The following is a 288,358-nucleotide window of genomic DNA, read 5'->3' as shown; positions in this document are numbered from 1 at the left end:
AGCCATTCAGCAGCATCACCATCAACATACACACTCTTTTGATTGACAGCTCATCCTACCCTGGCCTCTGAGCGGCCCGCTTGGAGGCAGGCTGTGCAGCATGGCCTTTCCCAGTTTGAAGAGGCACTTGGCCAACAGACTGAGGCAAAGAGGCAAAGAAGGAAGGCCCATAGCCAGGGAGACAGACCAGGGACAGACTGCACTTGCTCCCAGTGTGGAAGGGACTGTCACTCCCGAATTGGCCTTTTCAGCCACACTAGACGCTGTTCCAGAACCACCATTCAGAGCGCGATACCATAGTCTTTCAAGACTGAAGGTTGCCAACATGACTACCCTTAAGATAGGATGAATTTCCATGTATGCTGTGCACTATGTGAATTTCCATGTATACTGTTGCTATCATAGTCCTGCTGGCACCGTCAATGGCCCACCAATGGATGCGCCACAGATACTAGCAACACAGGAAAAACCAGCCCACCCACCCCACCCTGTAATTTGAGTACTGCTTCTGGGATGTAGTCACTTTCCTCAGGCCCTCCAGCTGCAAAAGGACCTTAGCCAGCATTGCCTCTGATGTGAAGAAAGGAAGCAAGGCTGAGCATCCAAAGTGTTTCCTCTGAGCCCAGTCCTCCTGCTCTTGTTCAGACAGTGCACTATAATGAAACTGCGGCCAGATTACTGTAGAATCTATTTCCACGACAGTTGACAGGTCCCCCATGGCACAAAGCTGTGCTCCTCTTTATGGAAAAGGAAAGTGCCCATAAAAGCCATTGCTAATGAGAAAAAAGGCCGACTGGCTAGGGAGCTTATGGCTCCAGTCCAGCTACAAATATTTGCAAACCCTACAAAAGGACTACTGTTTCTTCAGGAGCACAGCTCTGGCAATCAGTGTCTTTTGCAAGAGTCAAGAGTGAACCTAGAAACCTAGAAATCCAAGGTCACAGAAAAGTGATGAGTTTATTTGCCAAGCGCAGACAAATGCAGATAAAATTTGAATTTGCAATTGTCGATCACTCAATTTTATGGGATCAGGGTCTGTAAAAAATAGTTGGTGACTGCAGAATCCACATTTCAGCACCTAATTCAAATATTGCCATTCTGCTTCAGTTCCCATTGGGAAATTCAAATGTCGCCAGTCAAAAAGAGAATTTCAGAGTAAGGACAACCAGTGGCATCACTAGGGTTTGCATCACCTGGTATGGGAGGCTGGCGTGTCACCCCCACGATGGACCTATTCCCATGCAGTGAGTGAGGCACTACCCCAGGCAGTGGGCATGGTGAGGCATCATTGCCCTGCCCCCACTGGTTTTTTGGCTATAACTTTTGGTATAATATAGATATTTCAATGTGGTTCGTTTCATTGAATTCTGCATGGAATTACGCATGGAATGATATATAACATGATTCACAAATAACAAGATTTTAAAAAATGTTGTCCAGTAGCAGTGTCACCCCCCTGTGCGCAGTATGACCCACACACACCACTAGCGATGCCAAGCAAATTCTTAAAAAGAAAAGAAAATGTGGTATTTTGAATGAGTGTGATTTGTAATTCGTACAGTACAAAAGCCAGTATTCACATACACAGTAGCAAAAATGGTCTTCTTTATGCTGACTTACAGTGCAAGGAGGCTTCTTTTTCCATCAGAAAGCCATGTGCTCTTCCTTCTTTCCAGACTTACATCCCACCCTTTTGTGAGCTCCCTCATTGAGACGAAGGGGTCTGCTTTCCCAAGCCTGATATGAAGTGATTCAGCATCTCATTGGCAAAGGATTTTTTAGCAGCAGGAATTCCAACATTGGTCCTGTAAATGCTCCAGAAATATTAATTCTACAAAGCAAAGATAACTTAAATGTATTAACTACTTGGGCTATTTGCATACATATATGCATACATGTATGCATGTATGTGTATATGAGAGGGAAATGCAAAGTATTCGTAGCAGCAAAAGGGAGGATTGGAAAGAATCAGTTTTGAAGAACGCAGTATGAAGGCCTCATTTGCACCTAGCTTCCACAACCAGAAGAATGGCACGTGCAAAAAGGAATGTGGGCCAGAGAGCTGAGGTGAGAGTGAAGCACTCTTTCTGCCCCAGCACAATAGTACTGCCTGGTCACATTCTTCCAGGAATTCCATGAAATATTTAAGTCCAAAATCCTTTCCACAGACAACTGCCACAAGTTGTCCAAATCCAAGTTGTCCAAATCCATAAGTCCAAAATCCTTTCCACAGACAACTGCCACACTTGCTCTCATCACCCTTCCAAAGATCGTTCCTGAAGATGTGGAGAAGAATGATTTCAAAAATCAAGCTTGCAGATGACCAACTGTCGAAGGGAAATATGTTCACAGCACTTCAAGGGGCTAGCTAACCCTGAGTCAGAGCTCTGCCCTGAGCCAAATTATTCTCATCGTCCTTTTCTTTGTGTGTGTACACAACCCAGTGTTGGGTGACCCAGAATGCCAAGTCCGAATGTACAGGGTAAGTGGGTTCAGACACTGTGGCTGAACCTTTTGAACCTAAAAAGCGATAACCCTGAACCTTGATGTATGACGCTTGTTAGGACAATGCTGAAACTGGAATAAGAAAACCTTGCGCTTGGACCTGGGACCATTCTCTTTTAAGCATGTGTAAGAAAGCGGAGGCTCTCTCTCTCTCTCTCTCTCTTTCTCTCTCTCTCACACACACACACACACACAAATTCACTCTAACATCTTATCTCTAGTCTCTCATCCTCCCTGCCCTTGACATTCTCTTATCACTCAAAGTATTCTGCTGGGTATTTTTAAAATCAACTTTTGTTGCTGGAGAGTAGAATACCGCATGTTTATTTGTGGAAGCTTGTGGGGTGCTTGTTAGGGTTTGGTGTTGCCTTCTGCCTCCCTGCCCTCATAACCACACAGCCCTGGCACCCTCTCCCAATTCATCACCTCCTGACCATCTTGAAATATGACACTCAAGCTTCTAAGAATATTATCTGGCCAGATAAGATTCCCAGCTGCCAACATCATGCAGGGCAGGATGTTATCTTCAGCTTTGCCTCTCAAACCTTCACATTCTGTGCAGTTCAGACCCTGTTTATCTTCTCTTTGGATCCAGTTTGAGCAGGTACATCTTAAGCAACATGAGCAACTCCCAGGAGTTGAGTCTCCATTCAAGCACTGACCCAACCTGACCTTGCTCCGTGTACAAGATCACACCCCATAGCCGCATGGCTGCAGGCCAGTAGGAAAACAGATGGCAGCCACAGGCCCGACTCATTGATATTATGATTCCCATTTATTATTTATCCAATACTTGCTCCAGGTCAAGTGATGTTATGTTACCTTGAACTCTTCAGCCAAGCAGGGTTTTATTTTTTATATAACAAAGGCTGCTCTTAGGATAACTGAACAGAAAACTGAAAAGCGAGTCTGGCAAAGAAGAGAGCTTGTTCTCAAATGTTGGGCTTGGAGCTTAGTGTGCTGTAATAAACAGCAGCAAGCATTTTCCAGTAGATTTTCAATAGACTGGTGATAAGAACTTAAAAGGAGCAAAGGCATATTAATGTGGTCCTCTGAGGGAGGCAAAATCATACCTAGAATTGCCTGTTCCCATGATGGAACAGAAGACAGGCAGGACTGGCCTTAGGACAGTTTGACCAATTTGATCAACCCATACCTGGAGAAGCCCCACTCTGGGGTGGTGAGCAGAGTGCCCACAGCACCTCACTCCATTGCTGACACTCTGGAATAGAATCTTCCATGCTTAGGTGTCACGAGGAGAGCACAGCAAGCAGACATTGCCGCTGAACAGCCCTCCCTCCCATTCAGTTAGGCACACCCTGGGTCCAATTGCCTTGAAATTACCCCCGTGAAGCAGTTGGTGGTGATGCCACTGCCAGGTGCCTCAGCACTACCGATGATCATGGTGAGTAGGGTCCCCACCCTGGAAGTGGAACTGCAAAAACATTTTGCATTGGGCACCACACCTCCTAAGGGCACTGTTTCTAGTCATGTTTTAAAAATGCAAATTCTGAGTGTGGCTTCTTATTTTTTATGAGCTATCACATGACATGAAAATGCTGGCTCATCTTTCTTTTCCCTGGTGGCTGGAAGACACAATTGTCAGGGACTACATCCTGAAGATGAAGCAGCACACAGAAGGCGAAGAGTCCAAAGATTCATTGCTCATGTGGCATCAGCAAAGAAATGTTTCATGTTCATTAGCTATGGTTTAGTACCCAGTCCATTCATCCAAATTATATGTGCATAAAAAATGCAAATTAAGCAGGGCCCCCAGCTCATTGTACATTTTCAGAATGGCCCCATAGTACTGAAGAAGCTGCTCACCTGTGGTAGAAAAATGCAGGACTTGGAAAAGCAACAGCCCAATTAAGCAACTAAAAGACATTTGGTGGGCCACTGTGAGATACAGGAAGCTGGACGAGATGGGCCTATGGCCTGATCCAGCGGGGCTGTTCTTATGATCTATGACAGTAAGAATTTACATGAAGAAGAGAGTTACTTCCTGAATGCTGTGATGCTAGTCTGATGACTCCAGACAGAGAATCATGTGAGACACCTCAATGATTCAAGTGGAGTTATTTATCCTTCTGATTCTGTGGGCTTAATAGAATTCAAACTATCTTTGAGGATGTGAATCTTCTTGCTTACAGGGACAAGATTTGCCTTTGCAACCTCACAACTATGTTCCCAAATGGCATGCCTTCTTTTTGACATATGAATGAATGGCAGCTATATGCTTAAGTGGGAGAAAATAAAAGGATGCTACTTGGGAACTCTGATGGGTTTAGGGCGAAATGTGTCTCCAGTCCCTGGTGATCTCAGTTTAACAAATTAAACATTGTATCAGTGTCTCTGTTGTAACTACATGGAAACAGACAGCCATGTGTTTTTCACATGCGGTAGTATACATGGCCGTGTATATTTCTCCATGCTCAAAGGTTCTCTTACCATAGAAACAAACTCATCCGTCTCTCAAACCAGTCTCCCAATCTGCTGCGGAAAGATCTCTAACAGCAGCACAACTGTCACACTGCCACCACGTGCACTGGAGCTGTTGGTAGAAACAGCCGGAGGCTCCATGTGCCCTCCACACATGGACCCAGATGCATCAGTGCAGATCATGTACCTGAGGGGTGGGTTGTGGGTAGGTTTGGGGCAGGGAGTGCAGGGTGTAGTTCATGGGCTGGAGAAGCTGGATCTCACCAGCAGCAGCATGCCCTTCTTGTTTTTTTCCAGCCCAACACATCCCCTTGGACCCTCCATGGACTTACATCAGCAAAATGACTGGCATAGGTCTGAGGAGACACATTGATGGCCAGGTGGCCTATGGAGAGGTAAGAAAAATTATTTACCTGTTGCAAACCATCTGGTCACTGCCCCCCACTTTTGCATGCAGTGTGCCCTCCATCAGCATGGGTGCAAGGCAGAAGATGGTGTGGAATAGGATTGGACTCTAAGGGCCCAATTCATAAGGCACACCTACAACACCGCCAGGCCAGCACCAACTCATTGCAATTCTGCGCTGAGCCAGCGCTAGGCAGAAGCTGGTCAAGCGCCACCCAGAGTTCCAGACAAGCACTGGGCAGCAGAATGGTAAGACGGGGTGTGGGAAGGCATTCCAGGGCAGGGAAGGGCGAGGGGAGGGAGTGGGAGCAGGATGGAGGGCAGAGAAGGTGGCAGGCTCTGCTACCGTATCCTGACCCCCCTCCCAACCTGACATTGGTCTCCTTGATTCTACACTGGCTCAATAGTAGGTGTAGACCTGAGGAGACCTAATGGGGCTGCCTAGGTCTTACAGGGGAGCATTAGCCCCTTTACCCCGAGGAAACCTGGTGCTATTTCCTAGCCCTGCTGGATGTAGCAGTCGCCATTTTGGTGCCATGGCAGCCCTGGACACTGGGAAGCATTGGATCGGGCTGTAAGTGACCTTAGTTTGTAGGAACAGGTTGAAAGCATAGGTGCATGGATATTTTATGTTTAGTCTTTCACTTTGAGAGGAGGAAGTGAACTGGTGTTAAATGAAGAATTTGCTGTAATGAGCTTGGCACACGGGCGGCTGATTGAACTTAAGGATGCTGAACTGCCATATGTAAGCTCCCCAGCAGAAAATGCAAATATATCATTGGAAGCAAACTTCAGTAGTTGCCCTAGACTAGAGTCCTTCATGTTCATGCAAATGAACCATCTATAGCAGCACTTAGCAGTATAAATGATACTTTAACGTGATCTATGCAAGGATACCTTTAATACATTAATAACCAGGCTGTGCAACAGGTTTGTAGGCCAATAGTCTGTGCCAGGAATGTCATCAACTAACAAACTGCCAGCAATTAAGCTTTTAGAAATATCTGCCCTTAGGTGAGCTGGAAAGAAATACAGTTCGGATGGAGATAATAGAGGTCTGTGGCCCACCGATAGCATCGACACTTTGCTAGTAGGAACTGCTTCCTCCATGAAGTCAATGTCAAGTGAACTGTACCTTGCAAGTTTCCCCCCTAGTGGTGTGTTCTCTCTCAGGCTTTTTCTTAATTAGATTCCATATGTTATTACTATTATACCATTGCACTCGTTGACAAATGTTAGGTCTGCTCATTGATCTTCTTTTCTGTTCACAAATCAGACTCGACTCTTGGTAATGTTATATTAAAATGAGATCAGGAGCAAAAAGAATGGGAAGAAAAATCACTGCAGATGGGAATGAACTACTTGCCTCTTTCCATGAGCACCAAGAGTCACAAGAGCCAACACTGCAATGAGTTTCAGTGTCCCTGCAGACCAATTTTACCTGGAAACATGGGCCTGTTCCAACTGAAGAGACATGGGGCTTGTCCTAAGAAAGTTAGTTGTGTCTAAGCACTGTTGAAATTGAATGAGGCAAGTTACTTGTGACTCATGTCGGTCCATTCATTTCAATGGGTCTTAGTTGTAACTAACTTCCCAATCCTCTCCTCCAGCATTACTGACAGGGATGGAACACACACCGCATCCAGTGGTGCACCACCACAACATCTGCTAGCTTTCTTGTAAGATGCTTGGACTGAACCATTGGCTCATTATGCCATTAAAGGTTGTTGAGTTGAACCATTGGCTCTTGAATGGTCTAATTATTTCATGGTTGGCTCTGGTCTGATTGGGTTTGGATTTTTGCCATATGTGCATTGTCCATGCAATTCGAGAGTCCATGCATGAGCTAAGCATCAAAATTAATGCCCTTTGTCTTACATCAGACTGGAAAGGAGAAATAGATAAACCCTTTGAAAGAGACAAGAAAGTTTGGTACTAGTTTTGTAAGGGACTCATTAGTGCTTGCAAGCACTTATTATTATATTTAGCATTATTAATAATACATTCATATCCAGTATTTTTACATCACGTATACAAGGTGGCTCACATGTCATCGCATAACGCACACAAAATAAAAACACAACTTAAAAAACAGGAACAAAATGACTCACCTAAATAAAATAGTCTTCACCACCCACCTAAAAGCAGGTTGAAATTTGACACCCAGATGCCAAAGTAGGGGGATTTCCACTATCCCCATTACAGATTTGCCAGTTGACTAGTTGCAATTTTAATTAAAAAAATGAGAACCAGCCAGGGGGCAAGACAAACAAAACAGGTGAGAAACATCTACAATTAGCCCACTTGTAACAAGGAAGAATAGTATTCTACAGAGTAGAGCTCCAACCACCAAGGGAGTTGCTATGGTGTAATTATCTGAAATTTCCTGAGGTGAAAATTGTGCCCAGTTTATCGTTCACATAAGACCTCTGGAAAATACCTCACAGTTCAGAGCATGGGGTTTGGGGTTGTGCCCAAACTTCCAGCTCTGATAGGGAATTTCATCCTCCAGTAATGTCTGGTACTGTCTCTACCAAGATGGTTATAGCCACCCAGGGTTACAGAAAGATGCTGGCACTTCTGTGCAAGGCTGGGAGTTGACACAGAGCTGCTGTGATTTGCAAAATGGCATCAGCTAAAAATAAAGGCTGCCCTATTAACACAAATAGCAGTGGCAATACACCCCCTCCAACCAAGCTGCTGGTTCCACAACTAGTTTCTCTGCACAACCCCAGCAGGGTTCTGAGGCCCACACACTCCTAATGGCTGTTACAAGAAGCCAGTGTCTGTATCAGTCAGCCCCTGGAAAGCTGACACCTTAAGACAGCCATTTTCAACCATGGCCGTGGCACACTAGTGTGTCGCGAGTGGTCCACAAGTGTGCCACAGGAATTTGGGGGAAGGTCATTTATTAGTAGGGCCAATGTGAGATGTGAGCCTCTCCCCCTCCCCGCTGGCAGCATGGTGTGCCTTGTCAATTGTCAAAAACCTGGTGGTGTGCCTTGACCATTTTAGTGCCTTGTCATTGTGTCCTGAGATGGAAAAGGTTAAAAATCACTGCCTTGAGCTTGAAGGAATTATAAATATTGACTGGTTTCAGCACTATGAAAGGAGAAGGATATATAGAATAGATTGCATCGTCATCCTAGTCAGGGGATTGCCAATGCATGTGATCCTGGGGACACCACACTGCTCTCTCAACAGTAGTCCAAAAGCCAGAAGTGGTCACCATAATAGAATTGGGATTGGCTAGCAGTACAGTACTCTCTCTCTCTCACACACACACACACACACACACACACACACCAAGAACAACAGAATTGGTCGCCTCAGGCAGTGATTTGACAGGAACATTCCACCTCCACAACTTCTCCCCTCCCACCTCCTGGATCCAAAAAGGAAGAGGGGAATGAAGACGATGTGTGGTTTGTTCAAGCCAACCAACATGAACTCTGGTTACAGAAGCCAGGTTGTGAACAAACCATAGTAAAAACTAGCCATTGTTCACCAAGCTGGGATGACATATGGTGCTATTGATAATTTAAAATTGAAAACAGATGCTTTCAATCCTCAGCTTTAGCACACGGAAGAGAAGGGGGAAGCCTGCAGCTTTCCAGAGTTCATTCACTTAGTGGGAAACCGTGAGTTCTCATTACGACTTAACTGAGCTAAGAAATCAAGAAGGGTGGGAGTTTTGCAGCAGCAGGCCTGAAGGAAGCCGGCTTGGCTGAACTCTTTTCCTTTGACTGAGAGACTCAGGAGGTTTGTGTCAAACCACAGGAAGAGAGCTAGGCTTTGACTGCCATCCTTGAGCTCTGATAGCGAATTACCTTGGGCTGATTTTTTTTCCCCCAATTGCTTTGATTTGCTTTCATGCCAGAAAGATATATTAAAAATAATTCACAACCAGATTAATGAGGGGTGGGAGAGTCATTAGAAATCAAAAAAATGAGATAATTCTGCTGTAGACATGACTGATGGCAGTACATAAATCATATTTGGCTGACGTGACTTAATTAGTTGGAAATATAGTGCTTTTTTAAAGTTGCTTAGGTTAAGCTTTTAAGCTTTTGACACATAAATTCTGAGCTAAGTATCTCAGATGTCAAAGCAGGCAGCTATAGCTCTTCACTCACGTCATTTTTAAAAAACACATGTAATTCTGAAATTTGATTTAATCTTTTAGAGAAGGCTGTGTGCTTGCCATATTTTTAAGGGTTATTTTCACAGTGCACCACAACTCAGATGTCCTTAGGATAAGGCCTTCATACCAAAAAAAGAAACAACCCTGTTTATCTGTGTGTGTGTGTTTCAGAGAGAGAGAGAGAGAGAGAGAGAGAGAGAGAGAGAGAGAGAGAGAGAGAGAGAGATTCCAGGCTAATTGGATGCAACAGGACAGGAGTGGTAAACAGTGGCTCACGTGCCACATGTTGCTCTTTGACATATGATGTGTGGTTTGCGAAAATATGGTGACCACAGTGCTCAGAATTGCCCTCATGCTATTTTCTATCCACATGAAACCGTTGGGAGGACTAACCCAGGGATTTGGAGTGGGGTGCCATCAATATGCTGATGACACTCATCTCTATATCTCCTTTCCCACTAGATACCAGGGTGGCTGTCAAAGTCCTGGCACACTGTCCCGAGGCAGCTGGAATCTGGATGAGGCCAATAAACTGAAATTAAATCTGGACAAGACAGAATTCCTCATCTTTCAGAAATCCATGATGCAGGTAATAGATTACTACCCTTCTTTGAATGGGGTTGTACTCCCTCTGAAAGAGCAAGTTCACAACCTGGAGGTTCTCCTGGATTCACAGCTACTCCTGGATTCAGGTGTTGGCTATGGCCAGGGGTGCCTTTTCTCAGCTTTGGTAGGTATGCCAGCTGTGGCTGTACCAGTACCAGCTGGATCTGGCCATGGTGGTGACAGCAAAATTAGACTATTGTAATGTGCTGTACATGGGGCTGCCCTTGAAGACAGTTCAGAACTTGCAAGTAGTGCTGATTGCAGCAGCTTGTGTGGTTGCTGGAGGACGGAGGTTGGCAGTTTGATTCTATAAGATCACTACTTCAGTGGCTGCACTGACTGCTGTTTCAGTTCCAAGCCCAATTCAATGTGCTATCTTAAACTTTAAAGCCCTTTATGGCTTGGGACTGGTGTATTTGGTGTACTGTCTTCTTTCATATAATCTGGCCTGTCCTTTTTGTTCAACTGAGAGGGCCCTTCTGGGTGTGCTGCTAGTGAGAGAGGTTGAGGGATGGTGGCTAGAAACAGTGTTCTTGGTAGTGACATCTTTCTTACAGAATTCCCTTTGGGTTAAGACTTCTGGCAAAACCTAAAGACTTCCTTCTTGCAAAAAGCCTTCTGAACTCAGCAGGGTATTTTTAGGGGTACGTGTTTTTATTTTATTAATTATTGACTGATGTTTTTATCATTGCTTTTTCGCTATTGGTTGGTTTTAATACCGTATTATGTATACATGTAGTATGCATGTATGTGTTTAAATACTTTTGTAAGCTGGCTTGGGTGTCCTTTGAGGAGAAAGGCGAGATATAAATCAAATTTGTTAAATGCATTTCCATTTTCTAAGGTTTTAATTGATTGATTGATTGATTGATTGATTGATTGATTGATTGATTGATTGATTGATTGATTGATTGATTGATTGATTGATTGATTGATTGATGGTCCTGATCATGGGGGAGCCATGACCTCGATTTCCTTGAAACAAAAGTCTAGTCCATTTGCATTAATGATGTGCTTAATGTAACATCTAGTTTGGTTTCAAGACTGACCCCATGGGAATGCAAGATATCTGCACATAGAGCACAAAAGGCCATTTTGTACCTCCCAGACATGACCCCAGCAATGAATGGGTCCCATTACTCCACACACCATGATGATGGGTATTTGCCTGGTTGTGTCCGACATTCCTACTTGGTTGGAGCATATTTGTACTCAAACCAATGATTTAGAAGGACTTTCAGAATCATAAAGTGATTGATGGGCACCTTGGTGCTAAATTCCCATCCTATCTGAGAAGGGTTTTCACTAGATTGTTGAGCATGCAGTGACTGCTGGGAAAAGTATTTGAAAATCAAATGCATGCTGGTTTCTAGTCTGCAGTGAATCTGGTGTATGGTATGTGCCCGGCACCACTACATGCACGATTCACTTCTAGCTTGCAGCACATGTTGCCAAAAGTCGGACAGATGGCTTTTTCTGTGGTTACCAGATGATTGTGTGAACAGCCCCTTAATACCCTTGTGATGCAATAAAATATTACTCTTGCAAAGCATCCACCCCTTAATCTGATGGTCTTATTTGTTAGTGAAGCTATTTTTTTGAACAAGAAATTAGTCAACAACAGCACAATACTATGCATGGCTGCTCAGAAGTAAGCCCCTTTAAGTTTAATAGAACTTACTCCCAGTTACTTGTGTATAGAACTGCAACCTTAAATAGTATGCACTGAACACAAACTCACTGTTATTTGTTTTTTTAATGTTATATTGATATATAGCATTTTAATATTATTTAAATTATTGTTCTTGTATGCTTCAGGGGTTAACTGGGAAGCCATTTGGAAAGGTGAGAAATACATTCAGTACTTTATTAACATACATGTCAGTCATCTGTATTGGAGTCTAGGAAGACCTGGCGAGGAGGTAGATGTGGTGTCAGCAGTGGCCCCTTTAAGGGTAAGGTCTGGGCATCCAGCAGAGTGTGCTGCACAACTGCAGCCACTTGAAGGCAATAGGGCCCTCAGGGATATAAGGATCACCTGAGGCAGGAAGGATGGGTGGGTTGTAGGAGGAGTACAGGTTGGAGAGGAGACTGACTGGGCTTATTGAATTTGGAATCTGACTGTGGACTGTGACTTGGCTTAATGTCTTTGGACTGACTTGGATACTCTGACTGATTTGACTACCTGGAATCTGACCTTGGACTGTAACTCAGCTTATTGGCTCTGGACTCTGATTTGGCAACTCTCATTGATTGGACTGGTTTACTTGGAATCTGTGGACTGGAACTGGACTCTGACTTTTGCTTGCTGCACTGGTGAGTTTCACAAGGGAAACTAATCAGCCTTAAGTGGGCAGCAGGCCCAGTGGGGAGGAGCTGTGGCAAGACATCATATCAGGTGCAGAGTTATGGAGGATATTAGTTTCTTTCAATGATATAACACAATTATGCAGGGGATGGACAGAGTGGATAGAGAGATGCTCTTTACACTCTCACATTACACCAGAACCAGGGGACATCCATTAAAATTGAATGTTGGGAGAGTTAGAACAGACAAAAGAAAATATTTCTTTATTCAGCATGCGGTTGGTCTGTGGAACTCTTTGCCACAGGATGTGGTGATGGCATCTGACCTGGATGCCTTTAAAAGGGGATTGGACAAGTTTCTGGAGGAAAAATCTACTGCGGGTTACAAGCCATGATGTGTATGTACAACCTCCTGATTTTAGAAATGGGCTATGTCAGAATGCCAGATGCAAGGGAGGGCACCAGGATGAGGTCTCTTGTTATCTGGTGTGCTCCCTGGGGCATTTGGTGGGCCGCTGTGAGATACAGGAAGCTGGACTAGATGGGCCTATGGCCTGATCCAGTGGGGATGTTCTTATGTACACTGCAAAGGGATTGGAGGAACTATTTGAGGTCTCAAGATTTTGTAAACAAATGTATGGTTTCTTGTCCTAACATTGTAATCGCAAAAAATAATTGTTTCCAATATCTGCAAGTCGAACGTATTACAGAACATATATTACAGAAATTAAAAATATCAGTTCTAAGGTAGCTGAGTTTCTGGGAGCCTCTTTTGATGGCAGAGGGAACATGAACATTCCCAACTCTACTAGCTTTTTATATCTTCACAGGAAGACAGAAAACTTACAGCCCAGTCCTCTTTGGTTGCTGTGCCAATGCCGCACAGATGCCTAAACCCACCCAGGCAATGCCACACCAGTGCAGCCCTTCCCAGCAATGCTGACAGCATCCATGGACACTCCAACATAGCACATCACCCATGAAGCATCATCCTGACATTGGTATGTCATCGGCATGACATCAGCATAACATCAGTGTGATGTCCATGTGTCGCTCTTTGTTCCTTGCTGTTGCAAAAGGAAGAGATGGTTTGGCAACACAGGGCACAATCCTAACCTGCACTGGTACAACCAGGTCATAGTGGTCTGCACTACATCCAGCGCAGGTTGGAGTCTGTTGGAGGTCACCTCAGGTTAAGGGGATATTTTTCCCCTTAATCCGAGTCAAGCCCCAGCCTGCCTAATGGGGCTATTTGGATCTGTGCCAGCTATTTAGTTGGTGGAAATTCAAGCAGCCCATGTAAGGCTGCTTAGGCCAGGAATGGGGGTTAGGATACAGTAGTTTAGGTCTCCACCAATCCCCATCCTCCTCTCACACTCACCCCTCTTCTCCCCTCCCCCTTCCAAAAATGCCCCCTCCCCATCCCTGAAATGCCCTCCTACCACCCTCACTCACCCCTTGCACCTCCTAGCACAAACTTACCTTCTCTGGCTGGTGCAGGGTCTGGATCTGGCCCAGGCAAGCTAGCATGGACCTCTGCACTGGCCCTAGCCACTTCCCACATTGGCGCAAACATGCCTTACAGCATGCTTGCAACACTCAGGACCCAGCACGGGGGCCCTGCACCTGAGCTCGATCAGGCTGGACAATTTACAACTGAGATAATCCTGAAAGATCAGAAAGGCAGGGGATAGAGACATGAGACAGAGTTGCAGCATCATGTGTTGTGGCATGGAATTCCCTAGTGCGTAGGTTGTAAACAACCTGGAGTAGAGGAGCAAGCTTTAGGCATACATTTGCTCCCCACAAAATACTGAATCTTTAACCCATTTTGGCTTGGCCTACAGGTGTACGCATTTGGTCCCTGTTGTGTATATACAACAATAGACAGAAATTTAACATTGAATGCATACTCTCTGCTCATGCAATTCGTCTTTCCCTTTTTTCCTCAGAGGAGGGTTCTTGTATTTACACATGGAGGCACTGGTTTGTGCACTCAGAAGGATAGGCTGCATTGATCTGAGGCTCTCTCTTGTAAGTACAGCCTACATGCTAGAGATGTGTTTGAAGTGGCACTAAATGAAGCCCAGTGAGTCTTCTTAGATCAGGGGAAATCACCTTACATCTTCCCAGGTGTAAGGAATCAAAGCAAAATGCTGAAGGGGCTGAGTTTGAAGATGTGCCAGCACAAGTCACTATCCAATCAGGGGGAAAAATGGAATACTTCTCAACTTTAAACACACACACACACACATCCAAGATAAGATTACCAATTGTGTATATTAACTCTAAGATATGCAAGCTATCAATCCTCCCCCCCCCCTTATTTCAGATCTCTGTGTACAATGGAAAGACAAACCTTCCACTTAACCCACATTTATATAAATGGACACCCAAGAAACCACACACTTGCAACCAGAAAAAGACTGTAGGCATTTATCCATAGAATTCTTTAAAGCAAATCGGTTGTACATTCTAACTTAAAAGCAAATTGTAAACAAATACCTTTAGGGAGGAAAACAGACTATTAACCTTCTGATGACTTCTTGTATTTATTTGCAATTTGCAACACGGTTATTCTTACTTTCAAACAATCTGCATGAACTGTAATAGACTTTCATGCAGCCTTACCAAAGTACAATACCTTGGACAGCTACTGCAGATAATTTTGGGTTTGGTTGGGGTGTGAATTTTGTTCCCTTTGTAGATTGGCAGAAGCTACTTCCCAGTGCATCTGCTTTTCCTGCCATGAAAACAGACATGTAGAATCCCTATTTGACATTTATCTGAATTCTCACCTTTGAACAAAACTGCTTTTTTCCCAAGGAACTAGTAGTTCTTGTTTTTAAAAAAAATACACACACATGAACAAAGAAATCTAACTTGTATCCAAAGAACACAACCTTAATAATAATGATTAGCCAACACCAACTGAAGTTCTATCAATTTCAATGGATCACGACTAGCTTTCTTTGGTTACAACTTCCTGGCACCTTAATAGGCACCTTAAATCCAACATTGTTGGATTTTCGCCAAACAAAATCATTGTCCAATTGCAACAGAAAACAGAGTTCAGGAAAAAAAAATATGACAAGCATGAAAAATAGATTTTATCAGTTATTGGAGTGATATGACCCCAAAACAACTGACCTCCATTCAGAAACAGAGCTGCAACATGTGTGCACAAATTGCATGCAGGGGGACCATTTAGGGCAGGCAAAGGACATCTACCCTACCCATGTTTCAAACTACAGGGGATTATTCCCTAGGAATACCTACACCACTGGTTTGTGGTGCATCACAAGCTATTTTTTCTCTCAGCTAACCGCTTTGTGCAGTTTAACCTTGCATCGTACAGGCTTCAGAATATGTTTGCAAATCACTCACACTGAGAATATGCCAATACTGCAAATATAATATACAGTATGACATCTGTCAAAGTATGCCTATTCAGAACTGTGGCAACTTGGGATCGTTGCTTAATAGATCCGCTTAAATAAATGCAAACCTCTGAATCCAGTGAATGTCATGGATGTATTTTGAACTTTTGACACACAATATACAGGTGGGACCTCCATATCCACAGATTTCGCATTTGCAGATCTGGCTCTACGTGAATCCTCTGGACCCGCATGAAGCCAGACTTGGCCCCACCTGAGCCCTCCAGAGGCAACTTAAGCTGTGCTCCGGTTGCCTCCAGAGGGCTTTCTGAAGCCCACACAGGCAGCCTCCAGTAGCTTCCCAGGGCCTTAGAATGCCTTATATGGCATAAAAACCAGAAGTAGCTTTTCTTTCAGCTGAAAAGGCCATTCTGAAACCCGCAGAGTTAATGGGCAGATGTGCGCTGCTTTTGAGGGCTTCTGAAAGTCCTCCAGTGGGGACCAGAGTATAGCTTCAGTCCCCTTCTGAGGGCTTTAAAGGGCCAATGGCGAATTTCATTAAACATGAAATGTGGCATCCATGGGGGTTCGAGAACGGATCCCCAATGGATACTGAGGCCCCACCTGTAGAATTCAAAGGATGGCTAGAACTTTAAAATCTCACATTTCAAAGCATGGAATGCATTTTCTTCCAGTTTTGCTAAAATGTTTCACAAGGCACAATTAATCTCCCTCCCATTTCTTTTCAGCATTCATTTCCATTTCAAAAGAGACTTGGGGAAGTTCCTGCTGGCAGGTATACACAACCAAAGCCCTAAGCCAAAAGGAACCTAGTGGAACAGAAACCAGATAGTGGGAGTGGATGAACGTGAACTTCCAGCTTAGGGGCTAGGGAGAGCTGCAGTGCCTTATCAGTAGAGATGTGATTTATTGGTGATAACAAAATAAAAACACATAACACTGCAATTCTGCACTTCTTATTTTTGTTTTAAAAAACCTGAAATCTGAAAAAATAAAACCATTTTCTAATTGTAATGAATGTGGCTTCTTCCGCTGACACTAAACCACCTATATCACCTACCTAGTTTATACAGTCAGTTCTCTTTTATGCGAATTTGCTATCTGTAAATTCACTCATAGAGGAGGGGCAGAATTGCCACCTACCTCTTGTTATCTATGACTCTGTTGTCTTTATCTGCTAACACTGTGCTGGTGCAACATCAAAAGGGCATCAGTATTGACCTGAGGAGAGTTGTCAGACACTTTTGTGTCCACTTCCAGACTTACCCCACCATCTTGGGCACCATCTCAGCATTCATTTCCAGCACTCTGGCTAAAACTTCACAGCCCTGGCAATGATAAGAGGTTGATGATGAGAGATCTCTAGAAGGCTACCTGAGGGCTCCTCTGAGGCTGGAGCAAGCCAAGGGAAGGGGCCAAGAGACAGGTGAAGGAAAAGGACAGTTGAAGCAATACCCTCTCCACCACTGAACTCTGAGGCCTAGTTCTTGGACCAGCAATCTTCAACAAGTCGAGGGATAGCCAGCACAGAGAAATTGCCATCACCATTGCCAAACCTTTCATACATCAAGGGATATCCAGTGCAGAGAAGGAAGCATCAGATGTGACTGAGTCCTTTCTATCACCTAGCCTCATATACTTCAAGTTAAGATTCAGGTTCATAAGATTCAGGTTGATAGAATGTATGGTCAAAAGAGTCCCCTGGAACCTAACTCTATTTTCCCCATAGGTTCAATGATTCAGTATACACTAATTCAGCATCCACTAGATTTTCCTGGAACCTAACCCTAGCGGATAACGAGAACGGACTGTAATTTATAAAAATGTGCCCATGGACTAAAACCATGTAACACCACTTTCTACACTTTTTTCTTGGGGAAAAAAATGAAATCTGTGAAAAAATAAAACCATTTTCACCCACCTCTAATTATCAGGGATTCCATGGATCTTATCAATACTAGAGCTTTCATGCTAGCCCAGTTCAGCAGCCACCAACAGGTTCAAACAGTGGAACTTCTACATATCAGGCAAGGATTTCTGATCAAGGGACGAAGGTGGATGAAGCAACACACAAAAGTTGTCTTCCTGTCACAGAGCTACTTGAAGACCCCAAAACCTTATTCAGGTAAAAGTTTGAGAACTTTGAATACTTCTCAATATTATCTACTCAACTGCTGTGTTTAGACCAAAAAGGAAGGATGACTAAAAGCACAATCCTATGCATGTCTGGTTGGCAACCTTCAGTCTAGAAAGACTATGGTATAAGCCTACAGCACCCAGTATTCCCAGGCGGTCTCCCATCCAAGTACTAACCAGGCCTGACGTTGCTTAGGTTCCAAGAGATCAGACGAGATCAGGCATGTGCAGGGTAACAGTTGCTTTCCCCTGGGGGCTGGGGGATAAGAATAGGCCCTCAGTTTGGCTGTACTTGTCGTAAGAGGCGACTAAACAGCCACCGGGTAGATGGGACTCGTCAGCCTGGGAAGGCAGCTCATCTGAGAGAAGGAAAACTCTGATCCCAAACCTCCACTGCCTTGTGGCTACATCCAGTTATGGAAAAGGCTTCAGGAGTCAACCTCGAGGCAAAATCCGGAGCCAGAGTACCTGATGCAGCTCATGGCTGAACACAGTCACGTTCTGGCAACTCCTGCGACGCTGCTGGAACCAACCGTATTGGCCTCTGCCTTTCCATTGGACCATTTCAGCGACGTGGAGAGGGGGGATTTGCTGCATGAGTAACAGCCTATCCTCCATACCTACTTTACCCAGGCTTCGCGCACTGGAGAGGACACTGTTCGAGAACCACCATTCAGAGCGTGACACCATAGTCTTCCGAGACTGAAGGATGCCAACTTGTGATGCATGTCTACTAAGAAGACCCATTGTGTTCAATAGAACTTACTCCCAGGTAATTGTGTTTAGGGTTGCAGTCTATATATATGACTGTGACATCATCACAAGCTACGATCAGCAGCCACCTGTGCTCTGTAGGCAACTTGGCAAAGGAAACGATTGTTGAAGGATGTCCTTGTTTAACATCTTTCTTTTCTCTCCATTTCAAAATCTTTTGACCTATAAAAACAGTGACTGAAGTTTTTATAGGCTTTGGCTAGGCTTCAACGGGGCTCCCCAGAGTGTTCAGTGCACAAGATGAGCATTCAGCTCCTTTTAATAGGTAAAAAAGAAGCCACTCCCAAGAGTTGGGGAAATTTTTGGAACAGCCCCCAGTGCCCTCAGGGAACTGAGGGACCGGATGGGGGAAGAAAATGCAATGAGAAAAACTGGTGAAAACCTTATGAGCTCAAGAAGCTCACAAGTTCTTTGTTGCTACAGATGTGCAAGTGAAGGTGTAACTTGTTGTCCTGCATATAAAAAGACTAGACTGTACATATGTCTAAAGCATATTTCAGGTTAGCCAGTGGCTTATAGTAACCTAGTGATGGAGCAAGCCCAGTGGAGGGGAGTGGGCCACCTCCATGGTGTTCCACAGACTTGCCATGCTGTCCATGGGGTGTGTGCACTGCATTTGCCTCTCAAGCGCTCAGAATGGCAAGCTGAATGAAGTTTGGTCCTCCTGCCAACCCATTTGCCAGGGCCTCTGAGAGGAATTTTATCAGAGGGTACAAAGTTTCTTTTTGGCCCCTTCCCAAAGGTGGGGAGGGCAAAAGAGGGGGGAGGGTGGCAACAGCTGGAATAATCTTTGGAGTTCAGGTCTACTGGACTTCCTGATGCAAAGCCCAGGACTATCTGCCCATATGGCATCAGCAACTTGATACAGTAATATGGAAAACAGAACACGTTCCTAAGTGTCTCTAAAATCTTTTAAATATATAAAATCTTTGCCAAAAAAAATTGTATTTAGGCTCACGCTAGAATGGAAAGTGTCCTGTGAACCAAAACTTGCTTCAGCAGCAGTTGTAGCCCCGCAGCTGTGTCCCTGACCTCCTATACACGCCTTCATGTTAAGCAGATCCACAAGCCAAGGAGTTATTGTCGAAGGCCAGTTTCCTCCCAGATTTGACACTGTGTTAAGGAATGTCATGTATGCATTCCTTGGCCCAGCATATATGGCTTGCCAACAGCTGCAGTAGCTGCAGCCACACTCTGGTGGTAGTATCCCCAGCATCCTATGTGGGCAACAAGTCTGAGTAGATAGGAAAATGTAAGATCCCAGGAACTTTCTGAGCCCCTCCTTTGGCTCCTGGGCCCCCTTTCTGACCCTGGGCCCGGGTACAAATGACCCCTTTAGCCCCCTCTCCTAGGCCCTGCTGTTTGCAGTTGGCTCCAAATCAAAGCCATTCCGGATGCGGGCATGATATCCTAACACAGGAGAATGATGCAGCAGTGTCCAGAGTCATCATGCCATCCTCTCCCTAGCAGCACTGCTATAGCAACCTGAGCTGGATGACCATGTTTTGGATCTGGCCAGATACTGTATAATGTGTCTTGAATCAACCCCCCCCCCACACACACACACACACACACACCCTGTAGAATGCTGACATGGCTTCACTGACTGTAGGAGAAAATAAATACAATGGAGTCAGTAGGCATATGTAACAGAAGCTGGATTCACCCTTACCATCCCAGCATCAGGACAAGAGAGGAAAACCTATGGCCAGCCCGGAGGGGGGGGGGAGTGTAACCTTCCGGGAAGCAGGATAGAAGGCAAGGTCTGCCACAGTGAGTGCCTTGTTCTAGAGCAGGGGTGTCCAAACATTTGGGCAGGAGGGCCACATCATCTCTCCGACACTGTCAGGGGCCATGAAATAAAATTAATTTACATCTAAAATTTGAATAAATTTACATAAATGAATATATTGGAGATTGAACTTATATGAATGAATGAAGGTCTTGCAGTAGCTCAAGGCCTCTAAAGGGCCTTGCACAAAGCAAGGCTGGTCTTTCCTTGGCTGCCACTGCTGCATCAGACATGAAACAGCAAGTAGTGGAGGGAGCCCTCGTCCCACAGCTCACGTGAGAGGTCGAACAGTCACCCTCAAGCTGAGATCGGTTGCATCCGGCCAGCGCAGGTTCCAGAAAGTCTCCAGAGGGCCAGAGGCTCATTGGAGATTGGGGGCTCCCTGAGGGCCACAAGTGGCTCCCGGGCAAGGTTTGGGCACCCCTGTTCTAGAGGAAGGAAAATTGTGGGTGCTTCTTGATGAATGGGATCTTAAAAGGGAGCCCAGCTGAAACCGGGAAGGGAGAAAGAAATGGGAAAAGGAGAAGAACAGCCAGAAAATGGGGGGAAGGGTGTTAGTCAAATGAACTAAGATCCTTCAGCCTTGGAAACTGGAGGCCAGCCAGGAAGACTTTGGGCAGAAGGATAGCCTCTGGGAAGCCAACTAGACTGCTCTTGGAAGTAGGGCAAAAGATCTCTGCCATAAAATGAGCTCTTTTCAGACCAGCCCTACACACATTCACTGAATCCATGAAGAGAAGCAAAACTGCACCACACCAGCTGGCAGCACCTGTCTACCACGGCCATTCATTCAGCTGAACACAGCAGAAGTGCCTGTAATGTGAAATCCACAATGCCCGGATGGTGTGACTGGAATTCCTAAGTATGTGTACAGGAGTTAGTCCCTTTTCACACATTCAGCTGCATGTGTGGATGCAGGCAGTGGGTACAGCAACCACCATTGCAGACCTCCTCTCCCCTTGCTTTATGGAACATGGAGAGGCTTTCCTGAAAAGGTCTGGAGCACTGGAATGGTTCATCTCTTCCACTGGATGAGTCTTGTAAGTGACCAAGATAGTATGATGTTTGCTTCAGGAGCAGAAACTCCTTCAGGTACACAGCCTGACCTGTGGGGCTTTAATCTATATCCTACCTCTTAGAAAGAAAAGCAAGCATTCCAGCCATTCTACTACAGTTTTCATTTTAATTTAGTCCAGAAAACAAGTTGAGTCCAGAATGTTTGTAGTGACTCCCTTGTCTTCTAGAAGTTGAGGCACAATTTTAAAAAAGATGAGAAGAGAGGACTATCGCAAAAGATTTGTTTCGTCAGGAAGAAACTCACTGGCCCAGTTTTTGCAGAAGACTTTCAGAATCATGTGGGGAGTGCTTTGCCAGTTTATCCTTCCTGCCCCACCAGGTATAGTAGATCATCATCATGAATGCATGTTTATGTACCACTTTTCATCAAAGAGGTTCAGAAAGTGCTTTACTGAGAAAATCAAAGAACTAAATGGCTCCATGTTCCAAAAGGGCTTACAACATTAAAAAACACATAAAAGCCCCAACAATATCTACTAGAAAATACTGTGCTGTGGTGAAGAGGGACAGTTACTCTCCCCTTGCTAAATATAAGAGAAGCACTACTTGAAAAAGTTACCCAGTTAACAGGGTTTGCAATTTTACCAGGAGAAGTACTGCAGCATTGCCAGATTCTCTCAGCAATACCTGGAAGATTTCTATGGGCCTAACGACACCTTTTCCATAGCATCTCAAGTTGGAAGGTTTCCAAAACAGGTCCTAGGCAAGGCACATCCATTTACCCCCGAAAGGAAAGTGAGATGGTCTCCATGATTTGGTAAAATATATTTTATTTCTTCATACAAAGAAATAGTATGAATTATCAGAATTCCATTTTCCTAGAAACCTCTGTGTAAAATTAATTTGTGTTGTACATACCACAAAATACTCAATTTACAGTTTTTGCTTGCCATTGTTTTCCTTTACAAGTATACTATTCTAAAATGTACCATGTTACAGCAAACACACAAAAAATATTGCTAATATCTGGACATACTGCACTGCTGAATGGAACTCAGCCATAAATTAATGTTACAATGTGAAAAAAGTCTAACCACACCTCTGAATTTGATTGTGTACTCCCTGTGAGCAAAAAAAGAATGACAGTGTCAGCAACTGAAATGCCATATGGTATGATGTCCAGCATGTCTACAATAATGTTTTCATTTTAGGTAAGGCCTTTTAAATTAATTGGTTTCAAAAGATTTCCATTGTGTGGGCTGCTCAGCCAGGATTAGCAGTTTCCTTAAGTATTTAACAGGGAATTAAATGGCATATTTTTCACTCTTCTTATCTCATACAGCCATTCAGGACAGGGATCTGTTGATGCAGTATCTACCTTGCAAATGTGATTTGCACATTGAAGAAGGCATCAGCATATAAACAGTTTTAGAGAAGAAATGCACAAATTCAAACACTCAGTTCTGTGGTCTAGTAAGCAAAAAAGAGGAAAAAGGTTTTTAAAATTGAAAAAAAAAAACCCACAGGACAGCGGCAGGAAGAGAATTCTTGACCAAGGAAGATCACAGAGCTCAATAAACTTAGGAAGCTTCCTTATACCAAATCAGACCTTTGGCCTATCTGACTCAGTACTGCCAATGCTGGTAGGCAGCGACTCCGCAAGGTTTCAGACAGGAATCTGAATCACTGTCTTACCTGGAAGTACCAGGGATTGATCCTGGGACTGCCAGCATACAAAGCAGGTGCTCAACAACCACTGAGTGATAGGCCTTCCCTAATACCAGAAGACATGGTCATGTTATAAGCAAGTCAGAGACAAATTTTGTTTGGACTGAGTGACCATGAAAAAAAAAAAAGGCTGAATTCCACATACTGCATCTCAATCCCATGGAAGATTAAAGGTTATTTCAACCTAAGAGTGATATTTTACTAGCAGGTTGTGTGACAAGTGCAAGGGTGACTAAAGCAGAGGCTGTTGATAGGCAAGTCTGCATCCTTGAGTTAAAGAATGTATGTGTGCACCCATGTACAAGAACATATGCATACTTGTGTTTTGTATACTGCCCTCTCAAGGAATCCTGCATTTGAATTAGTCACTGAAATACATTTACTGTTCAGAATAAGTAATGCCCAATACATTCCATTTCATGTAACACACACCCCACAATTCACCCCACAGCTTTCATTGGAAGTTGGACACTTTTCAGCTCAGAACTGATGGTCAATCACTGCACTGTGCCTTGGGGTCATGTTCAAAAGTACTTGAAGCCACAGCCTGCACAAGTTGCACATGGAGATAAGTTGAAAGCATCATCACAGGATTGCCAGTTATGGTGCACCGTCATCCTTTATAGCCAAGAAGCTTATCACATGCAAGTTCAGATTGTATGGTCCTTCCTCCATGAAACCAAAAACCAAGTTTAAAAAAAACACATACAAAAAGGCATGTGAATTGCCTCAAGTTAAGCATTTCACACTTTCTGATGCAACAAGTTAAAGCTGGACAAATATGCATAGTTCTCAGCCCATGAAACCTATTTAAGGGAAAGGACAATTTGTTACATGGAGCAAGGTGGGAGTAAAAAAAGTGTTCAGGCAATAACTCTCACCTCGTGACAAAGCCTCCAAAAGGCAAAACTTATCTGGGAGACAGATAGCAGCTATATGGCTGGAGAGTGTAGCCTTCGGCACATGTGTGCCACACCCACCGGTAAAGGCAGCTGCTTGACTAGGCCTTACCCTTGAGTTCCACAATATCATTTGCAAAGCCAAATGCTATTTTGTAGTCATACACACCATTGCAAGTGGATTGGCCTAGGAAGAGGGAAGACAGGAAATGTTACCTGAAGGGGCCTTGCACAAAAAAAAAAAAGTGTTCCAAAATGCCTAGATACCCGTATTGGAAAAAAAAATTGTGCTTTTTTCATTCTCCCTTACTCACCTGCCTTTTAAATATTAAATGTCTCCTAGGAAAGTACCTGGAAGCACTTTCTGTTACAAACTGAGCCAGGCAATGAAAGCAAGAGCATAATAAGATTTAACACTGTGGAATGTTAAATACAGCTATGGGCTACAGTGTGGTTAGGCAGCTTAGTGAATTAATTGCTTAGGAATTAAAAATAAATTATTATAAAATAGATTTCTGTACATTTTACATATAGACCTATCTACATATATAGGGAGAAGCAAGCTGAGCAACAGGATTAACTCTGGGGAACGATTCTGTATTCATCAATCCCAGCCAAAGTCTTGTCCAGTCATCTGGTAGAACTTCATGTTGAAAGGCCTATAGAACTCCCGCAGCCTCTGCACCACCTTCTGGTCTATGTTGGGGTGGGTCCGCCCTTTCGTCTTGCCCAAGCAGTGGGGTTTGCTGCTCCCCTCGGCCTTCTTCAGGCACGGAAAACCCTTGGTTTTGTTGAAGTAGAAGTGTTTGTCTGTGATGATCCTCTTGAGGCCCAGAAAGTCCTGGACTCGGCCTAGCTCGCCTGCAGGGTCACTGATGAGCCTCTCCCCACTGACAAAGAGGATCTGCCCAATGGGGAAATACAGGAGCCAGTTCTCCAGGTGCTTGGCGTAAATGCCAATCTGGATGGCACTCCAGGAAGTATCGATAAGGCCTGTAGTCCTGTTTTTGAAGGTCAGGCTCTCAAAGGTGGGGATGTCTGGTTTCTTGGACAGAGTTTGTGTGTAGTCAGAAATGGCTCTGGTCACTGGGTCTCTCACCACCACAATGAGCTTGGTGTCCTTCGACATGGCAGAGATACGAGCTGGAGCTTCCTTGGTGACAAAGTAGCTGGGTGTTTTCTCCATGGTGATCTGGCCATCAAGTGTTCTTGGCATCAGCTCTCTGCCAGAGAGAGAAAAGGTGGACAAACTGGTTAGGAACACACTGGCGGGGCAGGGGAGCATTCAATACAACGATCTTTTACATAACTGCTACTAATCACGTTTACTAGCTCAGAATTTCAGACCAAGTTCAGCATGTGCTAACAAAGACAAAATGTACTTAAGCATGCATTTTAGAAATTGTATTTACTGAGTTTGCTAGAGCAGACTTTTAGTAGGTAAACTAAATGTATGCCAGGAGTCATAAGCATATACAAATACAGAGCCTAGTCAAGCAAGACTCAAGCAAATGAATGTTGTCATGGACCCTGGTTTCAAGGGTGATGAGTTATAGTACTAACAGGATATTACAGGTAGTGCCTGGTATTCACTAATTCAGCCTCCACCCTTTTGCTTCACCATTGATACTGGGGTTCATCTTTAAATGTCTTGTAACAAGGGGGGAAGCGTCAAAATCCCATTGTTAAATAGCACCAGTTGCAAGCTCCGTGGCGTTAAAGATAGCTTTAAAAACCCACTTCCGGGTTTTTTGCTCCTCAATTGTTATCCTGAAATGCACTGGTATAGATATACAGAATTCAGGAACTAGACCCCGTTATTCACCCCATCTAGTGGCTGAATACAGTACAGCATCTATAACTTGAAACAAGGTATTTAAAGGTAGATCCCGGCATCCACCGATTTTGGTATCCACTGAGGGTTCCAAAACAGTCCCAGTGGATACTGAGGTTCCACCTGTACATCTCATAGGGCAAATATAATACAGGCTATGATATAAATTACCTGTGGTACTATTTAGGGATTGTAGAGGTTTGTCCCTCCCCCTCCCGCTCCCCCTCATTTCAGATCACACTGAATATTCTTCAAGGGCACCAGTTCATGCCTCAGAGGACCATTTAGCTATTAGGACTTATTGGATGAGTTTATCCTTTTTTCCTACCTACCTATGTTCCTATTTTTAAAAAGGTGCTGTTTTGTTTTATCACCCAAGGCTGTTTTCCTTGTATCCTTTTGGTCATCAAAGCCTTTGACAAAACTTCAGGTAAAAAAATTTATTCTTGTTACCCTAACCTTGGTTTCTGTGTTGATACCTAGTAGCCAGTCATTCTCTACCTTCTTTCATGAAGGTTCCCTCTGCAAGGTGCCAGGCGTAGGCGAGGCAATACACTTAGCCTGCAGATGGAACGACCTGCTTTGCCCATTAACTGGCACTAATGTAAAAACATCTTCTTACTTAAATAGCCCTAATCCAACAAGTACTTTATTGCTGCCCAAACCCTTAAAAAGGCAGGAAGCCAAAATAGTAGTTTAGCGACACATGTTCCTCAGGAGAGAACACCTCAGCCTTCTAATGTGAAAAACAGCCTGGAGACAGTTATGCTTACACAGCCAGTTGACAGGTGGCCACGTGGTAATCCAATCGGTGGAACCTAATGCTTTTCGGGGGCAGCTTTTTGTCTGCACAGAGGGATTCTCCACTAATCTGTTGACACTTTCCAATAAAGAAAATTGAGAGAGGCAACCCTGTCCAGGGTGGGTGGGAGAGAGAAATATGTTGACTAGACTAGAAACATGTTGCGTTTGACTTACAACAAGCTGGCAGGTACAACAACCTATTCTTGAGCTTCTCCAGAAGTGTAAAAGCTCCTGCAACAGAAGTGTCCTGTCAGCGCAGTCAAGATGTTCCATGATAGGTCCCCATTTTACAATAGATGCAAGACAGTAGCAATGCATCAAAGGAGTGACGAAAGAAAAACAGAATCTGATCGAGTGTATTTGCCAAACCTCACAAGCAAAAAGTTCACAGGATTAGGCCACTCACCTGTCAAAGAATGTAACAGGCATCCTCCACCTAGGACCTAAGAGAGCTTCTCTGAGCACCTTTAAGAAGTCTCAGTTTTTCTCATGCCCACCAGACGAGTTGTTTTGTTGTGAGCTACCATGCATTCAAATAACTGTCTGCCTCCCTGGTTTTTAAGCAAAGATCGTAAGAAATCCACAGCCAAAAGCTGGTGCAAGCTTGGGATCAACTAAAATATTTGTGCTTCGGGACTCATAGCTGAGATGCTTGACGCACTCTTTCCCAATACTGGCTCCCAGCAACTCTGCTTTCCTGTGCATTTGTTTAGGTGCAGGATATATAATCTGACAACATGAACAAGACAAAATATTCTAGCCTTTCCCAGAAGAGCCAAGGGGAATATCAATAGTTAAAAAGCAAATTATCACTATATTCATATGTTCCTAATTAAAAACTTGAGAACTAAGCAAGAGTCCAGGAAAACACAATGAAGGCTGCAATCCTATACATACTGACCTGGAACTAAGTCCCATTAAACTCAGTTGGGTTTATTTCTGATTAGATGAGAGGACTGTGCTGGAAGTGTTTTAATTTTCTCTCTGACACCATAAGGATAGTGAACATGCTGGCTATGATGAAACTGCACAATGAAAGATTGTATAGAATTCCATCAGAAACTTGTTTAGGCATTCGAAACAGTGGGCAATATAGGCATTCTTTTCATGATCTGCTCTCATGCACCCTGTTTCCAAATTCAGGTTTTTGGATGAGGTGTTCACAGGTTCTTCAATACCCAAGCTAATATGTTTAAAATCCTGAAGAAATTTGCTGGATGGGACAGGCCACCAAGGACACTTTACTTGTAGAATAAGGATCATTATAGCACAGTGCAAGACCTGGGTTTCAGAGAGAAGAGGCAGCTACTTTCAAGAGTCAAGTAGAAGGAAGATTGGTGGGAGTTCTGTAGGGAAGGGCGTGGCAGCATGATCAGGTTTTTGGGGCAGGAAGGTTGTAACAGAAGTTATTGCAAGTCATTGTCAAAATATAAATGGCCATACATGAAATTGCTTTCCCTTCTGCCACCATGCTAAGTGTTTAGAAAATTATTACCAAGTTCTTATATCTGCTCTATTCCATCTGATATTTAAAGCATCTTTTCTGTTGCTTGATAAAAGCAATCAAAATCCTATAAACCTGAGAATGGTACTATTCAGCTGAAGTAAAAATGCCAGCCAGCTCAAGAACTGTTCCTGTTTGCTCAAGAACTGTTAGTGGTGTCATCACCAATACTGGGGTCAACTAAAGTCTTTGAGATATAGCAAACAGAACCTTCTGAAGTTTCTAGCTTTGAAAACATATCTGCACATGTTGAGTCTGACTTGGGAGAGAAGTGGCCTTCATCTTAACATGAAGAATCCCATCAGTACAGCAGTACTGTACTGCTTTCCCTGTACTTTTACTGCACTTTCCCATCAGGAAAGCAGTACATAAAATTTGTAATGACAAGACAAATTCAAGCCTTTCAGATGCTTCTCTCACCACTATCACAGACTAGAAGCTCCACAGGTATGCAGTAGGAACCCAGTGTTTGGAGAAGACCAGATGGTTTCAGGATGGAGATACTCAAGTAAGAACCTGAGATCCATGACTAACAATAGTTGTTTTTTTAAATAGCTGCACTGGCACATTTTAAAGACCAGGTCACTTATGCAAAATACTTTGATCTTATAATGAACTATGCACAAAAGTGGTAGAGTGGAGTGACTCCAAATCTACACAGATGCCAATTTGTTACCAAGGAGTATGAGTGAAAGCAATAAGGAACTAGTCCAACGGCACCCAGTAGAACAGTATCCTTAGTAGAATCTAGCTGTATGAAGATATAGAAATTTCAAACCTATATTATATCAACAGCAAGGGTCGGCAACCTACACCCCAGCAGGATCCAGCCTACTACCCAAAGTAATCTGGCCCATGCAGAACTTAGCTTGGGAGGCCGCCCAGCCAGTTCACCGCATCCCAGGTGGGGAATGACAGTGCCTGGGCAACCAGCTCCGCCATTCCCTATTCAGCATGAGGCAAACTGGGTGGGAGGCTTCTGCCAAGCTTCACCCTAGCCAACACCTGCGCAGCCGCTTCTGAGAGCTTGGCAACTCAGAAGTTTGGCAGTGATGCAATGACATCATTGCTGAAATGTCTGCTCCCCCCCCCCCCCATTTAATGAAACGGTTGCTGACTGCTGCTGTACAGTATAGGACCTGATCACTCTCTTTGAAAGAGAAAAGGGCTCAGAATGACACCAGTGATATTTAGCTGGCGAGTATCAGGAATGTTGATCCCAATCCTCCGGATACTTGGGAACTTCCATACCATTTCTGCCAGCCTACATAGTGAACAAGGTCTTTGTCACAGCCTTGCTTCTTTTTCTCTCTACATGGAAAGAACCACTCAAGACATGCGCCATACTAGTTCAGCCCAGACCAAAATACAAGAGGTTAGTATTCTTTGTACTGAGCTGGCAATTCTCCCCAGCCCTGCAACGGTCAAAGATTTCTCAAGCAATTTTACTGAAATCAATCGATTACTCTGGGTTTATGCCTTGAGGCCACGTGGCCCTAGCAATTCAAGCCTTTTGGGCAGGTATTTCAGGCACCTTCAGAGATAAGCATCATTTAACTTTGGTTTAAAAGCCAGATCAAGGTGGACAAATTTCTTTTACTTTGGGATACATCTGTACACAATCAAAGACTCATGGCAAGTTTTAACTGCCTCCCAGCAAGGCTTTGAAAGAACACCCACCCAGAACGGCCAGAAGCTGGCACCAGAAAACTACTGAGGTACAATGGGGAGGAGGCATGACTGGTGGATTCAGAGGCCACCATTACTTCAGCAAATAGCAGCTATGTGCAGGTCTGTCAGTTCTTTCCTGGGGAGACACTCTAAGTGCGGCCGTGAGCATGACCTCATCACTCCCTTAAAGGCCGAGGTGGATTTTAAGTTTAAGGACTACGTAGGAAAGCGGGTGATGGCACTGCAAAAGCCCTATAACCATTATCTTGGAGAATAATGTGTGCATCTTTGTGGACCAACCAAGGGTAGAAGCTCCTTGAATGGGAAGGCGCACACTCCAATGAGTTGCTGCCAGCTGCAAAAAGGGGAGGAGCTCCGTTTTTCTCCACTATCCCTCCCATAAGTGAAGGAACCCTCCTGACTGAAGGGGCACAATTAGGAGACAGGAAAGTGTCAGAGGGAGGTGAGAGAAGACCTCTTGTCCAAAGATCCAGAGAGATGACAATTTCTCAGTTGCAGTGCTGCAGAAGCTATACCCCCCCACCCACTCATGCAAAACCTGCACCCAGAAAGCACACAATTCCCCTTCCTGTCTCTCTATCCATATTCATGATGTAGCAGAAGGTTTCGTGGGAAGTTGCAACTCCAGGTGTTGCTCCTACTGGAACTTCCCAACAGAATTCTGGTAATATAATTTCCCATTCCTGCCACCAGAAGACCCAGCACAAATCCAGCTCACAATTGTACAGTAGTTGCTTCTTTACTTCAGTGTAAAAGAAACTGGACCCTGTTTCCGCACAGACAGCTTTCAGTAGTCAGTCAGTGGCTGAAGCTTCTTCCTAGAATCACCATTATAAGAATGCTCCAAAATTCCTACAGGCCTTGTACAGTCCATTTTAATGCTGCTGTCAAGGTGAAAATGCCTCAGTGATCCACTCACAGACATGCACAGTGCTCCAATGCTTTTCCATATTGCCATTTACCTATTGCATTCCCTTTTTAGGAAAGTCACTTGTGGAACCCATGTGTTCATCCACCACTAGGTCATGGAGAAGCTTTCTCAGAAGAAAGGGTCATCCTTCTGGTACTTTCCATCTTTGGGTGGTGGCAGCAAAATACTATTTTTCCCCAGTCCATTCTCAATTTACTCTGTCAAGGAGTAAAGCACAGAGTTCGGTGACATCACTAACCACTAGGCACTGTGCCCTCCCCCTCCTCAGTCTCTGTTTACAACTACACCGAAAGAAATCTCCACAGGCTCACCACTTGTTATCAGCATGTAATCATGCCAGATAGTGTGAACAGGGGGGCAGAGTATTATCCCTACATAGCCTTCCCTTTAAGGATTTGCACTGATAGAGAGAGGCCTCAGAATGGAAAAATAAGCAGCAATTACTGGGTAGTGCTTAGATTAAGAGCTTGCTTGCTGTTTATGGAGCAGTTCTTTAGACACTCTCTCATCATTATCAGGGATTCATTTCACATGACTTGGCCAGAGGGCTAGTCAAGTAATCTGTAGCCATTTCCTGCATGGAACTTTTTTCCCCCTTCAGTAATGTTAAGCAATACGTTTCCCAGAAATAAGAGGACTCAAAAGCAGATGGAGCCTACAGGGGTAAAGAAAATCTACGCAGCCAAATACATTCCATAAAGGCCTTTCTTTTAAGAACAAAATAATAAGGTGCTATTTTTCCTAATCTTTAGTACCTTTCTTCATTCTTTGAACATTGTTGGAAGGTCTTGGGAGATCATGTACCATCAGGATGATAAACAAAACTGTACCCACATCCTAGGATGGGCGTACAAGTGTCTTACTGACTTGTTCAGATGCAGTGAATCTGAACCCCGTATTCCCTTCATTTTATTCCATTGCACTACTAGTATGTGGAGCAAGAATTCTACGAAGATTACAACTGTTTGACTGGCCTCTAATGTTTTCATTTGGCAAAGGCACAAGACAGGATTCTGGCTCCATCGGACCAAATTGGTTGTGTGTTCATTAATCCCCTTGCTTCCTGAAGTTGCATTATTCATAAGGCTCTCTTCTCTCCGTTTAAGAGCTAAAAAACAGACATCAGCAACTTTTACACTTTGTGTACAGTCTGAGGCAATTCACAAGCCATTTAAATGAGTAATCCAAATAAAGGCAAGACTGTACTCATTTAGGTTGCCATCTCCTAGTGCATTTCACATTTTGGTTTGAAGCATTCAAGGGTTCTATTTTTGCATTTTATAGGAGGTTTTTTGTTGCATTGCAAAATCCACCTACGTGAGCTTGCCCACTTGTGGTTGTTGCCTATCTATGCACAGCAGCAATGTATCTTCTCTGCTGCGATTAAACAGGATGGGGGGGAGGAAACAAAAGAAGCCGTAATACCCCCCTCCCCACGGACTGCCAGCACAGACAAGACCTTTTTCCGCACTAATCATGGGTGAGTGAATACATTTAAGTTCAATAAGAGCAGCTTCAAAGAAATTAAGAGGAACACAGAAGCTTTTCAAGTGGTAAGGAGGAATGCAGAGTTAGAAGCCGTTAGAACAAGCAGGAGAAGTTTGGACATCATGATTAATTAGACCTTGTTTACATGTAGCCAAGTTAGTTTAAATTACTCCCATTATATAGGGGCTATCTATTTAACACAAAGATTGCTTCTGGGTTGTGGGGAAAGATATTTTCAAAAGCAGTCAGGGCATATATGCTGATTTTGTGGGTGCAATTCATTCCACTTCCTACCATTATAAAATACCTTTATCATTAAATACAAGGGCATTTCCTAGGAATTGCACTCCGATGAAGGGAGCTGAGACAGCCATCTTCTCAATCGCCTCAGAAATAATTCCCGTGATTCTTTGGGAGAAGCCATGCCAAGTTAATACTTCTCCAAACTTACAGTTATGTAATCATCTCCACTGTAGGAAAGAAGTCAGTAGAACATCCCACCATTTGCATTTCACATTTGTTAGTCTAGCATCCCACATCCTCTAGCAATCTTAGACAAGAAGAAGTCCGGATATACGCCTCAATAAGCCGGGGGGGGGGGTTCCTAGTGTCCCAGCCTGCAACTAGAACTGGCAAAAACTTAAGTTTAATACTATCACTACTCTGTAGCACTCCCTGTAAAACCTTCCTCCCATTTGGAAACCCAATGAAGTTTTTCGTGTCCAACAGCGGAAACTTGCTCACAAGTCTACTTCAGGAATTTTGATGAATTGCCCCCAGGTTGCCAAGACAATTACTAAATAATTTCAGTGAGTGCATGCACATGGCAAGACCGCATCAGTAGGAAGCCCAACATCGTGCACTTGTCAGCATGCTTGTCATGATTTCACAATAAGCAGGTTAAGGGAAGATTGCTCTACCCACCATTATGTGATCAGCAGCTGCTCATTCTCTGAGTCACGAAATTAGGAAAAAAATTACTCCAGGATTAGGGAAACTATAGTACTATACTTCCAAGTTGCCATATTTTAATTTGCAAGGGGGAAGTCACAAGAGGTTGTACTTGACTGAACAACTAGTTGTGACAAGCAACCCTATTTCCCCTTTATCCTCTTAGGAGGCTCTTGTGATGCATCTGTAACCCAAAGAGATGACTGAGTCATCCAGATGCAGTGGCCATGGTTACTCTGTGGATGACTTACCCTTATTTATTGTTGGTCAGTTTGGGGTCAGCATTACTGTCGTTAAACAAATTCATTGGGTTGTGAAAATCCTCAAATTCCTAAAGAGGTCTTTTACTTTACTTCTTTTGTTTTTGTGTTCTATAGCAATTTCATTTTAAAAAAATTACTACCATTTTCACTCACACACAAGCGTGTGCATGCAGCCTGCTGTTTGATTCGGTTTTTCCATCCTGCCTCAAACACGGCAATCCTGGCTGGAAGACAAGGGCCAACTCAAAAAGCCTAACAGCTGCAGTGGGGTGTAAACATCTGTATACATTAATAGGATGTATAAACTTGCAAAGGTAGTCATGAAGCCCCCTGGGGGCTGGGGGATAAGAATAGGCCCACAGTTTGGCTGTACTTGTCGTAAGAGGCAACAGCCACCAGGTAGATGGGACTTGTTAGCCTGGGAAACAGCTCATCTGAGAGAAGGAAAACTCTGATCCCAAACCTCCACTGCCTTGTGGCTACATCCAGTTATGAAAGAGGCTTCAGGAGTCAACCTCGAGGCAAAATCCAGAGCTGGAGTCCCTGAGGCAGTTCATGGCTGAACACAGTCACGTTCTGGCAACTCCTGCGATGCCGCTGGAACCAACCATATTGGCCTCTGCCTTTCTATTGGACCATTTCAGAGATGCGGAGGGGGGGATTTGCTGCATGGGAAACAGTCTATCCTCCATATCTACTTTACCCAGGCTTCGTGCACTGGAGAGGACACTCTGTTCCAGAACCACCATTCAGAGTGCGATACCATAGTCTTCCGAGACTGAAGGATGCCAACAACAGTCATGAAGGTAAGGTTTAAGCTGTTTCTGCCCAACGTTGCATATACACAACAGAGACCAAATGTGTACACCTGTGGGCTGGGCAAAAATGGGTTAAACTCCAGAGAATATTTAAAGTGCACTGAATGTTGAGCAACTTTTCACATAGGTGTATCCAAGAGAATAGGTGGAGCCTGGCTTCCTCAAGGACACTGCAGGCTTGCCCATCTTCCAACAGTAGCCAAGCCACAAAGAAAACAGTACAGCACTGTGCTTGGGAACACTTGCAAGCCACAATGACACATGACCCAACAACCTTTGTTATTAACAGCTACTGACACTTCTGCCTTCCCCAGCAGAGAACTCAGAGGCAGCCATTGGTCATAAGTATATGCATCACTTTCTCCAAATACCCCATACACAGACAGATTCAAATGTTTAGTCTCTCAAGCCACAGAAGTCAGATTTGGTTCAGGAACTCCCTTTATTCCACTACCACCACATGGTTCCATAGGGGCAGCAACCACCCTGTAGACAAGGAATATGCAGGAAACCCAAATGAATAGTCTGAAACAGTGTTTGACCCCAGCACTCTTGATGAGAAGAGATGCTTTTACTTCCAGCTTCTGCAGGAGAGGACTCCCTCCTTCCCCACCCCCACCCCCACAAGACCATATTGTTTCAACTCCTGTGGGCTGAATTCAGGAACATGCCTGCTGGCCTCTGTAGTCAAGCCACCCACTACCTTCTCAGCCCGAGCATGAAAAGCTACCTCCCCCTTTCAATGGCAAGAGAAGCCCAATGGGCTGCAGAGAGGCCAATTACCACTTTGTAGGAAATCAAAAGCCCAACATGGGATTGGCTGCACAACAGCAGTCAGGTGACTGGCCTGCTACCAACTACTGTATATCAAGTCTGCATGGGAGGCACGAACACTGTTCAGGGGACAAATCACACAAAAGAAAAGCAGGCCTGCCATATGCAAGATGCAGTTCTATTTATCTGACAGTGCTTTGGTCCAGTGAACCAAGCACTCACAGGGCAGCAGTTTGAAAGCCTTTCACTGACTTCTCCCCATGGAGAGAGGCTTCCCACACTGGGAAAATAGAGAGGTCAAATGGGAGAAGTTAATGAAAGAGGGGGCTTCTTAGCAAGGAAAACTACTTTTTTTTAAATCAGGCACAGCCTTTCTTGAAGGCTACACTCAGATCACCAGATGTGGAACCAAGATGCTTTTGCCCCAGAAGAGCAAGAACTCCGCTTACTGAATGCCCTTAAGCAGTCAGGGAGCACTTGCCTCCCACCCTTTGCAGCACTTGGTTCCAGGCAAGTGCACAACGCAGGCATCAATTATGCTGCATTAGGACTCTCTCCTTAGTTGGACAGTGCCTAATAGCTGAACTCTGAACTGCAGCAACAAGAAATTATTCTAGACTGGCCTGCCTGAGTAAATTGTCAAGCTAAAATGTTCAGCTAATTCTGCAACAGCCTTTTTGAAATTCTGGTCCGACTACTTTGCCCTGCAGAACACCTCTTGCCCCACTGTGTACACAAGACTGTTCTCCCTCCACCTACCATGCACACAGAAGTGTCTGAAAGCAGGCTTTCTAGGCATCTGCAGTGCACCACAGAGAGCAGCCCTGCTCTCACACTGCAAATTAGACAAGGAGAACATCCTGGCCCAGCTTAGACACTGAATACCAAAATGTCATGGGAGGCATTTGCAGAGGGCGGCAGAGGAGGTCGTCCTGGCATTGTGCATTAAGTGCCTCAGGCAAAAGAAGAACTACAGTCCTTTGGCTCACATCCTTACAGTTGTTTTCAGACAGAACCTGCCCTCAACCAAGTTGGCTACCGATTCCTAATCAGCTGGTGCTAAAGGCTACAACTATGGCAGTATGTAAGTTTCTACTGAAATGTGCAGGATGAGGTATCCAGCAGATACGGATGAAGTGCCACTGACCTGCTGGGGAGTGCTGCAAAGATAATCACAAAAAGTGTTCCCACAATGTCAGAGAAGTGAACTGTGCAGGGGGCCCAACAGGTTCTCAAGAGGCAACTTCAAGATGAGGGCAGAACAAGGGCTGCCATCGTTGGTCTGCTTGATGGATTTCTCTTCTGTGCCCCCTTTTGAGTTTACAAAACATTTTGGACAAAAATGAAAGCTTTGCACCTTGTACGTGCCTACGTTTACATCTTTGATGTCACCACTTCCATCCCCATGTCACCGCTTCCATCTTGCCTTTTAAATAACAACTTCTTCCAATCTTTAATATACCGCAGACACCCGCCTATAAGTCAATCCCACAGATAAGCCAGGGGCAGGTTTTGAGCCCCCAAATCACGGAATTTTCTATGACCCTCGGATAAGTCGGGGGTTAAACTTAGGGGGGTGTCTGACTATAGTTTTGTCTGATTTTACCCAAGGCCAGATCCTGAAAAATAACCTACCAGTAATTGTTACCTAAGAATTGTAGTCTAATTTATTAAAAACATAGTAAAAGATCATAAGATACATTTTTATTCTTTTTAAATTCTGGTCTCCACTTTTACCTTTTCATAAGCACTATCAAAGTGCACTGTAAACTACATACCAGTAAAACAGTGGTTCCCAGCCTGGGATTCATGTACTCCCAGGGGCACTCAACAGGACCTTTAGGGGTACTTGAAAAAGAATGGCATAATGCTGGTCATGCTCCAGAATGGCTTGCAGGGCCTGCAAGGCAGGAAGGAAGGTAGCTAGTTGGCTGTGAAAGCCCCACCAATCGCTAGTTTTTGGTCATCAATTCATGTATGCACCAGTGATTGATCACTTTCCATATTATGTTTCCGTTTTTTTACTGTGCTGGTTTTCAATCAGCCAGAGTTTCTCAGCACACTTCTGGTGCAAAACAGTGCAAAGGCAGAGTCTTCTGTTCTTCAAACAGATAAAAAGAGAAAACACTGTGATGAATACATGAAGTCTGGGCTTTCATATGGAGGAGATGAGGGCTTGTATTATTAATTGCAACATTTTGCTAATAGGAAGGGTACAATTTATGGAAATGGGCTGCCAAGAGATATGCCAGTGAAAAAGGTTGGGAACCACTGCAGGAGATCCATGACTCAAATCCACCTTTAAGGTGTCTGGTGTGTTAAGCCAAAGCTCTACATATAACATACAACTTACAACACATTGCTGTAAACTGAATTGCATACTCTCAGCTGAGAGATGAGCTGCATATACGTAGTTGCAACCCTTTTTACTCAGAAGTAGACCCACTGCTTTCCATGGGTGTTATTCTTAAGTAATGGTGCACTGAATTGTAGCCTGGGACTTTGCTCCAAATGAAAAGGAGGATCCCATCCTGGTGATTCAAAAAACAGATCTCTGCTAATTGCAAAACAGAACCAGGCTGCAACAGCATTTGCAAAATGGAAGCAGGTTGCAGGACAATAAAAGGTTAATTTTGGTTGGAATTTCCCAGGACAGTTACTCTAGAAACTAATGATCTCTGTATTGCTTCTGATGGGCAAGAGGTGTCTGCCTGAGCTGAGAAATGAAATTTTTCAGAGTTGAAAAGCTCTGCCCTCTGATTTACCCGGAGGTAAGGCAAAGTGAGAACTGGAGCTTGATTACTTGGCAAAAATTTTACTTACTATAGGCAAGTATCTACAGTACTCAAAATGCCTGTGCAAGTAAGAGCAAAACCTGTGGAAAGTAGGACATTAGTAGTGCACTGGTTATTGTAAGTATTCGTAGTTGTTTCAGGTTATCCCAAACTTCCAGAAGTCTTTAACTATTCCCCAATTTTGAAAGGTCACAGTACGGACAAGATCTGACATCTCCCTTAGGAAGGATATAGACTTACAACTACATGCTCCGATTCAGGTACCACATACAAGAATGTCAACAGTCGAAAAGGTCACTCCTTAAAACTGCTTCAAAGCCAGAAGGTGACCTAGACAATGTGTGCTATATTTGCCTCCTGCTGGAATAAGAGGGCTAGCAAATTAATACACTGTTGATCCTCTCTACTCACTGAGCCTTAAATGCATTTTAATACAAATGGGATTGCCTTGTCCAATCTCCCATTATTGGATTGGTGATTAGTCATAGAGATAGACATTGCATCTGAAATTAAATTAGTCTGGTCATGAACAGAGAATATCAGCTCCAAAGCATGCTTGGCATGGGAACCCTAATGCGATGAAAAGCTTGCAGACACAACCTGTACTCCCAAGAACAGGGGCTTCTATCTGTTTGAGGGCTAACAATCCCTAATGGGATCAAGAGTTTCAACTTGCCTCTCCACCCTGGATGAGCAAGCATATGGAAAGGTCCCAGCAGTATTCAATCCGGAGGGGAGCACAATAGAGAGAGACAGTGACCTCTGAATGACTCAAGATCAAGGTGGGAGGGAGAGAGAAGATACTGAAACTCCTCCGTGTAGTCAGGAGCTTCTGGGGACAACCACCATGGCTTAACAGGCCTTGCTTTGTTGTGCAAACAAGCCTGTAGTCATCTGGTTGCTTCTCATAAAGAGGGATCTTGTATCTGGAAACAATCAAGACGTGCATCTGTACTAGAACAGCTGTCCAGAAGGGATAAATACACTTCGTGCATTGGGGAAGAAAGTCAGAAACCTGAAAGTTGAGGAGTGCAACTAGACACTCTGTGGAGTGCAACCTTTCTCTGTGGCGAGACAGAAAGTGTCCAATATCTAGAGAAGTAAGTCTCTAAGAGGACTACCGAGTTAAGCAGGCAGATAGCATCAAGGTGTCTTTTAAAGAGAACGATCGAGGCATGAAGGTGCTCTCTGCTGTAGGTATATATAATTTCTAATTACATAGATAAGTTTTAATGAAAGACTCTGCATTTCCAGCTCAGTAATTTGACAGGGACAGAGCAAGGTTGTAATTAAGGCTCCCTCTCCCCTCTTTCTCCACGCCATTATAAAGAAACTGGCTCTTGATCAGGATACGTTCACTGCTTCCTCTTGACTTACTGAAATCTGCCAGTTACAGGGTACCAATTGCCCTCAGGAGTTCTAGGAAGAGAGTGGCAGACAAAACAAGCCTGTGATCAAGTCTGCCAGGTACTTCCTGTGTGAAAGCCTGCTACTCAAAGCAGTCACATGGAGTCGGTGCTCTTCATTTAGAGGTTATAACCCCAGGTTCATCAAACATTACACTTCACATCCAGTTTAAGCAGAGCTAGAAGTCTGAAAGTGGCAAACATTTGTCTAAGGTGGTAGTTCCCACGGGTGGTCTGCAAGACCCTGAGAAGTGGTCCACAAGGTCTCAGGGGAAAAAAAAGATGATCGCCTTTGATCACTCCCCGTATGTTACTGAGCAAGCATTCCCCATGGACCACCACAGAGAACAGACTGACTGCAGTCAGTACTTCCAGCTTCTCGCTGAATACCCCCTCATGGGTTATCAAGCTTAAGTGTATTTTGCGTGCAGGGAGGTAAGGAAGTTTTCATGTGGTCTATGACAATTCCAATTTTGTCTCAGTGGTCTGCAGACTCCTAGAAGGTTGGGAAGCACTGGTCTAAGATCATACAACACCTAGCAGCCTTCATTTCAAGGGCAGAAAAACCAAGTAGATACAAACATCTGTGCACCATCTTCCTCAGAGTGTTCAGATTACCCAACACACAATATCCACAAACATCTCAATGCTAATTGCACAGGATGTAGTTCCCACATGATGAACTAGGCTGCCTATAGCTGACACTGGAAAGTTTGACCAGCCACCACTACCACCTCTCCCTCAAAGGCATCCACAGTTGCTGCTCCAAGAACAGGAAGTCAACCTCCCAACAACACCATCATAATGAGAACTAACTCCATTTGCTGAAGTTCTTTGAACTAACTGAAGTTCTTTGCCTGACCTACTCTTTCCTTTTAATAACTTCCACATAACTGTTGCTGGTCTAAGCTGATAGACAACTACAAAAGAGCTATCAACAGAGCATTGATCAAATCATCTCATTTTCACTGAAACTAGCAAGTTCAGGTACAGTTTAAATGTAACTGTGTTAACACCAGATGTCTGATAGCAGAGCCACAGCTTCCTAGAAAAGGCAATACTTGAGGGATAGGAGGCCACAGTGGAGAGAAGCAAACAGTGGAGAATACACCTCCAAACCTCACTTCCCCAAAACAAACAAGACAGTGGTACTACATAGGTTTTCCTCCAAGAGGACTGTCTTACAATTGTTCTGCATTACAAAAATCCTTGACACCTGTGGATAAATGGAAATGCCCTAGTTTTAGTGCTGACTTGGCTTATCAGGGATAGCATGGACCTCATCAATACTCCAGAAAGGCACTTCCATGCCAGCCCAGTCCAGCAGCCACCAACAGGTTCAAACAATGAATTACCCTTAATGCCTTGGGAAGTCGCTTGGCACACCATGCATCCAATAGTTAAGAACTTTAAACAAATTTGCGCACTCCTGCTTGAAGAAAAGGGGACAGAAAAACTCACAAGTCAGATACATCACTGGAGAGGGGTCCCAAGAGAGTGGTGAGAAGGGGGAAACTAATTCAGTAAGGAAGAAACAGCGCTAACAGTTGGGAGAATAAAATTGCATCAGATGAAATAAAGCTCAAGGCATGTTAATATAAATGACTGGGCATGTTCGTTTTCACATCTTTTGGAAGCAGCATTGACATTTGGAACATAGCCAGTGGCTACGACTTAATGTCACTTGCAAGGACAGGCTGGGCAAGCGTTTGTGAAGGAGGCTCCCTCTCCACCAGTCCCGAAAGCCCAGAGTACAAGGGATACTGCCCTGAGCACCTTACAGGATGAAGTGTGTGTATCAAGGCATAGACTGAATCACTGATCTGCTATCTCACTCTAGTCCAATCTCCCTTCCCGCTAGTCCACGCCATCCCCCACAGCCAAGAGATCAGTCAGATGAAGGTTAAGCTTATTAAGCAACAGAACAGCTATAAAGAGAAAGATCAGAATTGTCTAAAACAGGTTTATGTCAAAAAATATAACATGCTAGTTTCAGGGCAGTGAACAGGCTACCTGTTCCTCTCCCCATTCACCCTTCTGAGATTCCCCCCTTTCAGCTCACAGATGCCCAAAGCTCTTGTTCCTCCTTCCTGAAGAAATGCTTTACACAATCAGAAGTATCCGTTGATGGCCAAAGTTCTCTCTTTTCCCAATGTGAACTAGACCTGGCTTCCATGCAAAATGCAAATCGCAAACCAGATGCTGCCATTGGCCATAGCCTATGTCAATAACAAACAGATTCCACCCCCAACAGGGCAGGAAATTACCACCTTTCCCCCACCAATGTGCAGTACCACTGCAAAGAGGGTACAACTGTTCCTTCTTCCCCAGACCAGTAGACACCCTGTTGTAATCTATTGCTCCCAGGTAATCGCTGGGAGGGGAATGGAATGGGAGCAACTGACATGGACCTTGCATGGCTGGAGTTGCATTAACATTAGGATATTACTGCAACAGTATTTGAGAAGAGGAGAAAGGGTGGCCTTGAAACCAGTATTTATTCTCAGGGTCTTTAAAATCCTGGTGGCTCCAAGATTTGTGTTCTGGTCTAGCACACCAGACCCTGCCAAGTAATCCCAAAGTGTTAGGGTCCAACACAGTCATGAAACTATTTACCGAGATCAGAGACTTATAGAGGCAAGGGTCAAAGGATAAAAGCCATGACTCTGGAACTTGAACCCATATGCACACATTCACATTGCAATGAATGACAGCTGTGGGAGCTACTTTCCTTGCTCATCTATTTCTTCTTCCTCTGCCAATTATCCAACCAAAAACATAAAAATTACCCCCTTCTCTCACAGCAGAGTTTGAGACACAGTACTGGACTAAACAGGCCAGAAGACTAACATTCCAGCAGAAAATGCTCAAGAGCCTGAGAACCGTGGCCTGGGGCAGAAACATTTGGATGCCAACTCCCATGGCGGTAATAAAATAATTGCCAGTTTGCTGCCCTTTTAATGGTATGCCAAAATCTGCTGCCTCGGGAAGGCGGCCTCACCCTACCTACTGGTAAGGCTAGCCCTGCATTCAGGCTAGACAGGCACACGCCTTCCTCCACAGGTATTTGCTGGCTTTGTCATGTGGATTTACACAGCAAACCAGGTGAGGAATTCTGTTGGCACAGCAAGTCTTCGGATCTTTTCCACCAGTAATGCACTGGGGACCCAGATATTTGAGACAGCAACGCAGCATTACTCCAAGTATGCCAGCCAAGCACTGACTAGCTGGAGAGAATTCACAGAAGATGTATATCCTGTAGCAGCCACACAGATTTGAAGATTTGCAGCCTTAAGCACACACTGCCAGTGTGCCCTCCTGGTGGATGTTCGCCTAGACTCCCAGAAGGAAATAGAGTTATGCCATCCCAACTGTTCACTCCCTTCATCGGTATTTCCACCCGACCCTCCTCCCACCCCCTTTTCACCTCCATATAAATACCAAGAAAAAGAGCAAGCATTTGAAGAAAGGAGTAGAAGGGAAGGGGAAGTTCTGGGGCTGCATGTGGAAAAGTTGTTTTTTAGAACATGAGAGTACACCAAGAACATCAACATCTTCAATTCCATAGGCAACAAGACATTGAAAACCAATAGTCTGAAGTCACGATTCAGCAACTTAACGGGTCAGGTCCTAAAATCCAAGTCTATACGTATACATCATTTATTTTCTTTCCCCATTTTCTAAAGTTGTCTTTTGGAGACCTTTTGCTCACAAGCAATTGCTGCTTGCAGAATGGCTCCAAAAGGTTGTTTTGGGTGGCCATTTACAACACAGCCATCCCTTGTAGTCATATTGCATAGCAGGACATGGAACATTTGGTAAGCCCAGCATCTGTAGCCTCATGGCTGGTTGCAAGACCATTTTTAACCACATCAGTTGCAAACATCTGGTTAGAAAGTAGTCTTCTAGCCCATCAGCCCATAATGGCTACCATTCACAGGCATGCATGCAACATGGTTCAGAACACAGGAATAACCCCCAAAAGTGCAGATGGGGCGTAGGGGGAAGAAGTCAACCAAGGAGTCATACCCCTAGGTGCTTCACAAATTTCAGCTGACCCCAGAGCAGCAACTCCATGAGGATCAATATCTAAGAAAAAATTGGCAATACTGGGTTAATCCATACACCAGGAAGAAGGGACTAAAGAGGACACAAAAGGGTGACAGATTCATTTCCTATCTGGGTAAAAAGGATAGTTCCAGTGGGGCAGGGGAAAAGACTTGAAGCTATATGCATTCCCCACAAGGGTTCTAAGATTTGGATCATTTTAATACCTTGCTTCAGAACATAAGCAATATGTAATCTTTATCTTTATCATCTGCCTTTTAAAAAGTAGTCAAATTTAATTTTGCCAACAATTGATAGTCAATGCTAATTTGTATTAACTGTTGTTGAGAACAGCTGCTCTTTTGTCCTCAAGCAAACTGGTGTTTCCAGAATAGGCTTTAGTCATACACACTGATCTAACACAAAAATAACCTTTTAGAAAGCAGTTTTCACAGGTGTGCCTGGTGGATACCAATGACTAATTATTCTGCCAATACAAAGGAATACTGGTCTATCAAATCATGATGGTCAGCTGGTCAGTTTTCAACTCAGGCTCTCTGGAGTTTTATTCAAAAGTCTCATGAGAAAGAGAGAGGGATCCCAACACACCAGTCTAACTCTTGTGCACACAGGAATACATCTCTGTCAGCAGCTGTGGATGATGAACATGCAACAACTTTAACAAGTGTGTAAGTCAATGAGCTCACAAGTTTTAGGACTTCTAAGGTAACACACAATTAACCTCTAGAAATTAAGTTCAACATTAATTGTTCTGAATAACTGGGGGCAAAAATGCAACATACTGATGAACCCTCATCACTTAATCACTTCTGACACCATGCAGAGACAACAGTGGCCAATAGCTTTGGCTGCTTCTCAGCCCTGTAATTAGGCTACGGGAATCAATGGACCTGATATTTGTTGTGTTTTAAGGCCATATGGTTAACTATCCAGCAGAGCTCTGGTCTGCTTATTATCCCCTGTACCTCTGATCACCATTCCTCTTGACAAAGGGTGTTGATCGTCTTTGACAAAAGGGCATGACTCTTTGACAAAAGAGCAGGTTGTCATCTTTCAGTATTAACCAGTGGAACCTTCAGAGCAAGAGTTTTAAGTTCCAAGTCATAAGTAAAGAATCAATTTTTCATTATTTTTTCCAACCAAATGGCTGCTTTACCATTTTATGCTATTACAGGGATATGTTGTATACTTTTGTGGACGCAGCCAGAACTGGTTAGATTCCAATGAATGAATGCAGCCATTTGGCAATGTGATCCTTTCAAGCAAGAGGTCTTTGAAGGAATGGATTTTGCCAGATCATCTGTCCTGGATCACTTCATGTGAAGTGACTTCTAGAACCCCTTGAAGAACTGCACACATTTCCACAGATCAATTTTGATGGCTTGTTAAGCTGTAGGACATTTTCAGGACTGCTGTACAATTTGAATGGATAGGCGTAAGTTATAGCAACCTAGAACAAGAAACATAGCATATACTCAGATGTATGTTTGAGCATACACAGTTATGCAACTAAACTTGATCCGTCCAACCACTGAGAAGGCCCTGAGAAAGCACATTACTTTGTTTTGTCAAACAAGGGTAATCATTCATATTTAAGAAATGGGCTATAAAGCTGCAAAGAGGAGAAACTCCATTTCAGCATTGCACAATAGAGTCAAATAGCTATCTCTCCCCCCACCAAGTGATACACGCAAGAAGTTTTCATACGCTACCCAAAAACATTTCTACTGACTACCACAAAATCCTAACCGCTACTCAGAACCACTGGGCGGATTCACCAGCTAAATATGTCCGCTCCAGTGCATGCTCAACTTCAGAAAGCGGAAAAAAAAATCAACAGGTGAGGCTATGAAACCTGATCAGGGAAGACAAAACAGTTCCCGTCACTGCCGTGCTGGGAAGAACGCATCATTTGCGCTGTATCAGGAGACAAGCTTGAAACAGTAGTGCACTGAAATCTCAGCAACACAAATAATCTTTGCCATCTGTTTGAACAACTCAACGCCCTTGCAATTTGAAGGAACGCTCCCACAGAAACACAAGGGCCTTGCTGATGGATCACAAGAGCCCAACCCTCCTTTGGGGGCCATTTTCTTCATAACTTCACGCTACGACTAACACACTGCGATTTGGGGCCTGCTGAAATCAGACTGGAAAGCATTACATGCCTTGCAGAGCCAAAGAAAAAAGGAAAAGGGAGACCCCTGTCCTGAATTGTGTTGGGCTCTTGTCTCCAAAGAGTTTCATTCATTCAAGAGGCTGTAAGTACTTTCTGAAGTAGCAGTGAAGAGCCCCTGAAGCTTGACGTAGCATGAAATTCAAGACAAAACTTGGCTCTGTGGCTTGTTTGGGGCAACACAGCTGGACAAAGTTTGGAGTGTGAATGCATGGTTAGTTATTTTATGATATCGTTTTTAAAGGCAGAATCAAGTGTTTTAACAAAGAGTCTCCTCACACACATACCCCAAACTGTATGGAAACATTTTCCATACCTTGTTCTAGATCCCTTAAAACAGGGGTCTCCAAATGTCTCAGTACAAGGGCCACATCATATATTTTATACATTTTGGGGGGCTGAAAACAGTCTTATAAATGAATGAAAGTTAAATGAATAAATGCATTTTACTTGGATTTTTTGGTCACCAACATGATATGATTCAGAACAAAAGAGAAATGTGACAATTGCAAAGAAACAGTGCCGTGCTAAAAAACCGAGACATGATAAATAATGAGTAAAAATGTCAAATGTTCGCAAAAAAAATTAGCAATAAAGAAATATTTTAAGTTGTTGCAAACCAGATAATATATTGTGGGAGGCCAGATGTAGCCCCCAGTTCATAATTTGGAGTCCCCTGCCTTAAGAGGTTGTATTTCCTCCATGTAAAATTCAAGGGTTTGTCAAATCTGTATACTGGCTGTCATTGCTTCTCGTTCCAATGGCATCCAAGCATCTATCACAAAGTAGGCCCAGGAGTTTTCCTAAGGGGGCCATCTGTCATTTGCCACATCAACATCTTTGCAGCTCCATTTCCTATTAAACCAAGAATAGTGCCTACACAAAGGGTCCTTCGGCCATTGGGAGCTCCCTCCTTTAACAGAAGTGTTCTGCTCTCAGAGGGAGCTCTTGGTGGAGAAAGAACCCCTTGTGGAATAGAACACTCCTACCATTCAGAGAGACAGTAGAAGCAGGATACTACCCCAATGCAGTGCAAAGCAGGAATTCCTAGATCTCTCCAAATCAAGGAGCTGACAATTTCACACTGAATGTGCCAATTAGACCAAGGTTTGGAAGACTGAAAAATAAGGAAAGGTTTTAGAATGGAAAGGAATAATGTCCACCAAAAGTCAACAACAGGGAAGCACTTTTATGTGTGTGGGCAGTAAGAAGGAGAAATGAAGACTAGGCTTTTATCAGGTCTACTTGCCCAAGAAGCACAAACCACCCAGGTTTAAGGGCAGGGCAAGATTGTTCTCCCCGTCCCAAAAGAATGCTTCCCTCCTACTCAAGAATCTTGGTATTAGAGGGAGACACTAAATTTAGTCCACTTGGGAGTTTTATAAATCAAAGGTCACAACTTCAGCAAACCATGTGAAAAAATGGTTTCCATCCTTGCGCCCTCTTTCCATCCTCACGCACATTTGTTGATAGACATGGAAGCCATATGGACAATCTTAAGAACTGTGATAAGGTAGTGACCATGAAGCAATATTGATGTTGTTGATTAGTTAGACCACCTTTCTAGTCTTTTTTAGACATCAGTTCCTGAGAATAGTCATTGTTAAGAAGTTTCAGGCCTGCCGCTCTGGACAACTTGGTAAAGTTGGCCCAAGTTGGTACCAAGGCCCAAGTCCTGGAAGCCATGCAATAAGTGACACAACACTTTGTTTCAGGGACCAGAACAATTTTAACACCATCACCCCCAACATGGCAGTATAGTGTAAACATTTTTCATAAGTATCAATAGTATATAGATGAATGTTGCTTAGAGACATTCTGATCAGTCACAGACCACATATGCGACAGTCTGTCGCTGATCTCTGTTTCCCACCCTCTGCACCAGAACCTCCAGAGGCAAAGGGAGCAAGCTCCCAATCTGCCCGCAGTCTCTGCAGATCTCAGAATGACTGAAAAGGCCAAAAAAAAATGGCTACTTCTGGTTTCTTCCAGGGGCTTCCGCAGGCTTCAGAATGCCTTATGAGGAAAAATATCACTTCTGGTTTCCCTCAGCACCAGTGATTTTGTACAGGTGACATTATTTAACGATGGCATCACTTGACATGGAAGCAACACACACCTGTATAAAAGCCACGGGGGTTGCATATTAACCCATTTTCAACTGCAAAACCAACAGCAAGTTTGATAGTATGTGCATATGCATGTCTTTAAGTCAACTGCCACACATTTTAATTTCCCAGTCAAAATGCTGCGCCAAGATTACAAAAAAAATCAGTGTGTAAGAAGTCAGGTTGAATTGTTGTGACATACCAGGAAAGCTTTCTAAAAATGCTAAAATAAATTAGATTGCAATAATTTATTGCAATTTATCTCCCCCCCCAAAACAGCCCTTTATTGTAGTCTAGTTTAAACGATATAATAGCTTTATGCACACAGCAATTCTGGAGGAGATAAAAAAATACTAAACTCCTAGACTTGAAGCTGGAAGTAGTTTTCCTTCCGGGAGAAGCATTTTTGTTTGAAGCCACAGAATGGAAGTAGTATATAGGCTTCCTTCCTTTTCTTATCAAGGACTGTCACTTCATTTTTGAGTTAGGCAATTGAAGCCAATAGATTTGCAAGAAAATCTGCATTGATTTCATGCTTGCAAACTGCCATAATTTTAAGAAACCCTTTGCATTGCCACACACACACACACACACACACACACACACACACACACACACACACACACACACACAGAGTTAAGTTTCTCACTTGCACTTCAATAGAGAAAAACGTCAGACACCCTCCAACCACCATACACAAAACTCTCAACACATTTTGCCCTTCTGCTCACTAGTAAAATTAAAGTCAAGAGCATTAACAAATGTTCAATTGTTCAACAATATTCAACTGAGTAACTTGCTAAGACTTTCATCTGGAAATTTTTTTATATCACATTATAAATGTGCCCTAGCTAATTACACATTTGCCATTTTATTATATTTCATAAATGCATCTCCCCCTAATTAGTCTGTTTTGAGCCAACTCAAGCAAGCAGATTTTTCAGGCACCCAAAGTTGATCATGTACAGAAATCTTGCTTCATCACAGTTACTGAACATGCCTTCCATCATGGATGCAAGCAGACATGGGCATGGCATTGTTTGTAGCCTTGATACACATATGGACTTTGGCTGCCGAAGAGCCAGAATGCCTTTTGATGTCAAATACTCAATACAATGGCAAATCACAAAACAAATTTAGAACCTACATATGGAATCCCTTTGGCTTCAACGGGCTCCACTTAAAGTATTTTAACTCAACTGGCTGTTTGGGTGTGCCAAGTTGTTAGAATTCTACTGCAAATATTCTTCAGAAGCTCCTCTATGCTACTCGCAGTTCCGAAACTGAAACAAAGATATCCTACAGTGGTAGTACTAATCATGAAGAAAGACTGACCATAACGTACAAGATTTTCATGTTTTGTTTGAAGGCCCAAAATCTGCAGTTTTACGATTTATACATTTCTCGTTTTATAGAAGAAATTTGCTGAATTGGACTTAGACTAATAGAGACTAATTAGGCAGAATCATTTTATTCTAGTGAATCATCATTTCAGAATAGTAAGTGTGGTTTAGTTAGTGAAGGCAATTCCATCCCTAAAGCAAAATGCTCTCTTCAGTATCAACTTATTCCCAATTACTGGATCTGGGAATCCCATTTGCAATTAGTCCTTTCCCATCCTTTGTATGTAAAGGATTAATCAGTCATTTTACAGTCTAATTTAGGCAGCTAATTTAATACAGAACTCATGATGCTTTAACATGATTTCACTAATAAAACCATGACAGCTCTTTAGCACAGAACATACAGGCTTCCCTTTTCAAAATCCTATTTTGCAACTGATTAAACAAACTTTTCACTAAACTGCCTGAAGGCAAGACGCAGTTGACCTCCTCCCTTTCTTTCAGTTTCTGAACACATATCCTTCTAGGATGCTTGTTTTCAACAGGAAGCAGAAATAATGCCGACTTTGAACAGTCTTTATTCAGGAAGGCTAGGAAAGCAGTAAGATTTTTCACTAGAAAGTTCAGAGGCTGAGAAGCTGTAAGATCCAAAGTGTTTCCCCTTCAATTTTGAACCTGTGCTTACTGTAAGCATGCACTTCTGAATACTGCAAGTTCTGCAGTCAGTATTCATAGAAAATGTTAAGAGACTTTTCCTTACATGTCAGAGATGTTCTGGAGAAGCCCAATAAAGCAAGCTGCTGGTTTGGGATTGCTTGCAAGTTGAACAAACACACAAAACCTACAGCGCTTTTCTGACTTTCACCAGAAGCATGATCTGTCAACATGAGTTTTATTTACAAAAGACTCAGAAGTTGAGCAGGCAAAGACAAATAAAATGAATTACACAGCAATCGTATGCAAGTTTATTCAGAAGCCAGAAAGCCAGGAACTTTCTGAAGTTCATTCAGAAAGCACTATCTTTACTTCCGGAAGAGTACAGTATATACAGTGTAGGACTGAAACCATAAAGTTAAAGCTAATCTGCTAACCTCATGCCAGTACAGATCATTCTCATCAAAATGAGTTGGTTCAAGGCAGTTCTTCAAGAAACAGAATTCTTAAGTCAGTAAAAAGATTAACAATTAGACATCGTAATAAGGCATCTGGCTGGAGGGAAAGAAAAGGAACCCATTCCCCCGCTCTGACCATTGATAAAGTTTTCTAAAACTAGCACCCTAACCCTCAAACTTGTATAGCACGCCCATGATAAATTCTGCTTGGCTATAGCAGCAGCCAGCAGGTGTGTTTTAGGTGTTTAACAGGACCTGAAAAATATATTTGACTCTCTTTCTCCACTTTAAATGGGCAGTGAAACAAAAAATCACAAACACCACAAAAAACCAGACACATGCACCCAAATGCCACTTTTCATTGCTGGGGTTCTCTCCTGAAGATAAGATCAATCAACTGGCTCACAATAGTAAAAGTTGAACTGATACCTCAAAGAAATACAATCCTGTCTCATCAATTCCAATATAAGTTTGGAATAAATTAAGCTATCAAAGCTGGAAGTGAGCTGATGGATTCCTATAGGATAAGTGTTCCAACATTAATCTAATTTTTAAAAACCCACAAAAGGATAGCCATTTAAATAGCTGCAAAACAATTCAACAGTACACTAAATTAGTTAATACTGGTTGCCATTTAGTACCAAGACTGACTTCCTGGCAGATTAGATCAAGCCAGCTCTGAAATCACTTTGGCAGTGAAGCAAAGATGGCAATTAAATCTACATCATAGGCTTGAATGCTAAGATAATAATTTTTTAAAAAATTAAGCTTATTTTGAGCTGCAAGTTTACACTGTGAAGATGAAGGCGGAAATATTCATTTATGAAAGCTTAATTACTGCCACAAGCAATACTACCAACTGTAAACGACCTTTCATGGAGGGCTGGCTGCAGCTAAAATTTACTTAATTCATTGCAAGTGTGAAATTGAAATATTTTAGAAGCCGGAAGCATTAGTCTGCCAGTCAGTGATCCTGTATCAGTTTCAGATCTCGCCAAGTATACTCTCCTCCTATGACTATTTACACATCATGGCTGCCACCTATAAGTCACAGTCCCCAACTGAACTAGTTTAAGACAGTTTAGTCTTATTAAAACAGGACTAACACCCCAATCCAAGAGCTCGTTAAAATGTATGAGAGCTTAAGATGGTTTAGGCTCAATAAATGGCAAAGTACTTAAAGTGGTTTGCTGTGGCTGCATTTTGTCTCAAGTGACACATTTGTAGCGACTTAAATTGTTCCTAACTTCTAACCCATTTCCTATTCAATTTTAACAGGCAATTATAAAAAGAAAAAAAGAAAAAGAAAGCTTTGATAAAGGCAGCTTGCATTGTATGTTGCTACAGCTGAACTCAACTGCCAAGTATGCAAATTTGATTATTAAAGTACAACAGGTATAGTATAACTTTTTACTGTTTGTCCTTTTAGTCTCACTCTAATAGCAGTTTAAAGCTGCAGTCTACAGTCATAATTATTCAGGGGAGGGGGAAAAGAAGAGACATGCATCAACTATTTTTTAAAAAATTTCAATCCGCTTTGACACACCAAGTATGTAATCAAATTAATCTCATCTTCCAGAAAATTTATTCTCCCCTTTTGAACAGCAGCAAATGGATTCCATTGCACAGGTTCGGACAGAAAAAGGGGAGAAGGCTTAGTTTCAAAACCATCTGGAAGTGTACAGATCCTGTCAACAAATCAAAATAGATTCCTCCTGTAACTGCAATTCATTCCACAATCTCCCTTAATTAGGGCAACGTTGTTCCAGTTGCACCAATTCCATTTCTGGATACAAAAGCTTCACTTGGCAAGGGTGGGTGGCAATGACACAATAGTCTCAAAGTTTCGTTCAGGACTGACGGACTACACTCAAATTTTTACTAAACAAAATCAGAGAATAGTCTTTTCTGAATATGTCAAAGTAGACAAGCATGTGCTACATGGTTGGGGGGGGGGGGTGCATGCTCATAATCCCAGTGCAACATTTCAGTTTCACCAGACTGATCTTCTTCCGCAATGAGAAGGCCTTGCTTACATGCCGGGCAATCTAGTTAGTCAAATTTAATGCATGTCCTTGCCTTGCTTCAAGGCCTACAACAAATGAACTCCCAGCAACTCTAGCTGATCTGAGAAGATTGCAGATTAAGGACCTAACAGAGTTTCAGGTTTTTTGGCTTTAAAGTTAACTTGCATGTTAGCCCGACACCAAGAAAGAGTGTCCAAATTGTGCAAAGGTCTGAATTCTAGTTTCATGGAAATACTTTTAAAATGTCGGTTGAAGGCTTGCAAAGAGTAGCAGCATAGACTTGCCTACGAGTCCGATAATGTTAGACTTCAATGGGATTAAATCAATTTGAATTCAGCCAACTGGATTTAGAATTAGGAACCAGAATATGAATGGTGGAATGAGAGCTACATAGTCAGAACTGTCCCTCATCACACTTCAAAAACTCCATAAGCTGAAAGTTTGCTGAAAGTTTAATGCTGAAAGTTTAATCAGACAGAACATCAAAAAATTTACTTTTAAGGATGCTGCTTTTCCAGACATTGTAAGGAGAAAAACTAGAAAAACCCACAGGTCAGGATTTTGCCCTTGCAAACGGACTACTTGGGCAGACATGGAAGTGTTTTAAATATACATCCCGCTGCCATCTCCCAAACTTTCTGCCTTAGTACAGCCTACAGCAACATTTAATGGCTCTCATCATCCTGACAGCTCTGCTCATTAGCTGCAAGCTGTAGTTTGGGGAGGATCCATTTAAAAAAAGGTTGCCCTATTGCACATCCCTTCCCAAGGATGACAGAGACCCTAACTCCTCATATCCTTGGCTAACAAAATTAGCACTCAAAAAAAAAATTTTTTTAATCCTGCACTGGGACTGATAAGAAGTCTGAAGGGGAAAGCTACCAAGTAGTTTCCAAAACATAATGGACCCAATCCTCCTGCCCAGCAATAGGAAGAAGTCCAGCTGCATTATCTTCTATTCCATTACCTGACATTTAATTGGGGGCCCTGAATCACAAAGCTGATGATTTGGCTTTTTATTTTACAATAGTTGGGCTTCACTTTTTAAAGAAAGCTCAGACTGGACAACTTCAGGACAGCCTCACTTCAATGAAGCCAGCCATATGAATTAAAAAAAAAAACTATTGCAATTAGCAACATAAATTTGCAACGCTACAGTGGTTTGTGGCACTATGAACTCCAACACCTTTCCCCGGAAGATGCTTTAATTCAAGAACTTTAAAAAAAAACACATAGAAGGGCTCTTCACTTTAAACAGCTTTTCTGATTTAGCAGTTTTATCTTGATGTTTACATTTCAGGCAATTTCACTCCACAGATTTTCACTGTTCATTTGGGCAGTGTGGGAAGGAGGAAGTGGGAAGCTGCAACAGCCCGCAGGGAAAAGGCAGGAAGAAGTAAGACACATTTATAAAGTTGTACCTCATGTATACCTCACTATCTTCTTACTAAATCCATATAAGGGTCAGCGAACAGAAAGCAAATCACATGCCACAACACCCCATTGCACACATACAGAAAAGTTTGTTTCCAATGCATCTCTTCACAACATGCAGATAATGCCTGGTGTGCCTACCCCAGATACCTTGCCTTGCAAAGCCGCAGCCAGAGTGTGTTCACCTTTGTTGATCCAGTATGAGAAAAAGCTTTCTTGTATCATACCCCCCCCCAAAAAAAAAAAAATCAAATGCAAGGTATGGGCAGAGAGTTCAGTTTAAAATCTGAAAGCAAGAAGTCTTTCCAGTGTTCAACCTCTGCATGTACATCTGATTGAGACTCATATGCCTCTTGGTCTTCATTATAACAGAGTTCATTTTATCTTTAGGACAGTCCCTCTCCTCTAGACAGTGCAGGACCCCCCCCCCCCACACACACACCCATCTCTTTAGAAGTTTAGGAAGACCCAGGCCGTGCAGCTCAATCTTGTGCATGTTTACTTGGAAGTCCCACCAAGGTCAGCAGGAGTTAAGCTGTTCACAGCATCACAGCCCAACACTACAATGCTCAGGGGCAAGCATCATTTAGTGCAGCGGGACTTAACCTCCAAGTAAAGATGTAAAGGAAGCCGATGTTCAACCCCCATACAGCAAGACTCGGATGCTTAGGCTCTTTGTCCTGATTCTGGTTTTGGTCTCTCTTTTTCTGGCATAGTCCATCTACAGAATCTTTAACCAAGAGGAAAAGTTTAGGAGCGGAAACGGAGAGGAAAGGCTACCAATGAAGATGACCATTCAAACTCCCCTCAAGGAGTGGCCAGAATGAAAGACACCTACACTGAGCAATTGAAATTGACAAGGAAATTGATATTGCGGAAATTGTAAGTGGTTGAAATTGACACAGCTGTGCACTCTAGCCTGGACAGAGCCACTAGCAGGCTCATCTTCTGCATCCTGTCTGTCCCCCTCCCGCTGCCTTGGCCCTTCAGGAATCTGGCCTGGCACATTTAAGTTCCAGCAGTATTACTGCCTTAAACCCATTTCTGCCCAGCCCACAATTGTACACATTTGATTTCTATTGCATATATGCAACGTCCACAGTGATGGCTTAAAGCCCCCCTTCTCCAGAGAGTTGATCTCTGAACTCCATGAACGGCCCCTCTCATTGCCAATTTTATTTAAACATTTTGAGTGAGTTTCCGGAATTGGCTTACATCGCACCTCCCTGCTCAATCCCTTTTAAAAGAAGCCTCAATGAGATCAGTCACCGATCCTGGAGATGCAGGCAGGCAGGCAGAGCAGGGGCTGCAGTGGCGCTTTCCACCCACCTGCTCCCTGCACAGGAGGCGCCTCCTGGCGCTCTCTTCAAACAGATTGCACTGCACCAGCAGGCACCACTTGGATCCACTGCTGCGCCTGAACTGAGCTACTCACAGTTGCAGTAGGGTGCTCTTCAGCAAGCTTGGATGTGAGAGCTCCCCACTAATAGCTATGGGTGCAGGGTGTGTGGGGGGGGGGGATAGAAGAACCCTAAGTTTCTACACTGGGACTCCTGGCAGAATCCTGCAATCCTATGCACACTTACCTGGGAGTAAACCTCCTTGATTCTAATTGGGTTTACTTCTGAGTAGACAATCATAGGACTGGGCTGTTTATCCGGATTGCATTTGGGGAAACAATAATGGGAGGGCAGCAGGATAGCTATGTTGTAGGACATGCAAGGAGGCCTTGGAGAGGTGGCAGTGCTTTGAACTCTTATGGGACGATCGGCCTGAGGTGGCCCCCTCTGTAACTTCAATCTGACCTCTTGGGACATTCCCTGCTTGCAGCCAGCCTCATCATCATCGCCCTGGACGTTTTTTTAAAGGCATCCCAAGCGGTGGGGGGAGAACGGAACAGTGGGAGACGATAGATGTCAGAAGGTCTCAAGCTTCGAGGCGAGAGCGTGGGACTGGAGAGAAGCTTCTCTTTGGCCAGGTATCCCGTCGGAAAAGCCTCCTGCCCCTGCAACTTCTCTGCCTCCCTTCTACCGCGAGAATAACGGGGGGGGGGTAGATCTGAGCTTCCCAAGTGCAAGGGCTCCCCGACGGAGCCCTAAGCAGCAGGCTGCTCGATGGAGAGGTCCCCAAGGAGTACAGCAGAGAACACTCCGTAAGGTCTACCCCAGGAGTAGCAGGGAAGCACACGATCACCCAAATACTGGGGGAGGGGGCGCCAAAGGAAAGTGGTGAGCTACGGAATTAAGGGCACAGCCCTATGCATGCCTACTCAGAAGCAAATCACACTGTATTCAATAGGGCTTACTACCAGGAAGGTACGCGGAGCATTGCAGCCAGAGAGCACAAGCCGATGCACGTCTGCTCGGAAGTAAGTCGCACTGTGTTCAATGTGGCTAACTCCCATAGGATCGCAGCCCAGGGCTGCAATCCTAGCCACACTTCCTCAGGAGTAAGCCCCATTGACTATTATGAGACTTACTCTTGAGTAGACGTGCCTAGGAGCGGGCTCCAGGACTGCCCCTTCCCCAGTGGAGCGCCGGCGGCAGGGGCGTACCTGTACCAGGTGAGTCCCCGCTCGTAGTTGCGGTCGAAGAAGTGGGGCTCGGCGCCCACCGCCCGCACGTCTGGATGCACTCGCAGAAACTCGAGCAGCGCCCGGGTGCCGCCCTTCTTCACGCCGATGATCACCGCCTGGGGCAGCCGCTTGGTGCCGGAGCCGTTGAGGAAGCTGGAGATGCCGGGGCCGGGGGAATCCGCGGGGGCCGCCCCGTTGCCGTCGCCGTCCTCGTCGTCCTCGCCGTCGTCGGGCTCCTGCTCGGGGCTCAGCTGGCCCCTGGCGCCGCCGCCGGGCGCCCGCAGCAGGAGCAGCGCCGACGAGAGCGCCGCGCCGTGCGCCCTCCGCGCGGGGGGCGAGGAGCCCCGCAGGAGCAGCCCCGGCGCGGCGGCCGAGGCGCAGGTCCCGGCGGCGCAGGAGTAGACCAGGCAGAGCCACAGGGCGAGCATGGCGAGCAGCAGCAGCAGCAGCACCGGCCTCCTTCGCCCCGGCCGGGGGAGCAGCGGCGGCGGCAGCGGCGCAGGGGCTCCGGGGGCATCGGGGAGGCGGCAGCCGCTCAGGCGCAGCTGGCCCATAGGCGGCGGCCCGCGGGCGGCGTCCCCGGCACCATGGCGAGGCGAGGCGAGCGGCGGCTCAGCAGCGCATCCCTGCGAGCCAGCGCCGTCCCGTCCCCAGCGCAGCAAGCGAGCAAGTGGCGCGCGCCTTCCCCTGCCAGGCTGGAACACGGGGGGGCGGGCAGGCAGCGGTCTGACTGGCACCCCTCCGAGCCTATAAGAGCCGCCCGCCGCATGATAATTAGCCCCCTGCGCGGATCAAAGGCAGCCAATGGGAGCCAGGGGGCGGGGAGCGGCGACGCTGCGGGAGGCGATTAGCCATTCTGATTGGCTAATGAGCCGTTAAAGAGCCCAGAGGCGGCGAAAAGGAGAGGCGGCGACGCCGGGAGGCTTTCGGAGTGCAGGGAAAGTCCCGCCGCGCGCGCTTGGAAAAGGCATCGTCCGACCCCCTCACTGTCTACTTAGAAGTAAGCCCCATTGTAGTCTATGGAGCTTACTAGCAGGAAAGTGTGGATACTTTCCTGGTAAGTCAATCCCACTTTCCTGGGAGTGAACCCCACTGAATTCAGTGAGACTTGCTTCTGAGTAGACAGGCATAGGATTGGACACAAGTCTATCCACACTTACCTGGGAGTAAGCCCCATTGACTTCAATGGGACTTACTTCTGAGTAGACATGCATAGGCTGGGGCTCCAAGCTGGGGATGAGGGCGAGAAAAAGGCCAGGGGGGCTGCAAGGGGCGGGTTGTCCCGGGAGGATCAGCGAAGCCACGTAGAGGAGGAGTGCGATGGCTGATGGCTCGGGGTCTCCGGGAAGGGGGAAAGAGAGAGGTTCGGTGAACGCTCCCTCCGACCTGCCCCTTCCAGGTGGAGGGTCAGAGCCAAGGCTTTGCATGCCTACTCAAAAGTAAGTCCCGTTATAGTCAATGGGGCTTACTCCCAGGAAAGTGTGGATAGGACTGTAGCCACAGCCGGCTCTGCCTCGCCGGCCTTGGGGGTGCCCGAAGGAAGCGCATTTCAGGCAGCCTGCAGCCCAACCCAGCGCAGGCGGGCAGGAAAGCCCATTGAAATTCACGGCACTGCCTTGCCAGCCAGAAGACGGCGGGATCGTCGGGCTGCTGCCGCTGCAAGAGAGAGCTGGAGGGAACTGCACTGTGTGCGCCAGTGAGGGCGCGGTGGAGTCCGGGTTCCACTTGAGTGAAGGAAAGCGGGGTAGTTAATCCGGATTCGTGCACTCGCAGTAAAAAGAGGGTGCGATGGTCTCTTGGGGAGCCACTGGGCGTGTGGCAGAGCAGCAGCCCTGCTCCATCCTCGCCTCCGTTCAGCCCTCTGCGTGGTGCAGAGCTCTGCCCTCCAAGCCCCCCCCCCCGCACCTTTCCCACTCAAGCCCGGTTCTTCCGCCTGGAGCTGCGTCAGCACCCAAGATCCTCCCATCTCCGCCCGTAGCCCAGCCGGAGACCCTTCCCATATCCATCTCAAGTCAACAGGCCCCCGTGCCCCCCCTTCAGATCGCCGTTTCCCCGAGCACCGGTTTCCCAACCAAAGAGACTTGGTCCCCGCAGCTGCTTACAGGAAAGTAAGTCGTGACATTTAGAGCCCAATCCTAGGCCTGTCTACTCAGAAGTAAGTCCCATTAGAGTCAATGGGGCTTACTCCCAGGAAAGTGTGGCTAGGATTGCAGCCTTACAGCCCAATCCTATGGATGCCTACTCAGAAATAAGTCCCATTAGTGTCAATGGGATTTATTCCCAGGAAAGTGTAGATAGGATTGGGCTGTTAATCTGGAATAAAGCCAGTCAAACGCCGTGGTTGTGAAAAGCGCAATCGCCGAATTTCGTTTCCGAGCCAATAGGGTGCGCCTTTGTAAACGGCTTTCGCAAGCAGCGAGTGGCTCTGGGCTGCCCCAAACGGGTTTACCTGGAAGTCTTTCGATTGTCCGCAGTCGGACTTCCTTGCAAGCATAGCTGGGATGGGGAGGCGTCTTCCTAAAAGTCCACCTCCCTCCAGCATCCTCAGTTGCCAGCCCCTCCACTCCCTCTTGCCTCTCCACATAAGGCCCGCTGTCCTTTCTCTTCCCATCCAGATTTAGGCCACAATCCTCTCCACACTTTCCTGGGAGTAAGCCCCATTGACTGTAATGGGAATTACTTCTCAATAGGCACGCATAGGATTGGTCTCTCAGTCCTTTTCCTTCCCGGATGGTTCGGTGGGAAGGGGAAGCGTCGCCTCCTCCTCGGGCAGTGTATGACACTCTCCTCCCCGTCCCTATAGGACCAGTCGGCCTTCCGATCGATCTGCCTCTGAAAAGGAGCCCCCCATCCTCGACACCTGGTCACTCAAGCAAGTAAATGGCCTGGCTGGCAACATGGAGGGCCGGGACAGCATCCTCGACTCCCGTTTTCAGGCCCCCGGCGCTTGCATGGGGGACCTGGGGAAAGTCATTCGTTTCCCTTCCACTGCCTGTCGTCCCTCCCACATCCCACTCCCGATTGGGTCCAATTATAGGGTAGAGCAGATTCCACCGAGACGGTGCGTTCACACGTGCATGGGGGTGGCGGCGGCGGCGGCAGGAGTGGTGTTCCCAGGTGAAAGAGGCTAGTCCAGGGGGAAAGTGGCCAGATTCAAGACTTGCAAGGAATTCAGATTGCACAGCGCCCGCCCTTCCAGTGGACCAGCAAGACACTTGCTAAACTTGTATGACTTCGTTGCAGACCGATTCGCACTTACCCTAGGACGTGTGCACGCTTGATAGTAAGACTGCAACCAAGGAACTGACACGCACATGGGACTGGCGTGTGAGGCCACACAAGGTGCTACCACAGTGTGAATTACTTCGGAATGGCGTAGCACGACCCGTTTCCACACCAAACGCTTTGACACGTGTCTTGTGTTCTTTCTCCCACGTATGAATGCGGCTAAAGCATCAATCGTATCTGCACTTTTAGGCGAGTAGTTTCGAAGGTGAAAGCGTCCTAATAGTAGTGTCTTGCAATTAGTGTACATACTGTGCGTGCCTAATACGTCGTAATAGAATTCTTAATAGTGTTTCTCACATTGTGGGTCGCGAGCCAATTGCAGGTGGGTCCCCATTTATTTCAATATTTTATTTTTAATACCTTAGACTTGTTGCTGCCATGGTACGTGACTGCATTTGGGGAGATCTGTACTTTTAACAGGCTATTATGTATATGTTTCTAACAATGATAGTCAGTGGGGCTTACTCCTGGGTAAGTATGGGTAGGATTGCTGCCTAGGATTGTTAAAACTTTTCCTGCTTGATGATGTCACTTCCAGTCATTATAACTTCCGGTGGGTCCTGGCAGATTCTCATTCTAAAAAGTGAGTCCCAGTGCTAAAAGTTTGAGAACCACTCTCGTTTTAAATACGAGATAATACGGAGAAGCCCCGTTGAACACAGTGAGACTTACTTCAGAGTAAACCTACCCAAGCTCGCACCTTGGTTTGAACATGCTGGGGGCTCAGGCTTTCCATACTTTCCTGGGAGTAAGCCCCGTTGACTATAATGGGGTTTACTTCTGAGTAGACATGCCTAGGCTTGGGCTGCCAGTAACCGTGGTGTCTGCCCGCACAAGTTTGTCCCAAGTTTCACAGCTGTAGGTCCCGATCCACCATCGCTTTTCCGAAAACGCGAATGGATGACCCCAGCCAAAGGGGCAAGGAAGAATCGCCCAGGTCAGGACGAAATGCCACACGACACTGAATTCGAATGGGATTTGCTCTCGTCCAGGTTCACGACTGAGGTCTCAAATCGCCGAGGCGCGGACAGAGTGCAGGTTAACAGCCCAATCCTATTCACACTTTCCTGGGAGTAAGCCCCATTCACTCTAATGGGACTTACATCTGAGTAGACATGCATAGGATTGGGCTGTAAGGCTGCGATCCTAAACACACTTTCCTGGGAGTCAGTCCCATTGGACACAGTGGGGTTTACTTCTGAGTAGGCATGCAGAGGGTTGCACTGTAAGGCTGCAATCCTATCCACATTTAGCTGGGAGAAAGCCCCATTGACTATAATGGAATTTACTTCTGAGTAGACATGCTTAGGATCGGGCTCTAAATCAGCTCTCGATCTTTTTTGACTGTTCATCCTGGAGAAGGGGCAGGGAAGTCATTTCAAATGAATGAGGGGGGGGCAGAACTCTTGATAAACTGGAAGCTCTTCCAAGAAGAAGGAAAGAACAAGCTTGAATGTTGCCCCCATTCACTGGGAAGTCTACATCTTCGGTAGGTCGGAGCCGGACGCTGCAGACGTGGTCGAGGGACTAGGAAGGAAGCGCCGGGAAAGAGAGACTCTTTCTATCCTCCGGTCCCTCTGAATAGTTCGAATTCGGTTTCTAGGCCCTTTCTAGCTCCTGCCCAAAAGATCTCGAATCCGAACCCGCCTGCTTTGTCGTCGGTTGAAAGAAGGCTGCAGCGCTGAGCGCCCTTCAGAACCTGTTCCCACTGGACAGAGTGGGATTTACTCTCGAGTAAGCCAAGGCAGGAGCTTGCCAACGCGCACTTCGGAGGCTGGCCCAGGCGCCTCAGGGCGCGGGCAGCCCGATCCTCACTTTCTTACTCGGGAGTAAGCCCTACTGAGTTCAACACAGGGCTTGGCTTGATCAATGCTGTGCGTTTGCTTGGAGAAAGTTTTAAAGCGAAGATCGGGGGAATTTCCGAGGCAAAGAGGCGCTTCAGGTATCAAGTAGAAGGGGTGTGTGTGTGAAAGAGAGATCCCTTCAGATCTCTTCACTTCAGGACAGACAGACACGCTGCTGCCCAGGGGGATCACCTCCAGCGACCTGGCGCTTTGGACTTTGCGCGGAGCTGAAAGCGAAAAGTGCTTGGACACGTCGAGGTGCGGAGAAAGCGTTTCTGCTCCTCTCCAGGCTTCGTTCGAGGGAGACGGAGAAGCAGGCCTGATGGCACATCCGTCGGGTGGAGCCATCGGGGGGATTTCGTCCTGGAGTGAGCCACGCTGGGGACGGACCTCCAGGAGCCCGGGGAACACCCCTGGCCCAGGGTAGGCGTCTGGCCGCGAGAGAACGGCCCGCGGCCGCTTAGGGGCCCTGCCCTGCCCTGCCCTCGCTCCAAAGAAGCCCAAATCTAACCGGGGTCCACTGTAGACTGACGCCTGTTTCTCGCCCCCAGCCGGAATGTGGAAGTGTCTGGGCTCCGCTTTCCCCTCGATCAATCATGGATGAAATATAGAAGTGGATCCGAAGTGGAACTGAAGTGAATTCGGTTCGCGTTCTGTTCAAACGAAGGCGTATCCTTCCAGAGTCAAGGGGAAGACTGGGAAGGGGGGAAACACAGGCGTGGAGGGGGCGCTGGTGGGGAGGAAAGGGGGCCTAGAAGGAATGGGCGCCCTCTGATTCGAATTGGACGGGGGGGGGGCTCAAAAAAGGTTCCAGAGGGAGACACTGATTTGCTTCTCCAATCCTCGGGGCTTCGTGGGGGGGGGGGAGAGGCTTCAGGGTCACCTAAACTTGGGAGCTAGAAGGAACTTTCCCACTGAACGGGCCAAGCGGGGCAGGTCTACTGGAACGAAACTCCCCGTCGATGTTCCCCGTCCTGCGTTCGAAATGTCTTTCCAATGACCTGATGGTTTTAGATCTTGGAGAGAAGGGAAAACGACGGGCAGAAAAGTGAAGGAAAAGCAGCTCTGTACCCCCTGCTCACCCACTCCATCTCTCGCTCCATCGGACCCCCTCAAGATGCCTCCAAGGTGTGCCTGTGCCTCATTTTCACATTAGTCCGTCACTAAATCCCATTGATCTCCATCGGGATCAGCGCTCTGGATGGCAGCTCAGAGCCCCCCTTCCCCCCCCGCTCCCATTTCTAAAACTCGCCCCCAAATTCCCAAACAGATCCCAACGAGAAGGTGCTTTTGTTCCTTTCCCCGAGTGGGAGAGACTTGTCTTTCATTGCCTAGCCCTCCATTTCTCCAGGATCTTTCTTTCTTCACAAGCCTAACCAGGTCTACTCAGAAGTAAGTCCTATTTTGTTCAATGGGGCTTACTCTCAGGAAAATGAGGTTAGGATTGCAGCCTTACTTACTTAAGGGGTCTGGGTGAGAGACTGGGGGGGGGGGGACACACACGTGAAAGAGACCTATCTAGCCGAAGAACGCGAGGGAATGAGGCGTCCCGGAGGATCTGGATTCACTGAGACCTTTTCAAAGGTTGGAGATCAAGGAGAGCGGAACCGAATCCCTGGGGCGATCCTGAGCATCACCGCTTGACTCCTGCACGACCCCCCCCCCCCACACACACACCTTTTGGGCACGACAAAAAAGATCAAATCTGATTTTGATTGGGGGGGGGGTTTCTTAAACCACTGGAGGACCCCCCCCCTTCCCTCTTGCCCCTACGGTTCTCAAGGCGGAGCCCTGGGCAGCAGAGGCTGCAATCCTATCCACACTTATCTGGGAGTGGCTTACTTCTGATCAGACATGCATAGGATTGGGCTGAGAGTCTTCCGCGGAAAAACTTGGCTGAGTTTTGGGCGTGAGTGGTTGGGCGGAAAAGGCTGGCAGCACCGGGTTCGGCCTTTCTTTGGCCACTGAGTTCGCTGGGCTTCCGCTCTGCCAGCCTCCGCTCCCTCCCGAGCCCAGAGAGTAGAGGGGGCGCAACCACGCGCAGCCTGATCCTACGCCGGTTCACCCCGGCTAAGAGAACGGGGCTTCCTCCCGGGGCAACGTGCAAAGGCTTGAAAGGCTTCGTGAATATGTTCAATCGCCACCTGCTGGTGATTTAGAGCCCAATCCTCTGCATGTCTACTCAGAAGTAAATCCCATTATCTCCATGGGGCTTACTCCCAAGTGAGTGTGGATAGGATTGGGCCCCCAGATTGCAATGGGACTTACTTCTGAGTGGACATGCCGAGGATTGGGCTGCTACTGATTTACTCGAGCCCCTCACCAGGCCTGTTCGTGGCAGCCCAATGGCACGCTTACTTGGGAGTAAGGCCCCTCTCCTGAACTGTGAGACTCGCTTCCAAGGCAATGAGGCGATTCGGGGGTCTTACTCCCGAGTAAGCGAGCATGGGATCGGAGCCCGAACCCAAACCCAGGGGTTCGAATATGGCCCTTGGTTTCGAAGGCTGGTAGCGATGATGGATGGGATGGTGTCCTCTGAACATCCCGATCTTCCAAACACACGCGTGGAATTCTCTTTCCGTTCACATTCAGCCAGACTAGAAGGTCTGCCTCGTAGGCCGGCCCATTAGAAGACGAGTCCCCAACCCCAAGTGGAATCAGGCTTGGATGAAAAGGAGGAAGAGTTCTGGGGGGTTCCGAGGCTCGCTGTGTGGCATCCACGGTGACGCTTTGCTTGGTCCTAACCAGAGCGTTGCCCCGCTTTGGACTCGCACCTGAGGCGGGTAGAGGACGGTGGAGTGAAGTCAGCTTCGCAGTTGTGCGGGTCTGGCTGCTCGTGGGAACGCTCCGGAGCGTGCGCCTGTCTGCATGGCGTGTCCAAGCCTACTACCCTAACCACACTTACCTGGGAGTACGCCCCACTGACTATAATGGGACTTACTTCTGAGTAGGCATGCATAGGCTTGGACACTGAAGCTACAATCCTATCCAACTTACCTGGGAGTAAGCCCCATTGACTATAATGGCTTGACTATAATTGACTACTACTTCTGAGTAGTCGTGTATAGAACTGGGCTCCAAAACACCTGAGAACAGGAACTCGCAAGACCCGCTGGAGGCATTCCAAGTGGTGATGGTGATGGTGATGATGATGATTCCACCTTTTAGGTCACGGAAAGCAACCCAGACCGAGGAGGTTTGAGTCAGAGAATCATAGAAACATAGAGTTGGAAGGGTCCTCAAAGGTCATCTAGTCCAACCCCCGCCTGTAGCAGGAAATGTAGCAGGATTCTCCTGTAGCAGGAGAATCCATAGGAGGCCAGGAAAACCAGTAAGGAGAGGCGCTTTGGAACCCAATACTGTAGGGGTGGGGAGTCCAAAGCCGAGGAGGGGAGAGGGGCATCCTGGGCCAGGCCTCTCCGGGTGGATCCGTTTCAGCCGTCCAGCTGGATTGCTGAACTTTCTTTTCGCGAAAGGAAGCCAAACCCATTTGATCCCTGCCTGGCCTGAGCTTTGTAGCCTGCCCTGGGGACTAGAGCTGAGGGGAAATGGATTCTGAAGCCAGCCTACTGCAGGTGCAGAGCTGGGTTTTCAACAGCACATCCTATTCAAGTTCCCCTGATAGGGCTGTTCCAGCCTGGCCCTTATGCTTATAAATACAAAATGAATAACCCAGGCCAACACATCCTGCTTCCAGATCTTTGAAGAGCAGTTGGCTATATCCACCCTGCACAGGAGAGTATTTCCAAGGTGAGTGGCAGGGCTGGGTCTGGTGGGAAATGGCTTCCTCTCTTTTCTTGCAAGGGCATGACTGAGGGCTAAGAGATCCCTGTTTCCACTGCATGGCAGGACCTCCCTCCCTCTACATACGCTCTCTTTTGAGAGACTTAGAAGCAATCTTGGAGAACTGTCCCAGCCTGTGGCACACACAGGCATCTTTAATGTCCCATGATGAGCCCTACTCCAAGCTCCCTCTTCAGAAATGGATGGCTTTATTCTTTCACCAGCATTCAGGGGTGACTTCCTGGAAAATGCCATTTCTGGGATATGCATGTATAAGTAACAGCCCAATCCTATGCATGTCTACGCAGAAGTAAGTCCCATTTGAGTCAATGGGCTTACTCCCAGGTACGTGTGCATTGGATCGCAGCCTGAGTAAGTAAATAAGTAAAGAGAACACTCAAATATATCACTGCATCTCCATCTGCATGCTGAAGTGATAAAGGCTGCAAACCTATCCTCACTTAACTGGGAGTAAGTCCCATTGACTATAATGGGGCTTACTTCTGAGTAAATATGCATAGAATTGGCTCCAAAGTCCAGGAAAAGCAGTGCCATTTGATTTTGCTGTTTGTTTACACTGTCCCTTAATAAGAAGAGCCAGCACACGCAAGACCGTTGCTCATATAATGAAAAACCAAGCATAGCTTCCCCAAAAGTGTGTACCTATCCAATGACGTGAGCAGCCAGAAATGGTCAAGATTTTTTACATAGTGCCAGCTTTTGCACTAGGTAGCCAGATCTGTCAAGTAAAATCACAGCCTTGATTTTTTCCTTGACCTGCAGTGTGTGGGATGCATAAGATTTAATTGGGGGCTTTTTAAATTTGGGACCATTCAAATCCCAACTTATGCAACAAGAAAAATATGTGGTGAGAAAATTCTCACATTACGGTCAGATTGGATTGCATCTAATCTGTGAATCAAATCCAGGTCCAAGTCTGATGCCAAAAGACTGATGCATGTTAAAGTAATTAAAGGTTGCAATCCTGAACATGTTCACCAGGAGTGTATGAGCCAGAGAATTCAGTGGGATTTACTTCTGAGTAAAGGTTTAAAGCAGCATTTAAAGTAGCAGAGTAGAGGATATAAGAGTGACTGGAGGAAGTATACTATTTAGGTCCCTTTAGGGAGAAGGGCGGGATAGAAATATTATTATTATTATTATTATTATTATTATTATTATTATTATTATTATTATACTACTACTAATAATAATAATATTATGGTGCTTATTATGCTGTTATCATGGTGCTGTTATCATGGTGCTGTTATCATGGTGCTGTTATCATGGTGCTGCCTGCGACACTGACCACTCCCTGGTGTGCAGCAGAGTGAAACTGCAAACAAAGCGACTGTATCACACGAAAAAGGAAGGAAGACCTCGCATTGATACCAGCAAGACCCGGGATCAGAGAAAAGTGGAGGAATTTGCACAAGCGCTTGAGGAATCTCTTCCAGGCCCGGCCGACGCAAACGCATCCAACAGATGGGAACATTTCAAGAATACCGTTTACAACACCGCCTTGTCCATATTCGGCAAGAAGACCAACAAGGCGGCAGACTGGTTTGAAGCCCACTCTGAGGAGTTGACACCAGTCATTGAGGAAAAGAGGAGAGCTCAAGCAGCATACAAGGCCTGTTCCAGTGAGCGCAACCTGCAGGTCCTCCGAACTGCTCGCAGCAAAGTCCAACAGACTGCCAGGAGATGTGCTAACGACTACTGGCTCCAGCTCTGTTCCGAGATACAGATAGCAGCTGACACGGGCAACATCAAGGGGATGTATGATGGTATCAAGCAGGCCCTAGGTCCAACACAGAGGAAAATTGCCCCTCTGAAGTCTGCCACAGGCGAGGTCATCCAGGATCGGGCACAGCAGATGGAACGCTGGGTGCAGCACTACTCTGAGCTATATTCCAGAGAAAATGTAGTCACCAAAGAAGCACTGAACAACATTGAGTGCCTACCTGTGCTGGAAGAGCTTGACAGTGAACCAACCCTAGAAGAATTTCACGTGGCCCTGGACTCCCTTGCCTTTGTCAAGGCACCTGGAAAAGACAGCATCCCTGCTGAAGTCCTAAAATGCTGCAAAGAGATCATCGTCACTGAGCTGCATGAAATCCTCTGTCTCTGCTGGAGAGAAGGTGGAGTACCTCAAGACATGAGGGATGCAAACATCATCACGCTGTACAAGAACAAAGGTGACAGGGGTGACTGCAACAACTACCGCGGCATCTCTCGCCTTAGCGTTGTAGGAAAGCTGTTTGCCCGAGTTGTACTAAAGAGGCTCCAGGTACTTGCAGAGAGCGTCTATCCAGAATCGCAGTGTGGATTCCGAGCCAACAGGTCCACCACTGATATGGTATTCTCCCTTAGACAACTGCAGGAGAAATGCAGGGAACAACGACAGCCACTCTTTATAGCCTTCATAGATCTCACAAAGGCTTTCGACCTGGTCAGCAGAGACGGCCTCTTCAAGATTCTCCCCAAGATTGGATGTCCACCCAGGCTCCTCAGCATCATCAGATCTTTCCACAAGGACATGAAGGGCACTGTTGTCTTCGATGGCTCCACATCAGACCCTTTTGACATCCGAAGCGGAGTGAAGCAGGGCTGTGTTCTTGCACCAACCTTGTTTGGGATTTTCTTCGCTGTCCTGCTGAAGCAGGCCTTTGGAACTGCAACAGAAGGCATCTATCTCCGGACCAGATCAGACGGAAAGCTCTTCAACCTCTCCAGACTGAGAGCAAAATCCAAAGTCCAGCTGAAATGTCTGCGTGACTTCCTCTTTGCCGACGATGCAGCTGTCACTACCCACTCTGCCAAAGATCTCCAGCAGCTCATGGATCGTTTTAGCAAGGCCTGCCAAGATTTTGGACTGACAATCAGCCTAAAGAAAACACAGGTCATGGTTCAGGATGTGGACTCACCTCCCTGCATTACAATCTCTGAGCATGAACTGGAGGTTGTCCATGACTTTGTGTACCTTGGCTCAACGATCTCCGACACTCTTTCTCTCGATACCGAGCTAAACAAGCGCATCGGTAAAGCAGCTACCACGTTTTCCAGACTCACAAAGAGAGTCTGGTCCAACAAGAAGCTGATGGAACATACCAAGATCCAGGTCTACAGAGCTTGCGTCCTGAGTACACTTCTGTACTGCAGCGAGTCATGGACTCTTCGCTCACAACAGGAGAGGAAACTGAGCGCTTTCCACATGCGCTGCCTCTGACGCATCCTTGGCATCACCTGGCAGGACAAAGTTCCAAGCAACACAGTCCTGGAACGTGCTGGAATCCCTAGCATGTATTCACTGCTGAAACAGAGACGCCTGCGTTGGCTTGGTCATGTCGTGAGAATGGATGATGGCCGGATCCCAAAGGATCTCCTCTATGGAGAACTCGTGCAAGGAAAGCGCCCTACAGGTAGACCACAGCTGTGATACAAGGACATCTGCAAGAGGGATCTGAAGGCCTTAGGGATGGACCTCAACAAGTGGGAAACCCTGGCCTCTGAGCGGCCCGCTTGGAGGCAGGCTGTGCAGCATGGCCTTTCCCGGTTTGAAGAGACACTTTGCCAACAGTCTGAGGCTAAGAGGCAAAGAAGGAAGGCCCATAGCCAGGGAGACAGACCAGGGACAGACTGCACTTGCTCCCGGTGTGGAAGGGATTGTCACTCCCGGATTGGCCTTTTCAGCCACACTAGACGCTGTGCCAGAACCACCTTTCAGAGCGCGATACCATAGTCTTTCGAGACTGAAGGTTGCCAATACAATTATTATACTATACTGTCTATACAATGACTTTCTTTACTCTCATTGCTACATTTGTTGTCATTCCTATCTGTTTTGGTGTTGTTTCATTGTAACCTGCTCATTTTTGGGCTTACCTTGTAGCAGAGAACACTATGATGATGATGATGATTATCTCTCGCACGCGCACACACACAGGTTGTGAACATAGTGGAAAATAAACATGGCACTCCCTGGTATCTCTGGAACAGCTAGACAGATGCCTTGTGCAAGGCATTCTGGGGAAACAGCATGTTACCAAAGACATCTAAAAAATTGTTCTGCCACTCCAATTCTAAATGGTTAATAGAAGGTGTAGCCATACCAAAGGGACATGCACTGCATCCTGTGATGGGGAGGCAGTCACAGAGCCTCTTCAAGGTAAAGGTAAAGGTCTGTTCCCTTACCTTGGGACTGCATTGCAGCTGCACTGGTGCTGGAAAGTTGGATAGGATTGGACCCTTAATCTGTCATTTACACCTTATATATTGACTGCAGGAAACACTAGCATACCCACAGAAAACATAACAGGTACTAGAATGTGGAGTGCCCCCTAGCTGAATGTTGTATCTTTGTGGCATTTTTCACTTCATTTTATCTATTTTACCTAGCTGCCTTATGCATTTGCTTTGGCATAGGAAAGGTGGGATATAAATCCTTTAATGAAATCAGTTTTAAATCAGTTTTTATTCACAACTGAATACAGCAGTGGTTCTCAAACTTTTAGTACTGGGAACCACTTTTTAGAATGATAATCTGTCAGGATCCACCACAAGTGATGGAAGTGATATCATCAACAGCAGTGAACCTCCCCAGCCCCTCGCCCAGGGCAAAGGCAACCCCCTGCCACAATGTCACTCCCCCACTATCACCACTCCCCCAGCACAAAAATCTGCTCCCCCCCCCCACACTCACCTGAGGCTCACAGAGCCTCATACGATCCAGGGAACCACTCTGAGGTTCCCCAACACTATAAATTGTGCTTCTGGGAAACCAAAAGCACAGTTTCCACCTCTGTTGGGAGCCTCAGAGAGGCTTCCAGAGGGCCCTAGTGCCTCATGCCTAGGGTTTTTGCCCCATTGGACCTTATGGTAGGTCCGCAACTGATCATCAAGCAGGAAAGTTTTTAGCAATCCCAGGCTGCATTCTAGGAGCAATTCACTTTAGCAATTCCAGGTTGCAGTTCACTTACCTAGGAGTTAGTCCCATTTACTATCATTGTTAAAAGCATATACATAGTAGCTGGTTAAAAGTAAGAGCAGTAACATTTCCCCAGATGAAGTTACATACTATGGCAGCATCAAGTCTAATATATTAAAAATAAATTATTGAAATGAATGGGGACCCACCTGAAACTGGATCATGACCCACCTAGTGGGTCCCAACCCACCGTTTGAGAAACACTCGAATACAGGATTCCAATGTACCTTACTCATTACCTATGAATAAAGGTGTTTGAAAAATGTGGTGTTTTTGTTTTTAAGTGCATTGGAAGTGATGTTCATCAGGCCAGCATGGACTCCCAAGGGCCAGAGGCTCACTGGAGACTGAGGGTTCTCCACAGGCCAAATTGGGAATCCCCAAGGGCTGCAAATAGCCTCCGGGCCAGGGTTTAGGCACCCCTGGGTTAGAGCTTTTTCCTTCTTCCTTCCTTACTACAATGCTGATCCCAGGCTTTAATTATGTGAATGACTCCCAAATGTCATGTCAGCTTTATGTCTAATGTCATTAGTATTTTATCTTCAAGGGTTTCCCTGCTTTCTTACCATGTCATCCAATTCTGAGATGATAACCTTTGGCTGCAGTCCAAAGTGTCCATACTAAGAGGAAATGGATGGGACTTCTGATTCCAAATGCATGGAATCTGAATGCACATACCATATGCTCCAAGGTGAAGCTGAGCAACAAAATAACCAGGAGTTTATGGAAAATATGTCTTCTACAGGGATGTTGAGTTGTTTGCAGGTTTCCTCATCAGTGGTAATAGTTGAGCCCAAACCAGCACTTTGAGATTTCATGGAAGGATCAGGAGTACTGATATTAAGATGAATGTTCTGCCAGATTCCCAGTCCAAGCTCTGTCTGGATAATTATGCCCACTTTAAGCTAATTAGCTCCCCTTCTTCCCTCAAAAATGACCCATGTTCTGCCTTGCAGTTCTGCTGGACCCCACCACCAGGGTAGCTCACCTGTTCCACCTGCAGAGGTCCTCCTTCCTCCCCTGCCAGCAGCTCCTCCCACCACTACAGCAGCACATTGGTCCTCCGCAGGATTTGGGCATGGCAGCCAAAAATCAATCGCAGTGTCTCCAAAGTCCATTCACCCATCAGCATTTCCAGTAGTCCATTAGCTATTAGTTCATCAGTCCAGTCCTTAAGCTTTCCTCCTACTACCCACCCCAAACTCACCCTTCATCAGGTGCTTTAATGCCTGAGGGCCCTATTGCCTTCAAGTGGCTTTAGCTGTGCAGCACACTATCTGCTGAATGCCCAGGCCTTACCCTTAAAGGGGCCACTGCTGACACCACATCCTACCTCCTTGCCAGATCTTCTGCAATTTCAATACAATGAATGTCAACCTGTACTGAGGATTTTAATGATCACAGTTTTATAGGTGCAACAGGAAGGAAGACTCTGAATGTATACCTCTTCAATTATAAGAATTTGATTCTAACAGTAAGAGGTTGTCCGTCTCCAGCAGATTCTCTTGAGACAATAAATTTATTTCAACACATGCCTAGATTGCACTTCCACCAAAAAGACGCCCCAGGCAGTTAACAACAAAAAAATGAAACTGAAACTACCACCTTACTGCACTTATGCAGACCTTGACCACCTCCTTCGTCAGGATTGCCTTAGTAACAGTATGTTGTAGCTGATAAAATGTCACTATCCACTCTGTCATGCGCAGGGGCTCCAAATCAAGACTGCTTTCCTGTTTACACTTTATCAGGAGCAACGGTACCAAATCCAATGGGACTGGATTCTGAGTTAGCAGATATTGGGCTGGGAAGTTCAAGCCATAAGCAGCACAGAAACAACATGAATAGTGCAGTGTCTTACCTCCCTATTCACCTTGGCCCCTGTACTCAGCTCTTGCCTTCTCTGGAGTGGCTTTTCTTAAGTTCTTTGTATCACCATCACCTTGCTAAGAACAAGAGACAAAATGTTTCTGACATCATTTCCTGTCATAGGTTGGGCTAAGCAACTTACTAGGTGCGCCTAGAGGAGCAATTTTCAACCAGTGTGCTGAGGCATATTGGTGCACCGCAAATGGCCCGCCTTTATGCCATGAAAGTTTGGGAGAGGCAGTAATGGACCTGCCCCTCGAGACGCCCCGGGGCAAAGGTCTGTGTGGCCCTCACTGCACCACACTGTGGTGCATACTTACCCAGTGTAATTATACGCCAGTATATGCCCTGCCCCCATACTTGCCCAGTGTAACAGAGCCTCGTGCAGCATTAGGGATGTCTCTGAAAGCCTTCCCATGCGGTCTTAAATAGTACTGCTGCGAAACTGGAGGTACTGTTTAAAGCCATGTCAGCAGCCTCAGAAAGCATCCCTCATGGTCCACAATGCCATGTGGGCACAGCGCTTGGGTCTTTTGCTCCCCTGTCCCCCCTTCAGGCCTGCTACTAGGGGGAGGGTCATTTATTAGCATGGCCATTGGGGGATGTGAGTCCCCACTAGCAGCATTGTTTTGCCTTGTCAATTGTCCAAAAATTGATGGTGTGTCTTGACAATTTTTGCACCTTGTCAGCATGCTGTGAGATGAAAAAGTTTGGAAATTGAAGGATTCTGTGACTTGTGCGGTCTGATGAACAATCCCAGCATGAAACAGAACACAACCTGTTTGAGTGGTGAGTAAATAACACCAGGAGGACATTGCAGTGGTGAAGTTAGATGCAAGGTTCCTGTCTATGTGCTCTTGCACGCCAATGGCAGCCTTTGTTTCCTTATCAGAAGTCCGGCCTTTGTGTTACGTTTATCTTGTTTGTAGCTGTACAGTTGCAGAAGCCACTCCACTTAAAGCAGCCTCTACATGCTGGGTGTAATAAGCAAATCAAGCCTAATCTCATTGTGAAACAGTGGCAGGTTCAGCCAAAGCAAACAATTTTAATGCTGTAACACAACCTTTCCTTTGGGTTTCAAGGGCTGAGTGGGCCTTGGGTGTGTTCTGGCTCACTGTCATAAATACCTTTCATTTCTTTCCCCAAGAAACTGGAAGCCATTGGGACACAACCCCTTGACCTGTCCCTCCAGTTTTAATGCTGCTTTCTGCAAACACCATTCTTTGCTGGGTCAAGGCCACTGGGCCAGAATGGGAAGGAATGCTTTGGAGTGTTCCAAGGAGAGATGAGAAGGAGTGACGTGATAGAGGCAAGCAAAGAGAAAAAAAAGTGGGCTGCATGTCAAAAACATGTTGTTTTCTAGGATGGATGGCGTGCGGATGTGACCCAAGGGAAGAGGGAGAAATCAAATGGCTGGAATATTTAAAAGGCGCTCTTGAGAACAGGGCACAGAACGATTGTAGTCAGTCAAATGAGAAAGACTGACCTCATAGACAGCAAAAAATGTGATCGTCTTCAGTTACCATTGCCCTTTCATGAGCACAGATGCATCATGTCCATTCATTAGAGTTATGGATAAAGAGTAAACAGGAATCCTCTATGTGTAGTTTGTTTAATCCAGGGATGTCAAACTCATTTCATAACAGTGGGCCAAATAGTATTTATGGTGCCTGCTGAGCGCCAGATGTGACATCACGGAGCAGGAAGTGACGTATGTAAACAGATGATGGCCAGAAATAAGCACTTGGTTCTCATGTAGAAATTCATTAGCTGCAAATGACAGAAGAGAAAGCGAGCAAATCTTGTACATAATTACAAGATATGAGAGAGCCCAATTACCATGCACTGCTTTTGCCGCAGTGTCACTTTGCAGCTCAACAGCCAAAAGATGGTCTGCCAAGTGACACCTTGGCAGAAGCGGCACTACTGAAAGTGTCTGCTATGATCATTGGGCTCTCCAGCACCTTGGCAATGTCTCCCTCTCTCACCCCTCTTGGTCTGCCCAAGGCAGTTCCTTGCCTTCTGAGGCATTGTTCTCTCTCACAACCTCAGCAGAAGCAGCATTGCTAAAAGGGGCTGGATAAAGAGCTTCCAGGGGCTGCATCTGCCCAGCAGGACTTATGTCCAACACCCCTGGTTTAATCAAACTGATGATTTTGCCAGTATTCACAAGTCATCTGCTCTGGAGTAGGTATACCAAAATCAAGGGGGTTTCTTCCAAATATGTTCTTTGTGTAAACAACTGATAGTTCCACTAGGTAAGTGTTGGAGCAATTTCATTATTAAGGGAGAAAAACCTGTTGAAAGTGGGTTTTAATTCCAATATGCATAGGATCAAAGTGCAAGGCTGCCATCCCTATGCAATACTGACTTAGGAAGGGCAGCCCAATCCTATCTAAATCCCCACATGGTGATGTAGCTGCACTGGAGTGGCTTCCACTGCAACCTGCAGGGGATTTTTGGCTATTGAAGGTATCCATGGGGTAAGGAGATGCTTATTCCCTTGTCCACAGGGTTAAGTGCCATCAGCCACAATGGGTCAACTCAGACCTGAGCCAGCAATATCACTGGCAAAAGTCCATGTTGATCCATGCAGGCAGATCAGGCCTAGGAAGAAAGTTGGGATTCAGCATGTACTGCCACTGAATCCGTCCCTCTCCAGAGCCCGATCAGCCCGCCCTACCCCACCTTCTTCATGTTCTGCCCACCCCTGCCCTGTTCCGTGCCTTCTCCTGCCCCTATCCACTCCTTGTGCTGGGTCTGCTTCAGTGGGCCTCCTGACAACTGCTGGCTTGCTTAGGAAGGCTCTGACCTTCTTGCCAGTGCACTGACTGCTTATACTGTCACAAAGCGCTTTATGGCACTTTTGCGGCAGCTGGCACCAGCAGAGCATGTGGTCTGCCAATGCTTCCTTTGGTGTGGATTGGGCCATAATTGAATTCTGTGAAGTACGTGTACAGGATAAGATTAATTCAGGCTGATGTTTTTTGTTCTTTCAGATGCCTAAGCTTGTACAATGGCAATCCTAAAAACATAAGAAGAGCCCTGCTGGATCAGGCCACAGGCCCATCTAGTCGAGCTTCTTGAATCCCATAGTGGCACACCAGAGGCACACAAGACAACAAGATACATGCATCTTGTTGCCACTCCCTTGCACCTGGCTTTCTGTGGTAGCCTATTTCTAAAACCAGGAGGTTGCACAAACCCATCATGGCATGTAACCTATGATGGTTACATGCCTTTCTTCTAGAAATCTGTCCAATCCCCTTTTAAAGGCATCTAGGCCAGATGCCACCAGTACATTCTGTGGTAAGAAGTCCCACAAGCTAATTACATGCTGGGTATAGAAATATTTTATTTTGTCTGTTCTAACTCTCCTGTCACTCAGTTTTAGTGGATGTCCCCTGGTTCTGGTGTTGTGTGGGAGGGAGAAGAACACCCTGTCCATGCCATGCATAATTTTGTATGTCTCAATCATGTCCCCTCTCAGGTATCTTTTCTAGATGAAAGAGCCCCAAATGCTATAGCCTTTCCTCATAAGGGAGGTTCCCCTGCCCAGTAATTATGTTGGTGGCTTTCTTGCACACTTCCTATGCACACTTATCTGAAAGTAAACCCCACAGTTTTCACAGGAAATCTAAACAAGTTTTTGCTTGGAGAATGCAAATATTGGTTATAATGTACATTTGATTTAAACATGCTTCTCTGGTTTTTATGCCACTTCAACAGTGATCACACATCACACAAGAAAGAGGTTTGCATAGGTAGTGTTTAGGCATAGGATCTTATGCAAAAGGATTCTAAGAAGAATATGAACTGTCTATTCACTGGGACTGTGGCTGCAAGCCTACTTGCACTCACCTGGGAATCAGGCCCATGGCTTGTGTGGGGTTTACTTCTGAGTAGACATGCATGAACTTGCATCATTAGTCTTGGGTAAGCATGCCCATGATTGTAACCTGAATGTGTTCTATGTAAAAATGCCCTAACAGCATATTATTAAGCACTATTTGATTTCTTATTCCTTAGGCACACAATTTATATTTTGCTTGAACACAACTAGAATGGATTCAGAGGCACAGAACAAACCAAGTTGTTTGCGCTTTGCATAGCAACATGTGCCAGTTTCGCCTGGGTTTGAAGTTTGCCATTGGCAAATGAACGAACACAGCTTCATCCCTTTGGCAGCCCAAAGTTTAAACGCTCTGCAGCCAGCAATCTCCTGCCTCACACATTTCCCAGATAATTACAGATTAGGCCAGGCTAATTTTTATTTTTGCAAAGCTGTCGGAGATCTATGTTTGTTATTATTTTCTCCTAGGTTGCCACTTGCATAAATACATATGTAAAGCCCTTTGATCTGCAGGCATAATGACACAGATTTATCAAATGTTTGCCTTTTTCTGTCTCTTTAAAAAGCTTGATTTATGGAGTGCAATCCCTGTCGCCCTTCCCTCTCTTGAAATATGAAGTGTTCATGAATAGCTAAGGTAATATTTAATATCCTCCCCAAGAAGCCTTTGCACTTCCTAACAAATGAACTACAACCTAACCAAATGGCTCACATCTGTTTAGCCTCCTCTCTTTTTAACTAAACAAATTAGCATTAGAATACCTGGGAGACAACATACAAAGTCCCCTTTCTAGATGACAGAACACAGACAATTATTAGCAAGGGGGAACCCGTCCTGAAAAGCTCCAGCCTGACTTGAGCAGATGTTTCCACATCTCCTGTAGTGTCCCTGAATGAGTCGTACCCTGGCGGACAGACTGCCTGGTCTTTTGAAGTGGGCCAGGCAGTCCATTCGCAGGCCACCTCTGAATGAAACTTGCTTGCTTAAATGTTTCTTTTAAAACCCCTTTCTGGCAAGTGAGTGCTTTCCTGCTAAAGGGCCTAAACACTTGCTCCCCCATCCTCTCCAAGTGTGTATTTGAAACAAAAGTTCCCCCAAGATATAGCTGGGCAGAATGTTTATTATTATTTTTTTTTAGGCACTGCTGTAAGCTTCTGATTTAAAAGCCTATCAACGTCTCGTTTTCCTCGTGGGCCCTATAAAGCCTAGCTGCCAGTTCACAGAGCCACAGAGCGGACTTCATTCAGGCACTTCCTGTAAAAACAAAGAGTCTTCAGAAAAAGAGATGCCACCATGTCTGTGAGTGACTTGTCAGACTCTGCCCCAGATTCTAGAGGGTCTTGGGCAAAACTATGCACCTTATGGTCCATTTCATTCTTCTAATCAAGCATGCACATTTAGCTGCTCTTCTCACAGTCTTTTCAGATAGTTTACCTATATCTGCTCTGCTGAAAGTTAAACTCTTTACTTCTTTTCTTTTCTTATGGTTTGGTTGCTTATGGCAATGAGGCCAACTGAAGTGGCAACAGATAGGTGGGGGATGTCCATCTCTGCCCACCTGCTTGCCTCCGCTGCCCCTCCTCCTTCCACTCCCTGGCTTACAAAAAGAAGAGGAGGATGGATGGAGAGGAAGAGGGAATATGGAGGGGAGTGCCAAACTAGAACATTGGAGAGTGGAAGGAGCAGAGGCTGGCACATCATTGAGTAAGCCAGCGGCAGCATTCAGCATGCTGCCTCCGGAGGTCTTGAGCCTGCCATGGGTTACAACCTAGTGAGGTAGTAAACTTATGTTTCAAGTGCCACTTCTGAACACAGTTAGGGCTTGCATGATGCAATACTCCACCATGGAAAAAAGAGACTTAGGGCGCAATCCTAACCAATTTTCTAGCACTGATATAGCTGTGCCAATGATGTGATATGGAAGCCCCACTCCACCGACATGTGCAGCATTTGTCTACACTGACAAATACTCTCGCCAGGGTGACTTTCTCCCCATGGTCTAAAACAGGTGTGTCAAACATAAGGCCCACAAGCCAAATGCAGCCCCAGGAAGTAATTTATCCGGCCGCCATTATAACTGGACTCTCCCAGCTTGATAATTGGGCTCTCTCATATCTTGAAATTATGCACAAGTTTTGCACATTTTCTTTTCTGTCAGTTGCAGTGAATAGGTTTCTATGCGAGACCGAAGTGCTTATTTCTGGCCATCATCGGCCTAATGATGTCACTTCTGGCCTCAGCAAGCACCATGCATGCTAACTTCAGCCCTCTGTATGAAATGAGTTTGACACCAGTGATCCAGAATGTTGGGTACCCAGCATCCCTAACCACAGTGATGATCCCCTCCCCAGATACAGCATTGATAAAAAATACTGTATGATTGGGGGGGAGGGGGAAAGACTAGGGAGAACCCAACTGGATCTGCTACCTGATGCTGCCCCTGACCTACTACTGTTCATTCCCTCTCCAAGAAGAATGAGTAAAAAAGAAAAATGTAGCCACTTACCTTGCTGCTTCCAATGTGATCCCTTTCAACAAATCAGGAAGTGTGGCTTAAGCTCAGAACTCCCAGGTGTGTGTGCCAGTGGGGCATGTGTTGCATCCTGCAGTTGGAGGGCAGTAACAGAGGCCTCCTCACGGTAAGGAAATGTTTGTTCCCTTACCTTGCACTGCTGTTACCTTGATACTGGGAAGTTGGTTAGGATTGCGCCCATAAACTAGTATGTCAGGGAGAAAGTTATGTTAAAACCCTTCTCTTATATCTAGCTTTTCTAGAATCTTGTTCAGGTATTGGAAATCACGTGACAAGCTTCCAGGGCTTGCTTGCTTGTGTGTGTGTGTGTGTGTGTGTGTGTGTGTGTGTGTGTGTGTCCCCGTCCGTCCGTCCGTCCGTCCCATTGCATAGACCAGGGGTATCAAGTTGTTTCATATAGTGGACTGAATAGCATACATGGCACTAGTGAGGGTCAGAAGTGACATCATTAAGCAGGAAGTGGCATCATTAAGCAGATGATGGCAGAAATAAGTACTTTGTTTTCACATAGAAACTCATTAGCTGCAAATGTCAGAAGAGAGAATGTACCAATTTCATGATACGAGAGAGCCCAATTATCAAGCTGGCAGAACCCAATTATAACGGGGGCTGAATAAATTGTTTCGAGAGGCACATCTGCCTGTGGGCCTTATCAGCCCAATCCTAACCAACTTTCCAGTGCTGATGCAACTGCAGTGCAGGCCTGAAGTAAGGGAACCAACATTCCCTTACCTTGAGGAGGCCTTCGTGATTGCCCCTTCACTGCAGAATTCAGCTCACACCCTGTTTGCACAGCTGCATTTGTAGTAGAAAGTTGGTTAGGATTGGACTTATGTTTGTCACCCCGGACATAGGCTCTTTCCATACTGTGTTAATACCTAAATAGGGCTTAGGTGGAGGGCATTTTTAGTGCGGAGAAGTATTCAACCATGTGAGCTCACTACAGCCTAAAGAGGTACAGTCCAGGATTTACCTCAGTGAGAACTAGTGTCTGGTGAACCATTGTTTTTGTTTTGTTCTTGAGTCATCTTCTAGATAGTGGAGAACTGTTCCCATGTTTCTCCATCCTCCCACCTTTTCTCTAGACAAACCATGAGACATTTCTTTTGTTTCCTTTTTGTGTCATGCATTCCAAAACTTCAGCTCCGTTGTTTCCTCACAATCCTTTTCAGTTTAGTTTAATCCTTCTTAAAAAGTGGTTACCACAACTGGACACAATATTGCACATGAGACCTAAGCAGGGCCAAGGAAAACAGGACTCTGACCCCCTCCTGTCTGGCAGTCAAGGATGCCATTAATGCGACGTCAAATAGTGTCTACTGTACTGAAAGAACATCAAATTGCTGGCTCAGCTTCAGATATTTTCTGTGACTCCTATTTCCTTCTCAGTAATGCTACAGCCCAACCATTTGTCTCCCCAGTTTTATAATTATACATTTGGTACTTCTTTCCAGTGTGTCACACTTAATGTTTTTCTTTGTTGAATTTCATCTTCCTCATTTTTCATCCACTGTAACACATAAAACCCCCATCGCTCCCAAATTAAGTTAAATAAATCCAGATCGTTTTGTTTGATCTCCTCTTTTAGCGGTTCCCCCTACTTTGAATGCAATCTGGTCTCCTGGTTGGAAGGAACAAGGGCTTGCCTTGTTTGCATCTGGATTTCATGTCCTCTTTTGTTCTGCAGAATCACATGCCATTCTTCAAATAAATCAGAACCTCTCAAGTTGGCCCTTAAAGCACTAACAGCTTGGCAGGTAGGTATCCAAAGGACTGCCTTCACCCATATGATCCTGCACCCCAGTGAAGATCTCCTTCAGAGGCTCCCCTGATGTTACCCCTTGACAGAAATGAGGTGGGTAGTTGCTGGAAAGAAGGCCTTTTCAGTGGTGGCACTTACATTATGGCACTTGGTCTGCAGGCATATTCTCCTGGTGCCTTCTTGACTGTCCTTGAGGTATCTGCTAAAATCCACCCTGTTTTCCTGGGCTTTTTGTGATATCTGTTTCCTTTTAATTGTCTGATCCAGTGGTTCTCAGACTTTGAGGTAAGATAAAGTTTACCTCAGTACGTCTTTGTGTGGGAGGGGCTAGGGCAGTGACGCAATCCCCAGGATCGCGCTGCTAAGGGGGGGGCGCTTGTGAGTTACTTTCAGAAGGCAGGGCTGCAGCAGGAAAGTGGGTGCAAAGCACTTCCGTTTTGCAGCAGGCGCTTTGCACCTGCTTTCAGTGAAAGTTCCAAGCCTCCGGGAGCGCTGCGGAGGGCTGCGCAGGGCTCCCCGCACCTCCTGCAGCCTGCTGCAGCCCTGCCTTCTGAAAGTAACTCACAAGCACCCCCCTCACCCCCCCAAATGGACGTGATCCTGGGGATCATTTCCCTGCCTCTCCCCTTCCCCTTCCCCTTAAAGGGACAGGGGAACCTTTACACAAACTGGTGGGTTGCGATCCACCAGTTTGAGAACCACTGGTCTGATCTATATTTTTACTGTTTCTGTTTTTTGTTTAGCTGTAGGTTTATAGTGGCATTTTTCATTCTTCTGTTTTATTCTATCCTTTGTTCAGCACCACCCCCACCAGTATTTTTAATTGCTTTAATGTATGTTGTATTCAGGAGCTTGCAAAACATGAGAAAGACCTCAAATAAATGATTTTTTTCTGTTGTAATGATTGCCCATTGTTTAATTTTACTTAAGGCATCCTTAGGAGACTTGTCAGCTGAAGGGCAGGGTACACAGGCTTTAAATAAATAAATCCTAAGTCATTCCCTCCCTACCCTTCCTAAACACAAACACTAAGTGTTGAGTAGCTTTTGCTAAGTGTTTGTGCCTTGACCTCTTTGAAAAAATCCTTCAGAAACAAAATAGGAAAGAGATACGTCTTAAGCAACAGTTGACATATCCTTCAACTGTTCTTACGGGGCTTAGTTCTTGATAGTTTAATCCAACCAAATTCATAATGTGCACACAATGGGAAATGATGTTCAGGTCACATACGCGTTACATTTTTGGATTCTTTTGCCTTGTACGGCAAGGTTGCAATCCTATGCACACTTTTCTGAGAGTATGTAGACAATGGGACTTACTTCTGAGCAGATAGGCATAGGTTTGTGCTCCAAGATGTACAACCATATCGCACCCATCCCTGCCCTTTTCTCAAGGACGGTCTTAGGTGCTGCAGGGCCAATTAAAAACAATTTTTGCAGGGCCCCAGGGGGCAGGCAGGCCCCTTTGCTGCATGCCCCCCACTTACAAGGACGAGTGGCACGCCTGGGACCAATGCCGCTTGGCACAAAGTACAGAACCCAGAAGTAGCTGGTGGCATCATGACCACTGGCATCGCTAAGGGGGTGTGGGGGGTGCAGGCCGCACCAAGTGATGCGCCGGGGGGGGGTGATGTGCCCTTGGGGGAGGATGCGCTAACATCGTAGGGTTAGGAGCTACTGCATCATGCCATACACTGTTGGTTGTGGAATGGCTGACAGAGTGCAGTGCAAAAAACAGAATGGAAATCACTCCTTTCGTTCAAAGGTTATGGCCAAAAAACTGGAAGGAAAAAATGCATGGAGCCCTATGGAAAGTGAAAGTGAGCTGTATCGCGTGTTTACTCGCGAGTAGGAGTACTTTCCATAGTCTGTCAGAAAGGGCAGGCTGAGAGGAATCCAACGACACCTGAATGGTCCCAATCCAATGAATGCAGCCCTCCAAAAACACCAGAGAAGCTCCCCCCTCCCAGCTGTGAGTCTGAGCCTGAAACGAAGTCACGTGACTGCGTTTACTCGCGAGTAAGCGGACTTGCCTTAGTTAAGGCAGGCTGAGAGGCTCCAAGGGTGTCAGAATGGTCCTCATTTAATGAATGCAGCGCCCAAAAACACAGGAGAAGGAGGTTCCTCCCTCCCAGCTGCCTCCCTCCCAGTCTGTGGAGCCCTATGGAAAGCAAAGTAGCCTCACAGTTGCATTTACTCGCGAGCAGGCAGATGTGCCTTGGCTGGTGGTCAGGCCAGGCAAAGGGGAATGTGAGGACACCAGAAGGGTCCTGATCCGATGGAGCTGGAGTGCAACAAATGCTCCAGAAGGCAACCTCCCCCACCCTAAAAAGAACAAAAAAGAGGCTTGAATGGCAAGGGGAAAGTTCTCTATTTTGCACTTGTGAAGCCAGGTGGGTCTTTATTCTGATGTGCCTGAAATAGAAGAACTTTAAACTGGGCACTGGGAGGGCTGAAGAGCTCACTGATTCTTTTTGGGGGGTTGTTATTGCAGGCAGACTATAGAGTAAGCCCCATTGACCACTATGGGACTTACTTCAGAGTAGACATGCATAGGATTGGGTTCACAGGCTGCAATCCTACCCACACTTTCCTGAGAGTAAGCCCCATTGATCACAATAGAACTTACTTCAGAGTAGATTCACTTGGTGGAACAGGACTGGCTCCCCCTTATTTAATTTAATTATTTATAATTATGTTAATTTGCTTGATAATGTCAGTTCTGGCCATGACATCACTTCCAATGGGTCCTGGACAGATTGTCATTCTAAAAAGTGGGTCCCAGTGCTAAAAGTTTGAGAACTGCTGCAATAAGGTGTTAGTAAGTTGACACGGGGTGTGTGTGTGTGTGAGAGAGAGAGACTCTACAAGTTTTCAAAATCACCAAAATCAGAATTTGGAGGAATAATACCATCATGTTATATATCAATCAATGGGTTAATTCATGCAGAATGCAATGAAACAATGAAATAATCCACATTGAAATATCTGTGTTCTAACAAAAGGTACAGCCAAAAAGCCGGCGGGGGCGGGGCAAAAAGCAGTGGGGGCGGGGGGAACAGTACATCACCACGCCCACCTGGGGCATTGTCCCACCCACTACATGGGCTGACACACAGACCTCCTGCATCGGCTGACGCAAATCCTAGTGACGCCACTGGTCATGACCAACTGCTTTTTGGGGAGACACACACACACACACACACACAATTTTGGACCAATCGGAAATAGGGGAAGGCAGAAATAGGGGAGGTCCTGCAATGGTGAAACTCCACTTGTGACGCCTCAGCATGGAGTATGAGGTGAAGAGCAAGATGCTGGTTGCAGGGCCCAATTGGGCCCAATCAGCCAAATCACCCTACAGCTGGCCCTTATTTAGAATTGTTTTAAAGATGGAAAAGTGGAAGGGCTGGACTTGTTGACTTTCTCATACAGCTAACAGCATTTCAAGTTCAGGCTGCATAGCTGGAGACGCCAAGTGGAGCTTGTGGTCTGGTCTAGAGAGTAGAGCCTCCACTGCCTGAAGATAACATCCACAAGGTTGCCAGTTCGAAGCCACCGGCACCGTGCGACCTTGAAGCAGCTGACAAGCTGAGCTGAGTTATTCCATCTGCTCTGAGCATGGGAGGATGGAGGCCAGAATGTGAAACCAGATCAGAAAGAAACATCTGGACTGCTGTGGTTCTTGAAAGATAGAACCTTCTTTCAATTGTAAAAATCCCTACGGGGATTTAAATAGCCTGCCTATGTAAACCGTCTTGCATAAAGCCCAAGAAAGGCGGTATATAAATACCTGTATTATTATTATTATTATTATTATTATTATTATTATTATTATTATTATTATTGTCTTCTTGTCCAATTACCCTTCTGAATCTTTTAAAGGGCACATTGGAAGATACACGGTTTCCTTTCTCAGACTACTTGAAAGGAAGCACCCCTTTTTCAGGCACCCTTGCTCATCTCAGAACGGTGGGGGATACAGAGAAGGCAAACCGAAGGGGGTGGAACATTCCAGTCCGAAAAAGGAGGTTATCCAGAGGCAGAGGTGTATTAGCTGATATGCTGAATACATTGACCAGAGTAATGGACACTTCCAGTTCCAAGTTTCTCTGTTGGGTAATTTATAGAGAACTTTAGAGCTCAGCCTAGTTTGGATGCTGCTCAGATGGAACCCAAACCTCATTCTCAGTTCTCTCTCAAGCACGCAGCAGGCCCCTGCAAACACAGCAGCAAATCATAAAACTTCAAATCTGATCAAACTACCTGTCTTTTTTTAAATGCAACATTTATTTTGTGGAGAACCTCAAATAAGATACTATATTTACAGCATAGACATGAAAAAAGGTGCTGAAGACAGAAAGCCTAAGATAAATTCATAAGAAAACCTGGTTGCCTATTCTTCAGATCATATTACCCCCCCCCCCCAGTGAGGCCTCTCAAGGCATTTGAGTATCAAAAGCCAATCTCTGGTTATGATATTAATGACCACTGATCTTAAATCTGGGGTGTGGCCAATCAATAAGCTCCAACTTTTTTAATCGTAATGATCAGCATCCTACCATTGTTCCCAAAGGAAAAGAAAACAATAGCCAGTAATACACTGAGTAATGCATTGAGGTCTTTAATTCATAAACATGTATGCAGATTTAAAAGCTGTCCATTGATGGGACATTGACCCAGAGTTAGAAAAAAAGCACAACAATTATCAAGTGGCTGAAAAGCTGACTAGGTGGCCACCTTAAGTGATTTACTAAGCTATGGCTATGAATACAATTGCCTACCATTGCACCTGCTCTTGCCATGATCAGATAAATCACTCTGCATTAAAGAGATTGGGAAAAGTCAGAAACCACCCTTTAAAGCAGTATTTCTCAACTTTGTCCTTTGCCGTACCACTTCACATGGGCCACCTATTTGAAGTGCCACCAGAAGTAATTGGCAATATCATCACCAGTTACTTCTGGGTTGGGAGCCCAGATGCCACGTGACAAACACCAGTAAGAGGCTCAGGGTGGATGGGAGGGCTTTTTCAAGCATGGAAAAGCATGCTTTGGAGCTCTGCCTACCCAGGCAAGCCCCATACCCCAAACTAACATAAAGCCCCAAACTAACATACAACTGTTAGTTGTGCCATGTTCCTGGTCTTGCCGTCAGGGACCAGGGGTTCCACGAGTACCACCAGGCACCACCTCATGTACCACTGGTGGTACCCATACTACTGATTGAGAAACATTGCTTTAAAGGAAGGAAGATACTTTGTAGTTCCAAGGTGATAACATGAGGTTTTGATCTGCAATGGTACTCTCATGCTTCTCCCGACCTTTACCTTATGAGAGTTGAAGAATATAAGACACTCGTAAGTATGAGAAGATAGTAATGTCTTAGCACAGAAAAGCTGTTTTGGAGTCAATGTGTGAGAGCATTAATCTGTTGGGGCACATTAGATTTGGGTCCGATACAGGAAACAAGAATAATCTATACTGGAAAAATGAAACCAAAAGGAAGAAATCAAGAGCTGTATTTGGCAAAGGCCTGTCTCTGTTCACTGCTCTTTATGAATGCGTAACTGCTACGACCAAGGCAGTTTGCTTTGCCTTGCTAGCCTGTCATGACTTCAAACCAACCTGGGGTACATTCAACATGAAACTTCTGTGAAAAGCAAGGGCAGTGTACACATCTTTAGAAATATTGGAGAACTTGATTTGCCCCAAAGTGGCATCAAGAGATTAACCAGGATCAAAGGCCCATATGCATCAAGGTGCCTACCTGGCCAAGGGCAACTTCTGAATGTTCAAGTACCTGGGTAGCATTCAATGGACCATCAGTGGGTAGGTAGGGGAGACCACAAAGTGTCCAGAACAAGACTTTGCCTCAGAGCCCACAACAACTCAACACTGGCACAGTATTTCAGTGGAAGATGGGAAGAACTTTACACACTCTTAAATTTGTCACATGATTTCCAATACCAAGCAAGTCGGATTGTGCATAAATTTCCATTACTCTTTGCTAGCAGAAAGAACTAATAACTGAACAATTTACTGTTGACAGCAAAGACAAAAGACTATTGGCATTACCCTCCTCTCTCACAAAACAATTGGACAATTGGACAATGATAGTAAGGCAGTAATAAAGGGATGAGTGTGCACTGAAACTGAATTTCTCTTTTTCAAAGTACATAAATAGTGATGGAAATGTAGAATCTGATTAGATCAAAGCACCCCCAAGATAATGTACTGTACTGCTTGGATGCAGTTAGCATCTTGAAGCCATAAACAAGGCTGGTGTATAGAATGAGCAAGCTTCTGTTTCTGAGGTCATTCAATCATAGTAGTTGCACCCTGAAGTTATTTCCTGATTTCAGATTGGTTAAGAATGTTTTCTCCACTGCCAAGCTCAGCAGATTCCGTCAGTACTGCATTTCCACTTGAGTCAACGTCTCTGATGATGTGTTTTATGAAAAAAGAAATTGAGACATTATTAGGAAGAGGGAATGCTGAGCATCGGTAGCTTCTTCCGGAAGTTACCCACTAGCGAAATGGCCATCATTGTAATGGAATGGAGCGAGGCTTGCCAACTGGCTGGTTCAGATTGTATGTTTGCTTTTAATTTCAGGCCAGTTGCCCAAAAGCAAGAGAGAGGGTTTCCCTCCATTAACAGCTTCTTTCTTTCTTTCTTTCTTTTTTTAAAGCTATACACTTTAGTCAGTGATTTGCAAACTGTGCACTGCGGTACACTCACAGGGTGCTGCAGGATGTCCTCAGCGACCCCTTCCTCCCAGTTGCCCCAGGCGCCACCATCTTGCCTGGATGGAATAGTATGAGATCTCATGTGATTCTCATGAGATCTTGGGGGGGGGGGGGGTGCTGCCATGACTGGGTACCATGGAAGAAGGGCACTGTAACCAAGGTAAGTTTGGAAACGGCTGCTTTAAGCAAATAGACTGATTTTGCATAGGACTCTGGCTCATAACTCCACCCCCAGACACCCCAGAGTACCCGTATTTAGTATTTTGACCTGCTGCAGTCTCATTTATTCAGGAGTAAGTGCCATGAACTCAATGGGACTTGTTTCTCAGTAAGCATATACAGATCTACGCTGACAGAGTTAACAAACCTATCTTGCGCTGGAACAGGCAGGCTAGGAGGCTTGTGCTGTATCCAGCGCTAGATTGGGGCCAGAAGTGACTCAGCCAGAGGCAAAGGGAAACTCTTCCCCTTAGCCTGGGTAAGCCACCATGGCCCCAGTGGGTTTCCTTGGACTTGTGCCACCTCAGAAGGTGGCATAAATCTGAGAATGGGGCGACTTCAAGCTGCTCTGTACTGCTTGGGAAACGGAGTTGGGATCCAGCATAGCAGCTGGGTCCCAGCCCCTCCTCCACTCCCTGGCTGCCTTCCCCTGGACTGCCCTTCACCCACCCTCCCCCCACCCCAGAACACCTCCCTCCCACTTCCTTCCTGCCCTCCCCAGACCCCTATGTCGGCCGAGCTAAGCCAATGCAGCCCTCCCTCCTCAAGCTGGCGCGCAGGCTGCATGCAGCCTCTGGGGGTCAACGTGCATCCCTGCGCCGGCCCAGCAGCCAACTCCCAGGAGATGCAAATGTGCATTACACACATTTTGGGCCTAAACAAAAGTTAGGATTGGACCCATACAGAAGTAAAGCCCCAGGTGTACAGCGATGGTGGAAGCTACTGATTTCTGTGTAGTATGCCATATGCACAAAGATACAGATGCATGCCTAATGGTCAGCAGAGGCCACCCCCTCCCCCAAGTCTGGGGAACAGATTTAGTCTCTGCCATGGCTTTGTCCATTCACATGTCATTTTTCCCCCCACAGGAGTGAAGATTGCATATGGTACTAAACTGGAAGCAGTCGAGCTCCTGATCATGTGCTGGTATAACACATGAGAGTCAAAAAATGACCCTGCTAGCAATTCAGCCCACCCACCTGAACTGGAATCCTTGGGCTGCCCTTTTGCTCATCATACTGTCACTTGCTTTTGAGATGGTTTAGTCAAACATACGACATGGGCTCGGTATTGGCACCACATTGGTGATGGCAGTGAGGCAAAGGCTTGCACTGGACCCCACATAGAGCCCATTTCCTGATGGTGAAGTGGGCATCACTATTGCATTATTATTATTGTTTCTCACAGCCCACCTGATGGTAGCTAGCCTAGGTAACAGAGTCCAATTTCATGTGGCAAAAATTAACTTTTGCTACAATCCTAACCTACATTTATGCTGTCAGAGTGGCTGGTTTGACAGCATGCACTGTCTCAAACATGCTGTAAAGGGAATTTATGTTGGATTGGAGTGTAAGTCACAGGTACCGAGTTAGAACATTGTGGTGTAAGTGTTCAAAATGAGACCTTCCCTGCTCTAAGAAACCTGACCCATGTCTTCTCTTTCTGCCTTGAGAAGACAGGTCAACAGACTGCTGTTCAACCATGTGTTTGGCTTGGGGGATCCCTGAAGCAAGTTGAATTTATCTGTTGCTGCTAATTTTGACGTTCCAAATAAAAGAAAACCAAAAAATGGCAGCATTGTTGTTGTATTAGGTTGACTATTTTGTTCTGGTTGTCAGCTGCCTTGAGAACCTCCACAAGCTATAGGTGGGGTGTGTTTTCTGTAAAATAAATAAAAATCCAGCTACTCAGCATTTACATTCAGCCAGACGTGATAACGTGTGTCATTACGGCCACTAAGAGCTCTTATGGAAAAAAGCTATAAGAGAAAACAAAGTACCTCTAAATTTATGGAAATGATGCTGCACAGGCAGTAATGTTGGTATACTTTAGAAGTTTTATTGCTAAAAAAAATGAAATAGTACTGTATAAATAGTGAAGCTGCACTCTGGTTTAGATTGGCTTTTCTCACAAGAGACTATCTGAATGCAACCAAGAATAGTACTGGGAGAGATGGCATATCTGATCTCAGTATTATCCCTGTTTAGAATAATGGTTTGAGGGCAGAAGTCCTAAAACCATCAAGGATATTAGAGCACCATATTTTTAAGTAGACAAGGACAGCATCTTAAGCCTTGGAAACATCAATACTCAACTTCCAGTTCATTCATATACTCCATAAGGAAGCACTACTGTCATGTCAAGACAACTGGGGTAATTTCTCTTTAAGAGCCTAGGCTTGAGGAATGAAGGAGTTGTGCAGGAGGCAAGTGATCTTCCCAATGTAAGGATAGTGTGCTTTTCCGAATTACAGTACAGAATCTGCTGGGTAGTGCTATCCGATTACACGTATGTATGGATAAAGGCATCTTGAGACACATGGGGTCTACAGACATCCATTTGGCCATCTATGTTCTAAGGTAGACCTGACTGCCAAAACCTGAGTTAACCAAGCACTGCCCTTTGATCCCACCAATTCCAAAACCAGAAAAATTTTGACCAGTTTGGTCTCCTCCCTCCCTAATTCCAGCAGTAATTCCTTCTGCTTCTGAGAGCCAGGATTTAACGTTTCAAACTATTTTTAAATGCCTAAGAATGAGTTCTAGGAGGGTGGATCACCATTTTCAGAAACACTGTATCATATAAAGAAGGATGTGCTCTTCCTACTCTTACGTTATACTCCAGTTAGGTATATTCTGATACTTTTGCATTCCCTGAAAATTACAGCTATTGGAATACCCAATTATTTCATCCGAGTTGCTGGACACAATGGTCCATTTTCTCTTTCCACTTACACAGAGGCAATTGGAAGTGATTTCAACAAAGTGAGTTACTCTCTAAATGCTTTGCTTTCTTTATCAACAGATACTGATGCACCGAACACCTTGCCAAGAAGGGGTCCTGTTCACAAGTGAAAGGATTAGGACTTTGTCTATAATCAGGAAACAAACACTTGTTTTAAGGTATGGAGTCTTCACCTTGTGCAGTATTACTCAAACTGTGGGTCACGGAATGCTGCTTGAGCCTCGGTTGAGCTTCTGTGTTGCTGAGTGTGTGTGTGTGTGTGTTTTAATGTGAAAGACCTGCCTGAGAAAGGTGCATTTTTGCTAACAAGCGTGTTTTCATCAGTGAGGATAGGACATGATTCGGCCTGGGGAGGGCAGAAAACCACCAGGCAGGGTGCTGAATCGCATTGTGTTATCATTGGTAAAAGGACACGCTGGGGCAGGCTTTTCGCAAAAGTTCAGCAACTCGGAAATTTTGGTGGTGACGTGATTGACATCATCATGTCAGTGCCAAAACATCTGGGTTGCTGAGTTCCGTGTAGTAAGTGGGTCACGGGACTGAAAAGAGTGAGAACCATTGAATTAGTGACTGAGGCACCACAAATGGGGTTCACCTGTGGTGCTTCTACATTTGAAAACATTTTTGTAACAGAGGGGATGTGTGACCAAACCCAATGAAGATTGTTGTGGAGAAAAACGGTTGATTTTACTATTGATACCTGAGGACAGGTTGCTCACTTGTAACTATAGTTCTCTGAATAAGCATTTGTGCAGATACACAAAGTGTTTCTGCAAAGAGTTAATCTCAGAAACTTCCAGGACTTTTCTAAGCATTCTTCCCTTGATCCTGAGCAGGGAATTTCCTTAATAAGGTAAATGATCTCCTTAATAAGGTAAATGGTAATAAGGATATCATATCAGATTAATTAAACCCATAAACCACATGTGTGCCCCAACAGAAACAATTTATTTTGAAAACAATCATACAGAGCGTTCACTGGGCAGAAAAGATTTTCTCTGAACACTTCAACACAAACCTTCCCAGCCTGGCATGATCAGTAAAACATACCCACTGGGTTGGGGATCCCTGAAGCCCTCGTTATCACAGAGGATTATGACTTTTACAACACACGGTTGTGATCTCAGTTCATGGACTCCTTTTCATTGGCCTTTTCATGCAAAGATTTTTTGCATGTTAGCATGAGCAAGAGAAGCAGCGGCAAGTGCCATAGGCTGCAAAAAAACAGCTTACGGGAGCTGCTACGGTCAGCGTCTCTGTAGAAACGAAAGCCAAGGTATGAAATGTACAGGTTGATGGGAAGAGAAATGATGGGGAACGTCCATGTGGTGATGTTAAGGATGGGAGCCATAGATGAAAGTCCAATTAAGGCAACACAGTGACGCAGGGCCACCCGCCGGCACATTGCAGGGTGAGTGACAGACATCATGCAGTAGCCACCACGGGAGTAATCTTCACGGAGGCCCCAGCTCAGTGCATTGAAGTGAGGAAATTGCCAGGAGTAGAGGATCCCCCCCAGCAGCAGTGCTCCTGCAGAAGAAGAGAAATGAAGGCATTAGAAAGCTCACTAGGACCACTAATATGGAAATGCATTTAATTTGGCTGAGGTTTCTGCTGGTTCATTTGGTACACCCAGTAAATCACTTACAGGTGCAGGAGTCTCATTAAAATAATCAGCTTGCCCCAAGGCAGTGGAAGGTATACATGACAGAACTCAGGAGAAACGTTTACTTCACTCTCCACCCCAACTCCAAATACCCGCTTTAGATATGGAAGTTTCCAAATGTCAGATTGTTTATGCTGTGCAGGATGGAATCTAGCAACCTATTACAGAATCTGGCAGCAGGAATGTTTTAATTACAATATTTCTAGCATTCTATTTGGAGGAAAGGAAGTCTGTGGGCAGCATTTGCACAAAGGCTTAGAGCTAAGAAGAGTATGTGAGGCTTCCAGCAATTGTAGGACATTTCTGCACTACTCGTCCAATCCCTTTGCCTCTAGCTCCTTTCTGTCAAGTACTAAACAAGCAATCAATCTCACCTTCCATTTATAATTTTTTCCCCATAATTTCATAATTCTGATGCTGGCTATTACAAATGTGCTTATTGATGCTATTATGCAATTAATCACTCAATCTTGTACATACATTTCAGCATTCAAAAAAAAAAAAAAAAAGACGTATTCCTGGCTCATGAATGCTCAAAACTAAAGCAGAAATCTGATGTTGCGGGTCTTGATTTTCAACAAGTCTCACTTTATAGTATGATAGGTGGTACTTGTGGAGATCTCATGATACTTCTTTCTGGTCTGACACTGCCAGATTTCGCAATGACTGAAGCAGTGCTGAGCTGGCAACAAAGTGTGGATGTGTTGCAGCTTGATCCTTCAAAAGATCTGAGGTTTGGGCAAGGAGGGTGCAGAGAGGAGGAGTGTTCATGAGGCAGTAGCAACTGGAGAAACCTCTCTCTCACTGCAGAAACAACTATGGAAGAAGCCACCTGCTCTGATAGCCATCCGTGGTAGCAACGACACTTGCAAAAGTGCACCTGCAAAGGCAATACTTGGGGGAAAAAATGGCTGAAAAGCCCTGGCACTGGCTGGAAAATGGTTTCAGTTCTTTAACATTCAGGGTCCATTTGTTTCACTGTGAGTTATCTAGCCCCAATGTCTTCCTAAAATGTGATGCAAAAGCAAGAATTCAAGGAAAGAGACACATAATAAGCACCCAGAGATGTAGGAAGTATAATTGCCCAAATAATTATGGAACATTTCCTCTTAATTGTAGTCTACAAGGACCACTTTCAAAGCCTTCTGCTACAAGTTTGGATCCTACTCTACTGAAATTGAGCACAGATAGCAATTAGACTCTTCAGAAAACTATTCTTTTTGTCATTAGGGATTTTCTTTAAGACTACTATAGCCTTAAGACTTTCACAGATCCAGATTCTCAACTGGCTTTATTATACTGGCATTATGGCTTGTTGGTGCTGAAGAATCAAAGGCTATTTGTCCACAAAAGAAAGGAAGGTAAGAGTGCAAGGTATCCTAATGTTTTCTCAGTTTTTTCAAGTATTATATTGGTGGGCCCCTGGTATCTGTGGATTCAGGACCTGCGGATTCCAGTATCCACAGGTCCCTGAACCCATGAATTGGATCCACCCCTCTGTGCTCCCTTCATCTCTGGAGAGTGTTCTGAGGGCTGGGGAGTTTGCACCCAGCCTTCCAAACGTCTTTAAAGGCCTTAAAACATCACTTTTGGTTTTTATAAAAAATTGGAATTCACCTTCTAAGGCCTCCCAGAGACCTTAGAAAGCATTCTGAGGGCCGGGGAGGCCGTGCATGGCCTCCTCAGCCCTCAGAATACTTTCTTGAGGTGAGGGGAGCACAGTTCCCCTTGTCTCCAGGATTACAGGGCTCTGAAACCTGTGGATTTCATTATCTGGGGGGGGGGGAGGGCTGGAATGGAACCCATGTGGATAATGAAAAGCCATTGGATAGTATCTAACTGGCAATTGGTCTAGAAATTGTCATCATTGGATACTAGAAAGGACAGAATACGGCTTTCTAGTGCAAGTAAATTCTGAAAGCCCCCTTTTTCTGTTTTCTGTTGGTGCTCCTTCTCTGAGTCTTTCATCATTCAAATGGTATTCAGGGGATTTTTACAGGTGGAGGCACCTGAAAATCTCAACAAGAGATGCCAAGACAACTTGTAGCCTGCACAAGTGCAATTTGTATTCCTTTTACAGGGCCTTACGAGAGTTTCACGGATATTCAATGGCAAAAGAGTCGAACAACTTGTATCCCACTTTCCATGCTCAAAATGGTGATTTAGCAGCTGTGGCACAAATCTATATTTATTCACCATGGTTGATACACCTAGGAGGAAGCTATTAGGAAGCAGAGTAATGCAAACTTGAGGGAACTGGATATTATGTTTTGGCATACGCACCAAAAGCACAGTGATTTTCCACTCATGACTGCCCTGGGTATGCAAAACATCTTGTAATAGTAGCATGATTTGCTCAACTGTGTTATCATTCACAAACTCAGACAAAGGCCAAAGGCACTTTACGTTATAAACCAGGCACAGAAAGCAGGGCTTAGAGTTGGACCTCCAGAGCAATTTGCTACCTCTCATTGTTTTGGCTTTTGGTTTCACATACGTATGACTGAGAGATGGTCAACCAGGCATATAAAATAAACACAGAATGGTTAAAATCTCAGCTCCAAAACAGATGTTGAAGTCTTATTGCATTTCCTAAAGCCATTGTTTACTGCCTTGGCAACCCCAAGAATGCTGTTTTGCTTAAAGCACAGTTTTGGTAATTCTTCTGCCTTGAATAAAATAAAGGAATTTCAAAATTATTTCCAGATTCTGGTAGCTGACTGACACACTGGAGCAGCCATTTTCAACCTTTTTCAGCTCACGGCACACTGACAAGGCTCTAAAGTTCTCAAGGCACACTACTAGTTTTTAATTACATTATTATGTTACAATTAATTTAATTAATATAACTAAGACCACAAGTTAACCAGGTCTACTAAGAAGTAAGCCCTATATTGTTCAATGGGGCTTACAGGAAAGTGCGGTTAGGATTGCAGCCTAATACACTGAGGGCACAATCCTAACCAGGCCTACTCAGAAGTAAGTGCTATTTTGTTCAATGGGGCTTACTCTCAGGAAAGTGTGGTTAGGATTGCAGCCTTAGATCATTACATGACAATGAAATAAATTCCCAAGAAGCTTGGAGAGGGAGGTGTATGTGGTTTCTGGAAAGGTTTTGAAGCAAGTCTGTTCAAACTGTTATCAACTGATATGCCAGGAGAGGTGCTGGCAAAGAGAGATGAGACTGAGCATACTGGAGAAATGGGGGGGGGGTGAGGAGCAGTGAGGAGATGTGGCTGAAACAAGTGCACTGGGGTGGGGGGAGAGAGAAAGAGAATGGGAGGCAACTGGTTTTGAACTTTGGAAGGTGGGGAAGAGGGAGGGGAAGGTCAGAAAGAGAGGGGTTAACTGCAATTATGATGGGGGATGTGTGTGCAGGAGGGGAGGAGGTGGGGGGGGGGAAGAGAAAAGCATCACTTGCCTGCTCATGTATTCAAGAAAGAGTGTGACCAAGCCTCTGTATGTCTACTCAGAAGTAAGCCCCATTATAGTCAATAGGGCTTACTCCTAGGTAAGTGTGGATTGGATTGTGGCCCAGCGCCCTTCCTGCCAAAGCCTTGCCAGTGGAGGACTTTGGACCACTGCAGCCAAGGAAAAGGGTCTCTCCAGGATCCTTTCCAGCCAGCTGCTTCTGGCTCTGGCTCTGTTCCTGCTTCCACCTTCAGGCTCGGTCTCACTCCCTCCTCACTCTTTGCCCACCTGGAGCTCTTCCAGGCTCCTCTGGCTGCCTGCCCAATCAGCACGCTGGGCAGGCACCAGCAACAGCAGGAGCGTCCAAGCCCTTGCGAGGCTGCCCCTTTTTCTCCTGCATGCGGTGCTGCTGCTGCTGCCTGACTTCTTGGCTCCGTGGCACACCTGAGGCAGCCTCACGGCACACCAGTGTGCTGCAGCACAGCGATTGAAAACCGCTGCACTAGAGGGAAGCAGAGGGGGCAAGCACCAGCTTCTTGGGTCTCTCAGAAACAAACTAAACGTTTATGTAAGAAGTTACAGGGATTTTGAAGTCTAAGTTTAGCTATTAATGGCCTATACTTAGAATTGTGTGTGGTTGTTTTCTTCTATCTTGGTATGGTAACAAACCAGCGCCTTTTAGCTAAAAAGATGCTGAAACAAATTACACCTTCTTTGCCCAGATGAGGGAGATTAGAACTGGAAAACAAGAGTAAATCCAGCTGCACCCACTTGCCTTTAGATAAACATTATTGGCAATTGCATAGTTGAAGTTGTTCCATGTTTGGCCTGGTAAATGAGATTGAAGTAGGACTTTATCTCTGCAGAAACAGTTCTATACATTTCCATCATCTAACTGTGCCCATCAGTAAAAGTTGGCCTTACAAAACACCACACTAGCTGCCCACAATGAATTAACAAAAAGTATAACTGTGATGGGTGCAGAGATATGTTCAAACTCCCAAATTATGTGGTTGGAAAGTCCAATTTTGGCTGTTTTCTATACCGTTAAACCAAACATACCAATACGACAAAATGCATTTTGCATAAAACTCAGTATGACAGAAAAAGTTACGATGGTAGATAGGAAGGTATACATGGGATATGGGGGTTGTAATCTGAGTGGATAAAAATAGATTAAAAATAACTTCATTTAAAATATCTGAATGTAATACATACATTTCAAACTGAATCCATCACTCTCTCATCAAAACCTGCTGGGCATGATACAGCAAAAGTTAAGTGTCTCCAAGGCTGCAATCCTAACCTCACTTTCCTGGGAATAAGTTCCATTGAACACAATAGGACTTACTTCTGATTAGACCTGGTTAGGCTTGTGCCCTAAATCCTATTAATTCTCTTTCTCTTTCTCTTTCTCTTTCTCTTCTCTTTCTCTCTGACTGAAACCAATTTAAACCAATTTAATAATTTCAAAATGATTATCTTTGTATGGATCAGGTCCACCATTGGTTACACAGATTGTTTTAAGATATTATGAAACTTGCTTTGACATACAAAAGAATGAACTAGGAGAAAAAAGGGGACATCTAACACTAGGGAATATAAATGGTACAGTAGGTCATGAATCGTATTTTACTACTATTAAGGTATTTAAGCTTCTTAGAAAAAGTACGAACATTTCCTTGCCAACTGATGAACTGTTTTATCCAGAACTGCCAGCCCCTGCGTAACCAGAGTGCTGTCAGGACAGCCAAAACCTTCCCACATATTCCAGAGGATCCCCAGGCATCAGTAACAGCTGATAGCAACATAAATGGCACATTGGCTGTATTGATCAGATGGTTTGGATTCTTCTCCTGGGCAATAACACTGTTTACTTGAAGACAGGTGCTTGTTGTTTGCTATAGTAACTAAATGGAATGCATGCTTGTTTGGGAAAAATATGAATTAGAACACTGTTTCTGAAACTGTGGGTCAAGACCCACTAGGTGGGTCACAAGCCAATTTCAGGTCCTCATTCATTTCAATATTTCATTTTTAGTATGTTAGACTTGATGCCAACATGGTATGTGACTACATTTGGGGAGATCCGTACTTTTAACAGGCTACAATGTATATGCTTTTAAAAATGACAGTCAATGGGGCTTACTCCTGGGTAAGTGTGGATAGGATTGCTAAAATTTTTTCGTGCTTGATGCTACTTCCAGCCATGACATCACTTCCAGTGGGTCTCGACAGATTATCATTCTAAAAAGTGGTTCCTGGGCTGAAAAGTTTGAGAACCACTGAATTACAGACCTGGTGAGTTTCTTTATACCAGAGTTCTCCAAACTGGAAGCTGCTGTGTCCTGAAAAAAGCTCTCCCTGTCCCAAGTGGCACTTACTGTTCTGCTACAGATTTGCATTTTTCTCAAGTTGATCTGGGCACAGGGATGCTGAATGGTAAGTGCCGCTTACGGCATGGGGGACATTTTCCAAACCCAGATCTGGCTTGCAGGCAGGGGTTTGGAAAGCCCTGCATTATACCAACCAACCCTGTGTACAACAGATAAGCACAGGAAAAGAGGCAGGGGTCATGAGGAAGGGCAGAGAACACTGAACAACTGTTTCCGGGTTTCTAACTCTTTAGATGACATTGCCTGCATATTATTGCCACACCCTCCAACTTCTGCTGCTTTTTAATTACACAATGATAGCTTTGGATATATAAATTCTTATGCATACTGTTTCCTTTTCATGCAAGTCACTCTAACTGTAGAAAGGTTCTGCATTCAGTAAAGCTTATTAGTGCAAATGAAATAGCAGACAGAACAATGCTACATTGTTAAAACATCTTTGTGTATAAGAAACCTTTGTGGATGATCTGATTATTCTAAATCTGAGCTGTTCCCAATAACCACAGGTATAAATACAGGTACAAGAGCAGCAGCAAAATGGCCAAGGCATTCAAACATCATTATTTATAAAGCACCAAGCAAGCATAAATGTGCACAGTTCTTTACAGAGAAACAATAAAAATCCAGGATATTTGAAAAATTGATGGCAAGGAATACAATAGAGGGTAGATGGTGGTGAGGATAAACAGGAAAAGAAGCAGTCAGTTCAGTTATATATACTTTAAGCTTAGATTTTGGAAATACTAAAGGGCTGCGTCAAAGTCTTCACAGAAAAAATGGATTTTGAGGAAGAATCCAACAGAAAAGACTTGACATCATGTATGTGTTCTGGTCAGCAGTTCTAGGCATAAAGGGCAGCAAAGTAGAAAGGATGGAGCAGTTTAAGGGAGCAGGAGACTTTGGATGGCTGAAGATGATGGAGTTGGAGGAGTGATGGTCACAGACACGGATGAAGAAATAAGGGGAGAAGGGCTTTGAAGGCAAAGGTGAGGAATCTGTGCTAGATGCCAGAATGGACAGGAAGCCAGTGTAGGGATTTAAGGCAGAGTGATGTGATCTGAGTGACAAGTTGCTGCTTGTACAAGAAGAAAAAGAAAGTGAATGGGAAGTGAATGGGAACTCGCCTCACCACTTAACAGGTACATCCACTTTCTAGGAAGAAAGAGCCTCAGTTCCCTGAGTTTCCAAAGTTGCTGTGTGACAGTGTATATCCCCCACCAGTGTGACTGCAGAGAGACTATGCAGGAGTGTGTGTGGGGGTGGGTGGGGGGAGGTGGTTTGGTGCTATTTTGGTTGGCTCTGAGATGGCTGGGCAATGACAACAGAACACCAGAAAGGAATATGTTGCGGTAGTCAAGGCAGCAGAGGACTAGAGTGCAAACTAGATTTTCAGCAAAAGGAGTGAAAGAGGAATAGCTCTGTTTTTGTAATGAAGTAAGGAATAGCTCAAAGATGTTGACGCTTGCAGTAGGATACTGTTAACAGCCTCCTACTTTATATGTCCAAATGAACTGAATTTAGTACTTTTAACCCACACGCTGTCCTTGCTTAAGTCCATTCCTGCCACTGCTCTGGTGCCCCCTCCTGGATACACAGATTGGAGAGGTGGGATGAACTGGAGCAGCTATTCAACTGGGTAGTTGAATCTTCCTTATTGGAAGATTAAAGTGATGGGAACTTAACACAGCTGTGTAGATGACAATGAATTTATTGATTGGGCTTTGACTTTGATTGCATCAGTCCCTCAGGTGTCCCCATGGCAGAATCACAATAGCTTTTGTAACGAGTGGTGGTAGGGGAAAATAATAGACTGACTTTTGTCTTATTAAATTCAAAACAGCTGCTTACTAGTGCTGCACATCTGTCTCCATATTTACTACATGGAGCAACAGTACTCTGCCTTTGCACATCCTGTGCTACTGTGTCAATGATGACCTACCTCTCTGTCTTGCCACCTTTTGGATTATTGTTGCCTCTTTGAAAAGTAGGAAAATTCTCTGAGTTATGTAAGGTCCCTCCTAGCTCTAATTTCTATCACTTCGTAGCCAAGATAAGTTGCTCCAAGCAATGGGGATTTACCATTTTCTCTGAAGCCTCTCTGAAGTAACTACACATGTTGCCAGTAGGCTTTTAAACATGATATAGGTAATAATTAAAAAAATATATATTTAAAGGAAACAGGAACAAAGATCAGTGCAATTTATTCAGAACAAAGTGAAGTCTTCTTGTTGTTACTCTCTTTCTGGGCAGACAAGGGTCATACTAATGAGGAAGGGCCATACACAATTGTCCTTTTCCTCTTCCCTTGCTGTTTTGTTAGTAAACCCATCCATCTGCCAAATGTCACTTGCTGATAAGAACTGCCCAGTTTAAAATCCCCATTTGTAAATAGATGTTGGCTGACATAATTAATGTCTGCCCCACAATCCAATTTGAATTACAAAGTCAAGGCAATTTGAAAATCAGCCTCTGCATGATTACCATTGGTACACACACAGGCAGTCTATAAATGCCATAGCCTCGGGAATTATTTAAATTTTCCAAAAATGAATGAAAATCAGGACAAGATGTCTTTCAGGAAAACAGAAGGCAGAAGTGGGGCATCTGAGATAAACTAAATAGTCTCTTGAGATAAACATTCTTGGGAGCAGTAATACCAATGGCTCCAGGGCACTGTGGGTCTCTAATGTCTGCTACATTTGCAAGGCTGTTATCTGCTCTGCCACCACCACCACCTACACAGAGAAAATCCCCTTAACAGATAAAGCACATTATGACAAAGTCTCCTGCTTGTCACTTACAGCAAACTGGGTGGTTTAAAACAACATATTCTCATGGCATGGGGTTGCTATGTTCTACAGCCCCTAGAGTGCACTTTAGATGTTGAGAGGCAGCCACTACTTTGCAAGGATAGCTGGATCTGTAGCCTTCACATGCAGTTGTGGCAAGGGGAGCCTCTGCTCAGCTTCAGCTGATCTGACAGCTACAACCATACCTTAATCCTCAGACTTGGCCATGGTGACCCATGCCCTAGTGATATTTAGATTACTGTAATACACTATATATGGGACTGCCTTTGAAGACTGTCTGGAAATTACAATCAGTGCAGAATGTGGCTGCCTGTGTGTCGCTGAAGCTTGCCGATTTAACTCAGTTGGGCAGTTACTTTGGTGGCTACACTGGCTGCAGGTTCATTTCCAGGCCCAATTAAAGATACTAGTTTTCACTTTTAAATTCCTTTACAGCTCAGGTATCTGAGGGACCACCTCTTTCTAAATAATCCAACCTGTCCTCTGAGGCTATCAGTTCTGATTGTGTCCCTCTAGCATGCAGGCTGCCTGACTGCTTGTCGCTTTGCTCTTATAGTGTCTGTAAAAGCAAGGAACATGCTCGATTGTTAAAGAAAAAACAACAAAAGGTAATGGGTGAAGGGGGGCCATGGAGAACGGTGGTATCTGAAACTATGGATACCAGATCCATGGATGGGGGGGGGTGGCTCCTGTATAAGCTGCAAACTCTTGGAAATGGAGGCTGACTAGCACCTCTGCTGCAACATGCACAACACTGTAGACTTGGAAACAGCAGACAATTGGACTGCTGGATTCAGACCTTAGCACAAACCTGATGCTATATTATGAATAGCCAACTTTAGCAATGACAGCCTAACCTCAGTAGGTGTTGCTGCTCCCACTGCTCCTAACACCACCATTGATAACTGAGAATAAAAGTGGTGACTTTGAATCTATTTCCTCTAAGCACTACTTAGTGAAAAGGTTTCTATTTTGTATCATGTCAATATTTCTTCCAGAACTTGGTCCAGGGAATTTAAGTTGTGGCAAATACTCAGGACTGAAGCTGATCAAGCAACGATACTGATGACATTTGCTAGAACCACACTGCTGTGAAAGCAAAAGGTAGACTTTGTAACAAAACTTTACCCAAACAATGAAAAAATGGTGCATCCCTAAATTACTAGTCTTCACATAATATTCGGGGGGTGAGGGGAAGAATCAGACTACTTATTTAAGAAAACTCTGCAATAAGATGTTAAAAAAAAAACACAACAGCAAACTAATTAAGTTCCTGGGTAGCAGGCTTAAGATTTCTTTCTCCCCCGCTTTACATTCCTTGTTGCTGTTCAGAAGAGTAGTCTCATCTCCTTCTCTCTTTAACAAGGTGTAAATGTATTTCTACTCTTTCGTCTAAAATAAGATTACATCTGCTAGTTAATTATGATACATTAATGGATTCCAGAAGCATACCTTACATGACTATGGGAGGCTTTTCAAATGTATACATACTCCAGTTGACTATATTGAGGGTGTTCTAAACATCTCCAGAAATTGATCAATAAAATGCGGGAGATTCATCAAATAAATGTTTCCTGAGCTATGGTACTTTTCAATAACTATAGATGAGTGCTTTGAGAGGGAAAGAAATCAGAAAACCCAGGGTGCAATCCAAACCTGAGCTGGAGCAGGCAAGCCAGAAGGCTTGCGCTGCATCCAACGCAGGTTCATTGGCTGCAGCGGCTCAGCCAGAGGCAAGGGGAAGCTCTTCCCCTTACCCCTGGGTAAGCGCTGCTGGCCCCAATGGGTCTCCTCGGACCTGCGCGACCTCTGGAAGTGGCGCAAGTTTGAGGAGAGTGGAGCGGCTTGAAGCCGCTCCGTTCACCCCAGGGACGGAGACTGGGATCTGGCAAAACCTCTGGGTCCCAGCGCCGCCCCCCAGCTCCCTGCGCGCCTGCTCCCAGGGCCGCCCATCGCCCGCCCTCCCCCGCCCAGAATCGCCTCCTCCCTGCCCCCCTATGCCTACCTTTGCCACTTGTGTTGGAGCGGGTGCGCCAACACAAGCGGCAGCGACGAAGCCGCAGCGGAGGCTTCTGCTGGCCTCCGTGCGTCAGCGCATCAAGATGCGCTGACACAGCTTCCTCCCACGGAGGCGCAAACGTACTTTATGGCACGTTTGCGACCCTCCCGCGGCTCCTATGCCCACATAAGTGCCAGTTAGGATTGTGCCCACAGGTGCTTAGAATTGTAACGACGGTTTATTGGCTCAAAACCCATTTTTGGGATTGCACACCATTTTAGATTAAATATTTGCATTACATTTGCATTGCATTACATTGTTACATTTAAAGAATGTACTATTGTCTAAAATCATCAGCTTCAGATACATATCTGTGAACTGGTTCCGACAGACGTTCAAATACTTGGAATGAGCAAAAGGATACCAATGTGCCAGTGGGTGGGGGGAGAGAAACGGCATGTGTGTGTGTGTGTGTGTGTGTGTGTGTGTGTGTGTGTGTTAGCATGAAATCAAAACATTCAGTTTCATTACAGTAAATATCCAGAGAGGACCAAGTGACAGAAAACAGCAATTCAGTATGACTTTCAAAGTGAGTGCCACTGCATACAAGTTCAGCAGAATAAGTAATTTGAGACAGACCTGGCAAGGATTCTGTGTTACAGGAGATCATTTAATGGCAGATATTTTATGAAAGAAACAGTAGTGCTTCCATTGCTGCTAAACCAAAACAAAAGGTAATGGGCATGTGGGCAGGTCCCCTTGGATCCATGGATAAGTGAAACCACAGGTACAGGATCTGTGGATATAGGGGGACGGGGATGGGGACGGGGACGACGACACCTATACACCATATTTCTTCCACTCCATATACCATGTACAGCATCAGTTGTTCCTAGCTCTCCTTTCTGCTATCCTGATCACCTGTCAACAGACCGACAAATACTTTGCAGTTCTGAAAAGAAAACGCAGTCCCCACATAGTCTAGACTAGAGGTCTCAAACATAAGGCCTGTGGGCCAGATGCAGCCTGCAGAAACTCTTTACCCAGCCCATGTAATTATTGGGCTCTCCCAATGCTGTCCTTTCAGCAGTGCCACTTCTGCTGAAGCAGTGGGAGGGAGAGATGGAAGGAGGACTCAGATGTCAAGGAATGCTACGGGGGAAGGGGAAGACCAAGAGGGATGAGAGACAGAGACATTGACAAGGAACTAGGAGAGCCCAGTTATCAGGCAGACTCCTTTTCAGCAATGCCGCTTCCGCAAGGAGTCACTTTGCAGAACATCTATCAACTGTTGATCTGCAAAGCGACACCTCGGCAGAAACAGTACTTCTGAAAGCGCCTGCGTGATAAATGAGCTCTTTTATATCTTGAAAATACGATCAAGATTTACACATTTTCTCTTCTGTGATTTGCAGATAATGAATTCTTAGGTGAGAAAAAGAGTTTTATTTCTGGCCATTGTCTGCTTAAGGTCATCACTTCCTACTTAACAATGTCACTTCCAGCCCTTAGGTGCCATGAATACTATTTGGCCCACTATATGAAATGGGTTTGACATCCCTGCTCTAGAGACTGGCACTACATTGACTCTTCTAAAATGAACCCAAAAAGGAACCAATGCTCAATGCTTTCACTTCATAGCCAAGCAGGCCATCAGGGTTACATAGTCATCCCAAGCCTGTTGTATGAAAAGAGTCTATGATGTCTATTTTAGTATGCATACTCATTTATATACTTTTGTAATTGCCAATTGCTCTACTTTTATTGTGATGTTTCTGTTCTATGTTGTACACTGTTTTGGAGCTCTTTTGGAAGGAAAATGACTTAGAAATTGAAAGGGAAAAAGGAAAAAAAAAACTACAGGGAGAGTTAAAAGATCACTGCAAAACCAAAATGTACTTTTGCCCTGTGAACATTGAAAAGGAAGATTCCTATAATCTGTCATCTTCTACTGAATCAGTAATGTACAGCTTTTGTAGATACAATGTACATGTGGGAACAGAAATGAAAGGTTTAAAAAGGATTGCTTTTACAGTAGTCTCAGGCACCTGATTACCTTGGGCAAATTAAAACCGCAGCTGGATGGTTTGTTTAGTAGTTAGAATCCTAGAAATGTCCCCTTTAAAAAAGTATGTGTTTACAGGCACTGTAACTGTAGAAAGAGGAAAAAGACTGCAACGTGATCGTACAGCATGGCCTTAACATCATTTTCCAGGCAAATGGGTGCAACTAACAAGGAGAACATCCTGCTTTATGCTCAAAGCAGCACTATGACAAAAAGTACTAAAATGTTTGGTCTTAACAAAGGAAATGGGGCCTGGAGTCTAACTGAACATAACAAGAATAGATAGATAAGCAAGAATAGACAGAAGTGGGAAAACAAAACAGGGATTCTCAAGTGTCAAAGATAGGTTGAGTGCAAACGTTAAGCACAGGAGGAGGAAGGAAATTAGATTCAAGATTCAGACAAGCTGACACATCGTGAAACTGAGACAAGGCAGCAGTCAACACCGGGATATCAGTCAATAGGGGGTCACAAGCGGGATATTGTACTTTGAAGGTGTGGATCCTTGATAGTTTGAATGATACCAATAGGTACTGATTACCAAGATATATTTCTACTTACAAGGAATTCTTGAGAAACAAGTAGTACTAGCTCACACAGTTGTAGTACACAACTCTTTGTCAATGGAGTTCCATGTTCTACTCACCTGCATCCAGACTGCCGGTTGCTGCTGTCCAGCCCATGATAGGGGGAATGGCACCCACGACAGCTCCTACCCAAGTATTGGCAATGCTGATTCTTTTCAGTGGTGTGTAACAGCATGTGTACAGTACAATGTTGAAGGCTCCCAGGGCCCCAGTAAGAGGATTTACTCCCAGAGTCAGCAGGGCAATTCCTGGAACTGCACAGGACACAGCAAAGGACACGGCGAGCAAAGGGCTGTATTAAAAAAGGAGAGAGAACAAAGTATATTAAAGTGTTGGCAAAAAGTTCTGAGACTAGTTTTTGTTGCAGGTATATTTTCTGTTTTCACCAGAAAATCGTCACATACATTACGCTGCTTACAACTTAGTGATTTTTGATGCGGTTTATCCATTATTTGTTTATCCATTATTTGAGGTTTTAATTATACAATGCAATGCTTTCAAAAGAAATCAAAATGTATTTGCTCCAGTTTAACAGAATTAATTTATCCAAACCCTCTAAGCGTATTTCACTAACGTTCCAGCCTTGACTATGTCAACCTCTGACAGTGGGGAAGAAACTATTTTTAATAAAGCATCTAAACATTTGGTGCAGACTTTTATTGTCCCACACAGACCAGTCACCTCATACTGTTTTATACAGAATTGCAAAATAAGCCTAAGCATGGATGTGTACAGATCTCAAGTTAGAATGCTGAGAAGGAATGGATGTCTGCCTTCAATTTAACTTTTAATTAAATGGACCAAGCCAACAATTTGATAAGCTGGAACATGATTTTACCAGCTTTACAAGCCCAACTGTGGATTTTGCTGATTTAATTTAGTGGAATGCAGTGTTTATCACGGTTTTCTCACAAGACCCTCAGCTAAGAAAATCTGTTCTTTTGACTGTATGCAGTTTGCAATGAAATTACTCAAAGCACTGATCTTACAATGTATAAATTTCCACAACAAATGTTAACATCAAAAGGGAAAAGCTTTGACATTTGTAATGAAGTTGAACCCAATACCTAAAAATGAAGGCAAACTTATCATTTGATCACTTTCATCTTAAGTGGGTGAGTAGAACAGCCCTGAAGTCAGTGCAAATGGTAAAGGAAATTTTTATTTTGCTCAGAAAACTGGGGAGGAAGGTAGAAGAAAGGGAAAGGGCTAGGAACCACTTGAGAGGGCTAGGACTCCCTCTCTTGCTGCTTTGGAGTGTCATCAAAGCATGGCCTAAAACCGGAAGTGCGTCGCGATCACATTTTCGTGAAGTTCTGAGACATAGGGAGGCTTGAAGAGGGGGTCGCGGGCTCCAGGAACTCTCTGTAAAAGGAGACTCAAAATCACAGCCTGGGGGCCAAATGAAGCCTGCGGGGAGTCTGTATCTAGCCTGCAGTCAGCCTCTTGGTTCCCTGAGAGCCTCTGGTCCACCTGACTTAACACAACCAGAGCTGTGCTCTGGTTGTGTCTGGAAAGTGTTCTGATGGCCTGAGAGACTGTGCGCAGCTTCCCTGGTCCTGAGAATGCCTTTTAAAGACTTAAAAACATCACTTCCTAGTTTTCCCAAAAAACTTTTTATGCCCTCTAAAGCAGTGTTTCTCAAACCGTGGGTCGGAACCCACTAGGTGGGTCCCCATTCATTTAAATATTTTATTTTTAATATATTAGACTTGACGCTACTATGATATGTGACTGCATTTGGGGAAATGTTATAGACCTGTACTTTTAACAAACTAATATGTATATTCTTTTAACAATGACAGTAAAAGAAACTTACTCCTGGGTAAGTATGGGTAGGATTTCAGCCTAGGATAGTTAAAAATTTTCCTGCTTGATGATGTCACTTCCGGTGGGTCCCAAAAGATTCTCATTCTGTCCCGGTGGGTCCCGGTGCTAAATGTGTGAGAACCACTGCAAAGGCCTTAGAAGGCTTTCTGAGGGCTAGGGAAGCTTCCATAGTTGATGCAGCCGTCTGGCCAAAAAGTTTGGAAACCCTTGCTCTAGAGTTTGGGAACCGCTGCCCTAATTCTTTGGATGTGCTAGAGAAATCATGGCGGGGTTGGTCATGACAGGAAATAATGGCCTGCCAAAATCTTGGAACTCCTTGTGCTAACAGCAGTGTTTTCTTTCTCATTCTCACAGTTGACCCACACTTTCACACATGTTTGAAATGCTGGTGGCTGTAGATGTTTGCCTCAAGTACGTCTTGGCACATGGTTCAGGCACTGGGTGTTGACAGTCAGCTGGATGTAGAATCCATTGTGTGAGGAAACAGGCATCACCCTCCCTGTTGCTTCCCATATATGAAAAAAGGTTATCTCCAGCTGGATGCGCCATGCTGACGTACACAGTGGTGGTGGTACATCTGATGTGAATGTTTCCCTCTCCCCCACCAGAGATGTGTGGTCTCATAGAAATTTATACTGAATTCTGGAAATGTTGACAGGTTGATCCACATTCCAGGAATTTTGCCAGATCCTGAGAAGATAAAGAAGCAATTCCTATTCCATTAGGTTAGGTGTGCCCAAACCCCTTCCCTGGGGCCACTTGTGGCTCTTGGGAACTTCCAATCTGGCCCGCAGGGAGCCCCCACTCTTCAATGAGCCTCTAGAGACTTGCTGGAGCCCATGCTGGCCCAACACAGCTGCTCTCAGCATGAGGGTGACTGTTTGACCGCTTGTGTGAGCTGTGGGATGAAGGTTCCCTCCATTGCTTGCTATTGCATATCTGTGATGCAGCAGTGACAGCGAAGGAAAGGTCAGCCTTGCTTTGGGCAAAGCCTTTTATAGGCCTTGAGCTACTGCAAAACCTTCATTCATTCATTCAAGTTCCATCTCTAATAAATTCATTTATGTAAATTTATTCAAATTTGAAATGTAAATTAATTCTTTTTTCCTGGCCCCCGACACAGTGTCAGAGAGATGATGTGGCGCTCCTGCCAAAATGTTTGGACATCCCTGCATTAGTTGTTCCATTTCATCTGTTAATGTTAACCGGGTGCTTTAACTGGGTGCTGAGTGCCCTTCACCCCAAGTCTGCTGCCATCATCTCCGCCCTCCAGCCTGCCACAGATGCACACAGCCTGCACTGATTTGCTTTCCACTGCTAAAAGCAAGCAAAAAGAAGATCACCCACCTACTTACCTTGTTCTAGGCACAGTTTGCTCAAATGGAGAAGTGCAGGACTTCTGGTTTGATTTACAGGTATGCCATGAAGAAGCATGAGCACAGTTCCTTTAAATCAAAGTAAAAGTCCTGCAACTGAAGAAACTACATGTGGACTGTGGTAAGCAACTGCCTTTTTTTTTTGTAACTGTGCAGAGACAATGGACTTGAGGTGGCATTGAGTGGTACTCGAGGTCACAGTGCTGCTAGCCGCCACTGCCCCAAATCTCCTCTTGCTCACTCTCAGCAAGTCAGAAGAGGGGAAGAGCAACAACTGACATGCACTAGTGTAGATAAGGGGCGTGAGGGTATAGGGCCCCAGGTATCACACCTGAGGGGGTGTTGAGACCTCCCAGATGTGACCGAAACTGCCTGGTAAGAGGGGGCACCAAAAATGTATGTGCCCCGGGTGCCAGATACCCTAACAATGCCACTTCTGACTTGCATGGATGGCCGGGCTTAGCCGCAGAAGGTGTGGAAAGATGTGGAGTGCAGGGCACCCCACTACGAGCTCAGGTGAAAGCTACGGGCTAATGATTAGAGCATCTATCCTAAGTCAACACAAGAGGAAAAAGGCTATATTGCAAAGTAAACTGAGTGGAAGAGATGAGATTCTACCCTTAGGCAACACCTTATTGCCTTTTTTAAGCAATGCTGCATATGAAAGTGGGTATCCCCCACAGAGCTGCCATGAAGCTTAATTTTTTTGGACAAACTGCAAAAAAGACATTGTTCACGAAGAATGTGGTAGTGCACTTCTCTCAGAAACTACCTTCGGTGCTTGGTAACAATTGGCTAATGAACCATAGCAATTAGACTGGATACTCACACAGCTGGAAACTTAATGAGGCTCTAGAAGCCTGCCTGTCTAATGTGTTTTATGGAAACACAAGCAATTAGTGAGTGGTTAAAAATCTGAGAGCCTTAATTCAAACTGAGAGCAGCTTCCTTCAGGCGACTTGTAACACGACTAATATAGCATTATCTACTCAACAATGCTGATAAAAACAAACCAGAATGTGAGAAGCTTTACCAGTCTGGATGACAGTGATGGAAAAAGTCTACACTTGTAGACACTGCACTGACATGTACAGAGTATTGCAACATGCTTAGCGGGTTTGATTCCATTGTAGGAGTTTCCTCCATGGGGCAGAAGAAACAAACCCTGAAGCATACATTAAACACATGAAATGCAATCAGAAAATCTGTGAACCGAATTGCGTGAAAATCTGAAGTAGAGCCTTCTTGCAACACTCAAGTCAATTTATATTTGGAAGAACTTTTCCTTCAAAACATACACTCATCCATGGGTATTTTTATGGTGGAGGGAAAAACCAGGTTACATTGCAATCAGTCCCTAAAGACAGATGCTTATACTGGTTCCATAGATGGCAATGTACTACTTCCAGTGGCCATCTGGTATATAGAACCAAACAGGTTTGCACCACTACATCTGTTATAAAAAGAACTTAATTGTATTTTCACACCTCGCAAAGTCAGCTCAACAAGGGGCTGATTGCATACTGCGTAAAAGCCAATATTATAGGGCTGTGATATGATTGAGAGATCTTTCTGAAGTGAACACAATTATTTGTCTGTCATGCTGCTGCCTGATATTTACCAATTTCCAGATTTGACCCCAGAAACCACCATGTGCCAACAGCCGTTGTTATTGTGATGTGAATCATGTGCAAAGGTCTAATATTAAAAGCTGTCTATGCTGGGAAGTGGTAAAACTCAAAGTGCTTTCTGCACTGAGTAGATCTCTGCATCTTAAATATGGCAATGCTATTGTCTCCAGGAAACAATGACTCTAGTACATAATCCTGCAAGGACAGACTTAACTTGTATTTGTAGTGAGGAAAAAAAAAGTGATGACTTTTCCATGTAGTCACACTCTGAAGAGTACCTGTGTGACAGTGACAGATCCCACAGAGTACAATATGTTCCATTTCCCGCAATGTAACATCTGCTCTGCTGACAAGTCACAAGCAGATTTTTCTGTTTGCAGACATAGCCTGGGACCTGATGATCCAGCTGGTGTGTTCCGCAAAGGTGTAATCAGGAGTAAGGTGAGAACTTTGACAAGGCACAAACAGGACATATTGTATCTACTTGATGTACCACCCCGTAAGGTGAAAGGGAGCACAACAGCTTATATCCACAAGCAAGTAAATCTCATACACGCATACACTGAGCTGCCTTTCTGTGGAGCTCAAGGGTACACAACTGGTTTGTACTAAAAACAAATTCTTATTTTATTAAACAGCATATTTTTCCCCATAGTTACCAGCCAAGGGCCTTCCACAGTGCTATAGACTAGTCAAGGCACAGCACATGCTCCCACCACTCGCCTTGTCCTTCTGCCTTCATTTCAGGAAAGGAAGCAAATAGCTGCATGTAATTTTGAAACCTCTCTGAATCCTCTTCTTCATTTCCATTTAAAAAAAAATCTTAAATACTTCTTTTCTGTTATGCGACAACAGCAGAACAATATCCTGCATACAGTCAAGGTGAAAGACTAGGTATGGGAGGGGGGGGCACCTCCTTGTCTAGTTTCCCTCAGTAAAGTCTTCCTTGTATAAAAAAAATCCCAAGTCCTAGTGGACAGACAGCATACTGAGGCTTGGACCATAGCTGGTGTCAAGTACGAAAAGCTATTCTTTGTTTTGCAATATCCAGGCATCCACTAAAGTGAGATTAGTATTCAAAGGTGACATTTAGAGCTGCTTTCTACTGCCTTCAATGCTCTTACACTGGAAAGTAAAAACACACTACTGTAGAAATCGCAATACTAACATATGATGTTGCCTATCTAAGGGCACAATCCTAATCAGGTCTACTCAGAAGTAAGTCCTATTTTGTTCAATGGGGCTTACTCTCAGGAAAGTGTGGTTAGGATTGCAGCCTAAGTCAAATCATGGTTCCACTTAGTGCATATTCCAATTAGTAGAGGCTCTCCCTAGAGTCTCAAGCAGAGGAAGTTCCTGGCCCTGCTACATCGGATTCTGTTCACTATAAATGCTGGATACCTTCTCATACAAAGCAAAAGCTTGACCGCTCACCTCTCTGCTTTTCTTTAGGCCTTGCTTCTCCACAGCCAACTTAATAAAATGTTGCCTCTCTTATTTATTACCATCACATTACAGCAAAAAAAAAAAAAAAAAGGGGGGTGGGTGGGTGGGTGGGAATCATCCTATGTCATGAAAACACATGCCCTGTGCAAAACTTAAGAGTCAAAGATTCTCAGTTTTTTGGTATACCATGTAATCATCAGAAAAATTCAGCATGAGCTATGTCTTCCTTTGGCTCTGCAAAGAATACATCCCACATGCATTGGGAATGACTAAAACCTTAGTGGGGAAAGACACGCCTGAATGGAATGAATAATCAAAGAGCTTTCTCCATCCAAAGCTCACTGACATTTGTCTCCAACAGCATTTGGCTAAGGCAAAACACCTCTAACCTCATGCCATCAACAGGGTCCACAAGACAGCAGAATAAAAGGGCTGGTTTCCTGCTCATTGAGCTCAAGCTGCCACCAACACAGCAGGGTTTCCAAAAATTGTCTGTCAGACTAGAGAAGAACCATTCAACGATAGCTTTGGTGGGCAGGCAGTCCCCTGTGAGCAAGTATCAAGCATCTATGCCCTACACAATTGATATGCGCTCATATGGAACTCCACTCATCATGGTACTGGACAGCAGTTATATTAAAGACAGGTCACAGAGGTTTTTTAGCACCTAATTCACATACAGCTTTTGAACTGAGGCCTTTTTTGTTCTGATGAGCTTAGTGAGCTCTATGTTTAAAATTTTTCAGTTTCTGTCATGTTAGAGAGAGAGAGAGAGAGAGAGAGAGAGAGAGAGAGAGAGAGAGAGAGAGAGTATGTGTGTGTGTGAGAGAGAATTCTTACAGCAGCATAAAGGCAAAATGTTTGCAAAGTTCTACAGAACACTGCAGACAACACACTTTGTAGGCTCCAACGGTAGTTTTTTTTCCCTTTACAAGTATAATTAACAATTTTTTTTTAAAACAGCATGGGCACTAGTAAATTAAAAATCTGAAATAGGCTCCATATTCACTTCTCAGCCCATATTACAATTTCCTAACACACACACTGAATTTCAGGCATCATGCAAACATGGTAGAACCCTTGAGTAAATTTATTTGAGGCGCTACTGTGCATAACTCGACCTGAAAACATTATGGATATTATATCTATCTACTCAGAAATCTCACTAACGGATAAAAGGATACATACAATCCTGTATTTTCATGGAAGTATGTCAGCAAAAAGGACTGGGTTGTGCAAAACAACAAATAAAAGCCTTCTGCTTGAACATTGTTGTTTGTGTTTCAGGAGTAGCTTTCAGGTGGCAATTGGAAGAATTGGTATACTGTATCAAGCACATGTTCACAAAGCAACGTGAACCACCACCGCTTCATTCACTACTATTCCAGTCATTTATCCGGTCAGAGGGTATTAAATAGGATTATCTTACTTCAATCAGGCCCTTACTTTAAGATAACTGATATATAAGCATACAGGAAGGCATGTTTGGGCAGGTTTTACTAAGTCACAAGTGCAAATAACACTGAACAGTGACCATAACAAAACACTTAGGCTTAATATATGACCGATTAGAAATAGTTCAATCTTGCGAACAAAATAGTCTGCATCCCTGAGTGAATACATTTATTTTATTTAACACACTTATAATTCAGTTTTCTGGTGCTCAAAACTGCTTTCCATCAAAACATATTTACAATACAGGTATATTTACAATGTATTGTATACAGCTAAGAAACTGTCCATAATCCAGATAGTTAAAAATCGTTAAAGGTATGACAACCATACAGTGAGAAAGATAAGCCCTCTGTTCCAGTGGTGCCAAATGTAAGGACTGCCGGGCAGATGTGGCCCTTGGAAGCTATTTATCCGGCCCACATGTTAGTTGGGCTCTCCTAGTACCACCATCAGCTGCTCTCAGTTGCTGAGCTGCACTGAGGCGTCACTACTGAAAGGGTGGCCTGCATAATAATTGGGCTCTCCCATGTCTTGAAAACATGATCAAGATTTACGTATTTTCTGTTTGCAACTAATGAGTTCCTAAGTGACAAAAAGTTTTATTTCTGGTCATCATCTGGTTAATGACATCACTTCCTGCTTAGCAACATCACTTACAGCCCTTGGCAGGTGTAATGAATGCTATTCAGCCCGCTGTATAAAACAAGTTTGAAACCCCTAGTCTAATTAATCTCCCATAATGACAGAGGTACAATGTTCCATGCCCTTAACAAACGGATAGAGGCAGCTATGCAGGATGAGTCTGTCCAACTTTGGGAATGTGGACAAATGCCTTTAACCAGCTGGACCATGATGTGCAGAAACCTACATTTAATCAAGTCTCTTCTGTTTTTCCTGTGCTACAGGTGCACCAGTGATACTACCCTCATTTCCCACAGAGTTGTAATTTCTTTACTGCTGCTGCTCCTCACAGGAACAATGGTAAATTATCATTGCCTTCATAATGTTCTGCTATAACAGGTAAATGATTCCAAGACAATAAAGGTGAAATTGATGCCCTAGATTAATCTCAATATTGCTCCTTGAGACAGAGATTTCATCTGCATACAACACTGTCAACACAATTTATTGTACTAAAAAGAGCCATGGTGGGGATGTTTAAAAAAAATAAAAATTCAACACCATGTTGATTAGAAACAGTGGAACCTCCAAGCAGGTCGTTAGGGAAATGGAAGAAGAATGAAAGATAGAGCCCGTTATGACATTGGAAAGGTTTGCAGCTTGATGCTTCATTTGAACAATAAATTTATGTATTCGCTTTAAGACAGAAGTGTTAGGCATATAGCCATCAGTTATACATTCAAACATGTGCTATCACCACAACCCGAGTCTCTTCCTTGTCACATGCTGTTCGAACTGGGAGGACTAGGCCCCCTTCTACAGTTCCAGAAACATTCATAAAAGATACGTCATACTAAGCATGTCCATAAGACTTGCACAATAGATTCTTGCTTTATGACTGCTTTAGTATACAATGAAATCACTTTACAAGGGACTTTCCATAAAATGGGTCACTGTATGATAGGTCATGCACTTTACAATTAAGTATGCTCTTCTGAGACCAAGGAGAGAAAGGGAAGAAGGAACAAGTTGCAGCAGCAAGTTAGGAAATAGGAGGAGCTTTCAACTTTCTTATTCCTCACCTTGCAAGGGCACCACTCTGCAAAGTGGAAGGAGCAAAGCCAGCAACACCACCTCACTTTCTAGGATGGTTGTAGCAGAGCCATGGTGAACATTCAAAAGAGCTGAGGAGGGTTGGGCTGAGTGGCAGTGGTTTGCTGTCAGTTGCAGGTGGCTTTGTCTTCTTACTAGAATGAAGCAGGAGGGAAGGAAGAAAGGGGGGAAGCAACTCCTCATTTCCCTCTCCAGCACATTTTGTAGCGCAGCAAACCAGCAAATAACCTGAAAGAGCTCACTCTCTTTCTAGTAAAACAGCAGTGGTGGCAGCTGAGCAAGACAAGGATAGCTGGTTCTGCTGCAAGAGAGGGATGTGAAAAATTAGTACTATGCTTTGCAGTGAGGGGGCAGGCTGGGTATAGGGAAGGTCATTTGAGGTTGAATGGTTTCCAAGGGTTTAGAAAGAAAGAATTACCAAAAATGACAGGATTACTGAGTTCACATTACAATATTTTCATGATGTGACACTGCCTCTGGAATGGATAAGTACAGTGGTTACCAAGCTGTGCACTGCAGCACCTGAGGGCACTGCATAGGGGCACAGTCTCTGGAGGCCTCTTCTCCTGGCTTTCCCAGGTGCCGCCATCTTGGCTGACCCAAGATGTCACATGATTTTGGGGGAGTGCTGGCTGCTGGTGCCATGGCCCCCCGTAAATTAGGGAACCACTGTATTAGTATAATAAAGCAGGACTCTACTAACGGACTAAAAGCACTTTTTAAAAGCAGTGCTCCTCTTATATTGAAGCATGGGACAGCAATTGTCTCTATTCATCCAAAATGGAGGTTTTTCTAGAAACTGTTTGTGGGCGTTTCTTCTATATCTTTTAAGATTGTGAGCTGCTTGGTGAGCGGAAACCATTTATTTAGCTATGTAAGCCACTTTGGGAACTTTTGTTTTGTTGAAAAATGGTACATAAGTGTTATTACTATTATGAATACTATGCCTTTCTGGTGACTAATGGCTTAGTAAGGAGGTTGTGTGTCCTTGGTTCTGGACCTGGAATTTGTCTCTTGGCTTTTGAATGAAATCTAGGGCCATCTTCCTCAACCAGTGATAGGTAACAGCTGGCCTCCTTCCCTGGACAAAGTGAAGAATATAGGCAACTGATGTGTTGGATGAAGTGGCATCACTTAGGATGTGACATCTTGTTTCCTTCTGATAAATTAACAGATTTAGAATGTGCTAATGCTGAGGGCTGTCTGAACTTTTCCCCAACTGACTTAGGACCCAATCCTATCCAGTTTTCCAGTGCCAGTGCAGCGGTGCCGATGGGGCATGCACTGCATCCTGTGGTGGGGAGGCAATCACAGAGGCCTCCTCAAGGTATGGGAACATTTGTTCCCTTATCTTGGGGCTGCATTGCAGTTGTACCGGTGCTGGGAAGTTGGATAGGATTGGGCCCTTAGGCCACCTGAACTGGGATCTGTCTGTGGCTCTGTTTTAGGGAGGCACTCTCTTGTGTCAAAAGAGTTTTGCATCTGCAAAACCTGAGGTGTTAAAGGACACCCTCAGGGACACTGGCAGTGCTTCTAAGCTCTTGTGAAGTGAAGATTCTACTTTGTCACATGCATCCTTTGCCTCCCCTTCCCCCTTTGACAGCCTGGCAGCCAAAGGCGACAGAGCGGCAACTGACACATCCGCTGACAGCATCTTTAGACACTCAATGACCACCTCTGGTAAGAAATACAGTTTATTCACCATGAAGTGAACTGATGTACCCCTAGCAGGACTGAAACACTCTGCATTTATGTTGCATCTTGCCCCCAAATGGGCTACATAAGCATAAACTTGCTAAGATAAATCACAGTAGTAGAAGTCATTCAGGCATATGCACATGCCTAAGGAAACAACAAGCATTCTCCTAAGTCCAGGCCAGAAAGCAAGATGCTGGGGTGGAAACAACCTTTTCACAAGAGCAGCAATTTAACTGCCTTAGCAAGACTTGAACTTAACTGAAAATTTCAAGAGAATGAAGGCAGCATTCATAACACATTTTAAAAAATCACCACAACAGGTGAATTATGGCAATCCATCCAGTGCTGAAAGGACCAAACCTTTTTAGACAGTTATATTTATATCTGAAGTAATGCAAACCACATTTACTAGTATTGCAGATGGAGAGGAATAATGCAGTAACAATAATAATGAAAGCAAACTTGAAGCTGGAACAAACATTCCCCATACCAGTAGCTCTTTCATGAAAGATTATTTTTCTTAAAAGCAAAATAAGACCAAAGAAAGAAAAAAAGCCCAAACTTAAAACTAAATTCATGTTAGGGGCATATAATGTTAGAATGGTAACAGATCTGTAGTTCATCTGTGTGTGACTCAGAACCTTTTGGCATACAGACTTGAAGCTTTCAACTGAAGCAGTTATAAAATTACACATTTATGCCTTTCGTTTAATGAAGTTCTGTGTGGCATTTGTAACCTACAAAATGCTTAAACACAGAAAGGAGCAAATATGTTTTTATATTCAATTACTGGTTTTAATCAGCAATTTCCTTCATGTCTAATGAGATATATCTTCTAATTAAAAGGAAAACACAGCGTTAAGCACGAACATTACGGATTTATTGCCAGAGCCACCTCTTCTTCCTTGATGGTGACACACGGATCTGTCTGTGGCTCTGTTTTAGGGGGCACTCTCTTGTGTCTGAGAACTGTAATACTGTGCCTGAGAATTACAAACTGAGAATTACAATACTGAGAATTACAAACTGTGTCTGTAATTGTAATATCAATTACAGCCTGTTAAAAGCAGGAAAGCTGGTCTCGCACTTTTTGCCACCATCTTGTCATGGCTTTCAAGAGCTTATGAATGATTAGGAGAGCCGATGATGTGATCCACTCTTGCAAAGATGCAGAATTACATTAGCCAAAAGTGTAATGAACTAAAAGGGCACTCATTTAAGCAAACAAAGTGGGCATTACTGGAGGGGGAAAAAAAATACTAATATGCATATTCACTTATTTCCTCACTCACTCATGCAAAAAGGTTCATGATTCATGAAAAAGACTGGAGGCTGTTTGGTTTTAAAATTGAAATGCAAAACTAAATTACAGCTTTAATTGAGAACTCAGCCTCCTTCCATCAAACCAGGGCACTGGGAATGAAGTTCCTCTCTGCCACTCATGCCTGAAGTCTGAGAGATGGTGCTGTCCTTTCAATGAGAGACAAAAAAGAGAGCCTATCATCTCCTTTCTGTAAAAAGATTTGACTTGATTTGCAAACTCCTACAGTGTCAAAATGTACAATAGGCCATGTCAGTATCTTTTGGTCACTCAACTGTAAAATAGAAGTCACACTAGGTGTATCAAATTTGGACAAGTTTTGGTGACTAAGAGATCAATCTTGAGCACTGCCGGCACTGCTCTGCACCAGCTCTGGTGTTGTAATTGTGCCATAAAGCACATTTACGGCACCTGAGGAGTAGGAAGTGCCGGTGCTGGGCCAGTACCATTAGGTGCTGCACCTCAGCACTGGGAGAACAGCTGGCTGGTGCTCCAGCATCAGCTGGTGGTGAGTGTCTTCAGTTTGGAGGAGGAGGTTGGGAGTGGGTGGAACGGGGCAGAGGAAAGGGAGGATTGGGCCCACAAGGTGGGGGCGAGAACACTGGCAGCCTCTGGTGCCGAATCTTAAACCCCCTTCTGAGTCGGGCTGCCCAACAAGGGCCTCCTCAACTTTGCTCCCATTCAACACAGGCACAGAGCCGAGGAGACCCATTGCCTCCAGTTGTTGTCTACCTGGGGTAAGGGAGCAAACACTTGACCCAAGGGGACATCTGGCAGTATCCTGGTGCCCACAGGATCTGGTGGTTGCTATTTTGGTGCTATTGGAGCCGTGGGCACTGGGAAAATAGAACTGGGCTGTTAATGATATAACAGAAAATGCAAAATATATTTAGCAGTTGAGGCCTGGCATTTCCTTGTACATGTGTACATTTCCCTGTACATTTGTCTGACAATCTACATATATTGTACACCAGAACTGCAATTTCTTAAGACCTAATCAACACACAATTGTTGGCTGCAGGCATTGTTGCAGCTGCCAGGCCTATAGTAAACAAAACAGTTGCCATATAGAAGTTGCTCTGAATAGCAGTTTCTGCCTATTAATTTATTTGTAGGTGGCTTTGCTTTTTTTTCTTTTTCTTTTTGGGTGATACGGAACAATCTTCAAATTGTTAAGGCAAATGTCAGCATCTAAAACAAATTCCATTTGGCAGCTTTTGTGTGTATTGACCCTAAGACATCATCTAAGAAGAAGTGGAAAACTAGAAGTGTTACTTTTTAATCAGTACAAGTGAATTTTATTATAAAGAAGATCGCAAACTAAGGGCCCAATCCTATCCAATTTTCCAGTGCTGGTGCAGCTGTGCCAAAGAGGCATGCGCAGCATCCAGTGGTGGGAATGCAGTCACATAGGCCTCCTCAAGGTAAGGGAACATTTGTTCCCTTACCTCCGGGCTGCAATGTGGCTGCATCAGTGCTGGAAATTTGGATAGGGATTGGGCCCTAAGAGGATATAAACACGACTAGCCCACAAGAACATACAGAGCAAAATATAGAAAATTCACAGTCCTAATGGGGGTAAAAGGTACAAACCAGATGTGGAGACTAGAATACAGCTAGGAAAAACTCTCTTCCTCAGCTCCATCTTTTCCCCCTTTGATTCCCAGTCACTCTTAGGCAATATTTCTTCATTCATTTATTTATTAGATTTATATTCCGCCTTTCTGCCCGGGCACCCAAGGTGGCTAACAATCTAAACTTTAAAATACAAAATAAATATCTTCCTTATTTCCTGGTTCTTGGTGCCAACTATTTTATTTTGATTACAGAGTATTTGCAAATATTCAGAATTCTGTGCAAAGAAATTTGGCTTCCCTGGTGCAGTATGTATTTTGGTTCAGAGTACAGCAAACTCTTGTATGGTTGCATGGTTAACAGACTGAAATCGTCAATGCAATAAATCGTCTACACATTTAATTTAATGTGTAGAAATATAAGCTTAAAGAGTCATTTTGCAGGGAGGGGGGAGAATCAAAGGGACTCAGAAGCACACTCTGCCTATTAATTAGATCTTCATGGTCTCTGCTTTCTGCAAATACCGTATTTTTCGCTCCATAAGACGCACTTCCCCCCCCAAAAAAAGTGGGGGGGGAGTGTGTGTGTCTTATGGAGCGAATACTGCAAAAAAAAAAAAAAAAAAAAAAAAACTCCACCCCCAGCCCACTCTGCTCTGCTCACCTTCCCAGGAAAGTGTGGGTGGGATGGCAGTCTTGCTGAGCAAGCCCTCCTGTCTACTCAGAAGTAAGTCTCAGAGTCACTGGGACTCACTCCCAGGAAAGCGTGGGTGGGGTGGCAGTCTTGCTGAGCAAGCCCTCCTGTCTACTCAGAAGTAAGTCTCAGAGTCACTGGGGCTCACTCCCAGGAAAGCGTGGGTGGGGTGGCAGTCTTGCTGAGCAAGCCCCTAGAGCAGGGGTGCTCATTATGTCGACTGAGAGCTACCAGTCGATCTCCAGGCGAAATGAGTCAATCGAAGGCTTCTCTCCCGTCCAAGCATCCCTAGGAGTGAGCCCCTGGCAGGCTTGTGGGCCCAGGGAGGGAGCCTAGGGAGTGAGTCCAGGGAGCCCAGGGAGTAAGCACCTGACGGTTCTGTGTGGTTCTGTGTGCAAGGGGTTTTGCACTGGTCTTGCTGTGATGTCTATACAGAGATCTTCCCTCCCCCCACACCTTTCCCCTGCTTTTGCACTGGTATGTATGGAGATCTGCCCCCCCCTTCCATCTGTTGGTTCTGTGTGCAAGGGGTTTTGCATTGGTCTTGCTGTGATGTCTATACAGAGATCTTCCCTTCCCCACACCTTTCCCCTGCTTTTGCACTGGTATGTATGGAGATCTGCCCCCCCCCCCCCAACTTCCATCTGTTGGTTCTGTGTGCAAGGGGTTTTGCACTGGTCTTGCTGTGATGTCTATACAGAGATCTTCCCTTCCCCACACCTTTCCCCTGTTTTTGCACTGGTCTGTATAGAGATCTGCTTCCCCCCCCCCCCGTATTGGAATTCAGGAAGATCTGGTGAGGAGGTAGCTGCAGCCACTGGAAGGCAATAGGGCCCTCAGGGATATAAGGAGTACCAGAGGCAGAAAGGGTTTGTGGGTTTTGAAGGAGTGCAGGTTGGAGGTAGGAGAGGAGACTGACTGGGTTTATTGAATTTGGAATCTGACTGTGGATTGTGACTGGACTTGGATACCCTGAAGGATTTGACTGACCTACCTGGAACCTGACCTTGGACTGTAATTTGGCTTATTGGCTCTGGAGTCTGATTTGGTAACTCTGATTGATGGGACTGATTTACTTGGCATCTGTGGACTGGAACTGGACTCACTTTTGCTTGCTGCACTGGTGAGTTGCACAAAGGGGACTGATCAGCCTTAAGCGGGCATGAGGCCCAGTGGTTTGGAATTTGGCAGAACATCATTGTAGCAGAAAGATAATGTGATCCCCTATTTGTGTGCACCTGCTTTTGTGAGCTTCATAAATTCTGACTCTAGGGATGATGAATTCTTGGGGTTTTCAGAAAACTAGAGTACTCAAACCTTTAAGTCTCTCCATTTGTTAATGACAGTGATAATGGTTCTTAATGCCACTGTTGACTGCTGTTCACTTTACGTGGTTCAAATGTTATTCTGTTATAGTTTATTAAATATTTTATTACACTATTTGGTTCAGAATATTTTTTTTCCTTGTTTTCCTCCTCTAAAAACTAGGTGTGTCTTATGGTCAGGTGCGTCTTATGGAGCGAAAAATACGGTATTTGTAATTTGATCTTTTTTTCCAAAAGCTGATGACACCCAAAAAACCCTAAAAATAGATTAAAAACATGTAGCAAAGTTATTGAAGAATATACATACATTGTTGCTGTTTAGAAGACCAATTCTACAAAGGAGGTTAGAGAATGAGCTCCTAAGTTTCTACAGGAAGCTGGTAAACAGCTTTATGCTTTAAAGCACTTAAATAAGGAATTCGGATGGGTCATCATAATATTTTATCTCCTGATAAAGGGGTTTTAACAACCACAATTGCCTGAAAAGCAGAGGTGCCTTTGATGTGCAAAGACTTAGAAAGGGATCACTCTTGAGCTGCTAATACCTACATGGTAACCCATTGACATTAAGTTGAAGATGGTCTTGACTGAACCTGAATTGTCTGAGAAAGAGAATGAGCCCTAGAAAGCCAAATATCCTAGTGAAGGGGGCCCCAAATTGTGGCCCAGGGGTCACATCCGGCCTGCCACAAGATTGTATACAGCCCCCAGCAACTTTCTTTTATCAGAGCATTTGCTAACATTTGCCATTTTGACACCTTATACATCATTTCTCAGTTTAAGCATGGCATGGTTTCCTTGTAATTGTCACTTTTCTCTTTTGTTCTGAATCATATCATATTGGTTACAAAAAAAAATTCAAGTAAAACGTAGTCATTCATTTAAACTTCATTCATTTATAAAGCTGGTTTTTTTTTTTTTTTTTTTGACTCCTGTGTAAAGGGGCCAAAAATGTGTAAAATAAACTATGTGGCCCCTGTACTAAAGAGTTTGGGGAACCCTGTCCTCATGCATTTCCTTGTTAATTACACAAACAGTTGCAGAGAAGTTATTTCAAGCTTCTCCAGATAGCCATCACTAATGTACAGTTTGGGGAGACAAAACACCCAAGGCAATTTAAAGTCCCTTTGGTTATGTATACTATATTGTTCTTGAGAACATTTGAGAACAAACAAAACTGTGAAAAATGTAGTAGGCTTCTACATACAGTAGCGTAATACACAAATGCCAGCTGGTGGACACTGACAGAAATATGTCTTCACCCTTTAGCTTAGCATATGTTTCAAATCAGAGATGCAGTAAAATCACACACACACACACACAAACCCTGAGGGGTCACTGAGGGCCAAACCAGACATGTAGAGCATCTCCTGATTTTTTTTTAACATTAATGCAGTAGGGAAAGGGACCTAAGCATGCAATCACAATCACACCCATCCTACAGCTGTTTCTCATTCATGGGGAAAAGACAGAGGTTCTGGTATATCTTCTCCTGCAAGGATGGCAAGCTAAAGAGAAATTTTTAGCAATCACATGGGGTCATAGAGAAAGGATTAAGTACTACTCCCCTGCTTGCAGATACTATTCAATTTAAAACTCAAAGCCACCATCCATGTTTCCCACGTCACATATAATTTGGCCCTGACATTTTTTCCTCAAACGCTGTTGAGCAGGGGTGTCCAAAGTTTTTGGCAGGAGGGCCACATTAGCTCTCTGACACTGTATTGGGGGCCAGGAGAAAAAGAATTAATTTACATTTAAAATTTGAATAAATTTACATAAGTTTACATAAATGAATATATTAAAGATGAACATATGAATGAATGAAGGTCTTTCGATAGCTCAAGGCCTATAAAAGGCCTTGCAAAAAACAAGGCTGGCCTTTCCTTTGCTGCCGCTGCTGCATCACAAACATGAAACAGCAAGCAGTGGAGGTAGCCCTCATCCCACAGCTCACATTAGAGGTCAGTCGCCGTCACGCTGAGATCAGTTGCGTCAGGCCAGAGTGGGCTCCAACAAATCTCAGGAGGGCCAGAGGCTCATTGGAGACTGGGGGCTCCCTGAGGGCCGCATTGAGAGGCCTTGAGGGCCGCAAGTGGCCCCAGGGTCAGGGTTTGGGCACCCCTGCTGTAGAGTAATGCAATAGTGAAAACCTGAGCCCCCCCCCCCCCCCACAAACATTTTGTTGGCAGGAATAGTATGTGAACAAGGTAGAATGCTTTTATTCTCTTTCCCAACTCACTGGAAAAATTGCCTGATAGACCAAGACAGGAACTTTCTTGCATCTGGCCAATGTTTCAAAAGTGGTGACAAGAGACAGGGAGGTGGGAGCAGCAGCATGACAGTAGTAGAAACAGCTTAGTCCTCTTATCCTACCAAATTAACTCACCATTGCTGGTCCAGGCAATCAAAGCAAGAGTATTTCCTGAGTTACAAGCTATAAGCTATGACAATTCCCCCCACCTCACCCCAGACTCTCACTTCTGTAATGCTATTTTACACACCTTAACAAGGTGGACAAAAATTATTATGAAAACTGACGCAAGGTTTTTTTTTTTAAAAAATGATATTAATTCTATTTTATGTTAAACACAATTTGGTTTAAAATGAAATCTAGATTTAATAGAAACATGCTTACATGTTGCTTATATGCAAACATAACCTAGTTTGCATATGATTCTCTGAATTGATTCTGGAATTTTCTATAAATTCGAAGTCTGCATTTCTATGGAATAGACTAGTGAACTCACTTTTAACAATAGCTAACTCTTGAGATCAAGCATTATAAGTGACACAATTAGGGAATATACTACGATGATTATTGTGCAAACTATGAATGCTCATCATGTATCTTTTGTTTCCCCTCTTATGATGAAACATTCTTCTGTTTAGAAACACCTTGGTTTCTAGAAAGGTCTTGGTGTTTACTATTTAAGTAAGCAATTTTGCACAGAATTGTTGCACATGTACAGAGATCCTTTGTTTCATGAGAGCTTCATTGCCTCTAAGCAAATGCAAAGTCTGCAAAGGAAGGAGTATACAGGTTGAGACTCATTATTTGTGAGTTCCAAGAACTCAGTGGATGGCAAAAAAATACTATAGCAAATCAATTTTAAAAAACAAAGTTTCTTTGCTCTGGTGATTTAAAACAGCCTTGCTGACCTTTTGAAATGCACACAGAGGCAATCTGTCTATCTCCAGGCGCTTAGGCTTCACTAGGAGGCATCGATCCCTCCCTTCACCAGGAGACAGAACAAGGGGGAAAGAATGGAGAAGGTGATAATCGCTGCCATTCAGCCTTCTTTCACATGCTCAGGGGGAAGGGATGAGTGAAACCTGCAGAGAGAATGATTGATGGATTGTCAGCTGGCTGCCCTCTCCGGCAATATTAAATGACTGTTTTCCTTTAATTTAAAGGGTCCTTTTCATCAGCTTTGAGATAGAAATATCTGTGGATACTTAGGTTATACCTGTAATCACTTGTATGACTGTCTCTCTGCAACAGTAAAAAGCAGTTTTTTAAACTGTGATTTTAAAGGGGTGCATTTTTCTCCCTTCTCCAGGGATCAACACATTCCTTCTCATTTGCAGGGGTAATTTGTGTTGAGTCAAATCCATTGGACTGGACCTGTACAACTGGACACTTGAATTACCCTAAGTAGCAAAGAATCTCCATTTAGTTACAAACCAGTATGTTTTGATTATTATGGCAATCAATCAATATATCTACAAACAATCCTGATTTGTACACGTCTGCCCGCCCGCCCGCCTGCCCGCCCATCCATCCATCCATCCGAATGAGTCAACAGAAAACAAAATCTTGGTTCGACCTTTGGCATGCTCTCGTATTAATCTACCACAGTAGATTAATACTGTGCTGCGGTAAAATATTCCATAGTTGTGTGAATTTGTTTCATTTTTAGCCAAGGATACATGGCAACCCAACTTCGCTGTCACAAGACTATATAGCAATTGCTTGAAAATGTAAGCCACTGAATTTTAACCAAACTAGAGGCAGTTAGCTTCTAAGGACCCCAACCAATCTGAGTTGTAGATGTTCTCTCTTTTTCCCTGAATAAGTGATTTCAAAAGCAACATAAACAAATCAGTCTGGTTGAAAGCAGTAACTTTGTCCCTGAAAATGGATACATCGCTTTTTTCCTGCTTACATAGTTCATCAAAGCACACAAGGAAATGCACTAGTCCACTTCTGAACAGATGGAATTGCTCTGTCAGCCTAGAAAGCTTGTTTTCCTGTTTACTACGTGAGCTTTTCTTTCGCATTTATTTTTTAAGAAATTATATTACATACGAAAGTCTGTCGAATCCTACAGGCTTCATGTGTGCATACATGCTAAAATAGCATGGTGATGGAGTGGCTCAGGATTCACCCTGCCTTTCCCTTCAGCATGAACCAAACTCTTCATTAACCACTTATTGCATGGGGACCCGGATTAGGACTGTTTCCCTGCTGCCCCCTTTTTAAAAAAATGAGGATGAATCACATGATTGACAGCTGACACAGGAAGTTTGATTCACACTACAGGGTTTCTGCACAGGGAAAGGGAGAGGTGGGATTCGCTCTAGTCTTCTATTGCATTATTTCTGCATGAACCAAGATTAAGATTAACCATCACAGCCCATTTCACTTAGAAGAGGATTGGAACTGTACGGCTAGATTGAAACCAAACCTGTCTGAAAGTCCTCCCAAAGTCAATTTCACCTCTTTTCTGTGGCAAAGAAAAAGGCCCTCCTCATTACCAAAAGGATATTTGTGTCTGAGGAAACTGAGCTTGGGAAGACATACCCTGAGGCAGGTGTACTCCAAGAACAGCTCCCTCTCTCCTCCCACAACCCACTCTAGAGGCTGAAAGTGAGCAAGAATGGTATGGTTTGTTGTCCTCCATCCTATCAAACTCCCAGTCAGTAGAACTTCTCCTGCTTGGAGATGCTCCAAGACAATCATGCCATATGAAGGCCATGGATTAGTTGCATGCACTGCGTCTTTAAGGGGTTGTCCAGTGATGCCAACCCCAACTCTCTCAATTCCTGCTGGCTGAGTGCTCATATCTGCAAGGATATTCCCTATCAGCATGAGAGCTGCATGAACGTGCATACTTTTTTCATGCTTTTTTTTTGTTTTTTTTAAGGGTGGTCATTTTAACCCATCCATCATATTTTGCAGCAACTTTCTTCTGCTCTGCTTTGCCCCTTATTTAGGCTTCTACAGCATTCTGCATGCAGAACACCTACTTTGAAAAAATGGAGTATTATGTTGGCATAGCACTGCCTTTTGGTCCACTACTAAAGTACTGTCAGTAGTGAGTGCATACCCTCTTAAATACTTGTACACAAAACCTTGAGCAGATTGGACTACTGGAAATCCAAAATGAAGTCAAACTAGTAAATTAATTAAATATCCAAATTCCAGAGTGTGGTTAGGAAAAGGCCCAAGTTCCCTTTCAGCAGGATTTATGGCACAATATTCACTGTGACTTTATCAAGTAGATTCCAATAAAATGCGTGAGAGGGCTCTGTGTGTATCTTAGCCTCGGGAATGCAAACTCTGAGGCAACGACTATGCTAGCAATGCGTAATTAAAGTGTAAGCCCTGGTATCTGACTTGCCAAGTTGATAATGTGTAAGCTGTCCCTTGTTTAAAGGCCTCATAAACTCAGCCATTTCTGGGAGAAATGCACTTTTTATATGGCTTTCTGTAAACAGAACTCAAGGTGCAAACCATTTACTATCCTAGGTAGTCTGGTAATGGACTTGCTGAGTGGTGTCATTTCTGAAACCACTTGGCACATGTTGAATAATGGGCTGCTGTGGTAAAGTAAGATAAAGTCCCACACAGTTAAAACATAGGACTGAGTGCAAGGGAGTTGGACGGTCTTAAACCAACATTTACGAACACAAATCTGAACAACGTGACATAATCCACAAAGGCACAGCACAAGGAAAATGGCAGACCTATCCCAAAGACAAGATGCACTGCTGCTACTTCACAGGACGACAAACATATTCTAGAATGAATAAATAAAACTCGTAGCTCACACTTGCCAGATACCTTCACATGCTATGAAATGACACTGTTGCCATGTTTTGATGACTAGCTACATCCTACTTCTGACCACAGAATTAATTCAGTCTCAAAATCTGCATTCTCCTCAACCCCACCGTTATTTGTGCCACTGTGCCCATTGGCTTCGAGAATAGCTAGAAGAATTTGTTTCTGGTGAATAAGATAGGATTACAGCCTCACTAAACACAATGGGCTTACTTCTGAGTAAAATAACATCACCTTCAAACACCTCTAAAAACAGCCAATAGGCACAGCTTTTTTCTGACTCTTCTGTTGTTTCTTGCCCCTGGACCCCACTCTCTCTTAGAAGTCCAAAGCTCCTTACAGCATATACCCAAAGTCTTGTGGCTCCTGCAATAGAGCTGCCAAAGACTGCACTCGAATCTCATTTCCAAGTCACTTCAGGTGCTTTAGCAATGCTAAAATATGCAACCACTTTAGCAAGAATGATATTCATCAGTGACTAAAGTTGTTTTGCTGAAACTCCTTTGAAATGATTTGCCACTCTAAGGGTACAATCCTTAGTTTGCACTGGAACAGGCAAGCCAAGAGGCTTGCACTGTACCCAGCGCAGGATAGGTGCCCAAAGCAGCTCAGCCAGAGGTAAGGGGGAACTTTCCCCTTACTTCCGGGTAAGCCACCTTGGCACCTACTGGTCTCCTTGGACTTACGCCACCTCCTGAGGTGGCACAAGCCTGAGGAGAATGAAAGGGCTTGAAACTGATCTGAACTCCCCAGGAATGGGGGTATAAATGCTGGATCCCAGCCCTGCCTCCCACTCCCCACCCGCTCACTCTCAGGACTGCCCACCACCCCACCCTCTCCCCTGCCTCGGATCGCCTCCCTCCCACCTCCTCCCCGCCCACCCCAGAATCTTGTGTCAGCAGAGCTTGGCCGATGCAAGACTTGGAGCCTCCATTGGGGCAGAGGCTTATTCCGGCCTAGCCGAATCATGAGGAGGTGCAAATGTGCCTTACAGCACGTTTGCGACCCTCCTAGTTGGCGCAAGGGATTTGCACCAGCCCAAATGCAGCTCAGGCTTGCGGTGCACGTATTGCAACAAATCTGATGGAAATGTTTTAACAGTACACAATGCTTCTCTGCTCCTTTACACCTTCACCATGGGCATTTGCTCAGCCAGCTAAAACTTCCAAAACAGCCTGGGTAACAAGAAAACAGGTTATTTGCATGTCTGCCACACTAGCTAATTATTTTGGTTCCATGCCACAATAGATGGCATCTAGAAATCTACTTCCCCATGGCTAGTTCTGAAGAAAAGGAAGTTGGCTGCCATTATTTCTTTTTTTAAAAAGAGATGGAATTGGCATAAATGGTGTATCCCCAAAGATCTGTTCATATTTGAGGTCATAATCAGAAGGATTATAGGATACAATTGCTGTGCTCTTTGAAACGAGCTGGGTCCTACCCCCTGCTGTGCTACTGACACAGGAGGCTAAGACAACTACATTAGGAGTGCATATCGCTACACAGCAGTGGTCCTCAGAAGCAGATGGAGGGCTATTTACTTAAATGCACCATGACTCCAGGCTTATACATGAGCATCTGGGATGTTTCCTAACGTGATATGATGCACAATGCACTCAAATTTATCAACTGTCCCACATGCAATTAAAGGCCCTGATAAATAATTCCATGGCAAAGGCCTCACAGCTGAATTGAAAAGCAGCAAGGCGTGAGGGGTCAAATGTTTCCGCAGGATTTCTATTTAACAAACAGAACTGCTTATAAAGGAATGTCTCTACTGAGTTGCTGGAGTGTTTTTTTGCAGGCAGCACAAGAACTAAACAGCAGGCTGAATAGCCAGTGATTTCTGCAGTCTCCAGTTAAAGTGAAATAACTGACTACATCATGCGGTTAAGAAGTTGTATCCTTGCACAGAAAGTCAAAGAAATGTCCCCATGCCACAAATTCCCAATACAACCAAAGATATGTAAAAAAAAAAAAGAAAAAAAAGAACTTGCACAATCGTTTTATGATGAGAAAACCAAGACTTCTGATTTGAAACTGTTTAAATCAGTACTGGTTCTGTAGCACTCCATGAACAATCCTAAGGAAGCCATGGGTGACTCTTCTTCCTTGCAAGAAAAGTTTCTGCTTTTACTTTGATGACAAACAGCAGTCCCCAACTGTGTACACTTTGGGGAACTGTGATTTGCTAACAACAACTAGAACAAGACAGATATCAAACCAGGATCAATCAATGGTTTGATAGCCTGGCTTTTTCTAACTCTAGTAAGTTACACAGGGGTTTGTTGTACAATGAAAACAAAAGCACTCACTTTTGGGGAGGAGGAGGAAGGGGGAAATGCATGAGTATTCCCTCAGGCTTGTACTGCTAAGCCACAGTTACATCTGAACATGGCTAGTGCATGTGGAAATGTTAGCACCATCTTTCCTAACCCCTTTGAGATGTAAAATAGCAAACATCACATTATTTCATTAGTTGCCTTTTGATGTGGGTTTTATTTTCACTAAACAGTTCTAGCCCTAAGGATTCTTCCTTCACTGTCTGTAACACGGATATCTGAAACAGGAGACTGAATGCATGTCCTGTTGCTTAAAATGCAAGGACAACATTTTCATGAGTAATTGAACATGTCAAAATATAAAGCAGCCCTATTAAAATTTCTTGTTTACAGTACTCGGGCAATGCCAGCTATGCTCTCTTCAGATGGAATGTGGGGAAGAAAAGGAACTCAGCAGGAAAGGCGACACAGACTTGTTTTTATACAATGACATTAAAAGTTGCATACTTCCAGGATAAACATTATTCAGAAAGAACACTGCTGTGGAGTCTTGTTAGAACTGTATTATTTCCGAAGGGAACACACTCCTCCCTCACACACACACACACACACACACACACACACACACTCCTTCATACTGACCAAACTATTTGCAGTTTGTGTTCTAAATCGGTTATCTAGTAACACATATGTAAGAGGTCGGGAACATCTTACAAAAAAACCAAAACACGACACACTGAAACTTAACAAGGTTAAGTTGAGTGGTTGTGGTTGCTCTCTTTATATTACTGTAATGATGAAGACACACACAGTTTCTACCAAACCTCTCTCTGCCTTCTAAGTATAAGGTATGGGAATATCTTTAGAGATAAATGTACTGGCAACCCCAAAATGGGACAATTTCATCTTGCCCATGAATTCCCTTCTCAGGGGTTCCAGGGCGCTCTGTTTTTGCATGTGGTAAGCTCAACCTCTTGGTAGCAGGTAGGGTCACACAATCTGAAGAACTCCAAGGGCAGAGGCTCTCCCTTGATTCTGAGCATCCAGAACTGAACTGAACTGAGCATCCAGAGCCCTTCTTGAAGCAACAGGAACAGGCAGCAGACTCGGAAGAGTCTGCAACACCATTTCCTCAGTCCCCAGGACTCATACTGTCAAAGCCCATGACCAAGGAGGTGGGTACTCCCAAGACATATACGCTTTGTTTCTGACAGGGTGGGTAAACTGAGCCACCCTGGAACCACTGCAGAATCTGGTCTTTGGCAAAGCTTTGCTTAGAAATTAAGGTTTGAAGCTTCGCAGGTGGTAGAAATGAAATCTGCAGTATGCATGTAGTCTCTCTGAGGGTTCAAAAATGACAGAAAGACTTCCATATTTAGCACTGAAGCTTTTGTGTCCTTCAGTGCTCCTAAGCTTTTGCTGAAATGCCTGAAACTCTGAAAAAAGCTAGGATATTGGAGTTTGAGTACAATGAATGATTTTGGCTGGAATCCAAAAGTCATACAACCAATTCCACATGCCTGAGGAAACTTTGGCTCCACAATGTCACATGACAATATACAGGTGCAGCCTATTTATCCATGGATTTTTTATCTGCGGATTTGTCTCAACGAGAATGGGGGAACCGAAAGTCACACACACCTTTGCCTCCTTTGCCCTGAGCTGGCATCTTGATCCATTTCCAGGCAGCCCAAAACACTGCAAAAAGGCTCTGCCTCACTCAGGCAGGGAAATAGCCCTGGAGCCCTGGAAGAGATTCCCCTTGCAAGGAACAGTAACATTCCTGGAGCCCCTGAGCCAGCCAAGGTTGAAGAGGGGAAGGGGGAACCAAAAACCTCTGTAGCCAGAACATGTACAGCAAGGTGGAGCTCTCTCTCTCACTCACTCACTCACGCAGGTGCAGTAGCAACAGAGGGGATTGCTTTAAAAATCCCCAGGAGTGTTTGCCAAGCCTTGGAGAGAGAGGTGAGGGTGAGCAGAGAGCCAGACTACAAGTCCTAGAATGCTCTGGGGCAGAGGAATTTCCATGATGGCTGCAGCCAGGGAGGGCTGCAGGAGCAGAGAAGAGGAGGAGAACCTGCAGTGCTGTCGGGAAGCTGCCTGGGACACATAGGACTCCCAAGCAAGCTCAGGATCTCACCTGTGAAAGGGAAAGGGGGGGAGGGGATTGAGAACAGCTACCTTAATTTCCTTCTATCCGGAAGTGTCAGGCTGCAGGTTGTATTTGCGTAACTCTATGGGATTTAGCACAACGAGTTTTTTGTTAATCACGGAACGGAACTAATGCGGATAAATAGGTTGTACCTGTACCTTTGAATCTGAAAAGGTTTTCAGAAGCAGATTGTGACATGGCATAGGAAAGTTGATGTTCAAAGAAAGAAAAAAGTGTTTAAAAAAAGAAAGAAAAAGCACAAGCCCTTAGGCATGCCTAAAGAAATTGTTTGGACCCTGATCCTTAACTTATTATGTTACACAACATGACAGTTTCCTGGTTTTCTTCATGTCGAATATTGCCAGTTCTTTGTGACTGCATTGACCTATTGGACTAGATTAGAGGGGTTTTCTGCCCCAGTCCACTAAAAGATGGAATTGGGTTTGAGAAAATACAAAACAGTTTTGAAGTCAAAGGACTGTCTCAGTTTGCAGCCTAACTGCAATGCCCCCTACAGATCAATTTGGCTGTGTTGTGCTATGTTCAAAATTCTCAACATGCTGCAAAGTACAAAATGTGTATAGCCTCAAAATGACTTAAAAACTCAACCACAGTGAGAACGGTTCAGCATACTACATAATAACTTCAGAAGATACTCCACTTGTACTGGATGTTCTTGTGCCATTTTAGAAACTTCTGGTTGAATTATGAAGTGTGGACATTTAATTTAATAATTGATTTAATTCTGACAATCAAATTGGAAGTAAAAAACAAGAATTCATCAAAGTGACTTTATAACATAATATGTGGTTAAAATTAATACTTCAGATGACTTTTTGTTGTTCAGCATCAGCAGTAGTAGCAAATACTTTCTGGACTCTGTATGTCCATGTCCTCTTCAACTATATACTGCAGTTTCTTAAATATGAGAGGCAAGTCTTAGTAATTTGGTGGTAGTAGTGCCCACTTGGAAGGAAGCAGTGTGAGCCTGTACAGTACGCACAATTTAGAACTTGCAAGTGAAACTTGCTATTTAGTCAGAGTTCTGACATATCCTAACAAAATTAACTATTTTGCTATAAAACATAAATGCAATAAAACAGTGGTCAGTGGTTCTTGAACTCTTGGGGAGTTTGAAAACTGAGGTAACTGTTCTGTTGCAGGGGAGGGGCTATGGCAGCAACACAATCCCCAGGATCATGCTGCTGACAGGGATAAAGGAGGGGTGGTTCAAACTTACCAAAAGCCTTACCCTGCAGGGCTCCCGAATATAGTGATTGGAAGCCACTTCCTTTTTTAAAAAAATACAACTGTTCTCTTCCTACCTTCCACAAATCTTAATTACTCAATACTTACCAACATATCTCCAATTAGAGAACACCACATTACAAACGTAAACCAATTTCAACTGTGGCAGCTTCAGCAAAGCACCCCAAAGGCTGCAGTTTTGCAATGTAGTGTGTCAATAAGCCTCTGCCAGAATTACCCCCTGCATCCTTTGGGGAATAGCTGTGACACTTCACCTCAGCTCACATCTTACAGTAGATATGCACAACACCTTCTCCCTAAACTAAACGTTCCCTACCCCTTAAAATTCAGCTTTTCCTCTTAAGGCTTGTCATCTTGACCTCTTGTTTTCATAGCAATCCTGACCTTTCCAATGTGTCAACATCCTTCTTGAATTGTGACATCTACAACTGATGTGTAGCAGAGCTCATCTCTGTGGGGGTCTTTTCCACTGACATGGCACTTAAACTTTTGGAAGATATCACAACAGAGGAATGTCAGATTGTCTATTTCGGCCTTTGGGTTGATACACAGAAGTACACATGAGCACATGATGCTCAGACACTTTACTTATGCCCAAAGAATAATATACAAACCCATTTAAAAACAGACTTTTACAAGAGAACCAGGAGATGAAAAGAAAAACTCAAAAGGAAAAGTCCAATGGGATACCATAAAAATTGTTTGGAATATTTTTAAAAGTCTTCAGGCATATCTTAAAAAAAGATGAGGGAAGAACTGATGAAGCTCCATAGTGAAGAGCCAATCAGTCACTAACAAGGTCAGCAGTAAAGATTAGCATAAGAAAGCAGTTACAGAGGGCCCCTCTAGGAACTTCAGGTTGCCAATTTTTCTGGAAATGATTTCCCCAGCTTGGCAACCTGTGAAAAATTGGTAGTGTCCCTCAGCGGCTCCCTTACCCATCTCTATGCTCTTTTAACTAGCTTTCAGTACAACCTTAGAAGAGATGGAGCCTAATCCTATACATGTCTTCTCACAAGTAAGTTCCATTACAGTCAATGGGGCTTATTCCCAGCTAAGTGTTGATAGGATTGCAGCCTTATTTAACCAGCAAAGAAAGACAGCGAAACACAACTAGGGAAAATATGCAGCCAAAGGTTGTCATTTGCACTGCTATTTGGACCAGCTGGAGAAATAATACCAGCTGACAACTAGCCTGAAGTCTATAAGGGCTTAGATCAACATCATTTAAAGCTAAGTAACAGTTTAAAAAAAAATACATTAGTTGTTGACTGGTGGATGGATGGATGGATGACTGATTGGCCTAGGGCCCCCAAAGTGACCACTATGTGGCAAGGCAATGAATGAAAAAGAAACAAATACAATAAAGTTTACAATTTGATTAATACTGTTTTGATCAAATAACTTACAGAAGAGAAAAACTAACATTCTAAGTTTCTAGAAATTTACAGTTATTGTGCTTTTTCATCCCCTGTGCTAGTAGCACAATGTTATCCAAAAAGATTAAAAAAAACCAAAAAAAACCCAGAAGCGCCAAACTCTGCAGGAGAACCAAACTCAATGTGCACACTTATGTTTCTCACATAAAATTCTGTATATGTACGCACTATGCACCTTTACACAGTTTTATACATTTGTTGAAGAAAAAAACTGGCCTAGTCAGGATTTGAGACCTGTATACATGGTAACCCTGTACCCTTAATTTACATAAGTGTGCATGCTTTGCATCCCCTGGGGGCTGGGGATAAGAATAGGCCCTGAGTTTGGCTGTACTTGTCCTAAGAGGCGACTAAACAGCCACCGGGTAGATGAGACTCATTAGCCTGGGAAAGCAGCTCATCTGAGAGAAGGAAAGCTCTGATCCCAAACCTCCACTGCCTTGTGGCTACATCCAGTTATGAAAAAAGGCTTCAGGAGTCAACCTCGTGGCAAAATCCGGAGCTGGGGTCCCTGAGGCAGTTCATGGCTGAACACAGTCACGTTCTGGCAACTCCTGCAACGTCGCTGGAACCAACTGTATTGGCTTCTGCCTTTCCATTGGACCATTTCAGCGATGTGGAGAGGGGGGATTTGCTGCATGGATAACAGTCTATCCTCCATATCTACTTTACCCAGGCTTCGCGCACTGGAGGACACTCTGTTCCAGAACACTATTCAGAGCGCGATACCATAGTCTTCCGAGACTGAAGGATGCCAACAAAAATGCTTTGCAAAACACTCAGGCACACTCAGTAAGTAGGTTTCCAGTGTAAACAAGGTAGAGCTTCCCTGAATATGGCTCAGACAATGGGGGGGGGGGGGAAATATGCATTTTACCTGGGGTGAGAAAGGGGAAAGAGTTTAAAGTTTACAAACATGGGTCACCAATTTCAAGAACATTAAGAAGGATGCACTTCCATTTCACTGAGTTTTGACTGGGCCTGGGTTTTGGTTAGTCATGTACTCAACAGATGTTGTCATTAGAATATTCCCAATGAAGTTTTTAAAATAAAATTAACTGAACTTAGAAATCTATAATTAGCACTATCTTACAGAACAAATCGGAACAAGTTTACCAAAGTACTCTATTTACAATGAGAGTGAGTTTACCCCCAGGGCTTGCTTTGCTATTTTGTTTCAATTTTCATGTAATTTCATCCATCACTTTTTTTCAATCCTCTAAAGATGATGGATAAAACACAGAAATAAATAGGACCAACTGTTCACAGATGCCTAAGGGAAAACATAATTTTGTTATAAATAATCTTTGGCACAAATCATGGAAATGCTATCTGAAAATTGTTTGTTGAATAGTTTATGAATAAGGGCTTTAGTTTAAAGTTTGCAAATAAGGTGTAGAGCTCCCCCCACCCTATATAAGTTGGAATCCAATCCTTGAAGAAACTGAACAGACGTACAAACAGAAATCAAGGTTGCTTTAAGTTTCTGTTCATACAGGAGCCCCATGGGATGTTGACTTTTTATTTGTATGTACACATGCAGAGAGAGTGCAGAAAAGGTAACACATGTTTAAAAATTCTTTTCATAAAACATCACCAGCAGAGGCTTGGTTCTCATATTATTTATCATAAAGGAAAAATGGGAGAAAGATTATTTCTGGCAAAGATTTATACAGAATGAAAGGATAAGTATTTCAGGTGTGTAATGCTTAAGTTGTACTCTCCATAGGCCGCCTAATAAAAAATAGGAATGACACTGCAAATCCAATCATCTAATTATTTTCAGAATATACTAAGGTTAAAAGTTACACTCAGACTAGAGATGTTTGACTTTTAAAAGAGGGGGGATTCAACTGCACAGGGTGATAAGTGACAATATTAATAAACAATACTCTTACACTGCAGGATCTAAAAAAGGATGCAGAGGGCGAGAAACCCTATTCTAGTAGCAGCCAGAAGGGGCACCTTCCCAAGCACCTTCAAGTCCTGTTATATGAGCGTGCTCTGGCTCCTATTGCTGAGATATGTAATGGTTGCCTTGCTCTGAAGTTCTCTGAGAGCCCTGAATATCCAAGTTATCTTTCTTTTGCAATGGTTCAAATCTTCCCAATAAAGTACAGGTGTACATTGTTTAACAACAGATCACATATTCAATGGTGGTCAAAGCACAACAAAGAGACTCTTAATGAGGCAGTCAGCATTCCCAGCCTGCAGCAAAGAGTCTGTTTACACAACAAAGGGACTTTTAATGCAAAGAAGAGCCAATTATCTCCAGTAGCCTGTGCAGCCAGCTACTTTTTGACAGGGAGTGTGTTTACATAACAAAGGCACTAGATTGGGCTGAGTGTTTGCTTAATGACCTAATCGCATAACAACAGGAACTGGAGAATGCATCCCCTTGTTAAGTGATGCACATCTGTAATTGCTTCCTTTAGCAGTACACCATATCTGGTTCCCCCTCCCTGTACTTGGTGTGAATTCCTACAATGAGTAGACCCTTCCATCACATGTAGCGAGACAAAATTACCGCTTTGTGAACTTTTTGTTGAAAAGTGGTATATAAATACTGTTATTATTGTTAATAAATAATAATAATAATAATAATAATAATAATAATAAATAGTACCCAGTAATATATAGTAGTAGTGCAGTAGTATACAGTAATATACATGATGACTACAAGCTCCATTTAGAGACAGAGCTTCCACAAGCCCAGTCTTACAAACCACAAGCCCAATCCTATGGTGCATGCTGTATCTTGAAGGGAGTGGATCAGGAGGCTTGCTAATAATAATCAGAATTATTTCCCCTTAACCCTCCATAAGCTTTGTCCTACCCTTCCTCACTCCTATTTGTTTACTTAAAACATTTATACCCCACCTTTCCCAAAGCTCAAGTTGGCTTACAAAACTTAATACATAAAATGCAGCATAACATTATGAAATTAACAGTCAAAATCTAGATCATTTAAAGTCAGAATAGCAAGTAGTGTCATATAATAATTCTAAAAATCCATAGTTGGCAACAAGTGAAAAAAGAATACATAACAAGCTAAATCAAACATGTGAATACACAATAAAAACAGGCCAAATAAAAGACAACCAGGAGTATTCCATGCTTACCCAGCCCCAAAAGCTAATGTGAATAAAAATGTCTTTAGGCCTTGCCAGCAACTGTCTATTGAAGGGGCAGATTTCAGATTTTCTGGTAGTGAGTTCCATAATAGTGGTGCCACACAAGAGAAGTCCCTTCTCCAAGTAACAAATGGTATTCTCAGTGACCTATGACCGATGATTAATGACCAATGACCTAGGAGGACAGGCAGGATTATACGGGAGTAGGCAAACCCTCAGATACCATAGTCCCAGGCCGGGCCCAAAAACGAATGTGCAGCCAGTGCAGCCGCCAGAGCAGCAGTTCAACTAAGTCAAGCCGTCAAGCCCCCTGTGACCACATGAGCTGCTGCATTCTGTACTAGCTGCAATTTCCTCCACCACCCCTTCTTGCCAACTTACCTATGTTGGCAGATCCCAACAAAGCCACCATCATACATCGCACAGCGGTGGCCTTCCTGTTGGTGCTCTGGCAATCCAGAGTGCCTTTTGAAACTGCCATAAGGCAGTTCTCTGGTGAAATGCTTGTTCTGCCCAAAAGGATAACCAGAGGTTATCAGGTTGAATTTGACCTGTGCCCATTTCAGAAGGGAAAACTGCGCCCTTCCTCATGGAAGGACTGCCCTTCTACAATTTTTTAATAAGACCAGTTCCCATTTGTCAATCTTTGAATTCCACATTTTTCTAAAATCTGAGTTCTCCTCAGTATTTTTGCATTTTCCCCTCATAATAACCAAGCTCTTAACTCTTAGTTACAGCTGTTGAACTGCCCTGAACATGACTTAAGTGAACATGAACATTGTAATTAAACCATTTTTGCCCAGCCCACAGGTGTACACATTTGGTCCCTGCTGTGTATAAGCAACATTGGGCAAAAATTGCCACTGAAATGCATTCCCAATTCCATTGTTCTAGTATGTCTCATAGTCAAGCTATTACTATTTGAATGAACATGTATGTAAAACTCAGAATGAAAAGGATTATTCTCTGAATCCATGGCATTCTATTTAACTAAACACAGATGTTTGAATCTGCTAATGTTCCTGGAACATTACAACAATTAGGTTATTATATTGTTAGTTTCAATATCTACCTGAAGTGATCAAAACAGATTTAGAAGAATAAGCAATCTTGCCCTACAAACAGAATAATAGCTTTGCTTCCATTCTGCTTAAACAGTTATGAAACCAGGAACCCTGTGTATTACTATGCTAAAGGAATGTTCTTCAAAAGGGGGGGGGAAGTATCACTTTACCATTAAAAAAAAATTCTGACCTTCAGGTTGAAATTCTGACGGACAAACATTCACCATACATGAGAACCTCCATCCTAAGCTAGTCTAAACAGAGTTCATATTATGCATTGAGGAAATATTGTTTCTTTATTTGAAACAGATTAAACAAGCCATAAAAGAATACATACATTTAATCTATGTAAATTATTTTGATTACAATATGGATTTAAAATCCTGAACTTTTTGACAGAAAAATGGTGGAGGAATTAGCATAATTATGGCACAAGGTCTACAAAGAGTAGTATATTATTCACACTACTTTTATTCCATATAGTAGAGGTGATGGTAAAGAAATGACTAAATCCCACAACACATTCATTGGTTCTATTTCTTCCCTTGCCACAAGGGAGCAGGGACAGAAGGCCAACATGGACCTTAGAATTTGCCCCCCTTTTGTAATGATTGTGAATCAGTCATAATTACTTTCTTAATGGGCACAAGGATCAGCTGTTTGCTAACTGCAGTGCATAGTTTAGTTTTGTCTGAAGAGATTACACAGGAACACCTGGACACATGCAACTCTCAATGACTATTTCTAAAAAAGCCCTTGTAGCATATCTGCTGAAAACAATGAGAGGGCAAGCCAATATGTTTTCCATGCGGCCTTATAAGCTTCCAGCATCAAAGTACAAAAAATGGTCTCTCTTTCCAGGTCTTTTGTTCTTTAAGTTGACATATTTGCTTATCTAAACACAAGGAAAGGCAAAAGACTGGGGAAATACATAAAAGGAACAATGAGATTCATTACTCATTCTGTGGAGCAGGTGCGCACAGCCTTACCTGATCTGTCCTCTCACCAGGGGTCTGTTTTTTGTCCTGTTCATATTTGAGTCAAATGGAACCTCAAAGAACTACAGAAAGGGAAAAAAAGAAAAGACAGACTATAAGGGATGCCAGAGACCATCTGAACCATAGAACAGATTCACTGTTTTTGCAGGTGCTTTGGTCTTCATCTGAGAAGGTTCCAAAGTGCAACTGAAACAGCAAACTATATTTTACATACACTTTGAAAGTCAACAATAAAACTTTTGGCATTTTCTTAAAAGGGGAAAATACCAGCCGTAGGACAAAAATAATTTAAAACAAGCCCACTACAGTTAATCATTTGAAGTAAAACACAAACACACACACACCCTTTCAAGTTCCAAACTTGTCAAGTTTGGCAGGTCTTTATACATAGGAGCGCACTAACAAAGCAAACAACTTTCTTCCTTCTATTCCCAGCTCTTTCAAACATGGCACAAACAATTGTTGCTAATCACATGCTGCAAACTTTAAAAATTAGCGCCAAATCTGTTTTCAGGATTACCCAACTTGGGAAACCCATGATCCGCCCAAGAATCAATCAATTCTGACAAACACTATAGCAACTGCAAGTCAAACTGCAATACAACTGCTATTAAGAAAGAAGCCACATGGAACTTTTTAAAACTCGGCAACTCTGTTCAACTGTCCATGAGGAGAGTTTAGTCATGTGGTGAGCTCCTGCACCACCTATCCCACAAGTGTTTAAAAATCCAGGCTAAACATATGTATGTATAAATCTTTATAAAAGCAGTACTATTGAGAATGAAACACATTCTGATTTAAATATGCAAATACAGGGTAATGAGCAACATATTCAAATGACTTAGCATTCACCAAACTAAGTAGCTATCAACCTCTCACAAGCCTCTACTGTGACCTGGTGGCCACTCCAGTAATAGAGGACCTAAAACAACGAGTAAAATCACATTCTCTTGTGTCTAAAACCAGCAGAAAGCAGAGTCAGCTTTCACAGTAGGCAGCTGATAGCAGTTGCTGACAGCGGCAAATAGCACAGTGTCAGCCAGTTTATGCCATGCTGCTAAACACTGCCATTGTGTGCTATGACAGCAGGGCACGTGGATGCAGTAAGTGTGGCTGCATCACACATTTTGCACAAATGAAATGTGGAGCATCAGGCAAAAAAACAAAACAAAACAGGGCAGAAGCCAGACAAGGACTGGGTACCTCAAAATGTCTGCACAGATTCCTGACTGAAGGCAGTAACTTTGACAGAACAGTGTCTAGAATTTCTAATCAGTAATGGTGTGAAATAAAACAGAGACAATCATTCTCACGAACAAAGAACACTCATTTGTTTTAAGGAACATAATGTAATATGCCAAGCCATCTGTTTAATTGACAATGTTTTAATTGGCACAAGGAATCTCTCTTCAATCTTTTTTGAAAATGTACAATAACTCAGCTCTATACAAGTGATTCACCAGTCATTTAAACTGGTGCAGTCCTACTGAAAATCAATGAGACTGAAGATACAGTAAGTTAATTACCCCCTTGATTGATTGAGACTCTTCAAAAACCAACTTGTATAAGAATTATACAAATGCCAATCCACGACTTGACCAATGGTTCTCAAACTGGTGAGTCGTGACCCACCAGTTTGTGTAAAGGTTCCCCCGTCCCTTTAATGGGCGAGGGAAAGGGAGAGGCAGTGATCCCCAGGATCGTGTCCCTATGGGGGGCACTTTCACTTATTTTTAAGTAGTAGGGCTGCTGGAAGCTGCAGGAGGTGTGGGGAACCCTGCACAGCCCTCCACAGAGCTCCCTGAGGCTTGGAACGTTCAGTAAAAGCAGGCGCAAAGCACCTCCTGCAAAAATGGAAGTGCTTTGCACCAGGCTTTACTGAAGATTTCAAGCCTTCCTGGGGATCAAGTTGCTGCCCCAGCCCCTCACCCAAAGACTTACTGGGGGAGTAAAACTCCCTCAAAGTTTGAGAACCATTGCACTAGACTCTTGCACCTTCCGTTAACAATTCTAAATTACGAAATATTTCCTTACTTCATTCCTAATTCAAGGCAATGACTTTGCAACAGTGACGAGTATATGACATCATTGCTGCTTAGCCACATAACAGAAAAGATCACTCTCAGCAAAGGGCAATTCATTTTTTGCAAGAACCACAACATCACATGCCAAATTATGTTAGGGAATATTTCCCTGTTTGGTTAAAAAAATGAGATTTATGAACACAATTGTGTTTCGCAGTGGTTCTTACTCATTTAGCACCGGGACCCATTTTTTAGAATGAGAATCTTTCAGAACCCACTGGAAGTGATGTCATGACCGGAAGCGACATCATCAAGCAGGAAAATTGTTAACAATCCTAGGCTGCAATCTGACCCACACTTACCCAGGAGTAAGTCCCATTGACTATCATTGTTAAAAGAATATACAGAGTAGCTTGTTAAGAGTACAGGTCTGTAACATTTCCCCAAATGCAGTCACATACCATGGTAGCATTAAGTCTAATATATTAAAATTAAAATATTTAAATGAATGGGGACCCACCTGAAATTGACTCGTGATCCACCTAGTGGGTCCCGAGCCACAGTTTGAGTGTATCAAATACAATGAAAGCAATTACAATATTACACACATTTTTGGAAACTGGATTCCATTAATATTTTTAATAGCAACTTTACTTACAAACCTTGTAAGAAAACCTAATAAGTAGAGGCGTTTGTTTCTAGCGGGTAAGATAGGATTACAGCCTAAGTCTTACTGAACACATTGGGCTGAGTAAAATAACATTGTTTTTAAACACCTCTATTTATAGGGAAAAATGGCTGGGGCACAGAGCCTGAAAGTTGCATAAAGGTGACACTGCTTGGTATGAAAAGTGCTGAATGCATAGCTAAATACCAAATTCTTATCTAGGACTCTTAACATAAAGATGTCTCTAACTTATGTCAAAAATATTTTTAGCATGTGTGCAGTGCATATAAACAGATGATTTTTTTTTCTCTTGATACAACATAAATAGCTTCTACTGTACCAGAAAGGACAGTTTACTTCTTGCATGAGCAGACAAACATATTCCTGGCTGCCAGTGAAAATTCCTGTCCACCACTCTGAAGACAGTTAAAGCACACAGAAGAAACTCTCACAAGCTTCCAACATCAGCATAGTTCGTTCTTTTTTCAGACTTATGTTCCTGGCTGCTACTGCACATCTTCCCATGCCCCAAGCCAAGACTAGTTCAAGAGAGCAAAGGGAGAACTTCCACACCACTGCATTTCATTGCACACTTGACTTGGCTGGCTCTCAACTGAACCACTATTACGATGCTGCCTCTGTACAATAGATTTTGCAATACAATATGTTACAACACTTCATTTTAAAAGTTCTGTAATAGTTAGTGTACCATAAGCTATTTCATCCATCATTTTTGTACTGTATATATTTCGAAAGTATCTTAACTCACTCAATATGTATACCAGGCTCCTAGGGTAGGAGGAATTGGCGAGGCCCAAGCATTTTTTACATATAATATTTCAACAGAAGAAGCCAAGCTAAACTTTGCTTGCAATTTGTGGCTCCTGGGAATAGTAAACAGGTGAACAAACAGTTTCTCATACCCATATCAACAAGAACTCATCAGAAGGAACCATATATTTGTCCAGTCATATTCAGATAGGCAGAATCAGCATGAAGATGGCAGAGCACCACAGAAAGCAGCACTGACCTTGCTTTCAGCATTGGTAGAGCAGTGGGTTATTGGGGTTGAGGAGGACCTGACAGAGAATCAACTGCACTTGTTCCTGTGGTTTTGAAATATGATTTTAAAATCCTATAAATTTAAATGATGAAATGGTGTATAGGCATATGCAATTTGGCCTTTTCACGCTATTTCAATTGCAAGCAGCATAGATTTAATCATATTAATAATATACTCCTTGGACCACTTTAATACTATTTAAAAATTTGCTCTAGGTGAGTGGAGAACCTGAAGTATTATTTTTATTACTACTACTAATAATAAAGTATTTACATATGGCTTTTCAACAAGAAAAGCGGTTTCTAGACGAAGTCAAATAACGAAATGGCTCCCTGTCCCAAAAGGGTTCACAATCTAAACAGATGCAGAAGAACACCAGCAAACAGCCATTAGAAAAGTCACTGTGCTGGGGTGAAGAGAGACAGTTACTCTCCCCCCCCCACCCCGAAATATAAGAGGAACACCACTTGAAAAAGTGTCTCTTGCCCCGTTAGCAAGGGATAGCAAGACAGGTCTACAGATTGCCTAACAGAATTGAGAATGCACCAGCTGTACAGTTCGTTACTTAAATTACCATTTTACTATTCTTTTAATATGATTTTTATAAATAGTGTGTTTCAGAAAAAGTAGTTAACACAACAATTTTAGATGCAAATAAATGCCAGTAAGATATCAGTTCTGGAAAGAAAAAACAAAAACATTTCCACAGTTTCCCCCCAGATGTTTGAGGGGGAAAAAATAATTTCCCTTTAAAAAGTGTCTATTATATCATTCATCTGCAGATCCAGCAGGGGGTAAGACTCTATTTCTAGATTATCTCATCACAGCCTGCAGACTTTTGCTTGTTTTAGCAAACAACAAATTCAGTAAATCGAAACCTGGATAAATAAATATTTTAGCTGCTCACAAGAGGCCATTTCCTCAGGAAGTCTGAATGCATCACTTCATTTGGCTACAGCAGAATATTGTCTTCGCTACATTTTTGGCAATCGAGACGTCAGGAGGAGAGATGCAGGGTTAAATCTACAGCAACTGAACACCATCAAGTGACATAACTTGGCAGCTTATTTTGTGACCATACACAGCATTTTAAATCAGCAGAGATAAATATTTAAAACATTATGTTGAGAAAAACCACATTAAATAGGACTCCGTGGTCGATTTCTGCTACAGATCATTCCCCTTGCATAGCTTTCATCAAATTGACAAAGTAATTACATTCTGTGGTCCTAAAAGTGTGAGATCAACTGTCATATTACTGTTCAGTGTTATGTACAATCATATGTTTCTCATCAGTTTTCTTTGCACTGGCCTTCACTTGTTATGTTTACCAAAGCATTAAGACTGTTTGAAAATGAGATTTAGAAATACAGAGGAATCAACTTACAGAAAGGAGGCAAGTCCCTTAGCATAATCTTCATCCTTTTTAGACCAGGGACCCACATTTAAACCTCAACCGATAAACTACATTTCTCACTTTTCCTTTATTATTTTTACAAAAGCCAGTAAGTTCCCCCCTCTTGCTTCTCATATATTTTTCACCTTTTTAATAATCTCTGAATATTTATACTCTGTCTTTTGACCCTAACAAGGGTCTGCTGTAAGCAGCTTACAACAAACAGTAAAACAAATGTTCTAGTTCCCCACCACACCACACTCCCACAAGGAGTGGGAGGAGCAGAGGATGGCAAATCACCACTTAAGGGGGGGAGAGTAGCATTTAACATGCTGCCACAGACGACAGGATGTCATGTGCTGACACTTGTCTTCCTCCAACAGGAATTTTACAATTCCCAGATGGCCCACCCCCTGACACTGCCTTAGGAACTGGGAAATTTAGGAATTGTTAAAATAGCAGCAGGGAATTAAAGGAGATGGTCTTTTGCTACCTACTGCTCACTGCTTCTCAGAAAACCTGTAGGGTCCATGATGTCCCTGATGGCTGCTCCTAACTATTCCTCCAGGAACTGCCATCTTGAATGTCGTGAGATTTCATGAGATTCAAGACTGTGACACCCATTTGGGCACTGCCACCTTGGATCACACAAAATCTCATGAGATTCAAGATGACGGTGCCTGGTGGAAGAGTTTGGATCTTGTGAAACCTTGCGAGATCTGGATGCTGCCATCTTTGATCTTGCGAGATTTCATGAGATCCAAGGCAGTGGCACCTAGCTAAGCCATGAAGAAGAGGCTGTCGGGGTATAGTGACCCAGGTAAATTTGGAAACAACTGGTGTATGGGGTTTATAGCTTCTCTTATCTTACAGGGTTGTTGTAAGGACATCAGGAATAAACACATGTAAAGTGTTTCACATGTTCAGAAAGTGTAATACAAATGTTAATTATTCAGCAGTTACTCCAACTGCAATATCAGGTAACAGAGTAGGTAGAAAGAATTTGCCTGACAGTTTAATTTCAAAACCAAACCTTTTAAAGAGGCTTCATTAAAATAACTTCAGTGAAACAACTGACAATCAGATATGTGGTTAAGTCTGTGGGCAACACAAGAGGGGGGAAACAATACAAGAAAGAAAGCATCATCACATAGAAAAGAGACAAAAAAAGAAATCTATGCACAGAGCCTGTTACATCTGAATTGCATGTGTGCATTTCATTGCATAAGCTAAGCACATGCTGGAAATCAGTTGTGGCTTTGTAGAACATGTACGATGAATGGATACACTGTAAAATGTATGCATGTGCAATTGCCACATTTGATGAGATGCATATGTTCACAACTTTTCCTATATGCAAGTGCTTTCCATGTTAAAAAAAAGTGAAACTGCCAAGGGAGGGGGAAAAAGATACAGCTGGTGGCTGTTCTTAGAAATCTGTTCTCAGAACACTTTGAGCACAAACTAGTGATAATGCAACGTCATAGGGAAGCTGATAACTTTACTCCTAACAACCCAAGGTCATCAAATGTCTGTTCGTACTGTTACACACAACTGGCTATTATTCTGTTCCAAGTGTTCAAAGAACTGAAGGCTCCTACTACTTATTCTCCTTTCTGGCTAACTTCAAAGAAGATGCTCCCTATTTTGTAACATAATAAAGGTATAAAGTACAGTTGTTGTGTAATAAAGGGATGAAACTGAAAATAGAATCCGAGCATTGAGAGAGCAAGTGGGAGAAAAACATTTTTTTCCAAAGTACTGTAGAGATTAAACATCAAGAAGGGGAATTGTATCAACACACTCCCCCGGCACTCCTGCTCAAAGCAATTAGTAAAGCCCACTCCAAAGAGAAAAATGCAATATTTATGTTTTCAATTTATACCCCATGTTTCTTATGGGAACTCCTTGAGAATCTATGCAGGTGACAAAGACAACATCCAAAAATACCTATCAAAATATTTCTCCTAATCTGTTGTTAGCAAAAGCAGAAGCACCTGTGGACAGGAATGAATAAATAATACCTCACAGAGTATTATTATTAGCAGTATTTATATATTGCTTTTCAACAAAAAGTTCACAAGTTAACAGAGAAAATCAAATAAAATCAAATGTGAGCAATGTTACATTTTAAAATTGGGGCTGTTAAACCAGTAAGAAAAAAAGGAGATTTATAACCCTTCTAATATTTCAAGATTGATGGCACAAGCCTATGCACTACTCAGCAGTCCCATTGTGTTCAATGGGGTTTACACCCAGGACAGTGTGCAGGGGATTGCAGCCAATGTTAGGCCACCTCAACACAAAGGTTTCCAATTCACTATTATAATAGAGCAGGGGTCTCCAAACCCCAGCCTGGGGGCCAAATGCGGCTCGCAGCGAGCCTCTATCTGGCTGGTGACCAGCCTCTTGTCCCCTGAAAGCCTCTGGCCCACTCGACTGAACATGACCAGAGCTGTGCTCTGATTGCATCTGGAGGGTGTTCTGAGCACCAGAAAGGCTGAGTGAATGAGCCCACTCATTCATTTATTCATTCATCTAAGTTCCATCTCTCATTTATTTATTTAAATTTCATATTTAAATTTTTTTCCGGCCCTCAGCACTGCACCAGATATTTCATGTGGCCCTCTGGCCAAAAAGTTTGGAGACCCCTGTAATAGAGTACAGAACAATTATGTGGCAATATCTAATCTGCAATGTCCTTCTTCCAGTTTTAAGGAAAGAATAGCAGAATGAGAATGACAACATGAGACTTCCAAAATGGTTCTTGATGCATCTTGCGGAAATCTCAGCTTTAAGCATTGAAGAATGGGTGGCAAAATGGGCCACTAAAAGGCTTTAAATGGACATTAATTCATCTAAGAGTTTTAAGTTTTCTGGACTGGACAGAAGAGTTGCATTTCTGATATGCAAGTTTGCACAGGAAGATGTAATGGTGGGGGTTGAGCCAGCTATTCCAAGAGAAAGAGGGTTAGTCATAAAATATCCCCCTCTCTGACCCTCCCTCCAACCCTGGGACCAACAGTGGCTATAGTGGCAACTCTGACTTGAAACTGTTGCTGCTGAATGCCAGGTCAATTAATAATAAGATCAGCCTGATTCAGGATCTAATAATGAGGAGAGCACTGACCTGAAATGTATCATAGAGACCTGGTTAGAAGAAAAACGCACAGTGATTGTCTTTCCCAGCTGTGTTTGCTGTAGCAGCCACACAAATGGGTAAGAGTTGCAGCATTCTTTTGGGAGGACATCTCCTTTGCCAGGTACCCTGTCCAGTAGAATGCAGAGAACCAGTGAGACACTGCAATTCCAGGTTTTATAAGAGGGACAGAGAAGGATGTGTTGGAGGTGGGAGACATCTATGTCAAAGAAAAATATGAAAATATATTAAAAACTTACTTCACTGACATCCAAGGGAAGTTTATTTCAATGATAAAAATGTGTATCACCCAAAATAATTTCAGTTCAGTCTACAAACATTGTGAAAGCAGAACTCTGAGTTCAAACTGAGTTAACTTCCAGTGGGTCCCTCTTTGGCAGACAGGAATTTCTACAAAGAGTAAAACAATCCAATGGGGCTATGTTGACACTGTTGACCACTACCAACAACCACAGAGCAGAGCCAGAGCAAAGCTATAAAAATATCCCACATCAATTTCAACAAAGGAAAAGCTTTGGAGTTTTCAAGTTGGGGGGGGGGGGATATGAAGTGGGAGAGCAAGTCTCTTGATATCAGAAAAGGCACATAACACCTGCCTGTCCTGAAGACATAAAGTAGTACAAAAAGGATTTTAAAATGATCTTTTAGAAACTTGCAGGCAGCTGAAAAATGTCTTGCCTCATGGTTCTTATTTGCTAGCTACAGATCCCTACATAATTTTCCACTTCAAATTAAGAACAAGATCAACACATGCCTAAATCATGCAATATTGTAACAGAATACCATACTGCTAACATAGGGAGCTAAGGTCTTTCCACTTGAGCTAAAAAGTCAAATAGTCAGCATTCTGACGATGGTATAAATTACAAAAAGTGTGGATACTATAAATTCAGAAGGAACTACTCCCATGGATCACGTTCCAAGGAATCCACAGACTTTAATTAACACTGTCTCTGTCCTAGAAGCATAATGGGATTCACTGTGGTCTCAGCTTTTATGAAATTCAAAAGAGTTGTATATTATTAAGACAACTGATCTGAACATTAAAAACAATGTGAAACAATCCCAGGGTGTAGCATTATAAACTGTTACTCTGCTATTACTCCATCTGTAGTTAACAGGCTAAAATGTCAAAATAAGAGATAGTAAGGCCTGTCTGGAGTTAAATTGGATATAATGGTGTGATAATTCTGCATCACTCTAATTTTGCCACACTAGTCCCTTCCCTGTACAAGTTCAATACCATTTAAAGATATCTTTCAGCTTTTAAAATAAATACATATGAAGAACACGGCACCTAAGCAGTGACAGCAAAGGATAACTAGGGGAGTGCCCCCTCCATCCTGTTAGCCAGGATGCTGCTCTTTCCTTCTGTCTGCCTTTCATAAACTGAAGAAGGCCAATTCTATGCTTAGGATTATTAGAAAAGGTATTGAGAACAAAACGGCTAACATTATAACGCTGTTGTACAAATCAATGGTAAGGCCACACCTGGAGTACTTTGTCCAGTTCTGGTTGCCACATCTCAAAAAAGACATAGTGGAAATGGAAAAGGTGCAAAAGAGAGCGACTAAGATGATTATTGGGCTGAGGCACCTTCCTTATGAGGAAAGGCTACCGCGTTTGGGCCTCTTCAGCCTAGAAAAGAGGCGCCTGAGGGGGGACATGATTGAGACATACAAAATTATGCAGGGGGATGGACAGAGTGGATAGGGAGATGCTATTTACACTCTCACATAACACCAGAACCAGGGGACATCCACTAAAATGGAGTGTTGGGAGAGTTAGAACAGACAAAAGTAGATATTTCTTTACTCAGCATATGGTTGGTCTGTGGAACTCCTTGCTACAGGATGTGGTGATGGCATCTGGCCTGGATGCCTTTAAAAGGGGATTGGATAAATTTTCTGGAGGAAAAATCCATTACGGATTATAAGCCATGATGTGTATGTGCAACCTCCTGATTTTAGAAATGGGCTATGTCAGAATGCCAGATGCAAGGAAGGGCGCCAGAATGAGGTCTCTTGTTATCTGGTGTGCTCCCTGGGGCATTTGGTGGGCTGCTGTGAGATACAGGAAGCTGGACTAGATGGGCCTATGGCCTGATCCAGTGGGGATGTTCTTATGTTCTTATGAAGGCCCTTCAACAGGCTGGATGAAAGTGCCATGTAGTGAATGGTAATCTCCACAGACAAGCATCTGAGTTATTCATGGTTCACTTCAAAAGGGCCAACAGTAGTATTTAAGTTTATGGACCTGGAATACAGACTTCCCCTATGTCAGGGCTGCTCAATCCCCATCCAGCCCCCAAGGGGGTCCCCCCATCTCCAACGTGCGCTCGGCCCATGCTGGCCCGGTGCGTGAGCACCATGTCTTGCTTTCCCTTGCTGCCACTGAGCTCAGTGATAGTGAAGGAAAGACAAGCCCAGTGGGTTCGCAGGGCATTTTATAGTGGGAAGGTAATGTGAGACTTGCAGGTCTCGCGTTACTTCCCACTATAAAAGGCCCTGCGCACGCGCTGGGCCCATCTTTCCCTGCCTGACCCATGGACAGGATACTTGTGGAGCCAGAGGAGGAAAAGGGGAGAGCGCAGGAGAGTGAGATCTAGTCAGCGCACATGCAAGAGAGAGAGAGAGCGGGTGGGCAGGCAGTACGTGCCGTCCAGAGATCAGGAGGAGGGAGCGTGGTTGGGTGGGCAGACAGCCAAGCAGGCAGGTGGACTGCCAGGCAGGAGCACATGCAAAGGAGGGAGGAAGGGAAGGAGGGCAAGGAGGGCAGGCAAGCGGGCAGGTGTATATGTGTGAAAGTCTGGAAGATCCCCCCCCCATTTGTGTGAGTGAATGAGATCATAAACTGGCTGGAAAATCACTTATGAACTGATTCAGATTCAGAAACCTTTTATTGGCATAAAATCAACATAAAAACATAATACACTTAAACCATACCTAAAACAGCCCCATAAATCAAGCCAATACATCGCCCTTACTCACTTATACTGCATCTCCTCAAAATTAAATAAAGAAATTTCACCACCTGGCGTGTACATTCTTCATCCTTTCCCAATCACTTATGAACTGGTTGGAAGATCCCCCCACCCCTTTAAGTGTGTGAATGGGATCATACACTGGTTTGAAATCTTTCATTTATTGTCCATCTATAATATATTCATTTATGTAAATTTATTCAAATTTGAAATGTAAATTAATTCTTTTTGTGCCCCCAACACAGTGTCAGAGAGATTATGTGGCCCTCCTGCCAAAAACTTTGAGCACCCCTGCTCTACGTGAAACACAATGGTATATAGGGGCAAATTTTGAAGGGCAGAACCTCATCATGACACCCCTCCCCTAAGACTATATAACAAAAATATCAACTTTAAATGTCTTTATTAGAATGGTTTCTTCTGCCACTTGCCTACTTCAAAAATTTACACTTCATTTCAAAATCTAGTTCATTTCAATCCAAACTCTTGGAGTGGTACATAACAGTTTAGAACAAATGGAATTAAAAATAGCCTATATAAATATAAAAATATAAGAATGCTAGCCTATGCCTGTTCACTCAGAATTAAGACTCACTGTGTTCAACAGGACTTACTCTCTGCAACTTTGCATATAATTGTAGCCTTATGGTAACATGAACATACTGTCAGGCAGCCTTGGGGAAAGAAGGTGGGAGAGTATAACATATGCCCCTTGGCAAATTTCTCAGGTTTGCCTCCTGTTGAGCCAGCACCCAAGTGCTCCTGCTGATGACATCACTACTTTAGCTGTAGGCCAAATTTTGGAGCTTCAATTCCCCCTCCATTTTCCCTTGACTACACTCCATGGTTAAACAAACACATGAAAATAACTTTCAAAGAAAGAACAGGGAAGGATATTGCATTTCTCACCTTTATTAATATTCAATTCATTAATATTCAATTGTCTTTGTCAATTAGGATGTTTAGCAGTTAAGGTAATACTATTCTATATACCTACTGTGTGCCTTAAATGCCCTCACGGCTAAACTTCTAAGCCTAAAAACAGGAATGGGGTTCAAAGGCATTCTTTAATACTTCTGTGGATTTGACCACAGAAAGAGATTCCAATGGCAACTTCATACTCCGCATGCTTGCTTACAGGCACTGGGGTCGCTAGGGGGGTGCAGGCCGCACCAGGGGATGCACCAGGGGGGCGCCCTGGGGGGAGGACGCGCTAACATCATGGGGTTAGGAGCTACCGCGTCATGGCACACACCGCTGGATGCAGAATGGCCAGTGGAGTGCAGTGCAAAAAACGGAATGGAAATCGCTCCTTTCGTTCAAAAGTTATGGCCAAAAACCCAGAAGGAAAAAATGCATGGAGCCCTATGGAAAGTGAAAGTGAACCGCATTTACTCGTGAGCAGGTGTACTTGCCATAGTCTGTGGGAAAGGGCAGGCTGAGAGGAATCCAACGACACCTGAATGGTCCCAAATCCAATGAATACAGTCCCCAAAAAACACTAGAGAAGCTCCCCCCTCCCAGCTGCGAGTCTGAGCCCGAAACGAAGTCATGTGGCCGCGTTTACTCGCGAGTAGGCGGACTTGCCTTAGTCGAGGCAGGCTGAGAGGCTCCAAGGACGTCAGAATGGTCCTCATCCAATGAGTGCAGCCCCCAAAAACACCGGAGAAGGAGGTTCCTCCCTCCCAGTCTATGGAGCCCTATGGAAAGCAAAGCAGCCTCACAGTTGCATTTACTTGCGAGCAGGCAGATGTGCCTTGGCTGGTGGTCAGGCCAGGCAAAGGGGAATGTGAGGACATCAGAAGGGTCCTGATCCGATGGAGCCACTCCAGAAGGCAGCCTCCCCCCCCCCCAAAAAAAGAGGCTTGAACAAAAAGGAGGCTACCAAAAGAAAGGTAAGGGGAAAGTTTTCTATTTTGCACTTGTGAAGCCAGGTGGGTCTTTATCCTGATATACCTGAAATAGAAGAACTTTAAACTGGGCACTGGAAGGACTGAAGAGCTCACTGATTCTTTTTGGGGGGTTCTTTTGCAGGCAGACTACAGGGTAAGCCCCACTGACCACTATGGGACTTACTTCAGAGTAGACATGCATAGGATTGGGCTCACAGGCTGCAATCCTACCCACACTTTCCTGAGAGTAAGCCCCACTGACCATAATAGGACTTAATTCAGAGTAGATTCACTTGGTGGAACAGGACTGGCTGCCCCTTATTTAATTATTTTATTTTAATCTAATTATTTATAATTATTTTAATTGCTTGATGATGTCACTTCTGGCCATGACATCACTTCCAATGGGTCCTGGACAGATTGTTATTCTAAAAAATGGGTCCCGGTGCTAAAAGTTTGAGAACTGCTGCAATAAGTTGTTAGTAAGTTGACACGGGGTGTGTGTGTGAGAGAGAGAGACTCTACAAGTTTTCAAAATCACTAAAATCAGAATTTGGAGGAATAATACCATCATGTTATATAACAAACAATGTGTAATTTCATGCAGAATGCAATGAAACAACCCACATTGAAATATCTGTATTCTAACAAAAGGTACAGCCAAAAAACCGGTAGGGGTGGGGTGATGGCACATCACCACGCCTAGCTGGGGCGTTGCCCCGCCCGCTACATGGGGTGATGCGCAGGCCTCCCGCACCGGGTGACGCAAATCCTAGTGATGCCACTGCTTACAGGAGTCATTGCTTTGTGCTGGTTCAAACATCATACCCCAAATTGGAGGGGTTATGTGTTCTTAATTTGAAATTTGTGGCAAAAGGACATTACGGTGAGTTAGAACCCAAATACAGTGAACGGGGGGGGGGCATAAGCTCTAGGCATTCAAGATTATTTGAGACATCAATGACTACAAACACAGCAAAGCTTCACATCTAACACAATGCCAATGCAGCATTTAGGATGAGTTACACTTTCAGCATTTTTTTTTCTTGTTGAACCTTCCAAAATATTTTCTGTGGAAGGAAGAAATACATGAGGTAGAAAGGAATACCTCTCATGAAATTAACACAGGAGTAATATGTCCCAGGTAGTATCTCTGTAGAGCTGAATTCTTGCATTACAAAAGAATCACCCTCAACAAGATTTCCACCAAAACTTTGTCAAATCTGTTACCAAAATCAAAGTAAGTAAAGTGCTGCACCCTTTTATCACTACCCTGTATAGAAAAGTTTAAATTACTTTTACCCATATATTTCATTTTAGAATATGGTCCATCATTGCCAATCCACTTTTCTATTGGTTTATGTAATTAAAATATTACTGAGAACATTAGTTTATCATAGCTTCTTTCCTGTCAGTACCAATCAGCTCAAAACACTCAACTGTATTAACATGCAAATGCAGCCTTGTTGCATCCACTCAAAACTGATATTTTCTGCTACTATATATGGAGCTAATTGTCTTATGACTAGAAAATACTCTGAATTTTCAGATGGAATAGCCTTAAGGGCTACCTTCATACTTAAAAGATCATTTTAATGTCACACTCTTGAACACTATTTTTTCTATACAGTGGTGCCTCGCATAACGAAATTAATCCGTTCCGCGAGTCCTTTCGTACTGCGAAAATTTCGTTTTGCGAGCGCAGTTTCCCATAGGAATGCATTGAAATTTAATTAATGCGTTCCTATGGGCAAAAAAAGTCAGAACAAAGTCAAATTTGGTTTACAAAGTGTTTATTAAGTGCTCTTTAAAGGCATACATACTGTACAGAGGATTTCAAAAATTTCAAGCACAAAACTTCAACTTTTTAATTTTAAAAATTCGTCTTGCGAAGCACGGCCATAGAAAAAATTCGTCTTGCGAAGCACGGCCATAGAAAATTTGTCTTGCGAGTCACCAAAAAAATTGCAAAAACGTTTTCGTTTTGCGAGTTTTTCGGTGCGCGAGGCATTCGTTATGCGAGGTAACACTGTATTGCCTTTCTATAACAGAATGCAACCAATGCAGCTTACAATTCAAGAAAGGTAAAAGTAGTTAGAGATATATAAATTAAAACACTATGTAGTAATCACTGTCATGAAAACACATTTCAGCAATTTGACTAAATTAGTACAGTCAACCAGATGTTAAGTGAAAACATGGTGGCATAGGCCAATTTTCACTGCCCACCAACAGAAAGGCAAAATGGGGACTGGGGTACCTCATGGGGAAAGGTACCACTATTGAGAAGGCCCTCTCTATCATGATCTCCCGTCATGCTTCTCATAGCAGAAAAACACAGAGAAGTGGTAGACAAGCTGTCAGGCAAGTTCATAAAGGAGACGGTAGTTCCAGAGACATCCTGATTCCAACCTACTTACCATGTGAACACACTAACTTATCAAATTAGATGTTTAGAGAATACTTTCTGGATGCTGAAGTTGGACAATGAACTCGATTTAGCTGTGGAAAATAATTTTCAGGTAATGAAAAGCAGGTAATGAAAAGCTATGCACTCCCTGTAATTCAACCAATAAAAAGCCTGAAACATAAACCAAGGTGTAAAGCGACACTGGCATTTATTAATATTTAGTGCACCTCAAAGCAAGCACAGAGCGGAAATATGGTCCAACAGTTCCAAGGCAGAACGTAGCAGGAAAAATAAACTTGATTTACAGCAATCTCTACCTCTTAAAAATAATAATAAAAGCAGACTGCAGGCCTCTCCCTTTAAAATATTTAATAGCTGATATCATTAGGAGAGTCTCAAATCACATTTTTAACATATGGGAACTTTGGGGAAACTATCCTCTGCAATTCATAGTTTAATGGATGATATTATTTTAACAGCTTTTCCCCATTTTTCAGATGTCTTTAAAAAAATGATGCCCGTTTTTGAACGGGGTTTCCCCATTTCTGCCATAAAACAAGATCTAAACGGTTTCACATTCTCTTCCTCAGGCATTTACAGTTCTCAGAATCAAGATGTTTCATTTCTTACAAATCCAAGAAGCTATAATGCTTGAAAAATGAAACCATCGTCAATGGCATCTTAATCTTAAATAACTTTAAAAGAAACGTCTCATCTTCACTTCCAAAGGGAATCAATAGAAAATTCTAATTACGTAGTTTTAAATCTTTGCTGAACATGCATCAGGCCTTCTCTTTGAAATACAGATATCAGAAGGAAATAAAAGCATGTTATTAGGTCTCTCTTACTGAATTTGATTCAGATGAAAATAGGTCATGTTTTCAAGATTTTAAAAGGTTCACTTCTACTGATGATTTCTAGATTGATAAAGGTTTTTGTACTCTCCCTTCCTTATTAGATTCTCTTTATAAGAGAACTATTTTCTTCCATTTAGCTATGTTTTATTGCACATGTTTGATAAGAACACAAAAAATGCATGCCAACAAAACAATGTTTGAAGGAAAAACTGAGCAACTATGAGTGCTTTACTTTGCTTTACTTAAAGTGTGCCATCTACACGATGGAGTATGTGCCCTATGTTCCCTTGTTTAGTTAAATAACAGACAGCCAACCTCTGCAGTCACAAGTTGTTATGAAGATAATTGATTCAAACAAACAGGTCTCACCTTTCCACTCCATCACAACAGAAAAGCAAGATGACAGCTTCACAGAGATTCATTAGTTAACACAAGCATGCAAATCTGTTGTCGGGGCATTGTGTCATCCGTCTTGAGAAAGCTGCCAAGAAGTGTTTGTAATTCCAGTGCTGCTTGAATTTCCCAAACCCCAAGATAAAATTGCTAGATAAAATGACCATCAATTCCAGAGAAGAGTTAAAAGACAGGCTGACAAATATCACCAATTCCACATTCCCCAACCTAAGATTCCACAAACTATGACTTTCACCTTAGAAACCACTTAGGATAACTAACTAGCCATCATGCCTTGGCAAAAAATTCCTGCTGCATAACACATGCAAGACAGAACTGCAGATCTTCAAAAGTACTTAACGCACTGCTTGCAGTCAGCAAAAGATGAATAGGATTTTCATCAAAAAAGTGCTAAATGGAGGAAAAATCCAAAATATAAGTACTTATAAGACTGTTTTGTCTCTGGCAAGTTTATCATCATATTTTTGAAGACCATCTGGTGGTTTAGAGGACTTACTCAGTGCTTATATAAAGTCACTGAGCAAATTTCTAAAACATATGTTGGGGTTCTGGGGCCAATAAGTGGTAGTTCCTCAGTTTTCAAGTAACTATGAAAAGTTTAACCTGAAGGTAGAATATTTGAAAAACATTGTGGTAAATGACATAAATTCATATATTACGCCCTAAATTAACCACATGGTCCATGCCACCTGTTGTGTCGGGCACTACAGCATGACATTCTTGCTCTCCCTCTGTGTTCAGCTGGGAGAACTGAATTCTGCTAGCTACTGGCAGCAAAGTAAGGGAGTAGACAGTTCCAGAATACAGATTTCTTCTCCATGAACATAAAATATTTCATATTAACTCAAGTAGTATTATCACTCTCTGAATTACATTTGCCTTAAGGTTAGAAACAGTGGCACAGTAGTAAATTTTGAAGTGTAGAAGGTTGTCATGATAACCCCATAGCCACCTCCCTCTCAGACTACAGAATTAAAAAGATCAATATTGAATTTTTTCATTAGAATATTTTCTCCTCCTGCCACTTACTTCAACACTGAAACTTATTATGCTTCACTGAAAGACCTAGCTCAGTACAACCCAAACTTACATGCTTAAAACATGTAAAATGCAAAAAACTGAATTTAAAAAAAATTCAAGTAAACACAAAAAGTATAGAAGAGTATACATTTTTGTATACATTTTTACTCAGGAATGAACTTTGTTCAGTAGGATTTTCTCCAATTTGGACTTGGCAATTCCAAGTTACTACAAATCAGAAGCACTTCAATAGAAATCTAGTTTGCATTAGTAACTTTTTCAAAAATCTCTGCACTGAAGTTTCAGGTTTAGCAACAAATAAAAAGGTCAGGGTGCTATGCAAGATTTTCGAGAACTTCAAAGCATTTTCAAGTTACGAAGCATCTTTCAGCTAAAATGGAATTACTGGTACTGTAATTATTAGTGTTAGTGACACTCACCAGTTATGTTTACTGTGAAGTAGCCACTCAAGTGGTTCTGGGGGATTTCCTCCCACTTTTCCTGGAAGTTTAGCAGGAAGTTTTACCTGGTACTGTTGAAACTAGGTATCTAAGGGCCCAATCCTAAAGAGTGCCTAAGGCATGTTTACAGACCGAGGCCAGCCTACCACTGCCCGGCACTGGGCTAGAGCCAGTGCAGTACCAGAGCTCTGCAGTCATGCGGACCGCTGGACAGCAGAGAGGTAGGTAGAGACGTGGGGGAGGCAGGGAGGAGGCATTCCAGGGCAGGGGGAGGCGGAGGGAGGTCAAGGAGAGGGCAGGGAGGAGGTGTGGTGGGAAGGGAGAGGGGCAGGAGGGAGGCGGGAGCAGTGGAGCTATGCTCCACTGAATCCTGAGCCTCTGTGTTGGGCCGCCCACCTACCACGGAGGTTCTTACTTCTATGCCAACCTTTGGGTGATCGTAGAATTGAGTAGCTCCATTGCTACTCACCTTATCTGGGGAAAGGGGACAAAAGTCCCCTTCTCCCAGGGAGGCAGCAGCAGCTGCCTGGGGTGTGCTGGATGCAGCGGCAGCAATTTTCAGCGCTGCTGCAGCCCTGCATGCCGGACAGCTCAGGATTGGGCTGTAAAGCTTCAGTCCTATATCCTCTTTCTTGGGAGTAACTTCCATTCAACTCATTTGAGCTTACTTCTGAGTAGACATGCACAGGTTTGCACTATTAATGAGCCAGCAAAGTGCTGCAGCTGCAAAAAAAGCTAATGAACTGCTGGACTGAATTAACAGAGGCTCTGATTAATTCAGAGAATTAATCTGAATTAACAGATTATGAGAATTAATAGATCCACTCTACCCTGCACTAGCTGAACCTCACTTGAAATATTGCATCCAGTTTAAGGAAAACACTGAAAAACTGAAATTGGTTCAGAAGAGGGTAACAAAAATAGTGATAGATCTGGAAACCAATGAAGGATGGTTAAAAGAGTTTGGTATGTTTTGCTTGAAGAGAAGACTAACAGGAAATACGATAGCCATTTTCAAACATCTGAAGGCTGTCACATGGAAGCAGGAGGGGATGTGTGCTTTTGAGGGCAACGCGTTGAAAACATGGAGAGGCAAATTTAGATTAGACAAGAGAAAGAATTTTCTATGTACAAGAGCTGTCCAGCACAGGAAAAGTGACTCATGAAGTAGAGGGCTCTCCTCATTGCAGGTTTTCAAGCAAAGGCTAGACAGCCACCCATTAGGGATGCTGTTGTACTGAACAGGAGGCTGGCCTATGACCACCAAGGTCCCTTTATACTCTAACTTCCTATTAAGACATTTCATAGGCCCAATTAGTGTGAGCAGAAGCCGACATGAAATTGAGTCTCATCATATAACCAACTGCTCCAGATTTCACATGGGTGGGAGGTGATTTTGTATTTTGGGGGGGAAGCAAACAAAAACAACTTTGATGATGCATGCACTTCAGAGAACAAAAGACTATTCTCCTATGGGGACCCCTTTAAACCGGTGACCATTCTTCTACGTGAAATCTGAGGGAGTAGGAAGTAACTTTATGACATCATTTGCTATGTAAACCACTGACAACTTTTGTTGTTGCAAATTGGTGCATATTCTCTATAATAACAATAACAATCATCATCACCCTTTGAACATTTGAATCAGTCTAGAATCAGATTAAAATAGAAAGTTAGCATGTTAAAGACAACATTCATCTCAAAAATGTTAAGGAAAACTATCTTAAAACAAGAGTGAACACAGGTTGTGTATTAGAAGCATACATATATGCTTCGTTAGTGTAAACAAATCATTCTCTCAGGTCATGGCTGTTTTTCCCCATTTCCATATGCTTTGTTCTTATTGTGGAGAGAGGAACACTTGTGCTTATTAGCAGACAAGCTGCTGACATGTCAGCCAACCTTCTTAAAGCTGGCAAACACATATCCTGTCACAGACAACTGATAATTTGAAGAGAAAAATCACAATAGTTGTCCCTGTGCCTAAGTTATGCCACATGCAGCAAACAATGTGGAAATGTACAGGGCAGACTAAACCCATACTGGTCCTCAACATGATTGATATTTGCAATGAAGATGCAGAAAGTAGATATAGAAAACACCTTCAAATAAAACAATTTCTGCTCTTTTCCAAGAAGCAAGAGTCAAAATGTATTTTCTATGTGGTTTATTTCTGCTTTAAAAGTGTTCAACCTTGTTTGTTCTTTTACAGATTTTGCTCTCAAGAGAATGTATGTGGAGGTTTCACAGAAGCGCACCAAGATCACCTATACTGTCTTAACTGGAGAACAATGTTACCATTAAGACAGAGGGCCCCTGTTTCCACAGAATTTTACTGATTATAAAAGGTACCCAACTATGGGCTACATCCAAAAGTTCCTTGCATGAATGAAAATACATTTCTGCCTATACAAGGTGCTCTATTTCTGCCAGTTTTCCCCTTCCACCCATTCTCCATCTTGCACTGTTCTTGAAGATCTCTTGAATGCACAAATTTGGGAGAAAGAACAGTGGAGGAGGAGTTGGAAACTCCCTTAGCACAATGGAAATTTCAATTTGACCATTTTGATTATAATCCTATGACTATGATCCAAAGAACTGTTCAACTAATTTCATGCATTCAAGGCACTCGAGTGTTTGTTTATTAACAATCTCACAAGCGAATGTTTGACGTTTCACATGGTAAAGCACCTTTAAAGTAGGGGGAAGTTCCCAAAAGCAGTTTATGATATAGGAAGAGGTCTACCTCTAAAAGGGCCAATATCTCATTGGGAAGCCAATATCTCACTGGGCATATGCAGACTTTTGGATTCCTTAAAATATTTATTTGGATACTTGCCTCTGAGAGGATTTTTAGCCTTGATAAGGAAGTAACTGGACACATCTGTGAAGACCTATAAAGTTATCCAAGTAATCCATGCTGACAAGGACCAACACAGCCTCCCTAGGAAGATGTTTATCTAACTAGAGGGGGGGCACCTTTCCAATATAGAAAGCTACTTTAGAGAGAGATAAGTTGATGATGGGCATGGTGTCTGACGGACATACTTTGCATATAATGCTTCAAGAAAGTTGTGTCAAACCATTGGTTTCAACAGATTTCTATGGTCTCACATGCCAGCTTTCAGGAACGGAAACAATGGACAGTTCTAAAAATTTCAAATACAGGTGGAGCCTATTTATCTGCATTAGTTCCGTTCCGTGACTTGGTGCGATTAACAAAAAACACATTGTGCTAAATTCCATAGAGTTACGCAAATACACTGCAGCCTGACACTTCCGGATGGAAGGAAACTAAGGCAGCTGTTATCAATCCCCTCCCCTCCGCTCCGCTCCATACTCAGCCCTCCCCGTTGCCAGCTGCCTGGCTTCTTTCACATGCTATGCGTTTCTACTCAGAAGTAAGCCCCATTGTAGTCAGGGATTGTGGAGAGTGTGGAGAGGATTGTAGGCTATAACTCAAGCTTTGCTTGGTGGGAAGGCCTGTTTGTGTGATTGCCTGCACCATGGGGGGGGGGTTGCTTGTGTTGGTGATTGCCTGCAACATCTCAATGGGGGGGGAATTTGGCAAACACTCCCTGGGTTTTTTAAAGCAATCCCCTCTGTTGCTACCACATCTGCCCCTGTGTGAGTGAGAGAGCGAGCAAGCTCCACCTTGCTGCACGTGTTCTGGCTACAGAGATTTTCAGCCCCCCCCTTCCCCTCTTCAACCTCTTTGCTGGCTCAGGGGCTCCAGGAGTGTTACTGTTCCTTTGCAAGGGGAACCTCTTCCAGAGCTCCAGGGCTATTTCCCTGCCTGGGCGAGGCAGAGCCTTTTTGCAGTGTTTTGGGCTGCCTGGAAATGGAGCCAGAAGCCAGTGCAGGGCAAAGGAGGCAAAGGTGTGTGTGATTTTCGTTCCCCCACCCCATTCGCTTACAAATCTGCAGATAAAAAATCTGTGGATAAATAGGCTGCACCTGTATTCCTACATATGGAACAAGGAAGAGAAATACATAGCACACAATTCTTATGACTCCATATGCACTTTAAACTCTCTGAACAAACATACAGAAGAGAACACATTAAGCTTCTAATACCGATACAATGAGCTGAGCAATCCAACAAAACTCCAATTTTTAATCTGATTGACCCATTTCTGCCCAAATGTGGAGATGTGTACACAGTTGATCCCTGTTGCGTATATGTGGCATTGGGCAGAAATGGCTGAAGGGGAGTAAACTAATAGGTTTCAATTACAGAGATCAATTCAGCAGCACAGGCAATCAATCCAACCGAACATTTTTTTTTTATTTAATGGCAAGCTAGCCTTTGTAAAAAGAATTTCTTCTGCTTAATATTTCTAGGTGCCTAAGGTAGTAAAAAGTTAGTAACTGTTTTTAAAAGGACTGTTTTCATTTTGCAGTATGGGCCTGAGCTGAATGAAGGATAGTTTGCTGGAAAAGCCAATACACTTAAACAGATATTTTAAGATGAGCAGTAAGAAAGGACAACTTGCAAATGAAAGACACAATGGAGTAGGTGTCTGTATACAATTCTGGTAGCTGGAGATGAACACCTTGAGAACCAACAGAGGATGAACTGCTGCTGCTGTCAGAGCTTGGACAGCGCAGAGCACAGCCAGGCTGCACTTGGAAGAAAACATCTAGTGTGTTGAGGGTTCTGTGAGTTCTTCTCATGGAACTGAAACTTGTTAAAAAAACATATTTGAAAAAATGGGGTTTATGAATAGCAAGGTGAGATCCAAGAAGACCACTTCCGGCACTAAATACAACAGGCATGCTACTTTACAGCTTACCCATCGCTAACAACCAAATACAATACTAAAACTGCTAAATGCTCACGTCTGATTATGTTTCCCTACCATGTGAGAGCTGAATGTCTTCAATAAGACATGGAGACCCATGAAAAATAATTCATATTTTTAAAGGCATGTACAAACATTACCAAAATTACATCAGATTATCCTTGCAGGGGGTTAATTATCCCAATTTCACAGATGAAGCAATGTATATGCATTATTCATACAGTTTCCCATGAATACAGTATTCATATACAGTGGTTGTTCAAGAAGAGAGGCATAGGAGCACACACTTCTGAATCGGGATTAGCATTTCAAATATTTTCAGTATAGCCTCACACTGACTCTCTTAAGCCACAGTTCATCTGCAAGGGACAAACAAGTTATTCACTTCCAAACATGAAAACTCAATCAGTGAAACTGGTTGGCAGCAAATTCTAGACAATCACTGCCTCCCCCCCCCCCCCAAAAAAAAACCTTATTCATCACACAATACAGATTAACCCAAGGACTTAAATGTCACCTAATGTTGGGTTGGCAACTAGCATAAATGGACACAGGGATATCCCCTACAGATTTCAGTGGTTACTAGCCATAGCAGCTACAAGCACTATGTCCATGCTGAATGACACAGACTTGGAACAAAGATGAGCGGGATACTGTCATTGCTTTGAACTTCCGGTGATATCTGGCTGCCCACTCTCAAAAGGTAGAATGCTGAGGTAGAAAGGTGATAAAAATGCATGTCCCAAACTCACAGATAAAAAGGAGGAACTATTTAAAAAGGTGGCTTATGTGAGAAAAATGACAACAATATTTCATAAAAGTAGTCACAAAGTCATTGCACTTTTCCCAAGCATTTCTTTACAACAGAAGTTGGAGTGTCATCAAAACATGATGGCTATGTGGATCACTTCAATATTCCACTATAAACCTGCTTTCATTGACAAGTTATTTTTATTCGGGTATTTTAATGTGCAGCAAGAGATATAATGAGGCATATTTCAGAAAATAAAGATGTAAAAGGCTCTAGGAAAGATCTTTTACAGGTTAATGATTTTTTTCTAATTGAAATCTGTGCTGGATCATCAGTTTCTATAAAGTAGCAATAATTAAGATTTGTGAATTGTCTAGAAAATAATCTTCTCTACATAGTGACACTAACCCATGTTTTTAATTTCACTTAATACTTGAATATGTTTCTCCTTCAAAAATTCAAATTGACGAACTTAAAATGCAAGCTTTGTTTCTAACCTCTCAGTACAACTTACAAAAGGGAACTAATGACCATATTCATGTATCTTGCTTGAAAAGAAAGCTATTAACTTGTATAAATTCCAAGTAGCTTATGAGTTGTCAACTCCTTGCCTTGGATGGAAAAGGAAGAAAGCTGATTTAGGGAGTATCCACACAATTTCTTAACACCCTGATGTGGAACTTCAGAGCTGGGAAGCAGCAGGGAAAAAATTCAAATACCTTAGATCAGCCATTTTCAACCGTTTTCAGCTCACGGCACACTGACAAGGCACTAAAGTTGTCAAGGGACACTACTAGTTTTGAATTACATTAATATGCTACAATTTAATTAATATAAGTAAGGGCACAAGCCTAACCAGGTCTACTCAGCAATAACTCCTATTTTGTTCAATGGGGATTACTCTTAGGAAAGTGTGGATTGCAGCCTTAGATCATTACATGACAATGAAATAAATTCCCAAGAAGCTTGGAGAGGGAGGTATATGTGGTTTCTGGAAAGGAAGAACAATGTTTTGAAGCAGGTCTGTTCAAACTGTTATCAGTTGATATGCTCTGATATGCCAGGAGGTGCTGGCAAAGAGAGATGAGACTGAGCATACTGGAGAAACGGGGGTGTGGGCGTTGAGGGGCAGTGAGGAGATGTGGCTGAAACAAGTGCAGGATTCACTGGGGTGGGGGTAGAAAGAGAGAGAGAGAATGGGAAGCAACTGACTGGACTTTGGAAGGTGGGGCAGAGGGAGCAGGAGGGGCAGTAAAAGGGGTTAACTGCAATTATGATGGGGGATGTGTGTGCAGGAGGGGAGGAGGTGGGTGGGGGGAAGAAAAGCATCACTTGCTTGCTCACGTATTCAAGAAAGAGTGCAACCAAGCTTCTGTACATCTACTCAGAAGTAAGCCCCATTACAGTCCATGGGGCTTACTCCTAGGTAACTGTGGAAAGGATTGTGGCCCATACCCTTAAAGCCAAAGCCTTGCCAGGCAATGCAGGCAGGGTCACTTTGGGGCATGGCTGGCAAGGAAAAGGGTCTCTCCAGGATCCATGGCAAGGCCACACCTGGAGTATTGCATCCAGTTCTGATCGCCACATCTCAAAAAGGACATAGTAGAAATGGAAAAGGTGCAAAAGAGAGCGACTAAGATGATTACTGGGCTGGGGCACCTTCCTTATGAGGAAAGGCTACCGCGTTTGGACCTCTTCAGCCTAGAAAAGAGGCAACTGAGGAGGGACATGACTGAGACATATAAAATTATGCATGGGAAGGACAAAGTAGATAGAGAGATGCTTTTTACACTCTCACATAACAGCAGAACCAGGGGACATCCACTAAAATGGAGTGTTGGAAGAGTTAGAACAGACAAAAGAAGACACGTCTTTACTCAGCGTGTGGTTGGTCTGTGGAACTCCTTGCCACAGGATATGGTGATGGCATCTGGCCTGGATGCCTTTAAAAGGGGATTGGACAAGTTTCTGGAGGAAAAATCCATTATGGGGTACAAGCCATGATGTGTATGCACAACCTCCTGATTTTAGAAATGGGCTATGTCAGTATGTCAGATGCAAGGGAGGGCACCAGGATGCAGGTCTCTTGTTATCTGGTGTGCTCCCTGGGGCAGTTGGTGGGCTGCTGTGAGATACAGGAAGCTGGACTAGATGGGCCTATGGCCTGATCCAGTGGGGCTGTTCTTATTTTCTTTCCATCCAGCTGCTTCTGGCTTCTACCTGTTTCCACCTTCTGGTTTGCCCTCACTCCCTCCTAGCTCTTGCCGCTAGCCCTCACTCCCTCCACATTCCCGCCTGCCGAGAGCTCTTCCAGGCTTCTCTAGCTTACTGGCTGGCTGCCTGCCTGCCTGCCCAATCAGCGTGCAGGGCAGGCACTAGCAACAGCAGGAGTGTCCAAGCCCTTGCGCGGCTGTCCCTTTTTCTTCTGCTGCTGGGAGAGGCTCCGAGCAGCCGCTTCTCCCATGCACAGCAGCTGCTGCTGCCTGACTCCTTGGCCCCGTGGCACACCTGAGGCAGCTTCACGGCACACCAGTGTATCGCAGCACAGTGGCCGAAAACTGCTGCCTGAGACACCCACCACTATAAGTTGATCTCACAGATAAGTCGAGGTCAGGCTCTGAGCCAACAGCCATGGAATTTTATATGACCCTCGGATAAGTCGGGGGTTAAACTTAGGGGGGTGCCTGACTATAGTTTTGTCTGATTTTACCAGAGGCCAGATCCTGAAAAATAACCTACCACTAATTGTTACCTAAGAACTGTACAGTCTCTATTAATAACATAGTAAAAGATCATAAGATACATTTTTATTCTTTTTAAATTCCGGTCTTCACCACCTTTTTGTAAACACTATCAGAGTAAGTGCACTGTAAACAACATACTAGTAAAACAGTGGTTCCCAACCTGGTATTCATGTACTCCCAGGGACACTTAACAGGACCTTTAGGGGTACTTGAAAAAGAATAGAGTAATGGCAAAAAAAAGGCAGGTTGTGCTACAGAATACCTTGCAAGGCATTCCTGCAGCAAGGCAGGAAGGAAGGTAGCTAGTTGGCTGTGAAAGCTCCACCAATAGTTAGTTTTTGGTCACCAATTCATCTATGAACCAGTGATTGAAAACCAGCACAGTAAAAAAAAGCTGAAACATAATATGGAAAGTGATCAATCAGCCATAATTTCTCAGGACACTTCTGGTACAAAACAGTGCAAAGGCAGAGTCTTCTGTTCTTCAAACAGATAAAAAGAGAAAACACTGTGAATAATACATGAAATCTGGGTTTTCATAGAGAGCAGTTGAGGGCTTGTATTATCAATTACAAACATTTTGCTAATAGGAAGGGTACAATTTATGGAAATGGGCTGCCAAGGGATATGCAAGTGAAAAAGGTTGGAAACCACTGCAGGAGATCCATGAATCAAATCTACCTTTAAGGTGTCTGGTGTGTTAAGCCAGAAGCTCTACATACAGCATATAACCCATAACACATAACTGAGATTGTGCAATTCAATTCACAGTAGAGAGATGCAGTTGCATATATTTGCAACCCTTCTTACTCAGAAGTAGACCCACTGCTTTCCATGGGTGTTATTCTTAAGTAACGGTGCACTGAATTGTAGCCTGGGACTTTGCTTCAAATGGAAAGGAGGATCCCATCCTGGTGTTGAAAAAAGAGACCTCTGCCAAATGCATTTGCAAAAAGGAACCAGGTTGCAGAAGAATAAAAGGTTAGTTTTGGCTGGAAAGTTACTATAGAAACAAATGATCTCTGCATTGCCTCTAAAGAGTGGTGCCTGCCTGCTGTTTGAGAAGGTTCCTGCCTGCTGCTTGAGAAAGAAAGGAAACTTTTCAGAGTTGAAAGGCTCTGCCCTCTGACTGACCCAGAGATAAGGCAAAGTGATAACTGGAGCTTGATTACTTGGCAAAAGTTTTAGGTACTATAGGCGAATATCTACAGTAGCTTTCATCTGTTAAGCACTTACAGACCAGATGCATCTTATGGCAGGTTCAGGTTCTGAAGTCAGAGTGTAAGGCGAAAATAGCACATGGTTAAAGCTACCTTAAATCTAAAAAATACATTCTCTTTCTTTAAAAACTATCAGAGGCATGTGGGCACTGAGATGGACTGAGGGAACAGCAAATGCATTATCTCACATTCTCCAGGGCACATTCTCTATGAGCAAAATGATGGGGCAGTATTTAAAATGCTCTATCTGTCACCAAGCTTAAATACTTGACTGTGTGCAAGTATAACATGCCTGTGATGTGACCTGGCTGCATATGTTCCTACAAACTTGCCCCTTATTTAAAGGCAAAGCAGACCATGGGGAAGAAACTGTTCTCGCTCTTTCCAAACTTATGCTCCTAGCTACCACCTTCCCAATCACAACCTGTTTTAAGTGCACAAAAGTCTGTTCTGTGAAGCTACCTCGGTTCAAATTTCATGCCCCTTATTTCAAAGGAGAGGGACAAAAATATGCCATTTCAGTTGTTTATAATAATCAGAGTTTTTGCACTACTTGTGCATCTATATGTTAGCTATGTATTGGATAAAATATCTCAAATCTGATTTCCCTTGTTAGTGACAGTCAGCTGTCAGAATGCCAGTAGTGACACTCATGTACCTACATTGTTTTAGCAATTATCATACAAATGCAAATCAGTGCAAATGTCTGACTATGAATTGCTGCAGCCCAACAGAAAAACTATGTGAATTCTACTGTTTTAGTCTTCATATTGGAAAAGTCATGCTAGAATCATCATGAACATGAACTACAATTATAAATAATGTCTTCATCCATGCCGTTCTCATCTACCACCAATAAATACCATCTATTTATTCAGCAAATAAAGCTGAAGCTTTGCCACCTTGAATCACAACAAAAGTGTCAGTTTCTAGAAAACCAATGGTTAAAAGAACCCCCAGCATGTTATCCAGGGCCCCTAAAGTAAAGAAATGACATAGCAGACAAAAATAAAGGGATACACCATATGTTGAGTAATAAAATTGGCAAACTTAGTAAGGTTCAAATACAGCTCACATACATCTGGGCAAAAAAACGGGGAGGGGGGAACAAATCATTAAGCAATCCGAGAACCCCTAAACAAAGAAACTATAAAATTCTGAACTGCAAAGCAAAGGAAACACATCTAATCCCCCCCGGAGTTTAAGTATGTATTTCAACTGGGTTATCCCATCCCTCAAAAGGACACAGAAATATACAAAAACCTATACACACACAATATATCCACTAAGACTGCCGGCAGTGAGCCAAATAGCTTCAGTACCCAACAGTCCTGGCACCTGTTGGTTTTGTCATCAACAAATATATTACCACTCTGTGGCACGGGGGAAGCAAATCTTATATTAGAAATGCTCTCCTGCCTCCAGAGAAGGCAAGAGAGGCAATTGGCATGTGCTTTATGGGAATTCAGTGCGCCGGGGAAACTGGTTATGAGAAGAAGTATTGCATGAGTTTGAACTTTTGTATATTTCAATTTCCTGTGCACCCTGCACATATGCGAACTGAACACCATACACTGGAGCTCCAGTATGTATATTTCAGGCCGTACTTTCCTTCTTCTAGTTACATTTACAACCGGATTATGCAGTTACATCCTTCAAGCGGAAATGTGTGAGAAAAGGTTTGCAAAACAATAGGGGGATGCAGTATCAATATTCAGGACCGAGTCCTGACACAGTTACACCACACAAGGTCTCACACAGTAAATGGTGTGTTGTTTGTAAGGAAAGGCAGGAGAAAAGGGCAGGAGGTCTGGTCTAGAGGGTAGAGCCTCCATTTGCCTGAAGATTAACATCCACAAGGTCGCCAGTTCGAGGCCACCGGCACCGTGCGACCTTGAAGCAGCCGGCAAGCTGCAGCTGAGCTGTTCCATCTGCTCGGAGCGTGGGAGGATGGAGGCCAGAATGTTAAAACCAGATCGGAGTGTAACATCTTGAATGTGGTGGTTCTTGAAAGAGAGAACCTTCTTTCAATTTGTAAAAATCCCTGCGTGGATTTAATAAGCCTGCCTGTGTAAACCGCCTTGAATAAAGTCTTGAATAAAGACCAAGAAAGGCGGTATATAAATACTGTATATTATTATTATTATATTATTATTATTATTATTATTATTATTATTATTATTATTATTATTAAAAAGCCTTTACGGAGTCAATTTCTAGTGACAAAATATACATACTGTTTCAACTTATCCAAACATAGACCGTTAGAGATAATGGGAGAATAGGATGTCTTCCATGATAGGCATTAAGTCTGTACTAGTAATGCCAATTATAACACTTCAAAGTCTATCATCGTCAAGCCTAGTTGAAGTCAGATGAGGCATCTCGTCTTCCTAAATGTATTACAAATGGAAAAGAAGAACAGAAACAGAGAAAACAATTTTTTTTTATAGACATGCCTTACACTACAGACAAGTAGAAACTATCTAAAACAAGACTTTCCACGTGCAGAATGATAGCTTGGCAACAGGAGTCCAAATGGTAGGCTTCTGCTAGACCAGCGGTTTTCAAACTCTCCAGAAGCGGGGCCAGGAGGGAGGCAGTGGGGGTGGAGAAGGCAGTGGCGTGATCCCCAGGATTGCACCGCTGCCTCCTCACTGTCCCCCGCCCCTTAAGGGGGCAGAGGCCAGGGCCCACAGGCTGGGGCGTTGTGACGCCCCAGTCTGAAAAGCCCTGTGCTAGACAATTCAAGGAAAGGCACTAGGCAAGCAGCACAGCAAAGGAGAAATGCTTTTAAACACACAACAAATCAAAGATTTGGAACAACAGCACTTGGGATTCAGGTAAGCAAGGTGGTTATAAGAGAGAGTGTCAAGATAGTACGTATGAGGGCAGGGACTCTCCACAGGAGAGGGGAACGCAAGGTAGAGTAAGCCAGGACAGGTCAGTGGAATAGAAGTCACTATGTTTTGTATCCAGTCCTCCTTTATAAACTGCACTATTTCAGTTCATGAGCACTGAGAATAAGAAATAGCAATTGTAATCCAAAGCTCTGCAGGTTTGAGGATGGATGACTCTGAATGCATATCCCACTGTGTGCACAATCCATCCCCAACAATGTATGAGTACAGAAGGTTTCACAGTGTATTATTCTTTGTCATCTGGAAATCTTGTAGTAAATAGTACGAATATGGTACATTGGTTCCAACGCAAGTAACCTTCACTTAAGTAAACCAAATAGTATGGTTTTGTGTTGTCTTGAGTAAAATGCTTCTTTATAGCAGCATTTGTCTAGGACCCCAGCCCAGGGTCCTTTTGTGGCCCTCAGGGTCACCACAATCTGGCCCACAGGAGCCCCCAGTCTCCAATGAGCCTGTGGCCATTCGGAGACTGTTGGAGATCACGCTGGCCCACAACTGTAGGTCACGATCACCAGAGTCTCCATGTGTTTTCTGCTTTTTCCTTGGCATTATTTTAATCCCCACTGCCTCTGAACAACTTATGTCTCCATGCGTTTGACTTGGTCTGTATGTTTTCACTGTGCAAGAGGTATGTGGCAAACAGTTCATAGTTCTCCTGTGTATAAGTAAGTATAAATAAGTTCTCCATAGTATAAATAAGTTCTCCATAGTATAAATAAGCTCAGTAAAATTCATTCATATTAGTTCCATCCCTAGTATATTCATTTCTGTAAATTTATTCAAATTTGAAATGCAAATTCTTCCCCCTCCCCCAGCCCGATTCAGTGTCAGAGAGATGATGTGGCCCTCCTATCAAATGTTTCCCCATCCCTGATCTAGGAGCTTACAATTCAAAGCAGAACTTCTTATAGAATCATAGAATGCTAGAGATGATCACCTAGAATCACCTAGTCTCACCCTACTCCCAGTGCAGGCAACTGTAGCATCCCTGACAGGTGGCCATCAGCCTCTGCTTGAAAAGCTCCAAGGAGAAACCACAACTGTATGAGGTAGGGTGTTCCAGTGCTGGTCAGCTTTTACAGTTAAGAAATTCTTCCTCATGTCTAGCTTGAATCTACTGCCCTTTAGTTTCAAAGTCACTGGTTCTGATATTGGCCATAGGAACTACAGAAAGTAAGCCCTCCCTTTCTTCTTTGTGACAGCCCTTCAGATACTCAAAGACAGCTAGAATAACTCCTCTCAGCCAAATATATCAAGTTCTTTTAACTGTTTCACATAGAATGTGGTTACCAGACTCCTTATCTTTGTTGTCCTTCTCTGAAACCATGCCAGCTGAAGAGAATACTTATGAAACATAAAATGATTGATGCAAAAGTAGTCTTTTCCTTTTGAATTTAATGAATACATTAACTAGTATAATGTAAAATAGCAACAGTAAAAAAGTAAAATAATGATGGGCATATAGTGTATTTTGGAAAGAAAAGGGGATGCTATTTAATAAAAAGGAAAGACATTCTGCAAGGAAAGAACTGCCATAGGAATCCACAGGGGAAACTACTGGGAAACCATGCGTAGAAAAGTTGAATAAATGTTAGGGACATGAAGTGAGCAAAGGTTCAGAGTACTGAGGGAAGGAAAGAACAGATGTCTCCCTGTGAACCAGAAAAAGCTGAAAATCTTCGCTGCACTTCCAGGGAAAACACCACATGATTCTGCTCAGAACTAGGAGACCACATGTTGGAACTCAGTAAGGTCTCCAGCTATGAAGGGAGATCATCATGGATGATCATCTAAGCAGGAAACCAGGCAGGTTCTGACAGCTTTCAACAGCTGTACCTGTGGTCTCCACCATTTGCCTCTGATCCTGCCAGCTGCTGAAATCACCTCCACTCCCCTGCTCGTCTTTCTCTGTTTATATCAAATGAAGACAACATGGGATAAGCTCATTAGTTCACATGTTAGATGGAGAGGTGTGGGACCTGGGAAAGAGATGCTGAAAGGTCTGAAATTGTTGCTGTGTGTGCACACATGGCACAAATACTCAGCAGGCACAAAAGCGGAATTAAATATTTTCACAATATCCCAATGGACAGTATTACTACAACTGTTTTTGGTTTTTTTTTTAACACTCATACACTCCCAGGGCATACAGATGTGAGTAACTATGGTAAGCTGTAATATTAGACCATGCCATCACTTAGCAGAATGTCACAAAAATGATAGGAAGCATACAAAAAGAAAGCATGTAGCTCAAAGTCCACAATGTTTTCCTCATCTTCAGAGAAGAGTAGCAAATGTTTAATTATGCAAAGCTGAAGAAATTTCTTGTTGGGCTTCATGTGGGGGCGGGGCAGTTGTCCTCTGTAGAGCTTTGTTCTCAGCCTCCCAGGTCTTCCCAGCAGTGGGAGGAGGCCTAACAAAGGGTGGAGGAAAGTGCCTCAGGAGGCTCAGCTGGGTGACCCAAGGGAGGGGTTACAGCACCCTTCTCCTCTCTGTCTCCTGAGGGTGGTGTCCGGCAGCAGGAACTGCTACATACCTTGCCCTTCTCACCCTCATTTCAGGCTTCCCTTATGAAGCCCTCTCTACTCCACTCTTCCTCCCTCTCCCTCTTCCCACTTCCTTTGTGAGAGCCCTAAAGTGGCATGGGGCTCTAGTCTCTGCCTCCCTTCTTTCCCTTGTGTTTGGTGGAACAGGCAGCTGGGCAGGGGCGCCCAGGGTCCAGGTAGCCTCTCCCCCTCCTCCTGCGGCTTTTGCTGCCAGTTCAGGGGCCCTCCCCCGTTCTCTCCAGGTAAGTCAGGGCAGGAGGGAAGCGGCTGACCCCGACACTTCTCAACAAAAAGATTACTGACCACAAACAAGTGGCAGTAGGATTAATTAACATTTCTTCACTTTTACATACTAACCTGTAACCAAAGAATTAAATAATATTAACCTATGCTAAACTCTAAGTCAGGGGTGCCCAAACCCCGGCGCTGGGGCCACTAACGGCCCTCAAGGACTCCCAATCCAGCCTGCGGGGAGCCCCCAGTCTCCAATGAGTCTCTGGCCCTTTGGAGACTTGCTGGAGCCTGCACTGGCCTTACACAACTGCAGTCAGCGTGACAGCCAACAGTTTGACCTCTCGAGTGAGCTGTGGGACAAGGGCTCCTCTGTTGCTTGCTGTTTCACATCTATGATACAGCAGTGGCAGCAAAGGAAAGGCCAGCCTTGCTTTGTGCAAGATCTTTTATAGGTCTTGAGCTATTGCAAGACCTTCATTCATTCGTATAAGTTCCATCTCTAATATATTCATTTATGTAAATTTATTCAAATTTTAAATGTAAATTAATTTTTTTTTTCCTGGCCCTCCACTTAGCTTCAGAGAGATGATGTGACCCTCCTGCCAAAAAGTTTGGACACCCCTGCTCTAAGTATTGCTGCTCAGAAATAAGCCTCTCTCAATTTTAAGATTTACTTCCACATAAGTATATATAAGATTGCAGTCCAAAGCTACAATCCTATGCAAATCTATTCAGAATTAAGTCTCATGGAGTTCAAAAGGATTTACTTGAGAGTAAGTGTGTATAGGATTGCAGTCTAAGAACACTAGGAAGTTGGCAACCTTCAGTCTCAAAAGACTATGGTATCGTGTTCTGAATGGTGGTTCTGGAACAGCGTCTAGTGTGGCTGAAAAGGCCAATTCGGGAGTGACAATCCCTTCCACACTGGGAGCAAGTGCAGTCTGTCCCTGGTTTGTCTCCCTGGCTATGGGCCTTCCTTCTTTGCCTCTTTGGCTCAGTCTGTTGGCCAAGTGTCTCTTCAAACTGGGAAAGGCCATGCTGCACAGCCTGCCTCCAAGCGGGCCGCTCAGAGGCCAGGGTTTCCCACCTGTTGAGGTCTACTCCTAAGGCCTTCAGATCCCTCTTGCAGATGTCCTTGTATCGCAGCTGTGGTCTACCTGTAGGGCGCTTTCCTAGCACGAGTTTTCCACAGAGGACATCCTTTGGGATTCAGCCATCATCCATTCTCACGACATGACCAAGCCAACGCAGGCGTCTCTGTTTCAGCAGTACATACATGCAAGGGATTCCAGCTTGTTCCAGGACTGTGTTGTTTGGAACTTTGTCCTGCCAGGTGATGCCAAGGATGCATCGGAGGCAGCGCATGTGGAAAGCGTTACGTTTCCTCTCCTGTTGTAAGCGAAGAGTCCATGACTCGCTGCAGTACAGAAGTGTACTCAGGACGCAAGTTCTGTAGACCTGGATCTTGGTATGTTCCGTCAGCTTCTTGTTGGACCAGACTCTCTTTGTGAGTTTGGAAAACGTGGTAGCTGCTTTACTGATGCGTTTGTTTAGCTCGGTATCAAGAGAAAGAGTATCGGAGATAGCTGAGCCAAGGTACACAAAGTTATGGACAACCTCCAGTTCATGTGCAGAGATTATAATGCAGGGAGGTGAGTCCACATCCTGAACCATGACCTGTGTTTTCTTAAGGCTGATCATCAGTCCAAAATCTTGGCAGGCCTTGCTAAAACGATCCATGAGCTGCTGGAGATCTTTGACAGAGTGGGTAGTGACAGCTGCATCGTCAGCAAAGAGGAAGTCATGCAGACATTTCAGCTGGACTTTGGACTTTGCTCTCAGTCTGGAGAGGTTGAAGAACCTCTTCAACCTCTAAGAACACTAACTAAGAAATAAATCCTACTGAATTAGGTAGAACTTAGTTCTGAGTACACACAAGATTGCACTGCATAAAATGATACACAAACTGAATAAAAATATGTCAGGGACAAATTCAAAATGTAATGCATTACTTTAAAAGGATAGCAAATCCACTAAGATCAATTTAAATTATATTCAAAATACTGTCAGCTTTTTTGTCACAGTTCATAGCAAGCAAGTCTGCAAGTCTGTTTGAGCCTAGAAAGTCTGCCCATTTTCCATTCAAAATTGCCTATTAAAAGTATACAGATTCATTTTCAGTGGCTTCAAACTTTGCACCTTTTGTTCATGTTCAAACACACAGACTTAAAAAGTATCCTAAGATCCTTTATCCTCAGTCTCTCCAGTGTGGAGCAAGATTCAGTTCAGTTCAGTAAGACCTTTACTGGCATAAAATACAGAGAGAAAAAACAAAACAAAACACAAATATACAATGACATCACAACATAATCACCAGTCCTTTTCTCACACACTGCCCAGAGACCCAGAATTCTGCCTGGCTGTTACCCCGGATAAAAAGGAAGCGACCTTATCCAGGGACTCAGGTTCAGATGTGGAAAGGATAAACTGGAGCATGATTGAATCCTCCCAGCCCTGCATCCTAGCTAACAATGGGCCTAGATATTTCATGTGTGAAGCATCATGTAACAGGCAGTAGAAAAAAGTATGTGTCAGTGTCTCGATACAATCCCTACCACACTTATATTTCCTCTCCAAGTAGGGGATACCACTAAACCTGCCCGTTAACAAGGTCGATGGAAAAGTGTTACATCTTGCAAGTGTGAAAGCTCTCCAAGCCTGTGGGCACTCCAGGTGATAAAAGAAGGAGGCTGGTTTCCCAAAACTAACCGGAACATAGAGATAGAGTGGAGATCACGTGCTTTTGGCAGCACTAAACAGCTCTTGTTATTCAATGTCAAGAATTCTTTCTTTGACAAGTCTGTAAGGTACATCAAGGTCCATCACGCCTAGCTCTGTAGTGTCCAGCCCTACTGACTTAAGTTTAGTTAAAAGATCAGCGATCTCCAAAGGCAGGACTGAATCTGACAGTAGTTGGTACATTAGACCAGTAGAGGTAGGGTTAAATAAAATCCTAAACCAAAATTTCAATAATCTTAGCTATGCAGTGGTCTTTAACCGAATTAACCCCACCTCAAGACACAGAACTGGGCAGGGAACACACCTGGGTAAACCCAAAATCTTCCGCAAAAAAGAGGCTTGAATGTGTTCCGATGATTGGTTAATAGCCTTAAACCAGACAGGAGAGCCATAGAGAACTTGGGAAAGAAACTTCCCCTTAAATGCCTCCAGAGCGGCCGGAACATAGCCATTGCCGCAGGTGAAAAAGAAACAGGAAATAGCTGAGGATGCTAGTTTGGCTGTGTTCTGCACTGCCTTACGATGAAAAGCCCATGTGAGCTTGTAATGGAAGTTGATTCCTAGGTACTTGAAATGCTTGACCTGTTCCAGTTTGTTGCGATTACAAGACCATTTAAAAGCTTTCCATCTGTTGGCGAATATCATTATTTTAGATTTTAGTGTAATTGCTCTGCAATTTGTTGGACAAGAAATACTCTGCAGCGAGGCTGAGCAGACGTTTTAGGCCAATCCTAGTAGGAGATATCAGTACTGCATCATCCACGTACAGAAGTAGCAGCACTTGGCTTGCGCCAAGTTTTGGGCAATGGCTATCCACTTCCTTCAGGGATGGGGCAAGATCATTCAGAAACAGATTGGAAAGCATGGGGGCCAAGACACAGCCCTGTTTGACCCCTTTGTTAGTAGCGATGGAATGAGTTAGATTTCCACTCCAGGAGCATCTAACCCTGCATGAAGTATTTAGATGGAGGGACCTAATCAGCAGCAGTAATCTTTTATCAGTCCCCATATTTTCCAACTTGGACCAAAGAAGCTCCCTATCCACAGAATCAAAGGCACCTTTCAAGTCAAGGAAGGCTACATGAAGGCGAGCTTTACATATCCTAACCTGCTTATGGGCCACGTGAGCCAGGATCAGGCAGCTGTCCAAAGTTTATTTGCCTCGACAGAAGCCAGTTTGCTTGGGGCCTAAGATGCCTTGCGAAGTAACCCAAATAATAAGTTTATTGCATAGGTGTTTAGCATAGATCTTACCTTTTACAGAAAGCAGACTAACAGGCCAAAAATTTCCTGGTATATTAGGGTCACCCTTTTTATGGATAGGGATAACTGTCGCTGCAAACCATGGGGAATAGGCCAAATCTGTCAATCGTTATAAAGACGTGGGCAAGTAACTGGGCCCACCATTCCGTATCACCTTTTAGAAGCTTGGGTGGTATTTCATCTGGGACTGCAGCCTTCCCTGGCTTCAATTGCATAATTAGGGGTCACAGGGGTCACAATTTCCTCAGGGGTCACAGGAGGCCAAATAGGAAGATCCATGGAGGTGAAGTCAGGGTAGGTGTCCGGGAATTTGCTCTTATCATAAAAAAGGTCTGTGAAGTGTGGAACCCATACAGACGATGGAATAGCAGCAGGGTCATATGTTTCTGATCTACACAAACCCGCTACAACTGCCCAAAATTGTTATTTTTTTGCTGAATCGCTTGCTGCAGCTTATTCCATTGAGTTAAAACAAACTTTTTCTTTGTCAATAAAACTCTTAGTTGTTTTTTAAGAGTAGAGTATTTAACTAGACAATTGGGGTCATTGTATTTTCTAAAATCTAAGTAAGAAGCCCTGATACACGCCTTAAGATCCCTGCATTCACTATCAAACCAATCCTTTTTGTCAAATGCGCCGCATGTTTGAACCAACTTGGGCTTGGAACTCAGGACCTTAAGAAAGTAACCGATAAAACCATCAAAGGATTTGATATGAACAAATAGATCCGAAACCTGTAGAATGGCCGATAAAAAATCCCTACTTGCTGTTCCCGTTCTTAAACAATGGAAGTTTGGGGAAAGGGCACTATCAGCTAAGATTTTATACCTACACTCTAGATTTATATCTACCTCAGCTTGTAATGGAACACTCCCAGGATGGAGGTCAAGGACCTAGATTAAAGGTAAATGGTCAATAAGGGTTAGGTCCCCAATGGCAAACTCTTTCACATGATGCTTCATTTTAGTGGAAACTAAAATGTGATCCACAACACTGGTGCCACAGGAGTATGCAAAAGTAAATTCATCAGCATTGGGGAACTCTTTTAGACCGTTAAGCCAAATCATGTTAGAGCTAATAGAAAACTTAGCAAGCGCCATACCATTAGCATTGTAGTATGTATTTTTGAACTGCCTACTTAGTGCACAAGTGGGGGGGAGGCTCTGCAGAAGATTTACGCACAGGCTCTGCGGAAGATTTAGGCTGAATTCCCCACCCTGGCATTTAAGTCGCCCAGCAAAGAATTTCAGCATGGGGGTGGGCCCTCTTAAGCTCATTCATACGTGTCAATAGATCATTCCAGAGCTAGATCCTTTGTAAGCTGTTAAACTAAGGAGGAATATAAGTGTTGATGCAGATTAAATCAATGCCCGCAAAAAGACACCTTCAGTGCTTGTATCTTACAACACCCTGAAATGATGTCTAAAGGGCGTGACTTAAACTGCTTCAGTACAAGGCTGGCTAAACCCACTAAAGGACGACCATTAGAGGTGGGTTTAGTTGCAGGTACTACAAAAGCCCTGTAGCAGGGAATATACAGATGGTCCAAAGACCACGTCTCCTGCAACAGAATAATGTCAAAAGTTCTAAGATAGTTTAAGAAGATGCTGTCATTTTTCTTGTTCTTCCACCCTGCAATGTTCCAGGAAAGAATTCTTATATGGGAGGAGGTGGAGAAGCATTAATTAGTCAATCTTCGCTTCCTGATAGACACTCAGCACCAAAAGGATTGTGAGACTTGCAGCTACTCAGGGCTAAATTGGCCACAGGAGATGGTGCAAAATCCCTGGAATGAGGAGCAGCAGTTACCTCCGTGGTTGCTTCTGGAACAGATAGATGAGCTGATGCTTACACTGGAAGGATTTCATAGGTCAAAGTTTCCGTGTTGTGATAGAGAAGTTCTGCTTTAACTCTCTCTAGGGATCTGATAATATTTAGTTGTTCCGGTCTTCTGAGTTCCTTAAAGGCACTGATGGCACCTTCCACAATGTCATTGCCCTCCAGCTGTAATTCCATTATCAGATCTTTCGCCACCAATGCAGGGGGATCTGCCCTAAAACCTTGTTCTGCTGACAAGGGGCCTTTGGGGGGTGGGAGCACCTTTGCAATGAGTGTATGATCATCAGTAGATAGATGCATTGGGAGGTCAGTAGTTATTGAGTAAACTGATCCTGTGTTTTGGCCATCTACTTCTGCGTCCACAAGGGATCTGGAGGGTGAGTGAGAGCCAGAAGTCTATGGCAAAGCCTTACAGGACTCAAGAGCTGATTCCAACTCCTCAACACTTGGAAAGACAGACACTGTCCCTGATGGCACCCCATCCAGGGCTTTTGATAAGGGGCTCATATTAGACTGTGATGGTCTTGGGGAAGATATAAGACCTGGGCTGAGTCACTAGGTAATTGTTGGTTAGCCACAACATGATGCAAGTTCTCTTCAGATTTAGTCATGCGGCACAGCAAACTCACCCCATTGAGATAGTCCAACTCTTTAGCCGATTTGTTCATCACCACAGGCTTAAAGGCTTCAGAAGAAGAGCTATCCATAGGCTTCACTGCTCCAGTTAGGGGGAGTATGCAAACGGAAGGTGACTGAGCTCCCACCATCTCAGATATCATTGACGAATGTACCTGGTCTGTTGCATGAGGTTTGGTGCTACTGCCAAAATGCTGAGCTTGCCATTCACTATTAAAAGCTGCACTAGTTGAACAGCCAGTTGTTAAATTAGCAGGCTGAGAGAAAGCTGAAGCTTGCGGGTTAAGCAGTAAAGATTTTAACTGAAGCAAAGCATTTCCTAAAGAATCAGTGGCAGCCTTTAACTCATTAACATCAGGCAACACCAAAGGACTTGAATCAGGAGAAAAGCAATTGGCAACTCCCACACTATGGGGATGGTTATCTCTTCTCCGGTGACTGGGCACAGAGCCAGCCTGAGCCAGCTTCAAGGTTGATGGAAGGAGAGGGGGGAAGGCTGCATTCTATGCCTTGGGAGCAAAGGTTTAACAATCATGTCAGCAAAGACTCTCTGCAAGAAGATGCCAAAGGATCAAAGAAACCAACTCTTCCCATGCAGCTGGCCTGGGATCCAAGAGGTGCTAAACTTCAAAAGAAGCCGGGTCCAGTTTGAAGACTGGGGAATCCAGGGTAGTTTTATGATTTCCTGTAGATCAACACAGTCAGCCTGGGATGGATCAAGGTATAACAATCTGCATAGAGAGTTTTTTGCCCTCAATTTTACCTGGGTCCCTTTGGGGAGAAGGGTGGGATAGAAATAAAGTTTTATTTATTATTATTATTATTATTATTATTATTATTATTATTTGAACCAGCGCCCCTTATGGATGGGGGAGTCCTGGAATTCCAGCAGTATTTGATTTTTCAACAAGCAATAGGCAGATTTACCACAATCCAGATTCTCACGAAGCCCCAGCTGTTCAGCTTCCCCTGGTTTGTTAGAGTTTAAACCCAGAACTTGAGCAGAGAGGGAAGATAAGGGCAGTTGAATAGCCTTATGGAGCAAGTCCAGCTGGGCAAGAATAGTGTTAAGCTGTTTACATACAAAAAGAACTGTGTTTCCAATAATAATGTTGTAATCGCCCAACAAGGACAAAAAACAGTTGCTGAGACCATTCTCCTGAGATAATGACTGCTTGTCCTGTGGAGAGGGAGCCCAAGGGGTTGGTGAGAGAGGGCAGGCTGATGCAGTGCCAATATGACTGGAGGGAGACTGGTAGTTTCTCTCCGCTTCTGTTTCGGAAACATGAAGAGCTTCATATCCGTTGGGAGAAACGAGATTCATGAGCTCACCTACTGTGTCTGACCATGCTGGGAGGTCCTCCAGACATAGTTTCTTGGCTGACTTGATAGGACGGTTGCCCTGTCCAGGGGAGTGTTTATGCCTTCTCCTCTTCCCCATCGGAGCAGCTTTTTAGAATCCACTGTAATCCAAAGACAAAGGTGCAGACTGGAAACAGCTGGTAGTATTGCTTTGCTCTACCAGGACTCAGAAAGCATCCAGAGGAGGAAAAAGATTCAATGGATCCAATTGAAGAGAAATATCAGGGCATATAACAGGAGAACAATAGCAGGGATTCTATCAGGTGGCCATCTTGAAATCCAATCCGTGGAGCAAGATTATACCCTTCTGTTCCACGATACTACCTGGTATTCATGTGTCACAGTAATGTACTCTGTTGTAATGTACATACACATCCAACAAAAGTAGGCCCAAACATACAATGGGACTCCAAGATCTTACAGGCAATTTTTACAATTTGGGTCTATGCACACCCAGATGCAGATGTCCTACAGGGAAGGTATGTCCTGGGGTATGGTAGGAAAAATCATGCTCACTAACTGAAGGAGGAGATCCAGAAGGAAGTATTGCTGAGTCTGTCTGGCTTGATAATAGTGAACACATTGTTAGGAATATGATGACTGGATGTTAACACTCCTTAATGACTGCGCATGGTCTCCTGAGTAGGCAATAATCCTGTAGAGGTGGGTCTGAAGATTAGTGCTGTGTGTGGGTGAGAAGACAACGGCTTTGAAAGCACAGGACCATGAGGAATAAAAAAAACTAATGTTTTATCAATTGAAACTAGTATTTTCCCAAATACGTAGTGTGTATTGTATTTTACAAAATTAAGCCAAAGAATGAAATATCCATACTGTTCCATAACAGAACAGGTCCTTAAGCAACACAAACTGAATTAGAAAGAAAGGATGGTTCTAAAAGGCAATGGAAGAAATAAACTGTTAACTGTGTGGCCAAAGAGAAGCAACACAATAGATTTATAACAGAAGTGAAGACAAATTATTTTTTCTTTAAAAGTGGATGTTTATATTGATATTTAGAACCTCACTTTTTGCTTAAATAAATTCAAGGCAGCTTACACAATTGAAAAAATGATATATTAAAATACTTCAAAAATAAAAACGTCTGTTAAAATTTCAGGTATGCAATGAAGGGGCCAGGCGCCCTTGGGAAGCTACTCCATAATTTGACTTCAAGCAGTTGTACTTTTATAATTAAAATTGTTAAAACCACGTGATAAGCCACTTTCCACAAACAGCTTTCCAGTTTATGGTTCTGCAGCCACAGTTTTGCTCTCCAACAGCAACCATTCCACTGGGCTAAACTGAGACTTCTTCCAAAAGCACAAGCATTTATTTTGTTTCTGCTTTAGATTCCCAACTTGCATTTTACTCTGTATTTTTTGGGAAATATCAAGCAAAGTCCAAAAGTTACATGAGAACTCACTGGGACATAGAATTTACTTACTTGCTATTAAGTATTTTTCTGGAATTTCAATAGAGTTTTTTCAGGGTTTCTCAGTTTCCTGTATGCTACTTGCAAGCAGAAACGATTGTGCAGCAGGAAACATTAAAAGATTTTAGGATAAATAGGGAGTATAAACTGTAAATCAACTCCCCCCTTGCATGCCCTCTCCCCCCAATACATAATGAAAGAGTTGTAGGTTGGAGGGCATACTGTAAGGGTGGTTAAAAAAAACAAATGGGTATCAGATGATTGTAGAAAAAGGAAAGTGTAGGAGGAAATAGAGTGAATTTCCTCAAATATACCGTTAGGAACTGTGAAAAAAATATATATTACTGTACCAAGAGGCAAAACAAAAATGCTTTGAAAATCTTCTGACCCTTGAGATTCATATTGGCAACCTTCAGTCTCGAAAGACTATGGTATCGCGCTCTGAAAGGTGGTTCTGGCACAGCGTCTAGTGTGGCTGAAAAGGCCAATCCGGGAGTGACAATCCCTTCCACACCGGGAGCAAGTGCAGTCTGTCCCTGGTCTGTCTCCCTGGCTATGGGCCTTCCTTCTTTGCCTCTTAGCCTCAGACTGTTGGCAAAGTGTCTCTTCAAACTGGGAAAGGCCATGCTGCACAGCCTGCCTCCAAGCGGGCCGCTCAGAGGCCAGGGTTTCCCACTTGTTGAGGTCCATCCCTAAGGCCTTCAGATCCCTCTTGCAGATGTCCTTGTATCGCAGCTGTGGTCTACCTGTAGGGCGCTTTCCTTGCACGAGTTCTCCATAGAGGAGATCCTTTGGGATTCGGCCATCATCCATTCTCACGACATGACCAAGCCAACGTAGGCGTCTCTGTTTCAGCAGTGAATACATGCTAGGGATTCCAGCACGTTCCAGGACTGTGTTGTTTGGAACTTTGTCCTGCCAGGTGATGCCGAGGATGCGTCGGAGGCAGCGCATGTGGAAAGCGCTCAGTTTCCTCTCCTGTTGTGGGCGAAGAGTCCATGACTCGCTGCAGTACAGAAGTGTACTCAGGACGCAAGCTCTGTAGACCTGGATCTTGGTATGTTCCGTCAGCTTCTTGTTGGACCAGACTCTCTTTGTGAGTCTGGAAAACGTGGTAGCTGCTTTACCGATGCGCCTGTTTAGCTCGGCATCGAGAGAATGAGTGTCGGAGATCGTTGAGCCAAGGTACACAAAGTCATGGACAACCTCCAGTTCATGCTCAGAGATTGTAATGCAGGGAGGTGAGTCCACATCCTGAACCATGACCTGTGTTTTCTTCAGGCTGATTGTCAGTCCAAAATCTTGGCAGGCCTTGCTAAAACGATCCATGAGCTGCTGGAGATCTTTGGCAGAGTGGGTAGTGACAGCTGCATCGTCGGCAAAGAGGAAGTCACGCAGACATTTCAGCTGGACTTTGGATTTTGCTCTCAGTCTGGAGAGGTTGAAGAGCTTTCCGTCTGATCTGGTCCGGAGATAGATGCCTTCTGTTGCAGTTCCAAAGGCCTGCTTCAGCAGGACAGCGAAGAAAATTCCAAACAAGGTTGGTGCAAGAACACAGCCCTGCTTCACTCCGCTTCGGATGTCAAAAGGATCTGATGTGGAGCCATCGAAGACAACAGTGCCCTTCATGTCCTTGTGGAAGGATCTGATGATGCTGAGGAGCCTGGGTGGACATCCAATCTTGGGGAGAATCTTGAAGAGGCCGTCTCTGCTGACCAGGTCGAAAGCCTTCGTGAGATCTATGAAGGCTATAAAGAGTGGCTGTCGTTGTTCCCTGCATTTCTCCTGCAGTTGTCTAAGGGAGAATACCATATCAGTGGTGGACCTGTTGGCTCGGAATCCACACTGCGATTCTGGATAGACGCTCTCTGCAAGTACCTGGAGCCTCTTTAGTACAACTCGGGCAAACAGCTTTCCTACAACGCTAAGGAGAGAGATGCCGCGGTAGTTGTTGCAGTCACCCCTGTCACCTTTGTTCTTGTACAGCGTGATGATGTTTGCATCCCTCATGTCTTGAGGTACTCCACCTTCTCTCCAGCAGAGACAGAGGATTTCATGCAGCTCAGTGACGATGATCTCTTTGCAGCATTTTAGGACTTCAGCAGGGATGCTGTCTTTTCCAGGTGCCTTGCCAAAGGCAAGGGAGTCCAGGGCCACGTGAAGTTCTTCTAGGGTTGGTTCACTGTCAAGCTCTTCCAGCACAGGCAGGCACTCAATGTTGTTCAGTGCTTCTTCGGTGACTACATTTTCTCTGGAATATAGCTCAGAGTAGTGCTGCACCCAGCGTTCCATCTGCTGCGCCCGATCCTGGATGACCTCGCCTGTGGCAGACTTCAGAGGGGCAATTTTCTTCTGTGTTGGACCTAGGGCCTGCTTGATACCATCATACATCCCCTTGATGTTGCCCGTGTCAGCTGCTATCTGTATCTCGGAACAGAGCTGGAGCCAGTAGTCGTTAGCACATCTCCTGGCAGTCTGTTGGACTTTGCTGCGAGCAGTTCGGAGGACCTGCAGGTTGCGCTCACTGGGACAGACCTTGTATGCTGCTTGAGCTCTCCTCTTTTCCTCAATGACTGGTGTCAACTCCTCAGAGTGGGCTTCAAACCAGTCTGCCGCCTTGTTGGTCTTCTTGCCGAATATGGACAAGGCGGTGTTGTAAACGGTATTCTTGAAATGTTCCCATCTGCTGGATGCGTTTGCGTCGGCCGGGCCTGGAAGAGATTCCTCAAGCGCTTGTGCAAATTCCTCCACTTTTCTCTGATCCCGGGTCTTGCTGGTATCAATGCGAGGTCTTCCTTCCTTTTTCGTGTGATACAGTCGCTTTGTTTGCAGTTTCACTCTGCTGCACACCAGGGAGTGGTCAGTGTCGCAGGCAGCACCATGATAACTGCGTGTGATCTTGATGCTGGGAAGGCTGGAGCGTCTGGTGAGGATCAGGTCGAGCTGGTGCCAGTGCTTTGATCTTGGATGTCTCCAAGAGACTCTATGTTGGGGCTTTGTGTTGAAGAATGTGTTGCTGACACAGAGACCGTGATGACAGCAAAACTCTAGCAGGCGTTGGCCATTTTCGTTCATCCTCCCAGTGCCAAACTGACCTAAGCAAGTGGGCCATGAACTGTTATCAGCACCAACTCTAGCATTGAAATCGCCGAGGATGAACAATGGCTCTTTTACAGGGATTTTCTTGACAGTGGTGGCCAGGTCATCATAGAATTTGTCTTTGGCTTCTGCTGGAGACGACAGAGTCGGTGCATAAGCACTGATGAGAGTGATAGGTCCTGCTGATGACTGGAGCTGCAGGGACAAAATTCTTTCACTTCCCACAGTAGGTGGGATGATGGATTTCAGCAGGGTATTTCTGACCGCAAAGCCAACGCCATGTTCCCTGGTTTCGTTTGGTGGTTTTCCCTGCCAGAAAAATGAGAAATTTCTCTCCTTGACAGATCCGGAATCTGGCAGCCTAGTCTCTTGAAGGGCGACGATGTCCATCTGCAGTCTGCTCAGCTCCATGTCGATGACAGCTGTTTTGCGTGCGTCGTCTATTTCTTGCAGGTCATCAGAGAAGCCAGGTGTCATTGTCCTAACGTTCCAGGTGCCCAGCTTTAGGGCAGTAGTTTTCTGTTTTCTGTTGCATGGTGCAGAGTTGTCGATCCGCTTGTCGGTTTTCACCCTAAACCCCACGCACCCCATGAGGTTAACGGACCGTGGCGAGGCAACACCTTACTGGCTGGGGACTGCCCAGCTTAAGGCGGGCGGTAGCTGCCCAATGAGATGCAATGATCTCTCCCACCGTCGGAAGCAGCCCCTGGCGTCATGCTCTACGCCAATCGAGCAAAGACTTATAACCGGTAAACTGCTGCTTCCCGTGTTGTGCCGACGCCGTATGGCGAAGTTGGAGTGTCCTCTCCAGTGCGCGAAGCCTGGGTAAAGAAGGTATGGAGGATAGGCTGTTACCCATGCAGCAAATCCCCCCTCTCCACGTCGCTGGAATGGTCCAATGGAAAGGCAGAAGCCAATACGGTTGGTTCCAGCGGCGTCGCAGGAGTTGCCAGAACGTGACTGTGTTCAGCCATGAACTGCCTAAGGGACTCCGGCTCCTGATTTTGCCTCGAGGTTGACTCCTGAAGCCTTTTCCAGAACTGGATGTAGCCACAAGGCAGTGGAGGTTTGGGATCAGAGTTTCCTTCTCTTAGATGAGCTGCCTTCCTAGGCTGACGAGTCCCATCTACCCGGTGGCTGTTTAGTCGCCTCTTACGACAAGTACAGCCAAACTGAGGGCCTATTCTTGGCCCCCAGCCCCCAGGGGTAACCCTTGAGATTATTTGTATAAATATTTAAGATTATTTTTTCTTGAATATCTGAAATAGAAATTTACAACAAAATCAACCATCAGTAACCAAGTATATTGGAGAGATTGTTCTTCTACCTTCCTGCTGGAGAATACATTTCACTTTCAAGTTCCTCCCAAATACTTTGTTAAAAGCAAAATGGTTAAATGGGTTAAGCTTTCTCAAACCTTTTATCTTAGAGCAGAGTTTCTCAAACTGTGGGTCGGAACCCACTTGGTAAGTTGTAAGCCGATTTTGGGTAGGTCTCCATTCATTTCAATGTGCATTTTTTTTACTATATTAGACTTGATACTATCATGATATGTGACTGCATTTGAGGAAATGTTACAGATTTGTACTTTTAACAAGTTACTACTGAATGTACAGGTACCTGTATATGCTCTTAACAATGAAAATGAAAAACGGTAATTGTCATGAACAGTGTGCATCCAATTGACATTTTTCCTCCAAAATGAACACAATTAGTCAACTTGAATGCCACCTGTCACAAAGCTTTGTCATTTGTACAGGTGATTTCTTAACTTTGCTCAGTTATTTTTAAAGCAGCTACAATTCATAAGAGCAGGTACCTTAGTAATTCTTATTAAACTCAATGGGGCATACTTCCACATAAACATGAGTAGTATCATACTGAATGTTGTGTATCAAAACTTTGGCAAAATCTAAACACTGAGTTAGTAAGACCAATCACAATTGTCTCCTGTCTGCTTCACTCCACTTGGGGAGTAGTGGTGCAGATTTTTTAAGGAAATGTTACTTGGAGAAAATCCAGATATACTCATGCTCACAATTATAGTGATTTACACAAGTCAGGTCTGATTTTCAACAAGATAAAGTAACTTAATATCAACTGAAAATCAACCAAACATATTTCATGAAGGAGTACTAGTACTTTTTAAAAAATATGTCTCCTATAAATATAAGGGATTGGATCATCTGAATACAAGCAACTTTACACACAAGAAGACTCATTCAGACAAGTGTTTGCATAGAGTACATATTATTGAGCCTTTTGTGGGGCATGGCTAACCATTTCATCCTGGAGATCATATATATCTAATAAGTGCTCACTTTATAGAAGTTCAATACAATTTCTCACCTTAACATATTTGCAAAATGGAAACTCAACTAACCCCCTTCCCCATTCAGTTAGGAAGTCTGTACAACTTTCACCTTTTTTCTGTTCGTGAGGAGCCAGCAAAAAGTATAAAATATCTATCTGGCTGAATGACAAGCACAGCCACTTAAAATTCAAAGAACTGTGTCTGATGAGTGAACAAATGGACATATGTAGGGTGTCAAATGAACAGAAAATCAATTGTTCATATTAGCTCAGCTTAAAAGATAATAATGTAGCAGCACATTCATTTAAAAACAACATCATAATGAAGATCTCTCAATGAATAAATTAAAATTTTTAACTGTATTCACATAAGTTTACTGGGTAGCTATAAAAACCACTACACATGGGGGAGAAAGGGGGCTCTTAACGAAGGTGTGGTACTCACTCATTCAACATTACCACCCAATAAGGAAGTTGATGCTTATCCAAAGGCTACCAAATTAATTGTTGAGGCAAATATTTATTTATCAGATAATGCTGTACCACCCAAAAAGACAATGCATTTGCTTTTCTGAATTCTAAAGTTTTCAGAAATTGTTCCATTCCTCCCTTTTCATGTTAAAAGTACTTAGCTTTAGTACTTATGGATTAATTAAGTATTGATTAAAGATCAACGGGAATGTTTCTATTAAATTCAATAGGAAAAGGCCTTAAATCATGCCAAGCATTATAAGCAAACTCTGGACTAGATTTATGCTTACTTTTGAATATGGCTTTACACAGGAAAACCACAGTAGGGTTTGCACTTAACCATTAGTACATTCCATGTTAAAATAAAATGGAACTAATGCAAAAAGTGCAGGAAATCAGCAAGGGAATCCATTATAAAAACTGCAGTACAAATTGTTTTACATTCTTTGATCAGGATCATATAATGTGAATTTTTGAAGTAAGATTTTTTTTAAATTCTCACTAACTCTGAAACATTGCAAACCAAAGTTCTGTTACAATTGCCACTGCCACATTCATGGAAGAGTGAAAACAAGATTTTCAGGAAAAATCTTGGAAGGTAAAACTTAGCAGGATGTGTCATAATGAGATCAGCTTTACAGAAAGAGAGACAAGTGCCTTTGACGAGAAGTTGAGCACATTCCTTCAATTTAAATTTGGGCAACAGTATTATTTTTCCCCCTGAGAGCTTTTCCATACAATCTTTTTCCATGCCAACAGTGAGCAAACATATTACTTCAGCAGTTTCATAACAGTAAGTTGATTAACATGGAATTTCTCTGTACTCGCTCTCTCTCACCATAAACAATGTGCATATGCTAGGTCAGTTCACTTCAGCAGCAAATGAGAAAGCTCTCTCTCTGGTTCTCGAATGGTGCTCAGGTTAATATTTTCAGACTTGCCTAAGGCTACAATTTGAACTAACTGAAGTCATAGGAAAAAATCCTACTGAACTCGACGGGGGGGGGGGGTAGGATCACTTTCTAAATCACTTTTGGAAATGGGGTCTACGTTAGTAACGGTCATATTCGCGAAGTCCTGTCCTGGCTCGAGCCCCAAGGAAGTAAAATAGACTGTCTGCAGAGCAGCCATCAAGGCATGCTTTCAAAAATGTTATTCTCAGAGCATACTCATATCTGACACAGTTAGATTTTTGCATTGCCATTGGTTTCAGGCAACTATATAAAAATTATAAAAATATATTCCAAGATTTGCATTACATCAGGGAACAAAGGGAGCTATGATTAAAAAAAAAAATTCCACACCTGACTAGCTATAGAAGAAAAAATGCCAGTTACGTTTTGGTATTAAGAAATTTTTATTTCTTTTATAGCTAGACTACATATACAAAAACCTGAAATATTATGCAGTTTTACATCAAAACCATGAACACTGGCTAATTACCAGTATTGGGTATTTTACAAAAGTAGTGTTGTAGTTTCTGTCTTTGTTAAGATAAAGACACTAGAAGCACAGCTAAAATATCAAAGATTGAAGAAGGGATATGCAGGAACAACACCCACCACTGTGACAAATGATTTCTTTTCATAGGAGAAACCTTTGCACCTCCAGACAAAGTTGAACATATTTAAAATGGCAATTTATAGGAAATGTCTAAAAGTCATTCACTTGGGTACCCAAAGGGAGCTTCACAGTTCTTAAAGTAAAAGCTACAACAATTAAAACATACACACAGAGAGATTCTAGTAGCTGTTAATTGAATTTAAGAAGTAGGTATTCAAATGTCTCCATTTAACCATCTATCACTCACCATATATTATTTTGGAATATAGAAAACAAGAAATTTAGTCTATAGTAACAGAAAAGCCTCAGAAAAGGCAACAGCATATCAGTTGGTCATATACATTTCCTGTTATTTAAAAGATATATGCAAGTACTAAAATGAATTACTCTAAATATTTTGGCTGGTTCAGCAGAAAATGTCAGCCTTCACTTTGCAATTCAAACCTCTCTCTTTTATGCAACTAGCATAAATATTAGGCAAAGCTTCCAATGTTTGTGTGTGTGGGGGGGTACTTTAATAGATACTTTGTTTTTCTTAATTGACACTAGACTAAATAAAGAGATGCCTACTTTGCAAAGACCAGATTAGAACATAGTGATCACTTCAGAAGAGAGAATATGAAACAAAAGGCAATGCAAAAACCACTCATTACTCCTTACAGAGCTGTTGCTGAAGAAAATACAGCTCCTGCTGTTTGAAGATGCAAGCTACTGCTTTTCATGCTACTTAAATCAATTCGCCTCTTGGATTTCAGAATCCCTATTTAACAATATGGGTCCTTATATTCTACACAGTAACTATCCTAGCTGCTTGTTATGGGCGATGGTGTCCCTTTTTGAGGGTGAAATCATCTGCAGATTTCTACAATACACAATTAGGATTCTAACAGAACCTTACACTGTACTCTGTACTCTGAAAATTTAGACACAAAAGGAGAGGCTTTTTATCTCCATTGCTGAGATGACTAAAGTATTTCATAGACACTGCTGGTAAAAATGCACACATTCTCATGTATAAGAAAGAATTCTCAATCTTCGAGGTACTGGACAATTCAACAGATATTTTGCAACTGACTCCAATGGAAACTGACTTTGCAAGCAGAATATCAAGATAGCAAGAGGACCTAAGACTACCATCAACTTTAAGCAAACATATTAGAAAAAGGTACATGTAGTCTATTTTATTTTCTTTTTAAATGAAAATAAGGATAGGTATTTGTTGAGTTCCTCCCATTCTAATGGTTATATAGCTCATATATGAATGGTTGCCATTAAACAAGAATATTCAAAATAAAGCTAATAAGGAAGGGATTCCTCCACTATAAAAATGATTGTTACATGTACACTGATGAATTTTGCATACATAGTAGCATACACAAACTTATGCTGTTTGGAAATCCTCATGGGACCATCATTGTCCTCCTCATTTTGTTGGGCCTTTAGTGTAACATGTTTGCAATTATGTTTGCAGCATGTTCTGCATAGCTGTCTTCACACTCTAATGGCCCAGTCCAGGGTTGCCCCATTCATGAGGTGCCACCTCAGGCAGAAGACTGGTGGGAGGCACCATCTGCTTACTTCCCTCCACTGCCTCTGGCTAGAAAGGAAGAGAAAATATGGAGTGCAGAGCTAGAAATCTGGAGAGTGGGAGGCGAGCACTGAGTAAGGCAAGCAACATTGGTATGCTGCTTTAGGTGTCAAGAGGTCTTGAGCCAGCTCTAGTCCAATCCCATTACCTATTGTCCACATACAATTCTGCACTGGAGTCCATCTCAGCAAAGAGTAGCAGGAATTTGTGTAGTTTTAAATACAGATGCAGCAGAGCTTGAAATTATCAAGTTTTGGCTGCCGTGGCACAAGTCTTCATGTCAGGATACTTGTATGTGATGTACCATAAAGTTCCACTATTCCAGTTTAACATATAACATTGAGGAGGCAGATTTCAAATTACATCTTGCTCACAGAATCCGTATTGCTCAGCTTAAATATTTTGGGCCACGACACTTCACAGCTGGCATACTGCACAGCACAGCAAGGCAAGCCCTATTATTACTGAGAAGTCTATTTTTCCATCTATACCCATGCCATCATCTAAGCTCTAACCTTAAACTCTGAAGCTTATCCATCACCCCCCCCCCCCCCCAAAAAAAAATTTTTATGGAGAGCAGGGTAAGAGGATGACAGACTTGCATCCAGTAACCACAGAGGTTTAGGCAATGCCATTTTTTTTTCAGCTTTGTGGTTTGATGCTACAATTTAAAACCTCACACAGAGTTGAAGAATCAAGGCCTCTATCAGAAATGAAACCCCATATATGAGGAGAAATGTGTGTGTTTTTTTAAGTAACGTTTTGACACTTGAAGAAAGTCACACTACCAAGTAACAGAGGAGCAATAAATGCAACCTATATTAGCCCCTATATAACTCATATACATACTGAGGAGGCATCAAGGAAGAACTTATACAGAACTTAGTCATGTCCTAATTCAATCCAGTACTCCTGTCATGACACTGTAGCATCAAAACACTAGAAAGTTATATTTCACCATATAACAATATTTGCTTGCATGGTTATTAAAAGAGCTAGGGTACAGCGGTTAAGAGTAAGATGTGAGCCAAGAAATTCTGATTCCAATCCCACCTCAGCCAGGCACTCACTAGGTGGCCTTCAGCAAGCCACCATCTCAGTCTTGGCCCTCCATCTGCTATATGGGAATAATAATATTGGGCTAACATACAAAGGCGGTTGTAAGGACAACCGAAAGCAAGTACAGTGTGAAGCAGTTGTGACCCTTCAAAGTGCTGGAAATATGTTCTGAAATACATGTTTCATATAAATATAAGAATACTAAAATAATTTCAGTATTACAGATATAAATGTCAGTACACAGAGGTTTCACAGGAAACCTCCAGAGCTTTGCTTTTTTAGCCACATGAGTGGATCTTTCACATTCAAAAACTGCGACGTACACACATCGAGATCTTGTATACCCAGAGGCTTCACTGCAATATGAAGTCTGGAACGGATATGCACCTCCACCACATGTGCAAAGCTGCCCCCGACAAGGTAGAAAACTGAAAAATCCATATTGTATCTGATGACCAGCAGAGCACTCATTCAAGATATTCATGCTCAGTGTCTGCTTTTTATGATTTGCTTTAAAAAAAAAGAAAAGGCTTTTAAATGCCATTTGAAAAGTTCTGATATGGTTGAATAATTAGGCTTGGAAAAAGTCCTGTGCACTTAAGCTTATAAACTATAATAGCATGTCAGATTTAGAGTTAGTAATACTGTGAGGCACACATTATAGATACAGAAAAACATATAGCATTTCAAACTGCCTTCCTGTGTTGACTAACAAGTTTTGAGAATATCTACTTATTCCAAAAGTGAACTTAGTTTCCCCCACTGAAATCAATGGTGTAGGAGTTTGCAAATGTTGCAAGATTTCACTCATTGTGATTCATGCTAGAGTCAAAGTCGATCCACATTTTTCTTATGCCTATATAAATGTTATGATCGAGTCTATCGAAGCCACCTTTCATGCAAAACCTGATCAGCCACATTAATGAGACATATGTTTAGATAAGCACATGTTTATAAACATTTATTTAACTTTGTAATACATGTTTAATATGCACACTAAGATGCAGAGAAAAAACTAAACAGGATTATTGCAGAAGACTGCTACTTTCTTGAATGCCAGTATTCAGTCTAAATGCATACTGAACCTTTTAACTGTTAAGACCCAAGGAATTTAATGGTGCCCTAGTGAAGTATAAGTTTAAAGAGACTAAAGTACAGAAGTAAACGTTGGGATTACAGTTAAAATAAAAAAGATATAGCAAAGTGCATCCAAGCTAAACTTGCTTTAAAATAACAAACAGAAAGTGTTGAAAGAGACCTACAGTTCATAGGGGTGTGGGGGAGGGAAGAGAGACCCAGCAATGAATCAATACAAGTGCTTCTTTTTAACTGTACCCTCCTCTTCCCCCCCCCCATTAGAGGCATTTTTCTAATTGACACTGAATTAGCATTTACTACCCTACAGCACTCTACATGGCAAACACTTTAATGGAAACGGCTTGATGGTTTTGGCTCTTGGTCGAGGTGTAACAAACAAGATTTAGTGGGCAAAGGGAATGGCAGTGTCATACTGAACAGCACACTGGCTCTCTTCTCTTTACTCATATGGGGAGCTATGCATGGACGGCTTGCCCTTGACCAGTAAGTGAGCACCTCTAAAACAATGCATTAATTATGCATTCACCAAGAGTTTGGGACTGTGCTTAATATGATTAGTGCTGCTGTCTACCCAACTTAAGTGTTGATGTGGATTCTAAATGCTAGAAGTGGGGTGGGATGTCTTCTGAGACCCAGAACATCAATCCTGAAATATCCTCTAGGTCTGAATACTAAAAGTGGGGCCTTCTCACAAGCGTCATGAAAGAAACAGGTCAGTGTAGATGCATATTCCCTTCTGTTATGGTCTAAGAGTATAACTTCTCTTTGTGAACTGAAAAAAGCCTCACCTTTTGCCCCCCCCCTTCATGTATTAACATTCAAGAACATTACTACAATGAAACTTTAGAAAGCAGCTCCCTTAATAATTAGGTCAATATTATCTAGAATATTGTCCAATTTGACAAGCTAATTTTCAACTTCCTTTGGCAAATATGCATTTTGCCTTAAAGCATTTGGAATATTCACAGTTGTTAGACATTCTCAACAAGTTCAGTACGATCTGAGCAAAAGGTTAAATGCTGCCTATATATCTTTGCAATACTGCAGTTTCATATCAAACCAATTTTAAGGCATCTACTAAGGAAACAGCACACTAATAAGCATTTCCTTGTAATAAATCCAACTAAAATGGCTGTTCATCTGTTGAAACATTCAGCTTCGATTTTTATGGCTCATTTTTAAAAAAATAATAATAATCCATGGGGAAGTATGCTTGTCTGTTTATTTGCCGCTGCTGCTGCCCCCCCCAACTGAGGGGGGGGGGAAACCACCACAAATAACTGGCAAACTTGGCATAAATGAAGGAAAAATCTTCACAGCTGCTATGCCACAAAGAAACCCAAGTCTAAACACAATTCATTCTGCTTGCTTTTGAAAAACCATTTACAGAAGGTTTCTCACAATTCTTAGAGCAAAGCCTTGCTGTTACCACACATAAGATAAATTTGTAGTGTTGAGCTGCGCATTGATGAGAAGGACTGTGTGTGTTGATTGTAGCCCCTGGAAGACCACCCAGCTAGACAGCCACATGCAATAGCAATTTTTCCCCCTTTGTCAACTAATAAGAGCTAATGGCAGGATAAACTGACGGTTGAATATTGAATATCACTGGTCATTTCAGGCTGGAATCTGTGCCCTTTGCAAACTGAAAGGAACACAAACGCACTCAGTAGCACGCCATATTAATGCCCATTTCACCTGCTTGTTTTTACCCTTGAATAATCTGCATGGCCAGCCACTGTGAAGTTATTTGGCAACAAAAACTGGTACTGCAATCCATAACATTCTTTTCTCCTGCAAGGTTACTAATCAGGAACCAAAAAAGCAACTTACCTGCTGGTACGAATTAAACAGACGATTTCCAGGCTAGCCACTATAATGCGTAGCAGGGATTTCCACATTCCATGGCCGTTTATTCCTGTTTGACTACAAATTATACCAACTTCAGTTCATGAAAAGCCTAAATAAATTTATGAACAGCAAAAATGCAATAGCTATTCATGGTAATTGTCAAGGCAATGCAGCCTCCTGGTTAGGAATTCCACAATGTACTATAGAATTGGAAAGAAATTGGATATGATTGGCCATTACTCTTATTTCTACAGCTTTTCTGTTCCTTCAGTTCCCCACACATTCTTCAAAGCATTCAAACAGCACCCCATACCTACATGTGATACTTCATTTTTCCTTTTATATGACCAAAGTATGCAAAGACTCAGAATAGCTCAAGACAATAAGAGAAGGTTATGGAATAATCCAGAGATTGAAAAAAAATGACTGGGAGGAAAGTTCTAGTTTCCTAATGAAAAGTTATTTTACTTCTGTATCAAACGTACTTACTGTACCAAGCCTACTGATTGCCATATGATATAAAAATGAAAGCTGTAGAAACTGGCTCTCCTGGCAATACAAATGTAAGCTGTCTGCTTAACTTGACAAGACAAATAAGCAGATACAGTCATTATGCTTATTCACCATGGTCCCCAGTAAGATATTGCAGGGTTGGGAGTAGAAAAAAATACTTAATGAAACCCACATGGTTCAACTTAATATGGGCTGCTTAAAGATATTTTGACTAGCTCTGCCATGGTTACATGCACCTGTTGCACCAGTATTAGTAGCACCTAGACCTCACTGCAAACATGAGCATGCTGGCCTATGGACATTAAACCCATACGGATTGCATTTCAAATGCTTAGTGTTGGAACAGAGCAGATTTATGCATCAATTTCACAGTTTCCTTGGGGTAAACCATTTACATTAAAATAATTCCACCTAATATACCATAAAAACAACATTTCTTAATTTAGACCCTTGACTACAAATTTGTACAATTAACTTTATGATCTGCGTAAAAGTGTTTTATCAGCCTCTTGTTTGCATTATGCATTTGCAGCCTATCCACAGCCAAACTGTATGAATCAGAAGAGAAAATTCCTGTTATTAGGTTTAATTTCAGTCATTAATGAATCTAGTATTTATACCCCACACAGCTTTCCCAGAGGTCAAATAATTGAATTAACATTGCAAAAGCTAACATCTCTGTTTTCCAACTCAGATTTCCAACAACCATCTATTCGCATCTGGCATCTACAAAAAGCTTACTTGAATTCATGGAACTGTAACCAACTAGAAAGGAGAAAAGAAGTAGGAGGAAGCAGACACCATTAGTGACAGCCCAGGAAAAACAAACAAATCATAGCAATGCACTTGCAGATAAAATGCAGGTTTGTGTGGGAAGAGGTGGGCGAGGGAAGACTTTGACAAGATGGCAGAAAAATCTTTAATAAGTCTAAAATGGCTTACTTCAGTGCTTCTCAAGCTATCTGATGGGGTGAACCAGTGATAATGTATGTATGTATCTATGTAAAATGTATAAAATTTTTGCATAGGCACATACCACATCAGCTCTCCTCTTCTGTACTGCTGTATCATATTCTTTCTCCCCTCCTGCTCTTTGTCCATCTCCTGTGTCTCTAATGCTCTTAAGCCTCTCGCACCCTCTTTGCTCTCATCTTGTGCTGTCTTGTATCCTTTGGTGTAACTCTATGGACCATACTTTGAGAAGCCAGTGCTTCTCAAAGTGTGGCCCAAGGACCGGCACTGGTCCACGCGACATTGGCTGCTGGTTTGCACCATAGTTCCTGTGGCTACCAGCTTCTCCAGCAGATCAACAGCATCTGGAGAGATCAGAGCCATGAAATTTTTCAAGGCTTGCTGTAGGACTTGGACATTGCCTCTCAGGGTTGGTATGCCAAGACTCACGAGAGGATACGAAACCTGAGCAATTTTGTGTTGGGGGGGGGGAGGAGTGGAACAGAAAGAAGCTGCTATCTTACCTTTATGTAGTTAGTGAGGGACATTTTAAACCACATGGTATGCATCCGCTCCCCCCATTCCAACCACTAACATACCATATGCTGTTAGGAACTTAAGTTGGCCATGTACCATAACACTTTTTCCTTAGCCATGGTTTGGTGTGATCTCCCAACTGGCAAGACATGGATACATCACCAAAACACCGGAATTATTATTTTTTTTTAAGTTTGAAGTGGGTTTACAAACTGTAGGCTTGATGCGACACCTGAACTGAAACAATGAAAGCAGACATGAATTTCTAAACCATGTCTGGAGCTTTAACACAAATCATGGTTTTGTATGATGCATGAATTCTAGACATGGACTAGATCACCAGGAGGCAATAGCAGGTTGAAAATATAGCCCTAAACAACCCACTGGAGGGATACTGCCTGCACATTTCCCATCATATCTTCTGAACTACCAGATTTAAAATGAAAGACAATTCTGCCCACCTAATGCTGACACCAAGTGGTTTATCTAGAAACTAAGCAAGATCAGCTTATTTTGGCCAAATGACGATTCTTTTATCGCATAACCCTATTAAATAGTATTGTTATCACAGAAATAGAAATCACACAATTCTGCTCATTATGAACTTGCAGAAAAGAGATATTGATTTTACAGCTAATACCACTGAGCAACAAAGGTTCATTCTGGGAAACAAAAGCCAGTACAATTTATGCACACTGACTAGGAAGTAAGTCCTATAGACCACAGTAATACTTCTGAGGAAGCATACCTAGGATTGCACCCTAAGAGTCCAATCCAGCAAAAGTTGTTGTAACTAAGAGCCCAATGCTTTTCCCCACCATAGCATGCAGACATGTCAAAACAGGTTGCACTGCATGCTATGAGGAAGTGATGGTGATGGGTGGCTTGGTAGGGGAAAGGGAAAAATTTTTACCCAGCACCCCCCAATAAAGACACAGGCAAGGGCATATGGTACAAAGGGCCACTTTATTAACTATTTAAATATACTTCAAATTGCAACAGGGCCTAACAAATAAGTCATGCGGGTTCTACATGGGGGAAACAGAGCTGCCCATCTACTTCCCCCTATAGTGATTTGGGCAACCACACCAGACTATGGGCAGCGTCAGTACAAGCCTGCCGCCCCCTCCATTGTCACCCCGAAGGGGCAGGGTGGCAGGCTAGCTCAGGCCACCCGAGAGAACCCACGGTGCGCCTTTACCACCAGGCCAAGGTTCATCCAGCCTGCCTCACCCAGCCGGGAATGCCAGCATGCCCAAGTGTGGAGTCCACCCGGCCCTTGCCACCCTGCAGTGTACACCGATATGACCTTACCTACCCAAAACCCGCATGACACCTGCCTAAAGTGACCAACAAGACCTATGGAAAACCCCATTCCGCCCCTAACTCCACAGTCCGGGGTAGGCAAAAAACCACCAACTGACATGCCAATTAGGCTGATGGCAAAAATTCCTACCCGGCCCCAGACGGCGACCAGCTAGTCTCAGACTGCCAAAGGGTGGGCGGGTGGGTGACCACTGCCTGGTCCCAACTGCGCGGGCTTCTTCGAGCAGCCTGCATGTGGCCCCAAACAATTTAGCCCCCAGCCAATCGGCTGCGAGGCTGGCCCTTCTGGTGCCTCATGCGGGGGCAGGGCAAACGCCGGCGGCACGCTAATTCACGTGCCACCGGAATTCTCTTACCCACTCCATAAGCCCCTCAGCCAGTTTAAGTTTCAGTGTTTGTTCCACTGGTTTGAAAGGGACTAATTGACCAACCTATTCATGTTTACTTGGAAGTCATACTAATTATATTAGTCTATGACTGGAGCAATCCTATGTAGCATGATTAAGTCCCTGCTTTGATTATTCCCTCACAGGTTTTTAAACTGGGTCTGCAGTAGTAGACAATGGTAAGGTTAAGCATGAAACAAGATAAAACATTATCTCTTTCATATATACCCCACCAATTTCTTGGGATACTAGAAAGCTAAGGGCTGAAGGCTGCCTTACTCTCTTATTCCTCACTGAATAGATAAATTGTTACTTAAAATAGTGAAAAAGGGATAACTGTCACCAACAGGTTTAGTGCTTCAATATTTTGAAAATTCGAGACTGCTCATTTTTCAAGTTAGAAAGAATACCCTTTTGAGAGATGCTAGTGGTCCCTTAATCCCACAGCTACTGATGTTCTCTGTAAACTATTTTGTGAACTTTTTTGTTGAAACACAGTATATAAATACAGCACTTAAATACCACAAGGATAGGTTCCTGGGACTGGAACCCACTGATATGGGGATGCCTGTCTCTGTAGGCCCCTTCCCCCTGCACCCATTAATGCATTTGTTAGACTTACCAAGGTGAAAAATGTCTTGCTTACCAGTGTTGCTATAAGTATACAAGCTTCCTGTTTACCTCGATCTAGTTTTTTCCAAGTGGCCGGGCCACAGGGAGGCAACCTGAACATCACTGTAAGCTTGTATGCTTATAGCGACGCTGTTAAGCAAGACATTTTTCACCTTGGTAAGTCTAACAAACATGTTAATAGGCACATGGGGATACCCCCACATTCACAGATAAGTCAAACTGCAGATATGGGATCTGTGAATATCCCCCCCCAGTATTCTATTTCCCCCCCACCCTACAGTTCTTCAGATTCTTTTTGACAGTCTTAATTTCCTCGACCAACAACCTTACCCTTTTACTGTTTTTTGCACTATCTGACCATGGCCTTCTGCTGCCTTTCACCTGACAATCGAAAAGTAAGGATGAGTGGGTACATGAACAGCCTGGTCCATGTATTAGAGGGATGGGTGTGTGTTGAGAGATGCTAGGACGAAAACTATAACACAGGCAAGTGGAACAGAACTAAATTACAGTCTATATATAATTTGTCATGTCCCTTTCCTAAATCAAACCACTGCAAACATTTCAGCAGCTGGAATTCAATTTCAACATTCATTGTTTTGTCTACATTAAAAAAAAATGTTTTGTTCCTCTAAACACTGCAAACTAGAACAGCAGTTTGGGGACACCATAATTCAACCACTTTCCATATGTAAAATGTGATTCAAAGTTAAGCAGATGACTTTCCCTGAAGACACTGTATGACACATCTGGTGAAGAAAAAATGTGGTTTACTAAAAGACCGCTAAAAGATGACTATGTTATTACCGATAACTTTTACATCTGTCATTAATTTTCACTTGGTTTTATCTGCTCCCCCAGCCCGCATCCAATTTCACCTTGCCTTGCATTTTATTGCAATCTCAATGCCGAGCCCTTCAACTGAAAACACCAATCATTGCTGAAGAAAGCATAGTAAATAGGAAGGACTTTGTTTTCTTTTACCTATTGCAAATGCAGTATGTTTAAATGATTTGCACACAACAATATCAGTGGGCTTTTAAAATACTTCACTTAAAACCCTTCTCTATGCTGCCAGAAGCAGCTTTTATTAATCACAGCCTGCATATGTACAATCTTGGAAAGGGTTAATCAAGTTACACTTCTTGACCTGGTTGGAGAATGAGCGCAACAGAAGCATTTGGGGGCATGATGCACAGTAGACAAACTTACCCGGTGACTGCAATTTAGGGCCACCTTTTTAAAAAAAGAGGCTCAGCGTTACCTTGAATGGCAGAGCTTGTAAATGCATCTACTTTGCTTCCTCCCACAGAGAATACACTAAACTCTAAAGTATCCATTAAACACCCAAGGGTCGTACCTGTCTTTAAGGAATTTTTATAAAGTAGATGGCAACCCCAGGCTATTTGAGTACTTTGTAGTAAGACATCAATGGCATGTAGAAAGATATTCCTTTGATCATTTCACTTCTGGAAAAAAAATCCTGAATATTTCACTCACACATGTAAACTTACACTAAATAAGAAAAATGTTACAAAACCACAAATGTGATCCACTTTTATTCAATATTCCCTTATTAAAGTGGAATCCTTTGATATTTCAGTAATAAAAGAATGCCTCGACTTACAGAAATACATTCCTGAATGAATTTCTTTTCAGCTTGTGTGTTTTATGAACACACTACATCATATACAATATGATGTAGACTACATCATATACAATAATTATTGTATGCGAACATTTGGTAAACAAGGAACAATGGGCATTAAACATGCTAATTCTTCCCTCCACTTCTTCAAAATTAAAAAAATCTAGAAAATTTCAATGCTCTTTTAAAAACACTTCTACAGAAAAACTTTCAGACTAACCACAATTACTATCCATTACAATTATATTTTTTACTAAGAAGATAGCATTCTCTTCTAAAAACGACTAAGCCTTTCTGGAAGAGAAACAAAAGCTACTTTCTAAGCACTTGAAGAATAAGAGGGTGTGAACATCTGCAGAGAAACAAGCAGGGAAGGATGACTTAGATCTGCAACTAAATCATTAGTTAAATTAAGATATGAAGTAGACACCTAAGAATGGAATAAAACGTAAATGAACTTTGGGGTATAGCTGCTTAATTTGGCAGCTGTTTGACCTTAGACAACTGTGTATAAATGAAACTATTAAGCCAAATAATTTCCCATGGAATAATACAATATATACTTCTGTAACTCTTCACATGGGAATAGATAAATGCAAGCTGGAATTTTTATTGTCTTTGAAGGTACTAGCATTAAACGGGCTTAAATTTCACAAAGAAGAACTGCATGTTATATTGCCATGGATCAGGGTGCTTTATAAAATACAACAATCAATTCTCAGATAAAAAACTGAACTGTAAATAAACAAGTTCAACATAGTGAGTTTTAGAGCAAATTTTGATGAGATAAGAACTTGGTTAAGCAGCACATAACAGGATCTTTAAGATGCCTCACTTCTATACAGCAATACTTCCAATAGTGTAGCGAACATGTTCCCCAAAAGTCCGGTGCTGTTTGAAAGACAGTATAGGAGACATTTTCTATGAGGCAGGCAACTAGCACCAATTGACCCTGTGCTACCCAGAATTCACTGTTCTCATTGGTATAATGGCTGCCAACCACACCTTGGATCAGCTATTTTCAACCACTGTGCTATGCGCACTGGTGTGCCTTGAATGGTCCACCGCAGTGGTTCTCACACATTTAGCACCAGGACCCACTTTTTAGAATGAGAATCTGTCAGGACCCACTGGACGTGATGTTATGACCGGAAGCAAGCGGTTAAATTCTTGACAATCCTACCCACCCTTACTTAGGAGTAAGTCCCATTTTCTATTATTGTTTTAAGAATATATTAAAATATATTTTTAATATATTAAAAATAAAATATTGAAATGAATGGGAACCCTCCTGAAATTGGCTCATGACACACATAGTGGGTCCCGACCCACAGTTTGAGAAACACTGATCCACAGGTATGCCGCAGAAGACTGGGAGGGTTCATTTATTAGTAGGGCCATTTAAGGATGTGAGCCCCCCACTGGCAGCATAGTGTGCCCTGTTAATTGTCAGAAGACCGATGGCGTGCCTTGACAATTTTAGCACATTAGTGTGCTAAATAGAGATAGAAAAGGTTGAAAATCACTGCCCTGAATGAAGAGATCCCTAGTGAAACAATGCTAGAGGAACTGGCATTATCACAGGTATTCCTGTCCTCTGAGGCCCACAGTGGATATTTAAAGGTGTGTGCCTGAAGAGCATTTGAAAGTATCACCTTGAATTTCATTACAGATTTTTGGGTGTGGTTTGTCAAGTCAGCAGTTGGTCAATCCATTCGATGTTGAAAGTTAAGTTTTAATCAATGTTGATGGATTTTGGATGCACATTGGGGCAATCCTGCAACTACTATTTTTCTAGTAAACAACAGCTTTGCCACATCACCACCAACCAACTTTTTGAAATGTGGTTACATAAGTAACACTCACATTTCTGATTGATATTTCCCAACATAGCTAATTAGATCTGCCCAGGAGGGGCTGGCTGAGTAGACAAGGGGAATGGTAAATTCATGGGGGGGGGGGGGTATGCTGCCACTGGCATTAAAACGGGTGGTGGTTTGGCTCCTCCTGAAGAAGGCTTCCCTCAATTCCACCATGCTAGATAATTACCAGCCAGTTTCAAATCTGCTTGATCACTGTGCAAAGTGATGAAGCAGATGGTGGTGTCTTAGGCTTCAAAGGGCTTAGGATGATGCAAATTATCTGGCATCATTTCAATTCTGGTTTCAGGTCAGGTTTCAGGACAAAGATAGCCTTGGTGGATGACCTATACCTGGGACTAGTCAGGGGGAGTATGTCCATGCTGAACCTCTGAACGGCTTCCACACCATCAGCCATGGTGTTGTTCTAGGCCATTTGACTGAGTCGGGTAAACTGTTTTGCAATGATTCCACTCCTTAGCTGACTGGGGGTCCAATCCTATCCAACTTTCCATTACTGGTGTAGCCGCAATGCAGTCCCAAGGTAAGGAAGCAAATGTTCCCTTACCTTCAGGAGGCCTCTGTGAGTGCCTCCCCACCACAAGATGCAGCACACACCCCACTGGCACAGCAGCACTAGCACTGGAAAATTGGATAGGATTTGGCCCTGATTCTGTTCAACACCCTGATCCTTGGTGAGAGTACAATTTCCCTCTATGGCAGTGGTTCTCACACATTTTGCACTGGGACCCACTGGGACAGAATGAGAATCTGTTGGGACCCACCAGAAGTGATGTCATGACCGGAAGTGACATCATTAAGCAGGAAAATTTTTAACTATCCTAGGCTGAAACCCTACCCACACTTACCCAGGAGTAAGTTTCCTTTACTATCATTGTTAAAAGAATATACATAGTAGTTTGTTAAAACTACAGGTCTATAACATTTCCCCAAATGCAGTCACATATCATGGTAGCATTGTCTATTAAAAATAAAACATTGAAATGAATGGGGACCCACCTGAAATTGGCTCACAAGCTACCTAGTGCGTCCCAACCCACAGTTTGAGAAACACTGCTCTATGGTATTCAGAACCCCCCCATGGTATTCAATATCTACAGGAAACTACTGGGAGAGGTCATTCAGGAATTTGGGAGTGGGGTGGTATCAGTACACTGATGCTGAGCTCTCTTTCTCTCCTTTCCATCAGGGTGGCTGTCAAGGTTCCGGAGCGCTGCCTGGAAGCAGTGGGTGTCTGGATGAAGTCTAACAAACTGAGATTAAATCTGGACAAGACAGAGGTTCTCTTGCTTTGGAAACCCATGATACAGGTATTGGATTATCCTTTACCTTTAACATTCTTCAAACAGGTTTTTCTAGTTAACTGACAAGAAAATACCAACATAGATCTTGCTCATAAATCTTCAGCACAGACATGGCAGCTGAACACAATATAGAAAGTGTAGCACTTTCCCACTCATTAGATATGTGCTGCTGCTAAGTCAAACTTGACTTATCTACAAGAAAACTAACAACTTGCTTACAGTGAGAGAACCTTGAATGTCAGAATGGAGACAGATGGGATTCAGCAGGCTGCCCTCCACCTAGCACACTTCAACTGTCTAGGACTTTTCAGAAGTTTGTATTAAAACATCCAAAAAATCATGCTGTAACTGTCACAAAGTGCCAAGTAAAATAGGGCAGATGCTTAGTTCACATATACCATTTTTTTTTCCACACACTAACTCAGTCTGGCTGGGTAAAACCATTTCTCAAATATTTTTGTAGAAGAAAGCACTTCCAAGAAACTGTTTTGTCTCCTGCACTATGCAATAAACAGAGGACTTACTTTCTGAAACTGCTAATGTATGTTGTAAAGATCACTGAGGGAGGGAATGCATCTAATTTCAAAAACTAAAAGAGCAGTTGATACCAAGTCCATTCAGTCAGCTTTCTGGGGGGAAAAAAGTGAAAAGCTAAAATGGACTGCGATGTGTCTGTTGGTAAGATCAACATAAATCTCAACTGCAACAAGAAACAAGATGCTGTACAGAAGATAGACAGTAGACAGACATTTTGCCTGTGATATTTCAAGGATGTATAACACTTGAACATTACACTTACACACAAACATCCATTTATCTGGCCGACAAAAACAGCTCTGCTATATGAATACAAAAAGAGAAACAGGTTAGTTTAAAATATTTACATACACAAAACTGTATGGTCTGAAAGAAGCAACATTTGGATATTCTCATTTTCATAACATTAGGATTGTGTTATCAAAAATACTAGTTCAGCAACACTGGCATCAATTGCCTTCAACTCTCTTCTGGTGATGTGATCAAGGGTCCAACCTATAGGATATACATAATTGCTTTTTCATCACAACAACAGAAAAACATTGCTATATCACACAAAGTTTTTAATTCTTGTGAAGAACAGCTTGATCAGCCAACACAGCATGTTAGCATTAGTTATAATGACAGCATGCAGGAGGCTGTGTTCCCATGTTCAAAGATATACTTCACAGCACAAAGACTAGAAACCTTCGGTGTTACTAATTCTAGTAACTACCACCTGTGGGAAGCCTAGTAACACATAATCATTTGCTGATAGCAAGGACCACTGAACAGTAGTGTTATGTATTCCATTTGATATTTCATTCACTAGCCAAACAGCCAGCCTGTTTCAGTTTTGTTTTTTTTTTCCAAAAACTCTGTATTTACCAAAATGTGTTTTCATTACCAGACACTATTTGGCTAGTAAATTGCACTTAACACTTAACACTTAAATGTGTTGGGATTATTTGCTGTAATTATGATAATCAATGGCAAACAAGTCTGGGGATTGAATTTTTTTTTTTACTACAATTTAAATCAATTTGTGGACTGTAATAATTTATTTCAAAATCATCTTTCTCACCCTATCTCATCTTTCAGTCGCAATGAAGGGACTGGAAGGTCTCTTCAATAATATTAAAACAAGGAATCAAAATAATCAGAAACAAAATAGGAAAACAGAGGCATAAAGAAATAACTAGAGGCTCTAGAACAAAACAAACATTAAAAAAAGTCAATTGAAAATGTCTACGATGATACTACAAATTTATTGCAAAATCATCTGATGCATAAGCTATGTTTGCCTTGAAGAAGTAAAGCTTTTTCAGGGACCCAGAGAATTTTCAAGTTGAACCCAAATATTCTATCTAGGATGGTTAATCTATCTAGAATGGTTACTCTTCTAAGGGTAGTCAATGTTTGGGAAGACCTCATATCAGTTATGAATGAGAGATTTTGTACTAATATTTTATTATGCCACATGCTACAATATTAAACCTCAACTTTTTTTCTTTTAACACACATTGCCTTAATCTGAAACAGTTCAGGCAGCTATTTAGCTCCTACAAACGAGAGAATGAAACTTAATCATTCTTGTGTTTTAAGAGATAAGTATTTTGGAATGTAGTGCTACTGCAGATTACACAGGCAAATAAATCTTATTAACTACTAAGTCTTCTCTTTGTCCGATGCTATCTCTACATTCCATCACTGCAGACCTTTGATATACCTTTGTTCTTCTAGTCATCAATGCTTCCAGGGAAAAACTGGCACTGCATCTAAAGAGAGCACGACAGCTGAAGCTTTCCTGGAGATCAATCATAAAGGTAAGTTGTTTCCTCTCTCCCCAACTTCCCCAAATTAAAAAAAAATAGTAAATTGACAACATGCTAGTTTCCCACAGCTTCAAAACACATCTGGAGAGAATATAGCTTAACCTTAGCTGTAAACCTAATTTGGGAATATATGCCATGACAAAGTCATAAAGATACATTTGTTTGAGAAGTGCAACAATTGAATTCACAAACTACCTTGAGCTGCTTTTCTCACTCATTAACTTGTGCGAGCAATGTAATGGAAGAATCCGCATCTTACAAATATTACCAGTAGGTGCAAAAACATTATGCTTCAGAAACAGTCAAGCTGTTGCAGATCTATGACCTACTGGCTCACACACTGTATAATTTCTGAATATAAAACCCATGAGTGAAGAAAAGCACCCACAGGAAGCCCCCTACACAATAGCCTGGTTTACAGCCCAATCCTCAAGCCAGTGAATCTGGCGGGTGCAGTGATAGCAAAACTACTAACACTGCATCCAGCGGCACCCCTGGAAGTCTCTTGGCGTTCTTTTCCCCCAAGTAAGGATGCAGGGGCCGCAATGGGTCTTCTCCAGTCTGGGTCTGCTATTTAGCCAACACAGACTGGAGGAGCTCCATGTTGGGCTTTTCAGCCCAACACAGAGCATATAATTCGGCTGAGCCCTGCTCTGCCAGTCCCAACCCCTTCCCGGCCCGGTTCCTCCCCTGCCCCCTCCCACCCAGAAACCCCACACCATTGCCCAGTAGAGCACCTTACCACAGGCACTCCTCTGGTGTCAGTCTCCTAGTGCCAGTGCTCCTTGTTCTTCTGGTGCTATAAACATGCTTTACTGTATGTTTATGGCACCCAGCATTGGCTCTGGGAAAGCATAGTATTGGGCCCTTAGACAATCTAACAAGCACGTTGGATCATAAACATGAGTCCAAGATGCTCCAAGCCCAAGCTTTCCCACCCGTATGCATGACACATGCATCATGGTTAACCTACACTGCAAGTAACATCCAAATCCAGGACCTTTGGTGTAATCCATCTACATATAAAATACGATATGAAGTCAGGATCATACCCTAGTTTAGAAATACCAAATCCAGGTTTGAATGACAGATACCAAGTGTTCCTCTCCAGAACTCCCCTCTCAAGAGACACACGCAGTGGGAAGTGGACAGTGGAAAAGGGAACATGTGGGCCCGGTGCACCTTTCGCTTGTGCTAAACTACGGAGGTTTCCATAAAAATCAGAAATCTATAATTATAGTATGAATATGAAAGCCAGTGGTATGAAAGCCAGTGGTCCATTTTAAGAACTGGAATCGTGAAATTAAAAAGGTGTTTGATGCATTACTGGACAAAAGACGGGCAGCATTCATTGGTGGATAAAGCTGATATTCTAATGTTATAGTGACCCATTATTATTTTGAAATAACAAAATTTATATTTTTCTTATTACTAAAGATTTTTCTTAAAATTAGAAGGAACTGTTATGGGAAAGAGCAAGAGTAAACACACAATCACGTGCATGCATGCGTTTGCTTGTGCGCACCCACAGAGGGCTTGATAGTTCAAGTTTCCAAACTAATGCAGGAAGTAACTCTGGTCTACACTTTTTTCAAGGGCATCTGCAGCAAGCTCACATATCCTGTTTTTATAATGATATAGCAGCATATCCCCCTTGTGCATATACCCCAATTGCTTATATAAATAAAAGAGAATTATGATACAGTCTTCACTTTACATCGCTGGATGAAAGGAAAAAATATCAGGAAACTCTCATAAGATATTGTGGAAGCTTTAGCATCAACACCTTTGTTTAAAAATAGCCCACTGTTTTAAAACTAAGCACCGTATTTTTCGCTCCATAAGACGCACCTGACCATAAGACGCACCTATTTTTTAGAGGAGGAAAACAGGAAAAAAAATATTCTGAACCAAATAATGTAATAAAATATTTAATAAACTATAACAGAATAACATTTGAACCATGTAAAGTGAACAGCAGTCAACAGTGGCATTAAGAAACATTATCACTGTCATTAACAAATGGAGAGACTTAAAGGTTTGAGTACTCTAGTTTTCTGGAAACCCCAAGAACTCATCATTGCTAGAGTCAGAATTTATGAAGCTCATTTGTTCACAATCACTGATATCACTTTCTTTGCTGTCTTCATATAAGATACTGTCTTCACTTCCATCTAAGGCATTGCTAATGCCACATTTTTTGAATGACATTTTTTGAATGTGAGCATAAACTGGCATGAAGATCCCCCCCTTCTTAGGGTGAATGGGATCATAAACTGGCATGAAGATCCCCCCCTTTATTAGAGTGAATGGGTTCATAAACTGGCATGAAGATCCCTCCCTTTATTAGGGTGAATGGGATCATACACTGGCATGAAGATCCCCCTTCATTAAGGTCCCCAACGTGCACTCTTTTTTGTAGTATTCACTCCGTAAGACGCACACACTTTCCCCCCCACTTTTTTGGGGGGGGAAGTGCGTCTTATGGAGCGAAAAATACGGTACTTAAAAAAAGTTTAGTTCATGAGCACCCTTAATTGAACACATCACAAAAAGAACACACTGTGTTTTACACACACTATAGGGCAAAGCAATATGTGTGGCACAGAGTTCTTACAGATACATTACCCATTTCACACGCCACACCAATGACTGGAAAGGCTCCATTTTTAATTTTTAAAGCAGAAGCTAGAAATCACAAGATTTAAAAAAAACAAAAAACAACTGTCTTCTGGCACCTTAAAGATTAACATATTTATTGTAGCACAAGCTTTTGCAGACTACAATCCACTTCATTGGATACAAAGTGAAATTCTCAGTAGACAGAATTCTGAGATGATTTCCGGAGCCTGCATGAAACCCGAGCATTGGAGAAGGAAGAGAGGACAGTTTCTCAAAAAGGAAAACATAACCACTGCTTGTTAGTTGGTATCTTTTTTTATTTAAGTCCATCAGCTCATTCAGTTAGGAATATAATGTATATAACACAGTACAGGGCTAGAAAAAGGTGTGTTTTCTTCCCCTTTGTGATTTCCTCATGCTCCATATTCACCATTGGATATGCTTATAATCTGAAATGCTCGCCTAACAATGGTACACACTAATTTATAACATTATTCCCAAGATCCTTTATCAAGTTTCAGCCACAGGTCAAATAATTTATGCTTTGGAAAGATGATCTCTGCATTTAAAATTTATAGTTCTTGCGGAGGTTGGGTCTCTAAGTGCTCATCATTTTCACTGTACATGAAATATACCATCATCGGCTGAGCCATTCCTGCTCAATACTGAGAATTTCTTCATGCTCACTCGATATTGCAGAGTTGCAATTATGATTCATCTGACTAGTCATAAGTTATGATCTTCACAGTAACCACTAACGAAGGTTGCCAAGCAGTTAAAATATCAAAGCAACATATATCAGAACGTTTTGGAGCACAAAGATAGACTTCCAGTGTTGCACTTCCCATATATATATTATGTACTGTAAATTACATCATCGGCTGTCTCCGACACTGACAGCCTTGTACTCCAGAGTTTAAACACCAGGTTTTAATAACCACCACTTGACAATCTTTTGATCATCAGAGGCAGATGAAAGGAAGTGCCGCCTGCTGCAGGTCGTCTGCTCAGTCAAAACAAAAGGAACTTCAGAGGAAGACAGACAGAGATGCATCAGGTGTTAATCTCAAATGAGCTATACAGAAGTCAAGCTGATTGCCTCTGCATTCTATGCTCATTTCAAAAAATTCCAGGCAGCTGAAAGGGGCCTCGCCCTGACACATACAGGAGAAAAAGCACTCTATGGAACCACAACATATTGCTTAGACTTCTCTTAAGCAGCTAACTTAAGAGTGCTTCTCTGAACTAAAATACGTTATTTAGATGTCTGTCATTGCTCAAAACTTGTCCTAAACCCATACCTCTTAGATGTGCAAGATGGACTTTGAAAAGGAGGCATAGGAAGATGACTGTGAAAGTCAAGCTCCTCCCATGAACATGAACCAGGAGCAAGCAGACTGAACTATTCCCTACTTATTCATGCAATGAGGTTAGTTGCACAGACTGTGTTTGCTCTGTTCACATCCGTACTGATTGATACAGCTTGTGGTCAATAGGACAGTCCCTTCAGTCTTCACTGGTTTCTTACTTTGCTGGCATCCTTCCCACCAAAAACCAAAACCAGATTGGGAGCCTCTATGACTCTGATCTCTCTCTTTCTATGTCTGGCAGGTGGCCAAGGACAAAACCAAGAATGAGCATGCGCTTAATAGTCTCCCTTTGTCTCAACTACATTTGGAAAAGTTCAGCAGACTGTTAACACAACCCAAGAAGATTCACTCTATCAAACTGTATAACTTTATATACTATAAGCCCCCCCCCCCCCCCACTGGGGTTGATAGTGAAGCTTCTTCATACCAGAAGAAAAATCACTACACATGAAAATCTCATCACTAAATATGCAAAAGGTGTTTACACTCCTTGCATTTTCACATGTACTGAGACCAAGAAATCACCAATGAACGCAAAACTAGGAAGTCTGAACTGATCATAAGTCCCACAAAAACCATCCCTCTTCGGTTCTTACTTTTAAAAAAATTACTGGAAAAGAATGTTCATACTAAGAACAAAAAATTAATAAACCTTGTACTGTATACAGCAAGTGCTAAAAGTAGTTATTGCAGATGTTCAATATAATTCCAGGGGAATTGTATATTGTGTGTTGTATATTGTATTTCAGGGGAATATACAATTCCAGGGGAATTGTATATTGTGTATATTGTGTCTTGGAGGGGATGATCCAGACTGATCATCCCCTCCAACACACACACGTTAATACCCACTCTCTTTTATTTGTTCTTTTACTTTGCAACCAATATTTGCTTTAATTTTCTGCTGTAGGATTTATACACTGAGTACAAGATATGCAATCCCATCTGCTTCCTTTTCAAGGTACAATCATTCAAACCCAACTGCAGCCATTTATCTTTCAGCTACTAAATTCAAACCATTTTAAACATCCTGCTTTCATCTTTACAACTTTCTCCCACTTTGAACCATTCCACACTCTCAGAAGAATGCACTTGACTTCTATGAGGTACATGCATTTAACATTTCTACATTGCAGATTTTGTTGTAAACAACATGTTTTATCTGCATGGCAGTATCATAAATCAAAGGTTAACATCTAATAACTCTAAAAAAGGATATTCTTTCCACATAAGAGTCTGACAGAACTACAAAAACTTTGATTTTCAGTTTTGCAGATCAGAAAACAGATTTACAAGTCTAAAATGAGTGTTCAGTTAAATTAAAAGCAGGTTAGAGAAAGTAACTAATAGCAAAGGGAAAAATTGTTAGCCTATGGAGATGCACAGTTGAGTGAGATTTCCATTTTTTTTTCTGTTTGTTTTCTTATGGCTCCAATATCACAGAAAAGGGCAAGTTATCTGAATTTCTTTCCCACTCTCAATACACCTAACTTTACACTACCCCCCCCCCCACACACACACCTTGAGTTCAATATAGTCTTTGTTCTGGTCTTTGGTGGATCTCACCTTAAGGTCTCCTGCCTACGCAGCTGCCACTTGCTCTGGAAACCTATGTCCACTCTCTGCATTTCATCACAAATCACAAAGGTTGGAGTTGGCATACTTGCAAGTTGCAAGTAAATAGACACCACAGGTAAAAGACAAAATGCCATTTGAGATTGCACCTTTTGTTGGGTGTCCATGGAACCCACTAACTGTTCTTTATACTCATTAGTTCAAATATAGTCTATGGGGCTTGGCGCTTCAAAAAAGAAACGGTTATGTGTGCACTGGTTTGTTTCCTCTTTTAAACTTTTTTTTTGCCAAATTATCAGATGCCTTTTTGAGTTTGGAGTATTCTGAGTTCTGCAAGACGACGTCATTTAAAAGGTAAACTGAGAAAAATTCAAGTATACACATTTCATTTCTATCATGCCAGTATGTATTAGGAAAACAAGTTACTCAAGATCTTTCCATCCCAGGTGCTTTTCATGAAAAGACCAGTTTAATAACAGTATCCAATCCAGATGGTAAAGTAAATATTAAAGAAATCATGCAAACTGACTGCTTGCATTTAGATCGCTAACTGTTAAAGACCTTCGGTTTAGTGTTTCCACATATGTGGTATAAAGCTATCTTTCTCGAAAAGAACACAAGGAAATGGTGTGATTTTTAAAGTCTTTCCCAGAGTTATTGAAATCAATGTACTGGTCACATTATACAATGAAAGGAAAGTTTATACAGACATATGATCATAGCAGACTTGAGAACTCTGCCCAGGAGAACTGACTCCAGTTCAACCACCTTGCCATTCAAACCTTTTCAACAGCACACACTTAAGATACCATCAAGTATAATACTATTATGACAAGGACTGAATACTGTCTCAATTCATTTACACAAGCAAAAATGCTATACCAGACATTCATATTTGGTTTATCAAAGCATAAAAGAAATACTCTGACTTAAAGGGTAGCTCTACGTATTTATAACACCGTGTAACGACAACAAGCTAATGATGAAGCACCAACCTGGTTGATGGAATTAGCAGCACATGAAGAGAGACCCGTCCCAACAGAGGCAAGCAGGAAACAGGTTAAGTCGAATGGCACTGGTGCCATTGCAAATCCAGCGGAGGCAGTACCAACAACCAGGGCTGCAAAATAAACATGACACTGTAGTACAAACAGACTAGCAAATCACTTCTGCTTTTGCAGTTAACACCACTATGCTGACCACATTATAAAAACAAAATCTGTCATAGATACAGATTTCTGTGTTACCCAGTTCTGCACAATCCTCTCTTTGTGGTAACATTAAGAGATTTAGGGCCCCCACTTCTTCCATCTCCCAGTTAAAACAGGAGGCTGTAGAGAAACTTGAGAAGAGAAGCTTCCTCTTCCCTGACCAGAGACTATAGCAGGTGTACGTGAGTGCAAAAATAGGATGCCAAGTGTAGGTAATTCAGCAAATACGAGTTTAAAAAAACACCTCTCCAGTTGAGCAAGAGCACTTTCACTACAGTAGGTTTAAAGTCAGGTGAATAGCCATTATCAGTCCTATGTTTACAAAGAACTGAACAATACGTGATGGTCCAGTTCTCTTATTTTCCCTTCTAGCTATATGAAGGTTAAAAGAAGTACAATGAATCCTGAAGGAAATTTTCAGATCTAAGTAAAAAAAGTAAGTTAAAGATGGAGAACAGCAGCAAAAGGACAAGCAGAAAGAATTATAAATTTACATATATTGCTGCATACTTAAATATTTTAAAAACTTTGTTAGAACATCTGGGCTTCCATTAGCAAGAGCAAATGACTTCTTTTACATTCCAACAAGAAGTTTTAATTAAACTTATCAGAGAGACTACTTTAAACTCATTTACTACAGCATAACACCAACTCATTTATAGAAGACGAGAGAAGGAGCAATTGGTATCACATTATCATTACAATGACCCTCAAAAAAATTCTAACAAACCATGGCCAGCGTTCTAATTAAAGTTTGCATTGATTTCTTCAGATTAATTTCAGCCAGTCATTTCACTGCAACTTATTAGTTTCTCATTAAAAGTAGCTACAGCACATTCTCTTATGCAACTGGAATGCCTATTTCTGTAAGTTTGCCCAATATCCCACACTCATAACAAAGTTCTTGTTGTCAGGTGTAGCATCAGAGTCTTGGCTAAGACATGTTTTAAATATATTTTGGTCAACCAAGCCTACACTTGGGCCTTTGTAACTTTCAGACTTGGCTACTGTAAATGATATTAGCATTCAACATGCTTCATCCCTTGAAGACTGGTTCAATGGCAACAGCTACTGCAGAATACAGTGATCTGTTCCAGGACAAGTAAATAATATTGGGAGAACATATTCTGGGACCTGCATTTCACATAGTAAGTTCTGTATTTCACACCTCTAGAATTTCTGAATCCTGGTGACCCAAAGCCCGAGCACAAGCATTTTCTTATGAGGAATGTGTTTAGGAAACCTGAGACGTGTATTTAGACAAGTCCGATTTGTGGAGAACAGAGGGATGTTATCACAGTGGGTTATTTTACACAATTCTCCCAAATACTATTTAGTCCTCGATGCCTAGAGCAGTGGTCCCCAACCTTTTTGGCACCAGGGACCGGTTTTGTGGAAGACAATTTTTCCATGGCCCAGGAGGAGGAGGTGGGAGATCATTGGGCGACTGCCCTCGCAAACGGCTGGGAAGAAGGGGGTTTCCCAAGCACTCTCCAGGGGGACCTTGGCAGGGTAAGGCCGCTGGGGGACCTCAGACTAGACTTTGGGGGTAGGGGGTTTGTCACCTTGTTTTCATCCCTCCAGGGGTTACAACCCTGAGGTGGGTCCCAGACAGGTGGCTGTTAGCTTCACAGCCTCCTGCCTCCCCATACGGCCTGCTCATCACTGTTCCTCCAGGCTTTAAGGGACTGGTCAGCCTCTTTTGGCTGCACCCCTTCCTCTCTGGTGGGTCATAAAGGGGCCCCAGTTCCCTTTTCCTAGTGGTTAGCAGCACCTCCTTGCTCCCTCGTAGCATGTCTCCCCCCCCCCAGCCAGCCTGCTCCCTCCCTGCCTGCCTTGATGGCATGTGCCTTCTGTCATCTGCGGCATTGGGGAGGCTTCCCACCTTGTGTCGCCGGCAGACAGCAGGTCCCCAAGCCAATCTCCCCCTGATCGGAGCAGGCAGGGGCCGCGTGTTCATAGCTGGTGCTGGCCCACCAAGTCGCCTGCCTCTGGTATCATCAGCCGCTGACTGCCTAGAAGGCCCAGGGGTTCCCCAGCACTTCCCTGCCAGAGTGGTAGGGCTAGGTGAGGTGCAGGGTGGCTGGAACTCACTCCCCGACAGCCGCCCTCTGTGTTCTCTCGTCCTCCTCCCACTACATCTCCTGAGGCCGATCTTGGGAGTAAGTTGGGGTCTGAGGCTACACCTGGACCATGACAGCTTCACTCACTTGTCTGCTGCTCACCTCCTGCTGTGCAGCCCACTTCCTAACAGGCCACGGACCGGAACCGGTCCGGGGGTTGGGGACCCCTGATATAGAGGAAAAGATGGAGGAAATTAAAGCATCATGTACCTAGCTTTCATAAGCTCACTTTCTTATTTGATTTTTATTTGATTCTCTGTAAAGCACTTTGTGAACCATAGTGCTTCAATGTTTTTGAAACATTGCGATAACATCCCTCTCTTTGTTTTATTCCAGAAAGCCTTTAAAGCCTGGTAAGAGGGTATCATGGCTGCTTTTTAGTAATTAATGTTTTAACTGATGGTTTTTAATCACTGCTGCTGCTTGGCTTTTATTGTCTATTTTATAGTTTTATTTGTATTTTATAGTTTTTATATATATTTTTTTTACATAAAAGATATTTTTGTGTAATATATCTACTGATTTCTTTACACAGAAAGTCTTTGCAACCCACATCTACCACCCTACACTTGGAGATTATGGTGTCAACCACCTCAGGACAGTTTTGTTACACTTAGGATATCAGATCACAGCTTGGACATTTTCCTGACCTTTTTAATAGTTCTAGTGGCAGAACGAAAGAATGTGGCTGCCATGTTTTACAATCAGTCCCTTCATCCACCCTCTGACTGCTAAACCAGAATTCCACTTGTTACAGTAGAAAGAGGAGCATAAGCAAACACCTTGCCAGTGTGCCATGAAATGAAAAAGGTTGAAACTCCTGGAGAGTTTGGGAACCACTATCATAAACTAAGTATGTGCTGTATGAAGTACCACCTCTTTTTGTCAGTCCTAAATCACCAGCCAATCATTTTCACTGGCTGACCCCTGGTTCTAATTTTGAGAGAGAAGAACAGAAACTTCTCCCTCTTCACACCATGCATAACTTTTAAGTGCTTACCTTGCATAGCTACTTTTTCTAGCTTCTATCATTTTAGAACAGCGTGTTTAATTTAGTGGCACTTTAATCACATCACTGTAACTTTTAATATATCCTCAAGGAAAGCGAGCAAGCTTCAAAGCACTTACATTAATGTTTCTCTCCTTAAACCCTCACACTTTGTTATTTGAATAAAAGTGATGGTGGTAGTACAAACTCACCAATGTGTTTATTTAGTAAACTTAGATTTGTTTGGCAGAGGTTCGTGTACATTTCATTAAAAGTTAAAGCATGAACACTACAAGGAGGCCATGTTCTTAAATATCCTCTTTCATTTAACAGTAATCTGAAACAAATGTTGGTAACAGTTCCTGAAGGAACTAAAAAGCAATCCTAAAAATAAAACAGATTGTAATACTATGTTTTATCACTGAACATTTGGAGAAAGAAGAGATGCTGCTGTCCAAACTCTTTATTTGGTTTCTGTCCTTGCAACAAGAAAAATAATTCAATATAGAACTGTAGTGCCTATCCAGGGCCTATAAAACCAATGGAATGCCTTGGGTGGAATGTGCAAGGCGTACTGGAATAACTATACTGTACTCTTATCAAAGAGAATGATAACAGTGTAAAATTAGAGTTGGCAAACAATATGAGGTAACCAAATAATAGAAAACAAAGTGAGTTTTTTTTTATTGGCAGGGCTATGAGATTTAACAGTTTAAGGTCTAATTTCTGCTCTAAGTAAATCCACAGAAGACAAGTTTTAGCAACAAAGCAAATTTCCACTGAGTAAAATTGCTCTCCTCAGGTTTATTCAGAAGTTACAATACTTGCTATAAATAAGTCGATTTCCTGAACAGAAGACACATGATAAATGTTCCCAAGTTTTAGAATGACCAACCCTTCTCAAATGTTCACATCTTATAATGGCCTAATCTGCCCATGGTTGGTGATATTATCCATTATTTGTAGCAACTATATTTACCTTTAAGATTCTACCACCATCAACAGCTTCGCAAATGGAGGTCACTTTCCATTATTCTGACTTTAGACTAATACATTGCTTATTTATAGGATCACTTAACCCAAGACAGCCTCCTCTTCACTAACTAATTTTGTTTATACTATCAAGGTTAATGCATACTAAATGTGAACCAAAGTGCTTCGGCCATTAGAGTACCCAATCCAGAACTCCACATGCACTTTGACTAATACCCGAGCATGCTTGGGACTGTCCTTGACAGTGGAAGAGCTCCATGAACTCTTAACTGCTAAATCAGGGGGTGGAAAAAGACTCCTTCCTTGCCTCCACTATCACCTCACTGTAGCAGGACTGACAGGCAAAAAGAAGAATTCCAGCTGCTTTTAAAGGGATAATGTTGGGAGGGTAAACCATGATTAATCCTGTACCAGTGTTTTACTAAAGAAAATGAACTGTATATCATTACAGCATAATCTTACATTTTATTTACACTTTATACTAAACTCCCAAAAATATGCCAACACTGAAGATCCATACTAGCATACTGCCACACTTATATGGGTATATCAAGTATGCTAGCATAAATTCAGCACTGGCAATGATGCCAAAAGTGAGTGGCATCGGTTCCATTCTCAATGAAACTGTAGCGTCACATAACAGAAGAGGTAGCATAAATATGCTTCCATGAAATTAAATGGAGAGTTAAAAAAAAAAATCATACACCTCCTCCCACTCTGCTTCTGCAGCCACAAGGGTGCAAAAGATTCTAATTAACTCTATTGTAAACCATACAACACCAGAAGTAGTATAAAAACCCAGGCAAGAAAACCTGATCTCAGAAAACAGGTGCATGACACAATCAGCTGGATCGCATCAATTTGGAGGGGTGAAGGAGCCTGCTGTCACTTAGCATAACCTGCAGTAGCCCCCTGGGGGTGTGGCGAGCCCCTGTGCAAGCCTGCACCGGGCTCCCCATGCTGCAGAGTCAGTAAAAATCTCAATCGCAAGCACTTCCAGTTTCATGAACGTAAAACCGGAAGTGATCAAGATTGCAATTTTGAGGGTTGCCACAGCATGGGAAGCCCTGTGAGGGCTGGGGCAGAGGCTCCCCAAACCCCCAGGAGGCTGCTGTAGGCTTTGGTAAGTAGCAGCAAGTCCCTGCACCCATCGAAAGTGGCGCAATCCTACAGACTAAATTGTTGCTTCCCCCCGGTCCCTGCACACACTTGCAGCGGCTCAAACTCTCCCTGAAAGTCTGAGAACCGCAGTCTAACGGCACATCAGCACTCCCTTCTTTGAACTCTTACAGATAGCCTGTCTGAGAACTCCACACACAAATGCCCAACAGAAACCTCAATTCCACTTCTTCAACTGGAGTGCAGGGTATTCCACATACACAGACCAGAGAGAAGGAAATATTGCTGCTATGCAAAATCTCTTGTTGTTCTTCACTCTCCTGCCCGCAACAGAAGACTTCTTGTATACTGCCTCAATAATCCTGCTTCTCTCAACAGGTAGTACCAGGGTCTCTCACACAGGACATATGGTACAGGAAGTTGGGGAAGATTCTTGACAATGGATGTCATATGTTGGAAACACCTATTATATACTGGTGACAGCAAAAGGCAAATACAAAACCAAATACTGCAGCCACTGCAACTGGTCCCCAAATTCTCATTATCCTTTTTCCCTTGTAAGACATACATTTGACTGTATGGAGCAACACAAACAGTAACTACAGCTCAGTTTCAAATTCCTGAATGAGATGGATGAGTACTGTCTGAAAAGCTTCATTACCTTCCCCAACAGGCAAGCATGCCAATGTAGATATCAATGAGGGAATGTTAATGAGGTATGGCAACTGAAAGAGCAGCAAGGTGATAGTGGACATTCACTTACCCACCCCTACCGATCATACAAGCTCAAGGAAATATCTGCTGCAGCTGCTGATTCATTGCTATCCCAACATCCTTTTTGTATCTCCATAGGCAGGCAGTCTGGTTTTCACCCAGTGCAGAGACCAAGTGTTCTCACTGCGAAACACAAGGAAACTGCAGCAGCCCCAATAATAGCTGCTCCAATCTAGCTGCTCTAATGTGGAGTTGCCAACCTTCTTGTTTTGGCAGGAAACACATAACTTTGAAAGCTGCTCGACAGATAATTTTGCAACAGATGCTGCCATACCTAGCATGAGGATGTAGTGATGAGGAAAGTGGCACCTGTTCCTCTGCTTTCTATCATGCAGCTCTCACAGGTACTAGTACCTTCCTAATGCAAACGTACTAATAACCCAAATAATCTCCCTAGTTGTCAAAACTCACTCCATTATCAGTGCTGTTCAATAAATGACTGTTTTCCAGCTGTTTCTGAATTCTACTTAAGAAAGTTACTATGTATCACTGAGAAAAGGTTGTCTGTTAAACCAGCAATATTTCCACTTTCCTGTTCCTTCAACACACACAAAAACTAACTAGAAAGCAGGCACAAACTATATTTTGGAGGAAAAGAGCTCAAGATTGCTTAAAAATCAAATCTCAACTATTTCCAATGAAAACACTTGTCACAAGAGCAGGTGTGCCCAAACCCCGGCACTGGGGCCACTTGCAGCCCTCGAGGCCTCTCAATGCGGCCCTCAGGGAGCCCCCAGTCTCCAATGGGCCTCTGGCCCTCTGGAGTTTTGTTGGAGCCCACACTGGCCCGACACAACTGCTCTCAGTGTGAGGGCAACTGTTTGACGTCTCACGTGAGCTGTGGATGAGGGTTCCCTCCACTGTTTGTTGTTTCACATCTGTGATGCAGTAGCTGCAGCAAAGGAAAGGCTAGCCTTGCTTTGTGCAAGGCCTTTTATAGGCCTTGAGCTATTGCAAGACCTTCATTCATTCATATAAATTCCATCTTTAATATATTCATTTATGTAAACTTATGTAAATTTATACAAATTTTAAATGTCAATTAGTTCTTTTTTTCCACGGCCCCCGACACAGTTTCAGAGAGACCATGTGGCCCCCCTGCCAAAAACTTTGGACACCCCTGCACTAGAGTATAATGTAAATGTCGTAACTATGGTCAAACAACATATTAATTTCTGACACTGATAGTTATTTCAAAAGCAATTTGTGAGATCATATGGTGGCATGCTATTCAAAGAAAAGGATGTGTGTGGATCCAATGGATATCCAAGTCCTTGAGTGAACCTTTAGACCAATCCTATTTGCCATTGCTCAGTGGTAAAGCACACACTTTGCAATCAGAAGATTTCAGGTTCAATTCCTGAGGTTTCCAGGCAGGTTGGGGGGGACGGGGGACGACCCTGTCTGAAATCCTAGAAACCCGCTGCCAGTCAGTCATGAATTAAGTGGACCCATGATTACTGAAAGAGCCAGTGATGGTTTTCTAATACTACATTTCCTTACATGAAATGGTTAAGAGTCTAACAGCCCAATCCTAACCCGCACAGGAATGGGGAGGCCGGCTGGCCTGCCTTATATCCAGAGAGGGATTGGGGTCATTTGCAGCTCAGCCAGGGGCAAGGAGAATTCCTTCTCCTTTCACCAGGTAAAGCCACAGCAGCCCCAATGGGGCTACTCGGATATGCACCACCTCAAGAGGTGGCGCAAATCTGAGCAGTCCAGAGCTACTTTGGGTCGCCTGGGACCAGAGCTAGGATCTGGCACAGGTGACGGACCCAGGCTCCACCCACGGGCCTACCCACCACCCACCCTCCCACAGCCCCAAAATGACTCCTTCCTTCCTGTCCCACACCCCCCAAACCCCCACGCCAGCCTGACTTGGCCAGTGCAGGTTTACCATTTCCGCCAACCCTGTGGGGCTTGGGCCATGTGTGAAAATGTTTTACGTCAGTTTTGCAACACTGTTGGGCTGGCACAAGGGACTTGCACCAGCCCATCCAAGGGCCAGGATTGCGCCCTAAGTCTCCCATCTCATGCAGACTTACTTGGGAGTAACCCAAATGAATTCAGTGGCCCGCACTTCTAAATGCATATACATAGAATCAATTGCATAAAAAATAAGAGTAAATGCGAACAGTACAGAAGCATTACAGGGGGGGGGGGAGAGAGAGAAATACAAATACTAAAACAAGTTACAAAAATAAACTCTATGTATAATACCTGTGAGTTTGATTTTAGATAAACGAGCCAAAATGCCTGGTAAATCATCCAGCTGTAGTTTCATCTCTTTCCATTGTTTTTCTTCCTTGGATGCAGTTCCTATGACAGCTTCTTCGCCCTCAGTAATTGCCGTGGATTTTACTGCTTCAGATTCATCCATCACTGGAGTCTCAGCCAAAGGTGGCAGAAGAGGTGAAACCGATTTCACCTCACAGATAACCGTTTTTTCTGGACTTGCATGCTGTCCCTCAGGAAAAGGAGGAAACGGCAAATCTGGCTTCAGTTTTGCTCGCTGACAAAACACTTTGTTGTGCTGAGTCATATACTAGAAGAAAAAAGAAACTTTTGTAAAATAAAAAAGCAAAGACTTAAAATTAAAAGACAGTTAAAACTACTTCCAAGCAGGTTTCTATAAGCCCAGTCTATCAACTTGTACTCCAGTGCAAGCCTCACTGAACTTAATGGAAGTTGCACAAGAGCTTTATTTCAGCACTGCTTGTGCAGAAGGATTTCCCACGAATTTTTCCCATGTTTTACAAAAATATTATTTTCAAATTAGTGATCCTCCTTAGTCATAGAAAGATTTTGTTTCATATTTTGCAAAGTATAAAATGCAAATGTTGTTTGCTGTATATACATCATTACTAAACCAACCTACATTTCAGCTGTTCATTTTTCAAAAATATGTGAATTCACAATATTTCAGCTTTTAATCTGCTCTGTTCCATAGAGCTTGTTGTAGTCAGCAATGTTTAAAAATGAGCAAAGTAATAAACATAGATGCATGTCGCCATTTACAATTTAACAAGAAAACAAGCCATAAAACAACAATTACATAATTAAAAAATAAAACAGCACAGCAGAAAAACATAAGAGCACAAGAAAGTCAAACAGCCCAAATAATTTCATGTCAAATATGTGTCAGAAGAAAAATGCATTTGTGGCCCAGCTACAGGTCCACATGAGTGGGAGGTTTCCAGAACCTGAATAGTGGTATCAAAAGAACCCTGCTCTGTGCCACTGTCAATCACATCTCCAAGAGAGGAGAGACCCAAAGCAGGGGCATAGCAATCTTAGTAAGCATGCAGGGTCCTATGAGGGAAGGCAGTCCTCTAAGATACCCTGAGCCCAAATTCTATAAGGCTTTAAAGGTAATCACCAGCATTTTGACTTGTGGCCAGAAATGAATCAGGAGCCAGTGAAGATTAAAAAGTAAGAGAGTAACAGGATCTCTGCACTAAGCACCTAACAGATGTTCTGGACCAGCTGCAGTTTCTAAACAGCTTTCAGACAGCCCAACACAGAGTGCATTACAATACTCAAGCCTGGATGTGACCAAGGCATGAATGACAACGACCAGATCTTTTCCTTCAAAAAAAGAGTTCTACAACTAGTAAAACAGTCAAAGCTGTGCAATGGCACTCCTGGCCACACTTACAACCTGTTCATCTAAGAAGAAAGTTGAAACAGAAACACTTCCGCAAGGCACTCATGATCATGTGGGGAAGCCTGTTCAACAAATACATAATTTTAATCTGTGTTTTGATATATCTCACATTTATTGGCTTACCATTCGCTTGAGGAAATTTAATTGCTGAAATGTAAACCCCGTTTCTTTGGTAATTCTGAAGAAACATGCGAACTTGCATGGAACTTGCTGCATGGCTTGTATTTTTTCTTGAAATGCTTAAAAAATTGCTATAAATAAGAAAACAAAAGTCAGTGCTGAATGTATTTACAGGCAAGATTAGAAACAAACCCTGTACCAACCTTTACAGAATAATCCTGTGCACGTCTGCTTGAAAATGAGTCCCTCTACATGAATGGGGTTTACTCCCTAGTGCAGTGGTTCTCACACATTTAGCACTGGGACCCACTTTTTAGAATAAGAATCTGTCAGGACCCACCAGAAGTGATGTCATGACTGGAAGTGACATCATCAAGCAGAAAATTTTTTAACAATCCTAGGCTGCAATCCTACCCACACTTACTCAGGAGTAAGTCCCATTTACTATCATTGTAAAAAGAATATACTTAGTAGCTTGTTAAAAGTACAGGTTTGTAACATTTCCCCAAATGCAGTCACATCCCATGGTAGCATCAAGTCTAATATATGAAAAATAAAATATTGAAATGAATGGGGACCCACCTGAAACTGGCTCGTGACCCATCCAGTGGGTCCTGACCCACAGCTTGAGAAACACTGCCCTAGTGAGTGTGTTTAGGCACATTCACACAACGTATATTTGGGAGTCTGTTTTACTGTGTCCAACAGGACTTCCTCCCTCGTGAGTATGTTCAGGCTTGAAGGCTTCATCTACTCAGCAGGTGACAGATGTAAAATAAAGGTAAAGAATAAGGCGGAAGGAGAGAGACAGCATAATGGTTGCAAATCTGAGGGGGAAGTCATTCAGTGTTTCCTTTCAAACAACTCATCAAGCTAATCTTTTCCAATCCTCTTATTGCCATTGGTTATAAAACTGTTTATAACTAGATGAGCATCAACAAGATGGAATATTTACTTAAAAGTAGGTATTGCTCATAAAAGCAGCACCAGAGTTGAACATTCACATCAGGAAGACACTTCTTTTGTTTTTGTTTTTTGCACCAGCTGCAATGTGTGTGTTTATTACTGATCTTAAAAAACTACTAGCTATGATATAAGACAACCATAAAACTTCATTTTTAATTGTCACAGTAAAAGGTCTCATGACAATAAAGGAAAACACAGAAGCAATGTTTATGAGCCTGCTATACGTGCTTCAGTTGCTCAAGTCGATACACCACAATTGTATTGAACTCTCACTAAAAAGTGGCTTCTATGCCTGAAACAAGCAGCTTCATTACTTAACACATTTTTCATATCACTGTACAATTTACTCAGATAAAGAAGGCCTATGAATTTGCATCACTACTTTTTGTCCAAGAGACACAATCTCTTAACAGAAGACAACTGTTTAGCTGAACAGAACAAGTCCATAATCAGAACAAGTCCATAATGGCAAGGGGGGAAAAGTCTGGCCACATATCAGTTGAAAGTAGGGATCAAGGACACTGGTGCAAAAATGTAAAAGCTTCTTTCTTCTTGAAAAATTATGTTGGTTAAAAAATTATTTCACTTCGATACTGGACTTTTAAAAAGACAGCAAGAACACTAAGCAAAAGGGCAGCACGAGAACAATTACAGAATCTGTCAAGGAACGTTTGAAGATCAAATAAATGTCTTTCCCACCATTGTTTTAACCTACAACTATGAATTCAGATACAGATTGGCAGTCAGCCCTCCCACCCTAACATTTATTACAGTCCTGCAAAAGCAAGGCAGATTGTCTTTTAAACCAAACAATAATGACACCAAATTTAACAATAGGGGTATAGTGAAACATGTGGGGATGTGGCAGAAGGGCTAAATAAGAGTTTAGCAGAAGGGCAGCCCAATCCTCCACTCTGGCAGTGCTGCTTGCTTGTGCGCTTCCCAAGCAATGGCCATCACAAATGTGCTGTAAAGCACATTGCAGAGGCAGAGAGGAGGAAGGCACCAGCAGGGAGGCCAAAGCCAGTCACCACTAGGCTTCCACGACAGCAGGAGAAGCACTCCCAGTAAGGCATCTACCGAGCTGCAGGAAGGTGTTTCAGAATAAGGGAAGGTAAGAAACTGGGTGAGGTAAGAGTAGGCTGAAGGGTGGCTCAGGCCCATGAGGGGGCGGGGATGGCGGCAGAGGCTGCTGCCACATCCTATCCCCCTCCACTGCCTTGGAGCCTGACATGGGTCTCCTATGTTCTGCACCAGCTAAATAGTTGGAGCAGATCTGAGTAGAGTCTACTCAGATCCAACAGGGTTGCTGGGGCTCTACCCAGGGTTAGGGAATCAATGTTCCCTTACCCCAAGGAGACCTTCAGCTGCTGCTCTGGCCCCACAGGTTGCAGTGACAGCTGTGCTGTTGTACTGCACAGCACCAGGGCAGCATAGGATTGGGCCCTAAGAGTGCTACAGAATAAGAGTTTAACAAAGAAATAGCAAATTCTCCTGCAATTAACAGTCTAATCTTACACAGATTCAGTGTGTTTAAGTCTACTAATTTCTTCATAGAACAGACTACAAATAGCCATTGAATTCCCTTTCAAGGTATACAATGTCATCGTTGGTATGCCCATTTGTTTATTAGATCTCTATTTTAAGGAAACAGGGAAAAAGGGTATACCGAACATATGTTACAAAAATACATATACTGGCAGAACTAGCAAATTTTGATAAAGTGAAGAGAAAGTATACTGAAAAAGTATTTCATAATTCCCCCACCCCAATCCGTATTGATATCAAATGCACCCAGCTGATATACCTATAACATTATTTCATTATAGGAACCAAACATTATCCTAGGGGGGAAAAATCACAGAACAATAGCTTGCAGGCCAATATTAAGGATTTTTAATAGTTTCAATGTTGCCAAAAATCAAAAATGTTGAACTAAATCCAGGGTTACTCTGTTGCAATAATTCCAAGTTATTGCATCTCTGCACTTCACTACCCCCAGTTTTATTGTGTTCCTTTCCAGAACATTAACAGGTCAGTGAAAAGTGCTAAATGAAAACCATAAATATTATGAGGACCACTATTTTTCCTTTGCTTTGCTACCTGGAATGCGTAGAGTACAGAAGTCAGGTATCAATAAACTTGGTATGCAGGAACTATTCTAAAGCCACTCATAGTTCAAATTACCGTGTTGAAATGTTTACCTATAAATGTTTCAATATTGCCTTACACTGCCTTGATATTTCCTTTTCCAACACCATTTGTTTAGTACCTACAATCTGGTTTTGTAGTTCATGCATTCATCTCCTAGTATACACTGTATTCACTGACAATGATACCATCTACCCAGTTAGCATGTTTGACTCCTCCTGCTCCTTTGCTCCTCATATTAAATTCATCACCACGTCACACAGCCTTTTCCTAGTCATCACAGAAAAAACAAGTCCCCTTTTCCAACGCCTTAACAAAAACTCTGGTTCACATTTTAGTTATATCCTAGCTTAACTACTAAGATTGTCAACACTTGCATTTATCTATATAACATGATCAATATACATGGTTGTCAACCCTCAGATCTCATCTACAACAGAACTCTGCAGCCATAAAATCATTCACTTCTCTGAACACATACCATTCCTCCTGAAATCTCAATCTTGCCTTCTCATCTACTTCCAAATTCATACAGGATGTCTATTCTTAACTTGAAAATTCTCTACGTTCATATCCAACCTCAACTCCCCACATCCATATCTCAGTATACCCCTACCCACAAAATTTGCTCCTTTGGTAAATGACTTTCTCCTTTACTGCTCTAAACTCTCCCCAAAATACCTGAATGATGCTGCCTCTTTACAGGTTGAGCCTCATTAATCATGTGTGTTCCCTTCCAAGCACTCAGGTGGATGGCAAAAAAATGCACTATAGCAAATCCATTTAAAAACAAAGTTTCTTTGCTCTGGTGAATTAAAAACAGTCTTGCTGACCTTTGTGATGTAAGATAAGAGTCATTAAGATGAAAATCCATCAATCAGTCATCCTCCAAGCTTAGAAATGCGCTTCACTCAGCCCCTCCCTTCACCAATGCAAGGTGATCACCTTTCTTTCACTTTTCTTTCTTGCTCAGGGGAAAGGGAGGGGTTGCCTGGAGAGAGAAGGATTGATGGTCAGTCAGTTGCCCTCTCTCTCTCATTAATGAAGCTATTGTTAAAGGACTGTTCAGTTTTTGAAACTGATTTTAAAAGGATGCATTTTTCCCCTTCTCCAGGGATCAGTACATTCCTTCTCATTTGCAGTGGCCATTCATGTTGAGTCAAATCCATGTATAAAAAATAGGCCAGACCCATATTTACCTCAAAGCCTTCAGGAATTTGTAACCCCTTTTGTTAGACAAAACTTTTTTGAAAATGCCAATAAAACTGGAAAATGGTTGGCTTATAAATTAAAGAGAGAGAAAATGAAATCCTATATAGACATACTAAAGAATGAAAATGGAAAAAAGATTATGAATGTAAAAGATATGAGTGATATTGCTAAAAACTTTTAGGAAAAATTATATATGGAAGAAGGGATCTCAAGCATTATTCAAAGAAATTATTTACAAAAAAATAATGAATTAAAGATGTCGCAGCAACAAAAAGAAAGTTTAAATCAACTGATATCAGTGAGATTTCAGAACCAATTGCTAAACAAAAAAATCAGAAATCGCTGGGTACCAATGGATTACCAGCTGAATTTTATATATGTTTTGAAGAAGAGTTGATGTTATCATTTAAAAAGTTGATAGGAGAAATACAGCAAAAGGATAACATTCCTGATACTTGGAAGGAAGCAATTATTACAGTTATACATAAAGAAGGGCTTGACCAAGAAGAGATTCAAAATTATAGACCAATTTCACTACTTAATGTGGATTATAAAATTTTTGCAACAATATTAGCTTCAAGATTAAAAAGAGTTTTGATAAACATTATTCATCAAGACCAAGTAGGGTTCTTACCAAGAAAACAAATTAGAAATAATAGAAAAAATATATTGAACTTTTTAGACTATTATGAAATGCACCCTGATAAGCAAATGGCAATGTTTTTTTATAGATTTTCAAAAAGCATTTGACAATGTGAACTGGAATTTGATGTTTTTACAATTTGAAATGATGGATGTAGGAACTCTGTTTATTGCTATGATTAAAGCTATATATAAGAATCAGACTGCTAGAATTAGAATAAATTGAGAACTTTCAGAGGAGAAAAAGGAACGAGACAGGGATGTCCGTTTTCTCCAATATTATTTATAGTGATTATGGAAATACTTTTGAATCAAGTGAGAAAGACAGAAGAGATTAAAGCAGGGGTGCTCAATAGGTGGATTGCGATCTACCAGTAGATCGCGAGGCAAAATGAGTAGATCGCGGAGTGCTGACCCCCCCCTTTCAGGTGCCTCTGGGAGGAAACACCGGGATAAGGCCCATTGTACTCAATGGGGCTTACTCCCAGGTAAGTGTGGCTAGGATTGCAGCCTCACAGCCTAATCCTAGGCATGTCTACTCAGGAGTAAGTCCTGTTATACTCAGTGGGGCTCAAGGTACACCAACATACATTATACACATAAATGTTATGTTATGATGGCGCGAACATTGTAAAAAAACTCTGGTAGATCTCCGGGCCTTGCTGAGTTTCAAAGTAGCTCTTGAGCCAAAAAAGTGTGAGCACCCCTGGATTAAAGGATTAAAAATAAGAGGTGAAGAATTTAAAATCCAGGCATTTGCGGATGACCTTATGGCGATTATAGAAGAACCATTAGAATCTGCCAAAAATTTGTTAGATGTGCTGCGAGAATATACTGAAGTGACAGGACTGAAAATAAATGTCAAGAAAATGAAAATCTTAAAGAATATGCAAGTAAAGAAAATACAGGAATTGGTGGAATTAACAAATTTCAAAGAAGAAAAATTAAATATTTAGGGATTCAATTAACAAAGAAAACAAGCACATTAGTGAAAGATAATTATTTGAAATTGATTGAAGAAATAAAAAGAGATTTAACAAAATGGAAGCAATTGCAACTTTTATTGATGGGAAGAGTTGCTGCAGTGAAAATGAATGTTTGCCTAAAATAAACTTTCTTTTCCGAACAATCCCTGTAATTTTGAAGCAAGATATGTTTAAAGAAACTAATCAAATTATCTCGAAATTCATCTGGCAGGGAAAGAAACCAAGAATTAAAATGAAGGACTTGCAAGATGTGAAACTAAGAGGAGGCATGGGGCTTCCTGATTGGTTTTTAAATTATAAGGCCGCAGCACTACTATGGATTAAAGAGTAGATTATATTAGAAGATCAATATAAGAGATTGTTGGATTTATGATAATGCCCAAACCAGAGTTATTTTTGCTTAATATCACCTTAGATATTAGAGACAAAGAAAATGATGTGTATTTAACTATGATATTAACTGCTGCAAGGATTGTATATGCTACTGGAAAGATATTAAAATTCCAACGAAAGATGAATTAATAGAGATGAATGTGGCGGAAATGGATAGGCTTACAGAGATTTTGGATCAACAGCATAAACCGACACAATGGAGACCATTTTATGCTTGGTTGAAAATGAAGTTGTAGATGTATAATATAGGGCATTTAGATGAATATATTGTATACATGATACAGGATATGATATGATAGATAAATGATATTAAGAGGTTAAACTAGAAGAGGAACAAGATTAGTATGTATTGTTTGATTGATTAGATATATTGTTATATGATTGTCTGCAACCTTCAACAGTATGTTTTTGTGGTTTTTTGTGTGTTGTGTATTGAATTTGTGTCTGTTTATATTCGTTGTTTGTTTTTATTTTGGAAAATAATTAAAAAATTAATTATTTTAAAAAAGGAATTCGTAACCTGAGATCCATAGATTCGCTTGGGGAGGTCTGTGAACCAGGTACAAAAACAATTGTGAGTATGCGTTTACGTGTATTTTTCTGGAGAGGGAGTCCATAGTGGTCAACAGATTCTCAAGGGGATCCATGATCAACCCAAAAAGCTAAAAACCATTGACAAACCTTTGGCTTCTTATTTTCAACAGGCAAAGCCTATTTATGCATAATGGAATATTGTTTTTCTTCCCAAGTCAGCCTTAACGTCAACAAAAAAGTAGTTCACAAAGAGGTTTATAAGAACCTGAGAACCCTGTTGGATTAGCCAAGGGTCCACCTAGTCCAGCTTCTTGTATCTCACAGTAGCCCACCAAATGCTTTCGGGAACACTTAAGACAACATGATACCTATACATTGTTCCCACTCCCTATTATCTGGCACTCAGAGATAGACTACCTCTAAAACCAGCAGACTGCTTATATTCACCACAGCATGTAGTCTGCAATGGAGTTTCTCTCTATAAATCCACCCAATTCCCTTTTGAAAGCATTAAGGCCTTCACAATATCCTGTGACTAGGACCTCCAGCAATTAATTACACTGGGTAAAGAAATACAGGTGTGCACTACTTAACGACTGTTCGCTTAACAATAGACCGCACATATGATGGTGGTCAAAGCACAATAAAGATGCTGTTAAGGAGGCAGTCGTGTCTCCCAAGCCTGCAGCAGACTGTCTGTTCACACACCATAGAGGCTCTTAAGGCAGAGAAGAGGGAGCCTACCTTCAGCAGCCTGTGCAGCCAGCAAGCGTCTGCCAGGGGGTGTCTGCTTACACCACAAAGGCAGTAGATGGACTGAACGTTCACTTAATGACCCAATCGCATAACAACAGGGGGTCAGAGAATGTGAGTGGCGCACAGCGGTATTTCTCTTCAGGTTGGACAGGTAGACAAACAAGGACAATTCGTTCAATTGTATGCTCCTGAGGGCAGAGCCTTGTTACTCTGCAAGCCCTACAATGACAGCTTAGGGACAGCCTTGCGATGAACAGCTCGACCACCAGGAGGACCAAGCAAGGCAAGGCACAGGCCCTCGCATGGCCCAGCGGCCTCCTATGGAGCTGCTCAGCCAGCGCAGCGCAAGCTGCTTGCACCCCGCGCAGAAGGCAGGGCGGCGACTGCTCCTTCCACACGCAGCCCGCCTCTGAGGGAGCTCCCGGCGAAGCGGCCGAGGACCTCTCAACAGGACCTCTCAAGAGGACCTCCCCCCCGCCTCCGCTCTGCTCTGCTCACCGCGCCCTCTCCCGCCCCGTCCAGTGGAACACGAGAGGCTGCAGCCTCCCCCCCCCCATGCGACCGTTGCCGAGGGACACGAGCCAGTCCTCACTCAAGCGAGCGCGTCCCCTCCCCCTGCGCACCTGGAAGCGCCCGAGGCGCGGCGTACGAAAGAGCCCCGGCGCCCGCGCTGCCCTTCGGTCCCTTCAGCGCGGCGCACTGGGCGGCGCCATCTTGCCCGGCTTGACCTCCGTTCCGGGAAACGGGGCGGGACTTCCGGGGAATGCGGGTGTCGCTGGAGCTGTCGGCGCCTTCCAGGGGACCGGGCGTGAAGCGGAGTCCGGCGCGCAATGGGGCGGTTGGGGCGCACCCACCTGGAGCGCGTTGGGGAGGGACTGGGCTGGAAGAGCGGCGGCCGCACCTCCCGCAGGGCTGGCTTCGCCTCCCTCCTGCGGCAGGCTGCGGCAGAGCCGCTGGCGGGAACGGAAAGCACACCGCACGGTGCAGCACTAGCTCTGCAGTCTGGGCTGGACAGCGAGGGCTCAGCCCAGCCTGTGCGTGTCTACTCAGAAGTAAGTCCCGTTGTAGGCAGTGGGCCTTACTCCCAGGTAACTGCAGCCTCACAGCTCGCTCCTCTGCACGCCTACTCAGAAGTAAGTCCCACTGTAGTCAATGGGGCTTCCTCCCAGCACAGGCGTAGCTATGTCGTTTGACACATTTTTCTCACCCTACATCGCACAATTGATTGATTTAATTTATTAATCATTAATTAACTAATTCACGTTTTTATTCCTCCCCTTATTTTGACTGGGAGGAATTAATTCACTTTTTATACCACCCTTCCTCTAAGCAGCTCAGGGTGGTGAACATGGTTCCTTCCCTTATTTTGTCCTCACAACAACCCTGTGAGGTAGGTGAGACAGAGATAGTAATAGTCATGACATGGAATGAATAATAATAAGGGCCAGAAAATAAATGCAGTGACTATTTCCCCACAAGCAATGGATGAAATTCTGCATCAAATGGTATATAACATGATGATATTATTCCCAAAAGCCACGATTACCAGAATTGCAGTCACTAGGGTGTCACCCCCCCCCCGGATGTCTCATTGGCCTGTTCTGAGTTAAGGCAGTGGTTCTCAAACTTTTAACACTGGGACCCACTTTTTAGAATGACAGTCTGTCCAGGACCCACCAGAAGTGATGTCATGGCTGGAAGTGACATCATCAAGCAAAATAAAATAATTATAAATAATTAAAGAAAAACAGATAATTAAATAAGGGGAAGCCAGCCCTGTTTCACCAAGTGAATATTCTCTCTAGACTGCCTGCAATTACACCCCCCACCACACACAAAAATATCAGTGAGATTTTCAGCCCTTCCCAGTGCCCAGTTCAGTGTAAATTCTTATATTTCAAGCATAGCACTATCAGGACCCACCTGGTTTTACAAGTCTAAAAAGAAATGAAATGGACCTCACCAGCTGAAGCCTCTGTTTTATTCTTGGGGGGGGGGGGGTGCTGCCTTCTGAAGCATTTGTTGAGCTCCACTTTCATCAGATTGGGACCATGCAGCCAGCCTTGCATTCCCCTTTGCCTGACTTGACCAGCAGCCAAAGTACATTTGCTCACTTGCCAGTAAACACGACCCTGAGGCTTACTTTCGCTTTCTATAGGGCTCAATAAGTTCATCTGCTTGGAGGGAGGGACTACCTTTTTGGGTGTTTTTTGGGGGTAGCTTTCATTGGATAGGAACCATTCTGGTGTCATTGGATTCCTCTCAGCCTGCCCTTTCCGTGGAACTATGGCAAGTTTGCCTACTCATGAGTAAACACACGATATGGCTGGGTTTCATTTTCCATAAGGTTCCATGCATTTTTTTTTCCAGTCTTTTGACCATAACTTTTGATGGAAAGGAGATATTTCAATCCGGTTTTTTTGCATTGCATTCCGCTGGAAATTCCATATCCAAGGGTATATAGCATGATGGGGTTATTCCAAACCTCCGCAATGTTGGGGCATTTGTGGTGTCACCCCCCACCCCCACTAGCTACACCACTGACTCCCAGGTAATTGAAGTGCTACCTGTTCCACGCGCAGGGCCAGCTAGGCAGGCGGAGATCAGGGGTCTCAATGCGTGGATGAGACGGTGGTGTAGGGAGGAGGGGTTTAGATTCGTTAGGCTCTGGGGAACGTTTTGGGACAAGCGGGGCCTGTACAAGAGGGACGGGCTCCATTTGAACCAGAATGGAACCAGACTGCTGGCGCATAACATTAAAAAGGTGGCAGAGCAGCTTTTAAACTGATCCCTGGGGGAAGGCCAACAGGAGCCGAGGGGCATCCGGTTCGGGACTCCTCATCCCTATGGGATGAGGATAGGGAGGTTAGAGAACAAGACAAAGGCAGGGTAGGAGAAGAAATTGGGAAAGGTAGGGAGATGGGATGTGATAGACGGTTTGGCAAAATGAGAGGATGCGGGGACAAAGGAGCAAATAAGCAGCCCATCCTGGGGCATTCCGTGTATAAATGCTTTTATGCGAATGCCCGAAGTCTACGAGCAAAGGTGGGAGAACTGGAATGTCTGGTGACAAGGGAAAATATTGACATAGTGGGCATAACGGAAACCTGGTGGAATGCGGAGAATCAGTGGGATACCGCAATCCCGGGCTATAAACTCTACAGGAGGGACAGGCAGGGGCGTGTTGGAGGTGGGGTGGCCCTTTATGTTAAGGAAGGGATAGAATCCAGCAAAGTAGAGATTGAAGGTGGGTCCGACTCCACCGTAGAATCTCTGTGGGTTAAATTACCAGGCTTGTGCAGTGATGTAATACTGGGGGTGTGCTATCGTCCTCCAGACCAGAAATCTGATGGGGACCTTGAAATGAGGAAACAGATCAGGGAGGTGACAAGGAAGGACAGGGTTGTAATCATGGGGGACTTCAATTATCCTCATATTGACTGGGTCAATTTGTGTTCTGGTCACGATAAGGAAATCGGATTTCTTGACGTGCTAAATGACTGTGGCTTAGATCAGCTAGTCACGGAGCCCACCAGAGGACTGGTGACTCTGGATTTAATTTTGTGCGGTACACAGGACCTGGTTAGAGATGTAAACATTACTGAGCCATTGGGGAACAGTGATCATGCTGCGATCCGTTTTGACGTGCACGTTGGGGGAAGAATACCAGGCAAATCTCTAACAAAAACCCTTGACTTCCGACGGGCGGACTTCCCTCAAATGAGGAGGCTGGTTAGAAGGAGGTTGAAAGGGAGGGTAAAAAGAGTCCAGTCTCTCCAGAGTGCATGGAGGCTGCTTAAAACAACAGTAATAGAGGCCCAGCAGAGGTGTATACCGCAAAGAAAGAAGGGTTCCACTAAATCCAGGAGAGTGCCCGCATGGCTAACCAGCCAAGTTAGAGAGGCTGTGAAGGGCAAGGAAGCTTCCTTCCGTAAATGGAAGTCTTGCCCTAATGAAGAGAATAAAAAGGAACATAAACTGTGGCAAAAGAAATGTAAGAAGGTGATAGGGGAGGCCAAGCGAGACTATGAGGAACGCATGGCCAGCAACATTAAGGGGAATAATAAAAGCTTCTTCAAATATGTTAGAAGCAGGAAACCCGCCAGAGAAGCGGTTGGCCCTCTGGATGGTGAGGGAGGGAAAGGGGAGATAAAAGGAGACTTAGAGATGGCAGAGAAATTAAATGAGTTCTTTGCATCTGTCTTCACGGCAGAAGACCTCGGGCAGATACCGCTGCCCGAACGGCCCCTCCTAACCGAGGAGTTAAGTCAGATAGAGGTTAAAAGAGAAGATGTTTCAGACCTCATTGATAAATTAAAGATCAATAAGTCACCGGGCCCTGATGGCATACACCCAAGGGTTATTAAGGAATTGAAGAATGAAGTTGCAGATCTCTTGACTAAGGTATGCAACTTGTCCCTCAAAACGGCCACGGTACCAGAAGATTGGAGGATAGCAAATGTCACGCCTATTTTTAAAAAGGGAAAGAGGGGGGACCCGGGAAACTATAGGCCGGTCAGCCTAACATCCATACCGGGTAAGATGGTGGAATGCCTCATCAAAGATAGGATCTCAAAACACATAGACGAACAGGCCTTGCTGAGGGAGAGTCAGCATGGCTTCTGTAAGGGTAAGTCTTGCCTCACAAACCTTATAGAATTCTTTGAAAAGGTCAACAGGCATGTGGATGCTGGAGAACCCGTGGACATTATATATCTGGACTTTCAGAAGGCGTTTGACACGGTCCCTCACCAAAGGCTACTGAAAAAACTCCACAGTCAGGGAATTAGAGGACAGGTCCTCTCGTGGATTGAGAACTGGTTGGAGGCCAGGAAGCAGAGAGTGGGTGTCAATGGGCAATTTTCACAATGGAGAGAGGTGAAAAGCGGTGTGCCCCAAGGATCTGTCCTGGGACCGGTGCTTTTCAACCTCTTCATAAATGACCTGGAGACAGGGTTGAGCAGTGAAGTGGTTAAGTTTGCAGACGACACCAAACTTTTCCGAGTGGTAAAGACCAGAAGTGATTGTGAGGAGCTCCAGAAGGATCTCTCCAGACTGGCAGAATGGGCAGCAAAATGGCAGATGCGCTTCAATGTCAGTAAGTGTAAAGTCATGCACATTGGGGCAAAAAATCAAAACTTTAGATATAGGCTGATGGGTTCTGAGCTGTCTGTGACAGATCAGGAGAGAGATCTTGGGGTGGTGGTGGACAGGTCGATGAAAGTGTCGACCCAATGTGCGGTGGCAGTGAAGAAGGCCAATTCTATGCTTGGGATCATTAGGAAGGGTATTGAGAACAAAACGGTTAGTATTATAATGCCGTTGTACAAATCTATGGTAAGGCCACACCTGGAGTATTGTGTCCAGTTCTGGTCGCCGCATCTCAAAAAAGACATAGTGGAAATGGAAAAGGTGCAAAAGAGAGCGACTAAGATGATTACGGGGCTGGGGCACCTTCCTTATGAGGAAAGGCTACGGCGTTTGGGCCTCTTCAGCCTAGAAAAGAGACGCTTGAGGGGGGACATGATTGAGACATACAAAATTATGCAGGGGATGGACAGAGTGGATAGGGAGATGCTCTTTACACTCTCACATAATACCAGAACCAGGGGACATCCACTAAAATTGAGTGTTGGGCGGGTTAGGACAGACAAAAGAAAATATTTCTTTACTCAGCGCGTGGTCGGTCTGTGGAACTCCTTGCCACAGGATGTGGTGCTGGCGTCTAGCCTAGACGCCTTTAAAAGGGGATTGGACGAGTTTCTGGAGGAAAAATCCATTATGGGGTACAAGCCATGATGTGTATGCGCAACCTCCTGATTTTAGGAATGGGTTAAGTCAGAATGCCAGATGTAGGGGAGAGCACCAGGATGAGGTCTCTTGTTATCTGGTGTGCTCCCTGGGGCATTTGGTAGGCCGCTGTGAGATACAGGAAGCTGGACTAGATGGGCCTATGGCCTGATCCAGTGGGGCTGTTCTTATGTTCTTATGTTAATTGTGGATAGGATTGCAACCTCAGAGCTCAATCCTATGCACGCCTACTCAGAAGTAAGTCCCACTGTAGTCAATGGGGCTTACTCCCAGGTAAGTGTGGATAGAATTGCGGCCTCAGAGCTCAGTCCTATGCATGCCTACTCAGAAGAAAGTCCCATTGACTACAAATCTTTGAAAGTAAAAGCAGAGCAATAATGCTAAAGCAGAAGTAGAGCATGATCGCTCCACTTTCACTTCTGAAATCTGCGGGAAGCCCTGCAGAAGGTCACCCAGGAGGCTGCAGGAGGCTCAGGTACATGCAGCCAATTGCTCTGATCCAGCTGCTTTTCTTCCTGTGGGGGGAAAAAGATTTTGCATCTTTTTCTTCATTGGGAGAGAACCAATTCAAAAACAGGGCCAATTTATGCTGAAAAACAACCAGAGGGAGAGTGTTAAGCATCTCTTCCTGTTCCCGAGGTGTCTTCCATTCAAGATTGCAGCCTCCAGCTGCTGCGAAGGAAGTTAAGTTACTGTCAGTCACAGGTAGTTTGGCCTTTTGAGCTTCCTTTATTCCTCAGCTGCAGTTTTTGTTGGGTACAAGTTTATCTACACTCCATTGGTGGTATCGATGTTGCTCTGGATCTCCCTGAAGAAACTCAGACTGGGAAACATTCAGAAGCCTCTTTCTCTTGGACAGCCAAATGAACTGGTGTTGGTTTCAGAATTATAGTCAAGTTGGAGGCTTGCACCTTGATCTTCCCTGGAGGGTTTTGAAACTGGACTAGGAAGACTTCTTTCTTGCTGAGGAGATGGATACAAAAAGCTGGGATCCTTGAATAACCTTTCCAGACTGGACTCTGTAGTTCAGACATTCCTTCCATTCACCAAGAGAATTAAGTGCTGAAATGAATCCCTGTTGAGAGGCTGTTGGAAAGTTGCTATTTTAAGTTGTAATAGAGATAAGAAAGAATTCATCTTTTGTAATAATACAGGCCTGCAAACTTGCGACATATCAAGCTACAAGCAAGCCACTAGCGATGAATATCAGCCCTCCAGGGTTTCAGTAAACCACCTAGTTTTGCTGCCTTTCTCAGGCTACAAATACAGATGTATGGGGAGGGTAACTGTTGAAGGATTGCATCTTTGTCCATCATTACTACAGTATTTTCAAGTTTGTGAAAATCAATCTTTGACTATTTTTCTATTCTTTTTTTAATAGTGCAGATTTAAATATTTCAAATAGACTTAAATAGTTCAGATTTAAATACCTGTGGACCAGTTCTCAGATATGTCAAATTAAATACAAATTGATGTATCATTTCATATAATACCTCCTGTTAGGGCTGTGCAAATTGAAGAGGCAATCTTTTCTCAAGGCTTTCGTATTGCTGAGAATTAAAGATATTCCTGAAATGGATACAGATGGCTAGAAGATGCTTGTGCAAATCAGTAGCGGTAGCTTTTGATGGCTGATGGTCACCGGCTGCTGCTTACACTCAACCATCATGAGAGAGATTCGTGACACAAGAAACAGTTTTGCAACTAAGTGCCCAGCAAAGGTGAAAGTGTTTTAAGTTTTGCATCTGACAAACATGGAGGGAGGAATGTATATACTGGTTGTTACAGAAAGGGGAGGTCTGATTCTGGGTGCTTGTCTGCTTCTCCATGCTAAACTTGTACAGTTTTAAAATAAATACCATTTTAATGGTTAATAGTGATTCTAAAATTGTTTATTTTTAATATACGTAGTTGGGATGCAGTGCTTTATGCCTAACATTGCTGCAAAGGAGCAATTGCTTCTGTGGGTTTTTTAGCACTATAATATACTATGTTTCATTTCCTGCTTTGCTTTGATGGTTTAATACTAACATTCTACTGTAGAGTTCAAGGTCAAATATTTTTAAGCCAACTTATTTTTCCAAGCGTCTGTATTTTACTTACCTAATTGCTGTGGCGTTCAATTAGTGCACCTATTTCACTGGCTACTAAATAAACAACACATTCTGTTGTACATTGTTTCAGGGTGATGTGCAACATTTAACAATGGGAGTCCCATTAATGTTAATTATAACCATATATTAAGAGTATTACACCGTTCTCTTTCCTATTAACTCATTCATAAATATGACTGGAGAGGCTTAATTAGATTTTTGTAGTCTAACACAGCGTCTTCATATGACAAAGGGTAAATGCTTGGAGGCTGTATATGATTCTTGTACTTGAATCTCAGAACTATCTCATTTTCCTCTTGAGATTAAAAACCAACATGGCTCCTTACTAGATTGATTTGTTGGCAGAAAATGATGAAAATACTCACTGTAAAAATACTATATTTTTGCTTTGTAGAATGTGTCGTTGATGTTATCACCCCACAGAGACTTGGTGTACTTTCCAATACAGGGTTTAAAAAGACCAAGGTCAAAATAAAATGTAAGTGGGGGGCATACTTACTGTTGCTGTGATAACCCTTTTCAGATCATTTCAGAAACTTAACTGTCAGGCTTTTTTTCTTTTTAATGGTAGGAAAATAGTGTTGATTATCTTGTATCATTTTCAGTGTTCTTCTAGTCTGTGTCCTTGTGCGATACAATTTGGAATGTCTAAAGGTAAAATGAAAAAAGTGTCTGTGGGAATAAAAGGCCCTCGGTAGCACCAAAGATTCTTGGCATTAGCAAATTTGTAACCATGAGCAAGTTCTTGCTGCGATTACTTCAGGTGAACCTAAAATTTTTCCAAAATGTTTTTATGCAAGATGCTCCAAATTTGCCTACTTCTCTAAGGAATAATTTGAAAGGGATTATCAGTCTGTCTATCTGTCCATTTACATTGGTATACATTGGTATACATGCAAAGGTATACATTCTATTTGCATCCAATTAATATATCCTGATCTACATGTTATTCATCTATCATCTGCCTTCATCTCACCTCTGTACCTGAGGACACTCTATCTCCATGTCTGAATAAAATTCAAACACAGCTTCTATCTGCATATAGTCAGTGTATTTCTACCTTACCTTTTATCCATTCATTCATGTGACATCATCCTATCATCCATTCACCCACTGAATTAAAATGATGGGTGAGTGGCTGCTACCACTTGATAAACTTATAGTATCCAGTGTGCTTCCTATTGCCATCATTCATATGATGGGAAGGCTCCAACTGTGAGAGCCAATATGCAGTGGAGTTTTCAAACAACTAAGGGATCACATGAGAAATATTTCCTATGAATTTGTTATTTATCTAACCATCCATCCATGTGCCTGCCCTAGTTGCTCTATCATTCTATGATATCTAGGCATCAAGAGTATTTCTGAATTTTCCACTGATTTTATTTCATCTTTCAACCACAGTATCCCTTTTGGTTTGATTTTGTTTTCATCTCTCAGGCAGCAAGCAGCTTATCTTAAGCCCATTCTAGAGGACTTTTTCATTGAACAGGCAGCTTTCCCCCACTAGTCCAATTCTTGTAGAAAAATCAAATATTCAAAATATTTAAACAAAACTCAGTACTAAGAAAATGTGTCTCCCCCCCCCCCAAACTTGCACATGTTGGCCACAGCCTTGCTAAATTGGCCACAGAAATGTTAAGTATACAATTCACTGAAATTTAATACAGTGTCGCTTCAGAGCCTTGTAATTTGGCATAGTTATTATGGGCACAATCCTAACCAGGTCTCTTCAGAAGTAAGTCCTATTTTGTTCAATGGGACTTAGTCTCAGGAAAGTGTGGTTAGGATTGCAGCCTATATCACTGAACCAGAGATTCTAGAAATTTTCTATTTTATAGTTCTGAGGACACACAAAGTCAGATTACAGAAAGATTTCATGTTTGCTTTGCCTATTTTCTGAAGAGGCACAATTTCTTATTGGTGGATTGTCACCTATGTTTAAATAAATAAATAAATAAATCCAGAATGAAATTGTATGGACAGGGCTTTTTATATGCTAAGTCAGTCAATCATTATTTTTACCAAACTGACAGTTGTTTCTTCAACTCACTTTGTGCGCAATCCTAACTCTTTATGTCAGTGCTTCCCAGCACTGGCATAGCGATGCCAATGGAACATGTGCTGCATCCTGCAGTTGGGTGTCACTTACGGAGGCCTCCTCAAAGTAAGGGAGTATTTGTTCCCATACCTCAAAGCTGCATTGCCCTTATGTCACTGCTGGAAAGCACTGACATAAAGGGTTAGGATTGCACCCTTTGTGTAGTTCATTCTGTTAATATATTAAAGGTTATACTCTTCTCCTTCTCCTTCAAAACACACATTGTATGCTAAGCAATGTTGCTTTCAGATAAACTTCGAAAAACTCCAGAACCTACAACTTTGCTGCAACTGTGATGGAGTTAAATTCTTTCCTCACCCCCAATTTTGTGCCCAGAATGATTTAATGCTTGGTTTGGTAATGAAGTTATGATGTAATAGGAACACTAGCAAAGATCCCAGAAGATAATTAAAGAAAGCAAAAAGCTATTGGGTAGTGCTCTAAACAAGGCATGTGAGTAAATTACACCAAGCCAGGGTGTAGACCCTGAGAAGATCATTCACATTCACTTTCTTATGCAACTCTTATATCACAGGAACCATGACAGGAGAATGGAATGAATGACTGTGTCAAGAATGTGAAATATCTATTGAGTTTAGAAAGGCATATTTTCCAAGGACAATAGTTACCAACATTACATGTTCAAAAATATAAAAGGCCAATGGCTAACTCCCAAATGCTTGCACTGTAACCTCAACTTTTCCCAGAATAAAGTACTTAGAAACTATAGCTTAATACATCAGATATTTGACCACAGAACCCCAATTTTTTTAACGTCCTTTGTATCCATTGACAACTAGCATTCTCATGAGTAGGAATAAAATAAGTACAATGTTTCCTTTAGTATATATACTTTTGTATCATTCAAAAGATGGCAGGTGTAGAGAACAATACATTATAGCAAGCAGCAACTTCCCTAAAGGGGAAGGCAAAATATTCTGGCATAGCATTGTTACTTAATTTTGTTTCAAGTAAACTTCAAAGCAAGCTCAGGGATTCCTCCTCAAGTAACAGCTTCTGGTGTGTTAGTTGTGTTGGTCCGAGCAAACATAACAAAATGCCTTGCAGCACTTTTAAGACTACAGTCTTGAGAATGAGGATAAACCTCTGCTGCCCAATTGGGTCTACTCAGACCTGCCAGCGATTTTGCTGGCAAAAATCTGAAGATGATCAAGCTCAGGAAGGGAAATGCACAGCTGCTGCTAATACCTTTCCCTTCTCGGCCTTATGGCCCAATCCTATGCAATGCATGCCAGCCCAGCACCAGCACTAATTGTCACAAACATGCCGTATGGGCATGATGCCTCTTACAGGCCCACTGGTCCAGCACAGGATGCTGAGCCAGCACTGATCGGCAGATGGGATCGCTGCGTGGAGCTCCAGGCAAGTGTCAGGTGGCAGGGTGGTAAGTCTGGGCGGGGGGGGGGGGTAGGCATTCCAGGGAGGGGGAATGCATAGAACAGCAGAAAGGGGTTGGGACCAGTGGAATTCTGCACCATGAGACCTGTAGCCCTGCATCAGGCCTCCCAGGCAACACAAGGCTGCTTTACCCTTCACAGGCTAAATGGCACAGAAGCAAGTAGCCCCATTGTGGGGCTTCTTACCTTATTTGGGGGAAGGAGAAGAACGTCCCTTCCCAAAATTGTTGGACAATTTCTTCTGCATTGTCTTGTGCGACCACACAAGGACCAGTACCAAATGTTCCCTTTTTTCTGGGTGCATTCCTTAGGATTCAACTCTTTGTAACCTTTCTCAGGGGGCTTTTCACGCCTCCCACAGTCACCAGCCAATCAAAGCTGAGAAGGAGTTCCTTTCACATGGGCTTTCTTATGAGTTCTCCCAAAATTTAACAATTGTCCAGGAAAAATCCAGGGGGTGAAATACCAGAAAATAATCCGACATGGTAAGAATTCTCTGAGTTGAAAGGCAATGCAGAAAATGGTGAAGGATTCTTGAAAACTTCACTCCCCAAATGCCCTCCCACTAACAATGACATAAGAAAATATAAATCACCATATTTCTGTTATTGGCACTCTTGCAGCCTATTTTGTACCGACCAACTCCCACTGAAGGTTCCATTTTTCAAGGGTGCCCCCTTAGGGCAGTTTTCCTCATCCATCAGGCACTTGTTAACACACTAGCCCATTCATTTTTTGATGAATTTGTAGTGTGCTGGATGGGAGCCAGGAGCTGAGCTGGGGAAAAAAATATTTATTTATATCTACACACAATCATTCATGCCTGCCCAAATTTTGGACCTTTCCCCCTAATCCACATGGCATGTCAAAACATTTGCAGTTCTCTCGGCTGATTAGCATTGGCTTTCCTTGGCTCAACCTTTGCGAAATAAACGTAAGATGCTGAAAATAGCTGAATGCTTTAATTCAGTAATGGGGAGAGAAGTTCCTTTGCTGACTTTTCTGCCAGTTCATAATTCAAAGATCCTTCTAAATTTCCATACGTAACAGTGATCATCCCTCCTACGTCAGCAAGTAAATTAACAAATGATGATTTGTTCTTCCCTGCTATCTTAAGGCCCTGAACAGTCAGGCTGCAATCCTACCCACACTTTCCTGACAGTAAGCCCCAATGAACAAAATAGGACTTCTGAGTAGACCTGGTTAGGATTGTGCCCTCAGTCTGGATGGATGTCCGACTGGATGTCCGGCTGGATGGATGTCTGGATCCAACTTTTGCTTCTGCTTCTTTTCTTATTTACATTTTTTTTGGTTCCTTGAGACAGAGAAAGAACCTGGGTTTTTCTTCCAAGGAGGACATAAGTTGGTTTTGCCAATACTTGCACAGCTCATCTTTTCTTAAAACAGCCATAGGTAAAAGAACAAGTCATTAGTCAAACACAAACGAAAGGCTTTCACTAAGTTTTGTTTTCTTATGGTTCTTTTTCTCATCAACATGAGCTTGATGTTGAGGTTTGGTTTTACTTTTTAGAAGCTGTATCAACTTTCACAATATACGCTAGTTCAGCTGGTGTGGAGCCTGATGTAATTTCCAAGTCATACACCATAGTGTTTGACCAGGCGATACAAAGAACTTAGCGTTCTGGTGAATCTAAACCTCCAACATGCCCTTTTGGCAGAGACCAGGAATGAGGCCAACTTGGAAAGGAGTCACCCACGGACCCAGGACCTGAGTTACCTGAGAGGGTCTTGGGCCTCTCCATTGCTTGTAAGAACAGCCCCACTGGATCAGGCCATAGGCCCATCTAGTCCAGCTTCCTGTATCTCACAGTGGCCCACCAAATGCCCCAGGGAGCACACCAGATAACAAGAGACCTCATCCTGGTGCCCTCCCTTGCATCTGGCATTCTGACATAGCCCATTTCTAAAATCAGGAGGTTGCACATACGCATCATGGTTTGTAACCCGTAATGGATTTTTCCTCCAGAAACTTGTCCAATCCCTTTTTAAAGGCTTCCAGGCCAGATGCCGTCACCACATCCTGTGGCAAGGAGTTTCACAGACCAACCACACGCTGAGTAAAGAAATATTTTCTTTTGTCTGTCCTAACTCTCCCAACACTCAATTTTAGTGGGTGTCCCCTGGTTCTGGTGTTATGTGAGAGTGTAAAGAGCATCTCTCTATCCACTTTATCCTACCTGTGCATAATTTTGTATGTCTCAATCATGTCCCCCCTCAGGCGTCTCTTTTCTAGGCTGCAGACGCCCCAACGCCATAGCCTTTCCTCATAAGGAAGGTGCCCCAGCCCCGTAATCATCTTAGTCACTCTCTTTTGCACCTTTTCCATTTCCACTATGTCCTTTTTGAGATGTGGCGACCAGAACTGGATGCAGTACTCCAGGTGTGGCCTTACCATTGATTTGTACAACAGCATTATAATATTAGCTCTTTTGTTCTCAATACTTTTTCTAATGATCCCAAGCATAGAATTGGCCTTCTTCACTGCCGCCACACATTGGGTCAACACTTTCATTGAGCTGTCCACCACCACCCCAAGATCCTTCTCCTGATCTGTCACGGACAGCTCAGAACCCATTAACCTATATGTGAAGTTTTGATTTTTTGCCCCAATGTGCATGACTTTACACTTACTGACATTGAAACGCATCTGCCATTTTGCTGCCCATTCTGCCAGTTTGGAGAGCTCCTTCTGGAGCTCCTCACAATCACTTCTGGTCTTCACCACTCGGAAAAGTTTGGTGTCGTCCTCAAACTTAGCCACCTCACTGCTCACGCCTGTCTCCAGGTCATTTATGAAGAGGTAGAAAAGCACCAGTCCCAGGACAGATCCTTGGGGGCACACCGCTTTTCACCTCTCTCCATTGTGAAAATTGCCCATTGACACCCACTCTCTGTTTCCTGGTCTTCAACCAGTTCTCAATCCATGAGAGGATTTGCCCTCTAATTCCCTGACTGTGGAGTTTTCTCAGTAGCCTTTGGTAAGGGACCGTGTTGAACACCTTCTGAAAGTCCAGATATATAATGTCCACGAGTTATCCCACATCCACATGCCTGTTGACCTTTTCAAAGAATTCTAAAAGGTTTGTGAGGCAAGACTTACCCTTACAGAAGCCATGCTGATTCTCCCTCAGCAAGGCTTGTTCCTCTATGTGTTTTGAGAGTCTATCTTTGATGAGGCATTCCACCATCTTACCCAGTATAGATGTTAGGCTGACCAGCCTATAGTTTCCCAGGTCCCCCTCCTTCCCTTTTTAAAAATCGGTGTGACATTTACTATCCTCCAATCCTCTGGCACCGTGGCCGTTTTGAGGGATAAGTTGCATATTTTAGTCAAGAGATCAGCAACTTCATTCTTCAATTCCTTAATAACTCTTGGGTGGATGCCATCAGGGCCCGGTGACTTATTGATCTTTAATTTATCAATGAGGTCTGAAACATCTTCTCTTTTAGCCTCTATGTGACTTAAATCCTCGGTCAGGAGGGGCCGTTCAGGCAACAGTATCTACCCGAGGTCTTCTGGCATGAAGACAGATGCAAAGAACTCATTTAATTTCTCTGCCATCTCTAAGTCTCCTTTTATCTCCCCTTTCCCTCCTTCACCATCCAGAGGGCCAACCGCTTCTCTGGTGGGTTTTCTGCTTCTAACATATTTGAAGAAGCTTTTATTATTCCCCTTAATGCTGCTGGCCATGCGTTCCTCATAGTCTCTCTTGGCCTCCCGTATCACCTTCTTACATTTCTTTTGCCACAGTTTATGCTCCTTTTTTATCCTCCTCATTAGGGCAAGACTTCCATTTATGGAAGGAAGCTTCCTTGCCCTTTACGGCCTCTCTAACTTGGCTCGTTAGCCATGCGGGCACCCTCCTGGACTTTGTCGAGCCCTTCTTCCTTTGCGGTATACAAAGTATTCTGCTGGGCCTCTATTACTGTTGTTTTAAGCAGCCTCCATGCACTCTAGAGAGATTGAACTCTTTTTACCTTCCCTTTCAACCTCCTTCTAACCAGCCTCCTCATTTGAGGGAAGTCCGCCCGTCGGAAGTCAAGGGTTTTTGTGAGAGATTTGCCCAGTATTCTTCCCCCAACGTGCATGTCAAAACAGATTGCAGCATGATCACTGTTTCCCAATGGCTCAGTAACACTGACATCTCTAACTAGGTCCTATGGAGTGTGTGCTGGCTCACTGCCAGTGTGCACTGTTGCAAACGTGCTGTAAGGCACATTTGCAGGCCCTAGTGCTGGTGTTCCGCTGGTGCTAGCCCAGTGCTGACCAGTCCTGGATCCCAGGCTGGAACCCAGGTATACCAAAAGTCTCATTTTTCTCCTGATTGTTTTTACTGATTAACTGGCCGGCATGTCAACTGACTTTGAAAACAGTACAGCTTCTCACTATAGCTCTGTAGAAAACTGGTTGAGGGTTTTCGTCTGATGCTGGTACCAAAAATAATAACTGATACTACTGGAGCCAAAAAAAAAAAATTTCCTCCTGTTGCTACTTAATTTAAAAGTTAATTTAAAAGTTAATTTAAAAGTTGCTGATCTGAATTTGGGCACTTTCATCTCCAAAGAAATGAAATTGTTGAATAGATGAGTACTAGGTGCTTTCAGACCTTCTATGCTCCTCTTTAGGGAGCTGTGCATTACATTTGTTACCCCCTTTAGGGCTTTTGAATGACTTAAAGCAGCTTTAGCATAAATGAGAATTGTACTCTGGGCCTTGGTGGTCAGGTGGAAGAGGTCTAAAGAGTGATTTGATGCTGAGGTCAGTTTTGAAACCAGTCCATAAAGGAGTCGAGGTGCCATGATGTCTGCGAATGGGCATGAGGTTGTCTGGGTTCTTTTGCATTTTTTTTCCCCAACTGCAAGTACAGCTGTGTGTCTGTATCACCGTAAGTCAGGCTGTTCTCTTATGATTCACTTATGTCTTTTCAACAGTCATCCCAGGCCTTGTGCACTTTCTGTGTGTGTCTATGAGGCTCCCTGTGACCCTTTATAGAATGTTCAATGTATGAATTAAATGCTTGATTGAGAACAGACAGGCACAAGCCAACTGCTCAGGAGAGACACGGCAAATCTCTACTGGAGAACTCTGTGGGAAAAAACAAACATTGGCCTAATGCAAGCAAAGCTCATTCAATCCCAGAGAGGAAAGTGCAGGCTGAATTCAGATGTGCAGGATGCAGAAGGCTAGGCCAGTTACAAAGCAAGGGGAGAAACTGAGCTGGCCAATAAGTGTCTTTGCCAAAGACTTCTTCTTGCAACTATTTATGTGGCCACAGCCCTTATTTTTCAGCATCCTTTTCTGCAAAATGGAACATCATATCAGGAGATACCGCTTCATTTCAAGTAGTTTATGGTTTAAGGGGGAAACCCATGGCTTTACTGCATACCTAAACAAAGCCAGGCAAAGATTGGTGGAACTGCCCTCCTTTGAAAGGCAGCCACTTCCTTTCAAGCTGAATAGATGGAGCATTTATGAGAACAGAGGAAGGAGAGACCAATCTTGGACACTGACCACTGCTGCTTCGTTTCCTCCGCTGCTTTTGCTTTTTGAAAACATGTAAATTCACCCCGTTACCAACCGCTAGGGGATCTGACGGTTAGGTTATTAGGCGGATCTTGTAATATGGTGCCCCCAAAACAACCACCTCAAGCTTTTTTGAACCAGAAAGACAGCATAGCTTAGTTTTGCACCTATGTGCAATGCCTGTCCTGTTCTAGCAGATACTTTCTGCTCCAATTTTGGTGGACCACAGGTGGAAATGCTCAACTATACTTGAAGTATCTGGGCTGTGCAATAGAGTCCTCCTCTTGCAGGTTGCTTTCAACATTCTCACACCTTTCTAGTTTCTTCCTCTTTCTCTATAATCAGGTTGGAGTAAGTTTCTACATGCAGCTGAGTAAGAGCTTAATATTCCCCTGGATTGTACCACTCCTAGTTGCAGATGGGTGAAGAAGCTGTTTGAATACTGCTCCTGCTGTGGAATTTGCACTTTCTGAACACAGCAAATAAGACAAGGAGAAGAAAGTGTCACACCCTTCTCTCCCTGGCATACTAATCTGGGAGGTGCAGGGAATGTGCAGGGAATGTTTGTGGTAGGATCTGCTGTCTGCGTAGTCATGGTGATGGTGGGGGTAGATTGGGGCAGGGATCAGAATGGGAGGGGGGCAGGTCGCAGCGGTGTCCTTGGGATTTGGAACCCGTGTCCTTGGCCTGACACACCACTTTTGCCCTCATAGATCTATGCTAGTAAAATTACTAACATAGATCTGAGTAGGATATAGGGGACCATGGAGTGGCTAGAGAAGTAAGTAAACTTTTTCTTTACTTACTTCTTCTGGCTGGCCTGATCCCCAGCTGGCCAGCAGGATGTAGTGGAGACTGTGAGCCCAATAACTGGCCAATTATCCTGAGCCCCCGGGGCATGTGGGTTTGACATCACTGAAAACAGCTGCCGCTGTATCCTGCACGCCTTGGGCAGCCACGGGCAGCACCTTGAGAGAAGGGGACTTTCATCCCCGTCCCCCGGATAAGGGAAGTAGTCCCGCAATGGTAAGGTAAAAATGTTTGTGTCAGGCAGGGAGCCTAACTCCCTCCCCAGCACACCTCCTTCTCACCCTCTCCCTGCCCTCCGCCCGCCTCCCTCCTCCCCAGAACACTTTACCTTAATGCAGCTCGGTGGTCCATGCGACTACTGAGCAGCAGAGCTCAGGTGCCCTCCCAGTGTTAGCCCAGTGCCAGGAGTGCTTGCCTGGCAGTAAGCCTTGCAAACATGACTTATGGCACATTTGTGAAAGTGCGCACTGGTGGTGAGCTGGTGCACTGAGCTCAGGATTGGGCTCTGTGTCCGCAGACTGTATCTTGCAGGCGGGCCGAGGATTGAATTGGGCCAGAGGTTGTGGTAAGATCAGACCTTTTGGCCCAGATTGAGCAGGATCCAGTGGAAGTCCCTATCCTCTTCTCCCATTTGCATTTCTATCACACTAACATAAATGTCACAGACACTATCCACATGGTAAATGGCACTCTGTGCTCCAAATAATTTACTATCTTTACTGCTCTCTTTTGGGGTGGGGCGAGATGAGGGGATTTCAATTGTTATTTATGCTGATGACCAGTGTCTCTTCTCCTCTCCTCTCCTAATTCTTTTGTTGCTGTTATGGATTCTCACACAACTATAAAATATATGCCAGGTTTTTTTTTTTTTTTTTTTTTTTTACAAAGAATGAATGTCAAATGGAATGTTATGGAGGTGGGAACCTCCTTTGGGATCTCTCTCTTTCAGTTTGCTAGGTAGGCAGACTTTCCATTAGTCTGTATAATGCAATAATTTCTCAGCATTTTCCCTGTCATAGACATCCTGCTTGCACTTGGCAAAAGAGCTGTCATGTTATAGCTTTGCAGTTTCACAATTTTGTAGGCCTTCTGGGTTGAGTGTGTGGACCAATTTTAAACAACATAGAATGCTTTCAGGAGCACCCAGTATGCTAAAATTAAACCTGCAACAGTGCTTTATTGCCACAGCTTCTATGGGCCTAAAGGATTTGGTCTTTTCAAGGCCAAAGCACACATTACGATAATTACGTGTGTCCAGCCCTTTGAGAAAAAAAAAGAAATTAATAACATCAGGAAGGACATGCAAAATGATCCGAAACTATAGCGGGGGTAATGGACTTTATTATGTAGGCCTCACCACCATTCCTATCCAGTTGCTGTTCCCTGCATGTGATTTATAGTAAGAAAAAGATAAGCTTCTGTTGAAAACCAGTTGGGATACACACCATGGTGGGGACTAAAGCCTGTCTCCATTGTGCTATTTTTTTTTTTAAAGACACACACACAGTGCACAAACATTTATTCTAACATACAGTTTGGCACTTACTGTCTGGTATTTTCTGCCACAGAATATCAATAGATGTCTGCAAACTCCCTGAATGGAAATAACTTTTTCAGAGACTTCAGTCTGTTTTCATGCTTATATACTACATGTTTAAAAGCTCAACGTTTGCACTAGCCACTTAGGTACACAGAGGGCAAAAGTATCATCACCCTTGTCTGACACCTGGGCAGCTTAAGCAATAGAAGCTCCACATATTCAGCCTTGACAAACACGCACGCGCGTGCGCACACATGCACACACATGCACGCACACACACACACACACACACACACACACACACACACACACACACACAGATTTCATTGATCCCCATCCCCCAGATAGCAGGGACAGTGCATGTCTGTTCTCTGCAATAATGCCAACATGGGGTTCTCCTGTGCCTTAATTGGGGTGAGGGGGATTCTCCTATCGTTCCAGTCTGGTGCATCCCAACAGGAGTGTGAGAAGTTGCTGTGAAGTTCTGAGGGGGGAGATTTGTGACACAATAATCTAGTAGTGCATCACAGTTACCTTGTTGATATCAAGCCTCTGTGGATGCCCTTGGAATGGAAGAGCTAACCCTTGAATGGAGATTTCCTCCAAAGAGTTATCCTGTTGTGTTCACTACAACCACCATCCTGTTTTTAGGGAAATGGCACCTTAATTGTGTGAACAGTGCTGGTGTCAAGGGAAAAAAATGGTAAAATAATGACTAGAAAAACAAACAAGTGACTTAAGAGATAGTCATGTCAACTTGCGGAATACATTTCTTATGAACTATGAATCACAAGTTTAAGACTGCATATTGATGACACTTTTTCAGAGACTTCAGTCTGTTTTCATGCTTATATACTACATGTTCAGCAAATCTTCCATGTTATTCTATAAATATAGAGCTATTATTTTCCATTGTCTTTAGATATGTAAATAGGCATTCACTACAGTAATACCTCCCACAACATGGGGAATAATTTACTGGAAAGTGGAGCACTGAGCAACCCAATCTTAATACAGCCTGAGTGGCCTGTGCTGTATCCAGTGTAAGGTAGGTACAAGATGGAGTACAACTTGGAATAAAGGGATATTTTTTCCTTTCACGCTGCCAATCTCGCCTCCCTTCAGGGCTAAATGAGCCTCCCAGTCTGCCCACCCAAAAACACCCCCTTCCCAACCCTGTTCCACCCTCCCCCACCCCCTGCACTAGCCTTCCTCAGCTGGCAAGAACTCACCTGCTCCGGCTGTGTATCTGGCATCCAGCAGACTTCTGTGCTGACCCAGCCTGCTCTCAAGGAAGTGCAAATATGCTTTATGGCATGTTCGCAATACTCCTGGGCCTGTGCAGGTGACCTGCGCCATCCGAATGAGTGCTCAGGAGTGCACTCTTGGTTAAAAATGAGGCAGGAGGTGGCACTGATTGCCCCTGCAGTTCCCAGATTACAGATCTCATTTGACTGTCAATCACACAAAGAGCATTGTAATGAATCAGCACTAACAGAAGCAGCATTTTGGGAGGTATTACTGTATAATCTTTGATCACACAGTTTCACACATGCATGTTTGAACAGAAAACACAGTGGACCAGGAGTGTTGCTATAGAGAAGGATAACTATGTTTTATTTAACCCAGATATTTCTATCTTGCTTTTTGACTTCTGAAGAGGCCCCCAAGGCGGCTTACAACATTTACAGTCAAATCTTTTACTCCAGATACACCAGCATATCCCTATGTTAAACTAGTGCAATGACAGCCCCACCAGAGTCTGTCTGTAAGTCCCTGACCCACACCTGACCCACAGGTGACAGGCAGGCTGTAGACTTCCTTGAGGTGTGCACAGTGTCTTCACCTGTGGGTATAAATGTTGTAAATGTAAAGGCTGTAAATGTTGTAAGCCACCTTGGGGGCCTCTTCAGAAGTCAAAAAGCAAGGCACTGTGCACACCTCAAGGAAGCGTACAGCCTGCCTGTCTGCAGTAAGCTCTTTTAGCCCAGTTGGTGCTCAGTGAGTTTGCAGGCCTTTTCAGCTCACTGTTAAAAAGTTTGTGACAATGTCACATAGTCTGGTTTCTTCCTTGGGATCCTAATGAATCCCTTCGATCAGGATAAGCCTAAAGGCTTCCGTACAGAGAGCAAAGGACTTCAACCCAGACTGGCAGACCCAGGGGACAGCAGAAGCTGCTGTTGTAACTCAAACCAACATACTCATGAGAGACGAAAGAGCTATGAGAAGACAGTTGGCAAAGAGGCAACAGATGTTCTCTCCCAAGGACATTGGCAAAAGAGTGATTACAGGCAGAGATGTCATCCTCCTCCTGTTTGTACATGTTTTTCTTTTTTTCTTTTTCCCAAACACTGGATCTGAAATACTTTGGCACTCGTTTCTGTAAGCAATTTCCTCTCACTGCTTGCTTTATGACAGTCCATTTGCTGTTTGTGAGCAGCAGTTAATAGTCCCTCTGTGACTGCGGGAGCTGCTATGCTTCTCCAGATCCACCTTCATAATGGGACCTTGCATGCGGAGGAGAGAGAAAGACAGGGAGGGGCTGCCAGCATGCTAGTCATACTGAAAAGGAAAATATGCAAATATGAAAGGTTCATAAATAACAGGCTGAATGCCTGACAGACTATAAATGAGGTAAGCATGTGCAGATAGGGTGGGTGTGAAGATACCAGCCTCAGTCCCTGTCAGCACTTGGGAAGCACAGAGGCAAGCTTGTAACCAGGCAAACTTTCGATTGTAAGATCTGGTGGGTAGCGTTGTAACACTGAGAGCACAGTTGAATACTTGTCTACTCAGAAGTGGGTCCCATTGTCTTCAGTGGGGCTTACTCTCTGGAATGTGCATAGGATTGCAGCCTGAAACACTTTTCTGTGCAGACAGTCTGAAACCAGGTACAATGAGAGCTTGGGGGCTGGGGTCCTGGAAGCAGGCCCCACCAACCAATCTCCATGCATTATTTGGACCTTGGGCACAGAACATCTGCACATAGAGTGTCTCCATCTGTACTCTGCATGTTTTTTTCTATCAATATCACCAATGATTGCACCAATCATCAATTATTGCACTAGTTTCAGAATGCCTGCCTAGGGCACTAGATAGTCTTGGAGGGTGGTGTCAATTGGAGGGTGGTGTCAAATAGTCAACTGAGCTGTGGATTTAGGACATTGCTAGAACAGCATAAAACAACCTCCACTAACCAATCCAAACTGATCTCTGTCGGGGAGGGGGGTGGAATACAGATTGCCATTTAGCCAATCAGCTTTCCATGGTGCATGTACAAGTCCCTGGGATCTAGTTATTTGTATGGTTTAGCCACATGGTAAGGAGAATTTAACCACACCTTCCTACATTACTGTTGAGGAGTAAAGACGTGGTACGGTGTCTGTCCCCAATATGGGAGCAGACATCACAGACTACTGGTTCTTAGCCCAATCTAATCCAACTTCCCAGCACCGATGCAGCAATGCCAAGGGGGTGTGCACTGCACCTGTGGTGGTGAGGGGCAGTCATGGAGGCTCCCTCAAGGTTGCATCATTGGGCGATTGCATCATTGGGCTGTTGCATCATTGGGCGGTTGCATCATTGGGCTGTGTGTCACTATAGTAAGTTACCTTTCCATCAATTCAGTGTTTGAATTATGGATAGTTTGAGGGGGCCTGGCTCTCTTACCTTTTGTGATGGCCTTTTAGTGGCTGTCTCTATAAGATTTCATGGGAGATATAAAAAACTGCAATGGGGAGCCAGGGGGTGGGGGGCTTGTGGCCCTCTTAAGGGCCATCTACTGTTCCTGCCAGAATAAAAATTCTGAGTAAATGGAAATCTGTATTCACCTCTGAAGGTGAGTAAATCTGAATTGTTGAAAATGTAGACTTCCTGTTCATCTTCTATGGTTCACATCCAGTTTCTAGCAGTATGAGGAAGTCTTAAGCATTGTCATGGCCTGAGTATTCTACTCAACTGCTTCTGTTTTATAAATGTGCTTTATTTTGTAATGTGGTGATATTATGCATTATGACAAGGAACTTCAAAATGTTCCTGTATAACTATTTTCTTTAAAACCCACAGTGTTGTAATAGTGTGGAAGGTTCCCTCTAATCTTTGCACTGGATGAAAGGAAAATTTGCTTTTTGTTCCCTTCTTTAAAAAAAATCTGTCCATAATTGAATTTATCTTGATCACATTCCCTATTGCTTCTTTTCCCCTTTCATGGAAAACTATCTGTACCTTTGATTATTTTTCTTGATATATGCTGTATTTTTCCAGTATTACTCTATCCTTTCTGAGATGGGATTACTAAATCTTCAAACAGTAAGTGAGTTGTAGACAAGGTACACCATTTATTTATGTTCCATTACCTTAAAAAAAAATTACTGCAGAACATTGAGCTGATGGTTTCAGGGAGTTGTTGACAACAACTCCAAGGCCCCTTTTGAGTTGTAGCCAATTTAGAGCTCAACTTTGTGTAAGTATAGTTAGGACTCCAATTCTAAGAACGCTGAATGGGACTCTTCAGCCAACCCAAACTGAAGAGTCTCCTGTGCGTACCTTCAGCTACTAGAATGTGTAAGTGGTACCCTTGATTGGGATATAGATGGCCTTGATAATGACCTCCATAACAGCATTGTTTCAAGGATAAATGAGTCCAAATTGAAAAAGGATTTTGCATGCTAAAAGTGCTGTAAGATGATTATAATCATGTGAGTGTTAATCATTTAAAGGGCATGTGTATGCATTCAGAAAGATTGGTGCAATTGACTTCTTCAGCAGAAGTTCCAAAGAGAGAGGTGGACCACCTTATTTTACAAGATTTGTTGGGTCAGGCTCACCAATGAATCATTTCATGCTGCTCTTGGGTGACTGGTTTTGGCGTTTGGCCACCAATTCACTAAGCAAGCTTGACCTCTACTTTCCATCTCATTTCGGGTGAAGCAGATTTATTCTCAGCTCACCCATGGAGCCACAACTCTATTTATTTGTGAGATTCCTGGCTGGTTGGCCAGAAACCTTGGAGTGGGAATGTGTCTCAAAAGTTTGTTTTGGATTGGTATGTCTTGCAAAAGAAGCGTTGGTTGCATCGGATTCCTTCTCTAAGGCAACTTTGCTGTATGGGACTCACAAGAGCCATCTCTGTTTCAAGTAAATGAAAATCCCAGTGAAAGTCTGCAGAAACATATCTAATAACTGTGTTAATAAACTCCATGTACTTAATAAAAATAATAAAATACATTTGAACTCACACATACTGGAGCCACCAATTGAAAGGTAGGTGAAAATGAGTTTTATTAATGAAATACATGTCCGTAATGAATGGGGCTTTTATAACCATTCCGAAATCCTACATCCAGTCTGTTCTTGAGCTGTGTCACCTTATTAGTAACCCTTAATATTTTCAGGCAACACCTTACTGGCTGGGGACTGCCCAGCTTAAGGCGGGCGGTAGCTGCCCAATCATTGCATCTCATTGGGCAGCTACCGCCCGCCTTAAGCTGGGCAGTCCCCAGCCAGTAAGGTGTTGCCTCGCCACGGTCCGTTAACCTCATGGGGTGCGTGGGGTTTAGGGTGAAAACCGACAAGCGGATCGACAACTCTGCACCATGCAACAGAAAACAGAAAACTACTGCCCTAAAGCTGGGCACCTGGAACGTTAGGACAATGACACCTGGCTTCTCTGATGACCTGCAAGAAATAGACGACGCACGCAAAACAGCTGTCATCGACATGGAGCTGAGCAGACTGCAGATGGACATCGTCGCCCTTCAAGAGACTAGGCTGCCAGATTCCGGATCTGTCAAGGAGAGAAATTTCTCATTTTTCTGGCAGGGAAAACCACCAAACGAAACCAGGGAACATGGCGTTGGCTTTGCGGTCAGAAATACCCTGCTGGAATCCATCATCCCACCTACTGTGGGAAGTGAAAGAATTTTGTCCCTGCAGCTCCAGTCATCAGCAGGACCTATCACTCTCATCAGTGCTTATGCACCGACTCTGTCGTCTCCAGCAGAAGCCAAAGACAAATTCTATGATGACCTGGCCACCACTGTCAAGAAAATCCCTGTAAAAGAGCCATTGTTCATCCTCGGCGATTTCAATGCTAGAGTTGGTGCTGATAACAGTTCATGGCCCACTTGCTTAGGTCAGTTTGGCACTGGGAGGATGAACGAAAATGGCCAACGCCTGCTAGAGTTTTGCTGTCATCACGGACTCTGTGTCAGCAACACATTCTTCAACACAAAGCCCCAACATAGAGTCTCTTGGAGACATCCAAGATCAAAGCACTGGCACCAGCTCGACCTGATCCTCACCAGACGCTCCAGCCTTCCCAGCATCAAGATCACACGCAGTTATCATGGTGCTGCCTGCGACACTGACCACTCCCTGGTGTGCAGCAGAGTGAAACTGCAAACAAAGCGACTGTACCACACGAGAAAGGAAGGAAGACCTCGCATTGATACCAGCAAGACCCGGGATCAGAGAAAAGTGGAGGAATTTGCACAAGCGCTTGAGGAATCTCTTCCAGGCCCGGCCGACGCAAACGCATCCAACAGATGGGAACATTTCAAGAATACCGTTTACAACACCGCCTTGTCCATATTCGGCAAGAAGACCAACAAGGCGGCAGACTGGTTTGAAGCCCACTCTGAGGAGTTGACACCAGTCATTGAGGAAAAGAGGAGAGCTCAAGCAGCATACAAGGTCTGTCCCAGTGAGCGCAACCTGCAGGTCCTCCGAACTGCTCGCAGCAAAGTCCAACAGACTGCCAGGAGATGTGCTAACGACTACTGGCTCCAGCTCTGTTCCGAGATACAGATAGCAGCTGACACGGGCAACATCAAGGGGATGTATGATGGTATCAAGCAGGCCCTAGGTCCAACACAGAAGAAAATTGCCCCTCTGAAGTCTGCCACAGGCGAGGTCATCCAGGATCGGGCGCAGCAGATGGAACGCTGGGTGCAGCACTACTCTGAGCTATATTCCAGAGAAAATGTAGTCACCGAAGAAGCACTGAACAACATTGAGTGCCTGCCTGTGCTGGAAGAGCTTGACAGTGAACCAACCCTAGAAGAACTTCACGTGGCCCTGGACTCCCTTGCCTTTGGCAAGGCACCTGGAAAAGACAGCATCCCTGCTGAAGTCCTAAAATGCTGCGAAGAGATCATCGTCACTGAGCTGCATGAAATCCTCTGTCTCTGCTGGAGAGAAGGTGGAGTACCTCAAGACATGAGGGATGCAAACATCATCACGCTGTACAAGAACAAAGGTGACAGGGGTGACTGCAACAACTACCGCGGCATCTCTCTCCTTAGCGTTGTAGGAAAGCTGTTTGCCCGAGTTGTACTAAAGAGGCTCCAGGTACTTGCAGAGAGCGTCTATCCAGAATCGCAGTGTGGATTCCGAGCCAACAGGTCCACCACTGATATGGTATTCTCCCTTAGACAACTGCAGGAGAAATGCAGGGAACAACGACAGCCACTCTTTATAGCCTTCATAGATCTCACAAAGGCTTTCGACCTGGTCAGCAGAGACGGCCTCTTCAAGATTCTCCCCAAGATTGGATGTCCACCCAGGCTCCTCAGCATCATCAGATCCTTCCACAAGGACATGAAGGGCACTGTTGTCTTCGATGGCTCCACATCAGACCCTTTTGACATCCGAAGCGGAGTGAAGCAGGGCTGTGTTCTTGCACCAACCTTGTTTGGGATTTTCTTCGCTGTCCTGCTGAAGCAGGCCTTTGGAACTGCAACAGAAGGCATCTATCTCCGGACCAGATCAGACGGAAAGCTCTTCAACCTCTCCAGACTGAGAGCAAAATCTAAAGTCCAGCTGAAATGTCTGCGTGACTTCCTCTTTGCCGACGATGCAGCTATCACTACCCACTCTGCCAAAGATCTCCAGCAGCTCATGGATCGTTTTAGCAAGGCCTGCCAAGATTTTGGACTGACAATCAGCCTGAAGAAAACACAGGTCATGGTTCAGGATGTGGACTCACCTCCCTGCATTACAATCTCTGAGCATGAACTGGAGGTTGTCCATGACTTTGTGTACCTTGGCTCAACGATCTCCGACACTCATTCTCTCGATGCCGAGCTAAACAGGCGCATCGGTAAAGCAGCTACCACATTTTCCAGACTCACAAAGAGAGTCTGGTCCAACAAGAAGCTGACGGAACATACCAAGATCCAGGTCTACAGAGCTTGCGTCCTGAGTACACTTCTGTACTGCAGCGAGTCATGGACTCTTCGCCCACAACAGGAGAGGAAACTGAGCGCTTTCCACATGCGCTGCCTCCGACGCATCCTCGGCATCACCTGGCAGGACAAAGTTCCAAACAACACAGTCCTGGAACGTGCTGGAATCCCTAGCATGTATTCACTGCTGAAACAGAGACGCCTGCGTTGGCTTGGTCATGTCGTGAGAATGGATGATGGCCGGATCCCAAAGGATCTCCTCTATGGAGAACTCGTGCAAGGAAAGCGCCCTACAGGTAGACCACAGCTGCGATACAAGGACATCTGCAAGAGGGATCTGAAGGCCTTAGGGATGGACCTCAACAAGTGGGAAACCCTGGCCTCTGAGCGGCCCGCTTGGAGGCAGGCTGTGCAGCATGGCCTTTCCCAGTTTGAAGAGACACTTTGCCAACAGTCTGAGGCTAAGAGGCAAAGAAGGAAGGCCCATAGCCAGGGAGACAGACCAGGGACAGACTGCACTTGCTCCCGGTGTGGAAGGGATTGTCACTCCCGGATTGGCCTTTTCAGCCACACTAGACGCTGTGCCAGAACCACCTTTCAGAGCGCGATACCATAGTCTTTCGAGACTGAAGGTTGCCAATGTCTAATATTTTCAAGATGATAATTGGTTTTTATTAAACTGCTCACATCTGTCTATTTTCCTACATCATTCTCTTTTTAAGGAACAATCAGCCCATTACATTAATAGTTTCAATAGGCCTACTGTGCTTTTTTTCTAAATAGGAGTTCCCTTTGTATGTGTGAGTGGGCGGATGGATGGGTGAGAGAGAGAGAGAGAGAGAGAGAGAGAGATGCATCAGGACCACATTTGGGCAGAGGAGCTTTATAGTTTTTGTCCCTGTTATGGTCTAGATCAGCCAGCACCAAACCCTGGTCTGTGGACTGGATTTCACACCCACTGCAATCCTTCCCCTGGATGAACTGAATTTACCATACTGCTGGGGAGCCTCTTCTCCGTGCTCCTGCAGGAGACATCTTGGGGAAATGGGTCTCACACTACTAGGCACGTTACTGTGAATTGAATTAGATTATTATAAAGCATGTTGAACATGAGGGCTGTAATCTAGCCTGCATTAGAGTGTGTAGGAAGTGGCTTTAGAAATGGCTATCATAAAATCAGTCTCATTTGACTATTATGGCAAATGCACTGCAACTCCACAAGCCATTCGGCTGAACCAGGTGTCAGCTGTAGATGTTTCATGTCTTTTTCTAGCACAGAAGACACACTTAGGATGTCAATTTCTTTTGCAATTGGTTGTGCCATTCAGGCTGGACACTGGAAGCAGGCTCTTGGATCCTACATGCAATGAGTCACTTTTGAAAAGAAATATAGACTTCCTTATGCACATGAGCAGTTTCTTGTCATCTACAGCAGCACATTCATTTGTCTTGCAGGCCTTGTCTCCTATGCTTACAAAGGTCACATATGTTTCAATATAAGGAAGGCGTACACAGCTTGCCTTGTGAAAATGGTGACTGGAGATGCACTGCAGTAGCAGCAGCTTGAGTAATTAATACACTCATACATCCCTTCCTTATGGTGATTCCAGATTTTGTGCCATTCATCCTCATTATTTAAATCTGAAGATGGGTGTGATAAACCGCACCAGGGAATCTACATCAATATATTATTGTTGGTGCAGGAATCCCAAATGGATTTTAGTTGCTCTTCTAAGAGATGCGGTTGTTCTAGTTTCCGGGCCTTAGCACAGGTTGCTTAGCACGGGTTGCTTACACGTATGTGTAAGGTTCTGTATGAATGATTGTAAAATGTAGCAGTGCTTTGTGGCTCTAATTTTGGTGTGTTCTGATTTCTGACAGTGAAAGACACCAAAACAAAAGCCTCACCTGGTGAAAGGACAACTGTTGCTCCCTGTTTCCACGGGGTTGCTAACATACCCACAGATATGCAGATATACACACAGTCTGATAATATTTCAGTGTCTCCTCTTGTCTTTGCTGCACAGTGCATAAAGTGTAGGCTTGAGAAAATCTGTATATTAGATATAACCACCACCACCCTTTTTCTTTCTTCTTTATTGATAATTCTAATGGGGTTGATTATAATTTAGTGTATGAATGCTCTGGCAGCTCTTCCCTCCCAGGCCGACGAGCTTGGTGCTTTCTGTGAGCTAAGCGATAGGAGTGAAATATGGAAGCAGACAGGGAGGAAGTATAGTTAGTATTCATTCATTGCTTATGTTGTACAGGCTGTCAGAACTAATGAAATTTTATGACAGACGGGTAGCGATCAGCTTCCTGGCGTTATTTATCTTTCTTGCTCCTGGCTCCATGCTCCTGATGATTTTTCATTCATCTTTGGGAAAAAAAAAATGCCAAGATGACGAAGCGCAGACTTCACCTATCCATACAAAACCAGCAAATCGTATCAGGGCATAAATATAATTAGCAGTCACCTGATGTGAATAATGAAGGAAAGGTACGCAGAATGTTTTATCTTGTCAAATACACCAAGAGTATTCTATGAAACAAACGCCCTCATTCTTTTGTTCCTCAGTGACTTTCCAAAAACTTCTCAAATTGTTCCACTGCTCAGGTTTTCTCCCCCACCACCCTCCTTTCCCCTCCCAGCATAACAGATGTTTGCAAACACATTATTCAGATTAAGGAATCTGCTGCCTCCCATTTATGCCATTAATTACGAAAAGTGTCACCCAAGGATGGCACATTCATTTGTAACAGCTTCGAAGTAGATGATCCAAATTGATCCAAAGCATATGAGTAAAACTAACTCTAATCTCCACCATTTAATAAAAAGAACCAAGGATGAGTGGCAGTGGTGGAATAGAAGGAATTTATCCTGCAAAAAATGTAGTGCTGAAGGTTGCAGTTTCTATGGAGGTGACGACCTTTGGTTTGGAAAAAATAAATTGAGCTGGGATTCTGCTAGCAGCATATCCAAATAAGGAATGGCAAAACAAAAGGTGACACTGCATTGCAGAACCACAATTTTTTTATCTCATCCGTTGACATTCATTGTACTTTGCAATTCAAAATTGCAATTTTTAAGTTTCAACCCAAATGAAACTGACAGCAAGGCATTTCTTCACAACAATTCTTATTGGTTCATTTCACACAATCTGATTTTTTGCTACATTTTAATCATATTGTTCCTTCAAGGAGATCAGGATGCCATACAAAGGTCTCACACAACCCTGTGAGATAGGTTCAGCTAAGAGAGAGTGACGGGCCCATGATCTCCCGGTAAGCTTCATGACTGAATGGGGATTTGAACCTGGAGCACCCCAGTTAATCTGACACTCCAAACACTGCACCCCACTGGCTATTTCATACATGCCTTATTTTCACACTGTATAATCTGAATTTAAACCTCCACTGTACTGTAAAGTTTGAAAGTGGTAGTGCTTAATTTTATTCTCATTCTCACTTGGTATTTTGTATTTTGGCATTGTAATATTTCAACATTTGCCCATTTGAAAGTCAGCAATTCATTATTACGGTAGTTAATAAAGTATGCTGAAATGGATTTGAATATATTAAGATTTAAGAAAGAAGATATGCTGAAATAAATTTGCTACAATACTCTTTGTGAATTAAGGCTGCAATCCTATCCACACTTTCCTGGGAGTAAGCCCCATTGACTTTAATTGGACTTACTTCTGAGTAGACATGCATAGGAGGATTTTCTTTATTATATTAATAAAGTATTATTATTAATAAATAAATAAAATATTTTTTTATTGAAGAATAAACTTCCAATATTTCTTACATATAGACCTAATCTCTATTTACATTGATTCATACGAGGATCAAACAAACAGTGGCAATTCATCTTTTGTATTCTCTCTCTTTTCTTCCTACCGTATAATAAATAGAGAGCTGAACATCTTCCACCAGTCTGGATCTACATTAGACAGGCACCTGAAAGCTAGCTAAACTTTTATCTTTTTTATGACAGCTCCAGAAAAGAAACTGATTCCATCAGATGCCAGGTAAGCTAATGTTCTATTAGCTTCTAGCATCAATTTAGTTTTAATTATCACTGCCTCATGAACCATCCGTGGTCTACAGTCCTGAGCTCAGCACGCCAGCTTCCCAATGGTGCACACCAGGCCAGTGCCTGTGCTAGCCCAGCCCATCGTCTGCCGCTCGGCAGTAACACAGACCACTGAGCCGCAGCACTGTAAGCAGGAGCAGGACGGCAGGTGTGGGGGTGGGTGGGGGGAAGGCATTCCGGGGAGGGGGGAGGCAGGTGGAGGGCAGAGAGAGGGAAGGGAGGAGGTGTGACGGGGAGGCGGGGAGAGGGCAGACAGGAGGCGTGCTGGGGGGAGGGAGAGAGGCTGGTCCGGTGGAGCTCTGCTCCACTGGATCCTGTGTGTTCATGTAGGGCTCAGCACCCTACATGAACGCCTTTACCTTAAGGCCAACCTTTTGGGCGTGGTAACTTGAGTATCCCCATTGCGGGGCTACTTCCCTTACCTGGGAGAAGGGGACAAAAGTCCCCTTCTTCTGAGGTGCTGCCCACGGTAGCCCAAGGCGCACAGAATCTGGCGGCAGCTGTTTTTGGTGCTGCCGAAGCTGCGTGACCCGGGCAGCTCAGGATTGGGCTGCCCATCAGTCACCACAACCCATTCCTCAGCAGCATTGAATAATGATTTTAGTATTAGTCAAATACAGCTTACACATAAGGTGCGTGGTTCGCTTGGTGTGCAGTCCAGTTAACACAATAGGGTGGCTTTTAGACAAGACTTTTATTATAAAATTCTGTAGAAAGTGAGACAGTAAGAGAGTCAAACACTCCTATAAATTGACCCCCTTTCTGAAAATTCTTTCTTCTTCAAGCCGTATTCAGACAAAAGTCTCCTTCCTCCAGGAGACCTCTGACAGCTACCATGGGGTCACAGGATACAGCAGCAGTCGCTTTAGCACCGCTGCACAAGGCGGCATCTCCGCCTTTAGGATTGGGCTGTTACTTGATTCTAAGGGGTACATGCAGTTATGAGAAGGCTATGTAGTTAGGTGATCTTCAGCCTCTGCTTGTGCCATCTTCTGTCTTGGACATATTTCATTCCTGAGTGTCATGTACTTCTCAAATACCTTTTAGAATTGTCCCTAGATCAATAAGTACCATGTTTTGTTTGTTTAACTGATTGATTGACTCCTGCATTTTTACACCACATCCTAGTTTCATGAATTCTGAATGTGGTTTTTAATTAGGCAAACCCCATACACTCACATAAGCATATTTCACCCTGTAAATCCATGTGGTTCAGAACACAGTTTGTTTCTACGTCCGTTGCGCCAATAATACTTTCTTTATATTGAATTAATTAATTAGATTAGGAAGTCAGATTAAATTTGGACAACTTGCAAATCTACATGTGGTTAAATTTCTCTCCTATGAAAGATATGAATGCCCTGTGGGGAAGTGAACTTGCTGCCCAGTCCTATCCAATCCACATAAAAATCAAAGTCCACACAGATCTCAATCTTGCCCAATAATATACAGAATTTAAAGAACCTAGAGCCCAATGCTATTGGATTGAACTGGAATCCTTCCTCTCCCACTAGTGCAGCTTGCCGAAAATGAGCATGCTGTATTCAGTGTGTGTGTGGGGGGGGGGGGGGGGGATGGACGGATCAGGAGACCTCAGGATTTAAGTCCCCTCACCCCCTCTGTAAACCTCCTGCTCTGCAGTGGGTCTCATCAGATTTCACTGGCACAAGTCCAAGGAGAGAAAGGGAAGAGGGAGACTATAAATATAGGGGATAGGTAATGGTGTCTGTCATTGCTTCTAAATCCACAGCCACCCCACTCCACTCCTCCTTCTTCCAGGTCTTGTTTCACCACACTACCCACCCCTGCTGCTACCTTACCTTCTCTGATGGGTGTAGGCAGCTCTAGTGACAGACCAGGAGCACAGCCACCTTGTGTGACAGTGCTCCCAAAATGGCCACCAACTTGAGCCATCATCAGTCATTTTGTGACAGTGTCTTCCACTGTCACAAAGGTCAGCATAGAACAGCCTTTCTCCTTTATTTCTTTGCCCCTTTGGATGCCTAGCGCAAAAAGGACATACAGATTTATCAATCTTACCGTAGACCATGGCACCTCCCACCTATCATCTCCTCCCCTCCGTTGTCCCGCATTACTCATCCTCGTGGGTCCCCTCATACCTCCCACTGGCTCCTTCCCAGAGACGATAGTATCCCAGGCCTGTTGGGCCAGTTCAGGTCACTTAAAGGCCCTCGCTATGCCCCTCCACAACTCCTTCGCCAGCATACACTCTTGGATGCAATGGGCTACTGTTTCTATCAGCAGCGGGGCGCCTACTGATCTAGAGGGTCCCAACCCCAAACAGGTTGGCCTCTTGCACCTCTTCGGATCTTCTTGCAACCATGGGTTTGCTGCTCCCACCCTGAGGAACCTGATGGAAGGCCATCCACCTTAATTCCCATAAACTAAAGGGGATTCTCTTCTTGCTGAAGGCACTGTGAGCCACCTTCTCCTGCAAGAGGTATGCGGAAAGGTGCATCTTACTTTGCTGTTTCTCTTGGTGAGGCCTCATGATAAACTCCTGTACTGTCGTTTTATGCACATAATGCTTGAGTTGTTTCCCTTCCAGCCTGCTGGTTTTATACAGCTTGGCTGAGAGCCCCATCTCCTTCATCAGAGTGACTGCCTCCCTCATGTACTCCGGCAAAAATTGTTTTATCGCCTGAGTGAATACGTATCCCGTCTCTTCTTTCGCCCACTATTTCTGTCCCCAGGTTGTCTTTTCCCAAGTGTCTCTGAATTGGGCCCATACAGATGCAAAGGCTTCCCCTTCCTGCAGCCTCTGCCTCCATTTCGCCCAGTTGCCAAAGTTATAGGAGACAAAGGTCGCCAAGAACAAAGGTCCCAGGGCCCAAACCCCTAGTCCTCCTTCTTTCACTTTCTTATATGCCATTGCTCGGTCAAGAGGGAAGAAGGCAGTGCCCCACAAGAAAACAAAAACCTGATGGGTAACCTTGTCTACCACCTGTTTTGGCGGGGGATAGATCGCTGCCAAATTGGACGCCATCGGAACACAATAGACGTTGACGTAGTGCACCCTCTGGTACACGTTCAAGTTCCATTTTTTCCACCTCTTCAGTTTTTCCTCTACCTTAGAGGCCCACAGTTTCCAGTTCTCTTCCCACCCTCTTTGTTTTAGTCCAAAAATTATACCTAAAATTTTTACAAATTCCACCTTTCGAACCTCTTGTTTCCTTTCATCCGTTTCAGAAACAGCACCCATGGCCCTCACCTCTGTTTTTCCCCCTTGACCTAAGAGAATAACATTTGGTTTTATCCTCGTTTATCACTGCTCCTGAGGCCCTGCTGTATTCATCTATTATTTCCTTCAATGTTTCCATCTCAGCCACATCTCTAACCATAACCTACACATCATCTGCATGGGCTACCGTTTTGATGGCATTCCCAGCCTCTGTGCTATTCCCTTCCCCACCCATGGCGATTCCCTTTGTTCTGGGCTCTGCCTGGAGTATGTCCAGCAACGGATCTAACGCCAAAACATAGAGGAGTGGGCTCAATGGACATCCTTGGCGTATCCCTGATTCTGTGGGTATGATTTTTCCCTTCCATCCATTTACCTGTGGCATAACCAATGCCTGCTCATACAGAGTTTTTATATAGTTTATGAAAACCTCTGGGACACCCTTTGCCATCAGCATTTGCCAGAGATACTTTCTGTTTATTCTGTCAAAGACCTTAGATTGGTCCATTTGTAGAAGTATCCCTTTCCACTCTCCCTTCTCCACCATCTGAAAGATATCTCTAACCAGAACTAAGGAATAGGTCATCTTCCTCCCTGGGACAGCACTAGTCTGGGTCCTCATAATCAACTTAGGGGCTCTTTTGGAAAATCTGTCATTCAAAATCTTTGCTAAAATCCTATAGTCGACGTTTGTCAGAGTAATGGGCCTCCAGTTTTTAGGGAGAGTAAGGTCCCCCTCTTTATAAATGAAGGTTAAGATTCCTCCATAAAAACTATCTCTAAATTTGTCCTCCTCCTGTAAGGCTCTATTAAAAGCTGCGGCTAGGGGTTCAGCCAGTTCTTTCTGAAACAACTTATAAAAGGTGTAATTTAGTCCATCGGAACCCGGAGCGGTGCCTCAGGAGGTAGGGCTAGGATCCAGCAGTCATGCTGAATCCCAACCCCCGTTTCTGGGGCGTTCGGAGCAGCTTCCAGCCGCTCCACTCTCCTTGAACTTGTGCCACCTCCTGAGGTGGCACAAGTCCAAGGAGACCCATAGGGGCCAGCATGCCTTACCCAGAGGTAAGGGGAAAAGTTTCCCCTTACCTCTGGCTAAGCCATTTTGGGCCCTTATCCCATGCTGGATACAGCACAAGCCTCTTGGCTTGCCTGTTCCAGCTCAGAGTAGGATTACACCCATCATCACATTCAGTGTTCTCTTCACCCAGCATTTTCTCTGCAAGAGGTCCTCTTTGGAAACTATTCTGTGTGTGTAGGATGACATTCTTGACTATGCCCATAACTGCTTCTTGAAAATGATTTAAAATAACAAATGCCAAAAATTCAATAATATTTCTCACTGTGAAATTGCCTCCTATTGCTGCTATTCCTCTTGGGTCCTTTGCATCTGATCTTGGTTGTGGAGTTCAAAAAAACTGGACAGAATCCAATTCAGACTTTTTGGAGGTCTCTCATACCAGCGTCCCATATTCGAACCCCCTCCACCCAAAGGCTGCCAGTCACAGCCAGATGATCTGACACATCCTCAGGAATCAAATTTGGCTGTAGGCACAGATTGACTCACTCTTTCCTATTCTAATAATTTCATAAAATCCTTAAGCCCTATGGAATGCCACTCTCCAAATACAATTTTGCTCCTGTGCTTAACATGGGCTCAGTGTTTATCCCTAAGTAACACCAGAGGCCCTAAAAAGAAAATGAGAAAGGCTATATGCAATAGTGCCTTTTCCACTGTCAATGGACTTTAATAGTAGTCCACTCTGTCTTTTGAGCTTGGTACTCATCTTCTTTCTACAAAAGCCTGGAAATCCACCTTTAAATTTTGGTTACGTCTTTTTTTTTAGATTGATTCTGATTCTCTGCTTGCTTATTCTCTTAAAGACCCTTTCCAATCCTCTTGGTCTGCGCACTGTATTTCTAAATTAGCTTCCATTGGTGTCCCTTTAGACTCTCTCTTTAACAGTAATTTTGATCAGGCGTTATCCCTTATTTATGACAGACTCTGGGAGTCCGAACGTTTATGGCTCTCTTTCAACTTTAATTGGGTATGTTCCTCCACTTATTACAGAATTTTTCCTTCCTTTGCTAATGGGCATTCCTATTTCCAGCGCCTTGTGAATCCTCTCGAGAGGAGGGCTTTTATGTTAGCCCGGTTTAATATTTTCCCCTCAGTGGTGTTGAGTGGCCGCTACTCCCGGGTTCCCTTCAATCAAAGGCGCTGTAACTGGTGTGGTATTGAGCCTGATTCTGTTACCCATCTTCTTTGTGTTTGCCCTGCGCTCAGTAAACTTTGCTGTTCTATCTTGGGCCCTGTTCTTTCAAGTTATTCCGGCCCCCCCACCTTCTTGTTGCATTCCTTTTACATGACTTTTCGCACAAAATTACGACTCTAGTGGCCGAGTTTCTAGCAAAAGTCCTTACCTTTAACAGTGTTGGGTAGCTCTGATTGGTGTATTTGGGCGAGCATTTTCCTGTGGCCTCATTTCTATGTTTTGTTTTATTTTATTTGTTGTTCTGTATCTCTGTCGTTTATTTATGTATGTCGTAATAACTTTTATTATGCCATTAAAGATTGTTGAAATTGAGAGAGTAGTAGTCCCAAATTCACCACCTTGATCACCTTTCCATAACATCCCCATTAACTGGACTGTTTTCTCTAGACTAGTGGTTCTCAAACATTTCGCACTTGGACACACTTTTTAGAATGAGAATCTATTGGAACCCACCAGAAGTGATGTCATGAACATACTTTTTCTTGAACATCCTTTGCTTTCACACTACAGCCCTTTTGGCACACCCAAAATATTGCATTATTACAATCAGCTCGTTCAATGAAGCAGTTTCACATTGCACCTTAATAAAATGCTATACCACCCAGGAATGCTGACATCATCAAGCAGAAAACTTTTTAACAATCCTGGGCTGCAGTCCTACTCACACTTGCCCAGGAGTAAGTCCCATTTACTATCCTTGTTAAAAGCATATAGATAGTAGCCTGTTAAAAGTACAGATCTGTAACGTTTCCCCAAATGCAGTCACATACCATGGTAGCATCAAGTCTGATACATTAAAAATAAAATATTGAAATGAATGGGGACTCACCTGGAATTTGGTCGTGACCCACCTAGTGAGTCCCAACCCACAGTTTGAGAAACTCTGCTCTTGACCTATCAGTGAGGTATGAATTACTCCACCCATTATTCTTAGAGAAAGATATAGCTTGTGTTACCATCTCTGAAAGAAACAGATAATAATGTTTCTATTTCCTGGGATGGGAGTGAAGACAGGATTTTTTAAAAGCTGGTTTTAATTGCTTTGAAAGTCTCCACTGCAATTCCTGGGCTCCAACATCTACAGGGTTTAGTCCTCTAATTGACATTTCATGGAAAGGCTTCACCTTTCTGACTACTCCACTTCAGAGTGAATGTTCTCTCATAACATAGACATCTGCCCTCTGGACTAACCTTTCCTGAAGCTGCATCAACAGAGTAATGCTAATAAAAATATCCATCTGTGCTTCAAGATAAACAAAGCATTAATACACCAAACTGTGGCTTAGATTATATTAGAGTCAGCTTTAATGATATTACACATCTGTTAGGGTGTCTTTCCCATCCAGGCGTGCTTGCTCTGTCTGTCCCTGTTGTGATATCTTGATATGAAGGGAAAAAAATACGGGTACATTTCCGTGGGTCAATTTAGCTTCTGTCACAGAAGCAGTGGGCCCTTGTTTGCAGAAGCAGCGCTTCCTTCACCAGTATCCCAGAGCAGGGTAGGTCATCAGGATTACAGGTGGTAATGAAAACATCATTGTGCTAAAAATTAAATGGTCATTTTCTCTCTGCTCAGATTTCAGAGCTTATTCAAAGGTCATTTTCTTCTAAGCATTGGCTGTAGGTTGAAAACTATCTCAGGAACAAGAAGCAAAACACTTCTTAGGGTGCCTGTAATGTATATCCATGGAGAGAGAAGGGAGGAGGAGAGTTCTCAACTAACTGAAACACCACAGATAGTCTACACACACAAACAGTAGATCATGTGGCAAACCTGATCCTGGATGGTACCATTCTGACTAAAGGTAAGAAATGGTACAGCTGAATGCTTCTCCCAAGAAAATATCCTTTTTCTTGAACGTCCTTTGCTTTCACACTACAGCCCTTTTAGCACACCCAAAACATTGCATTACCACAATCAGCTCGGAGTTCAATGAAACAGTTTCAAGTTGCACCTTAATAAATACTGTACCATCCAGGCATGCTGTTCCCATGGCCAAGGTTCTTTTACAATGTTTCCAATCCTTCTAACTGGGTAAGAGGCACTTTTTCAAGTGGGTGCTCCTTTTTTATTTAGCAGGGGGAGAGTAACTGGCCCTCCTCACCCCAGCAGTGTCTTTTCTAGTGGCTGTCTGCTGGGGTTCTTTTGTATCTTTTTAGATTGTGAGCCCTTTTGGGACAGGGAGTCACTATTTCTTTGATTTTCTCTATAAAACACTTTGTGAACTTTTTGTTGAAAAGTGGTATAATGTTAATAATAATAATAATAATAATAATAATAATAATAATAATAATAATAATAATAATAATAATAATCCCGTATATTTAACAACTCCTTTTTTGCAAGTTCAACTAAATTAATGCATCCTGTTGACCCTGTCTGAAGATTGACTGAGGAATAACCTCTTGAAGGGCCTCTGATTTTTTTATTTTTATTTTTAATAGTGAACAGTACGATCTCACTATGAAAAAGAAAAGAAAAGCAACAGGAACCCAATAATTAAAATCTTCCCTTCCCCTCAGAGAAACAAGATTAACTGGAAGCAATGTCATGGTTGAATCTGCAAATAGGATGTGTTTAATTGAATATGCAGGATCCATGAGAAGCCTTAGCAAAGCTTTGCCTGTTCACATTGGATAGGCTGGTGCTGCAATTGCCTTCTGTTATAAAATCATTGCCATTACTCAGGCTTGAAAAAGCATGGATTGACAACACAGAAGACACTGGACTGCAATAAATTGACAATAATATCTAGATTTGCTATAAAAAACAAAACAAAGTAATTCCAGAGGAAAGTGTGGAAGCAACCATTGAAAAACTAGACATTGGGGGGGGGGAACCAACCGCTGGGTCAAGACCCAACTTGGGTCATGAAACCTCATTTGGAGAGTCACAGCAACCTTTCAAAGCCTGTGCAAGAGAGGTCTTGGATCCAGTCCAATCATGGTACTGCTTCATCAAAACTTGATATAATCTTGATATTCTTGATATAATCCCGCACAGCCTCTTTTTGCTGTCTTGCCTCACAGCTCCTAAGGCTGACCCTGCTCAGGCGGCTACCTCATAGGGCTGTTGTGAAGGCACAAAAGGTAGGGGGAAACGGGGTGAGTGAGGGCAGGAGAATCAATCCTGGGAGAGGGCAGGATCAGTGGTCAGTCCCGAATCTCATATTTTATTTATTTGTGGCAGAAAAAAGGTTGAAGACCACTGATCTAGATCATCTTCCTGACATGCTATTTTTCTATATGTAGAGATGACCCTGAAACACACACCGAAGTAACAGAATAACAGTTTTATCACTTGATCTGGTATTTATGTAGGTTGGACATGACAGCTCTGGCTTAAAGAATCTTGCATTTTTTCCATCACTTTCTAACCTATTAAGCATGAACAACCAGCCTAAACGGAGGTGGTAATTATCATGCCTACCAATCTCCTATAATAAACTACACTAAAATAAGGCTGTAGCAACAGTTCAGTATCCTAATCTAACTACGGTAACTATAAATTTTTGTATCAATACAAAATATTCAGAGGATGTACTTGTTATCTTTGGATTTAAAAATCCCCCCCCCCCGATGGACCACTACTTGTAGTAGTGTAGCCCAAGAATAGAATTTCATCTGTTTATGCAGGCCAAAGGGATATGTTCCCATTTCATAGTAATGCACAAATAAAGCAGTCTCTTTTAAGTCAGATCATTGGTCCATCTAGCTTAATATGAGCCCAATCCTGTGCTTGATGTGCTGGCTTACTGCTGGTGCGCACTGTCGCAAATGTCACAGGCTAGCGCTGGGCAGTCACATGAACTGCTGAGCTGCGGAAAGGAAAGCGAGGGTGGGGGAGAGGCAGGGAGAGGGCAGATGGGAGGCATGCCAGGGGAGGGAGCAGGGGGGGAGGTGGGACTGGTGGAGCAGAGAGCTCCACCAGATCATGCACGTTCATGTGGTGCTCGGCGTCCAAAACAAACGCTCTTACTTCATCGCTGACCTTTTGGTCGGTGGTGAATCGAGTAGCCCCATTGTGGGGCTACTTCCCTTACCTGGGAGAAGGGGATGAAAATCCCCTTCTCCCGAGGTGCCGTCTGTGGCTGTCATTGGTGCATAGGATGCGGCGGCAGCCGTTTTTGGTGCCGCTGCAGCCGTGTGCCACAGGAGCTCAGGATTGGGCTGCCCTTTGGCTACACTGAGTGATGGTGGTTCTCCATGGTTTCAGGTTGGGGTCTTTCTCAGCCGTATCTGGAGGTGGTTGTGATTGAACTTATGATCTTCAACATACAAAGCATATGCTCTACCACTAAACTAGAGCCCCATACCTTATAAGCATCGCAGAGATCTAGGCAAAAATGAATGGTTTAGACTCACCCAGGTGCTTCCTTGTCTTTTCATGCTTTGCAAATACAGTACTTTTAATCAGTTTACTACTGATCCTATACTGAACTTTCAAAACTGGATTCTGCTTCCCCCATGAAGTTATCTCACAATGGAAGGAATGGTTTATCTAGTTGCATTTATGTGGACTGGAAGTTCTTAAGAATCACCCATCTCTCATACTTGACAGTTCAGAAACCTCCTACTTCTACCTTGCCTGGTGAGTTGTCTCTCCCTTTTCTTTTGTCAAACACTAATTAACCCAAACCAATGCCATTCTCTTACTATGCAATCCTTTGAGTGCTGATAAGGTGGCTGTTGAAGATAAGCCACTGGTACTTGAAAACGTCTGGAGCACAAAAGCAAGTTCATTATGGTGAGAATTCCATCACAGATGCACCACACCATATCATTATACAAACTATGGAACATGATTAATTAAAAGCTCTGTGCCCAAGCAAAATGAGGAGATTTTGCATTTAATTAGAGAGCCATCCTGTGTAGACTTGAAAGGTTGCCACAAATTGTGGAGGATCAAAGGCATCTCTGGGGGTAGAAGGATTGCAAAGAAGAGGTTGACAAGTCTAGGATATACTCATCTCTGTCACACTTCTGCACTATAGATAAAACAGTAATGCCGCTGGTTTTCTGTGGGATATGTCTCTCCTATGAGTTTTCTGAGGATGATTCATTTATAGAACTATAATGGCAGGGTGGCTTCTTCTTTGTAGCTGAGAGAAGGTCAATACATGTCTCAGACATAAAGCAGTTATCATATCAGATTAGCAAGAGGTTGAACCACTTCAGGTTGTGTGTGTCTCAAGCAGACTGAAATCTTTAATTTCAGCTTGTGGTCTAACTAGAAACTTCATTTCAAACACAAAGCACCTCTTTCCCCATACCAGTTAGAGAAAGGTGAGATGAGCTCCATAAGAGATGAGCTCTTTCATGAGTGAACAACCCACACCTGGGGTGTTTTTGTTACTCTTGGTTTTGTTTACCCAAATGTTGATTCCAGGTTGGATTTCATAATGGTCACAGCTGGATCATGATTATAGGAGATACTTCTGTCTTCAAATCACAAGGCTGTAGGTCCAGAGGGCTGTGAAGAGACTTCATGTGTACAACTGTGCATCTAGGTCTTGTCTTCTAGACATAAACCAATATATCACCTAACAACTGCTCCAAAACTTAGGGAACTTGAGAGTGGCCTCTGATCCAATGCAAGGAACTGCGTTTGAAAAAAAAATGTAGGGAACTCACAAAGCACATCTAGAAATACATGTGCAACCAGCCAATGTTCTTTTGGAATCCTGATCAATGAAGTTAGAGAAACCTACACTCTGTTGAATATCTGTTCCTTTCTGAACCTCATTCAGGAAGGACTCAGTTCTACATTGGTTTCTTTTTTTTTTACTTTTGAGAACTATTTTTGGAATGTTTGACTATTGAGTATTGGCTGGGGTGCAAGTTATACTTACATGACTGTCTTTTGACACATAGAGTTTGCTTCTAGTTTGCCTTCTTTGCCATGTTGGCGCATCTGCCCTGACTTGCAGAATGTCCACATCTATTTTCTTGAGCATCTCCCAGAACAGATCCCAGCTAAATTGATTTGAGAATGGCAGAATGCTGTAGTATTCTTCTGTGAGGGGAAAGAAATGTCATTAGACCAAAAGTTCTAAAGTCACCTTCTGTAGAGACAAAAAATGCTCAGTGAATTGAAGCCCTTTTCCTAGAGAAGCATTCCCATAGCGAATGCATGGTGTCTTCTCTTCTTTTCCATGGCAGTCTCCTAATCCCTAGTCTGCACATGGAAAATGAACCAAAAATCAGATGGCTAATGTACTGAACCACTTCAGACTGCAGATGGAGCGTTTTCTACTTTCAGTGCTCCTCCCTAAAAAAATACTCCTACAGAAATAAAATTAGTACAACAAAGTTTCTACCCCATCACTTTGCCTGCTTGCACAGTTTTTATTTGAGAATGTGATCACTGCAGTCTTAAGTACACTGATTCTCTTCTGCATGGGTAGAAAAGATTTAAGATGGTCTCTGAAATACACACAAGCATTCCATAAGAGAAAGGATGGAATAGCTAAAAGTGACATTGCGGCATCTTGGGTTCTCAGAATAGCCATCTCAAGAATGAGGAAGCAGAATTGTCTCTCTTTTTAGGATTTAAGGATATACAATTGGTTTTGGCTCATTCATTCTGCCAGAAACCTCAGTGGCAGAATACTGTAGCCTTGGCTGGGCAGAGTGACAACTGTCTTTCTGGGCAGCAGGAAGGTTATGTTTCCTACCTCCTCTTCGCAGGGCAAGTGCAATGGCATGAAGCCATGGGGATCAAAGACTTAAGAGGATTGGCTGCCTGCAGTAGGCTATAAACAGCATGGCACTGATCCAGCTGAGAGCACTAATAATACTTAGCTGCTCCCTTCTGAGAGCATCTAATCTGCCCTCTAGAAAACAATGTGGTGGCATCTGGACTGTTCAGTCTCTGAGGTTTGTTCACTATCATCCTCTGGAGACCAAAAAGAGGAATGCAGTGAGGAGTCTGCCATGTGGTTTATGAGGCCACTTTGTGTGATTACTGTGATGACCTGTGAAGGAAGAGAGGAGGAAAGGGCTTGACCACATCCAACCTTCATTCGTGGAGCCTGCAGACCCCCTGACCATTTAGCAGAGAGCTAACATGCTTTAAAATTTGCCTAAAAGAAAATAACCCCAACTCCCTTGTGCCATCTTGCAAAGGGCATCCAGTTGGTCTGTGGGTCTTGAGAATTATTTCGAAATCCACTGTTAGATAACTATATGTTTCTCAGAGCTATTTGGATTTGGTTTGAATTTTTTAATTACTATTTGATTTGTTTTTTTTTCTGTAAATGATCTTGAAATCTTTTTCAACATGTGATATGGACATTTTCCTCATAAAAACAGCAGGGATAGCTCAAGAAAGAGAATAGCCTTCCACTCAAGGAGATTATTAGTGGTACAAGTGAACCTTGGTATCCGCAGATTTGGTATCTGTGGTTTCAATTATCTGTGGTTCTGTGGATAGAGGGGACACTTTTTAAAAAGATTGGGAAAGTGAAGGAGAATGCTAAAAATAGCTCTGTTTACCATAGCACAGTGAAACCACTGTATTTTCAGGGCTGCAGGAAGCCTTCTGAGCTGCCTGCAGCCTCTTCCTGACTGTGCCGAGGTTCCGCCTTTCACTTAATGTTGCCCCAGAATATATTGCAACCAGGAAGAGATGTATTCTGGGGCAACATTGAGTGAAAGGAGGAGCCTTGGCATGACCAGGGAGAGTGTGCAGGCAGCTCGGAAGATTGCCTGCAGCCCTGAAAATGCTGCAGTTTTGCTGTATTACAGTCAACGGAGCTATATTCTCCTTCATTTCCGTATCTTTTTCAGGGCGTCCCTGATATCTGCAGATCCCCAGTATCCATGAGGGAGGAGGTCTGGAACTGAACCCCCACAGATAAAGGGCATGCCTGTGTTTTTATCCTACTTTTCCTCCAAAGAGCTTTGGGCAGTGTACCTAGTGCTCTCCTCTCTTCATTGTATCATCACAACAACCCTGTGAGGTAGGTTAGATTGAGAGCTAGCAACTGGCCAAGGGTCACCCAATAAGCTTCATGGCTGACCAAGGATTTTAACCACAGTCTCCTCGCTCCTAATCCAGTACTCCAACTACTACACCGTAATGTCTCTCTTGTGTCAATGAAGACTTACATCTAAAACTAACTGTGGGGAAATTATAGGGAACTCTTGTTTAAATTTTTATTTTTTTTATTTTTTGGTCTTTTTAGTATGTTGCATAATCCTAGAACCAAGAGTTACTCCAGTAGAACAACTGTGCTTGTCAAACAGCTATTCAGTATGCCTTGAACCTTGTATTTACTGTTCCTATGATGCAGGAAACAGGGTAGTAAATGTGAGATGTGGCAGAGGGAAGTGATTGGTAGCAAAGCTGTGACGAGGGAGGGAGGTAGCAATGGCTGAAAGGTGATGACATCCTGAAAGCATGACTTGTCCAACCAGACTGTACACTTATCTGGAAGTAAACCCCATTTTATATAGTGTACTTCCAAGTACACATGCCTAGGATTGCGGTGTTAATTGTCCAGTAGAGAAATATCATTTACTACTTGCACTTAACAATAGGTCAGCGATTTTCAACCTTTTTCATCTCATGGCACAATGACAAGACACTAAAATTGTCAAGGTACACAATCAGGTTTTTGCCAATTGGCAAGGCACACTGTGCTGCCATTGGGGGATCACAACCCCATTGGATCTACTAATAGATGATCTTCCCCCAAATTCCTGTGGCACACCTGTGGACCACTCACGGCACAGCAGTGTGCCACGGCACAGTGGTTGAAAATGGTTGCAATAGGTATATTTTTGCTGAAATTCTAAGCATGCTTGCTTGCCATTGAAATCAGTGAAACTGCAGAGTAAACTGCGGAGTAAACTGGACTGCTCTTTCCCTACATTTCAATTCTTCTTTTTACACAGCTTTCCATTCAACTTACATCTAATGAACAGATGGATCTCGTGATTGGTCAGTATAAGCCCCATTCTGGCAGCGCAAAAGTCATGCTGCTATCATGCACTTTGGAGCCACTGGTGCAAATGGCTAGAAGTCCCACATGCATGCCAGTGGCTCCCAGAAAGTGGTGGTGGTGGTGGTGGTGGTGGTGGTGGTGTGTGTGTGTGTGTGTGTGTGGAGAGAGAGAGAGAGAGAGAGAGAGAGAGAGAGAGAGAGAGAGAGAGAGAGAGAGAGAGAGAGAGAGTGTGATGGCACACTTTTCAGAGGGACAAGCAGATCTATATTATTGTTTCAAATTGAAACAAGGAGGGAAGAGGAAAAGCTAGAAAAGTTTCAGAAAGAACAGCCCATATCTTGGAGTGTTGGAGTATCTGAACAGCCATGTATGCCCCAATGACACTCGTACTATGATTGATGCCATAATAACACCTTCTCTCTCCCACACAACCAGATGTAGCCATTTCTGCTGTCTTCAACTCAGTTATTCACCATCTACAAAGAGTCCTGGATTGCACTGATTTCCCCAAGACAGGAGTGGCAGATCAACTTTCTGGGTCTGGAACCGAAAGGAGGAGATCAACTTTCAGTGTGATGAAAGGGATTAGGCAGCATTTCCGTGGCTCTGTCTATTGCCTGGTAGATTGTTTAAAGTTGCAGATTTGAAATGCTGGGCTTCTTCAAAGGATTAATTCATCTTTTGATCCAATGAGCACTCTGACGAATGCTCCTTTCCCTATCACATTCAAACACATGGTCCTCTTTAGAAGTTAATAAACCCATTTGCTGCAAAATAACAGGTTTTTCCAATATTGCTCTATCAGGAGAATGATAAGAGGTTTAATGTCTTGGATATTTTTCTTGTCTCCAAAGCTAAATCAGGTGTATCTGGCACCTGGAAGAAGCAACACTTTCCCTTGTTATATAACCATATAACCATTCTTTTCAAATCTGCTGCAGCAGAACATGCTGATTCTAACAATCTATTATGGCATTATTAATCTGGATAATTTATGCCCCTGTGTCGTTTCTGCTGGTCATCAGAGATGAAAGAGGAACACAAATTATTATTTCTAAAAATGTGCATATTGCCCAAAGGCATCCTTGGCTTTGGGGTATAGGTAAATAAATGAATCAGCAGATGATTAATGCAAATAGTGAATGAAAGGGAAGACTAAAACCTCAAATAATTTAAAAACCATAGGACTCGCACTCCTACGCAAGTTCAAAAGCCACCCTAAAGCAATACATTCTGTGTGGTTTCCTGGAAGATGACCAAAGCGAATTAGCACTGAATGAGCTGCAAGCTTTGGGCACTTTAAAGATAGGCCATGTTCCAGCCAAACATAGGCACTTTTCAGTCCTGGTTTCAGTAGGAGAGGTGCACGGGCTTTACAGTCCAATCCTAATGGACTTCTCCAGTGTTGGAACTAGCGTTCCAGAAGCAGAGCCTGCCTTATGGGGGTCGTAAAAGCTGCACACGGCGGCAGCACTGGCGGAAAGGCCTCAGAGGCCCACCATAGAAGCCTACCTTTGCTGGAGGATGGCAGAGCACCCGCTGATGACAATGAGTCTAGTACTGGGGGCAGAAGGGGGCAGGGGGAAGGTGGAATTGTAGAGGGCAGGAGGCACATTGGGAGGCAGGAGGGGATGTCACCTAGCCTGGGCCACATGTGCTGGATTTCATCTCCCAACCCTTCCTCACCTCCCAACATGCTCCTTTTCTCTCCTTGGACTTGTGCCAGCTAAAGATCTGGCACAGGTCCGAGGAGACACATTGGCGAGCAGGAGGCTTATGGGGAGGTAAGGGAAAATATTTTCCCTGGCCTCTCCTAGACCTCCTGATCCCCACCCCCTCTGGATGCAGCACAAGCCCTTTTAGTGTGGCCGCATCAGCAGGGGGCAGAGAGGAAAGAAGAGTATTGAACTTTAATTCTCCCATTGACTCTAGTGAAATGTAAATATCCTTATGTTTGGCTGGATTCATGCCCATAATGTCCTATGGGGAGATGAAATATCAGAAGGCTCATTCTCACATTGCAGGGGAAAAATATGAGTGTGTACTCAGGATTGGTTTTCCTTTTTCAAGGAAGAACCGATACGGAAACATAATGTCAAAGCTGAAACAGAACGTATGAAGCTGCCTTCTGCTGGTAAGATCACTGTCTGCACTGATTGGCAGTAGCTCATGATTTTCAGATCTAACCATACTGAGAAATGAAGCATGTGCCCCCACATCACATGTGTTGCAGAGGGCCAACTATCTTCGGAGGCACTTTCAAAGGTTTGTGTTACACCTATCTATATATGCCTATAGATGCATATATTGTAGTTCTGACATTAAGTTTCATGATTCTGAAGGCATGGGCATATCTCCCAAGAACATGGGCTGGTAAAAATCAATCAGATGCCTCTGGAGATTAAATTTAGAACCCTGTATTCTTAACCACTGAAATAAAGTCAAAATACACAGGAGGGCCAATTCTCAGTTTGCTTTTTGTGCATACATAACATTCATACTTGAGCAAATTAAAAGGGTAGGATAAAAAAATGAAATAAAGAAGAAAAAACCTTGTCTGAATATAATGCTCTTATGCTGTCCAAGATAAGTAGACTCATACTACATGTTATATTAAATACACAGTTTGGCTCTTGCATGCTTGCTTCTTTTTCATTAAATTTCAGCCATGGCGTTCCTGATCTGGACTGGGATCACAGTGAAGGTAGAGATAGACTAACCCGTTCCCTCCTCTGTGGTCTGAATCTAGGCTGGACTGCTGCAGCTGAAATTTCTCCTAGGAAGAAAACTCCCATTGATGACAACATACAACAAAACTGTAGCTAATATGGCTTCCAGTCAGAAATGATTAAAAATAGCTCAGTCAATAAATAAATTCCAGCATAACAGTAGTGGTGGCTTAGTCAAAATGACAAATTAGTAGAAAAGACCATTGGAGGTATATTTAGGATGATCTGAAGTACTGGGCACAAACGCAGCTGTTGTGTACTGTGATTAGGGATGGGGATTTGACAGTGGTTTAACACTGGGAGCAATGCACAAAGTAAACTATTTATTCGACAGCCCATTGATGTCAGTGTTAAGATATGAGAGAACGACTGACTTCAGAGATCTTTTACATGAGTGTAAAAATGTAACCAGCAAGATCACTGTAGGGAAAACAATATGGTCAAAGGCAGGGGAAGAACTGTGACTAAGAGCTATTAAACTTGAGAGCCTGTTCCCTTTAAATGTTTGGTAATTTTACCCAGCATCCTGGGCTGGCATCTGGATATGGCATCTTCTCCCTCCAGTCAAACTGCCGCTTCCCAGGTCTATGGTTCCGAGTTTCCCCCTGGCTTGCTTGATTTCAGCATGCACAGTCGTCTCGTTTTTCATCCATCACATGTGATGAATCCTGAAGCAGTAATCTCTTTTTGCATGGTTCGTTTCCAGATTCATAGCTATGAAAGTGTTTCAGTCATCTGCAGAAAGATCACAGTCGACCACTTGGAAAAGGATTTCTGAATAGCATTGAAATCACACACCGTTTTCATCATTTGAGCGCATCAGCAGTTACATGAAGAAATTTTAACTGAAAATAGATTCTCTCTGTCCCTCATATACATACTCATGTCCACTATTTGTTTATTTTTAATCTAATTTTAACCTCTCTTCCTATACGACTGTAGTTCTCAAAACTGAGGCCCTCTTGTGTGTTTGGGAAACAGGAAAATGTTCAGAAGACCTAATTACCCTCTTTCCTGCAAGAAATCTACTAAAACAGGCTTTTCATGTTGTTGATATGATTGAAGATTCCCTTGAATTGCAGAACTTGGTCAATTTCTACTTTTGGTTCAAATTTAGCTTTAGTTATAACTGAGTTAGATGAAAAACTTCATGCTGTTCCCCTACCATCTGCCTTCTCTTTAAATAATTAGAGCATTTTGGGAAGTAAGGAGGCTTTTATTTGTGCTTTGTTCAAACTGCTGAAACTTACAACATTGTCCCAGCCAAGGTGAAAGCCCAACACAGGCCACGCCTGGGGAAAATCAACATGGAGCATAGGTAAACCAAGAACAGACAGTAAGGTTCTACACAAGAAGCAAAGAATCAAGAGGGGAAAGCTGGTTACAGCTGGTGTATCTGATTAAGGCCCTTTTCACAAGCATGCTCTGTAGTGCTGCATCTGCTCCATGTGGTGACAGAGGCTAGCCAGATTGGGCACTGACTTTGGGCTCCTGAGCACCTGAGGGCCCACATGGTCAACCCCAGACTACCCACTTCCTTCCAGAAATGCTGAACCACCCCCACTGTGCACCAACAACCACCAGTCTGGTCATGCTGTGAGAACAGAAATTTTCAGTAGCTGGCAGCACAAGGCAAAAAAGTTAGTGTGTGAATTCAGGCCCAGTCATCACATTTCAACTTACATGTGTTTCTGCTACCAAGAGCAGAAAACTCATGTCTCCCTGGTAATGTTTTGTTAAAGAATATGTATGATCTAACCTCATCACACTGAGTTTCTCTGCCTCCCCTTTGGAATTGGACAGTGGCATGGGTTTCCTAGGAGAGGTGCAAATTAAAGCTTCAGAAGTTATTGTTGGAAGTCTGCTGTTCCCTTGTAAAAATCTTAATCATTTTCAAGAATTTTGACAAATAGTTTGAATGACAGAAAGCACCTCTCTTCATTCTTTCCTTTCCTGGGAGACTAATTGGTTGAGCGGTATTTTCAAGGTCTGTGTAATGAGCAGTTGAGATTCAACCATGATGTCGTTTTTGTTCTTGACAATATATAGTAAAGCATCTGACCTGGATAATATAATGGACTCAGTTGTAGTTCTGGTTACAGGTATGGATGTTGTGTGAAGTCCATCTAGATGAGACGCAAAGGGGTAGAATAGGCTTTGACTGGAGTTTCTTCTGGGTCAGATTCCATGACTGACAGTTCTTCTTCCTACTTTAGCAGAATTTTATTTTTAATCAGGATAAGGTCACTGCAAACAGTGGAAAACTATTGTTGTGTTCAATGTTACTGTACATTTTTTTAACACTGTACTGTGGAAAAGCAGCCTCGAAATATCAGTATAAACAGTGGCATCACTGTGGGGTGCGGGCCACACCAGGTGACGCACAGGGAGTAACACCACTACTAGCCAAAATTGTTAAAATCTTGATATTTTCTAATAATACCATCATGTTATATATCATTCGACGTGCAATTTTATGCAGAATGCAATGAACAAACCACACTGAAATATCTCTATTCTATCAAAAGTTATAACCAAAGCACCAGAGGGGGCAGGTTGATGGCGTGTTGCCCCATCCACTGCATGGGAGGAAGTCCATCATGGGAGTGATGCACTGGCCTGCACCGGGTGATGCAAACCCTTGTGATTCCACTGAGTATAAATAAATAAAATAAATCCACAAAATGATTCAATACAAGGCAGGAGAGCATGTGGAGTATTAAACAGAGAGATGAAAAATCTGTACTTTTGACAGTCTCCGGCTCGGTCATGTTGTGAGAATGGATGATGGCCGGATCCCAAAGGATCTCCTCTATGGAGAACTCGTGCAAGGAAAGTGCCCTACGGGTAGACCACAGCAGCAATACAAGGACATCTGCAAGAGGGATCTGAAGGCCTTAGGAGTGGACCTCAACAAGTGGGAAACCCTGGCCTCTGAGCGGCCCGCTTGGAGGCAGGCTGTGCAGCATGGCCTTTCCCAGTTTGAAGAGACACTTTGCCAACAGTCTGAGGCTAAGAGGCAAAGAAGGAAGGCCCATAGCCAGGGAGACAGACCAGGAACAGACTGCACTTGCTCCCGGTGTGGAAGGGACTGTCACTCCCGGATCAGCCTTTTCAGCCACACTAGACGCTGTTCCAGAACCACCTTTCAGAGTGCAATACCGTAGTCTTTCGAGACTGAAGGTTGCCAACAACAAATAGTCACTAACATTAGCTTTGTCTTCCTGAAAACTATTTGTTCACAAACATGTTCAGCTGAAATGAGTCACATTTGCTGAATATTCTGGAAATTTTAATTTACACCAAGGGCACAGTCAGGTCTAGAATCATAATTTTCAGTTCTTGGGGAAAATAAATTCTTTTTAATAACCAAAACTTACCTTCTAAAAAAAGTCGTGTTCCAATGCCCATTTTGCAGGGATAAAGGAAAACCAGATATAGCAATATTCACAATTAAAAGAAACACTGTAATAAATCTGGTTAGTTGTGGCATATCTGAAGAAGATAGCTGTGGCAGAATAGGGCTGTGGGATTCTTCAAGCAGGGGTGTGCAACCTAGTGCAGCTATAGCCAATTCATAAAACACACATGACTACATCTAACAGCACAACATCTGCATGTCTACTCAGAATTAAGTCTCACTTACAGCCCAATTCTACCTAAATCCCCCTCCACTGATGCAGCCATGCCCACAGATCATGTGTGCATCCATTGGGTGGGGGGGGGGGCAGTAGGAAAGATCTCCTTGGGGTGAGTGAACTATTGTTCACATACCCTGGGGAAAGCATCCACAGCCACCACGTGACTCACTATTTTGCAGGCATAAATTCAAGGTGTGTAATGGCAGCAAAAAGAGAGATGGAAGGGACTAGGACAGAAGTTTCCGAACTGGGGAGTTGTGACGCACCAGCCAGGGAAGCCCAGTCGCTGCCCCTTAAGGGTTTTATGGCAGTGGTGATGCCCTCCTCCCAGAATCATATTGCTGCTGCTGCTAAGAAGGTCTTTTTTTACTTACTGGGAGCAGCGATGATCAGGGAGGCTGAGGGGAGCCTGTGGACCCCTCTGCAAGCCTCCCCTCTCCTCAGAATAGCTCCATGAAGTGCGCATGACCCACTTCTGATTTTTGACACATGTGTGACCAGGGAGAGGTGTGGCATCCTTAAATTCTGGCGATGCTCCTAATAGCACATCTTCAAGGGTAGTGGTCTGGGAGGTTTTTTCATCCTTGTACATGTTAGGGCCAGTGTTAGTATCCTGATGCTTGGCTGAGTTCCAGCCAAACTCTGCACACATTTATAACAGGTAAAAGAAGAAACCATTTTTTGGTAGATTGCTTCAGCGGGGTTGTTCCAGCTGAGCCTAAGACAATGCCACTGAATATATACAAAAGAGAAGTGAAATAGGGAACCCCTGAGTTCCTCAGAAGGTATTCTTCAGTGAGATCAGTAATCATAGGCAAACGTCTCTGAAACACAGCATGTCCTCACCACCAACTGTCCTCTGCAATTTGCAGCTGCATGGAAATGCTAGATGCTTTCAAGGCTGTGCCTTACAGGTCTGGTTCGTGTCCCATGAAAAATTAGGATGTGCTTTCTAGAACATGCTCCAGAATCTTGGGTAATGTATGAGGGTTCCATGATAGATTCAGAAAGGGTTGCTTGATAGACAGGCTCATCTGGAAAGTTGCCTGAAAGTGAGATGTCTGAAAACTCTGGACTGCATTAAGATGGACTACATCTCAAAGCAGAAGACTGCTCAGTGAAACAATCATGCTGGCCCTTGGTCTGTTGGTAACAGAAGCTGATGCACCACTTGATTCTCATTCTTTGGGAGTAACACAACACTCAGAAACACAGAGCTGTAACCACACAATTACATGCACTGCAGCAAGCCAACTGTTCACACACGCCTTTGAGCCAGCTATTGTCTCTACTGCTTGTATGCGGCACATACCAAAAAATGTGTTACTTAATCAAGGATGGCACCACTTTCCAAAGCAAACCCTCTCACAATTGTTTTCAATTACACATCCTTGCCAAGTTGTGCTTGCTGATCTCAGTCAAGCAGATTGGAATCATTTGCAGTTGGCCATTATTGCTGAGCCACCTTATATTGTTTTTTTTTTTGGTGTTTTTTTTGCTGTTGGCATTCCCTTTTGTTTTGATAAAACCAATCCCAATTTGAGCAGTGATACAATGGATACAGCTCCAGCAGGCTGACTTCTGTGGGCTCTCCTATGCCTAGCTCTCACTGAAGTGGTAAATCTGTGTTTAAACTGTGTCACTTCACTCTGCAGATGGGAGCTGACATGATTGGCTGGTCCTCCATTTTTTAAAAAGTGGTTATAGTTGGCTATGGTTATTGTGTAAAGTTATCTTTACCAGCTAATTAGCATGTCAAGGAGAAGATAGCCACATACTCCCCCCCCCCATATCTAAATAGTCAAATATGTACTATTTGAATGAGTCTTACCATCCCATTCTCCACATTTGCTCCAGACCTATGGCTAGTGCTTGAGGATGCTTTCCAAAATGGCATCTCCGCAATGAATTACCCGGCCTGTAACACTTACAGTGCAATCCTATGGATGACTGCTCAAAAGTAAGTCCCATTGTGTTCAATGAGGTTTATTCCCAGGAAAGTGTGTATAGGATTGCAAAGTACAAAACATTTACTATTTCTTATCTGAGCAGCTGCAAGAAGAGTGTAGTGATCCACAAAGTGATACCAGCTCCCCTTGTAAACACAGTGGGCTGGGATCATGGGCAATTTATGGTAGTGTCCCCACGACAACTGCAAAGTTTGCTCTGGATCATTGTTTTCCTTCTGTTCCTCTCACCTCTGATTTCTGACAGGCAAGTGCAGGGCCAAGACCTCCTGGTGCCTGATCAACATGCCAAATGCCCTTACCCGATGATGTGCCAGCCTCTGCTCCTCCCACCCTCCAATGTTCTAGCTCAGCTCTCCTCAACATTTCTTCTTCCTGTTCCTTTTCCAATCCAGGGAGCAGGAGAATGAGCAGTGGAGGCAAGTAGTTGGGCACTCCCCTCAACTTGCTACCTAGACAACTGTTTTAGTTGGCTTCATGGATGGGCCAGACCAGGGCACATAGTAGGCTGTTGTGGCAACAGCCACAATCACAACAATCACATTGTGGCAACAATCACATTGTGATTGGATCAGCACAGCACCACGCAGGCAGTTCCTGTGATGCTTTCATTGCTGGCCATCTCCACAGCCAGGGAAATTGCACTCCAAATGAAGTGATCCAATATGAGATGCCCTGTCCCCATGGGTGCCCCTAGACATACCAAATGCCACATATGAAACTGCTTTATACTGAATGAGATCATTGATTTATCTGGGCCAGTACTGTCTATAGTAGCATTTAGGATTTCAGATATAGTTCTGTTCCAGCCCTGCCTGTAGCTGGCAGCTACTGAACCTTGGATCTTCTGCATGCAAAGCACATGTGCTTTTCTACTGATCCAATAACCCCTTCACTGCCAGGTCCAGATCTGAGTACTCTAACAATGCTTATTAAGAAAGAGTTGTCAGCAGAGACCCAAAAGGCAGGTCTCCCAACAGAGAAAGTATTACTTTCATAATGTTTCATATAACAACATCAGAACGCCAACGGGGAGGCAGGGCACTAATTCACTTCTCCAGTGACTGAAACACACTTTTGGAAAGTACTGAATTACAGCCCAAGTTGGAGTTCTTCACAAAGCAGTTTTGGTTGAGCGAAGTGTCTCAGGGTACTGTTAGTTGAGGGTTAAAGTAGTGATAAATCTTGCTGCAGATTGTAAATATGAGCTGAATCCTGGTGAGATTTATTGGGAGCTTCGACAGAATGCTGGAGCAGTTCAGCAAATATATGCAGAACATTGACAGGATGAAGGGATGGAAGAGTGGTTTTTGCATGCTGATGGAAGTCCATTTCAGAAAGGTTCTACCCTGACCCTAGATTAACAATCCCAAACACATTTATCAGGAAAACATCCCTTTCTCTCAATGGAAATACTTTCAATATCTGGTTAAAAAATGCTCAGATAAATGGTAGGGATAACTGGAACACTGTCCCTTGGAAAATGTAATTAAATAAGGAAAGAAAACATAATTTTTTAAGGAGAAATTAATAATAAGATGTCACATTCAATTTGACATATATGGCAAATGATAATTTTTAGTTGGTTTTGACAGTGTTTTATTTGTATTCCACCCTTCCCATGGCTCAGGGGATCATGCCTGGGTATACCCTCATTTTATCATCACAACAGCCCTGTAAGATAGCATAGGCTGACAGATATCAAATCACTCAGGGTCACTCATTTGAGTAGGGTTTTGAGCCAGGGCTCTGTGAGTTAACTCTATCCACTACTTACTGCAATAGTCTGCAAGTGTTTCTGTTCTGGGACCCACCTGAAGTGCAAACATACATTTTGGGACTCACTGAAGCGGCAGTCCTAGATCCATTCTCTTATAAGTAAGCCCCATTGAATGACTTGAGACTTACTTCTGAGTGAATGTGCATTGGATTGTTCTACTATTCATTTTTACTGTCCATGCGTCAGTAAAGTCTCACCTTAGGTTCTTGTGTGCCCCGACTCACCAGTTGAAGAGAAGTTCACCACACTGACTCTCATCACAGATCTGTGAAGCCTGGAAACAAGAGGACATTTAATCAACCATCTTGCACTGTAGCAAGTTATTGCACTATATATACATCCAACCTCCTAATACATAAATTATATCATCTAAGTTGTGATGTGCCACAGGAAGCAGGCAAGAACAAGACACACCATGCTGGAGATGCATAGCAGGGGCAACAAAAATGTATTTTGGGAAAGAAATGCAGATTGTTTCATCAAAGCAATACTCTGGGGAAAAAGTGCGTGTATACCACATGCGACAGTGCATTGTGTTATTTCCATCACATCATTGGGGATGATGCTACACACTCGTCTTTCTCTGTCTGCTTCTTAATCAGACAACTTGTTACAATTTCCCTGTTCATTGGTGCATTTCATAATCAGTGCAAACTGTTTCCGGGTCAGTGGCAGGGGTGTTGTTGGGAGGTGATGAGAAGTGCATCACTGGGACTTCTCCAATAGCAGAGCAGCAGCAGCACTTGGGTTTCAAAGGACTTGAGCTGAGAAGTAGCAACACCAAGGCATTGGCTTAGGAGGGCATATGTGATCTGCATCAAGGTGTGGATGGATGGTGGAGACGAGACGAGACCAACAGATGGAAGGAGAGAAGATAAGACTGGATGACACCTTCTCAGGGAGAGGAGTGGGGGCTTGCTTCCTACATATTGAATGAGGACCCTAGGAGGTACAGCTGGTGGAATCAGGACTGACTTCTAAGTAAGCATACATAGGACCTCACTTTCTTGTAACTGGGAACATCTGGATTTTTTTTTAATCCCACCTTTCAGTTCTCATACACTTGCTTTACACTATTGCAACTTGTTCCAAGAGTTTGAGATGCAACACAGTTCATAGCCCCATAACTTTCGAAATAGAAGGAAGTAGGAGAAGAAAATAATTTGATGAAAAAATGTAAAATTGATTTTTTAATGTAT

At 43.3% G+C, this 288,358-nt stretch overlaps 3 protein-coding genes across 5 annotated transcripts; 1 reads left to right on the top strand and 2 right to left on the bottom strand.

The window, feature by feature from the left end:
* Positions 1 to 22,342: 22,342 nt before the first annotated feature.
* Positions 22,343 to 56,960, bottom strand: LOC136641774 (heparan sulfate glucosamine 3-O-sulfotransferase 3B1-like). Its single transcript, XM_066617801.1, has 2 exons — positions 56,239 to 56,960; positions 22,343 to 25,379 (listed from the first exon to the last, which is right to left on the bottom strand). The coding sequence occupies exons 1-2, from the start codon at positions 56,811 to 56,813 to the stop codon at positions 24,761 to 24,763; spliced, it is 1,194 nt and encodes a 397-aa protein (XP_066473898.1). The 5' UTR covers positions 56,814 to 56,960; the 3' UTR covers positions 22,343 to 24,760.
* A 32,026-nt stretch (positions 56,961 to 88,986) lies between these two features.
* On the bottom strand, positions 88,987 to 231,739 carry COX10 (cytochrome c oxidase assembly factor heme A:farnesyltransferase COX10). Of its 3 annotated transcripts, none has more exons than XM_066617091.1 (7): positions 231,616 to 231,739; positions 223,356 to 223,483; positions 221,786 to 222,110; positions 213,353 to 213,477; positions 139,309 to 139,379; positions 104,885 to 105,117; positions 88,987 to 91,421 (listed from the first exon to the last, which is right to left on the bottom strand). In XM_066617091.1, the coding sequence occupies exons 2-7, from the start codon at positions 223,446 to 223,448 to the stop codon at positions 91,015 to 91,017; spliced, it is 1,254 nt and encodes a 417-aa protein (XP_066473188.1). In that variant the 5' UTR covers positions 223,449 to 223,483; positions 231,616 to 231,739; the 3' UTR covers positions 88,987 to 91,014. The 3 variants fall into 3 exon arrangements, with proteins under 3 accessions (XP_066473188.1, XP_066473190.1, XP_066473189.1); XM_066617093.1 differs by lacking the exon at positions 231,616 to 231,739 and adding an exon at positions 230,981 to 231,376; XM_066617092.1 differs by lacking the exon at positions 231,616 to 231,739 and adding an exon at positions 227,303 to 227,323.
* Positions 231,740 to 231,755: 16 nt separating this feature from the next.
* On the top strand, positions 231,756 to 281,830 carry LOC136638853 (uncharacterized). The gene is made up of 5 exons (XM_066612884.1): positions 231,756 to 232,044; positions 239,312 to 239,395; positions 277,478 to 277,662; positions 279,113 to 279,176; positions 280,478 to 281,830. Exons 1-5 carry the CDS (start codon positions 231,756 to 231,758, stop codon positions 280,483 to 280,485), a joined length of 630 nt encoding a protein of 209 aa, XP_066468981.1. The 3' UTR covers positions 280,486 to 281,830.
* Positions 281,831 to 288,358: the final 6,528 nt, after the last annotated feature.

Source organism: Tiliqua scincoides, chromosome 2 (genome assembly GCF_035046505.1).
Source record: "Tiliqua scincoides isolate rTilSci1 chromosome 2, rTilSci1.hap2, whole genome shotgun sequence".
NCBI classification, from domain to species: domain Eukaryota; kingdom Metazoa; phylum Chordata; class Lepidosauria; order Squamata; family Scincidae; genus Tiliqua; species Tiliqua scincoides.
This window is presented reverse-complemented; position numbering and strand designations above follow the sequence as displayed.

Bases quoted from the DNA above. Each gene is read 5' to 3' on its own strand.
- COX10 (XM_066617091.1), bottom strand. From the start codon at position 223,448: ATGCAGCAAGTTCCATGCAAGTTCGCATGTTTCTTCAGAATTACCAAA. The intron at 222,111-223,355 runs GTAAGCCAATAA...TTTTTCTTCTAG, and splicing joins TAAATTTCCTCAAGCGAATG to TATATGACTCAGCACAACAA. The intron at 105,118-139,308 runs GTAAGGCTGTGC...TTTTTAATACAG, and splicing joins CTGGTGAGAGGACAGATCAG to CCCTTTGCTCGCCGTGTCCT.
- LOC136638853 (XM_066612884.1), top strand. From the start codon at position 231,756: ATGCGGGTGTCGCTGGAGCTGTCGGCGCCTTCCAGGGGACCGGGCGTG. The intron at 232,045-239,311 runs GTAAGTCCCGTT...TTTGCTTTGTAG, and splicing joins CTGTGCGTGTCTACTCAGAA to AATGTGTCGTTGATGTTATC. The intron at 239,396-277,477 runs GTAAGTGGGGGG...CCACACAACCAG, and splicing joins GACCAAGGTCAAAATAAAAT to ATGTAGCCATTTCTGCTGTC.
- LOC136641774 (XM_066617801.1), bottom strand. From the start codon at position 56,813: ATGGGCCAGCTGCGCCTGAGCGGCTGCCGCCTCCCCGATGCCCCCGGA. The intron at 25,380-56,238 runs GTACGCCCCTGC...TCTCTCTGGCAG, and splicing joins CGGGGACTCACCTGGTACAG to AGAGCTGATGCCAAGAACAC.